Genomic DNA, 277,858 nt, shown 5'->3' with positions numbered 1-277,858 from the left:
ATGGACAAATCATTACAGAGATTCGCTTAGTATTGAACTCGCGCTTAGCTTAATAACGTTTATGTGCATCGAAAATACAGCGAAGAAAATCAGATTCCGGGCGCTCACACTAATAATGGACTAAACGTTTCGTTCTTTAGCAATCATTATAGTTCCAGTTTTTCGTAGAAGTTCATAACGATATTGTCGTCTATTTTGCTGGAGAGATATATGGTGTAACTTGGAGTACTTTACAGTAACTTAGACTAATTTAGACCAAAGTCTAATAACACATGCAACGGAAACGAACAAGCGTTCTGCATTTTTCCGCGTCCTTCATCACTTTGGCTTGCTGAACTTGAGCAGTGAAGGAATACGAAGTCGTCAAGTTTTCAGTTCTTTTGCAATTTTGTTAGTTCTTAATACAACTTTGCGCAGTATTTGTAAACATGAGCCCTTTCTTCAAATAGGCTTTTAGATGTTTTTCTTCATCCAAAGAAATTACATAACGTTTCATCTGCTGGGCATATAAGCTAACACAGATTTGAATTATTTAGGCGTTGCAGTCAGATGTTTGAGCTGATCTAAAACGCATGGCTTTTCAGCTCTGCAAATTATTAAATATGTTCCACTATAGGGCAGGGTAATAGGCATTACTAAAAAACGCCGGCGTAGGTTGTTCTAATGAGTGAATGTGGCTTGACCTTTGCCACCATGATTTCCACTAGAGAAGTATACAGAAGTAAATAGATCTCTCATTCCCTACTTTCATTTGTCTACCTTTAATGACACAATATCCATTTCGTTTCTGTGAGTATCGGGCATACCACTGTGTCCATGGCGCCAGTTCTTCATTTAGGCGATCTTGGTGAAATCTTACCCTAAAGAACATGAAGGGTTTCTCGCTGATCACACATACTGAATCCAGAACTTCGCCACCAATTCTCGCCATGTTCTCTTCATATTAGCAAGGAACCTATTCGATTACGTATGTAACATATCTGTAAAATATATGATAGTTGATGTTCTTACTCGTAAAAGAAAAGGTTTCTCTCTTGGAACATAGTTTTCGGTGATAACGACCGTGTTAGCTTTGCGTTGAATAACTTAAAAAAGTAATACAGTAAATCTTTCGGCCTTTACCGGTCACGGTTACCAACAAATTGCGTACGTAGTTGAGTTTTTCCGTTCTTATCCCGGTCCCCTTCAAAGCGTGCTTCATGATTGCGTTCTAGAAATGTCGTAGGTAAGCAGCTGGTTATTTTTTCGGGCCGCTTCTAATTGATATAATACAACCTACAGATACATGCAGGGCACGGTTTTTCACGTACGGGCTTGAAATCGTTAAGTGCTTTATGATTTCTTTTGTTGTTTATCGGCAAATTCTCGTTCTTATTCTAAAAGCTTGACTACTTCTTCCAGTTTTTTTCTCCAACAACCACAGCACACTTTCTTTTGCAAATTGACTGCTTCTAAGCAGTTCTTCCAAGAAACCAGATTTATTTTTTAAGGCTTTCTGTGCCCGTGGACTGAGACCAACAAAGCGCCTTCAATATTCGGATATACATGTTGATTATTCTACACGCAGACGCCGCGGGACTGCCCGTTTAAAATACAGAATCGCGTCTCCAAAGTTCGGGCTGGCATTCGCCACTGAACATCAGCACAAACACTATATTGACCTCTATAGTAGTCTTTGCTGTGTCAAGGTTGACGTCTCTTACCAAAGGTCTGTTAGCGAAAATGTCTCCACCAGGACGGCCTCACCTGGAGTTAGGTTAAACCGCTCGATCTTATAAACAAATCTGTAGTTCATTACTAGCGCTATGTTTGTGGCGACTTCAAAAGATTTTCAATGCGCTTTACTGAAGCAGATGGCTTACGCAGAACTGCTGCGTTGTCTTTGGTATTTACGAGAGCGTGCACACATAGACATGAAAAAAGTAGCAATACAGAACAAAGCAGAATGATGTTCTAGCTGTCATTGCGCATGCTTAACATTTTACTAATTTGCTGTCCCAAGAAAAACGCACTAATGAAAGAGTTGGTCATTGCAATATCAAACTAGCTGCTCTAACGAAATGCACAGTGCACAAAGTACATACGATACGCGAAATCTGAAATCATAACGAAATTAATTACCTGATGACTCCAGGATAATGCCTCTCCTCTTTTGTCGCTTTGTATTTTGTCCGTTTCATTTTCCTGTGGCTTCCTCGTTGCTAAGCATTTCAGAATTTCAGTGACGAGATGCTTTCTAGAGAATAGGCTAACGGATTTTCCAGTCTCAGTGGACGACACTTCCCACTGCATCTTAAGCGCCGTATGTGTTGATATGTGTCGTTGGAACACTATGCCTGATAAAAAAGTAAGCGTTGTTCATTGCAATCTCTAATACAGTATATTAATATTTCAAGTTCAGTGTATTCTGCTAATGCATGCTAAAGCACTTCGAACAGCTTCGAGGTGCAGTGGAAAATTAAGAGAAGGAGCGGAAGAGAGACAAATACAGGATGATTAGAATGTGTTTAGACCATTTGGCTGCCCATGGTGGGATATTGGTAACTCGGTTTGATGGAGGCAAGGAATGCATGTTTTGACAGCTTGAGAACAGTATGTCGACTGGCTTTATTCAAATGCAAAAGCAGGTTTGCCGAGTGGACGTGGTGGCGCCCCAGTCGGGCAGCCGCTTCAGTTCCAAGAAAGGGCAGTGGGCAGTGACCCCCATGATGAGGCAAAGCAGATTTCCCAAGCAAGCGGCAAAGGCGGAAGGAATGAAGAGTTAATGTTCGCACGTGGTCGCACGACATTGCCTCCTCTTTGCCACGAACGGCAATCTTGAAGGTTTACTCTGAAGTCAATGATCGCTTGATAGATGTGTGTGGTTGTGTCCAATGTCGTCAATCTAAACACAGGCAGCCCGAGGGCGATACATGGCGGAGCGGGACGAAGGTGCTCGAGCCAGGAATGTGGCCTCTCTAACCATTGCGTGGCCGCTCGCGGAGTGCTTTTCTGGGTGCCGAAGAAATGGCCTAAAACGCGGATGGCTGACCCATAGAGCACGTCGGCTGCGCTGGCTCCGAGGCCATCCTTCATTGTTGTTCGCAGCCCAAATACCACCAAGGGCGGCCTTTCGACCCAGAGGTGTTTGTCGAGCGTGGTCATCAATGCCGCCTTCAGTTGTCCGAGGAGAAGCTCGACCATGCCATTGCTGTGTGGGCGGTAAGCCTACCGACCCTGTGAGTGTCTGCTAAGCAGGGCAGCCTGCTGGCTGCCCTGGCGCCTGCTGGCCTGACGCCTGCTGTTGTGCCAGGGCATAAAAATGCGAGCTATGGAATTGTCCACCTCGGTTAGTAGTTATGTTGAAAGGGCAACAGTACCGCAATGCCCACGTAGCAACATATGCTTCCGCCACTGTTTCGGCCTGGATGTCTAGTAGGGGCGTCGCCGCAGGCCAGATTTAGTTTCGGTCGACATGCGTGAGCTGATGCCTCAAACATTGGCGCGGCAGAACAGGCCCCGCCAAATCTAAATACAGGTGGTCGAAATGGGTGCACCTCTGAGTGACGGTTCCGGGTCATTTAAATGGCCCTTGCAGTGAAGCGAATATTGGCTACCGAAACTCATGGCGCATGAATGGGCTAGAAGTTAAGTGCGAGCTGCCTGACTAATGCTATTGTGTAAGGAAGCGGCGCCTCTGCAAGATGGAGGTACGAGAATTTTCCCCGCAATTGACCAGCTCGGGGTCATTTTGCTGGACAGAGGCTAGAGCTAGGAAATCCAAAGGGCCAGCAGGCACAGCACCTATGTGCGACCGTGAGCCAGCTGCCTCATTTTCATTCTGAGAGATATGGCGGATGTCCGTAGTAAACGTTCTGATTACGAGAAACTGTTCTTGAAAACTAAGGCAAACAGCTTGTCATCTGTCAGAATGCAAAGGCTACAGTGTTCAAGCAAAAATACGTAAATGCTTGACAGCGTAATTGATGGCCAAAATTTCCCTCCCGAAGGTGCTGTGGCGAGATTCTATGGGTTTGAGGCGTTCTGAAAAGAAACCCAGTGGTTTACAGTCTGTGCCATAGTGCTGCACTACTGTATCCACTGCCAAGCTCGAGGCATCTGCGGTATGGTGAGTCGCGGCTTCGGGCCACGGAAGAGTCACCAACACTGCAGTCGCCACCAGCGTTTTGGCTTCCGGCGTTCGTGTTGTCCACTCTCTACTCTTGTGTCCTGTCTGCACGCCTCACTTCTTTTTTGCATAATGAATTCTTATCAACTATCTCAGCTCTCTGTCGTTGTTGGCTTCCTGGAAACGGTGTTCGTTCTCACAGGACGAATGGAAGGCAGGCGGTATTTTGGAGTCCCGACGCAGGAAGTCTGTAAGCGGCTGAAGAACTTGCGCACATGATGGTATTACCACATGTTGGTAGTGGGTCGAGGGCAACAGTGTCGAGCCCAAAAGGACAAGAAAGACAACGCACCATCCCTGTTCGCGAGCCAATCCCGACGGACGCGTTTTCCAAGAGCCCGCTGCTCTCCGGTTTATTAAAACCCCAATAATATCCTGAAGGCTCGTGACAAACTGGTGGAAGTGCTGGGTAGCCCTCACGGATGTTGGAAACCTCTTTAAGGATCCGCATGACGAATCGTGTGCCAGTCAACACTCCCGTGCATTAGGCCAGCCGCAGGATCAGAAGACTAGCCCTCGAAGTCCTCGACGCTACGCCCACCACTTCAACCGGTATGACCAGCGCTTCCACTCAACCCGCCCCAACAGGTACGGAGAGCACGATGTTGAACCGGTATACACTTTAGAGCCTACGGGTTCCAGCGACGTTTCATGGCGCAGACTGGATGGCCGACTGCGAGCGCGTGGCCGCCTTGAACCACTGGAAGGATGCGGCAACACTGAGATACTTCTACTTTACCTGGAGGACGGCGAGCGTACATGGTTTTGGAACCGTGAGGAGCAACTGACGCCGTGGCATGAATTTTGTCGTCGGCTACTTGAGACCTACACCAGTGCTGATTGCCACGAACGAGCGGAACAAGCGATTCAGGCCCGTGTCTAATTGCGAAACAAAACTGCAACCACATACATCGAAGACATGACGCGCCTCTTCAGGCGAGATGATATCCAGGAATGACAGAGGAGAAGTTACGCCATCTGATGCGCGAGGACAAGGAGCAGCTCTTTGCTGGTCTCGTACCGGACCCCTCCCAAGACGGTCACAGAGTTCTTGTACGAGGCCGTGACTATGGAAAAGATGCTCCTGCATCGGTCCAACCTGTAAGAGCGGCAAGTGAACCCGCCTTGATCAGCATGTCCACTGCTGGCATTTTGACGACCATCGGAAGTAACAGTGACTGTCTGAGAAAGCTCATCCGCTCTGTAGTGCGTGAAGAGTTACAAAAGCCCGGCGTCACACCAACACCGCACCCTACGGTAAGCTCCCTTACAAGGGTCATCAAGAACGAGCTGCACCAGGCCCCCCTTGATAACTTGCCACCTGATCATGCTAGAGCGCAACCTACTGAATGCCGCTGTGCGACCTACGTGGAAACCTTAAGGCACCCTGCTTCCTCTCCACCGCTGTTCGTCCGTAATCCTCCTACAGTGTCCCTGCAGTCGGCGTAGCCGATATCGTAATGCGAAGCTGGGTACACACCGCCTCCCTTTCCTCATGCCACTCCAGTTGCCAATCGTCCGGAGCAACCGGTCCACTTCATCGACGATAGTCACACGTCCCCTCGGAAGTCGGATGTTTGACGCACACCTGATCGCCGGCCTCTGTGTTTTGACTGCGGTGAAGCTGACCATCTGTACGGCAGTGCCCGTATCGCCGCCGGGGACTTGGCAGCATTTCCGCATACTTGCCGCTGCCCCGATACGGCCAGCAGCCCCGGGACATTGAGGACTACCTCTCTCAGCAGCGCTTGCCACTGTCTGCCGGGCGGCACTCGTGGTCACCGTCACCGAGACGATTTTCATCTCCGCCCCAGCGGTATTCCACCGCGCGGTCACCCAGTCCCCGCGGGGAAAATTAACTAAAGCGATCTTTGGGGGCGAGGTCGCTGGCGATCGAAGTACTGAAGACCCCCGATCGACGCAGACACGGACAGATCCCGATCCGACACCACCTACAGCTGAACAGTATGACCGGCCTTCTCTCGATATAGCAGTGACTATTGACGGTTATGCCGTTAGCGCTTCAGTGGACACCGGCACAGACTGCTCGATACTAAGTGGGAAAAATGGCGACGCAGCTGAAGAAAGTAATAACGCCCTGTGATACCCGCATATTCTGACAGCTGGCGGCCACATCATTACCCCATTGGGCGCCAGCACGGCTAGAGTTGAAATTCAAGGATCTACATTCGTACCTTGTTGCCTTCTTTTACGCCAATGCTCCCGGGACGTTATTCTCGGCGTCGATTTCCTGCAGGAGTATTACGCTATTATTAATCCTCAAGAGCGTCGTATCACATTCGCAGCTGACCGAGCAATCGACATGCAGGACGATCAACGGCGTACCGACGTACTTCTTGTCTCTGGAGAGAGTGTAACGTTTCCTGCACTAGCCAGTGTCCTCATCGACGTCACATGCGGCGGCTTACGCGATGGTGAAGCGGTGGCCGAAACCGATTTGGAATGCCTCCTGAAGCAAGGTGTTTGTGTGACTAGAAGCATTATACAGCTTCGCGATGGCGAGTCGCGATTGCTCTTTACCAACTTTAGTAACAAGCACCGACATCTTTTCCGCGGCACTTCGATAGCATTTGCAGACGAAGTAGCAAACGTCAACAACGATTTCACAACGGTAGTAGTGGACACAGTAGACACCCTTCTGAGCCCCATCGACGTCGATTCTGAACTGTCCACCGACAGGGACAGCACTGCGCAAGTTCTTGCGTGAATTCCGGACCTGCTTCGCAAGTTCTTCAAAGGATTCGCCAAACTCCCATCTCTCGACACAGGATCATCACGTTCGAGGACACACGCCCCATAAACCAACAGCCTTACCACGTGTCAGCAAAAGAGCGCAAAGTCATACGTTCGGAGGTGTGGGAGGTGCTTGACGATGGCGTCATCGAGCCTTCGAACAGCCCGTGGTCGTCTCCGATCGCTCTTGTCAAAAAGAAAGACGGAACGCTCCGCTTCTGTGTCGACTACCGGAAGCTTAAAAACGTGACTAAAGAGACGTGCACCCGGTGCCGCGTATCGACGACTCATTAGATAAGCTACGGCGTGCCCACTGTTTTTCTTCTTTCTATTTAAAAAGTGGCTACATTTAAATCGAAGTACACGAATGAGACCGTGATAAAACAACCTTTGTGACTCCAGATGGTCTCTACGAATTTCGATGATGGGCACTGTCCTCACTGAACTGAAGTATCAGACTTGTATTGTGCACCTTCATGATGTGGTCGTATTTTCCGAAACGTTCGAGCAGCATCCTCACCGTCTGTGGAGTGTGCTAGTAGCCATCCAATCTGCAGACCTCACACTTAAGCCGGCAAAGGGCCACTTCGGTAACGAAGAGCTCAAGTTCCTCATGAATGTAGTAAGCACCACAGGGGTCCGACGCGATCCAGACTAACTTGCCGTTGTCGCCGCATTTCCAGCTCCTGCCGATAAGGAGGCTGTCCGGCGCTTCCTGGGGTTGTGCGTCTACTATCGCCGGTTACTAAGGGGTTTTCGAAGATAGCGGATCCTCTGACTCGCCTTACGAGGGACAACAGGCCACTTGTCTGGAATAATGAGCAACAGGCAGCTTTTACTGAATTAGAACAGCGCATACAGTCAGCACCTATTGTCGCCCATTTTGACGATGATGCTGATACAGAGGTGCATACCGACGCAAGTAGCATTGGCCTTGGAGTAGTGGTCGTCAAGTATCAAGATGGAGTTCAAAGAGTTATCGCCTATACCAGCCGCTCACTGTCCCGCGCCGAAGTAAATTATTTGACTACGGAAAAAGAGTGCCTCGCAGTCGTGTGGGCGATTATCATGTTTCGCGCCTACCTCTATGGTCGTCCTTTCAAAGTAGTGACGGACCACCATGCCCTCTGTTGGTTGGCAAGTATGTGCGACCCTTCAGGACGACAGGCACGGTGGAGGTTGCGGCTACAGGAATTTGATGTCACTATCGTTTATAAGTCTGGCCGTAAGCACGAAGACGCCGATACACTGTCCCATCGATCCTGTCAGTCAGGAAACAGAGGACGATGACGGCTTCCTGGGCGCGATTACTTCGTCAGACTTGATCAGACGGCAGCATGACAACGCTGAGATTCCACCGATCATCGACCATTTAGAAGGCCGCAGCACAGCCATACCACGCCATATGTCCCACTCGTTGACGTCCTTCTGTCTACGAGACAATGTGCTGTATAAGAAGAATGCCCGTTCGAACAGCCATGCTTACGTCCTGGTTTTCCCAAGAGATATGCGAGATGACATCCTCTTCGCCTTCCATGACGAACCCACATTTGTACATTTAGACTTCGCACGAACACTCGCTAGAGTAAGCGAGATGTACTATTGGCTCGGGCTTTCGGCAAACGTCAAACCGTGCGTTAAAGGCTGTCGTGAATGCCAGCGCCGAAAGTCACCTTCCATTCGCCTGCTGGCTTTCTTCAGCCAATCGAAGCACCTCACATGCCTTTCGACCAAATCGGCGTGGACATTCTCGGAGCGTTCCCTCTTTCTGCCGACGGCAACAAATACGTGATCGCCACGAATGATTATTTAACACGTTATGCTAAGACGCAGGCAGTCCCACGAACCACGGCTTCAAAGGTAGTGCAGTTCTTCATGCGCCACATCGTACTGCGTCACGGTGCTCCCTCCCCTGTCATAACAGACAGAGAGACAGCATTCACTTCTCAGCTTATGGATGAAGTTTTTTAATTAGGCAACACCAGGCATCGAACAACGATCGCGTATAATACACAGACCAACGGACTTACCGGGCGACTGAATAAGACGATCACAAACAAGATTTCTATGTACATCGACGTCCAACAGAAAACATGGGAAGGAATCTTGCCTTACGTGACCTTCGCGTATATCACCGCCGTGCCAGAGACCACGCGATTCAGACCATTTCGCCTTCTCTATCGTCGCGAAGTCCATACGATGCTGGATGCAATGCTGCCCGTGTCAAGACGCAGGCCACTTGACAACTGACTCCAATGAATTTGCTGAGCGTGCCGAGAAAGCCCGGCAGATCGCGCGACTCTACATTGGCCAGCAGCAGCAGACCGACAAACGACGCTACAACGTCCCCCACAGGGACGTGTTCTGCAACCCAGGAGAGCAAGTTTGGGCGTGGACTTCTGTTCGCCGCCGTGGCCTCTGTGAAAAGTTACTGAGCTGGAATTTTGGTCTGTATATATAAGGTACTACGCCGCGTCAGTAACGTTAACTGCAAGGTGGTCCCGGACACAGCATCGCAGACACGGACCCGGACACAAAGACAACCGAGCTCGGACATAGTTCGTGTTGTACGCATGAAGCCGTACACTGTGTCGTTATAACTTTGCAGCATCGAGACGATGCTTTTGTCCGGAAGCGGGGATAAGGCAACATGTAGGTAGTGAGTCGAAGGGAAGAGTGGGTCGAGCCCAAAAGAACAAAGAAGACCGCGTGCCTTCCCTGCTCGCGAGCCAACCTCGAGGAACGCCCTTTCCAGGAGCCCGCTGCTCTCCGGTTTATTACAACCCCAAGAATATTCTGAAGGCTCATGACAGTATGAAGCTCTTGTGAAAATTGGTGAGCCCCAGAAACTCATGACACTTTCGGAGGGAGGTTGGAGAGCAGAAGCCATCTATTGCCTAAACCTGTGATTCCAGTGTCTTCACACCTTGGGGTGAAATGCGATAGCCGAGAAAATCCAGGGCTTCAACTCCGAAAATGCATTTCTTGAGCTTTAGGACCAGGCCGTGTTCCTCCAGTCGCTCAAATAGAAGGCGATAGTCCTCTTTATGCTCTTCGTTTATGCGACTTGTAACGAGAATGTCGTCAAGGCAGAGTAAAATGAACGGGAATCCTCGCGCAACATCGTCCATATACCCTTGAAAAAATTCCACCACATTCTTCAAACCAATTTCTGTCATCGGAATGTCACTATGTTTGACATAAATTTGGTGTTACGCGCTCATCAAATTGATCTTGCTGTATATTTTCATTCTTGTGAGCCGAGCACCGAAGTCATATATGTGGGGAAGGGGATATTGATCCGGAGCAGTAAGGGCATTGAAAGGTCAGTAATCACCACAAGGCTGCCACCGTGCTGCTTTGGAACCAGGTGGAGAACTGAAGACCGATTGCTGGAGGAGCGACGAAAAACGCCGAGTTCAAGCACGTGCTCAAACTCACGGCGAGTGACTTCCAAACTCTGTACAGCGAGCCTCCGTGGCCGGGCGGGGACAGATGAGCCGGTGGTGGTGATATAGCGCATCACCTTTGTTTCACGGGCAGCGCATACTTTTGGCTTCGTGAATTGCGGGTACTCATCAAGTATCTTGTCGTACGTTGAGACCACCCCAAACGTATGGATGGCAAATGATTTGAGGTTGGACTGCAGGCAATGTACATCGAGAGATGTGATAACCCGTAGGCACCGATTCCGGGAACTCATACCTAGGTTGACGTGGCTGAGGAAGGCCCTTCCCAGTTTTCGATAGCTGACTTCGGTGATCACAAACACCATCTATGCAAGCACCCGGGCAGGGCGTTTTGCGTTATTTAACGGAGCCCATACGAAACCATGGCACTATCCCTGTCTATAGTTACCCCCACGGGCCAATAGACAGCTCGACTCCAGTGTCAACGAAAAGGCGGGTGCCGATGATGCAGTCGACTACAAGGAAAAGGCGGCATGCGCGAGGGCCGGTGTCGCATGCCGTTGTCAGTTTCTGGCCGACGCGTTTCCCGTTCACAAACAGGGCTGTGTCCAGCGACTGGCTTGTTCGCAAATGCGACGGTGATACGAGCACAACTGGGGTGGCGAGTCTCGAGGCGCACTGCGAGACTATGAAGGCGATGATTGTGCCGAAGTTGTTCACTCGTCCACAGCTTCTGCAGTGTACTGGTAATGCAGACGGGTGTTTCCTCCAGGGGCGAAAATCCTGCTTCTGTCTTTGATACCCTTGCAGTGTCGACAGGTAACTGCACTGCAGACGAGCAGTGGCATATATAGTCAGGGAGAGCAATTAGCCGATCCATACTCGTCGTATCCCGCCACTACCATGCTCGCCGACTGTGGGACGCGTTCTAAGAACAGCTCGCACAAAATTGGAAGATGGTTCCCGTTTGCGTAGTGCACACCCAGTAATTGACGCAACTGTCGCAGGCGTTGTGACCATGATTGCTCGCCGAGTTCCTTGGAGAGGAGCTATTATAGCCTACACTGTTGCGATGGCTTGAGGTGCTGGAGAATCGTGCGTTTCAAGTCGTCGTATGCTGTGGCAGAAGGCGTACCCACTAAGAAGTCGTCTGTGTTTTCGGCAATGCAGGTGGACAGCACGGCGAGAACGTGAAGGTACTCTGCTGTCTGTGATGTAGTGCCTTGGTATTGAGAACATGTCTCGACTTGAATAAACCAAACTCGGGGATTCTTTGGCTAAAAGCTGGAAAGCTGAAGCTCTGCCGCTATGACAGGAGACGTAATAGTGGCGTCGTCTCTGTCAACAGGAGGCGGAGCAGCGTCGTGCATGCTTAATGTTCGAAAAAAAACGTAAATGTTCTAGGTCACCCCTTCTTCGGAGCTCGGTTTGGAGGAGGCAAGAAATACACATTTTGACAGCTTGACAACGGCAAGTGCACTGACTTTATTCAAAAGTAAAAGCAGGTTGGGCCGAGTGGCAGTTGTGGCGCCCCAGTTGGGCAGCCACTTCAGTTCCCAGAAAGAGCAAGGGGCAATAACCCCCATGGCGAAGCAAACTGTATTTCCGGAGCAAGGGGCGATGAACCTCACGGGGGGGGGGGGACAACGAAATGAAGGATCATCGCTACCAGATCCCGCAAAACAGGGAATTGAAGACCACACAATGTCACAAAATACAAAAATTAACGCAGAAACTCCTCTGGTAATAGTCTAAGTATGCGTAGCATTGTCACACTTTCTGATCTCGAAGCAGCCATTATTAATTTGTATTATCAAGGTTTTAAGACTTGATACGACTGGTTAAATGAAAGAGCTTCGGCAACACGAACTGTTGCGGAGGGCGGCACAAGGTGAATTCATGAGGCAAGCAAACTACTGCATGTCGCAGGGCCCGGTGCGCTGATCACGTTCCGTTTCTATACAAGTTTTGAGAGAGATTTACCTAGAAGAGACCGTTTGCGATGAACGAGAAGGGATGAGAAGCGAGGAGAGAGTTTATATCAACAAGGGAGTCAGCCTTTTCTTCCAACTGCTGTTTATGATGCATATGGTGAGGATGGGAACTGCGCTAGAGGAAAGTAATATCAGGTTTAATCTCTCATAGAAACAGGCGGGTACAGTAGTGGAGCAGTAGCTTCCAGGTTTGTTTTATGCGGGCGGCGTAGTGTTGCAAGCTCACCAGCAAAGTAACATGAACCATATGGCTAAAATCTGTGGACAGGAAAGCAAGAAATTAGATCTCCAATTGAGCATTAAATGATCCGGTGTTATGGTATTCAATAAAAACAGGCGACTATGTCATTTCAGGGCCAGGAAATGCCTCGGGTAAAATAATATTGTTACAGACTACGGAGAGGGTTAAGGGGTGGTTTTCATGATCACCAAGGCACAAGATCACCGTGTAAATCGTAGGAGAAACGTCGTGTTCCTCTTTCTGTCCTCTCGCTTCCCGCGTATTTTACCTGCAGTGACCCTTTGTAACATTCCTCCTCTCCCAGACAAAGCCCTTCGCACGAGTCACTCCTGTTTCCTGCGCGTGAACGGCTTCAGGCGGGCAACATGCGCCACCTCAGTCTTGCGTGAACAGCGGCCATTGGAAGTGTGACGTGCAATCATGTAGTTGACCTCGCTGGACGGTCGAGGATAATGAACGGACCCGCATAGTCTGCAACCAGCTTTTGGCGTAAGCCACGTCTGCGCATTGGAGTTTTCAGCCACACGAAGTCGCCAGAAATATAGGCAACCTGTTGGTTGTTACTCTCGTAGCATGTTTTAAAATGGCCTTGCGCGGCCAATGCACGTAAGCGAGCAAGTCGACGAGCCTTTTCTGCACAACACAATGTGTACGCCATTGAAAAATCGTCATGTATCACAAAAAAAAAGATAGCGTCCAACGTATGAAAAGCTTGGCGCGCGTAAATAAGGAAGAAAGGGCTGAAACCAGTCGTTTCGTGTTTCGCAGAGTTGAAAGCGTACATCACGAACGGTAATACTGTATTCCAGTTCTTGTGGTTCGAAGCTACGCACATTGACAGCATGTTTATCAATGTTCTGTTTGGGCGCTCGGTGAGTTAGCCCATTAGTTTGTAGACGATAAGCTGTTGAGTGTCGGAACGTGGAGGGACGCGAAAGCAGGAATTCTTCCACAATATCGGCAATAAATTGGCGACCACGGTCACTTGCTATCACGCGACGCGGCCTTTGTCGGAGGATCACTGAATGCAGCGAAAACTGGGAAGCCTGGGCTGTAGTGGTGGAGGATAGAGCTGCCTTCTGACAATACCGCATCAGGTAGTGAGCAAACACAATGATTCACTGGTTGCCTCTTCAAGAACGCGGAAACGGTCCAATCGGGTCTATACTGACTTTTTAAAAAGCGGAACGGAGGGGCTTTACAGGGTGCAGGTGACTGACTGGAGCTGAGGTAGGCCGCTTGTGGCTCTGGCACTATGTACAACTAGCCACATAGGTGTCAATCGGTTTGTGCATTTGAGACCAGTAGTATCTTTCTTTGGTACGACTTAGTGTTAACGCGGTCCCTAAGTGACCTGAGGTTGGGTCATCAAGCGTAACGTGCAGAACAGATGTGTAAAGAGACTCTGGAACCACCAACACAGAGCGGATGCCCGACGTTGAGAAGTTCCTCTTATAAAGAAGGCCATCTCGGAGGCAAAATCGACTTGCGCTTATAGGCCCTTGCGTGACGGAGAAAATAGCATTCGCACTTTGGTCTTCGCGCTGCTCTGCAGCGAATGTCAAGGCATCGGGAAAGTCAGGCGAATGGGAAGCGATATGGCGATCAAAGTTTTCGGCTCCACAATCCGTCGTGTGTAGTGCCATCCTAGAAAGGCAATCCGCGTGAGCGTGTCTAGGGACACTCTTGTACGAAATAGGGAACACAGATTCCTGTAGATAAAGGGCTCATCGCGCAAGGCGATCGGACGGGCCACGAAGATTGGCCAGCCAGCAGAGAACTATGATGTGTGACGATGATGAACGGGTTACCATAGACGTACGAGCGAAACCGCTGCACGGCACATGCTACTGCTAAGCATTCTTGTTCCGCCACAGTGTAGTTCCGTTCAGGCTTGCTTAAAGAACGGCTTTCGTTCGCGACGGCATGTTCATTGTTCCTAGAGCGCTGAACGAGGACGGTACCGTTGCCGGCGCCACTTGCATCTGTTTGAATCTCTGTTGTTGAAGAAGGATCGAAGTGCCTCAGTATTGGCTGTGAAGTTAGCAAAACCTTCAGCTGGTGAAAAGCGGCTTCTCACTCACGGGCTCATTGAAACGGAGTGTTCTAAAGCAGAAGATTCTTCAAAGGGTGAGTGACATTGCGCGAAACCCGGTATGAACAGCTGGAAATAAGACCAGAGCTCTACAAAGCTACGACACTGCTTGACAGGTTTAGGTTTCTCGAATGACTTAATGGCTGCCGTATTCTGTGTGTCGGGTCTTATGTCATCTTTATCCACGAAATTTCCTAACACCACAGCTTGGCGCTCGCCTTTTCGATACAGTCGAGTACAATAGCGGGACGAGCGTTGTGCTCCTGAAATGTGCGCCCAAAAATTACGATGTCTTCAAGGTAGCACATAAAATCCGACATTTCAAACCACGCAGAATACTTTGACTGTCGCCGGCACATTGAACAATCTGAACGGCATAACGTTGAATTCGTACAACCCATTAGGCGTACCGAATGCAGTCTTTTCCTTGTCAGGTTTGCCAACAACCTGCTCTCAAATCCACGGAAGAAAAGTTGGAAGAGGAATGCAGACAGTCGATGGCGTCGTCAATACGGGGCAGCGGATTGACGTCTTTCTTGGTAACGGAATTCAGTCGGCGGTAATGAACGCAGAATCTAAACGTACCATCTTACTTCTTCGCAAGAATGACGGGAGTGGCCCAGGGACTTTCCTATTCTTGAATTACTCCTTTCCTAGCATCTCTTGCACTTGCTTGCTGATGATGCTGCGCTCTAATGGTACCACTCTCTAAGGTTTCTACCGTATGGGATGAGCCGAAGCTGTGTTGATCCGATGACGTATTCGAGACGCTGAAATTAGAGGCATTTTGCTGCCTTTCCATAAGTCAAACACTTTTGAGCGCTTGGACAGAACGCCGAGGAGTGTATGACGTTCGCTTTGACTAACTGATTTGCTGATCATTTGTACAACTTGGGAATCTTCGAAAACCTTGAGAATGTAGATGTCCACACTCTCCTGTAGCAGCAACAAGCGTAACCAGTGCCGTGGATAATTTGGGTTTTAATACAACGAGTTTCATGCCACGTGGCAACACTACAGGCTCCATTGAACTGTTAATGGTCCACACAATTGCGCGTCCTTCGACTACAGACACCATGCAATAGGGAAATAAAATGTTTTTTTTTCTTCACACTACTCAATTGAATCGGTTTCAGCGTGGCATCGAACATGGCAAGGTCCTGGCAAGTCAAATCTAGCTTCACTTGTAGAAAGTCGGATGTGATTTATATGTCTGAGTGTTCCTTCTATAAGAAAGAATATCGGTGAAGTGGAACAATCAATGAACGTCGTGTTAAACGCAGATCGCGCGGACACATCCAAAAATCTTCTCAAAGCCGTCTCCAAGCACCTCAACCAACCAAGTCATAAATCTGTTGAACTTAAACTTTACATGTTACACACATATTTTCGTTCTGAACGAGAAAGAAAATACAGAGAATCATAACGTATCCGTAAGTTCAAGACATAGCAACCAATAGGCATAAATGTTTCGAAGAAAGCTTTAGAATGTGTTCGCTATGCCATACTTCAAGCTATACGCAACAACTGTTAGCTATTTTCATTTGGTTGCTTAGTGTACTTGTTTCCTCCTTTGTTCTTTTACATATACATATATATTTCCAACACAATGGAAAGTCGGGAAGGTGGTTCCATTATTCAAGTCAGGAAATAGAACATCCCTTATAAATTATCGCCCCATCTCGCTCTCTAGTACTTGTTGCAAACTATTAGAACATGTAATCTTCACTAACCTTGTGAACTTTCTCGAGTCTAATTCATTTTTTACACCCGCACAGCATGGTTTTCGTAGGTCATTTTCTTGCGAAACACAACTTGCCGGTTTTACTATCAAACTTCACCATATTTTAGATCGCGCATCAGAAGCTGACTGCATTTTCCTAGATTACTAGAAAGCATTCGACAAGGTATGTCACCGCTTATTATTTTTAAAGCTAACCCAACTGAATATCGACTACAATGTTCTGAAATGGATTGAATTCTTTCTTCTTAACCGATCGCAGTTCGTTTACGCTAATAATTTTACCTCACCTTTCAGCGAAGTTTACTCGGGCGTGCCACAAGGGTCAGTGCTTGGACCCCTTTTATTTCTTATTTACATCAATGATCTCCCTTCCATTGTATCATCTAACATTCTTTTGTTTGCTGATGACTGTGTTGTTTTCCGCGAAATAAAATCCCCCGACGATGCTAACAGTCTTCAGCGTGACCTCTCTAACATTTCTCTTTGGAGTAATGAATGGCTTATGGAACTTAATACTAATAAGTGCAAAATTATGCGAATATCAAGAAGTGTCAACTCACCGCCTGTATACAACCTAAATAACGTTGCGTTAGAAGCGGTTACTTCATATAAATACCTGGGTGTTCATATTCCTACTGACCTTAACTGGACGCGCCATATTGAATACATTACTAACAAAGCTAACCGCATGTTGGGCTACGTACGCCGTAACTTTTCCAAAACTCCATCTTCTTTGAAATTACTGCTTTATAAAACACTAATGCGTTCTAATTCGGAGTATGCCACCGCGATATGGAATCCGCATCATGAAAAACTGATAACTTTAGTTGAGCTGGTTCAAAATAACGCTGCTCGTTTTATCCTGTCCAACTTTAACCGTACCGCAAGTGTAACAAGCATGAAAGCTAAAATTTCTTCACCTCTTCTAGCATCCCGCCGGCAGACAATTCGTTTGAGCCTTTTTCATAAACTATACCATCACCCCATGCTACGCTATTCCCTCATTTCTTCCCCCAGATACGTGTCAAATCGCATTGACCATCGTCACAAAGTTGGCATTGAAACATGTAACACTACAACTGCATTTCAGTCTTTCTTGCCTCGCACATCACGCGAATGGAACCGCCTTCCCGCAGATGTAGTCGACATAATTGATAACCAGCATTTTCGTTCTGCACTAGCTAACATTGTATAACAGGCAGATGATAATACTTGTTCTGTAATATGCATTGTATTTATTTATGTATTTCTGTTTTGTAACCACTCCCCTCTTTAATGCCTTTGGCCCTGAGGGTTCAATAAATGAAATGAAATGAAATATTTCGTTCCAGTAATTTTTTTCTCGAGCACCAGTTTCTGCCTCTCCTTCTATTATCTCTTTCAGCGAGACGATAACCCACTGACCTCCAGCGAAGCAGATGATACAGTGGTGTTGTGCACATGGCCGTTGACATGCCGGCTGAAACTCGGCCGGGTTACCAGCCATTTACATAGCACCCCTTTATTCTCAATTCTACACCTTCCCCACTAACACATTCGGTCGTTGCCTCACCCACCCGCCTTACTCCCTCTCCCTTTTAGTAGAACCGTACCTATATATGCTGTGCCGAAGAAATCATATGTCGCCTTGAAAAAGACAAGTCCACTAATCTAAACGTTGGCTCCCGCTTTTACCTTGTTCTCGTTTTTCTCACCGCGTTCAATAATGAGGTCACACCTCTCAGAAAGAATCAAAACACTAGTGTAGCATGAGTGTGAAATAATCGAAAGCGCATGCTGTAAATATACGTCACGTGGTGTCATCCACACATAATAAAGGAACGCTTTGCGACATGGTCTACCTACTAACACTGGGAAAGTCTAAATCTCAGTCAGTAATCTCTAATGTTATAAGCCATTTTAGGACGTCTTTCCGAGCGATGTGAGGAAAGTTATTGTGGGATGTAATTTCATTGTTTATATACATATTTAATAATCAATACGTGTTTGACGGCCATGTATAGTACTTTCAAATGTAGTATATAGAGTATGGTAGATAGCAATGAGGATGGGGTGATTCATACCTACTCATAGAGGCTAACATAGATAATGAGTGGAAATGGCTATTTTGCTCTATTTTGTAGCATTTCAATATTCTGTAACTAGAAAACTTAAAAATATTTTCGATACCAATGTTATTGCTTAGGCCTCTACTTGCTCGTTTCTTCGGTATCCGAATGGCTTGCGTCTGGACAATTGATATTTTCTGTAAGTTACAATGTATCGTGGTACCCCGCACTAATTTAGAATAACGATAATGAGAACAAGGAGAGTGTGATATAAACTGAGATTTCCAGCCACACCAAAATGTACCAAATTTGTTTTTAAAGTCCATTAATTTACTTTGTTTAAAGGAACTTTCCTCCGAAATTGGACGTCAATGTGAGCATTTTTTCACGTGTTGTTGCTTATTTCGGTGTCGGCCATTTTGGTTTGCATCGCTCGGTCACGCCGCTAACGATGACGCCGAATGTTCGCGTAATGAGGCGTATAATGCATTGGCATTACTATTAATCCAGGCATTATCTATTTATATCAGTAAATAATGGTATTAATAAGATCAATCAACAAATCGTCACGCACTGCAGTGTCGTCATATTTATGTGAAGCGCTGCACAAGAAGTCGTGTTCCCTGAATGAGGGTGAGGCGTTGATTCTTAGCGTGGCACTGCATCTTCTTACTGCAACTGACAATATGGAAAATAGGGCTATTCCTAAGAAAACTAATGTTGTACTGCCTAATGATGTTGTTGCATCGCTCGTATTAACGCCACAGCGTTAAGGGCTCCTTGTCGCAGGAAAGCTGGTGTCGGCGTCCCGCGCCCAGCGTTTTGTACCACGCATACCCAACTACGCAGGCCCTCTGTGTCGCCCAAAGAAGTTACTGAACAAATTGAGTTTTTGGCAGTAAAATGTGTCAGGAAACTCGTAAACTGCGACTTACCAACAACCTACAGACCTGATAGCCTCGGATTGTAACTCGAATATAGGCGAAAACGTAATTCTTGTTCGCAGAAACTCAAACTTAAACCCATTTTCCAGCGTTTCTGCCATTCGTAGAGCGGCGTGCTGCTCTCAGTTTCTTGCAACAACACCATCCTGGTGGTGCTCGCCTCCGAGCTTCGCGACTCACTCAAGAGGCCGCGTTTCTACCAGAAAGCACGCCTTCGCGCATAGCGTTCGCTGCCAGCGTTTCACGGTAAATATTGCGGTTGCCTAAGCTAAAGTTGCTGGAATGCGTGAGAAGCAGTCAGCGATCTTTGAATGCTGTCGCCTTCCACTCGTAAAGGCGAAACTTAAGCGCCCTCCAAATTTTTCATACGGTACCTGCAGTCACAATTAATGTTCCAATGCTTTAAACATCACCTTTCAAATATGCTTTTCATTCCTTATATCGTTTGTGCTAAATAGCAGCTCATATATAGTTTACTTGTGTGAAATACTGAATATTTTTTTTTGCGGAGAACGAATTTAACAAAACGACGCAACCGAAGTATTTTGCTAGGTACATTATGAGAGCTACAGAAATGGTGTGAATTCCACTGAGATCGTTTGTTATTATTTCTTCAGAGTCAAGTTTAGCAGACTCCTGTATTGCGAAGCTTATATCTGCAGATATTTTGGTTTCTAAAGTCTTCAATACACAACGCCAAATGGGCTCTCCTATATATTTCAGCGTAATTCGACGGGTATTGTTGTGACATAAAAGGTGTGGCTAATCTAATCTTAGCTTCACAGTTAAATATTCCAAATAGTCAGTTCTCATTACACGATTTCTTGCAGCTGTATCCCATACTTAATGACACGATGTAGGAGACGGGCACAACCACAAAGAAGAGACACACAACACTTCGATATTGTCGCTACCTAAGACCGATCAATTCTAATGGCCGGGCACTGTATCTTTCTGGCTTCCAAGCTGACGCATTAATTTCTTATTGCGCCATAATTTAATATTCTATAAATATTGCGGCCATTTTGTTCACCAGAATAATGCTACTAGGTGTTCGACTGCTTGCAAACTAAAAGGTATCTGCAGTAGCAACTAAAGTTTCAATTCTTTAAAAAGAACCTTCCAAATATGCATTTCCTTGCTTAAATCGTTAAAGTTAAATAGCATGTGATGTTATTTACTTGTGTGAAATGCTGAGTTTTTTTATTTGTTTGCTTGGAATGAACCTAACAGAATGGCGGAATCTGTGCATTTTCTAGATGTGTTCTAAAAGCTACAGATTTTGGTGATAATTGCGCGTAGACCTGTCGTTATTGTTTCCTGAGAGGCAATTTCTGTGGACTCCTTTATCAGTGAGAGCATATTTACACAAAAACTGCGGTCGCACAAGTTTTCAGAAAACAATGCGAAATATACTGCCGAAAGAAGTTAGCCGTAATTCCATTGGTGTTGATGGGACACAAAAGCAGTGGCCAATCTAGTCTTCCTGAGCTTTACATTCAAACATTCAAATTCCTTTATTTCTTGATACGCTTTCCACAGGTGTAGCCCTTCCCTAATGGCATAATGTAGCGCAAGGGCACAGCCAAATGAAAATACTTGCAGTACACGTCAGAGGCCCAGCGTGTTCTTTGTGTCTGCTTTCTGTGGTTGTACCCATTCCCTACATAATGGAAATACGCAAGCACCAATTTCGGTACTAATTTCCTTCTGTAGCTCATAGATTTCTCTGGATAGGTGGCAGGATAAATTGTCTTGTGCAAAACCATAATTTTGTGTCATCTTCTTTAAACCTTGCCTGCACCGGATTACTTTGTGGACGCCTAACTACTCACCGCAGTTTTTGTACAAGCAGCCCGCCGGTTACGAAAACTCAACTTGCTAATATTTCGAGTGAAGATGCATTCGTGGTACTTCTAGCTACGCACACCTTACAGCAATTATTTATTAGTACAGAAAAGCCCACAACAGCATCACACCTGCAAAAAGAGTAGTCGATTGCTTCAATTCAAATGTCATCGAAGAGTACAACTTAGCGCACTGTTTGTTCAGATATGTTCCATAACCTTTCCCAACATGTGTAGTTTATGGTTCTCATTACGATTAACCTAACCTTAGTGAACATATTCACTTCAAAGTCCTCCCATACTAAATTCGCCAGGGTGGAATTGTTCTTAAAGTTCTCGAAATCGAATTTAGTGAACTCAGGAAACGTTGTTGTGTCCAGTAAAAAATTGGTTATCAGGCACTGTACTATAAGACCTGAAAAAAAAGAGAGAATATATTAAAATATTGCAGTAGTAGGAGATAGCGACATTCATTCATTTCATAAAAGTACACTAGAAAAATTGACACTCATATTTCAGCTTTTCATCCATTCCTGCTCGCAAGCTTTGTTTTTCATCCCTGGGTATAACGTGCAATAAAGCATCTGGCGCTTGCAATAAACGTGCTTGTGTTTGGAATAGATTTTGCTGGGGCTAAGCCGATTTGTGATGGTGCTAGGACTAAATTAAAATATGTTGGCTCGAGAAATAAATGTTTGGCACTTGGGTAAAACAATCAGCCAATAAATTTCTTTCCGTGGTGCTTGGATAAATCTTTCACGTGATGCTTGGAATAAAAGTCAGCCGGAAACCTTGTTCAGGAAAATAAAAATGGTACCATACACTACTGCCTCAACGGTCGACGTATAAAAACAATTACCCGCAAGAATGTGTATCGGTTGTCACGTATTCACGATACACCGGAATGCTTACAAGGTCGACAATTATTTTCCTCTTGGGGTCTGCCTGCGGACTACTGGCTATTCCATGTGGCTGACGCTGACCGCCTAAAAACAAAGTTTGTAAGGTCATGGCCTCCGAGATTTGCGCACTCCGGCTGGTTTTCCTCCGGCCGTCCAAATCGCACCAAGAAAGCGCAGTTTCCAAGGTGGGTGTGGCCGGTTCCTCCACGCCGCGACGCTCTCAACTGAGGCGTTGTAGGCATCGGAGAATTTTCGGGCGCTCTGGTGTGGAGGGTAAAAGTGGAATGCCGCAGCCTATTTTCCAAAGTGCTTAATTTTTTTCAGCACACATACACTCGCTACATTCAAGTGAGCACACAGAAGTGGAAGGTATTTGCAAAAGATAGTCACGTGCTGGAAAAGCATTATACTTCGACGTTTGCGGGTTATATAGACACGTTTATGGTTTTGTGAGCCAGTTTCAAAACTGGCTCACCGACACGGCCAGTTTCAAAGCAGCTTCGAAAGCTGGTATCGGCGCTTGCTTTCGTTTGTGCATTTCGTCGTGGGGACATGGCGTGAAAGAAGGCGTAGCACCACCCGCCCAAGGAAACATGTCGCAGTCGCCACTGTAATTAGATTGATCTGCACATAAGAGGGCTCCGCGGCACGGCGTGCCTCATGGTGATGCCAGTTTTCTTTTCGTTTATTTTTTTTCCCCGTGCACCCAACATATTGCATTGCGATAGGGATTATATAGGCACTCCAGACGGAGACGGACCTTTCTTCTCAGTTACGCTGAACGCATTAGAACAAGGCGACAGCGCAAACGCTGAGTTTAAGCCGCATGCGTGCGTTACAAAGAAAGTCCAGCGCAACTTGGCGCTAACTGAACCGACCAAACTCGGCACTCGACATCGAGCAAGCTCGCTTCCCGCGGCGTCGCCGGCGGCCCAGTTCTGGCGACGCCTGACCCTACTCTCAGGCATTGCCAGGCACTGTGTCACTGGCGGTGAAAGGCAAAGCTATTCTCACATTGCGCACAATGCTTGGCGCTCGTATGTGAGGCTTCCCACGTTTCCCTTCCACACTGTATACCTCCGTCGTGCTGCGTAGGCGCGAAATGTGGACACACTTTTAGGAGCAAGCCGAGAAGCACTGGGCCGTGAGGGCAGCGAAACTGGCCGTGGGCTGGGACTGGGCGTCGTCGCCGCTGCGACGGCTCCAGACTGGAACTACAGGCGCGTAAATAAAGCTCGTATGTGTGTGCGTGTGTGCGTGTGAGCGCGCGCGCGCGTTTGTGGAAGGAATGGAGAAGTTCAAGGTTGCATGCATGCGTTAATGTGCTGCCGCTAACGCGGCGGTCATGCAGTTTCCCTGATGCGTCCTTTTCTCTCGATGCAGTCGTTAGGAGTGTGGTACGCACTGCTTGAATAAAGCTTTCGCGTTGCCGCCGTCACAACTATTCTAGCGATGCCTTTTTGTCCAATTCACCGTATAGTCAGAAAATAATCAGAACATTAATTTTTTTGCTGAAAGCTCACTCGTATTGGGACTCTCCAATATTCTACTCAGTCAGCCTCACACTCGCGGGTAAGCGTAAGTTCAAGGCAGTGTGAATGAGTCGACTCATAAGCTAGTTTGCTGACCTATGTCATACACCCACTTTCGATTCCCCTTTGAGCTAAGCGCTTTCGTTCGCAAGGTCGCGGTGACAGTAACATTGAAGGAGGACAAGGTGCCCTGTCAACATTTCCTATCTCGAAATGGTATGGAACCAGCTGGCAGGTGTGACCAATTTCCCCATTAATTTTTTTCGTATGGCAATTTGATTCATAGCGAGGGGACTCGTTACTACAACTGACCTGACAGCACACACTGTTTAGTTTTTCCAACCTTTTGGAAACAAGTGCAGGATTAAAAGGACACAAATGACTTGCGTCGGCATGGATAATAATTCAAATATTAAATACAGTATCATAACTCACAAACGGGTGTCAGGAGCCAGAGTGCTTTAAAATCATCAGAGTGTCTTCATTGTACAGCGACCTACGGGGGCGACAGCTGCGACTCCAAAGGCTTTACCGTTCAAACGAGCTTCTTGTAACACAGAAAGTTGCCTTGCTGGGGTTTGCCCGTGGTCTCATCAATATCAGGGCACGATCAAACAACAACGCGATCTTTCACAGGAAGAGGACCACAGAATATATCAGCGATCATAATTAGCCCAATTTCCATTCATATATATCTGAAGCAAAGAAGGATGTCACAATACCACTATTACTTCTCACTTCAGGACATTTTATGCACTGGATTTTGTATTATCGTACGTATTTTCCCTTCTAATTTCTTTCTTCACATTCTTGTAAATCCATAGTCCTTTTTGTTTCCATCCGTTGCATTCAATTATGTGTCTATGTTTCTCTCACTTTCTTTCTGATGACTCATGGTCGTCTATTTGCAGTTTGGATTGCCCTGCACTTGGTAGACCACTTTCTTGATCTCTCCTCCACTCTGTGTCCGCAATTTTCAAGTACAGGTACTTCGGCACTTTAGTTGCCCATTTATCAGAGAGACTTTAATAATCTCATGGGTGGTGGCGATGGAAAAGAAACCTGCCATGAGTAACTACTTAAGAGGTAAAAACGAAATTAGGAAAAAAACAATTTATGATAACTCAAAGGGAAGCTCATTACTTTTCGAAGCGAGATCAGGATGCCTTAGAACACGCACCTATAAAGCGCGATATAAGAAGGAAGAAGATGCATGTGCTTGCTGCGGTCAAGCTAGGAAAACGATGGAGCATGTTTTATTGTAATGTGAAGATATCTGCCCAGCGGTCGATTTAGGCCCGAATGCACTTCTTGAAGCCCTTGGATTCAGCGAGAGCGTAGGGGGAAAGTAAACATGTCCGCAATAGAGATTAGTAAGGGGCGATTGGAAGATTGGTGGAAGAAAAGTAGGGAAACGACAAAAAACGTAGTCGTACAAGAACGAAGTTCACAATATGTGGTCAGAAAATTTGGTTATGTGAATTCATCGTGCGTTTCTCTTTTCTTTTCTTTCTTTTTTCTTTTTTTTCCTTTTTTTACCTAGTTAGCACATTGGGCAGTATAATAGCAAGAGCTTAGTGGCGCAACTCACCGCCCCGTCCCAAAGGGGCGCTCGTAGCCTCCAACCACCCATCCATCCTAAGCGCGCTCTTTCCTACTTTTCCCGGCGCGTGTTTCTCTTCACCTCCAGGCGCCTTTTTCGATCGCTTGCTTTGCGGCTTCAGAGAGACAGCGCCGATTTCACGAGTTGGCCAGTTTCACTTGCGCGGAAAATGCCCCACGTGTGTAGTGATTGAACTCTAGCTAGTTTCTATTCCTATAGAACACCTTAGCTAGCGAGAAATTGCATCCGGCAGACTGAGTCACACATGTAAGCTATGGCTGTGAACATTACACTTGCAGAAAAAAAACGAAAAAGGACATGCGCTTCTGACGCTTTGTGAAAATCGGTTTAACAGAAGCGTCGATTTAGCGAGCAGTCAGAATTAGCGCACCACGGTAAAAACGTCGCGGTAAACACGCATTTCGGCCACCAGCGCGTCTCATAAATTAACATGAGGCATGGTGGCGAACGTAGTAAAGGTATGTTTTGTCCAAAGGTGACGTTCTCGACTGATGCATTACGATGATACTGTCAGCTTCGCGGAATTCGCGTGGCTCCGCCTCGGACAAGTTGAAGTGCACGAAGGAAAGCGTTCCCGGCGAGCTTGGAGCATTGCCGCGAATGCCATCAGCCGTGGACGCCAACAGTTCGGTTGCCGCGTCGCGCGAAAGGTTGCGAAAGCAGTCGTGCCTCCGACAGAATGTATGGGCGCTGAAGTAGCGACAGTTCATACTCGGCGTGGCAGGTGACCACGACGCGGGCATACGAAATCGCACAAGCCTCGGTTATAAGACCTTTTGTTTAAAAAGTGGCAGTAGAAAAAAACTCGAGTCATCGGCGTACACTTTGTTTGGTACGCGCATCCGGGACGATTGTAGACGATCGCCGTCAACGATGCTGGGTTACGGTGGTTTCCGAACAAAAACTCCGTGACGCTTGCGTAGACAGTAAAGTTTTCCACAATCTTACTGCCGTAAGAAAGCATGCCGTCGTACGTTACCATCGTGTTTTTGATATTAAACTCGCATTTTGCGATTTCATCGACTCCGCCTTTTTTCACACGACAGGTCTGTAAAGAAAGGAAAACATTCATTGTGTATTCAACTTTGCACTCCCCGGCTTCAGAACATCAACGTGAAAACAAAATACACAACCTTACCAAGTTCGTCCGACGGGCGAAACATTATGCAGCTAATGCTTGATGCCAATACACCACTTTGCCGCTCAATAATGTAATTTCTGTTACGTTGGCGATGACAGGTGTCGCCATCGTAAAGACGTCATCTACGGTGATCCTCCTTATCCTCAACTGCAGCCACGCTACCAGGCGAAGAAGAATCTTCATTCACTACCGCTAGTTGCATTCCAAATTGTTCTTCTGCTGCAATATGTAGTAAGCAGCCAGATGCACAAATCGGAGTGGAATCGCGTAACTTTTCGTTACGTGATTTGCGCAAAACGTTGGACCTAGTACACATTCTGTGTGGTGCAATTTGTGCATGTACTTATGTAAGCATATTTCGGAAACTTCACTTAGTTTGCGGTCTTTTTCTCTTAAGTGAACCTCTTTTCTGCCAACTCGGTTTCTGTGCATATGCGACGAAGTCGACAACACTTTGCAGCGAACCATCTCGACGCCAAACAGGGTTATTTGGTATGTTCCACTGCCTATCTGAGGTTCTTGAATGGCAAAAAAAAAAGGATTTAAAGTTCCTCCGGTGCTGGGTGGAATACAAACCACATTAATTATATTCACGTAATTTCATCTTTAGAATATTCAGAAATTCAGAACAGAGCATGTTAAAGGACGGAAGGTACACATAGAAGTGGTTTTCATCACTGAGCACCTTAAAAATCTTGGCCTTTTGCCCTGCAATGCCAGTGTTAAGCGCGTTAATTGATTCTGCCTCTGGCGAAATATATTTGCAGCGACTGACAGAAGCATGGTCTGACAAAGCCACTCACTCTGAGTTCTAGAGTAATTACGCGTGCTACGTTTTTTAGCACAATATGCGACAGCAAACAGCCTACGCTCTCCATTGCGTCATGCACTGGTTCACAATAGCGCAATCAGGAAAACAATTTTCAACGAGCGCCAAGAATAGCACCGCACACAGTGAACGAATAAAAAAGCTATGTTCATAGAATTTTGCGTCTTCACTACCCTTAAAAGCAATACCTGACACGAAACAAAACAAAATAGGAGTACTTCGATGTCGCGGCTAGCCACAAAACTTAGTCAGAACATGTCAAATTATTTCCGAAGGCCTCGTCGCTGCAGCATAATGGCCAACTGTCATGGCGGAGAGTGCACCGAGATGTGGAAAAGGCAAAAAAAATAGAGAAAAGGGAGTGAGAAATACCACGTGACGGCGCTCAGCCAATTGGGAGACGCACACTTTCTCTCCTACATCCTCTCATGCTCCTCGGTGCAGCAGCGGCAGCAAGATAAATGTATGTCACTACCTTTAGTTTTATGCAAGGGACTTACTTGTAGTGGTATTTTGTGATCGTTTGCTCACGGTAGCACTAGGATATCATGATGCCTCCTCTATCTAAATAGAAAACGAGTACAGCTACCATGACAGTGCGCACTACATTGGTGCCATACAAGCAGCAAAGTGCGTAATAAAGCTTCTTGTGCGAAAGCAAATATAGGAACGCTCGGTGTCCATTGCAGTCGTCACCGTTGGCAACGGAGGCTTCGTGCTGTCAAGGTATAGATGCCCGTGCACCGCGTGCATCAAGGCAAGAAAGTCGTGGAAGGCAAGGTCTCCATAACCTGTTTCCAACATGCTTCTCCGGGTGGAGCGCAGTTAAGTGCCACTGCAACGTGGGACACACTTAGTCGAAGGCGCTTAGAGCGATCCTGATGGATGCACTGCAATGATGCGTTGCCTTCATCGGGGCGTCTGCCTCGTCGTTACACTGGACGCCGTCGCCTAGGGGACGAAACTTTTCTGATACTAGGGCTGCGCCTAGGCCGGCAGTCTCTGGAGCATGAGTCGCGAAGATAACTGCAACTCGGGAGGGCCTCCGCTTCTTAGCCTGCAGACAGTTGCAGGACAGCCACCCCAGCAGTGTTGGAGCTTACCTAGAAAAGCATCTGACACAATCTCGTGCACAGGAAGACCGCTATCATGCAAGAGGCTCCAGCCTTTATGTTCCCATCAATGAACACTGCAGCTTAGCCAAGCCAGCGTTCTATCCCGTCTAGTTGCTTCGTCGTGCAAGCGTCATGCACACGATGCATGCGACACTACACTATTGATATGACACTACACTTCCACGCGGCACTAATGTTCTTGCTGAGTGGCTGAGTACAGTGGTTCGAGCGGAATGAACAGTACATCTCAAGCTACGAACACGGAAAGTTCTTCTTGGGTATAATTTTATGGAGCTTTGATGTGTGATGTCTGCAATTCCACTGGCGCCGCTCTCAATCGAGAATTTTGACACGACTAATAGCTGCAAGGGTGCTGTTTCTGCGGTGCAGTAACACTGCCTTGAGTGAAAGCTTTGTCACACGAACATGTCACCCCATGTATTTTGCAACGCCATGTGAAGAGGTTCAGGCCATGCTAAACCTTCATATTGTTTTCCACTACGTTGCTCTTACTTCCCAACTGCGGAAATCTTTAATGTTACGGCATTACAGGCAAACCTCACAGACTGTAGCTACCCGCCTGACAAAAAAGTGCGCGTCCAACCCGAACACAGTGCAGTGTAATCATGTAAGCCGGTCTTAAGGCATCGAAGTAAAACACAATGTCTCAAATAGCTAGAAGTCAGGAGGGGTTAATGCGAAGAAACTGGCAGGAGACGAATGTGTTAGACGTTTCAAAGAGTTTCTTTAGCACGAGTTTAGTGTGCGCGCGATTCGGGTCTAATAGAACGATGGGCTGTGGTACTGTAAGACGGAGATTTAGTCACACCATCAATCACGCATGCAATTTTCGAAGCACCATAGGCAGACTTGAGCCCACATCTGAGGTATTTAAGAAGTATGCAGAAGACAATGGCGATGACTGTCGATCTACCCGAAAGAAGAAGCGGATGAACGAGTTAGCGAGTGACCGTTTCACCCTCTTTACCGCCCATTCCACCACTCAGTTGCCCCATCATCATCATCATCATCAGCCTGGTTACGCCCACTGCAGGGCAAAGGCCTCTCCCATACTTCTCCAACAACCCCGGTCATGTACTAATTGTGGCCATGCCGTCCCTGCAAACTTCTTAATCTCATCCGCCCACCTAACTTTCTGCCGCCCCCTGCTACGCTACCCTTCCCTTGGGATCCAGTCCGTAACCCTTAATGACCATCGGTTATCTTCCCTCCTCATTACATGTCCTGCCCATGCCCATTTCTTTTTCTTGATTTCAACTAAGATGTCTTTAACTCGCGTTTGTTCCCTCACCCAATCTGCTCTTTTCTTATCCCTTAACGTTACACCTATCATTCTTCTTTCCATAGCTCGTTGTGTCGTCCTCAATTTGAGTAGAACCCTTTTCGTAAGCCTCCAGGTTTCTGCCCCGTAGGTGAGTACTGGTAAGACACAGCTATTATATACTTTTCTCTTGAGGGATAACGGCAACCTGCTGTTCATGATTTGGGAATGCATGCCAAACGCACTCCAGCCCATTCTTATTCTTCTCATTATTTCCGTCTCATGATCCGGATCCGCCGTCATTACCTGCCCTAAGTAGATGTATTCCCTTACGACTTCCAGTGCCTCGCTGCCTATTGTAAATTGCTGTTCTCTCCCGAGACTGTTAAGCATTACTTTAGTTTTCTGCATATTAATTTTTAGACCCACTCTTCTGCTTTGCCTCTCCAGGTCAGTGAGCATGCATTGCAATTGGTCCCCTGAGTTACTAAGCAAGGTAATATCATCAGCGAATCGCAAGTTACTAAGGTATTCTCCTGTTCTTCTTCCCTTGTTGCCTTCCCTCGCCATCCTGAAGTTCCATCTTGGCAACCAGAGATAGCGGACGCATCTACTTCTAACCTTTCATGGTTGTTAGCACTTTTCGTGGGGGAGAATCCGTAAAGGCCAAGATACATGAATGCGCACCGTCGCACGACGGTGCGCATTCGACGCCTAGCATCGTGAAAAACGCCCACCATCGCTGATCACGACCCGCCAGATATGTGCCGCGCGTCGTCGGACGCTGTCGGAAGCGGCCAGCAAGGGCCGTCAATCATAGCTCCCTGGCCGACACCTCCGTCCCATCCGTCTTCCTCACCGGCAACCCGCCGTGGTTGCTCAGTGGCTATGGTGTTGGGCTGCTGAGCTCGAGGTCGCGGGATCGAATCCCGGCAACGGCGGCCGCATTTCGATGGGTGCGAAAACACCCGTGTACTTAGATTTAGGTACACGTTAAAGAACCCCAGGTGGCCGAAATTTCCGGAGTCCCCCACTACGACGTGCCTCATAATCAGAAAGTGGTTTTGGCACGTAAAACCCCATAATTTTCTTTTCCTCGCCGGCACATGCTAGTCGGCGCGCGCTTCTCTCTTCGCGGACTTGGCACTTTGTGTTAGCGACATGGTCATGAATTCAAAGGCAGCTCGCGTGGACTTTAACGATAAGCTTATCTATGCGGCGCAGAAGTGCCCCATATTGTGGGATAGTGGAAGGGTCGATTATAAAGATTCTAGAGACTGACACATATCTGAGCGTCAACCTTTTCCAATTAAGCACAACGTGGCCATACCGCTGATTTCCAAAGCAATCTCTCCACTAAACAGGCGCAAAATACACTGATATATTATTAAAAGCAACTGAAGGAGCTTTAGACAAAGTTTTAGAGTTTTTATTGAGTATTTGGTTTGTGAATGAAGAGCTAAGGTCTACAAACTTTATTTATGCATTTCATGTTGACTAAAGCAGTTTTGCATTGTCTGGCCACACTGAGGCGGTACCCGCCGCTTTTTCGCACCATGTATTACCAGCCAGCGGAAGTCGGGCTTCCCGCCGGCGCGACGCCTTCTGCTGTGCGAAATTCATCGAGAAAAACGCGCTCTGTGTCCCGGTCTTTAAGGAGTTTCGCCAACGAACGAGCAAGCGAAAGCCTCCGCTCCTTCTCTCTTTGGTTTCTCTCTGCCACTCGCTTGCCCGAGAACATGCGCACTTTTCCTCGAAGGAGTCAACGAGTGAACAGTGCCCGTTTCCTACCTCCTTTCCACCCCTCCTCTCCACATGCTTACTCGAGAGCTCACGCATGACGCCTTACACGTTTCCGCGTTTCCCCCCGCCCCTCTTTGAATCTAGCTCGACGGATAACACTCACGCTTTCCTTGGACGCATTTCCTAATTTTCACTCTTCCAACGACTATCCCTTTACAACTGACCTACCACGAAAGCAGCCGAAAGGGCTATAAAGAAATATTTTCGCTTGAAAACTGGGGGTGGTTTGAGTGCCCCGAAAGCTTGAGTGTCTCCACAAAATCCTATTAAAATGTTACCTATATTAACGTCCCAGTGACCAATTGGATAAGCTAGATAGGCCTAGTCGTACGCGCAAACAGCTGCCGAGGTGCTACAATCAAAACATACTGTCGCCTACTTTGAAAGGTAGCAGCGCTTATTTGGGGCCTGACTTTTGTCTGGTTCCGTAGGTGAACATAAAACACGTCACATTATTTCTTCGTACCTTCTAATAGCTCACATAGACTTCTTTCATTACATGAAAGTTGGAATAATTGTAAAATTTTACAACCTGTTCATTGTATTTTGGCATCAGCTGGTGGCCAATGTTCCACATCTTCCCGTTGGTCAGGTTGAAACGGTAGAGCGTGCTGGTGTTTGGTGCCCCTGCCTCGCGAATGGTGAAATACGTTTCCGCCAATGGGTACTTATTTTTCATCATATTGCCAAAAAGCTTATACAGCTGCTGTTGCTGTTCAACCTTGCTTGTCGCCCATGAGCTCACTGAAGAAGATGGAGGCCAAAAAAGAAAGAGGCGAATTATTTATAGTGTTGGTGCGTCAAACGTTGCACCATATTCCGCTCTCTAAGAGCTAGGAATGCCGCATTACATAAAACTACTCGTAGAATAAACAGAAAGCATTTGCTAGGGCTCTGCAGCAGCTGCCATGAGCTGCTATCTGATAGCTCCGCCTATCGCGAATATTATGGCACCTGCGTGATTAGCAACTTTTAAATGGTCACTTTTTTATTATTACTTTTTAAATATGAGGCATGTGTCACAATGGCCTCTTCTCTGGCGATTCCCTTAGTACACACTGTTTCATGGAGCGGGTCCTCCACGAAATCCGTGCGAAGAGCATCTGCTAATACAGGAATGAGATAAGGTTGTCTGAGTGTATATTACGCATGTTCGATATCGGCCATCACTGGAGGTATAATAAATAATTTTCTGTCATTGAAGAATAGTAAATACTGGGTCAAACATATTTGAACAACTCGGCATCAAAGAAGTAGTAATTGACAAGCAGCAGATGGCTAATACCCAGAGATCCAAGTTGGCATCAAAGAGAGCCACTAGAGAGCGGCACAGTAGAGAGTCGCATGTGCCCAGTGAGCCAATTTGGTGTCAAATATGTTAATTCAAGAGCGGCACACAAGCAATGTTGCATTAACAGAGGAACATGTCTATTGGCCCAAGGTAACGTCAAGCTGGTTTACTGAAGAGAGGGACATATCCAGAGGCTGATACCTAGAAACTCAAGTTAGCCTCAAAGAGGTTCATTGGAGAGCGGTACATTATTGGCACATAAGTACCGGCCCACATTGGCATCAGCTTCATTGTATAAGTGACACAATCCAAGTGGAACATACCTAATGCTCCAAGTTGTCTTCGATAAAGTTAATTGAATAACAGAAGATGCTCAGAGTCGTTTAGCCAGCTACCCAAGTTGGCATCAACGAGGGTGATTGAAGAGCGGCACACTACCAATGGTATATACCCAGCGACCCAGTTTGGTTCCAAAGAGGATCATCGAAGAGCAGCGCATACACAGTGGCGCATTCCTAGTGCCATATACCGGGTGACCCAAGTTGACGTCAAAGACGTTCATGGCAGGGCGGCACATAACCAGTGGTTTATACGTTGCGACCCAAGTTAGCCTCACTGGGATTCATTGGAATTCGGCACATACCTAGTATAACATATTTAGTGGCCCAATGTTGCGTCGGAGTCATTACATAGGAGGAATACTGACCAAGTGGCACATACATATTGCTGAAAGTTGGCATCAGAAAGTTCCACTGTAGAGGGGCACGTAGTCAGTGCGGTATACCCAGTAGACAACTTGAGGCTGTAGTGACGCCGAGGTTATTCGGTGATGCAAACGGGGCTGTCAGGCAAATGATGTTCAAAATTGTGGAAGTGTTCCCTGGCCCAAGACGTAGAGAGATGGCAAAGCGTAGGTGGAGAGTGTGTATCGTGGAAGCGAGCAGTGACGGTGGAATCTTGGTTAGAGGAGGAAGAAATTCCCACTCGAGGCCCCTTAAGCCATGCAGAGGACCAGCAACTGATATGCTTACGGAGTTTGACGAAACGTAGTTTCGTTCACGTGGGGGCGCAGTACGGTAGGACAGTCAAAGTATGTATGTGGTTTTGATGTGGTTGTTTGACGGAACTAGAACAGGCCTTTAAGTATGGACACTCGTGTTGCTACGGGGGAGGCGCCTGGGCACAGCCCGCGCGGACGCTTTGCTGCAAGAAAAAGAAAATTGAAAGACACCTAAGTGTTTTGCGTGATCTGAATGCGAAAGCATTAACATTTGCCGGCGCTTTCACCTTATAATAAAATTCTACCTTAAACCACTATAATCCGCGTTAATCTCCATTAAGATACCCTTCAATTTACCTTAATTCAATTGTGAGAGGGGGCCAGGCCATTTTTTTAGGAGGTGGGTGCAACGGCGTTCATCCAACACAGTGGCTGTTCACAGCGTGGAATTTTGCACTGCCAGCCGCAGCAGGTCCTGCACCGGGAACGTGACGTCCTCACTTGGCAACGCGAATTTTCTTGGCAGCCGATGTTAACGCCGGACGCGGGCACATTTTCCGCGTCATGGATCATATAAGGCTTTTGCCTCAATACGCTTCCGTCGTCCAGATGCCGGGTCTTCCTTCGCGTTGCCAGCGTGTACTCGAGCCATCAATGGGCGCCGACTCGTACCACCACAAAACACGAGCCTCTATCCCTAATTGGCGCAATCGAATACCGGATCGGCAAAGCCCACAGCGAAAGAGACACCGGAGCTTTGGCGGAGATGAGCTGTTACATTGTTGTCACGACCAGGCCTACTTTTAAGGTGTTGGTACTGCATTGCAAGAGAGGCGCGGAAGGAGCCGAGCTACGGAGACTCTTTGGAAGGTGACAGAACACTTTGAAGCAAGAAAATAGCCAGCAGTCTCAAGCAGCCCACGGCGACAGTTGCGGACATGCACCGGAATGAGAGCAGCTGAGAAAGGAGCGTCTGGAAGAGGCAAGTGTGTCTTCACGAGATCAGCGCTTCAGCGAGGATAGGTCTGTCAAGAGGACAGAGGCAGCAGATGAAAGGCTTGGTGCAGTGAACGAGCCAACCGCGATGGAGAACTGATCATAGGTGCAACGTCGCTGCGGTGCTACAACAATACTTTGTCATTGTTTGACAATTGTTTTGGCATTCCTCCATGTCATGGCAAAATTCTGATCCAGCGCAATTGTGAAACTGAATACTCGCGATACCGGGAGACTTCCAAGGATGACGAGTGGAGCAGTCAGAGGAGCAGACAGCGGAGAGCGCCGCTTCCTAGGGTGAGATCAATTTAGTTCTCTATTGTGATTGTCGCATGAATGTATTCGCGTTTCCGCACACCCTGGGGGCTTGGAAACATCAACGACACAGAGAAGAGCTAAGAGGCTAGTATAATCTTCAATAAATCGGGTTGCACCTACGAGTTTTAACTAGAAATTGAAGCTCTTAGGGTGCAGCTTGGGATTCAGAAGTTCAAGTACTCGCGCGTATTACAAAATGCAGTGCAACATGGAGTGCAACGAGTACGATAGGCAAGTACGCTAAAGTTAGGAGTCGTCCTCGCCCCGTAAGCGAACGACACCATGATTCTGGCAAGGTTTGAGGACACCAACTTCTTGATGCCGTCCATCGAAATTCCTCAGAAAATGCAGAACCTTCTAATTCTGCCTTCCGTCTGCGATGCCGTGAGGACGCCCGTGATTGAGTGGCACCTCTTCTTACATATAGCTCAAAGGGAATGTACTTAAGGAGGTCTAAAATGACTCCGACCGAGTACCGCAGGTGATTCCTGGACATAAAGAAAGGAAATAGGCGATTCATGAAACCGAATTGCGGTAAAGGTTAGAAGCGTTGTTTTGCTCTCAAGTGCCCTGCCTAGAAGTAGAGTCATTTGAGCAGTTGTAGGCCCCCATTTTCGCAGATAGACTGAAACGACTTATGCCGTCTCACATTAGGCCTTTGTTACTCGAGGCGAGATTAAAGGCTGTCTGCTGGCGAAAGATTTATCTGAGCTGACCGCAATGTTTCAGAAAAGCATGTAGCATAAAGTGAGAACATGCTACCGCAAGACTATGGCGAAAGAACTGCCGCGTAACCAACAGGGCAGACAACGTCATGCGAGCAGTTCGTGCTATGAACGCTTGGGGTGCTTCGCGTTCAGAGAGCCGGGACATTTTCAGAGGGATTGTAAGTCGGTGCGTGACATCGACTTTCAAAATTCGGCAGACACCAAAGACTGCTTGCGTGAAGAATGTAAAAGAATTATAGTCTCTTTGGTGAAAAACTTTGGTGAAAAACTCATGACGTGGCACTCATGACACGTCATGAGTGCACGTCATGAGTGCATGAGTGCATGAGTGGCACTCATGCACTCATGACGTGGTACCACATCCACCGCATTGGCTGCGCCGTCGTGTACACGCAAAAGGCCACGCCTTCAGTCAGCCAGATGGCTGCGATGTGACGTGTGCAGTGACGTGCGCGCTAAGCACACCTTTAGTCAGCCAGAATCATTGAGCCGCCGTGGCGTCGGTTGAAGCTTGCTTGTCTCGTACCCCAGAGACACGGGTTCAATCTCCACCCGACCGGCCGTGGTTGCTTAGTGGCTATGGTGTTGGGCTGCAAGCATGAAGTCGCGAAATCGAATCGTAGCCGCGGTGGCCGCATTTTGATGTGGGCTAAATCCGAAAGCACCCGTGTGATTAGATTTAGGTGCACATCAAAGTACCCCAGGTGGTCCAAATTTTCCGAATCCCCCCCCTGCAGCGTCCCGCATAGTGAGATTGTGGTTTTGGCACCTAGGGCCCCATAATTGAAAAAAAAATATTTCCCACCTAGACCGAAATACACTAATTTTCTTTTGTAATGGCATTTATTTACTTCGTTTGCCTATCAGAGAAATTTGATGCTAATCCGGACTTTTTTTTTTTTGTTGACGGGTTTTTACTCTTTGCGGCGCCGGTCATTTTTGGCGCCTTCGCTAGGTCACATCGCCGACAACGATGCCGGAGCTTCACGTAATGGGACATATTATGCTTTCGCATTAAAATACAAAGGTTTCCCGAATAGCCACGAAACATGAAAGCGCATAACAGAAAGCATCCCCTGTGAGGCGCTCGGATAGGCTGAGAAGCAATGGCACGGATCTGGGAAACACGCGAGTATGGATTTTCTTTCGGTGACATCTCTGAACAACTCGCACTGACTCTAGTCATCACCACCATAAGAACAAGCACGGTACGAACTGAGATATTAGAGCAGAGCAATGGTGACATGAAGCTTGCTGGCGATTTCGGCCAAGCTGTTACTGCAGAAGTTATGTACGTTTCTTCTGGTCTCCCATCTCTTTTAGGGAACGCTACTAAGCGCATACCGTTGCTCTTCGCAGTTACTTTGGGCTTATGACGATCATGAAAGTCTTTGTCTCGCCATAGATGAATCGGGGTGTGACATGAAAGGTGTTGAGTGGGCTTAGTGAATGAATCGCTGGAAGAATAGCTTACTTTTGGACGAGAAACAGTGAAGATTCCGCAACCAATACCAGCTATGATAACATTGCGCGGCATGCTGTCGGCGAGAAGCCGAACAACGGTGTTCAGGATTGTTGAACGATGAAATTGCACATTCAGGTTCATGTTACGTCATGTCATGTACGAGCATCAAAAGATCTGGGAATACTATGTTTCGTGTTTGCTATGGGCTTAGCATGAAATCAAATGCGATATCACAGGTGTTTCCCAGTTAGAACTCTTGCATGGGCAAGCACCTCAGCTCCCCCGTAGTATCTGGCACAAGTCGTTGACTGACTAGTGGAAAAATACTCGGGATTGAACAAACCGCCCACGCGTATATTAAGAAACTTTGATAAATGGTGAGCGCAGCCGCTAGAGTTGTCGACGAATGGTGTATTCAGGTGCAAGGGAGCTAAGCACAGAAATAAACTTGCGAGCTCGACTGAGAGTTTAGCACAGGGAAATAGGTACTTGTAATGCAGAATGCAGCAGCAGGCCAGATGCAACTAAAATGGCTTTATCTTCTCGTTGTGGCAAAAAGCACGCATTCTGACAGTGACTTGATAGTGCAGTCTGCCGGCACTGAGAAAATTCTGCGTGTGCATAAAATGACACTTCACTACGCGAACTAATAATGTGGGTGAGGTGCTTGGGACTGACTCAGAATTCCGCAGCCTAGATACAGCACCACATGTCACGCCGACTCGCGAAGAATGTCTGGTGGCAACAAAGGCCAGTTATCTCAGGAATTCCTTGAAGGAGTAGTTTAGAAGAGCACTGGCTGATTTTCAAGGTGATCTAGAACAGACCAAATCAATGCGAGCAGGGAGAACGCAAAATTACACTGGTCCTGGGGTGTAAGCCGTCGCGAGCACACGCACGAGGCATGCCGATGGCTCTCAGAGCGGAAGGGGAGATGCAAAAAATGAGCAAGCTGTAAGAATGAGATTTTATCTACCCAATGAAGAGCTCCTTAGCCCATCCGATCATCTATGCCATCAAAAAGATGGCTTTATAAGAGTTTGTGTGGACTACTGGAGTCTTAACGTCATAACGGATCCAGATAGCTTTCCAATGGGTAATGTCACTAAATTGTCGTGTACTATAGCAAATTCAAAATACATATATGTTTTGGATATGACGCGGGAGTACTGCAATATACGGCTTGTTAGAGTCGCAAGAAGTGACAGCCTTTGCAACAGCTAGCGGCTTAAATGCGTTGAAAGTCCGCCCTCATAGGCTAACTCTTGCGCGACATTTCAGAGGAGAGTCAATGAATTACATGCGAATCATCCTCAGTAAGATTGCCCATACACTGGTGAAGTAGTAGTGCTCTCATAGAGGTGGCGGCATAATATTCATCATTTGTGCAGAGTGCTTCAGGAAACACGGTGAGCTGGACTAACTGTAAACCCGGCAAAACGTGAGTTTGTGCAGCTGCAGGGGAAGTCTTTCGGGCATGAGGTAGTTCAGATAAAGTCCGCTCTATCCAGCGGCTCAGGCCACCAAAAAGTGAAGTGTTTTGGGATTTCGCAATTATCATCGAGCCTATGCCCCAGATTACTCAAGGCTAGTGCTGCCATTGTCAGGGCTAACGAACAAGATAGTTCCAAATATGTTGCCGTGGACTGCATAGCCATGGCATGCATTCAATCTAATAACGGAGGCCGTAGCATAAGACCTTAGCTTAACTTCCCCATTTCTGGGTAAAGAATTCTGCTTGGCAACGGACGGCCGACGGCCAGATGAAAACGGCCAGCCGAGACCAACCGGTGCATGGACTTACGACTGTTTGTAACCCACGTGCTGCTTGCTTCTTGGATTGTTTGGACAGCAGCCTTCGTCGAGGGAGTCATCCTAGATGTCACATCCGCGTGCCACCTGCGGTGCTCTGCAGGCGACGGCGACGGACTTTACATAGCACGGCAAGATTTACCGCTCAGCTTAGACCAGACTGCTCAATCCATCTGGCAACCTGGTACTTCCTCAACGAGCATATTTAACGGCCCACTGCCAGTATTTGCATTTGGGGCGATACCTAGAGGAGCATTGGCTGACGACTGTTTGTAACCCAGGTTAGTTACTTGGACAATTCCTGGGGCTATAGGTGTCCTGATCATTTATTGTTTATGGTGTTGTGTCTCATTGACATTGAAATTCGTGAATTTTCGCGAAACATGCCTACTGGGTGTTTATGCTTGATCTGTCATATTCTTTATTTGCGTGCGCCGCTATTATTATCAGGTGATGTTGAAGTCGATAGTGGCCCTAGGATACCACTCTAGCTTTCAGACAGACACGTGAGAAATTTCAGCCGTACTCGCGCTGGTCCAGCAAACCGAGCAAGGACCGTCAGAGTTACTGTCAGAAAATAATACATTGCAACAAACGCACACCAGTATTGATGCAAAACTAGAAATAGTTTACGAGGGAATAAGAAACCGCGAGTAGGCCTTGCGAATTGCTGATAATGCTGGTCTTTCTGCAGATCAATGTCATGGTGATGCCATATCGCAGATGTCGCAGGCTATCGCAACTTTGAAGGCGGCGCAGACGATGCTGACAATCGGTCACGACGTATTAATAGTCTTTCTTTGTTTGCCTGACAGGAAGACCGAAGCCTCGGCTGAATCTGAGAACCTCGTCATTTTTGTGTGCTCAAAGCATTTCTACCTAATTCTGGAGAAATCTCCGAGTGAAAGAGCGCTTAGAAGGGTGATGGTAGGGGCTAGTTAGTTTTCCAGTTTACATCAGATTATCACGAAGGAAGTTAGCATTCTTAGACAAGGGGCAGCGTGAACAGTGAACAGTGATGGCATCTTCAAAATGTTTTCGTGTTTCTCTCTCATCTTTATTGTTTGTATTTTTACATATATACTTTTTATGTCGTTTTCCCTCTGTTTCTTTTTATATATATAACACCTTGCACCAGGCAATGAAATTTCAGTTAGGAGTAAGCGCTTGTCCTCGTTATTTTAGTGGGTGCCTTGTCCTTGAATCGCGCTGTACCACACCATCTACAATGAAAGATCGCACAGGACTGGTCGTTTTAAGGCCAGAAAGAACCGTCCAGTGGTTAGGTTCTGCAACTTCAAAGAAAAATAATGTATTTTTGCTTTGGGAATTAAACTCAAATAACGGTTATATTTCACGAGAGGACTACCCGCAACCCATTCCTCTTCTTCAGTTTGTCTACGTTCGCATACGCCCACGTGTATGACCAGGGTCGCGCGAGAAGAGGAAGCGCCCCACGTTCATTGAAAAGCTGCAAATACCCAGTCAATTTGTGGCGCAGCCTGCTATAGGTTAGGGCTGATCTCCTTGAGGAACCCTTGTGACTTGGGCTCAATGGCGGTCAGCATGCGATAAATTTAAGGGATGTTTTTCTTCATAGTACAGCGGCACAATCATAGTGACACATACCTTATTAACCAAGTTGGTTGCATCAGAAGGAAAGTCAGATGAGATAGCTGAAAGGCTACTCGAATGATTCTAAGTGAAGTTTCCTGCTTCAGAACCGGATGGCATTGCTTTGATGCGGAGATTGAGAACCTTATTTCTAATGTCACGTTGCTGAAATCTGCGATCAGAACAGTGAAAGCAGAAAGATCTGACCTTGTTATTGCCATCAGGGATCTGCAACTGAAGCATTAAAACCTGCGAAAGAAGTTTGCGGAAATGGAATAATATTCCAGGGCAAACACTGCGAAATTTAAGGACATTGCATCCCTTCAAGGCGAGGATTGCACCGCCATTATTAAAACTATTGCCATCAACTTTGACTGCGCGATCTCAGATGTCGACATCGACATTGTTCATCGAGTGCCTACAAGAGCGGGATCAAACAAAATGTCGCCAGATTTTGTTCTCGTCTTAAAGAACGAGCGTTTGTAAGCAAAGCGCGGAAGGCTCTGCTTAGTTCTCATGATTCTGTCGCTCATCGTTACGCTGTTTTTGTCAATACTCATCTTACTCCCAAGAACAAACGGTTCTTTGCAAGGCTCTGTAGCTCAACAAAGAAAAGCAGTCGTAGTATCTCTGGAGTTACAGTTGTAAAATCAAGCCAGGAAGCCTAGCTAGAGCTGATTTGTTCGCATTTCTTCAAATGAAGACGTGTTTGTTTTCCAGCAGAATTGTTGAACCTTTCTTGTAAAGTACTTGCCTAGTGCATTTTTTTTACCGTCACAATGTACTTTACGACAGATCAACCTCAACAATTTTGCTGTGATCCTTATTTGCCTTTCGTACAGTTCAACACAGGTAGCCTTAGAAAAAATTACAACGTACACTCTTTTCTGACATCATATGACTTCAAAATTTTTTTTTTCATTTGCCTCACTGAAACGCGGTTATCGCCTGACAATGAGATGTTCTGTTTCTCATCATACGGTTCCTTGCATTGTCACGTTCATCTGGCAGTTATGGTGGTGAAGCGATATTCATATCTTCGACGATTCCACATCAACAATATGACCTTACCCTTTGTGTTGAAAATATCGAGTCTGTATCGATTAATGTTCCTAACCCATGCCTGCTTGCTAGTGTTAATAAGAGAATCGTGGGTAACATATATCTCTTATCGTCGTCCTCAGTAGCCGAATTCTGTTCTTCGCTGAATTCAATTTTTTAATATTGTCATTTCAACATAGCAATGTCATCATCCTTAGTGATCTGAATATTAATTTTGTCGATGCCATAGCTCAGCTTACTTCGATTACACCGAGTGCTTTCTAGGATTTGGCTATGAATTGTTCATCTCCGTTGCTATTTCTTAAGTAGCAACGGAGATTAGGAATTCGTAGCCAAATCCTACAGAGCACTCAGTGTAATCGGAGTAAGCTGAGCTATTGATGTGTGCCTGGTGCCTCACATTCTTAGTCGATCACATTTTATCCAACGTTATTTCAACTAGCGACTGTGGCATCCTCCAAATTAACTGTCGATAATTTAGAGGACGAAGATAAGCGCTTGTCTTCGTCGTTCTTTTTGTCCCCTTGCCTATGTAAGCGCTGTAAGTCACGTTTGCAATGGAATACCAACTAGCCCATAGCCAAACGCTGCCATAGACTGGTGTTTTCTAAAATTTCTCAGTGACCCAGAAGCAGCGTTTAATAGTTTTTTATTCATCGTGAAAATGTGCTTAGATGGTTCTACTACCATTGTTGAACATCAGAAAAACTTCTCAGCTTTGCATAAGCCGTGAATTACAACTATCCTAATGAAGAGATATCCTAATGAAACGGTCAAAAAGCGTTCTTTCAATACTGGTCTTCAACCTTGATATAAGAAATGTTGCAATATACCTCATTAACTCCTAATTTGAGCAAAAAGTTATTATACCAATGGGATACCTACAAGGACCAGTGGAAAATATTAGATTCATTTCTAAACAGATCAATGGTTGGGCCGCTATCGCTGAATTACAGTCACCTGACAACATGCACAAGAACCGAGATCATATTTCAAATGCCTTAAATGAATTTTTCTGTGCTAAACCGCTTTCGTCTCTCACAAGCAGGAGCTAACATCTAGAAAAAGCCTTCACTGTTTCATCGTTTTAATTCTTTCCAACAGGCCCAGATGAAGTAGTAATTATTAATCACTTAAAAATAACGAATGCATCTCCCACCTAATCTCGATTCCACTACCTCAACTTCATTTCAACCTTATGATTAGAAGTGACATTTTTGCATCGTAGAATAAAAGAGCCAAAATTGTGCCAGCGTTTAAAAAGGGGGATATAGCTTACATAACCAACGACCTATTTCCATACTGTCTTCGTTGAAAAAATCATAGATAAATGTATCGAGAAGCGACTAACTAAATACTTAACTAAGTTTTATATCTTATCAACTCAACAATACAGTTTTCGGGCAGGTTTTTATTGAATACAGTATGCCTGCCGTAGGCTCAACACGTTTTGCCGGTGACCTGTTCATTGACTTCCCCAAGGCCTTTGATTCTGTAGTCCATTTTATACACTTTGCTGATTTTAACTCAATTCGCGTGGTAATTAGCGGGCATGAACTAATTAGAAGCTTTTATCTAATGGACAGCAATCTGTTTGTGTTTGTAACATTCTTTCCTCATTTAAGTGCGCTGACAATGGAGGTTTGATACTCTGCCCCTTTATATACCTAATTTATATTTTTGACCAAACTCCAAACTTAAAATTCATACCACATTACTAATACAGTCAACGTTCTTTTTTTTATGCAGATGATACAACGGCAGTTGCAAGTGACCGGTCCATCGATACGCTAACTAGCCAAGTTGCTCCCTCACCTCAGAAATATTCACGACTGGTGCAAAGCTAATGGCTAAATATTTAACGCGTATAAAAATCAGTTAGTTCTCTTCTTCTCGAGACAGAACCATCTTTCATATACTACTGCCATTAGTTTAAACCACCACCACCTCGTTAGCAACCCTCCGTGCATCTTTGTGGGAGTTCTTCTGACGCCCATCTCAAGTATTCCCATCACATTTCACATATGAAACAGGGTACAGTTCACCGTATATGAATATTCATTAAAGCAAGACCATTCTTCAGCTTGCCTACTTTATTTAAGGTGTACTAAGTACACCTTAAGGTGCTCAGTGGTCATGGTTGCTCAGTGGTCATGGTGTTAGACTGCTGAGCACGAGGTCGCGGGATCGGACCCCGGCCACGGCGGCCGCATTTCGATGGGGGCGAAATGCGAAAACACCCGTGTACTTAGAATTTGGTGCACGTTAAAGAACCCCAGGTGGTCGAACTTTTCGGAGTCCTCCACTAAGGCGTGCATAATCAGAAAGTGGTTTTGTCACGCAAAACCCCATTCTCCAATTTTTAATTTAACTCCAGCGGGGACGGTAGAGTATCCGTCTCCAGTGCAAAAGGACCGTGATTCAAATCCCGGTGCAGCGCAATTCTCCACCGGAAAATACAAAAAAACGTGTGTTGAGAAAATTGCACAAACAGGCCTGGAGTGCGGCCTGATCCCGGTGACCAGAACCGGTAACGCACTCTCTCACCAGAGCAGGATTGGCCACCCTGGTGCAGTACTGGGCCACAACCTCCTATATGAATACAACAATCAAACCCCGGCCCTCAGTCCCCAGCAGCCGCGAAGCAACTGACCACGGCGGCGGTCAGATCTGTGACGCTGCAGAGGGTGCTAAGAATACCTGGCTCCGGACAGGCCGCCATTGGAATCTGAACCTGGCAACGTTTAACGTTAGAACGCTATCTAGCGAGGCGAGTCTAGCAGTGTTATTGGAGGAATTAGAGGGTAGTAAATGGGATATAATAGGGCTCAGTGAGGTTAGGAGGACAAAAGAAGCATATACAGTGCTAAAAAGCGGGCATGTACTGTGTTACCGGGGCTTAGCAGAGAGACGAGAACTAGGAGTCGGATTCCTGATTAATAAGGAAATAGCTGGTAACATACAGGAATTCTATAGCATTAACAAGAGGGTGGCAGGTCTTGTTGTGAAGCTTAATAAGAGGTACAAATTGAAGGTGGTACAAGTCTATGCCCCTACATGCAGTCATGATGACCAGGAAGTCGAAAGCTTTTATGAAGACGTGGAATCGGCGATGGGTAAAGTCAAAACAAAATACACTATACTGATGGGCGACTTCAATGCCAGGGTAGGCAAGAAGCAGGCTGGAGACAAGTCAGTGGGGGAATATGGCATAGGCTCTAGGAATAGCAGAGGAGAATTATTAGTAGAGTTTGCAGAACAGAATAATATGCGGATAATGAACACCTTTTTCCGCAAGCGGGTTAGTCGAAAGTGGACGTGGAGGAGCCCGAATGGTGAGACTAGAAATGAAATCGACTTCATACTCTGCGCGAACCCTGGCATCATACAAGATGTAGACGTGCTCGGCAAGGTACGCTGCAGTGACCATAGAATGGTAAGAACTCGCATTAGCCTAGACTTGAGGAGGGAACGGAAGAAATTGGTACACAAGAAGCCAATCAATGAGTTAGCGGTAAGAGGGAAACTAGAGGAATTCCAGATCAAGCTACAGAACAGGTATTCGGCTTTAAATCAGGAAGAGGACCTTAGTTTTGAAGCAATGAACGACAATCTTGTGGGCATCATTAAGGAGTGTGCAATGGAAGTCGGTGGTATCTCCGTTAGGCAGGATACCAGTAAACTATCGCAGGAGACGAAAGATCTGATCAAGAAACGCCAATGTATGAACGCCTCTAACCCTACAGCTAGAATAGAACTGGCAGAACTTTCTAAGTTAATCAACAAGCGTAAGACAGCTGACATAAGGAAGTATAATATGGATAGAATTGAACAGGCTCTCAGGAACGGAGGAAGCCTAAAAACAGTGAAGAAGAAACTAGGAATAGGCAAGAATCAGACGTGTGCGTTAAGAGACCAAGCCGGAAATATCGTTACTAATATGGATGAGATAGTTCAAGTGGCTGAGGAGTTCTATAGAGATTTATACAGTACCAGTGGTACCCACGACGATAGCGGAAGAGAGAATAGCCTAGAGGAATTCGAAATCCCACAGGTAACGCCAGAAGAAGTAAAGAAAGCCTTAGGAGCTATGCAAAGGGGGAAGGCAGCTGGGGAGGATCAGGTAACAGCAGATTTGTTGAAGGATGGTGGTCAGATTGTTCTAGAGAAACTGGCCACCCTGTATACGCAATGCCTCATAACCTCGAGCGTACCGGAATCTTGGAAGAACGCTAACATAATCCTAATCCATAAGAAAGGGGACGCCAATGACTTGAAAAATTATAGACCGATCAGCTTACTGTCCGTTGCCTACAAAGTATTTACTAAGGTAATCGCAAATAGAATCAGGAACACCTTAGACTTCTGTCAACCAAAGGACCAGGCAGGATTCCGTAAAGGCTACTCAACAATAGACCATATTCACACTGTCAATCAAGTGATAGAGAAATGTGCAGAATATAACCAACCCTTATATATAGCTTTCATTGATTACGAAAAAGCGTTTGATTCAGTCGAAACCTCAGCAGTCATGGAGGCATTACGGAATCAGGGTGTAGATGAGCCATATGTAAAAATACTGGAACATATCTATCGCGGCTCCACAGCCACCGTAGTCCTCCACAAAGAAAGTAACAAAATCCCTATAAAGAAAGGCGTCAGACAGGGAGATACGATATCTCCAATGCTATTCACAGCATGTTTACAGGAGGTATTCAGAGGCCTGGAGTGGGAAGAATTGGGGATAAAAGTTGATGGAGAATACCTTAGCAACTTGCGATTCGCTGATGATATTGCCTTGCTTAGTAACTCACGAGACCAATTGCAATGCATGCTCACTGACCTGGAGAGGCAAAGCAGAAGGGTGGGTCTGAAAATTAATTTGCAGAAAACTAAAGTATTGTTTAACAGTCTCGGAAGAGAACAGCAATTTACGATAGGTAGCGAAGCACTGGAAGTGGTAAGGGAATACATCTACTTAGGGCAGGTAGTGACCACGGATCCGGATCATGAGACTGAAATAACCAGAAGAAGAAGAATGGGCTGGAGTGCGTTTGGCAGGCATTCTCCAATCATGAACAGCAGGTTACCACTATCCCTCAAAAGGAAAGTGTATAACAGCTGTGTGTTACCAGTAGTCACATATGGGGCAGAAACCTGGAGGCTTACGAAAAGGGTTCTGCTGAAATTGAGGACGACGCAACGAGCTATGGAAAGAAGAATGATGGGTGTAACGTTAAGGGATAAGAAAAGATCAGATTGGGTGAGGCAACAAACGCGGGTAAACGACATCTTAGTTGAAATCAAGAAAAAGAAATGGGCATGGGCAGGACATGTAATGAGGAGGGAAGATAACCGATGGTCATTAAGGGTTACGGACTGGATTCCAAGGGAAGGGAAGCGTAGCAGGGGGCGGCAGAAAGTTAGGTGGGCGGATGAAATTAAGACGTTTGCAGGGACAACATGGCCACAATTAGTACATGACCGGGGTAGTTGGAGAAGTATGGGAGAGGCCTTTGCCCTGCAGTGGGCGTAACTAGGCTGATGATGATGATGATCATGATGACACATTCATCCAAAGACATATTACGTACTCTGTCACGTCATAGGAAAATACCCATCCGTCTCGCATACTTCCACTCCAACGCCTTCAGAGCCGTACAGCAGCGCATATTTGTTACTTCAACAACATGGTGTATTATTAGTGTGCGATTTGTTCAAACATCAATTGGGAATTATTGTTTTCAAGTCTATAAACGGTACCATAGCAGCTCACGCGTTGCAAGAATCCTATTGTTCCAATCAACCCGACTAGGTTTCCCCAAACAACAATTTTTCTACCACATCCGCAATATGTCGAATGTACAGCTACTTTTGCGGCTGTTCTGCTTCGGAATACCACAGAATTAAGTACGCACAAATTTTTCGTTTTAAGAGCGTTTAAGAAAGCGCTTGTTTATTTTATTCTTCACTTTAAAACATTGTGTAAGCAATCTGCATTGCTGTATTGCTGCCGTTTCAATAAATTGTTTAATGCTTTGTATTACTCACTGCATTTATCTTCTTCTGGTGTATATTATGGATGTATATTTGCTGTGTTTCGATTGTTACAACTAATTACGTAGTGCTATATTATGGCCATACTTTTTATACTCACTTAATTTCTAACCGGAGGTCCCCTTTCAGCCATCTGCTGTGGGACCTCCTCCTGGATATTTACCCTAAGGCGTGCATTTGATTTCAAAAAAACATCTCTATCTCTCTCTCTATAAAAATTCGTTCGTTGCAGAGCGGCACACAGCTGCTGCCGCACACCCAGTAACCAAAATTTACATCAGAGCTTTTTATTGAAGACCAGCACAGACCTAGTGGCATATGCCCAGCGGTGCAGCTCGGCGTCAAATGTATATTTTTTTTTAACAGTGGTACGTACGTAGTCCCACATCCACTGTCACCCATATCGGTATGAAAGCGATCCCATTAAAGAGCGACACATATATATACATTGCTACATATTCAGTTACCTAACTTGTTCCAACGGTTGGTTTCAAACTCTGTTCGCCAAGCAGAGCGTACCCTTCATTTTTCGAAAGCCTTAACTTTGTGGCACAATTAAATCTGAAAAGATCGCGAGCAAATGCTCGAGCTACATCGCATAACGTGTGTAAATAGGCACTAAGAAATACGTAGTTACTGCCTGAAAAGTTCTAAAATGAACCAAACTGTTGCACATTTATGAAGATCATTCCTCGCCTGACGTATGTCAACTTCAACTTTGATTTCAGTGCAACCAGGGATTTTATACGACGTCGGAAACAAATAAATTCCACTTTTATTCTTGCTAAAACAGACAACGTTTAAATACAAAGTGATGCTCACCTGTAAGCGATGCCAAGATTATACAGGACAATTTCATAATTCCATGGAAGAAACCTTGACGCATTAATAAAGGGGGCGTTTGAGAAGGCATGTAAATTGCTGAAAACAAGGGAATGAAGAGAAGCCACAAGTTCAAGCCCGTTTGTCACTATATATCTCAGTTTCATTCTGCACTTACATTATGATAGGCCTTAGTGCGGTGAGTTCAGTAAAAATTGTATAGAATGCCCATTGGAATAAATATTTTTAATCAGAGTGATTGACTCGATTTTATTTACTTAATATGTCATATTATGTATTCAGATACTTATTTATTATGGTAGGTGGGCGTGCCTCAAGCAACATTTGTGACCATTGAAGTTTGTCCATATTGTCACGTTGTACTGACTCAAGAACACAGCACCAAAAAGTGCGTATTGCACAACTAATTCTTTAGTGGGCGAACCTGTGTCCAGAAAAGCAAGATACACGCAGCTGCAACCCGACTGTCCCGAATGCTGACTGTCTTAAGCGAAGCCAGCAAAAGCACTTGAAGTGGCGGGTGAATGTCCACAGGGCCCTCTTTTGCTTGTTTCGCGTTCTTTCTTTGATGCTTAGAAAAACGTCTTATGTAGCCCACATTTCGCAATGTAAAGATGGAAGGGTTATTTTTCATGAGGTCCTACAATTTTCCGACAGACCATTTGACTCATTCTTATATTTGAGAAGTAGGTAATAGTACTAAATATATGTATGTACCCGAAATACAAAAATACAGGCTGTCGTGCTACAAGTGGTGGCACACAACATTGCCTTGGCTCAGTCCAGCTAGCCGGTCATCACACTTGGTTAAATTTTGGCGCGAGCTATGTTGAACATCTTGCACATGCACTCATCGTGGCATGTACAGGACGTTAAAGAAACCTTGCAAGTGTGACCATTTTTATACAGAGGGTCCTTTGTGTAGTTTGTGGGTCTTTACCGAAACCAATATTTTTTTAGGAATCCTTATCGACTTTAGCTCATAGTATTTGTTTCAGTAAAGTGCGAAAGCGTAGGCCAGTTGATGCAGTACAAGAAATATTATTGGGCAGTACCCATCACAGATATAACCAGCGTTCCTTTTATCGTCCTGTCTCTCCTGTGGATTGAGGAGTTTTATCGTTAATAGTGTCGGGAGCTCGGTTTAGCGGAGAAAAATAATACACAACTTGCGGTAAAGCGCCAAAAACACGCGGACAACCAAAGGGAACGAAGACACAGGGCTGTGTCTTCGTTAAGCGTGTGCTCGTGTCTATGTGTTGTCAAGAAGGAAGCATGCGCACCACGTCTCGAACAAGTACAACCCTTTATTGCCTCTACTTGGCCTCCTCACCACTCCGTATTGGTGATGATGATGATGTCGCTCTGTCCGGTGGCGCCATCTCTCGGCTTTGCAGTGGTTGTCTTCACAACACAGTCCTTACACGTCTCTCCCCGTAGAACGTGAACCCGTCGCGGGCATGTCCAGTCGGGGTTCATAATAGGCTGTGAGCTGGTCAGCATGAGCTATCCCGCGACGGCACCCTGCCGTTGGGTCTGTCAGGATGAAGGCATTAGCACCGACATTGTTCGTGATCCTATAAGGACCTCAACGTTTTGCTGCGAGCTTCGACGAGACACCTGTTGCTGCATTACTTAAGGTATGGCTGGCCAGGAGAACAAGGTCGCCTGGTTTCAGGGTAACTGGCTGCCTGTGATGGTTGTAATATGCCTTTTGTTTCACCTGAGAGGCAGTTTGATGCCTGTGAATAAATTCAAAGGCCTGGGCAAGGCACCCGCGAACTTTTTCGGAAAAGGTATGGTAAGCCGCTGCAGGCGGTTCAACGTTGTCCTTGCTGCCAGGCGGTTCCCATGGGGTGCGCAGCTCTCGACCGTAACACAGGAAGACAGGCTTGTAGCCTGTCAGAACACTATCCGGTGCGGAGACCAAAGGCGATTTCGGGGATGTGAGTCCCACTCCCTGTGGTTTGTTCAGTAGGTCCGGAGGCATTCCTTAACTGTAACGTTATGGCGTTATACCATTTGTCCAGCGTGGCGGTGAGGTACGGTATGAGGCTCTTTTATGCTCCATTGCTTCAAGAGGCCCTCCCAAAGCGTACTGACAAATGGGCGCCGGTTGTCGCTGGAAATCGCTACTGGTACTCCCTCTAGACAGATGACTTGCCGCATACAGTCAATAATGTTTTGGCTGGTAGCGGTACTTAGAGGCAACAATTCAATGAACTTTGTGAACTTGTCAACCACCACCAGCATGTACTGGTTTCGCCGTGGTGTGAGTGGTAATGGTCCAATGACATCTACACTAAGTTCCTCCATCGGTGCAGTGGCCCACTGGCTGCTCACAAGGCCCGTTGGCTTTTCGCGATTTGCCTTGGAGCGCTGGCAGACTTTGCAGAATTTGACATATTTAGATACATCTGCTCGCATACCCAGCCATAGGAAACGAGAAGAACCACGCTGCAATGTCTTGAAAAACCCACATGTGCACTGATTGGGTGGTCATGCGCGATTTTGAGCACCGGAGTCCGCAAGCGCTCTGGTAGCGAAGGCACCTTTTGATTCCCTCCGTGCTGAGCGAGCAACCCAGTAGACTCCAGTTCTGTCGAAGCAGCCAGGTCCTTATTTAGGCTTGATTGTGGGTCGTTCTCTGGGAGCGTTGTACCTTGCATGACACTTTTCAGCTTGGCGAACAGTGGATCACGACTTTGCTCCTCAATCAGGCACTCTATATTGTTGAGAACAGTCACTTCGTCTGTCGTAGACAAGGGACAACCGTGTCGAGCGCAATGTGTTGCTCAGACTCTTGAACGGTAATCGGGAACAGGGTTTCGGGTAGAGTCTGGCTTGGGTTGTCTGGACAGTTCAAGGGGGCTCTGCTAAGGGCATCTGCTGGAATGTTGGCAAGTCCCCTTCTGTGTTCAATCGTGCAGTTATAACCTTGCAGCCTAAGGACCCAGCGCTTTACTCTTGGTGAGGCTTGATTTGTCTGCAACATAAATGAGAGAGAAGAATGGTCACAAACGATTTCGATTTCCGTGAATACGAGGTAAGGCCTGAATTTATCGTATGCCCAGACCATTATCTGGCACTTCCTTTCCTGAACAGTGTACTGTTTTTCTGCCTCGGTGAGGACCCTGCTTATAAACGACACGGGTCTGAGTTCCTGAGGGCTTGCCTGGAGTAGCACAGCAGCTATTCCGATACCACTGGCATTTGTTTCCACCACAAAGGGCTGGTTGAGGTCAAGGACGTTCACCATGACATCATTGACCAGGCGCTGCTTCAGACTCCGGAATGCGCACTCTTATTGGTTGGTCCACTTCCAGGGTGCATCTTTCTTGAAAAAACTGGTGAGGTGGTGGGCTGTGAGAGAAAATCGAGGTTTAAAGCTTCGATGATACCCCGCCAGGCCAAGGAAAGCTTGCAGTTGTTTGACTGTTGGTGGTCTAGGTAGTGCACCACAGCAAGCACTTTGCCTTCGTCAGGTCGACACTGCCCAGGTGAAATTATGTCCAAGGAACCTGAGCGAATGGGGGCATACTTGGATCTTGTCTGGGTTAATGGTGAGGCCTGCGGCTCTGATGCGCTCGAGTACACATCGGGTGTGTTCCACGGGGTTGTCCAGAGTGCATGAATACACCAGGACATCGCTGAGGAGGAATGGCATTGCAAATGTATGACTTATACCATCCAAAACTCTGTCCATCAATCTTTGGAAGGTTGCTGGCCCACTTGCCGCTCCGAAGGGCATCCTAGTGAATTCGAAGGTGCCCTGGTGGCAGATAAATGGGGTTTTGGGAATATCCTGTTCACACATTCGCATTTGTAAAAAGCCTTGTGAAAGATCAAACTTCAGAACCATTGTGCCTGACCCAGCTGTGCTAAGAGCCAGTCAGTCCTGCCCATAGGGTGAACAGGCACCCTTGTTCGGCTATTCAGTGGCCGATAATAAACGCTGAGGTGGAAGCCACCAGACTTTTTGCGACCAAAACAGGAGCACTCGTTTATTGACTGGTAATCAGGCGCATAAACTCTGGCTCTAGGAGGTCACGGATACAGTTATACATAATGGCCTGTGTTCAGCATTGTCAGGGCGAAGCTTGCAACGTACAGGTAGGCTCTCCCCCAGTATCAATTCTCCCCACTATCAAGTGCGTTGTTCAGCAAATGTGCGCCCTAGGGTAGTTGTAACAATGGGGCTCAAAGTTTCAAGCACCTGCGCGAGACGTGGATCTACATTCAGCTGAGCCGCAAAGCTAGCAGAGTCATTGGACGTTGGGACGTCAGAGCTGACCATAGGCTCAGGTTGCTCGGCGAAGATTGCTTGCTGGTCATATGATTCTTCGCTGTCTAGCTCCCCCTTAATCTGCTACTCTCCTTTGACGAACGGTTCCATGCACTGCGGTTCAGTCCCAATTGTCCAACCTCCCAGTGCAATATGGAGTGATATTCCAGTCACCGTCAGGAAATCCCTCCCGACTACAATGTCTTTACCGAGGTCAGGAACACACAGGAACCACTGGAGGCGGGAGCCTGCCGCGCATTGGATCTTGCATCGGAGCAAGGGAGTAGATTGAGACAAGCCTGTGGCTAGGTGGAGCGCGCGTACCTCTCTTTTGTGAGTGGCTCCTGTGGCTTCAGCGGCCGCCGTCGCTTGTTGTCCCAGGAGGCTGACTCTGGACCCCGTGTCCACGAGCACCTGGAATATCGTCGCTTCAATGCGGATGTCGAGAAGTGGTTCCTTTCTGGCAGCAATGGCCGCAAACTGGAGCGCGCTGTCGTAGATGCCCGCCTGCGTCGCATCTACCAATACATGTTTCCCTAGTACTGATTCTCTGGGCATTCGGGCGGCATGTGCCCCAATTGATGGCACGGAAAACACCTGGGCGGCGCATTTTGCTTACCCATGGCGCATTGGCGGGCAACATGGCCGATCCCTCTACAGCACTGGCAGCGGATTTGTCGCGTGTTGGGCCGCTGCCAACGAGCGGCTGGTTGCGAGGTGTGAGCGATCGGCTGCGTCAGCGTAGGGACGGTGAGGGCCGCATGACTTTGATCACGAAGATAGGACGGTTGGACCACTGCTGGGTGTAGTGGCCAGTGGTATGCCCGGAGACATTGTGACTGACGTAGTGGTGCCCACGATGGCAGCCGCCGAGATGGGCCGCCGTCCGAGAGCGTTAGCGACTGCCCTCTGGGGTTGGAAGGCCAAATCCCTTGCGACCTGATATGTTGGTGGTGGCGGTGGTTTGTACTGCCGTCGCTGCCACGCTCTTTCTGTCAAAACATCCGCCTCCGTCGCGAGCTCCCTCAATGTGCAAGTGTACTGCGAACACCACTTGTAACTGCCTAACCACCCTACTACTGTCACACAGCCTGGTCCTATTTTTGAGCCTGATTTACCTACACGTGGATTCCACGTTACGTCGAATTGTAAAGAAGTAGAGAACGAGCCTTCTCTTACCTCGGCTAAGGCACAAACTAATTGCGAAAGATATTTCTTCCTCTTTTCAATGACCGAAGCTTGTCATCCATCCTCTATAATAGAGACAAACTAGTACTTGTATGTAAGCAAACCAACAATATTGCTACGGGGTAGTATTCCCAATGACGAAGAGCCGAGTAGGAAGAAGACGAAGACGACGATTGGAAGCTAGCGCGGGCTGTTGCCTCTTGGTCAACTGCGGCGTATTGCCTTGTAAATATACTTGTAAATAGCTTGTCGTCGGCGTCTTCCTACGTAACAATATATAGCCGCTTCCTTTCTCGAATAACTTGCCGATGTCCGGTTCCGCGACCTTTACCTATTAATTCACCGCTAAATGTCAACAATTGGCCTTCTACGAGCGTTCCCGGTAGTGCTTTTTTGAACTGAGCTGCCCTTACTGACTAGCATTTCAAGTACCGGGATCTAAATGATTCGTTCAGCGCATCAGATGGGCTGTTAGGGAATGTTTCAGGCCTCTCCATAGTTTCACTAACAGAGCACTTGTTGTAACGTATGTTGTAGGCGACACATGGCTCATGCATCCTCACTTCTTCGTGTTAAGCTATTCTGTAAGCGGCCCATGTTTTTATTGCAATAGCAGTTATATGGACACTGCAGGCTCATGTCTGCTGTTGACATCACCACCGGCACGGCGGTGATGTCAACGTATAGGCCAATGTCATCATATAAAGCCAAGGGTGGTATCGCAGCGTGACCTATGCTGCATGTACGAGGGAAAGCGTCTTCGTTCAGTCACGCTTGCGCATTTTGTCATTATTATTATACTTAGTAAGCGAATTGCATTAAGTTTTGTATGGGCGATAAAACTACTATCCTCACTTCGTGCAGCTGTCTACTAATTTTCTATCTCAATGGTGCTTTGCTTTTGGGCGTAATTGCGCACTTTTTCCATAAATCTGTATTTGTTCACGCCCATTTCTTCTTTCCAATATTAGTACAACTCTTCGAGCGCTTTTCCACGGGATCCAACCTACATTTAAGCTTCTTTGTTGCCCCCCAAATAGAGCAGTTTTCATCTCTGAGAATTCGCACAAGCACAAAATGAGACCAATTGGTTTTATACTACCACTGTGAAAAGGTACGCAACACGACAATGAAAAAAGACGGAACGCATACGCATAAGTCAGCACATTTGAGCTAGCTGTCTGTCTCTTTATACCTCTCGTATTCGCTGTTCATCATACTTCACCCAGAACACATGGAACTTGTATTGTTTTCTATTGATACGACAAATGTCCGTTGGTGGCACGCAGAGGTTGCGCAATGAGCTCAATGAGCTCAAAAGAAGGAATGCACACTAATAGTCTGCATTCCTTCTCATTATCCTTGGCACCTATGACCTCATGGCCAAGGTAAACGTATCATTTCGTTGCCACAGAAGCTTAACGATAAATCACAAGTTTCTTTCCTTGAAAGCGTGGCAAGGATGATTTTACTTTTCTGTGCTTTATTCTCTGAACTTATCTCTTCAATTATCCACACATGTCCTCAGCAATTTCTTGTTCGCAAAGTCCCATGACGCTCAAAAGAACGTTGTCATCCAATACTAGTGCGCTGCTGAATTATTCCGTCCTGTATTGCTTATACGTCACCTGAATTTGTGATGCTGGACATTTCTTGGGGGCATTAAGTAAAAAAATTCCAGCAATGCCCATCTTACCAAGAATGTGCACTGTAATGCGATTTGAAGTGATGCATTGGCACATCGTATTGCCACCACCGAGACGCGTTATGTGCAACGCCTGCATGCAGGCGAGTTGCTTTCACGCCCTTCTGAGTAAACGCACTGCACCATCTAGCGACACCGCTGTGAAGTCCTCACACGGTCTGTTTACGAATATAGGTTGAGAAAAAAATTTCTGAGCATAAATGACGCGGGTTTAATTCGGTGATGCAGCCAATAAATTTTTAATGATTGTTTTTTTTACGTTGAAGAGACACATATAGCAAGGGGCACATACGAAGAGGCTCAATTAGCTGACGTCAGAAGGATTCGTTGAGCAGTGGTACATAACCAGTGACTCAAGCTGGTCAAACGGTTGGTTCGAAATCTGCTCCCTCAGCCCAACAGAACTATGCGTTACCCATTCGACCATAGACTACCAGCAAAACAATTAGAAAGTTAGTCCTCTGAAAATGCGTGAAGTTCCCGAAGAATTGGAATCACATCATGAAGGAAATAGTTTTGCGTCTGAAATTGAATATTTTGCCTTTCACTATCAACAAAAAAAGGAGCCTGTGCATTCGGCCAGTAGCTGTCCTTTGTCATGAAATAAAGGTGAGAAGAAAAGTGATAGGCACACATATGGGGCTAAGTCGATATAACGTTATCTTGCCGAGAGAGGCGACACCGATTCGATTCCTAGCAGCGGGAATGATTATTTTGACTGTTTGCCTTTACCCATTTTGGTATTTCGTTAGGTGTACCTTTCAATCACTCCAGTATGGCCAATACCCCTCGTACCTACGCGCCACGTTTTGTGGTAACTGCAACAACAACGACTGTGCAGCGGGCATCCTGGAAACGCACTCATGCTTTGTTCTTTGGCGACGTATAAAGAAATTTCGAGTCACCATTAGTGGCTCAGCGACCTGTGCCGGCAATGCGACGTTACTCCTAGCGCAATGAGGCACAATGAGGTATCGAGCTCGTATATTTAAATTACTTTCCCATGGAATGTTCGATGGCGCATTAAGAAAATCAAGCAGATGCTCTTTATATTTGCTTAAAGGGTCGTGAGCCTTTATTTTGCTTTCTTCGGCATCATTCCTTTTGGTTAAATTTTGTAGCGATATTGAATAATAGTGTTAGCAGTAGACACACTCAATAAATTTTCTATGATGGTATGGTATTTGTCCACCACGCACCTTTAACGCAAATTGTCCATTATTTCTGGTGTGACCCGAAAACAAAAAATAAATTTGTTAATATAGAAGGGGCAGCTACAAATGGCTGTTCGCACGGATAGGTCCTTTCGATCATCTCAGTTATTAGCTGGATGTGACCGATGCATCACTAAATTTAGGAACCTTCATCAAAAAGTATAAATAGGGTAAACGCAATCCAGATGTGTAGTTCCACGAACGGCTTGATCCTTCCAATTATTCCCCCCAAACACCTCCTCACGGCACTCCTCCACAAAACAAAGTGTAACTGCAACATAAGCCATTATAAGTAATATTTGGCCGGAGGAGTGTGAAGGAGATATTGCGTTATTTCATCTACGTGGTATTCGTAGTCGGCTCCGAAATTGCAAATCGTGTTCTATTATAAAGAGAATCTCTTAGATAATTATTTTTAATTTTATAACGCAAGTAACCTGAATTGAAAATAGTCGTCCACATCTTGTTTTTCGTATATGTTGCTCAGTAGTACTTATTTACCGCGTCTGGTGGCAAGACTGTGGCTAGAACTGGAAGTAAAGATAAGAAAGGGTGTGTGCGATAGCGAAAGTAGACAGCAGGACGAAATGGCGAAGTATGTAGGAATAAACAGGCTGAGTGGTGGTTCTAAGATATCGCGGTTGAGAGGAATAACGTCCTAAAATGACACATTCGGTTACTAGAGACGCAGTAGGATATTCCTGAATAAGCTTAACCTCAGGCCCTATAGCATAGAACCATTCCAATATGTTTTTATTCCAATCTCCTGACGTAAAATTTGTAGCAAGCATCGCAAGCAACGCAAGCATCGGGCGGTGACCCACAGGGTGGCCTGAACAGACCAATGAAACGCTCTCCTCATTTATAAGCGGTCACTTTTGTTTGTTTTAAAAACGAATAATGTTGCCTACAGTTAGCGGCTTGTGTTATATAATTGGCTTACAAGAGGCGAGGAGCAGGCTCAAGTGGAGAGCGATTCGATGATGCCAAGCCAGTGCACTGAAAATCGATAACCGGATGAACAGGGTGGTGCCGGCGTCTGTGATTGGTCTGCTTTTCCTTTCATAGCTGGCGGTGGCTGGTCGAAAATGGCGGCGGCATGCAACTGAAAGTTAACGATGCCGCTAAAAGGGATCATCAGCAAAGAAGAGTTGGCAGAGCGAGGTCTTAAGCGTGTCCAAAGTGCTCAGAAACAGTACAGGGCCACTGAAAAAGATTTATTGTAGGCAAATAAACCCATGCTCTCTGACAGGTGAGAGTAGCCAGTGCCTGAGCGATCGGCGGCTGCCATCTTTCATTCCTTTCGGAACGGCGCTGCCTGCGGCTATTCAGAAAAAATTTGGTTTTGTTCGGCATGTTAATGCATCTTGAACGTGTACACGTTACTTTAACGCACTGAGTTTTCGCGGTTTTGTGACGTCGCGTTACAGGCAGGAGAAGTGGGTGCAGCCCGAAAACGTTTGACCAGAAGCGAGGGCAAATGGCGAAAAGGCTTCGAATAAAAAATGGGGCCCTATAACGTAAAACTATTCGAATATGTTTCTATTCCAATTTCCTGACGTCAAATTTCCGTAACCACCGACGCAAGCACCGGGCGGTCACCCGCAGGGTTGTCTGAACAGACCAATCAAACGCTTTCCTCGTTCATAGGAGGTCACTTTTGTTTCCTCAAAAAACGAATAACATTGCCTACACTGAACGGCTTGTCATATCTAATTGGTTGACAAGAGGTGAGGAGAACGCTCAAGTGGAGAGGGGTCCACTGGGGCAGAGCCAGTGCACTGAAAATCGATAACCGGATGAAGAGGGTGGTGCCAGCGTCTGCGATTGGTCGGCTTTCCCTTACATAGCTTGTGGTGGCTGGTCGAAAATCGCGGCGGCATGCAACGGAAGCTTAAGAATGACGCCAAAACTGAACCTCGGCAAAGAAGAGTTGGCAGAATGAGGTGGTAAACGTGCCGAAAGCGCTTCAAAACGTTACACGGGCACGCAAGAAGCTTTATTAAACGCAAATACACCCATGCCCTCCGGCAGGTGCGAGTAGCCAGCGTCTCAGCGATCGGCGGCAGCCATCTTTTATTCCTTTCGGAACGGGGCAGCCTGCCGCTATTCCGAAAGAAATTCAGTTTTGTTCTGCATATTAACGCATCTTTATCGCGTACACTTCACTTTGACGCGGTGAGTTTGTGCGGTTTTGTGACGTCACGTGACAGGCAGGTGAAGTGGGTGCAGCCCGAAAACTTTTTACCAATAGCCGAGCGCTAATGGCGAAAAGGGATCGAATCAAATAACTGTTTTTCTTTTTTCTGTCAAATCATGCATAATCAGTGTGTACACATCATATCAGATGGGGAGGTATTGCGGTTTTCGTGACGTCGCGTGACAGACAGGTGAAGTGGGGAGTGGTCGAAAAAAGTTTTTGACCAATCGCGGAGGGCTGATAGCAGAATTGGAATAGAAAAGTTTGGAATAGTTTTACGTTATAGCGCCCATGATTGCTTTTCGTTTGTTCCGTCGAATGATACATAACCAGTGTGTACGCTTCATAGCAGATGGGGAGCTATCGCGGTTTTCATGACGTCGCGTGACAGACAAGCGAAGTGGGGGTGGTCCAAAAAAGTATTCGAACAATCGCGGAGGGCAGGTTGCAGAATCGGAATAGAATTGAATATTTTGTGCGTAAAGGTCCTTTCTTTTGGGGAAAGGGGGGAGTTTTTGCGATTCTTTTCATCTTGGTGCAAGTGTATTTACTGACCCAGGTCCTTTCTTTTGGGGGAAGGGGGCAGTTTTTGCGATTCTTTTCATCTTGGTGCAAGTGTATTTACTGGCCCATTGGGGTTTATAATGTCCAACTCCGGCCCTTTTCATTTCAATAGCCCATTTCATTCCTTTCTTTAATTCTGTTTATATTGTATGCGTACTAGGTGGTGGTACAATTTATACCAGTACAGCGGCTACTTCGCTGTACCTGCTTTCACAAATGGTTATGAATGATGCCTTCGACGTTTCAAAAGCTAGGTATATGTGTTACGTTTTCTTGGAGATTCCGGCAGAACAAGGCTATCATATAAAAAAGTTAGAGTATTTCTGTGTCTCCTTTCCTCCCATGTGACAGCGTATGATATCGGCAAACTTTATCTACTGCCAGCCCTTTTGCACCGAAACAGAGCTACATATTAAGACTCTGCTGGTGTAATTTTGTGTTGAGCCAATGCAGCGCTTTTGCACAAACTATAACGGCGTTGCCGTTGGTGTTCAACCATATGAACGTTTGTTCGCCTATCTGTGCTTGACCTTTGCCAACAAGAAGGTTGCAAATGCACTGTTACCTTCTGTCAATGAGAGTCTACCATAAAGTGTATAACTCTCCTACCTAAATTTCTAAACGTTAGCACGAAAAACATGAAATACTTTGAGCTCGCATTGCTGGGGTTCTTCAAGAGGCCTTGCGCCAAATTCCAGAGCCGTTATACAGGCACTCAAGACGAGAAGGGAGCCAGAATTAAACGATAACATCTGGCTATCGTTGCGAGAACAAAACGAGATTATCCGGGCAACGAGTCAAAACTTAGGAAAATCCTCTCTGGCTCCCAACCCTTTAAACAGGACCGCATTACATACTCTAGTCACTGTCCAAAGAAGTTCCAAAAATATTGCTTCCGATTTCTTCCTAATGTGTGTTCACAATATCTCTATAGCTGTAACATCTAGTATGCTGAAGTTTAATTTGTCATTTGCCATAGCGACGTTCAAAACCTAGATACACGGTGCCACACAGTTAATTGTCATCTTTTGGCGCTGAGACAAAGTTGCGCGTGCTCTATTCTACGACAGCGGTCCGTGAGTTCCGCAGCGTGGATTTTGTGCCGCCTCGAGAGATGGCGCCACGCTACGTGACCAAGGCGACAGCGTACGGCTCTCCATGGAGGGTTCTTTGACCGAGGCGATATTTGCAACGAGGTTCAGTCTAAACAGGTTCATTTCAGCTCAGTAAGCTTTCAGGCCTATATCGCGTTGTGGCCGCCTACGCTTCTGCATCGTTCTTCATTTCAATGAGGTCGCCCTCACAAATACTCAAACTGAGCAAAGCAGCACAATGAAAAGACAGGTAGGAAGCGTTTTGCGGAAACGGATCGCTTAGCGAGTTATATGCAAGAGCAGAGGACTGCTCAATTGTGCCTGCAACGCCAAGGCTCTGCGGCCGTTCACGAGCCTGACAACACTGCCACAGACCGCAGCAATATACCTAAGGCCGCACATTTGCAGCCGACCACGGTGATGCGATAAGAAGGAAAAGCAGTGGCAGGCGCTGAGCGCGCTGCACGATTGGAAGACGAAAAGTGGTTGAAGGCGGCAACACCACAGGCAGCAAAAGAAGCCACATGTATGTAATTGTTTCCTGACCCTGTATGTGACAGGAAACAATCACGTCCATATGGACCAGTGCACAGTACGTTCTGGTGCGGTGTGGCGTGGCGAGGTGGGGTGTGCCGTTCCGAACATGTACTATACCCATTTTAAGATTGTCGCTAGTATGATCTCCAAACAATCTGCTTTGCCGGTAGCCATGTTATGCTTATCTCTGCTGCGGATTAAGGGAAAGCCAGCATTTTTTGTCATTTATGGCAGGCCAAGGTGGTGAGGAAGTGCAGCACTAACGTCGTGACGTTGGCGCTGCTTCCTTAGAATGCGGGGGCCGTTAGCAAAAGCATTAAAAATAGGAAAACTTTTAATCTAGATCACGCAGCTTTTGGGATTAGAGAATAGATAGTGTTTGCCGCCAAAGCTGCGCCTGCCGCAGACCCGCGCTTTGCCTGGGCAATTGTTGGAGATACAGCGGATGCGCATCGTGCGAGCTCACGGTGCTTTCGCTTACATACACGTATTCGGCGATAGAGCTTCTCTCTTTCTCTCTCTCTCTCTCTGTAACACTTTTAAAACATCCCTCCCTTTTCTCTCTTTACACAGTGCGTATGCGCATGGCTTTATAGGAAAATCGATTGCGTTTTCTCTCAGTGCAGTCGCTGTACCGCAGTGTTGAAGCAGAAAATGCTTGCACACAACAACCGCAAAACTGGTCCTTTATGTGGCGCCGGATTAAACATAAATTTCTGTTTTCTCCCTTTCTAGCATTGTCTTCGCAGGGTGTAGTGCTAAAAAATAGCCGCTGTATGAAAGTAAGTTATGACATGTGCGGTGCTTGGAAGCAAATACATATTGAATGAGTTTGCACATTGGAAGAATGTAAATAAATCTGATCCGAACAATTCAACAAAAGTAATGCTCTTGGTAAAAAAGAATACGCGCCCCCAATGGTAACCAACTAACAACAGCGGAACAAAAGCTGGGGAATTGGCAGCAAAAAGTCGCAGTTTCTCCCGAAAGACGAAACTATAAGCTGTACGAAATCATATAAGCTATACGAAATCATGATTGCAGTCTGATCGACCGTGCTTTTTTGTTGTAAACGTTCGTTTCCTAGGTAAATTGATAAGCATGGTGTAGCGCGCATATGGAAACATGAACACATCTCGCTGAATGACCGCGCAGACTCATTGTCAAAGCAATGGAGTCGGCAAGCGCGGCTACAGCAGCGTGCGAATTGACCTTCGTGCTGCCTCTCACATCAGCGCGAACTAAGCGGCGAGAGCTCAGCGCCCCCGAAGCTACCAGCAGTCGGCACACTCTGTCCCCACCGCTGATCGGTTTCAAGATAGCGCGCGCCCTACGGTGCCGTACGCAGCCGCCGCTGATGCAATACGCTCCCCACCCTCCCTCCCCTCCCCCGATGCGATGTGCGCGACGGAAGACGGCGCGTTTCCTCCTCTCTTACCTCTCTTGCGCGTGAAAGATTGAGCCATCACGGTTGGTTCATCCTCGCACGCTCTCTGTCGACATGGAGCATACGGCAATGTTATTTTATTATATTTCACGCGGAGCATCACGGCGACACAGCCGACAACCGCAGAAAGGCACATCGACTGTCCATATATTGTTATAGCAATAAAAAGACTTATATTTAAATATGTGCGTCTAAATTTGGCCTTGCTTGTATATACGCGTTGAGCAGCTCAGTGCTCGACTAGTGAAAATGAGGAGATCCGAATACGGCGCGCCAAATAGAGTTAAGACATCAGGGAGTTATACATTAATAAACGCAGTTTAAATGAACGATAATAACCAATAGCCTGAACCCTGAGGAGAACATTTCTTTATCGGAACTAAAGCAAGGGCAGAAATATGGGGTCTGCCGGTTATCTAGAAAGACATCATTTATAATCTGAGCAGCCACTGGAGATGCGGGCTGCAGTTTGGTATCTCAGCCTGAAGGCCGTACGGGAGTGTCCGTTCTCTACCTATAGTCTTTTTTTTTTTACGCTCAGACATCATTCAGCTAACCACGTAGACGCGTCTCTGTTTAAATGTATGGGGCTTAAATATCCTTCGTAATAAATGTGCCGCCCTCACCTTGTGAGTTTTAAATAGTGTTCATTGGCACCACAGTAAGTAGCAAGCGTGGCAGCAGCTGCAACAGCGCAAAGGGTATATATAGGAATCATGCGCGCAAATTGTCATTGCAGTTTAAATGCTACCGCTCATTGCTATACTTTTAAAACATTATTACAATCAACTCTGCGATACGCTTTCGTATAATAGTAAACACAAGACCTTGATGTCGTCAAAAACATGCGAAATTCGTGTAGAGGCAGATGATCAGGCCATGCTTTGCCACTAGTAACCGGCGGCTTTGGAAAATATTCCAAAGAAAATTCGACATGATGTTCTCGTTACTTTATCTTCTGTAGTGCGCCCCAGTGAGCACGGTGTAAAGGCGCTCACAAAGTTTCACAATGTAGAAAATAAGCAGGCTGCCGCTTTAGAGCATCAACACTTTCACATCAAACGAGGTGTAATGTCCGTCTGAATAGCAATGTTTCTTGTTCCTTCGACTGTGTTCGGCCGTTTCGTGCTAAAATTTGACTGATTATATCAAACACCTACCTTAGTATTCATCGCTTCAGCTTAAAACGGCCCCATGATGCGTTGAACTTTAACAGGAATCTTTCCCGCTAGGAATCAGAGACGATGTTCAACAATGTTTCAAAACTATATGCTATTAATTTTCATATCGGTCGGACAGGGTCTCCGATGTTGCCCTACGTGATGTTCAGGGCGCTTCCACTTCTTTTTCCTGTTATTACTGTGACGATCCGCTGCTTTTAAGCTGTGTAATGAGCAACCTAAGTGACGCGCAAATTTCGAAGATTGGCCGAGTTGTTAAGCATTCATTGTGACGGTGCCCACAATAATGAATTTTATGTACACACTTTCTGAAAACACTAGTGTGTGCTTGTGAACTCAGTCAATATTTGGTGTGGTAGTGACATGTAAATCACGTAGCAGGACAGTAACTTGATCACACTTGTATGTGCCTCGAGGCATGGGTCACTGAGAGTTCGACTTGGCCACCACTGTCGTAATTGTTGCCGTCACAGGTATATTTACCGAACTTTGAAAGAAAATAGGTGACGTTGAAGCTTCACGGAATGTTCCCCGGGCTAACTGGCTATACCTTTTAGATGAAATGATGGAATATAGTGTAACATGATAATTATTGATGTTTAAACTCTCTTACAATGTGTTATCGGTTGAGTAGCCGCGGACTTTACAACTCACCTGCCCTCCCTGTGAACTCTGTGAAGAAAGGTCACATGAGGAAATCACTGATAAAGTTAGGCTTAGTATTTAACTCGCGTTTAGCTGGATAATATTGATGTACATGTAAAATACAGTGAAGAAAACTAGTGTCCGAGCGCTCGCACTAATAATCGACTAAATGTCTCGTTCTTTCGCAATCGTCATAGTTCCGGTTTTTCCTAGGAGTTGATAGCGACATTGCCATCTATTTTTTCCTGGATAGAAGTACTGTAACTTGAAGCACTTGACAGTAATTTATTCAACAGCAGCGCGTAGCAAACACGAATGACGCAAGCAACGGAAACAAACAAGCCTTCAGCCTTTTTCTGCGTCCTTCATCACTCTGGCTCGCTCAAGTTGAGGAGCACTGAATGAATACGAACTGGTCATAGTTTCAGTTTTATTGCAATTTTATTAGTGCGTAATGCATCTCGACGCAGGATTTCTAAACATGCACCCGTTTTTCAAATCCATTTTTATGTTTTTCTTTGTCCAAAAAAATTAAACAATGTTTCATGTGCTGCACATATAAATTCACACATTTTTAACATTATTTAGATATTGCAGTGATATATTTGAATCTATCCAAAACGCGTGCCTTCTTAGGTATGAAAATCACGAAAATATGTGCAATCATAGGGCAGAATGAAGGCATTGGTACAAAACGCCGGCGTAGGCTGCTCGAATGAGTGCATATGGTTTGCCCTTTATCACCCTGATTTTTAATAGCGATATATACAGAAGTAAATAGTTCCCTCTTTCCCTTCTTACATTTGTCCACCTTTAGTGACACAATGCCCATTTCGTATCTGTGTGTATCGGGAATGCCCCTGCATTTAAGGTGCCGGTTTATGATCCCAGCTATTCTGGTGAAAGCTCACTCTACAAGAATAAGGCAGGTTACTCGCTGATCTCAAATACCGAATTCAGAATTCTGCCACCAATTCTCGACATGTTCCTTTCATTTCAGTAAGGAACCAATTAGATTACCCATGTAAGATACGCGAGAGATGCATGATAGGGTATTCTCTTATTCGAAAAATAAAATATTTCTCTGTAGAAAAATACTATTCGGTGATGGCGACTGTGTTATCTTTGTATTGAATAACGTCCCTTTCAGGTCTCGGGTACCTCCAGGTTGCGTACGTGGTTCAGTTTTTACGTTCTCATCGCAATCTTCTGGAACGCTTGTTTCATGACTGCGGTATAGTAATATCGTAGGTAAGCATGATCTTTATTATTTAAGGCCACTTCTAATCGATATGATACAATATATAGATACAGCGAAGGTAAGGTGTTTCACGTACGGGCTTGAAATAATTAAATGTCTACTGATTCCTTTTTTTTTTGTTTACACGCAAATTTTCCATCGTATTCTGAAAGCTTAAGTACTACTTGCAGTAATTTCCCCAACAACCCAGCAAACATTCCTTTGTAGATAAGACTATTTTTAAACAGATTTTCCAAGAAATCAATTTTGTTTTAGAAAGCTCTTTTTGCTCATAGACTGAGACCAACGAAGCGGCTTGAATATTCAGATATTCATGCAGAATATTCTGAACCCAGACGCCTCGAGACTGCCCGTTCGAAATAGAGAATCGTGTCTCCAAAGTGCGGGCTGGCATTTACCACTGAACGTTTGCATAAACAGGATATTTACCTCTATAATAGCATTTGCTGCGTCAAGCTTGATGTCCCAGAGCAAAGACCTGTTAGTCAAACCGCTTCGACAAGCACAGCCTGACCTGGAGTCAAGCTACACCGATTGGTCTTACAAACATATCTGTAGTGCGGTACTAGCGGTCGCTTGAAGTGTTTTTCAATACGGTTTCCTGAGACAGATGGCCTACGCACAGCTGCTGCCTTGACTTTGGCATTTTCGAGAGTCTACACACATAGTCATGAAAAAAAGTACCACACGACCACCTATCGAATAAAGCAGAATATTATACTAACTGTCAGTACGCATGCCTAACACTTCACTAATTTTTGTCCCGAGAAATACGCATTAATGCAATCTCCTTTAACGAAATACACAGAGCACAAAAGCCATTCCATGCCACAAACAAAATCTGAAACCACAACGAAAATAAGTATCGCATGACTCCAGGCTGATGCCTCTTTTGGTTTGTCGCTTTGTCTCTTGTCCGCATCCTTTACGTGTTTCTTCCTTGTTGCTTAACATTGCAGAATTTCAGTGATGAGATGCTGTCTACAGAAGACGCTCACAGATTTCCCAATCTCAGTGCACGTCCCAGTGCACCTTAAGCGCCGTGTGTGTTAGCATGCCCCGTCATAACACTACACCTGATAAAAGAAGAAAAAATTGTCCATTACAATACTTAATCTAGTATTACTAGATGATCATAGTATTCCACTAATGGATACTAAAGCCTTTCGTACAGCTATCGCAACACGATATATGAAATTCGCCCAGAAGCTTTTCTGGAAGTTTGCTAAGTATGCGTAAGCACTGTACCACTTGCTCATCTCTGCGTGCCCATTATCAATTGTCATTCTCATAGCTTTGAAACTTGATACGACCGGTACAAATGATAGCGCTGCGGCAACGCTAACTGCTGTGGACGGGCGTCGCAAGATGAACTGATGAGGCAAGCAAACTGCAGCAGTGGGCGGTGCCAGGTGCGCTGATGACTTTCCAATCATTATAAGTTGGTATCGCTTTTTAGCGCTTTATCGATCTGTGTCAAACGATTATGCGCCCCACGGTCCACCTCTTGAACTTGATCTGCCATGGTGACAGAGCGTGCCGACTGCTGATAGCTTCGCGCGCTGTGTTTTCACCACTTCGCGTTGAAGGGACACATGCGGCCGCATATCTTGAAAGAAATCAGCGAGAGGGGCAGCCTGCGGCGTGTGAGCTCTATGTTCTCGCCGTTTTATTCGCGTGGAAGCAACAGGCTGCACGAAAGTGCAGCCGCTCACTGCTGAGGGCTACAAGTAAATTGTATGCATGATTCCAAAGAATTTGTGCACTTTTCGCTTTACTTTGGCGATTGCTTAAAGCCTGCTTCACCTCCGCCGTGGGTGGCCCCAATATTTCACTATCCTCGGGATCGGCCAATATTTGGTCTGATGTGATTGACCGTTTTCTCGTTAGGCAAGCATAGAAATGCTTATGCATTTAGAAAAAACAGCACTGAGGCGCGCAGAAGCGCACAAATTTTGAATTATTTCCTTCAGCCCGCATGAAGCGGTACTTTTCAGTATAGGAAGATTATCTCTTCCCAACAACTGCGATTGTGCGTTCTATCTAATCCGGCTAAAAGATTTTATCTAAGCGCGCTGTAACCAGTAAATTAATAAAGGAGATGCGTAATCATATTCTGATGCTCATAAATATCGTGTGTAGGTCTATGGGCCTTAAAGATGCAACATGGATAGCCAATTGGGAAGGCTAAGGCAATCGACAGGGGGCAGATAAGCGTTTTTTAGCTCGTGATATCCGACGAGAAAGACAAAGCTACAGATCTAAGCTGCGCAGAAGTGGGCTTGTAAATTCCGTCGAGTGCGTGGGTAAGTTCGCATGTCAGCGAGCAAAGCTTTGTGGATGCATCTTTTCTTGAAAGTTACAGTGCTATAAAAAATAATACCATCATAGGCAGATTGGGCAGTCTAATCTGCAGGATTGTTACCCTAGATGTCATAAAGACCCAATATCATCACATACTATATTGTACTCTTTGTTGATGGTGTGGTGATGGAGAGGTTAACGAGTGACCGCAGAATAAGTGCTCATTGAAACGGCCTTAGGAGTGATTAGAGAGCAAATTGGAGCCAAAGAATAACCATGCCACAAATAATAGAGGAACGCTTGGAGACTTGGTCTAGTTACTAACACCGACAAAGGCAAAGTCTCAGTCAATAATCACCAATGTTAGAAGGCATTTTCAATGATCTGACAGAGTAATATGAGGAAAGTTATTGTCGGAAATCGCTTATACAGATTGTTAATGACAACTAACGGGTTGACGGCCATATTCAGTTCTTAAAAGAGGGAATATGCAGTGTAGTTTATAGCGATGAGGATAGACTGATTCATGCAGACTCATAGAGGCTAATGTGGATAATGAGCGCAATGAGTGTAAATGTCTATTTCGCTCTATAACCAAGAAGAAAGGTGGTCAACCGAGGGGCCCGATTTTTATTAGTCGTCTGATAAGAAGCCAACAAACACTGACACCAAGGACAACATAGGGGAAATTATTTGTGCTTAATAAATGAAACAAAGAAACCATAAATTAATGAAAATGAAAGTGGAGGAAAAAAATAACTTGCCGTAGGTGGGGAACGATCCCACAACCTTCTCATTATGCGTGCGATAATTAGCACACTGCATCCTTCGCAGAAAATTCGCCTTTAGGCATTTTTCTGACCTGACAATGTGACTTTTATGAAGTTAATAGGCAAGGTAAATTGAGTGGCTATCTCACTTATTCATAGGTCGGAATTCAATGGTCTTACACTTGGATACGGTAACTGACAACAAATATTCGTCTGCTGAAATTTCGAATTTCCTAATACGTTGTTGGCAATAAGTAATCAACTCATATGTTTCTCCTGAAAGAATTGCAGTGATATCGTAAGCTTCGAATATTAACCATGATTTATGATCTATGTTTGTAAAATTATTAAAATGTTTCAAAAGGAAGAGGCCCGAGTATGCTTCCTTGAGATACCTTAAGGTTTGAGGGGAGTAGCGTAGACTTAACTGTAACAAGTTTAACGTAGTAATTTAAGTCGACAACTATTGTTGATTTAAGCTTAGGATGTGTCCTCTAATATCGTGCAAGTAAAGTTTATCAGATTGGATGTCATGTTATATTCTTTAGAATGTGTTCTGGAGGTCCACAAAATGCTTATTACTATTTTTCTCAATGCTTTCTAATGTACATTCATTTTATGTAATAAAGCAAACTCGGTTTAGCTATTTTTGCTGAAGCCGTATTGGGTGTGCGTGAACGTGTAATGGAAGCGTAAACACCATTCTGTTTGTTTAGGTATATTTATCTAGCTCATCTGAAAAAATGGAAACAGTACTGATAGGCTATATATACTGAACCGATTTTTTTTTCTTTTTGAAAAGAACTGTACCTTTATGTATTTGAATCTCTGAATGAAGATCTGAATGAAGCACTGAACGACAAGTATGAAACGATGAATCAGAATCGAAAACGAAGGAACGTGGCGATTCGGGGGCCTATATAACTCAGAAAGTACAGTGTTATGGCCTAAACGGATGCAACGTCGATGTCAGCTGACTTTGAGAAAGTAGTCATAAACGTTCTGATTAAAATTTCGAGTTAGCGAGAATGCACACTCTCTCACCGAAGCAGATGTCACAGTGAAGAGCAGATGCTGAAATTGGTGGCCAATGTATATTGCTGTTAAGCCATGATTCTGGTGGCTTTTGTAATTGAGGAAAACCCCTAAATTATTTGACATAAAAAATGTTACAGCGCAAACACATGCAACCACAAGGTATGAAGGACGGGACACAAGCGCTGTGTCCCGTCCTTCGTACTTTGTGGTTGCATGTGTTTGCGCGGTAACAATTTTTATGTCAAATATGCACCAACTCGCCCAGAAAGAAGTTTTAATGAAGCCCCTAAATTATGAAGGCCAGTAATAAATTCGTTGATCCTAATGTTTACCAATTGTGCATTTCCATGAATGCATTTGTGGAAAGATCAGCCAAGCCGTACTCAAGACACTGCGCTGGATATCTTGCAGGGACATTGATATTGGCTGTTAGCCATTATGAGCACAACATTTCACGTATTTAAGCCGGAAAACCGACGGAACCAACTGTGAATATTGTGAGATCATGCCTATCACGCCTTTTATGCGCGCGGTTGCCATTTTTATTGCGGATGAGAACTTTTCCGCTTGCATGCTATGCATAGCGAAGCCGTTGCTTCGAGCCCTGTCCTTAGCAGCAAGTAAAATAGATTTTGCCCTGTGTGTTCAATTCTCATAATTTTACGTGCCACTTCTTTCGTTGCCGCAGGCAGCTTTTTTTCTTCAGGCCTACATCTCTTAGCGATTGCCTTTCAGAAGGCGCTGTAAGGGGGGAGGGCGAGTGTGAAGAGTGTTGCGTTTCGCCTGCGACACGTGGTTTTGCCGGCGCGACTGCGGCGGGGCGGCAGACATTTTGGCCCGATCGTCGTCGCCGCAACACTCATCGGCAGGTGTTTCCAGGCGCGACTGCGGCGATGCGACCGCAAAGGATCACCCTCTCATTCCAGTCATTGTGCCCGAAACAGGCGATGCCAAAGCAGGGATCATCCTCTCATTCCAGTCATTGTGCCCGAAACAGGCGATGCCAAAGCAGGGATCATCCTCTCATTCCAGTCATTGTGCCCGAAACAGGCGATGCCAAAGCAGGGATCATCCTCTCATTACAGTCATTGTGCCCGACCGGCAGCGCTACAATAGGGTGCTACGAGATCGTGCTCGACATGGTGCTACGGCAGCGCTACAACAGGGTGCTACGAGATCGTGCTCGACATGGTGCTACGGCATCGCTACGACAGTGTGCGTCACCATTAGCCCATTGTACATTCACGTGCTCGTCTTTTGAGGGGTTCCTTCTTGCCCTCAACTGCGAGAGTATAAAAACAGCTGCCCCCGGACGCCAAAAGGAGGGCTCCGATTTCTTCTGTTGAGTGAAGTGCTCTCCCGTCTCTCTACTTCGGTCAAACCTGACCGCCAACTCTTTGCGATGTTAAAATAAACAAGTTGTTTCGTTGTTACCAGTCGACTCTTGATTTGCCGGGACCTTCGGATGCTTCCAGTTGTACCCCAGGCCGCCAGGCCAACGCTACCCTTGGGGCTTGCGACCCAGGTACAACCACGGGCGTCAGCGCCGAGTTCCCAACAGATCGTACCAGCGGTGCGATCCAAACAAGAGGTATCTTGTCTGATATTGCTAAGCACTTGTGATAAGCTTCAACGTCACAACCATTGACTTCAGAAAGCTGTATTAACTTAGCCATTTAACTTGTTTGTTGGTTTTCCTGTTCAGAGAATGCGACGCCATGAATTTCAATGTGATTGTTTCTGCTTCGTATATTAAGGCAATTCAAGTGGACATTTAGTTTGCGCTATCCCACCTCATAGCTCATGTTTTCCCTGTGGCCTGCTCTCTTCCGAAACATTTGCTTTTTCGGACAATTAAGCCATGTTAACATAGTGCCAAAGGGAAGACAAGTTGTCCATTAACTTTTTAATGTTGTCGACATATGTCAACATCCTGAAATGTATATCATAACGATCTAGACACCACTCTAGTTGAGTGAGCATCATCATCTCTTTCAGAACTGGCTGGTACGTGAGGGCAATAAGGCACCACTCATAGGGATGGTTCACTTGACTTAAGCAGAGGTGGCTGGGAGTTCCGCGAAAGACGAACCAAATCATGGCACCATCAGTCACGCTATATACTGAGATGAGTAGGTCAAACCATCTGCCCAAGAGTGCGAAGAGTCATGTACGCTAAACCCCAAGGTCCAGTAGATGAAGAACGCTTGCATGGTACCAATTCCACTTGGCCCCGTGCATTCGAGGGCGAACAGATTTCCAAGGCGGTCACCTGTATAGGCTGGCGGGTTATAAGGATTAGTTGTGATGAACAAACAAATCGTTGACTGCCTACGCTTACACCACCCCTCTACTTCAACTTCTCGAAATATTGGTAATGAGCAAAAGATTTTATCCTTTGCCGCCCAAAAGAAAGATATTCTTCGTTCTCCTCACACCTCGCTTCCGTGCTCTTCGGATATTTCATGCGTTGAGAAACGGTAATAGTATGTAACCTGTTTAGTGCTTTGATTTTATTATGCGTGCAAATGTGTTTACTACTACGGGTTTTATTGTGAGTAACCCCTGCACTTTGTCGTGGAGACAGCGTGCCAAAGTTTCATTGAGACAAATACTATAGGTTAAATTACGCAGCAACTTAAGGCTGTCGTCGTTCAGGCAGCAGGGCTCATTATCTGACGCAAAGGGTAGTACTCCTGTTACCTGATAATCCATCCTTAAGCTTCCGTTTAGTACCAATATAGCTCTGAAATTCCATCAGTAATTGAAAGCCCAGCTGCAGTCACTAAATGTGCACTTATAGTAGCGGTACCAAACTGGCTTGAAGACAAATTATGGCACCAACATGTGTGAATGCGAAGTTCTTGCGTTTAAGAGCCAAGCAAACGTGATGGTTACATCAAGTGGCGGTGGTTGCAGGTCAAAGCTGGGCTTACACCTGTTGTAAAACATGATTTTACTGCAATCTTTGCAGCTAGCAGATGTCATCCTGATAGTCGTATTAGAATGTGAAGGATTAGTCTGCGAAGGACGGTAATGCGGAATTCCTTTGGAAATACAAATAGTCAAACATCTCCGAAATTTTGGACTTGAGGAGTCAAACATTTATTGGATGATGAAAGCTGCTTTGGATTATTTTTAGGCGCTGCGAAGGAGCAGCCAAGATGCTTGTACAGACTTAGCACAGCATTGAGGAAATAATTTTGAAGCACACAACGAGCAATCGGAGCGTATGATACCGCTATTGCGTTAAAATAAAGGCGTATTTACTGCAATAATACAAAAACTACCATACGAGCCAGCTCCCTAACAAACCTCACTCAACTTCAGGCCACAGCAACGAGGGAGAAATAAACAAGACATTGAAAACGTAGCAGAGGTTTCTTTCAAGGAACAGTTACAGCGTAAACCATTCTCGCATATGCACCTTTACGTAATAAATTATATAGGTGATTCTTTACCTAGTTTATTGCAGGTAGCCGTGCCGTGTATATTTTGCAAATTACAGGCGCAGATTCATAGTATCGTTCGCTAATAAAGCAGCAAGAATGCAGAGCATTTATTATCTTTAGTTGCGTGCCAAAGGTGCATAGATGTTGAATAAAGCCAGCAGTAGCAATTATTCAAGATGTGCATTTCAGTTATCACGTCAATATGCTATTTTAACGAAAAAAACGAACCTCATCCAATAACTTGTACCAGCGCGATAACAACAAAATATGCAACCTCCCAAGGAATAATAAAATGCTTCTTACATACTGTAGGGTATCAATAGTTGCTCAACCCTCGTTCCTAATAAAGTTTCGTTGGTGCACTCACTAGAATAAAAGCTATATCTCCTCTACATATGTGCACTACTAGAAGCTCTACAAACCCTTTCCGCAGAGTGTTTTCTCTAGAACAACGAGATGGCGCTATCGGCAGCACCCCGCAGGTTGCCTCATGCGCAAGCGCACAAATGCGAAAATATTACTCCTTCTGCATTGCTACTGTACGATCGGCTGTTGCAAATCCAGCTGCGTTGGGCACTGTGGAGTGTGCTTGATTCATGATGCAACAACTGGAACGGTAGAAGGTAGACTTATAGTAAATGGCTACAAAAGTAGTGCACCGAGTATTACGAATGGAATCAATCTCTATGGCCAAGTTCACCGACTATTTCGCCAAACATGGCTTTCATAGAAAAAACATCACTCATCCGTGCGCTCTATAGTACTAACCTTCAGAAAATGAACTTCAACCCCAAGAATGAGTACCGCTCGTTACTCGACGAGCATTACGTTATTCGCTTCCTGCCATAGTAAGTTTGTCAGATGGTATTCACAGATATCCACCTCATCGTGCACTCCAACTTACACCCACTATATTGCCCACATGTGAAGAAGACAATAGGCGCACTCTTGAATCCATGCGCCAAAGCATGGGCGACCTACTACACCAACAGCTAACAAACGCTCGAAGCTCAACGTTTCGTGATGGCCCACTAAGTAAGCGAGGGACTAGAACTAATACCCCTGTCAATCGGGAACATATAATGTCATTCGAATCGAATGACCTTCAATGCATCGAATGCCATTCGGTCTCTTGCGGTGTTACACAGTAAAATATAATGGCATTCGAAAATTATAGCAATGACGATCTGGAACAAAATTTGTGAAATTCAAAGAAATTTTGTGCCTATTAAACGTGCTTAAGAACTTTTGCGAATACTTTTAAAACGAACGAAAACGTTTTGACGCCAATTATTAACAACTAAAAGCACTTCGATCAACACATCCAATATGGCCGACCGCACCAACAGACTCCTGATTCAGAGAGTAATAGCGCTTGAGCACAGCCCGTGGTGCTAATATCATCGCGGCAAAAATAATTATTCATTTGTATAAGTCTCAAAAAATATCTTCTGACTTTGTTGATGCAGGCATTATTTTTTCGCGTTGCCTGCCGCTGTTGTCTATCTGCGTTCAAGGGTATGCATTCAGTTCAAAATCGAATGCGAATGAGTTCCCCTAACTCATTCGATGGCACATGTCATTCCATTCGAATGACATTAACCTTTTCCCGTGCAAATCTTGATTAGTGGGATTATATGCGAATGCCATTCGATTCAAATGACATCAAATCTTCCCGCGTGACAGGGCTATAACACTACTTTGCTGCAAGGTCTGACATAGTGTCACATAGTAGTGACGCGGAAGAACACAGCAGCAAAACTGTCAACATTACTTTTTATTGGGCGAACCTGTGCCCTCAAAATCAGGTTGCACTCATAGCAGAAAGATAGCAGCGGACGCAGTCGGCAATCGTCGGAATCTTATCTGCGAGGTAAAACGCGTCGACATTTATAAACCAGTCGAAGTTCCGTCGTAATCGCTGGCCCCCGCGTGCCTTTCAGAAACTACCACACACATCGTGTCGCGCATGCGGTCACATTAGACAAGGTTCCGCGGGAGCACGCCCAACAGATGGAATCAACGACAACATTTCAGTAAATTTGAAATCGTGCAGGCGCGTCTTGTGCAGAGCGATAAAATTTCACGCTCGCTATCCGCTGAAAAGCGCTCACCGGCTGACGTAAACGAGTACACGTGTCAATAGTACACGACATCAACGTTTTAAGCCCAGCGCACGACAAGAGCAAATCTATCGCAAATCAGCACACCCACGAGTGATTAGGAAGGAAATAAAATCAGTTCCCGCACCAGGAATCCTTACTGAGTAATAAACATTACGATCCGCTGCTTCAGTGTGCTTGACAAATAAGAAACGAAGAGCAAAAGACACCGATACTGATTTATTACGGAAGCAGAAATTCTGGAGAGCCTGGAGAGCCTGGAAAAGGAATTGGAGCATCTCTCCTTTACAAACATCCTACACGCTGCTGGCACTGTTTCCGAAAGGCATAATGACCTCTAAATGCGCCTACATATCCTCTGAAGATATAGTCGAATCTTTGTATCGTCCACCCAGTCACCGTCTACAATAACCGCCAAACCAGAGCTTTACTGAGGCGCGAAGGTGTCACGCCCATCTATTGTAATCACGGCCGCAATACGGGCAGCTGAGGCAAGCAATGGACGCGTCACAAGGTGATCACGCATGGCGGCGCCTCCGTGATTGTCATGCGAACGGCCATGTAACATTAAGGCGAACATGAAAGGGGCTCGATAATTACGGCATTAGTAGTCAATTACCTATTCAAGCTTGCCGCAGCATTGTCAGTGGGTTTCACGAACGACGCAGAAAAAAGCCCGATGTACTGGAAGAACTGTGTAAGCCATGGAGTTTAATGAAAAGGGAGTACATAATGGTCAGGACGCGTATGCCGATATGAGTGTTTGTGGATGAACGAAGTTTCTTACGGGAAATTGTAGAATAAATTGTTCAAAAACGTCATATGTATCCAGGATTTCAATCGCGGAAGCCTACGCGGAGAACGTTTTAAACCACGTGGTTTAATTTCAAGCACATGGGCATCTTGTTGAATTTGGTCAAAAGCAACAGCTCCGCTTTGAAGTTGAGCTGCGATACTACAAGCTGTTTTCTCTTCATGCAAGCATTTACAAGGTCACGGCGGGATTATGTTGTGGTCGGTACGCTTATACGCATTTTAAGGTTATAGCAAATGCTGTCTGCTGTTTCCGTCGTAGCTTGCAACCATAGGTCTTGACGTGAGTTTTCTGTCGCCCTTGAAAATGCTAGCATCGTAGCTTTTTGACTTCTTGTTCTCTGTACCTAGAGTGCATTGTTCACGCACGCCTTAATAAAGTAAATAAATAACAAGTACCGTTTCATTCTAATGACAGCATGGTATTTTGCAGTGCCCTGTTGAGTTTTGTGGACTCTACCCATACGCTAAATATTTTGACATCGTACACATGGCCGTGCCCTATCTTCTGAATCATATTTACTTGCGTGCTCGTTCTACACAACAGCAGCAGTTTGGTCGCCTTTGCATCGACGAAATATTACTCCCGACTCGAAATTAACTGAACAATAAAAAATACCAGCAGGCTTCCATTTTACGTCTCACAGCCAAAGATATACGGCGTTGCCTTCATGTACTGTATTGCAGCCATACTTTAAAAGTATTTGTCATTGAAGGCCTGTTTAAAGCTTATCCCATCGTCTCTACTAAATAAAATAACTAAATTGCGTTGGCTGGTCACACAGTATGAAGAGGCAGTAGAGTCGGTGATGCTGTTACTCAGCAGGTGCCATGATCTTCCCTTTTGCTTAATTTTGATCGGGAACAGTTGGGTTTTTTACTGTCGTATAATATGTGTACGAATCTAAGTGGGTAAAAATGACTGAACAAAATTAGCTTAGGTAATGTAAAATGTTATTTGAAATACTCCCTGAAAATTCGAGCGAAGTTGAAGACGAAAATTTAGTAAAACTACTTTAAGGAAGGCCAAACATCTGCGAAGAGCAAGGTATAGGTTATGGAAGCCCTTGAACAAGCCCTAGTGATGGAATCGTTCAATAAATACCGAACGATTTATCAAGTGGCAACTCTGAATGAAATTTCTCCTCCAGCCGATAACAACTAGTGGATAGTCTATACAATGTTAAGCAATATTTAGGTACGTGCTCGGCTATGTGCTCCTGTACTTTTCGGACACGTCTTGTGCCATCATAAACGCAATAGTAGCACAAAAACGGTGCTTGCAGAAGAAAGACTTCACTGAAAACTTCAGGAATGGTGGCATATTTCCTAGAATTCTAAGCCAGTGACCTTAAGTTGCGCGAAGGTATCTTGAATCAACCACTGCTCTATTATTCTGCTAAAAGTTCGGTATAGACTTTGCAAAATGCTTTTAACAAAGTGCCGCGCGTTTCTCTCCCGCAAAAGCTCTCGCACCTTCACCACCACCCAGCCATGGTTAAGGGGGTATTAATGGAGTTTTAAACCGATTCGATTGTCCACGATTGAGCTTCAGTAGCTTAATGTCTTCAAGTCTATCTATCGTTCTAGGCAGTGTACCTGAATGATTTGTACTGAAGCCTCCAGTTTCTTTTTCGTGTGTATTATGGCCTTCCAGCTAATTTCTAATGCAATATATTCGTAGAAACTTTTGCTGAAAATTGTGTTATGACGTGAATAATGAGAAAAACATTAGACTGCTATGGAAAGGCGACAGGTCCTGTCATCTTTCTTGTGTCTGTTGTTTTGCGCTAAACAAAGTATTCATGGATTCGCACCAACTAGCCCGCCAACGCATTGTGCTGAACTAGCTTTTGTCTCCTAACGTCAGTAAGTATTCACTAATGATCAGCCTCTCACTGACGAATGGACATTGTCTTCTACTTTAAGCAATCACGTGATACATTTCTAGAAAGCTCAATTAGAGATACCCTACGTTGCACCTCACTGCCTCATGCCGAAATGTTGGCACAACATAGCGCGTCGTGTGACCAGATGCCGCAAAGGAATACAGGAGTTATATTATGGCAAAGTATTCAATCGGTTGCTATTTAGCATAAAATTATTCACAACTAAACATAGGCTTATATGATCTTTCAGAAACTCAAGTTTGAGTTCCTTCTGTACACAGGCGATGTGTGGTGCCGGTTGCTGTCTTTCTTCATTCTATTCTTGTTAAAACATATTGCGTTGTGAAGGCACCTATTCTCACGTTTCTGTGCAACTGTTTATTTTAGTGAATTCCATGAATGCTTGGGATACATTGTTATTACCGATTATTTCCTAACAGTAACCCGTCAACTTTAACGGCTGAGTATCTTTCAGGTTTTTTTTTATATTATCATGGAAAGAATCACGTATTTTCTTTGCTTCTTTTTAGCCCTTGGCGGTTTAGTTTATTAGTATGCTTCCGTTTTCTTTCAATTTTAAACATGCATGTTTATTTATTTATTTATTTATTTATTTATTTATTTATTTATTTATTTATTTATTTATCACACATTGCGGGCACGAGCTTTATCTAGGGAGAGCTATATACACAAATGAAGACAACGAAAGAACTACCCAAGTGGGAATACAATTGTCACGAAGCCAAGCATTTCCATTCATCAATAATGCACGGAAATGAGCATTTCAATGTAGGAGTTAAATTATTTTGATGATTGCGCTGAGTTGATCTCATCATTATTGGACTTACATACATTGAGGTCTGAGTGCTAGATTGTCATTGAGTAGTCGGTGAAGAAATCCTAGCCGTAATTTTTTCCTGTGATATATAAGCCACTGAATTTTATTCTATCGCATTGTTTCAGTGTGAAAGTCGAAGGGTGAATGTTTCTTGTACACAAACCGGACAGCCTTGCTTTGGATTAGTTCCAGGAAATTTATGTATACTATACGTATACATGCCAGGCAACACAGGCGCACAGGAGCTTCGGTTGAATTCAGTAATACCAAGGGAATGAGCTAGTAGTACCAACAACCAAAGGAATGAGCTAGTCGCTGTCACCATACCGGCCAGAAATCCAGAAACGGCGGAGGAAGTGGCCATCGTCCTCCACATGGCCACATGCAAAGACACAGCATTCATCTTGAGCGACTCGCAAATGGCATGTAGAAACCTACAAAAAGGACGAATTTGTGCCACAGCAGTGAAGATGGCAAAAAAGATAACAAGACGCCAAGAACTACCAGAAACTTACGTCGCATGGACTACAAGCCACGCACACCTGGCAGGAAACGAAGCAGCACATGCTGTCGCCCGAGAGCATACCAGCCGGGACCTCCTGCCGCGCGCTCTCCGGACGACGAAGGTGGAGGACATTCCCATCAACTACGCCTTAATATTGCAACACCACCGACTGGAAAGAAGACAGTATGCTCTACCATACCAAAATTAAGCAAGGAAGAAGCCACCATCCTCCGCAGACTACAGACGAATGCGTATGCCAATGGACTTGTCATGCAACGGATGCACCCGACCATATTCTCATACCTATGCCGATATTGTGATGTACGAGACATCTTCCGACACATGGTGTTTGTGAGTCCAGACCGCGAGAAAACAGTCAAGATGATGCCTCAGAAGCGCTACGCGCCATCGACGAAACGTGGGAGGCAATGTTAAGGGCACGGAGCCTGGAAAATCAGCGAAGTCTGGTGGACCAGGCCCGGGCTGCGGCATTAGTCAACGTCTTTCTGGACATAAAGCCGCCCACCTAAGGCGAAAAAAGAACACTTTCACGCTGTTTCTCACAATAAACGTTCATTCCTCCCCATCTTCCTCCTCCACGAGCTTAACAGTAGGTCTAGCTTGCTTCAAGTTTGTACTGTACGACGTATACTTTGGAAAATACAGGAACACATGCATTTTAAGGAAGATTGTCCAGGATAAAAAAGACATGGCAACAGCTAAATATTTGTAGTTATTAGTTCTTTCAGTTATCGCCTGGTACCCCTGGTGTCCTGGCGCGCTGACGGGCAATCGCGCGGCTATTTTCATATATCGCTAGCTTGCCTTTTATTGATCGCGCGGAAACAAGCGAGACAAAGCACGCTGAAAGAATTGAATCGGGCGCTGTAAAACACAATTATTACATCTCTATGAAAATTTGCGTTCTCAATTCAGTAATTAGAAAGTCCGCTAATCAATCTTATCTAATTATCGATGGTTCAATTACGAAAAAAATCTTCCTGGTGGCTTCGGTTACTGCTGATAGAATACCATTGATTGCGTCCTCGTATATTCCACATTTGATTTTTAAATCACAGTATAGCGTTACCTCGAACTCCCTGTTTGAGTGATTTCCTTGCGCAAGGCCAAGCTACTAACCAATATTACCCAATGAATCGTATATTTCAGAAAATAAATCCCTACATTTCGCTACACCTAAGCAGAAACGGTAACGTATGATATCATTGTTTCTGTGAGAAAGAAAATTAAATGTCTTCGAAGGCTTATCTCTCTTTGTTCATACGTGTCTGTTACATTTTTCCACGTACGTATTCGCCAATAAAATTTTAGTATAATGATGTGAAACTTGGTAGAGATTTGTGTGTTGGCTTAGTACAACTCAACAGTGCTAAGCTCTCTGTATATGCTGAGGAGAGTCACAGCTGACTTCTAAAGAAATGTGTCAGCAAACACAACGCACGTAAAGAGCTCGGCATATGTGAGGCAGAGCTTGGCCGCGTAGAGTGGTCTCCATCTCACGATACAATCGGCTTCACTTGGTATTACCACCATTATTATCTTCGCCGCTTTTTTAATGAGGAGATATGATCGCTCCAGCAAAGTGCGAACAAGCGATCACAAGTAGAAGGGCGATAGGGAACAAACACTTTAATTCGACGAATTTCTCAAGGGCTCGCTTTCGGATTGCAAAAATAGAGATAAGAGTAAAACAAAAAAAAAACGCTGAATTTTGATGAACACATGGTAAGTGGGCATCAGAGGTATCAGAGTGCCTTGTTTTAAGAATCCCATCTTTTTATTAATAGAGTGTCGTCTCGCGCTCCTCAAACCATCATACCTTCAACATGTGCTAGCTCGCACTTCCTGAGGAAGGCTAGCTGAATTTTGCAAATGGCTCAATATAACGAAAGACTAAGCTGATAGAAACACGGGGCCTAGAGTGGCACGTCTTCTAGCAAGAATGAATGTGAGGACCTTTAGCAATGCTTCTGCAAGGACCTTTACATATATTTTTCATAATATCGCCTAATAAATTAGTAGCAGTCAGGGTACACGAAAGGACGCTTGCGGTATTGAACGCTCACCACGGAAGTGCGCCCACTCAGCGAAGTGGCTTCAGCGCAGATTACTTCACGATGCGACATAACGCGAAGAATTACTCTTTTCCGAAATTTCATCACAACTCCGTAAATGCGGTTTCTCGCATTTCCATACATCTGGGACATACATTTTTATCTTCTTAGTTTTACTTCTCTAACAATTACGAAGTATCGCTTCCTGTGTACTGCACGCTCTTTAAGAATTATGGGGCTTTACGGGCCAAAACCACTTTCTGATTATGAGGCACGCCGTACTCGAGGACTCCGGAAATTTCGACCACCTGGGGTTCTTTAACGTGCACTTAAATCTAAGTACACGGGTGTTTTCGCATTTCGGCTCCATGGAAATGCGGCCGCCGTGGCCACTGCACGCTATTTAAAGAGTACCGCTTAATCGCACATGCTGCATAAGCTAATATTACCAGAGTGTGACTGTGAAGACGAGCGTAGCCAACAGCCCACGCCATCGTGACAAACCAAGTGCAGATGCTCATCCAGAACTGAAGGCACAGCATCCAAACAAATATGCAGATCCCACGCATTGTGGGAATCAATGTAAGTGAAGCTTTGTCTGCTTTTTCAATTCATTGAACTTATTTGGCGGTGATATATTGACGGCATACGACGGTCGGGACCGGGTGTGAAATGTTACCTTGCCTGCTCTGCTTGCGTTTATTGTTCTTGCTCGGCTCGACGCTTTATTTGAGCCTTCGTCTCGCTGGCACTAAGTGCACTCTTCGGCGCCATTCTGTGTTGTAGCCTTGTAGCTCACAAAACTACCTCCTCTCTCTCTCTCTCTCTCTATTCCCTCCCTAACATTCTCCCCAGCTCTTCCCTCTACTGTCGTTGCTTTTGTAGTGAGCACGGAGACAAACACGGTGCTCCTGCACATCATTTGTGAAGGCCTACGCCTAGTTAGGCTCCCAGAGGGCATTGTGCACTTGCGACGCGGTGTATATCTTGACACGAGCTCCTCTGGTGGTCCTTATTTTCATGTACGAACACGATATCGTTAAGCGCCCCGTGTTGCTGAAAATCGGGCGTCGACGCCGCGGGCGTCGCTTGGGGCATAATCATTCTGGACCACAACCACGCAGGCCCTCCACTTGGCGCACACCTTGCTTTACATTCTTAACAAAGTTATTCCTCGGAATTTTGAGAATGACAGCTCATTATGAAGCAAAGCACCGACAGCACATGGTTTTTATTCTTTTGTGACATGGCCGCGTCTCAACCACGTCCCAACGCGGTCGGCGTTAGTGGCGTGCATCTCATCTGCGTCCTGGCATGGCCGGCATTAGCGGCGTGGCGGACAGCACCAGCCGCAGCAGCCCACAGCAGCATCAGCAGCAATGGGCAAATCGAAGGAAGAGACAAAGAATGCTTCGCTTGAAAACTATGATGCCTGCAGTCATCGAGGCCGTCGCATGAGCTCTTCCAACCAGCTGACCGCTTCTTGTGTCGAAGGTTAGCTTTGTGTTCGTGGGTGAATGAGGATGAATGTGTGTTTGCTTGTGTCAGTGTATCGTTTCACCGATTCATCAAGTTTTCGGACCCTAGGCCACATGTGGTAATCAGAGGTAACGTAGTGAATGACCATAGATTAATACTAACCAATTCGGTTCATATAACGTGCAACAAGGACGTCATTTTTTTCCTAGTTTCCACCATTGCAGTGCGGCTGCCGCATGAGGCATTTCAACTCGCGAAGTCGTGATCAGCAGCAGAACGCTAGCCACAGTGCGACCACTGCGGAAAACGTGTCCTCTGGGAGTTTTGGTACAGGGGCGAAATATTGCTGAATTCACTAACAGCGCTAGCTAGAGGTTGTCTGCAACCAAACATATCAATTCTTTCCTGGAACTTATAAATTGCAGGTTTAATCATTTTTTTATAATTTAGAACGTTATTTTGCGTAGGAAGCAAATATGGTTTGTGTAATAAATTGTGGATGAGTACAAACGTTCTGCGAGTACTTCTTGCTAGATGCTTGTCTCGTTCTGACCATTCATCGAGAAATTTTTCGTTCGAAGCATCATACATTTCACTGCTGCAGTTATCAGCTAAAAGGTTAAATGCCTAATGTCAGCCGTCCATCTTGTATCACAATAGGTTGCGCCTCATTACAGAGAGTCGGTATTGCTGGGACAATTTGTATTGGAATGTGTTTTATGTACGATTAAATTGCATCCTGAATATCCTTTGTATTTTTCACCTTTTTTGCATTGTTTGTATTATTTATTGGTCGCCAAGGTGACTATCACTTTATAATCGCTATGATATACAACCCGTGGCACTGTGGCGACACTGGAAAGGGTTCTGGTCAATTTGAGGTCTATACACAACCGAAGACGCGTGATGGGCACACTGATGTTTTTGTAACATTGAATGAAGAACTCTTCCAAGAGCAACACCACGAACCACTTTCCCAGTGGCCGAGACACGTCTATGTTGAAATCACCCACAATTAGAATATCAGTGGAGTCGGTAGGGCACGATCCTCTTTCGTATTAGGTGCTACCCACTGCCGCCACGTACATTCCCACTTCTGTTCACTATGGTGTTGTTCAAAGGCATGCTCTTCTTTCACAGACCTCACCGCACGCAGCCGGCCATTGTACGGGTTGAAGGTAACTGAGATAAGGTTACGTGGTTTAGCTTTAAAGCCCGTGACGTCAAAGCGCAATCCATAGTAAACAGTGTCTATTTCGGTTTAACATTTTTACATTTTTGATCACAATACATTTTGACATTTCTGGCAACTAAAAGCAGCTAGGGCATACCCAGCAACACGTTCTTGCTTTATGCATTAGTTCTTCTTGCTCTAGAATGGCCGCCATCTTCTTTCCCTACGCACACAAACCGCCAGCACCTAGCGTTTAACAGCTCCGCCGTAATAAACGCCATTCAGGCCATATCTGCAGCGAAATGCGCCATGAATTTATTGGGTATGTGCACCTCTAGTCAACTTGGATCCCCAACGTTAAGTCACTGAGTGTACGGAAGCGAGGAAACAATCCTCAGCGTTCGCCGGCACCGGAGCACCACGCTTCTCGTCTCTGAGGCCACGCACGGACTTCACGGCAGTGCCACTAGATGGCGCAGCACATTGAGAAAGACGCGCTAGAGAGGATCGTTTTTTTTTTGTCGCAAGACCCGTTTCTCAGCGTTCACACGCACCGGAGCGCCATGCATATCGGAGGCCATGCGCAGACGTCATGGCGGTGGCGGTGGCATTTGATGACCCAGAGTATTTCCTAGGGAAGCGAGGAAGAGGGGTCCCACTGTACTTCCAAGTCTCACTCATAACTTATTTTTACGGTGGCAATACGTAGTGTGGCATTCATTCAACGTTAACGCTTTACAGTCGATAGTCATCGTAAGGTTGGTTATGCCGCGACTTTTTTCTCAGGAGGGTTTGAACCAGCATTTTGAAAGATCTCTAAACGAGGTGCCAGCCTGCAGTTTCAAAATAACGATTAAAATATTAGACATTTAGACTGCTTGTCCCTGATCTTGCTGGTTCTTACAGTCCTTACAGTATAAAGGGGAGCAAAACCATGTGAAAAAGACGACACGATAGGAAAGGACCTCACGTTAGGTACTTTCTGTCCGCTCGTTTGTTTGCATTATTTCGTGGGGTTCACACCGTAAGAAAGTGCAACAGATCAATGCATCATTCTGATAAGGTGAAACTAATGCTTGAAAAAGTCTACAACACTATTTAGGTCCCATGAAAGGGATAGAGGGCTTCGAAGTGACCACTCACTTGAGTCGTATCTCGCAGACAACTACTGACGTGTCGGATCATGACGTCTCCTTTTTTCATTATGGTACAAGACGCCTGCTTAGAACTCAGCCGTGAACCATTTCTGTGAATGAGCCAAACCTCAAAAATGATTAAACTACGCAAATTAGGAAAATTAGCCATGTGATATCGCAAACAATACCAACTTCTGCCTGCATTACTTTTTCTGTTGCTGTCCCGCATCAACAGTTTAGTAAAGACGCATGCGAAGTATCGCAGTTGTGTGTTTTTGCGTTCCACCAACTCTCTGTATCCTTGTCAGCTCGACCGTCTTCCCGGTTTGCATATTCTAGCTAAGTCACTTAGATTTCGCGCCTGGTACGCGAAAATGGCATCGCTAAAATAAACTGGCATCGCTGAAGCCTATGATAAACAAATTCTGCTGTATGTGCCCTGTCTTGTAGTTTACATCACGGTAGCACACTATGGAGTTTCCGGTTCCTGAGGATGCAATCGGGCTCTCCGTGTCGCCACGCACCGTGCACGTAAGAGGCGCAAATGTTTTGGAAGGGTCGTCATTCGAAAGACATAGAACTTTACGCTGGATCGGACTTTTCGTTGTTCTGTTTGGGCTTAGCAAGTCGTCAAGTCTGTGCCGGTTTCCTATAGAACTGTGGGATCTTCAGCAGCAAGCAAAAATAACCATTCCTGCCTACCAAAACCATTTTTCATTTTTTAAAATACAACCCATCCATATGTGCTTGTCGCCTCTGGGAGGTGTTAAACAAAATTGACCGCCCTTCTGCAACTGCGAAAAGGGGCGCATGCGAAGCTCGGGATCGACGGCTCTTCGTTGTTGTAACGCCTCGCCTTCGCACTCCCTCACGGCGAGGTCGGCACGTCGACGACGAGCCCTTTCGCGAGCAAATTCCCAGCGGCGTTCATCAAACGCCACGTGTTCTTCAGCCGAACGCACGATGCCGTTTGTGCTCCCGGTGCCGTTCGTTCAACGCAGCCTGCTCTTCGGCAGACCGAACCAAACGCGGCCTCCGTGTCTGTCTGCCGGGGGGCCTGAACAGGCGGGAAACGGTGGGCACGAGCTGAGCGAACACGCGATAGCACCCTCTCCTTCCTCCGGAGGGAGGGAACGCCTGTGATTGGCTCGCGCCTTGATCTGCGTCTGCTTCTTCATGTAATAAAACCCCGCTTTAAAGGGCGCGCATGATGAACCAAACAATAAAGAAAAAACCGACAGTGGCTGAATTGGTTATCGTGGTGGTCTCGCAACCCGGAGGTCTGTGGGTCGAATCTGTAACCCTACAAGCAATTTTTATTTCGTTCGGCTAGAGCTTTTTTGTACGGCAACACCGACGCTGACATGAGTGATACAATACAAGCTTCGCTTGAAAAAGGCATTGCTCATTATCTACAGTGGGCCATAGTTGTCGTTTACTCTCTTAAGAGCGGCCAAACTTGAATGCAGGGTATTCGAGGGATGTTTTTGTAGTTAGTTCTCTTCGCAATATTAGCTTATTGACCTCTTTAGGGATATCAAAGAAAAGAGCAGTTGGGATGAGCATAGGTGAGTGCAGGTGGTTATGGTGAAATGGTTTTTGTTTTTGTAGGCAAGGTGGTACTCCATGCGCAATTACACTTCTTTCAAAGAACGAGATACTATTTGTGGGCGTAGTACAGCCGTCCATTCATTGCTTCAGTCGTTTTGAGATGTTCCCCTAAGTACAAATTTTTCACCATATAAGTTTTCATGGCTTCATAATTCACAGAAATAGGTCATGGATAGAGGCGACAACAACTTTGCCTCCAATAGAAGGTCGGGGGCCGCCATTAGTGCGCGACACTTTATTAAAAATATTTGTTATCTTTTTGTTTAGTCTCTGTAGCTTGATCCACGTGAGAGTGTATCATCGCCCTATGACGTCACTCTCGTGCTTCCAATCTCCGGAATGTCGTTCTTGCTGTTATGCATGAAGGCCTGCAGTGCAAACACGAAAAAAAGTCAACCTAGGTTATCGTGCTAATTCACACACTACACCTTCTACGCAGGTAGTTTGCTACACATTTTTTGCGCAATATTACGAGATTCATCAACAAAGAAACAGCCATGATACCATCTTTCGTAGTAAATACGTGAAGTTCATATTCAACCACTAGAACATATTTTACAGAGATGGCAACCAAAGCAATAAATCGTTTTAATCCTTCAGAAAATAAATCAGCATTAGTATCAAACATCAAAGCGTAGGCTGAATAGATGAATTCAGGTTAAACATTCGAAGTAACTAGTCTCTTAAATGGGCGAAAATTGGTTCGCTCTGCACGATGTAGAAGGACAGCGCTAAATTCTCAGCATAGAGAACACAATGTACCAAAACGTGGGTAGACGCAGTGTATTGGTTGCTTTAGAAGCCTAATTATCGCATCGCTGGTTTGATGCCGATTGATTGGATTACTTTAGCAACATAATCCATAAAATTTTCGCACTTAGGGAGCATACAGAATGCGAATCACCTTAATTATACCCGATGCATCCAGCGACCTCCTAACATACGGCATTTTCCAAACTGAAGAGAATGGTAACCTGCAAAAGAACTCTTGCATCAATAATGCACATATTATTACCAAAATTGTTGTCAGTCGTCTTGTAAAACAGAAGCGAGGGTAACGCTCTCGGGTCCTTCCTATGTTGAGTGCCTCAGTTCCATCTAGGAAGGGGGTTAACTGAGGGGCCCGATTTTTATTAGCCATGTCATGAGAAGCCAACAAACACTGACACCAAGGACAACATAGGGGAAATTACCTGTGCTTAATAAATGAAATAAAGTAACTATAAATATTGCAAATTAAAGTGGATGAAAAAACAACTTGCCACAGGTGGGAACCGAACCCACAACCGTCAACCCACAACCTTCGCGAAATGCGAAGGTTGTGGGTTCGATTCCCAACTGTGGCAAATTGTTTTTTCATCCACTTTAATTTGCATTATTTAACGTTATTTCATTTACTAAGCACAGGTAATTTACCCTATGTTTTCCTTGGTGTCAGTGTTTGTTGGCTTCTCATGATATAGCTAATAAAAATCGGGCCCCTCAGTTAACCCCCTTCCTTCTTGTTTATTACATAACGAGGGTCTCAAATCCGGCAACATTGATGCCTTCAGGTAGCATATGTGGGTTTATTGACCAGTTGCCTTCACCCAAAAAGATCACGTTCTCGTGACGCTTGCGGCAAAAAGGACGTTCCACGTCCGCCGCCAAAGTCTGTGAGTGGTGACGCTGGCCAGATCTCCGAGGGTTCTACCCGTACACATATATACCCAAGAAAGTGGATGGGGAAACGCCGCCACGGTAGCTCAATTGGTAGAGCATCGCACGCGAAATGCGAAGGTTGTGGGTTCGGTTCCCACGTGTGGCAAGTTGTTTTTTCATCCACTTTAATTTGCATGATTTATCGTTACTTTATTTCATTTATTAAGCACAGGTAATTTCCCCTGTGTTGTCCTTGGCGTCGGTGTTTGTTGGCTTATCATGATATCAGTTCCATCTAGGATGTTTTCATCGTATTACTTGTGAATTCGGCTAACGTATTGTAAGTGTACAGCATGTACATTGACGAATAGTTTCTATGGCCTTACAACGTAGAACTATTCGAATCTGTTTTTATTCCACTCACCTGACGTCAACTTTTCGTAACATCTGACACTAGTATCGGATGGTGACTAGCCGCGTTGCTAGAAAACGCCATGAAACGCTCGGCTCGTTTACAGGAGGTCAGTTTTTTTTGTTTTTGTTTTAAAGCGAATAGCATTGCCTTAGGTGACAGGATTTTCTTACCAAATCGGCTGAAACGCCGCAAGGAGCATGCAAAACAGGCGAGGGATTTGGTGGGTCGGGATGTAGCGCAGTGAAACTACATGACCGCATCAAGAGAGTGGTGCCAGCCCATGTGATTGACCCGTTTCTTCTTGTTTAGCTTTCGATTTCTTAAAGAAAATCGCAGTGGCGTGCAAGGCGAGGAGGGGGGGGGGCGGTAAAAAGGCACCTAAAATGCATTCTCAGCGAGGAACATTTGGTACAGCGATGTCGTGTACGAGCTAAAAGGACTCTGCAGCGTTATGCTAGCTGCTAATGTATTTCTTTTGTTATACGTAACTAAATCCATTCTCCCTGGCAGCTTCGAGTAACCAGTGCCAGAGTGATCGGCAGGCAGCCATTATCTATACATTTCGAAACAGGGCTACCTCCTGCTATACCGAAAAAAAATCAGTTTTGTTCGGCATATGAAAGCACTTTATTCACATGTACATAATAGTGCACAAGTCACTTTGACGCGATGGGTTCTCGCAGTTTTGTGACGTCGCGTGTCGCGCGTAAGCGCAGCTAGAAAACTTGTGACCGTTTCCGGAGGGCTGATGGCGCAGAAGGTGTAGTAGAATCGGAAAGCCATATCTTTCTTTTGTTCGGTCTAATCATGCATAGTAAAAGTCTATGTGTCTTATCAAATGAGTAGCTTTGGCGGTTTTCGTGACGTCACTTCACAGACAAGTGTAAGAGGGAGTGGCCGGAGAGAAATTTCACCAATCCTGGAGCGCTGATTGGGGAAATGGAATAGAAACATTTGGAATAGCTTTACGTCATAGCGCCCTTACATAGCAGCTAACCAGTGGTGGGACAAGCAGCGCCCGTCCACCATGGGCTACCACCTTCAGGATTTAAAGCGAAGCATTCTTCCGCTTTTCCACGTTCGTTGTTGCGTCCTACCGAGGAAGTCACTATAGCCTGTCAGGTTTTTTCTATGACGAGTTCTGATCCGGTTGGACCAGACACCTCTACAGATTCCTGCTTGAGACATTACATTGGAAATCGAGCCAACGTATTCCCCATCGTGTAGAAGTACACAGCCTTGAACCAGTAGCGATGCAAAAATATCAAGCATGGTATTCAGAGTCATGGGCCCGGAAACCTGGCGCCAGAAAAGAAGGAGACGACGGGCTACAAAACGCATAAAAACAATCCCGCTCTCTTGAATGCAGTATACCTAGTTCTGGAGGGCAGCTTCGTTGGCCCTATTTCAACTTGCTCCGTCAAACTTTTCCTCCCCAGACCGCCTCTACCAATGGGGCTGGTGGTATGCGGTACTTGTAAACAAAATGTATGTAACAACTGCGTAGGTCACACAAAATCTTCACCGAGACGTAACGCTAGTGAGCACAACTGTCTACTGCCTAGCAAAACAATCAATCATGAGAAAGACCAGCGCACATATTGGCAGATCATAGAACTATCTCTAAAGCGCACATATCTACTTACAAAATAGAGCATAAGAGTGGATGGCCTGTTTCATTTTTTTTTAATTTCACATAATGGGCTGCCCATTTTCGGACCATTCTGCAAGTGCCAATGTATTGCATCTATTGTTGACAACTTTTCAAGAAAGGGCATGTGTCAGCGCAGTGCAAGCGGTATATAGAGGCCCTAAATATATTTATATTGGAGTGATACTTACCTCTGCATAAACTTTTTAATACGAGTGTTCCGTCGACAAGCGTCATGCGCTTCTTTCGTTCTCGTAGTCATGCTACGTCAACGTCTCATCAATTAGATATTCCTTGATTTTCATTTAGCCTAGCTTATGAATGGTGCAGTGCCTAATCAAAACATTGTGAAGTCGTAATGTTGAAGCGTGCATGATGGTCTCACTGTGGCTGGAGATTATCATGGAATAAAAATAGGGGCACTTGCATGCATTGCTCTTAGCTACAGTGAAGCTGAGCGGCACATAGTATCGAGGCATTGCCTTGGACCTGCATATATTCATTGTTCGTTAAAATCTAATTTCTTGCCTAGCTCTCTATAGAACTGAACAAATTTATTTGCTGTGCGATTCCGCTGCCAACACCTGGTTGCGTCAACAACCTTAATTAATTTTAAGCATGGTAAATAGTTTCACACTGTAAAAACAGTAGCTGACGCAATAATATCTACCTGTTCCAGATATGTTCCTTCTAGCGAGCTGTCGGAGGCAGAGACGCTAGCCACATGCGTCATCAAATTATAATTTAACTTTGTGTGACCCTTTTCGAGAGAGTGTGAGCAAATTTCCAGACACCTTTTTGCTGCTTACCCTCAAGGAATCTGTAACAAAATACGGTTTTGTCACTCCGTTGTTTTGCTCACAGTCCTCGCTGAAGCAGAGGAACAGCGTGTCCACGGCGACCTGCGAGTGATTGAAATGACCTCGTAGTTGATCTCGCTTATATATCACAGACTATACAGCGCTGGTAATGCAGGTGCCAATATAAAGCCGCCGTATGCAATGACCTCTTAAATTCCGACTGCAGGTGTCGGCGCATTTGCTTTGCGCTGGGCTACGAGCATGCTGTGGTTCGTTAGTAGTTACTTGTTTGAGCGAGTACCTTATGCTGTAGATTTTAGCCAAGACATTGCCAATTGACGGCCGGCCAACTGGCCGGAAATAGAGCCGGGCATCATTACTACAAACACGTGTACAACAAAATGGCATACATAACGAAACACTCTGCATTTTCTTCGGAGGAACGCGTAAATATTAAAGTCAGTCTAAACGCAGCCATCGCGAAGACCGCTACAATAAACCTTCCTGTACACTGAAACACTTGAGGCTTCCCCGTTTGCTCATCTGTTACTTTACAACGGAAATACTTATGGGCCCCGCCTTTAGCCTCCTAAGCCGCCGCTGAACTGCGCTGCGCACAGTGCAACCTGGCGAACAAAATCGCAAAGACCGAAGAGGAGCATCTGGTTCTCAGCAGCAGCTATGACGTTGGGTGGCCCCGTACCGGTGCCGTAGCAAATGCATTTTATCGGAAGATGATTTGCGAGGTGACGCGTAAAATATATAGTTCGTGCTAAAAACCGATTTCCACGTGAAGTTCTTGAAATTTCACAATATGTTATGACAAGGAGCCAGCTGTACGCACCGTCCTTCACATTCCTTCTGGACAAACGAAGGACTACCGACACCGGCCTTAGCACGGCTTTTACACATCGGTGAATGAAGAGTTGGTGGCTCGTCCTGGAAGATCCACAACCGCATTCTACATTGCGTGCCACTAATTAGAGACTCATAGTACACAACGAAAATCAAACAATCACGTATATATATATATATATATATATATATATATATATATATATATATATATATATATATATATATATATACAACGGCTTGTCGAGGAGGCCTTATTGGTTATCAACGTCCGAAAAGGGTTCGGGTTCCTAGGACGAAGAGATTTCCGTGCTCCTATTTATTTCTTTTAAAATTACTCCCTGAGAGAAAAGGAAAATTAAGTTCACTTAGGATGAGGCACAACAAAAATTGCAATTTGCGTTAGCGTCATGCTGAAACAGTTGTGCGTGAGTTTTCACTGTAGTTTTTTTTTATTTGTCGAGTGAGTATTGTCGGCAATAACTTTCACAAAATGTATTGCAGAAGCACCCACCTTTCGCATTTAATTTTCTTGGAAATTCATTGCATCGATTAAAAGGCACTTCAAGCTCTTCTCTGCAAACGACGCCTCACGCTCAGGCACTAAATAAGAACACTGCTCAGTTATGCCACTTCAGCAGTCATGCGTGCACAATACCGGTTAAAGTAAAGCTCGATTCAAACTACTTTCTCTTTCTCTACTTTAAAGGACATTATAGTAAAGCCTGCGAGCATTTTTTTTAAAATGTGCGAAATATCAAGCGAGCCTTTTCTTCAGGACCTGCCCGTTCGTAAATTATTGTTGACAAATTTGCGCTGTCATTTCTGCTGTGACGAAAGCGCCAATGCATATAAATTTGTGCTTCGGATTGTGTTCGGCAGCATGACGTACAGCTCTACAAATTTTGGCTGTTCTCTCTTATAGATTGCCGCATGTGTTCTTAGTCATTATCATCAGTATTTTATCCCGACGCCAAACTGCCTGTCGATTCTGTTCCCTGCGCAGTCACCCACTTTCTCCAGCTATAGTGAAGCGCATCGCGTGTTGTTACTTTACCAAAACTAAACGGTGGCAGGACGTGCTACATTTTCACCATGTCTGAGATGAGCACGGGCTGTGAACGAAGCTACTTCTGGAACATTCGTAAAGTGTTTAAAGCCAGCTGCAGACTGCCTGCTCTTCAATCAATCCGGCAGCGCATTGGGCGTAAGATGGCTAAATCATGCTGCTGCATGATACACGTTAGTTATAAGGTGAGTTCGTACAGCTATAGCAGAGACGATGGCTCTTTATTGTTACTGCCGGGCCATATGCCTGGATTGCCTGGTGTGATGCGCATGTTAAAGAAAATAAATTAATTGTGTCGAGATGTAGGGACTAATCCCGTATCCTGGAAGTGCAAAGTTATTATTAGAGCTAGTTGCTGAACAGACTCGAATCAGCCAAGAGACCTCCTATTTTTCATTCAAACTTGCTTCTTTAGAAGCAAAAGCCCTGTTAAGCTGGAAGAAACTGTCTTCTGTCATCAATGTGACGTCAAGCATCGAAACGCTTGAGAATACAGTTGCAGGTAATAATGACCATGTAACGAAATATGATATTGGAGTCGACAAATTTGAAACAGGCCATGTAGGTTGAATTTCATTATCTATAGCCTCCCAGAACAACCGTCAAAATTTGCTGAGCTACCACTTCGGTCAGTGTCAAGGATTACTATGTCTAAACTTGAAACCACGTGCAACAGTATAGATAGATGTCCCAGACTAGGCATGCATAATTAAGTTAAGGTATATCTCTTTTTACTTAAGCGTTTTCATCAGAGTTGCAATGTTGACATCTTGAGTAATGCACATAAGCTGAAAGATATTAATAATAATAATAATATTTGGGATTTTACGTGCCAAAACCACTTTCTGATTATGAGGCACGCCGTAGTGGAGGACTCCGGAAATTTTGACCACCTGGGGTTCTTTAACGTGCACCTAAATCTAAGCACACGGGTGTTTTCGGATTTCGCCCCCATCTAAATGCGGCCGCCGTGGCCGGGATTCGATCCCGCGACCTCGTGCTCAGCAGCCCAACACCATAGCCACTGAGCAACCACGGCGGGTGAAAGGTATTAGGATATGTGTCAATGAAGATATGAGTGCACACGTAATGCATATATGGAAGCGTACTGAAGAAACTCTCTACCGATATACTAAGAGGTTCCCGCAAAATAAATCTGCAGTTTCTTTGTCGGTTAACAATGTGAGCTGAACTTCGAACGAAGATCACATCGCCGTTATCGAATGTGAATACTGATCGATCAAACAAACGAAAGACGTGACTTTTCTTAGAATCATGTTTATCGCTATGAGATATCAGTAGGCGTTGGCTAATAAATTGTTCAGTCTTATACTCTTTCCCGAATTTCTTTAACGGAAACTTGGTTGAATGAATTGATTCTGGATGCTTACTTCCCACCACTTGGTTATACCCTTTTAGGAAAAGACAGAATGACCAGTCGAGGTGCCTGTGTAGCACTTTTAATAAAAAGTGGCATGGAATACAGTATGTCATGACAACTTGCGCATCTTGATTCCATCTGGTGCGAGGTGAGGTTACATGGGCTTGCATTACCGTCAGCGCTCTTTACCGAACCGTCAACACCAGTGGCAATTTGTTTGAAGTATAACGGATTACGTAGCAAGACACAAACTCAATTGTGAAATGATTATTTCTGGAAATATGGTTTTGTACAGGCTGGCTATCACTGTGCTCTATTGCTTAAGAAAAGCTATTTCGCCAATCGCTCGTAAATGTGGCTTTATCTTCGGACCTAACTCAAGTTGTAAGCACCGTTGCGTGTTAAGCTACCATTCTGGACTTCGTTTTCATAAACGCTCAACTATTGGGAAATGGCTATGGCCGTCAGGTTCTTGAGGGTATGTCTGACCATAAGGCAGTTATGTTCCTATTTAATGTGACTTCACCGTAGGCAACCTAACTACAAATCAAATTGGAACATTTCTCGATCTTATGCTGCCTCTATTGCAGAGATGCCTGAATTATGCTATGACGGCTTTTTAACTTGTAGCTATTTTTCAAGCATTGGTGTGTTGCTAATTAGAATTGTCCATTATTTGCAATTGCATCTCACAGTTTGTGGCCACCAAGTCCCTAAAGCGTTATTCTAAAACCCGTTAGTAGACACCTCTTACGCAGTATCAGAATGCGGAAGAGGCGATTTTCTGCAGCTGGTAATGTCACATCCTTGCTTAAGATCCTCGCAGCTACTCTAAAGACTAAAATGACCGACGCAAAGCATTTCTGTTTTAACAGCACTACAGTCAGATCGGAAGCATTTATTAGCCAGGTCGAGTCAGTTTTTCACTTCTCATGACGGCATTATCCAGGATTTTTTCGGCGAACGCAGCAGTGCCTAACTTTCCGCACAGAGAAATTTGTACTGCACCTGTACGCATTTTCTTTTAAAATAAGATACGATGAAAGCTAACCGATCAGACGAGATACTTAAGATATACCTAAAACGATATTTGCTAATAAAGCTCTTGCTACCTTACTGTGAATTTCAAGAAATCATTTGAACAAGACACCATTCTCCAACTATGGAAGAATGCTAAAGCGATTCTAGTTCACAAAACCTCGGTAAACATGCAGTATGTAGTTACAGGAAAATTTCCTTGTTGTCCACCTGGCCCAACTATTTAGAGCGCATAATTTTCAAATGTGTTTGCGAGTAGCTGGCCAAATATACTATGTCGTCTACTGCGCCACATGGTTTTCCCATTGCTTTTCCCCCACGCTACAACTAATCAAATTTGCCACGGCATTGCTTCGGTGCTACATATTCGAGAGCAACTGGGTGCCATCATTATGAATATTTCAAAGGTGTCCTACACAATCTGTCACATCAAGCTTTTTCTTAGGCATAGGTGACGTTAAGTTGCTGGATTGGCTGACTGATTATTTGCAGTGAAAGACTCACTTTGTAGTTTTTAATAACGCCCATTTATCTGAAGCGAATCTTAGCTGAGGGATCTGTCAAAGCTGAATATTAGCCCCACTCTTTTCTATTGTTTATATTAATGATGGCGTTAAAGCTATTGGAAACATTTTAGTTAGAATAAGGCTACACGCCGATGACTGCATGCGTTAGTGTAAGATCTCGAGCAGTAAAGATAAAAAAATTGAAATAAGGCGTTTGCCCTCTTTTGGCACTGGAGTGAAAAATTTTAGATAGGTATCAATTTGAAGAAGACTGCAGTAATAACTTTTGCTATTGTTAAGATACCCCTATAATATACCTAAACGATAATTTATTATATAACTCCCTAATGAGGTAAAAACCTAGGGTTACTATTCACACCAATTGTAAAGTGGCATAGACATGTATGAATATTCCCTGCAAATGCTCAACGAAAAACAAGGCTACTTAAAAATCCACCTCAAAAGCGCGCCAAAGGAATGCAAGTTAGATGCTTATGAAAACTTTCTAAAACTTTCCCCTGCTTGCATAAGCTTCGGTTTTGGAGTCGCCTCATCATGCTTACACTGTTCAGAAATTTCAGTGGCCCTGAAAATGCCGTCAGATTAATTCTTTTTTTTTTTTGCAGGCATGACCGCCATTTCTCACCTTCGTCACACGCAAGGGAACTGTCATTTCAGAGCCTAGCACACAGACACATTATTGACCTCATTATACTGATATATGAGACTTTTCATAGAATTTCATCCATAAAAGCTCCCGACCCGCCGTGGTTGCTCAGTTGCTATGGTGTTGGGCTGCTGAGCACGAGGTCGCGGGATCAAATCCCGGCCATGGCGGCCGCATTTCGATGGGCGCGAAATGCGAAAACACCCGTGTGCTTAGATTTAGGAGCACGTTAAAGAACCCCAGGTGGTCGAAATTTCCGGAGTCCTCCACTACGGCGTGCCTCATAATCAGAAAGTGCTTTTGGCACATAAAACCCCATAATTAAAAAAAATAAAAGCTCCCGTTTATGTTGTTATTAGGACTGCGCCACATACTCGACCCACCAACCCAAGAAATATTGCTGCTCCTAGTTTATAAATAGATTCTATTAAGTTCTCTTTTTTTCCAAATAGTATTAGGCAATAGAATAATCTGGAAGGTTCTGTGCGTGACGGCGCCTCCTGATGAGTTTGCAAAATATTTTAATATATGATTGTTTTGTGCTGTGTGTTCTTATTACGCAGGCCGTAGCGCAATCTGTAGTCTCTGTCCCGCATTAGCTTGTAACTCCGTACTCAACTGTGATGTGCCTTTCTAAGCAAGATAGCAGAATTTGTAAATAAATAAATAAAATAATTGCAATTAAGCACTATTGATGCACGAATTGTTTCTTCCCCTAGAACATCTAGAGAGTGTCCATGCAATAGCTTTAATCTTTATAAATGAAGAAGCAAAACGCGGTCGTCTAAAGAGGAAGTTTTCTAGACAATATCTCACAGACATAGCCCTACTATAGGGTAGTACGTATTTGCATAGCCAGCTGTGTGTGTTTCAAACACAGGCTACAGCTAAAGAAGTACAGGGCCACAAATCCAAGAGTGCCACATTGCCGCAGTGTTGTCACTGCAGTGGGCAGCCAATGACACATGCACCGACATTTTATCCACACTGCTCACCTCATAAAGCGATATACAGGAATCAGCTATATAGTATACAATGCAGCCAGCTGCAATCAAAGGAGCCCACACGTACACGGTCTTCTGGGTTTCCTGAGGACACCAAGAAAGAAAAAGTTGACAGTCACTTCAGCATGCGCAAAAAGAGGATGAAGGCAAAAGCCTGCGCTATCGTGAGACGTTCACTAAAATACTTGACATTCTCATTCGAATGGCTTTTTACTTCCTCTTACTTGTTTTCCCCCACTAAAGGTCGTGAGTTAGAGTGCCTTAATTAACTCTATCTTAATTGCATGAGTCTTATTTAACACAGCCTTATTACCACCAGAGGTCGTGGGTACAACTCCCACAGTTCGTCGTGGGTTCTACCATCAATGATGGTATCATACATTTTGGTGCCGCTAAATCTTGGTCCCGCCGAAGATCGAGTGTTTGGCTCCTACCAAAGGTCGTGGGTTCGACCATCAATGGTGGGACCATCACTTTTGCTTCCATTGAATTTTGGTCCCACCAAAGTTCGAGGGTTCGATTCCACCAAAGGTGGTGGGCTCGAACGCCTTAATTAACCTTGCCTGAATCAACAACAATGGTCGTGAGTTCGAGCGCCTTAATTAACTCTACATTAATTAACTGTGGCTTAACTTCGCCCTAATAAGCACCAAAGGCCGTGGATTCGACTCCCACCAGTGGTGGCATGATCATCATCAATTTTGGTGCCACTGAATTTTGGTCCCACCAATCCTGGTTAGTCTGAGTGCCTTAATTAATATTGCCTCAATGAATGCCAAATATTGTGGGCTCGACTCCCACCAATGGTCAAGGGTGGCACCATCAATTGATGGTGTCGTCAAATTTCGGTGCCATAACGCCGGACGATCAATTTTTCGATTTCGTCGAACAAGCGATTTTACGACCCTTGAGGCACTTAAGGCTTTCACCTAAAAAAACCTCAATCCTGACTGCTCCTCGTAAACGAAATAGCATTTTTACCACGTACACCTGAATCATCGGCGTATCAAAACGTCGTATCAGCTGCAGTTTTTATAGTCATCAAGCACACAGGAAATAGAACTTCGCAATACCCACTGTGTTTTGCTTTTCTTTTTTGTGACTGCGGCTGTACCCATGCCGGATGCTGTTCATACGACGGATGCAAATGGTGTAAGAAAAGTTAGGCAGGCGCACAGACCTTGGCGTGACCTGCTTATTCTGGCGTCGAGGGTTATTGCAGTTATAAAACGCTACCTTTGACAACGCTTCCTCTATTAAATAACAGAACAGAAGAAGTGGACTGTTCACAGGGCATGTTAAATGTTAATGTAACCCTGGCAGTGCGATAGCAACGCGCGTCATGTTCAGCTTGTGATTGGTGTATGTTGCATCACGTAAAGAGTGCCCGTGCGCAGAAAAGCAGAGATGAAGCACCAATCATTGCTTTTCACTGTGCGAAAAGGTACACCATACAGCAAAAACTCCTCTTAAATACGAACAAACTGCTGCTTATGTATTTCATTGCGAATGTCACGCATATACATACTGTCTGATTTGTCTCATTTGTGACATTACAAATTCAACATTTTGTAGAAGCAATTAAGCGGTCAGGGAGTTTCATCCGGTTCATGCTACTAGGAAAGTTGTAGCAAGTAAAAAAATTGAAAGGCATCGCATAACTTTGGTGCCTTGCTGCCGGAAGGTTCCCTCAGACGCAAGTCACAATCAACAATATTTGCGAAAGTGTGTTTGTTATAAGAGCTTTTAGTGTCGAGGTCGATGCAGTCGCTTTCTTTTTACAGAAGCAGCAGCCATTCCTGTGTGTCAGGTGCATAAAACTGCGGCAGCGATAAACACCGAGAGACCTCACGAAGGCTTTCGGAAATCAATTTTTGCCATCTAGTTCGCTGATAAGAGACGATGAGCGCGCAGAAGTGAAGAAAGCTTCGGCGGGGCCGCATTAGCACACTGGAAGTAGATAACCGAGTGAGGAGAGTGATTCTCAAGTGCACGATAGGTCCACTCTCCCTTTTAGATTGCGGTGGCTGGTCGAAAATCTCGGTGGCATGCAACGGAAGGATGAAAATGCAACTTAGAAGCTACTCTGGGACGAAGAGTCGGCCGAGCAATTTCGCGTACGCACCGAAAGGGCTCGAACACGTCACGCTGCCACAAGAAATATTTTATGCTTCGCGGAGAAATCCATTCTTCCCCGGATCTCCGAGTAGCCTTTGCCGAATCCATGAGCATTTGGGGCACGTTAAGCACGTTTGGTGGCGAAAAGTAATCCGCAGTGCCCCACTACGGTGTGCCTCATAATGAAATCGTGGGTTTGGCACGTAAAACCACATAATTCATTCAGAGCCATGTCCAGGCAACCATCTTTTATGCATTTTGGAACGGGGCAGTTTCCGACTATTAAGTGAAAAGTTCAGTTCTGCAAATAAGCCAACTTTAGTGCGTAGAGGTCCATTTGACGCGGTGTTTTTGCAGTTTTCCGATTTCACGTGGCACAGATCAAGTGGGTGCAGTGCTGAAAAATTTCCCCAATAACCGAACGCTAATGGCACGAAAAGACGTTGAACCGGAAATAATCTGTTTCCTTCAGCCTAATCACGCCGAGTCAGTGTATAGGCGTTATATGAGGGTGGAGACATTTCGCGGTTTCCATGGCGACGCGAAGTGGGAGTGGCTCGATCAAATTCCGGCCGATTGCGGACGCCTAATAGCAGATAGGGGACAGAAGCAAACTGGAATAAGTTTAGAATAAAGCTTCCTTACTTTGTGGTCGAAAGAGAAACTGCTGGCATCATGACTTACATGCTTTTTTTTTCGTCAATCCCTCTGTTCTCCTGGAAATAGCTACCTATAATACATTACCTATAGAAAATAGTAGAATCAGCTTAAATTATGGGCTATTCAACTCTGGTTCTATTCGAACCGTCGAGTGCATGTAGCGCCTGCAATATCCGCGGGCCCCTATAAAGCCCATTTCGCCATTCGGTAATAATGAAGACAGTCTAAGTCTGCCGCTGCAATGTAAGCAATGGTTCTTTCACAAAAAATATATCAGTGAAAAGATGGCTGGAAAAGAAATCCTCGGGTGCGTTCGTACATCAGTCCTCGCCTCACAAAATGTGTTTTATAAAAGGATTCCTCATCGTAGCCCTTATTGTATAGCGGTCCACCTGACTAAAATTGTCAGTGACGCCACACGTTACAAATTGATGACACGCGCAATGGCTTCCGGTAAAGAATGCAAAGCTGTACTAGAACATAGATAAATGCATTACTTGTCACTCTCACTTTATTACAGGTCACTGATAAGACACCAATCACTGAAATTTATTGCCAACCGTCTGCTCTTTGAAACCATCATCATTTCTTTCTTTCTTTCTTGATTTTTTCGTCTGCTGAGCCACTCGTAATCAGAACGAAATGAAGTTTATAACGGTGACGAGGTCAAGGTGATTTACATTCACTGGAGGCGTCCTGCACATAACTTCTAATTCAGTAACAATTGACTAAGTGTAAATGAAGCGTTTTGCCATATTTACTTATTCAGAGGTTGTCAGGTCAGAGGCTTTCCGAACAATTTCTTTAACTCCAACTGATTTAAACTCCATCGGGCAGAACAGGTGTTTTTTTGCATATTGGCTTCAACAAGGCACCCCTCTGTGATGAAGCCGATTGACGTGGAAGCACCAAGGGTTATAGTTAGTCGGAAATACTTAATGTGAAGTGACGATTGCACTCTCTATCGCTCGGGTCGCTCCGAAGACGAACATAACCAGGCTTTTGTGCTTATGCCTATGTGTGCGTTCACGGTTGCGCCTTCAGGGAAATCATGTGCCAAAACTATGCCCCCATTATGAGGCACCTCGTAGTGAGGTCTTCGGGATAATTTTGGCTGCATTACTGTCTTCAACGCGCTTTCATAATTATGAACAGAAGGTGATTTTTTTTTCGTGTAACCCCACAGAAGCGCAGCCAATGGGGCCGAGAGTGAACGCAGTACCTATATCTCAGCGGCGCGACTACGTAGCCGCTGAGTTAACGTCGAGGTGTAGATTTCAGAGAAATAAAGTTAAAGAAATAGATGAAAGGTTAGCGCACTGACTAACAGAAGTTTCTGACGCGTAAATTCGCCTTCTTCGCCGCTCTGCCGCAGCAAAAACTCAAAAAACTACGCAGGGGAACGCAAAGATGAATTCCTAATACTAAAATTTCTCTTCTTTTTTTTTAGAATCACAAGACACTCGAAGTGCAGAATGAGCGTGGTTAAGTTTAGTTTCAAGCTCACTGAAAACTTTCTTACCTTGATGATCCAGAGTCCGCTAAACACTGCCAGCAGCGCAACGTTGAATTTGGCTAGGAAAAGCACGAACCCAGAGATGGTGTCGAGTCCCGCCACCTGTTGGCAATGGCGGTCTAATAGCCGCATCGCCCTCCGACCGCTGGTACGGAAGCTCAGCCCATGCATCGCTGGAACGAGACACGCAAAGGCGTGCAAAGTGCAACCCGTCACCTTTGAAAATGCCATTTTCACATTGCTCTTACCAGTTAATCTACGTTTGCATTAAAAAAAAAGAATGAGTTCTTACGCCAGAATTTCTGGTAGCAAAAAAAAAAAAGATCCTAACGTTACAGCGCAAACACCTAAGACGATCCACAAAAAGAAAGACACGACACACACTGGGGCTGACTAACAAATGCCAGTGTGTGTCGTGTCTTTCTTCTTGTCGATCGTCCGAAGTGTTCGGTCGGGCTGTAACGTGAAGTTCAGAATTATGTACCAACTAGGCCCAAATGAAGTGTTACTGAAAAAAAAGAACCCCAGGTAAACCTGATGGTGGACAAATTATTAGCGGTGATGGATGGCCAGCGGCAAAAAAGGCAATTAGGATTGGAAAGTTTCGCGAATTGGGCCCCTTTAGGCAGGTTTGCCGCTTTGAATGTTTACCAAAGAATAAGCGTTTTCTATTCGAATGACGTAAAAGCGGGTTTCCCCTTTGTAGCGGCTTTCCTAACAAGCGACAGTGATACATAAACAACGCTGGATGAGGCATTGTGCTTGCAATCTCCGCTGACGAGAATTAGAGTATGGGAGTGCGCAGACTTTTTAAATACTCTGGCAAAGCACACGAAGCGTATATACAAACATCTAAGAGTAAGAGTTTCTTTGCGAGGAGAGCCAGGCTGGTATCAATCCCTAGAATCTATTAACGACCCACACTGTTACACGTCTACGGAATTTAACGGCCAATAAGCTCTTTGAAGTACACTGTGGAAAGTTACAGTTGAGTATCATAGAAAGAGGCATCAATCACAGCAAATGGACGTTTTAGGAACGATCCCACAACCTTCGAAGGTTGGGGGATCATACCCCGCCTGCGGGAAGCTGTTTTTTCTTATCCAGTTTCATTTCTAATAAAGAATCGTTTCATTATTTCATTTATTAAGCACAAGTAATTTCCCCTATGTTGTCCTTGGTGTCAGTGTGTGTTGGCTTCTTATGCTTAGACTTATAAAATCGGGCCCCTCAGTTAACCCCCTTTTTTTTACCTTAGCAAACTGTCACTGACAGACTTTGGGCTTAGGTGACTTGGACGTCGATGAGTATTACCAACTACAGCGCACACGAGCAATTTAATCGCCGTATTTCTTAATCGCAGGTTATAGAAGCTACCAATTTCCAGTTGCATAACGTCGTAAGCAGTTGGCGTTTCGGGAAAATGACTGTTGAGGAAAGTCTGCGTCACAGTGGAGCTTCAAAGCGAACAAATTTAGTACGTGCTTGAAAGCTCAAAGCCACACCTTGTTCACCAAATTCATGCAACACCCACCATACCAAACCATGCGACTGCGAGTTAAACGGACTTTATTGCAGTTAGAATTGCGAGGACACCGTACACCCATTGCAATGTCTGCCTACCTATGTATTTGCGTGCCTTGCATATCTTCCCACCAACTCGGGTCACTGGGTAAGTTCATGGTGCATGCGATAGGGCATCGGGCTGCGGTGCTGAGGGAACCGGATCTTGAAACCAACAGTACAACCAACTTGGGTCAGTGGGTATGCGACTCTGGGTACGGGGCGCTTTTGGGGGAACCTCATTGATGCCGACTTGGGGCGCTACGTGCACCTGTTCTACAAAGCAGCTCGCAGTACGTCCCATGGCTGCAGCTCTCAGCCGTGGGACGGGATTCAGTATAAGTAGCTGCGAGTCACGCCTGTAAAGACAGTCTTTGTGAGTCCGTTGCTGAGGACGACATGCTCACCCATGATAATGTAGGCCTTGCGGTTAAGGTGCATCAAGAATCGGTCGAGGCAGCTACAACACGGCCTCAGAATCCTGGTGGCTGACACCCCCGCCTGAGTCTTTTCGTTCAAGCTAGAAAAGAAAGCATTTGGAACATAGCTTTATATAAACATAGCTTAAATATAGCGTCATATGTATGTTTTTTTTTAATTCTGAACTATATGTGGCTGGTTGAAGCGGTGTCTCTATAGCTATTGCAGACTTGTACGCGCATGCATACACAATGAGTTATAAAGCCTAACCCCGTGCGAAACTGTCGCACTAAGTGCGTATCGCGTTGTCTTGTTCTTTGTCATGTTGGCTGCATTTAGGGCAGTGATAAAAATGCTCTTCATACTAATGAGTCGTCAAAGGCACTCCTAAACAAATGTTTTCGACTACCTACGTAACAACCTCTTGAAATCTGTCACTAACTTTCGGTAGGTTCAAAAAGCCATGTAGCAACTTTTGTGCCACTAATAAACTCGTTTAGTTACCCAGCCTCATTAATTGCGATGAAAGCCGAATTGGCATTTCTTGAAACTAACTCAACAGAGATAGAGGTAAAACAATGTTAACTTTGTTCGCTAAACTAAGCATATGAGCATGCACAACTGCGTACACGGTGGACTACAACCTTGCAAAGCAGAAAACAATTAAAAAGATTCAAGCAGCAAACCCAAAAGAGCGAGAGAGAGAGAGAGGGAGAGTTTGCACTCTCGTTAATGATAGCCTCTCAGGAGGCGAAAACTGACTTGACGCGCACCATGCTTATATGGTATTCCACAAACATCATAACAAATTGCCTAATGTCTGATTTTCCCTTTATTCATTACTTCTCTCCACCTTGCGGGTTTCCGCAGAACTACTAGGCCAAATAAAAGAGCGTTTTCTTGATTTGACACCGTTATTGTGTGTTCAAACTAGCACCAACACCAGCAGCAGGGAACACCCATGGGGGCTGTTACTCATCTGTTCTTTCGAGTACATTTTGATGAGCGTTTGCCTGCGACTCCGTGCCCCTGCTCACTCACACGAGACGTGAGCCAGAGATGATCGCCCTCAGGGGATCCGCGACGACGAGTACCAGCGAGCCATAGATGACCGAACCCAGGTGGTAGCCAACCAGAAGCTGCATGCTGCGCATCACCGGCGCGCTCATGTGCGTCTTGTGCCTGCGCTGGCATAGAAGTACAGGGCGACAGCATGCCCAGATGATTTGCATCGGAATCAAGAAAGAGAACAACGGAAACCCAAGTCTAATTGAACAAGTTTGGCTTTTGTTACATCCTTCTTACTCACTTGTTCCTTTACGGAGTGCAACATTACGACGCCAAAAAGAGAGAGAACTTGTGATTTTGTTTTGTAAATGCAACTGAGACAGTCACTAATTTGCGTAAAGACTTCCTCAGACATATTTTATAGTCCTATTATTCTCATTTCTTTTCACTCGCGATGCTTTTTGTGAGAAGTCCATACAGTGGATATACAGACATCTCTCACGAATATCTTTATTGAATTCGGCCAGCACCCAGACGTGTACAGTTAACGTGTATACATCAAAAGAGAACATTTACTTCGGCTTATATTTATATGTTTGATCAAGCAACGTGTGGTACTCGTTGTGGTGTTTCGAGTGCTCGCAGTAACTGGGCGACGCCGTTCCTTTGCTATACGTTCGCAAGAGCTCCTTGTGCCTCGCCTCCCTACCTGGACGGGATGGCCCGCGGGTCATAAAACACTGTCACTCGGCGGGCATCCCGCGCCCGAGAAGGTCAACGGGCTTCCCCCATTGACAGAATTTCTGGCAGGATTGGGCTTTGCTTGCGCGCGCTGTGGGTACGCACGCTAGACGACTGCCGCATCCAGGCTTCGGAACGTGCGTAAGTGTTCACCGCGGCCGGTGGCCGTCCCTTTGTCTGCCACCGGTCGATGGCAACATCGGCTCCTCGTGGTCCCGACCTCGACATACGCGCGCATCCTTTTGTCGCCTGGACCAGTTGGACAATCGTCCACTTTCAGAACTTAAAGCTTTAGGCCAATGCTCCGAAAGAACATCCGCGTTGAAGGCTTTACTCGCGCTATTAAGGTTCTTGCGGTCCACGGGGCTTCACGACAGACTCTAAGAATGCCGCCCCCTACCGCTCTGTAGTGTACGCGCTTTGTTCGTGCTTGTCTCCCTTTCTTTCTATCTCCCCCTTCTACTCTGTTTCTCTTTTTATCCCTCTTAACCCTTCCCCCTGCGCAGGGTAGCCAACCGGAACTACCTCTGGTTAACCTCCCTGCCTTTCTCTGCATTATTTTCTCTCTTGCCACCGCGCCCCCTCCTCCCTCCGGCCTTTCACCCGCCTGTTATTATGTTGTTTTTGTATTTTTTTTTCACATTTCTCTGCTCTGGCTTGTACGTTGGCAGGCGCTGGCCGAAGCATAGGCTGCCATTTTTGGACTGGCTTCTATGTTCTAGGTTTCCTCTGTCGCGACGTACCGTTAGCGGCCACCGGCGATCACTTGTCCTTGTTGTATAGAAATTGGATTCCAATTCGGTGGCGTTGTTAAACCTGTGTTGTATCGAAGCTCAGAATAGTAATGAATGTCGCATTGTGATTACCGGAGAGCTTCACCTAGGGACTCCCTTGCTCCGTGCGCTGTCTCGCCTTCCTCTAGCTAGGACTTCCTGGTCTCGCGTGGTGGTCGCGCGGCGCTCGCGATCCAAGCGTCTGCGCCGTGAGTGTGGTATGACACCACATCGTTAACGGACGACTTCTATAAGACTCACCAAACTAGTGCGTCTCGCGTGCTCTGGTCACAACGAGATTTCGCTGCGCACAGCGCCTGTTTGTTACTACAAGAAGTGCACAGGCTGCGTCAGTTATGGAGGACAATGCAGCATTCATGAAATTTTGTTACTCGTGGCACTTTAGTTTTCTTAAGTTTTCGAGGAACGCAATTTGTTTAGCTGTTCTATGTGGTAATTAAAATAAAGGAATCAGTAGTTAACAAAATATGGCGACTTTCTTGCCACAAAGCTCAGCTCCAGAAATTGAATTGTCCTGTTGGCTCTGTAAACAGTGCCACCCAATCGAGCAACCTGGCCTGGCGTGCTATACAAAAACTGATGTCGATGAGTTCCTATATCAAAACTTATTTCGATGAATAACTCACCTTGTAAAATACCAGGCGGCTACTGTGCTGGCTACAACGAAGTGCTGGCAGCTGAGGACGATGTTCGCCAGCCAAAGGAATAATAATACGTATGGCGGGCACATGGCCTGTCATCGGAAACAAATAGAAACAGCTCGTCAGGTAAAGGTGCAAACAGAGTAAGGTGCTATCACAAAATCAAACGTTATAGTGTTACTGAAGAGCTCTTTTATGGCGTGATGATTTCGTTATTAAATTTTATTTAGACTTGCACTCTCGTGTGCTTGTGGCAGCCATGAATTGAGCTACGCTGATAGCGGTGCTGGGATGTTCGCTGTTTCCCCATCCACTTTCTTGGGTATTTATGTTTCCTATACAACCGTGGGACACCAAGGACAATATGGGGAAAATACTTGTGCTTAATAAATGAACTAAGGAAACGATTTTTTAATGGAAATTAAAGTGGATGAAAAAAACGACTTGCCACAGGTGTGGAACGATCCCACAACCTTCGCATTTCACGTGCGATGCTTTACCAATTTAGCTACCGTGGCGCCATTTCCCCATTCACTTTCTCGTGTAGTTATGTTTCCTATAGAACCCTGGGAGTGTTAGCCAGCGCCCGAACTCGCAGACCTTGGTGGCGGATGTGGCACATCCTCTGTGCCGCAGGCGTCACGAGAATGTGATTTTTTTTTTTAGTGAAAGCAACCGGTCAATATACCCACAAATGTTACCTGAAGGCATCAATGTTGCCGGATTCGAGACCTTCTTTATGTAAGGAACGAGAATAAATGGGGTTAACCGAGGGCCCGATTTTTTATCAGTCATATCATAAGTCAACAAACACTGACACCAAGGACAACATAGGGGAAATTACTTGTGCTTAATAAATGAAATAAAGAAACACTACGCACTTACACTACGCCTACATGCTTCTCACGTTAAGACGAAGCGCATTCATCAGCGCAATGATCGTTGTGGCGCAGGAGCAATATTTGTAGCCCGCATTGGCAACTCGCAATGTAGAATCGAAATTTACCCGCGGTTTGCAAGGTCGCTGCTTTTAAGTCCTTGGAATTCTGGGCACATGTGCGAAACCTTGTTTAAAGTTGTGCCACGCGTGTATATACGAGGCATCACGGCTGCCCGCAGCGCAAGAACAGCTACCATGTCGCAGTAAAGACGTGGGGCTTTCACGGCACCGTCCAATACCAGTGTAGCCGAGCGTGCGCCAGAGAAATAATCCGCTCGAGTAGCGGTGAATGAATTTGACGTCAAGGTCTGGATGCGACAAAGGGCGTACACAAAGACGAAAACTGGAAGAATGCGTAGGGAATCTTGTTAGGTTTGTAGGATTGACTTCTATATATGCAGTCTACTAAAGTCCCGACAGTTTTACTGTTTCACAACGCATTTTTTTTTCCTTTTCTAGTGCATACTGATTCGTCCCTGCGGGCTGTACAGTGGATTTGGACTACATAAAGAAACCTAATTTTTAGAGCCATATTTACGCTTTCGGGTCATACACAGGGTGCGCCTATAGTCCAAAAAATACAGTACTCATATGTATCGTACTTAAGAGCTGAAGACCTTAGTTAATATAGGAACCTTGACAATGCTTATACATTCAATTACTTACAATAATAGCCCCAAAATTGTAAGCAACACAATGACGTATAAAGTTTACAACAGCATAGCTCTGAGCAAAAAAAAAAACTGATATGGCAGTTATGTTAAGAGCAACTGTTACGTCAGGAGCAACTGCTAGTGCATGTGAAGCGGATGAATACGTCAGTCATTTTATAGCTTCCATAAAATGTCACAGCGCTCTTAATAGTTCGACAAAAAACCCTGTTCACGATATACTATAGTATTTCAGAGCGTTGTACACTGAATACTAAATTTTGTGCGCATTAGATATCACTATATAGCTAAACACTGCCGAACTTTCAAGTCATTATAGTTATTGCGGAGTTTCAGAGTTGTAACCTGGAGTCATGCGTTTCCTTTTTTGCAAAATTTTCAAATTTCAATAATTACTTAAAACATCGAAGGACGGCAATACAAAGATTATCTTGCTGCAGTTCCATGTTCAACCTTGTTCTTCAATACGTAATCACAAAATATTTAAATATGTGTACAGCAAATGACGAACAACACGATTCTCCCGTTCCATGTATTCAGATAGACGCTCCTACGTTGAGATCACCCTCTCCAAACATCTCATCACGAAAATAGTTGCAGAAAGGTTAGAGAGTACGTTACCAGAAAAAAGCCGTCTGTATCAAATCTTACGGTCCGTTGTGCTGCGTCGTCGATAAATGGATGCACAACCGACAGCATGGCGATGAGACCGAGAAGCCAGAATCCGGCAATCACAACGATGCCCATGGCTGCCTGCAACATAGCCAAGTGTATGGAAAGAATTGAATTCTACGAGAACGTTAGTTTCACGGAAGGCTAGGGATGGCTGGGAGTGGCTTTTACAATGAATTTGGCGTTTCACATCGAGGGAGCCAACAACGTCTCGAGTAATGACTGCGGTGCCGAGGAGACTCTTCAAAGCCGTCTGTCATTTCCCTCTACAATGTAAAGAGACGATTGCTCCCTATCACGCTTTTGTGATTTCTTCGAAGGCCATTATCAAAACATATCTATTTGAGAATTCGGGCATTTTGCGCCGTCGCAGAGAAGTGTACCAAAGGGGCTGTTACATCTTTGGCTACTTCACGGCCTCTCCTCTGTCCTTTTCTCATGTTCTAAACCAAACGCCAAAGAAAGAATGTACAACAAGCCTCAGCAAGAACTTGGGCCAGAAGTTCTTTGGGCACTAGTACAGTCTTAAGAACTATAGACCTGCGCAATCGACGGTTACCCGAAGTGCTGTTCATGCGCTATACGCTGACACTGCGCCGTGATAGTCTGCGGTTATAGTTACCGGCCGTGATCGCGTGTCTGCCCTCCACCTCTCTCTGTTTCTCTCTCTCTTTCTCTCTTTAGATTTTCAGTAGTCATCAGTATACGGTAGAGAAAGCTGATTTTACCTTTCGGTGAACCTCCTTGTGTTTCCTCTTACTTCTTTCTTCTTTATCGCGCCCTTTTCCTACATAGCTTATATGTTAGTTACCTTTACATGTTTAGATTTAAAATAAGCGCGTTCAATACGTGTATTCATGACGGATAATTAAGGATTAGTGTTCGAATTCTGCGTATCTTTACCACACAGCCATATTCAACTATGTTCGTCTTGCCATACAATCATCACATGTTTATAGTTCCTAATTTGTCTACAGTTCTGCTAGCCCACATCAGCACAAATGCTTATTTTCTGTATAGAACTCGGCATCCATTACATTGTTGTGGATCGTACGTGATATTGATCGGATAACCGCATCTTTATACCCAGGGTGTCTCAACTAACAAGCAGAATTTTTTTTAATAGTGAGGCATGCTATGGGGGTGGGGGAGGGGTACGAATCGACTGGTGTGTTACTAGGAACAATCTGAAGAAGCACCTCGTATAATTTGTGGCCTTCAGGATTGAATAATTTGTGGGTAATATAAAACTAGGAACCATTGTATTTACGGCAGAGGTGTGCACACTAGGTGTTGGAGATCAGTCAACAACGTCACTTTCAATTTTGCATGGCGCGTGATCTCTTGCGTAACCTTTAGTTCTGCGTGAAAAAAGAGCCCGGGCAATATTACATAAGTATTGCATTATTACGTAAATCATTACACGCGCTATTACATAAATTGCTCGTGACGAAGTGCGAGCACGCATCGATGACGCAGCTCTCAGGCACCCTGAATGTGAAGCAAATCGCGTTCGCTCTTGAACACCGCCTTGCACAGCGCGTCGCGTTTCGTCAGGACCGGAAGCTGGCGGTGCATGTCAATGACGTATGATGAAAAAATCACGCGAGCGCTTCATTGTGTTTGGAAACCATGCATGCGCTAGGTGCTATGCAAGGCGGTGCGCTAAATTTAACACGATTGCCTTGAAAAAAAAAACGGTGGATACCACACAGTATTGGTGCCGATGTAAGCAAACCTTCGTATGCTGTTTGCTTTGGTTGACGATAATCGGTGTTGATCTCGGCGGCTAATGTGCAATTTCTTCAGCGTTGAGTGCATCCCTGCTGTTTGACTGCTGTTTGACTGCTGTTTGTCTGCGTAGTCCACCAAACGCAAAAGGAGACGTGTTTGCTTAAGGCATTATTGTACGTCATTATTGAAAGTCTCTGGGTAGGTTGAACATTATCGCTGTCTTTAATTGCCACAGTACGATAGCGCATGAGCACAGTCACGCGGTATTATTTCATATTTCGCGGGCTTTCAATAAACGCTGGAAAAAAATCCCCACGCAGCATGAGCCTGGCGACAAAAAATTGCGTTGGTCGTTTCTGAACCACCTCTACAACACAACGAAACGCACTTAGCCATATATTCAACATGAAATATTTTGCATAATTCATCGATAAATAATTAAGCGGAAAGTAAAAAATTTAACATGCTCTCAGGAACGGAGGAAGCCTAAAAACAGTGAAGAAGAAACTAGGAATAGGCAAATATCCGATGTATGCATTAAGAGACAAAGCCGGCAATATAATTACTAATTTGGATGAGATAGTTCAAGTGGCTGAGGAGTTCGATAGAGATTTATACAGTACCAGTGGCACACACGGCAATAATGGAAGAGAGAATAGCCTAGAGGAATTTGAAATCCCACATGTAACGCCAGCAGAAGTAAAGAAAGCCTTCTATGCAAAGGGGGAAGGAAGCTGGGGAGGTTCAGGTAACAGCAGATTTCTTGAAGGATGGTAGGTAGATTGTACTAGAAAAACTGGCCACCCTGTATACGCAATGCCTCATGACTTCGAGCGTACCGGAATCTTGGAAGAACACTAACATAATCCTAATCCATAAGAAACGGGACGCTAAAGACTTGAAAAATTATAGACGAATCAGCTTACTGTCCGTTGCCTACAAAGTATTTAATAAGGTAACGGCAAATAGAATCAGGAACACCTTAGACTTCCGTCAACCAAAGGACCAGGCAGGATTCTGCAAAGGCTACTTAACAATAGACCATAATCACACTATCAATTAGGAGATAGAGAAATGTGCGGAATATAACCAACCCTTATATATAGCCTTCAATGATTACGAGAAAGCATTTGATTCAGTCGAAACCTCAGCAGTCATGGAGACATTACGGAATCAGGGTGTAGACGAGCCGTATGTAAGAATACTGAAAGATATCTATAGTGGCTACACAGCCACGTAATCCTCCATAAAGAAAGCAACAAAATCCCAATAAAGAAAGGCGTCAGGGAGGGAGATACGATCGCTCCAACGCTATTCACAGCGTGTTTACAGGAAGAATTCAGAGCCCTGGATTGGGAAGAATTGGGGATAAGAGTTAATGGTGAATACCTTGGTAGCTTGCGATTCGCTGATGATATTGCCTTGCTTAGTAACTCGGGGGGCCAACTGCAATGCGTGCTCACTGACCTGGAGAGGCAAAGCAGAAGGGTGGGTCTAAAAATTAATCTGTAGAAAACTAAAGTAATGTTTAAGTCTCGGAAGAGAACAGCAGTTTGCGATATGTAGCGAGGCACTGGATGTGGTAAGGGAATAGATCTACTTAGGACAGGTAGTGACCGCGGATCCGGATCATGAGACCAAAATAATCAGAAGAATAAGAATGGGCTGGGGTGCGTTTGGCAGGCATTCTGAGATCATGAACACAAGGTTGCCATTATCCCTCAAGAGAAAAGTGTTTAACAGCTGTGTCTTACCAGTACTCACGCACGGGGCAGTAATCTGGAGGCTTACGAAAAGGGTTCTACTCAAATTGAGGGCGACGCAACGAACTATGGATAGAAGAGTGATAGGTGTAACGTTAATGGATAAGAAAAGAGCAGATTGGGTGAGGGAGCAAACACGAGGTAATGACATCTTAGTTGAAATCAAGAAAAAGAAATGGAGCATGGGCAGGAAATGTAATGAGGAGGGAAGATAAACGATGGTAATTAAGGGTTACGGACTGAATTCCAAGGGAAGGGAAGCGTAGCAGGAGGCGGCAGAAAGTTAGGTGGGCGGATAAGATTAAGAAGTTTGCAGCGACAACATGGCCACAATTAGTACATGACCGGGGTAGTTGGAGAAGTATGGGAGAGGCCTTCGCCCTGCAGTGGGCGTAACCAGGGTGATGATGATGATGATGATGATGATGATGATGATGATGATGACGACGACGACGACGACGACGACGACGATGACGACGACGACGACGAAAGAAATCCTCAAAGGAGCGCCGCATGACGGCAAACCATGTCATCAGTTTCATTCAGTTGAGTTTAACCCCTTTTTTTTAATATCCTTTGTTCATGTTGCGGGAAACACCATGCATATCATACATGCATTGGCCTATACATTGCTACATTTAGGCAAATGCAATTAGTTTGAAACAAAAAGCGAATTCATACACCACTGTAGAAAACAGAATATTATAATAAAATGTAAACATTCTACGTGAGCGCGAACCACAATACCAATCCAAAACATAGCACTGCTAGAACTGTGTATACAATTCAACATGATCACGCGATTACGAACATTTCGAAATGCATATAGAGTACTTTCCTTATTAATATAAGGACACATTGCAAGTAATAAAAAATCCTATTTCATCCTGATAGTTGTCTGGGCATTGTGTACTCCATTGAATACTTCAACAGATGCGATAATTTGGCGAGTGGGTGTAGCCTAATTTTTAGTAAGCTTTCGCAAACGTAGAATGGAGAAGACATGTTTTCTAGTGTATTGAACAGAAATTTTAAAAAAAGACGATGCGGGAATTCAATAATGCAGAAGTTCTGTCCCTCTTATTATATCATTCTTCGTTTTTCTGTTTGCGCGGTGTTATCCTGTACGTTCTGCGCCTGAAAGGAGCGTAAATTAATTGTGAGACAACTTCCGTAGCTTTGAATGGAACGTGAACAAAAGGCTCTGAGAAGGAAGGTAATCACTTTAGTTGCAGATATCTACCAAGAGATGCGTTTCCCTGTTGAGATATTTCATTGCGTTCTTGTCGTTTCACGTTTGTGTGCTTCCGAGCACGTGCTAATAGCTAGAGGGATTCATGACCCATATCGAATACGTTCGTTTTCAGCTCCAGAATTTTTCTGCGTGTGCTTGCTGTAAAACTTTAATTTGCTTAAGCGCTTTCTTATTTCCGCTATTACACTCACGTCTATACACCAAAGGCCCAATTTTCGCCAATAATGCACAAATACACTGTGTTTTCCGGTGTACAAGTCGCTATTTTATTCCGGCATTCTACCATGGTGCTACCCGATAAATTGTTAATACATATAAATCTGAAGGCTCTGTTTTCAGAGATAAGGTTGTCTTGAATTTCCAATTTATTGTCACACACCTAAACATGGCAGGCGTAGCCCCTGCTCCTCCATCCCTCCAAATAACCACACTTTTTATTGCGTGCATACATGATAATTGATACAGCGAAAAAATATGGCGTCACATCACCTCATCATATAACTGTGCTACCTAAGAAATGCTCACAAGATGTCTGAATAAACATACCGAAAAAGACGAAAACAGTACAAGTGCATTGCTTGCCTTTCACGGATAGTTCGCTTGAACTTCAAGCACGGTTTTAAAACCAAGAAGTGCAGCCCTGTGCCTAACAGGATTACCAATATTACACGAATAAGCAAATAAGTTTCCTCCAGCACATTATGTGAGTTGCGTGTTAGCAGCATATGTTGCCTTTGTTGCATTACGCTTCTTCATGTTGTATTTCTCTCACATTTGCTTTTTGACTGAACAAATGTTTGTTATTTATTTATTGTTGTTATCATTGCTGTTTTGGTTGCTGTTAAATTTATTTTTTTCAGCAATACTAAGTGAGCTTCGGGTCATGACTTCAGAGGACAATTCTGACACTCCTTTCTGCGATCAGAAACCGCCAGCGTCACTCCGTGGCCCTGTCGCTTTACTCCAGGGCTGTCCACAGTAGTAACAGCAGCACATATCTTGCTCTTCGATAAAGTGCAGCACCATATTGACATCGAAAACTAAAGAAAAGTTTCAAGAACAGCGTCAATTTCTCACCGTGATCGCTTGACCGAAAAGAGAAGGCACGTCACCAAGCGCTCTTGCGGCTTCTTCTAGCACACGCACAATCTGCAAAGTGCGGGAAGAATCAGTGTTTGGCTTCGGTTGTAGATTACCTATAGGAGACAAATTGAACACTTGCGAGAAGGTTGTTTTTCTGCTGGGCTACGTTACCGAGTTACATTTTAGGTTTAAAAGGTTCAAAAACCAGGCGAGGAAGGGAGGTTTTCTCTGGTGAACGTTTCCGCTGGTACATGGAACATTCGCCTTCAAATCGTTATATACGAAATACCATACAAACGTCTTTTCGCGTAAGGCGTAGTGACCACCACTGACGTGTAACTTCACACAGCGAGCATAAGCCGTACCAACGCACCGCTAACAGCGGTTGTAATTTCGCAATGTTTGCTCATATGTAGGCTTAGCACATTTAAGGAGTTCAATACACCGTGGGCTTTAGTTTTACATAGACAGCTGGCCCACGCTATTCTGCAAGTGATATTGTACGGGCTGTAATCCCTATATCAGGCTGAAGTCGATGACACGACAGCCTGACAGGTCATGCCTTCTGATCTTATGCCAAATGTTCATTTCGCCTTTTTTTTGGTTACTCTTGCGGAGCCAATTTCTGGAACAAACATGAACGAAGATGTTGCACATTTCACGTTACGCCATACCTAGAATTTCGTTCGCAATTAGCCAACACCAATACCTATATATATATATATATATATGTGTGTGTGTGTGTGTGTGTGTGTGTGTGTGTGTGTGTGTGTGTGTGTGTGTGTGTGTGTGTGTGTGTGTGTGTGTGTGTGTGTGTGTGTGTGTGTGTGTGTGTGTGTGTGTGTGTGTGTGTGTGTGTGTGTGTGTGTGTGTGTGTGTGTGTGTGTGTGTGTGTGTGTGTGTGTGTGTGTGTGTGTGTGTGTGTGTGTGTGTGTGTGTGTGTGTGTGTGTGTGTGTGTGTGTGTGTGTGTGTGTGTGTGTGTGTGTGTGTGTGTGTGTGTGTGTGTGTGTGTGTGTGTGTGTGTGTGTGTGTGTGTGTGTGTGTGTGTGTGTGTGTGTGTGTGTGTGTGTGTGTGTGTGTGTGTGTGTGTGTGTGTGTGTGTGTGTGTGTGTGTGTGTGTGTGTGTGTGTGTGTGTGTGTGTGTGTGTGTGTGTGTGTGTGTGTGTGTGTGTGTGTGTGTGTGTGTGTGTGTGTGTGTGTGTGTGTGTGTGTGTGTGTGTGTGTGTGTGTGTGTGTGTGTGTGTGTGTGTGTTGGCTAGACGGCACCGTGATAATTTCATCAGTACACAATGTAACGGTCATATCACCGTAAGCGATGTAGTGCATTCAACCCCGTGGAGAAAAATGGCCCTCTGGCATTCTAGTATTGCCGTTCAGTCCTGATATTCAGGGAAAATGCAATCCACTGCCATGACTGCTACTCTAGCTGCTGTGCTGAGTGGTCACTCAGAAAAAAAATTTTTGTGCATTTATAGTTGGAGTGAACCCCACTGTAAATCGCGTGGTTTGAAATGCCTTGGCCTCTGCTTTACTTCTATCTCAGCAGTCCCAATTAAAATCCTCGTTGCACATTTACATAATGGCTCTTTCATTGGCTTGAAAGCGAGCACGTTCGTATCGCACTAAGAATTTTGCGTGGTACTCTGTTGCATAAGAAAAATGAACCCTGTTTCAACGTCGAATAAGAACACTCCTTCATTGATGAACTTTAATTTCGTTAGACAACATCGTCCTACCTATAATTTTGTTCAATTGTCATTGCTTTCAGCAAACGTTCACTAGTTGCTCAGTTTCTTCTTCGAACTGGACCTTGCGGAGCGAGTTTTTTCTATATTTTTTTTATATACTCGAGACAATTTCAAGGGGTAAAGCTGTGAATATAGCAGTGTTCTCTCTAAGAAACATCAGCATAACTTTAGCCGAGTGACCAGGAAGGGACACTTTTTTATTGAATATGGTGCCTAAAATCATCGACATGTTCAACACCTTCAATGTTAGCAAATTGTTGGTTTCTAATATCCATAACGCATAGTGCAAGAGCGTCGCCATCGATATTTGCTGCAAGTGGCTAATTCTGCGTAGCTCGAAAGCGCAATATTATTAAGTGGGTCAGTGCTAGCAGTCGAATGCTCCAACATCCGTAAACACTTAACCTTCCTAGAAACGCTCCCCGTAATTCACGTTGACAGCATTATAAAGTGACGATGTAACTACACGCCTTACCATCGTGACTTTCTTGAGAACGACAGCAATCATGATGAGTGTTACCACCTGTAACAAGAAATTCGCTCTTTAGACCACCGACTCGTCAACGCAGTGTTGGTGCCAGAAAACGGAGAAATGGGAAGTGTGCACGCATTTGCATGCGCAAAATTTGAAACCTGCTGAAAACGTATCGCCGGAGCAAGTGTACCGGCATAGTGTTCACCTATATATCGCAAATGAAAGCTGTTTCTTCTTGAATATAGGTGTGCACTCCCCCAGTTAGAGAGGATGATATGTCTGGAAATTGAATGTATTTTTTTCATCAATTTAACTTATGTGCCCTCGTGGGCGTGCTCACTGAAGTTACATTGCTAGACCGGGACTATAGCTTTCTACTAATATGAATGGAAATTAACACTAAAAATAAGGTAACCTCAGCCAAACTAAATAATTTCCATTTTACTTACTGGAAACCTATAAGCTTGAGCTGCATATTTCACTTTAGGTTATATTCTTCGACTTCGCTTTCTCTATCTATCCGGCGTTTTCCAAATACGTAATGAACAGAAAACTAAGACATAAAAAGTCGATCTCCGTTGCTACTCGGGATTCGGAAAGTTCACGCTTTCATAGTCAGTGCTTGTTTCCTGATGCAACAATCCACCTTTAATACTTAGATGTTGTAATAGCACTTTACAATGATTCCTAACAGATCAAAATCAGCGACGTTACCAGATGCATGTACACATAAATGGTGTTTGTTTAAAACTTCGACGACGGCTACGAATGAAAGTCTTGGAAGTGTACCAAGTAAGCAATGGTGGCAATAAATGGAGGCAAATTATTCCCATACGTGCATTCTCGCATTTAAAAAAAACCTGTAACGAGTGCTGTTGACCCGTGTTCTCGAAACTACACTGCGTTACCTGATGCCATTTGCACGTTTGTTCTAAATACTAAACGACTTGTTGATTACAGCGCTAATGGCTTGGATCACTTGCGCTGCATCAAGTGTTTGGCTCAGCATCGTCATCGTCAACATTGGTTGCTTCAGCAAAAGCTGACAGCAAGGAAGGTGGGGATACAGTGGACTTATTAGCAGCTAACAAAGTATAAACAGTTGAAAACAGCCCACGTTGCACTTACCGTTAGTATCGTAAGTAGCACCAGTACGACGACCCACAAATTACTGCGTTCATTGTGCTTGGACAGCTCCATCACATCGCCAGGTGGGCGCTCGTATAGAGTGATATCTTTACCCCAGGACAACCTGCAAATTATTGTACTCAACAAAATAAATCACTCCGTTAGAGTGCAACTAAGCAGAAAATTTAACTTAGTGATAAACACGTCACACCAAGGAGTTGCCCGTCTCTCTTGATGTCTGCCTGTTGCATTTTTATGGACGCATTCTGCACAAATTCTCAGCACATGTACGTGGAAATTGTTAATCCTTTCTGTATTCGCTGAGGGTAACTTAATGGCACGAGCTGAGCTCTGAATATGCTGAGTAGAAGCGTAGATAGCATCTGAAGAAATCTGTATGCAATGCCAAGGCCTATACAGAGGTCGAGATGTGTCAGGCAGGGCCTGGTCGCATATGTCTGGTCGCCTACTTACGATAAAATTTTAGTATCTTACAATTAGCGCCATTATTATTTTCAGTTTTTTTTGTTATTAATGAGGAGACATGATAGTTCTGCAAAGCTGAATGACGTACACAAGTAAAGGAAGGACGGAGAACGAATACTCGGCTTGTAACTAAGATTTCATTTGCTGAACGCCCCACTGGTGGGCGTTCGGTTTATAAAAGCGGACAAAAAAGAAGAAAAAGACATAAAGGCTTACCACCAATCAACACATGCTCAGTGGTTATTGGAACACTTATTTTTAGAATCCCATCAATTTATTAATAAACTGTCACGTCACCTTGTTGGGACCATCATAACTTCCCTACCCGCGAACTTGCCCAGGAAATCAGACATCCTCAGGTGGGTGAGAGCAATTTCAGGAGTGGCTCAACATGACACATGACTACGTTGATTGAAACAGCGGGCCGCGAGCGGCACTTCTTCTTGTGAGAGCGAATGTGAAGACATTTAACAATACTTTTGCGAAGACCTTTATATATATATATATATATATATATATATATATATATATATATATATATATATATATATATATATATATATATATATATATATATTGTTATTTTTTGTTTTTTTAGTCATATCAGGAGAAGCCAAAAACACTGACACCAAGGACAACATAGGGGGAAATACTTGTGCTGAATAAATGAAATATTGAAATGATAACTTACTGGAAATTCAAGTAGATGAAAAAACAACTTGCCGCAGGTGAGTAACGATCCCACAACCTTCACATTATGCGTGCAATGTTCTACCAATGAAGCTACCACGGCGCCGTTTCCCCATCCACGTGGTTGGGTATTTGTTTTCTAGTAGAACCCTGGGAGTGTTAGCCAGCGCCACCACTCACAAACCTTGGCGGCGGATGTGGAACATCCTTTCGCCGAACATCTTTTTCGTAGAAGGCAACCGGTCAATAAGCATAGCTTCAGGCCGGGCTTACTTCCCGACGCGACAAAAGGATAAAAGTTACTTTGCTCCGAAATTGCATCATGATACTGTAAACATTGCCTTACGCACGCGGGAGCTCAAGTGCGGAAGCACTCGTAAATACTGGAGAATGGTGCCGCATAGAACAGTTGTTACGCTTTCATAGCGGTTTCCTTTTTTCCATTAATTTTTCATTTTATCCTTGTTTCTATGAAACCTTGATTGTTCCTTGGATGTGCTGCGCAGTTCCTCCACATATTCATTGCCTTTATGGGTACCATTAATAGAATAATAAATAAACAAATAAATAAATAATATAAAATTCAACTTCTACATGTGGGACTGTAATCTTTATCTTCGTTTTACTCTAAAGCAATTACGGAGTGTCAATTCCTGTGTATTGCTCGCTCTCGAAGAGCACTGCCAAATCGTGCATGCTATAAGAGATGATCTTACCAGAGTGTGATTGTGAAGGCGAGCGTGCTGACAGCCGACGCCATCATGATGAGCCAAGAGTAGATGCTAATCCAGAACCGAAGGCACAGCATCCAAATAATCGTGATGCCTGCAGTGACCGAGGCCGACGTAAGAGCGCTTCCAGCGAGCAGAACGTTTGTTATCCCGAAGAACAGCTTTGCGTTTCTGAGCGAATGAGCACTGATGTTTGTTTGCTGGTATTTCTGTGAGTGTATACTTTGATGGATTCATGAAGTGCAACGTCACGAGCCCACATGCGCTAATGAGAGGTGCCGTAGTAGACGGCCAGATATTATTACTGACTATCTAAACTTCTTTAGCGCGCTGCGAGAGCGTTTCTTTTTCTTATTTTCCGTTGCCTAAATGGGGCTGCCACAACCGGCACTCGCGCTTGCGACTTGTGATCACCAGCAGAACGCTAACTACAGTGCAACCGCCGCGGAAAGTGTGTCGTTCTGGCTAGTTTTGTGCCGCGGTGAAATACTGCTAAAATAACTGAAAGTGCTATCTAGTGTTTGTCTTCCCGCAAATCATATCAATTCATCGTTTTAACTTATAAATTCTAAGCATGTTGATCTTTGGAAATTATAGCGATCTTTTTTTTTTGTAGGACGCAAGAAAAGCTTCTCGTAATAAATTGTGCACAAGTGCAAATGCTCGGCAAGTATATCTTGCTTGAAACTTGTCTCGTTCTGACCACTGGTTGCTCGGTCGAAGCATCTTATGTTTCCCCGGCACAGTTATCATCTAAAAGACTAAATGCCTAACTGGCAGGCCTGCATCGTGTTTCCCAATAAGGTGCGGCTAATCATATACAATCGGTCTTGCTGCAGCTATTTGCATTATAATTTGTTTCTCGCAATCCCTAACAGTGGGCATGAAGCCGAGAGCAGGCAAAGCACACCATTGTAAGAGACCCTCAAAATGATCGGCCTTCTATGCAAAAACATTATAAATGAAATCTTCGCACTTTTCTTCTCTCTATTTTATTGTAAAGTGCTCCATGGAAATTCTTTCTGTAAAGATTTGAAATACGTAATAATTTATTGCAAAACACAAATCTAATAAAATACAAGCAACCTTTATCTTAATTGCCCATCACCAAGCTGCGAAAATCATTGGAAGCCTGCTTTTCTGCAAGGATTTGCTAACACTTTCACCGCTTTCTTTTAACGCTACAAATTTCCTGGATACTGATGGTTCTATCTTCCGCATCTCACAGCTTACCATATTACCACATTCCGTCTTGTTTGCTCATGAAGCTAATCATAAAGGGCGTATGTGTATCCATGCTTCGAGGTATTAGGAATAGGGAAAAAAATTTAGTACATTATAGTTTGCATAAGTTTGAAAATCAACATAAAACTGCTGATCCTGGACAACGTCACCGTCAGACGCTCAATGGTGATACAGAGTTCGAACCCAAACACACACGATTAATGTTCTGTTTCTTGTTTACGTGAGCTATAAACATTCACACGCCTTTGTTGAGTTCTTATGAATGTTTTTGCACCACAGCGTTCCTGTCAGGCGTTATGGACAAGCCCTTACCTATTCCAATAAGCACCACAAAACAAATTTCATCCATTTGCCACAGCAGGTCCCCAGCGAGAATCTGAAAATATTGGGAATAATAGTTTTGCAGATTCAGTCATTATTTATGCGACAAAATTGGCAAGATGATGCTTGGAACTCTTGAGCACAATTGTCGCTTACCTTCGAGTCGGAATCCCTAAGTATTAACTCACGCACTTCGGGTGCTTGCACCGAGCAAACGTAAGGCAGCAGGTTAGCACTGCGTAGAGAAAACGAGTTTTTGACCATTTATATGTACCGCATGAAGCACGATTGAAACATCAACAGTTGTGAAACGAAGAATTTCGCTTGACGAAAAGTTTCGGCAACAGGCCCTGTCCTTGCGACGTCCTCAGGCTGGTATGAAGATAATTGACCTTGTCAAAATGTTGTCAGCAATGAATCCGTGTTCCAGGCCTTCAATGTACGTTAAAGAAGCCATGGTCGTACGAATTTTTCTGAGAGCCCTATACCACGAAGTCCATCGTAACCTCAGCTTACAGATTTGGGAGGTTCGGGATGGCAAACCCAAAACCCATAGAGTTGTTCTGATTTGGAACATACAACCCTCGTGCGAGTGTATCTACTTTAAGCTTTTGGCGAACTCATTTACAAAATTGCACGCACAAGCATCGACGTACAATGGCCATTAATTTCTAATCACTTCACCTAACGTATGTAGGAAGAAGCAGAGAATATTGTGGCGCTATTTGGGTTAGTAACAATCATATGACGTTTCTTGGTGAATGGTAGGAACAGCAAGGATACCCTCGAAAATTTGGTTGCGGATGGCTTGCTGTAAGGCCGAACATAATGTTACGCAGGCTTCTGGTTATGAGGCAGCAACGAGAACTGGCGGGCCACCTCCTTTCAAATGAAACCTTTGATGGAATGAATGAGAGAGGAGGGATCGGGGTGGCCGGTGGCAACAGTAATGTCCCAGAAGGAATCAGCCTGCGACGTTGGCAGCACAGTTCACCAAAGCTCTCAGAAAGGCTACACTTACACACGGTTACACTGGCTGGGCTTCTGGCCCAGCAACATCTGGAATGCGCCGTCCTCGATTCCTTTCATAATGTGCTTTATCTTCAGGTTTCTGTCATCGTGGGGTTAAGCAGTTTGCAGCGGTCGAGCTCATCCTCAATGTAGTTGGGAAAGCTCTCCCGGTTTCTGTGCTTGTGGGCGTCCACAATGTTCCACACGGAGCTTGCACCAGGCTGTCCAAAGATTTCAGTAAGAAGAGTCTTGCACGCGAATCAGCTCGTAATATCAGTTTCGTGATTTTTAAGTCAAAGGTTGCCGACGTCAGTGAGATAAAATGCCCCGTTGTCTAGCTTCGCGTGGTCGTCCCATTTGTTATGTGTGTTTACGGGTTGATGCATTGAGAGCCAGTCCTCCGCGTGGTGTTCCCTGGTACAGAAGGGATGTTCGAGTCTCGCTTGCTAGGTACATCTGCGCAAATGGCAGGGGTTGCCGCCCTGGACGGCTTGCAAGACAAACCGAACCACAGTGTGGCCCTTTCGGTCGCCCTCCTCGACGATAGTTGTGGGTACTTAATGCACTATGTTATAGCTGGAGCTTGCTTGTCGCCAGTAAGTGTTACGATTGTGTAACACAGCCCGAACACAATTAAAGACATATGATTGTTGTACCTCACGACTTTTTATTCGTCGAAGCTCATTTATTGTTATCCGGTGGTAAGAGATCCTCAACCACACACCGTCACTGGGGCACTGCGGTGGCTAAATCATGGCATTGTGGTGTATAAAAAAGCAGATGTACTGCAACTCTTTACCGACATCGTGGTTGTGGACCACCATGTCTGCGCGCATTCCCCTTTTTGCAGTGACACTCTTCTTCGGATTGACCAAGTCCAATCCTAGCTCTTGCTCCACTTCGGCTAGAAACGCCACGTTGGTGTGTGCGTTCTGGTTATCACCAACTAGGAGCATGGGTCGCAGTGTAAGAGTAAGTGGAAGGTTGCATGTCAGGAAGCGACTTGCTTTTGCTCCTGAGACGCCAGGAAGAGCGATGCAACGCAATTGCGTGAGCGGGGCTTCTTTTTATTTCCCGACTAGATGCCGCGTTTGTGCGCGTTGTATGCATGATTTTAATGAATGTATGCAATGTACGATTCACTTGGGTGAGGGCTTGTAGCCTCTGCATTACAAGAGGGACGATCCTTGCATTTTTTGGCCTCCTTAAAGAAGTAAAAACCATTGCTGATGACCACAATTCTCCTACTATTGGAGGGGACGCCTTTTCTCGGTAGGAGCCATAGTTTTGGTACCACTGGACCGGACAACGCGTTTTTTGGGTATTAGTCATTGCAATAAGCCCCATAAGGCTTTTTTTTCTGAAATTCTATTTGACACCGACTTGGAACACTACGTATGGGTCACTCAGTCCTTGCAGGTCTCGAATGAAGCTCTTTCAAGTCAACTTAGCTCACTGAGTATGCGCCAGAAGGTGTGTGTCGCTCTGCAATGAACCTCTTTGTCGCTAACCTGGGTGGCTAGCCACTCGAAACGTGAAGCTCTGCAATGCCGAAAAAGGTTCCTTAAATTTCTCCGATGCTGAGCGGAATCGAAACCGCGTCACAAGGGTTACTCAAGGACAGCGCGATAACTTTTTTCTTGCTCGAGTTGGTGCGTGCTCAACGACATAATTTTGCAGCGTAAAAATACCGGAAACGAAAGATGAGCGCCGGCAGACATAGGGGAGATACAAAATTTGTCCTTTACTCAATGTAAAGTTTGTGGGCAATAAATATGTGGCAAGCTTTTTGCTTAATACAACAGCCGTGAATGTAGCACCATCTTTGTTTTTGCTCTCTTTGTCGTGGTTAAGCCTTTCTTTTGGTTTTTTTTTTTTGCGCTACGAAATCATGTCCCTCATGAAGCACAGCAACCGATGCGTTTACGCTTAAAAATGAATCGAAAGAAGCACAACATATCCAGATATATCAATACGTACACCCGAGGCGTTTAGACAAACAGTGGTACTTATTGATTGGAGTGAGGTAACGGCTCTTACAGATGTTAACAGTGCTTACGATAAGTTCTTACAAATGGTTAAACGATGTTATTACATGTCCTTTCCACAGAGATCCTACCATGCTTGAAAAAAAAACTGTCGGTCACTCGAGAATTAGTAAAACTTATCAACGTGAAAAACAGGTTGTTTTATGCATTCCTTACTTAGCTTTCCCACTGGGTGGGCGTAGAAGGCGTGGCGCCGGCGGCATGACGAGAGTCAGAAATCTGTATTCCGTTTTATACATCAGGTGCAACGCTCTGGAGGCTAGACATATTTTTGCAGCGGCTGTGCTCGCACTTAGAAATAGTTCGGAGTTTCTTGACCTCACTTTTATGAAATATTTCTTTATGTAAGCTCAGTTCTGAATGGAAAAGAAAAAGAATTTACCCTTAGAAACAATCCATGTACATATACGGCTGCAAATACTTTGTTTTAAATCAATTCACTTTCCGTTATTTTTTAATTGATGCCTGTCGCGGCAGCCTCACGTGCCTGCCCGCGCGAGCGAACGCCACTGGCGCGCAGCGAAGCTTGGACGGAAAGGCGCGGAGTGATACATTTTGACGACCGGACTTCTAGCGTAGCTTCCACAGCGTTACACCTTATGTGTGAACCGGAGTATAGAATAATGGTAACAGAATAGAATAATAATAACAGACAGACAGACAGACAGACACAGACACAGACACACACACACAGACAGACAGACAGACAGACAGACAGACAGACAGACAGACAGACAGACAGACAGACAGACAGACAGACAGACAGACAGACAGACAGATAGATAGATAGATAGATAGATAGATAGATAGATAGATAGATAGATAGATAGATAGATAGATAGATAGATAGATAGATAGATAGATAGATAGATAGATAGATAGATAGATAGATAGATAGATAGATAGATAGATAGATAGATAGATAGATAGATAGATAGATAGATAGGCAGGCAGGCTCAAAACAGCTGAAACATACAAAGAAGGAAAATAGTAATTAAAACTTAGTGTTTCGTGTTCTAAAATCATCCATCTAAATCTTCGAAACTATTACTTGACAGCACATCGGAATATATAGCCTTACGATATGAGCATTCGACAAGGTAGACTATTTTAAAGCCGCATACAGGATGATTTTATTATAATTTGAATTGCCGCATATTTTGAAGCGTACCATTAAGAAAGCTACCACACTCCTGTAAATAGATATGTAATATTGTGGAGAAGTTAACGTCAGGGCTTTACAGTCTATTCTTCTTGTAGAGCCCGTTGGGTTAGAGGTTAGTCTATGAATTATATTTGTACCTATATTTACTTGCCCTTATTCATTTCTTGTAGAGAATGGGCTGAACCCACTATGGTGAATAGGCAAGAAAAAGATGGTTTTATAAAACATGTTATTATACGTACTTATTCGATTACAAAACAAGACACGGTCATAAGGTATATAAAAGTAAGAGTAAGAAAAAAATTTGGCCGAAAACTGATAGCTAGTCTCCCATGCTGGTGCAAGTTTCATTGCAGTTGTTTTACGCGCTCTCCGCGCATCCCTGAATCATACAGCGCGGCTTAGCATCTTGAAAAGCAGGTAACCATTTGTTTCAGCTTCTTGGTATTTTTTATCCCTCTTTTTTATACCTCGTCATTGCCCCTTCTTCACTCTAATCAATGGCACCGGTAAAAATTAATAGGTTGTGTCTTCAATGTAGCCCACGCGATCTATAAATAAAGAAAAAAGTTCGGCTTTCATGAGTATAATCAACTAAATTAAGTTTGCAGACCTACGCTTCGTAAAGGGACAAAAGGCTTATCAGCAATTCTAAAGAAGATTAACCGTGCGGAGAAGGCGACACAGAAGAAGATTCATATATGCAGCGAAGGTCCACAATGATCCCTGGAGCCGGAAACGACCTAAGAACCGACTTAGAAGCGCGCCAAGTGGAATCGACGAGCACCATGACAGACCTGCGCTCAAGCCACCGCATGCTGAAGACGGGTTGCATCATTTTTTTGCCGCTGGGGCTCACCTGCCTCATAGCAACCCTCTCGCTCGCCTACATTGCCGCTGTCCACGATCGACACGCTGAACGCCCTCCTGCGACATCCGGCGCCGGACGCTATGAAGCCGAAGTCCACTACACGGCGACAATCCCGAGGTGGGTTTCGGAAATCAGGCTGGTTCGGACAGCGCCGAGAACAGTGATCGCAGCAGGGGGCACAGCGGCGACGTCCCTTTCCCCATTCTACGACAGAGAGGAAGACGTCATCTCCTACTTCAGGAACCTGACGCGCGACATCGCTACTGTCCCAACCATCGGGCCTTCCAATAGGAGCGCTAAGGGCGGTTGGCTTGTCGTCGCTGCTACCAGCGAGACCTCGATGGCGACGGCCAACCAGAGTTGGTTCGCGATGTCTACTATTGGCGATTCGGCGCACTCTCCTGAAGCCGTCTTCACAACCCCTACGACGCGTTCCTTCGAGCCGGCCGGACGACGACTCGACGTCGACTCGCTGGACAACGAGGACATCAACGACATTGGTGACCGGGCAGACCGCGGCGAGCTCGTCCTTACGTCAAAGAACTCAGCTACAGGTAATCAGGGGACGACAAAAACGACCGACCTACTCGATCTTCTGGGTCTGCTAGACACTTTGTCCCCAAACATGAGCTTGTCTGGAAGCGCCAAGCGAGCGCAGTCAAGCAAGAGAAGGGTGGCTGGCCGTGACGCAGCGCGACGTCGTTACCCAGTCGGAAGCACGGCGTCGCGTATAGCGACATGGGTCTATCGCAATACAAGAAAGATGACCTCTAAACTTCCCGGAGCGAAGTTTACATCTGAACAGTCTTCTGGGCAACTACATCTGAACCAACACAATAGGAGCTTGACGCGACGCGGTGAAATGGGGAACGACAAGAATGTCCGTAAACTACTTGCCTCAACTTTTGTTACCATGACTCAGCGGAAACCTCGTAATGCTGTCGTTACGCAACCACGGAAGTCACCGAAGCGACCGAGTTCTAGGGAGAACTTCCTAGGCGCAAGAAGTGTTACTCGAATCGTCATCAGTCACCACACACCACGTCGAAGGAAAGGTGAGCGTCAAAAGTAACTCACGTAACTCGATCGAGTCAGCACTTGCGATGGTAGTTACGACATCATCTATTGGTTGTTTAGATGCACGGGCAGCGTTGTGAAGTTTATAAAGGGAAATTCAAGCTGCATTTACTGGTTCAATGTGACGCTGAGTTAGTAATCCGTGTGTTGTACACAGCGCGTATATAGTAGACGCAGGGAATAATAGAAACACTTGCAGCAGTGCCTATGGTGCACTATATGATACTGTACCTCACAAGTAGGTTGCACCGCTGCCGAGGGTACGAGGTGCACCCAGCAAATATCCTCGCGCGGTGGAAAACAGTTTCGGGTGCAACTGTGAAAATTCGCGGAATTATAGAGATCTAATTTTGCCTGGTACGTCATAGGCTAAAGCAATACATGATATGTTATAGGCCCTCTGCGAATGCGCATCGTAGACCGCAGACTTCTGTGTCCGTTACCCCCCATGACCGTAATAGTCACCGTAACCATGTTTACGTAGCAACATGGCAGCGCCCATTGAGATCAGACCACCCGGTACGGAGGCGGCGCTGATCAGTAAAAAGGGTTTTGATTTCCAATTAGCAGGTGACGCTACAGCATTTGCACGCTATGCGTTGACGCTGTGGAACGCTAGAAACGCCTGGTTGTTCACTGAATCACCATTTTCCACTCCGCAGTAGTATGGCACATAATGTCGAGGGCGGCAAGCAAACGCCAAATGGACGCCAAGCAACGCTGCGGCGTCGATGAACATTATAAGATCCAATGACTCATTTACTAGATGGCTGCCGCGTTGCTGATTTTGCCATTGGATCGGAGGTTCCCGTGGTTCGGCTAGTCTCGGAGAGACGGCGCTCGCTGCCCACCCTACTTCCTGTTGCGGAGGAACTGCGCTCGACCACTGGCTCGAGGAAAGACCGCGGTTCCTGCCTCCGGGCCGCCATATGCTCGGAGCCAGGGGAACGTGATTCAAGTTGGGAGCTGCTGCTGCAGCTAGTGCTCGCACCGACCGCGGTTAAAGCATTAACCGTGGTGGAGAAGGGGAAAGAGAATGGGGGCCGGAACCAGCTTTTCGGCTCATGCGGCAGGCATCTCCTAAATGAGGCATTAAGAGGGCGCTCGCCTTACTATTGGTAAAGTGTACTCTACTACTGGCGAACGAGGCTGCAAGGAACTGCTGAGAAAAGCGAAGCCCCGCTGTCGCATTCATGTAAACGCAACTTATCGATGCAATGTCAAAACACTTGTTCTGTCGATCCACGAACCATGATGCATGTATCGGCAGCATGGCAAGACGACGCTGAGCAGACGAAGCGGTACTGATGAACACACATCTCGAGGTGCATTCGGCTTTCCTATAGGTGGTGGCCAAATCCATGCCGCGTATCATTGCGCCCTCTGGATTGAGAATGCGAATCTTAAAGGCTGCGTTCTGCCTCGGCCCAATGTATCGCGCCCAAGCATAGTGTTAATGCCGCCTAGAGCAACGATTTAAGGGCCACTCCGGAGATTTTTCGACCATGTCAAGGTAATGCCATCTTTAGGTTCCCGAAGCTCCCCTGTCACGCGTATGATAACGGATTTTATTCCGCAAATTCGAACGTCATTTCAAATCAGGAAAAAATCGCGAATATAAAGCCGACAGCTGACTGAGTAGCCAAGCGAATATCTTCGTGTGGCATCACGAACGCGACGTCTGCAGGGAAGACGCGAAAGGCATGCCGGTATCGCCAATGAGGTGAAATAAAACGGCGAAAAGCAGACACTCAGCTGATTCAGGACCGTACCAGACATTCCGTGGGAGAATGTCAGCCGCAGCAGCTCATCGGACCTATCATATAGTGACAGCTACGATTCAGGCGAATCCAATAGCCGCAAATCGCCGTTCGCTTTTGATCCGCCCCCACGAGAACCAGCGCTCATGCGCAACATTTCGCGCTGCAGCATGAGGACCAAGGGTAGACCTAGCAACTGATATTATAGTGCTGTTTGCTGTTTTAAGTGTTTTACTTCTAGTGGACGCGTTGCTCAAACTCACTATAATAGCTTTTGAAGCCGTGCTTTTCCCATATGTCTACCGGAGGAACGTTGCTGACACTCCAAGGCACTGACCGGTGCATTTGTTTATATCGGCAGGTACAGTGACAGCTCGTCGTTCGCGTGAAATATTATGCTAGCCACGCGTCAGTGACATCAAGTTGTCAGAACATAGTGAAACTCTCACATTTTGTGGATGTGAGCACCGTTGCATCACTTTGGTCGACAGTGAAATGAGCGACCACCTTTTTCGAAAATGGAGTGGGAGACCGTAGTACGGGATCATTGTTACCTATCATTCTTCGTATTCTCTTCGTGCACGCAAATAATGTGCTCCGTAATGTTGACGTAAATTAGGACTTTGCACGTATGATCAGTGAATTAGAGGATGCGTAGTTTTCTCGCGGGAACGCTGATGCTGGTATTGCCACCGCTAGCAGCCGAACGAAGCGGTTGTTTAAACTGAAATCACCTTCATACAAGTTTCCGCCGAGCAGGTTAAGTACCACAAACCTACCCGCCTCCTCCGTACTATTCCGGCGCTCTCCCCCCCTCCTCAGCTTCTGGCGTCGTCGTCATCATCATCATCAGCCCGGCTACGCCCACTGCAGGGCAAAGGCCTCTCCCATACATATTCTGGCGTCAAGTGGAGCTTGACTGCTACACAAAGGTGCGAGCTTGCGATCAGCGAAAATTCAGGAATCCTGCAAGCGGAAATTGCAGAAGCCGCATGGAGCGGTAAATTACGTAACAACGGCGCACATCAAAGGTTGGCGCTACTCAGCAAAGGTACTTTAGTTTAGATGCGCCTGTATCGGAGGGGTCTCCGCTTGCTGCCCATTTGGGATACGAGGCAAACAGCGCATTTCTGAAGCTGAATAACGAGTCAGCATAGCAATAGATAAAAACACGCCCTTGTGTGTAAAGCGAGAAGAAGATTCTCCTGCTTTTACCTTGTCTTCTTTTCCCTTATCGTGTTGGATTTCAGTCTGCTGCCTTCCCCGTGTTTACCCATGTCCGTAGTAACAATTAACTTAAAGAAATCACGGTGAGTGCGACTGGCAGCTTTCAAGAGCGGCAACGTATTGACGTTGATAGGGCATCGTGAAATTGCTTCTTGTTTTCTGTATGTTCACTTTACGAAATGAATAATGGTTTACTTCAATCCGTATGGACAAAACTGAAGTGCAAAAGCTGTTTCCTTCGTCCTACAGCCTTTATTAGCTTAAGGTTAGTCGCTCATATAAGCCGGCACTAGACGCACTAACTCTGTAACACCTGCAGACCCAGCGTCAGCAGAACGCGACCGACATCGGCTCAAACTGTGTATGCGGCTGGCGAGGCCGTGAGTTTGTGCAGCAGACAACGCAACGCCACTTGCCACCCATCTCTTGCCCGTCCACACAGAACGTAACTTTTCGCGACAGCAACTCTTCAAGCCAAACAGTACACTTACTATAACTAGCTCATTCCTCGGCCTTGTCATCTGCCATTCGTTCCCAGCATTCTCCGAGTGGGCTGCCTTTTGCGTCATGACGCAATGTGGCCAGTAGTTGAGGAGTAGGGAAGGTAGGTGGTTCAAAGGAAACGACGAAACTGATTTGTAAGAAATAGCTGCTGAACTCTAATGCCTTATCTGTCAAAAAAAAAAAACGATGCAAGTGTGCAGAAGAACGCACTCTGAATTTTGTTGTGATCGGTTGACCTTGAAAAATCGCCGGACTTGTATTTACCCTTGCTCTCACTGTGATTCCTTCAGGCTTTGGGTCGAACCTGCGAAATATTTTCATCTTGTGTCCTACTGTTCTTATATGAAGCCTCCAACGTGACTGCACATTAAGTTCGTATCGCGTGTATTTGTTTCAGATGGACGAAGCAACGGGAATATCGACGCGAGCTTCACACGCGCAACTCGTTTTCGGGCGCGTCGTCTGCCCCTTTTTAAACGCTCCACAACGACAACGGAGGAAAATGATTTTGTCCCTACCGAAGAAGACAACAGCGCTTCATTTGTGGATTTTTATGAGTAAAGGAAACAATGGAATTCCTTAATTACTTGGCAACATCGTACGTCTGCGTTTTTGAGGTGTGGTCTCGCTAAGGACAAAACGCGCCTGCTATAACACATGCGTCCAGTTCTCGGGTCACCGCGACTCCACCGGAAGTCACGTGAAGCGTGACAGCGTGGAGGTTTGGTGTTCTTCCCACTCGAGCAACGCGCACACGGGTGTTTTGCCTGCAGTTCTCTAGAGTTCTAGTATAGTGGGGAATGCTAGTTTACTAAATGTACAAGCGTACATTCTATTTCCTACTCCTTATGGATGGGGTGCGAGCGTAAGGTGCGATTAGCACCTTAAGCCTGCCCTCCCCTGCAGTTCCTGTTTTAAATAAACTAGAACAATTTACAATAACTATTCTAAAATTCTAGCACGCTTCAGTCTTGGCAGAGTGAATTGCCGAGTAAACACTGTTTGCATGGTGGCATCAAGCTTCTCGCTTCTTATACACCGTTCCTCTCGCGGCTTTTTGCTCATAAAATGACTTCTGGACGCTTTCACGTGCCATGGCTGAAGCAAACAGAGAACTATGTGTGCGAATAGCATAACAAAAATTTTGAAGCCAAGAAAAAGGTAATAAATCTTGTTAGTCTATGTACGAAAACCAAAAGACGTGGCAGACAATTAAATGGTGGGCAGCTTTACAAGTGGTTTATTAGTTCCAGGTGATCTTTACATAAGCGGTAACAGTAAGCTTCAAATACACGGGTGATAAAAAAACACATAATAGCAAAACAAAAATGCAGCAAGTCGAACGAGTTGGAGTGTATATACAGCGAGGATTTGTGCGTGTGTGCATAAAGAGTGGAAACACGAGTCTGTGTTCATTCGATATCCGCACAAAGTGACACAGAAGGTTTTATTGAGGCATTGTAGAGAGGCTAATGCAATGCCACTACCGCTGCCACGGATACGCGAAGGCAGGCGCCATCTTTTGGGGGTGAAAGACAGCAAGACAACAAGAACAAGCAAGAGAACAGCCAGGCAGCACCCACAGTCACGAACCCGGCGAGGTCCGCAAAAAAGAAAGGTTCCCTTAACAAGAATAACGAAAACGCAACACGCGAAGAACACTGATGCTCACAGAATCCAGTCCGACAGGGTACAGGTTTCATGGCGCATTCTGCGCGTAAATATTAACAGCCACCAACAAGCGCTTTTTATCGCTCTTCTAAAGAAAAAAGAAAGGCCCGATACGTGTTGATACTGCATTGAGCTTTACTAAGCTCAATAGCCGCGCTAACCGCGCTCATCTAAAGGTCGGCCGCACGAAGCAACGGGTGCGACCGCAATGCACTGCTGGCAGGCTCGCACGTTACAAGGAATGCAGCCGAACGCCTTTATAACGAACGCCTCTGCAGAGAAATGGCCTGTGTAACAAACAATTTATTATGTGCCGGCTGGATTCCTGTGTAGTAGTACAGTAAACTGTCAGCTGTACGAACGCCGGTTTATCGACTATTTCAGAATAACGAACTTTTTTACAAAATCCCCGGTAGTTTTCTTATAGATTCTATGCAAAAGTGTTTCACTTGAACGAATTTCGGAACAGTCAATATTTCAGTTCAATGAAGTTTTGCGCCCCGCACTGCAGGCACAACCGATGCCCGCTCTCATCAAACTGCCGCTCTAGCGGCAATGTAACGTCGCTGGCGCTACAGCGCCCCTGGGGCAAAGGCGCGGGGTGGAAAACGAACGGCAACGAGGCATGGCCTCCGAGATTACCCACACAAGATGAGCAAGCATATAATCTCGGAGGCCATGAACAAAGTAACATCGCTGGCGCTGACGACGCCGCCAGAGCAAACTGGCGATCGTTAACACCACAAACCACGTGGTGTGTGATTTTCTGGAGAATCTGGAGATTGTTTTCAGTGTTCGTCCTGAAGAAGAGTGCGACGAAGAAGAGGTAACTGCCGAGCCAATTTCAAGCCCTATAACTCTAGCTGAGGTCATAGGGTACATTGGAAAGTTGAGAGACTTTGTGTCTTAACAGCAAGCTGTGCCAGACGAAGGTTACAAAAACATTGACTCTTTGGACAGTTTTGTTACTTCTTGTGCTTTAAAAGTACAAGTGCAGAAGAAGATGACAGATTCTTTTTTCTAAGGGAGAAAGGCAGCATTATAACTGCTATGAACCTTGTACTTGTTGATATGTACAAATTCCATTTCACACATTTTTAACACTATGGATGCCATGTATTTTGCTCCATGAATTGCTCTTCAAACTTTTGACACTCTATGCCATGTCTGAGGTTGGTCTAGTGAATATTCAGTTTAGTGAACTTTCAGTTCAGTGAACTATTCCCTTTGGTCCCTTGAAGTTGCTCTAGTGAGAGTTCACTACAGCAGGAGCTAGGCCGGGGGCCTACCAGCTAGGTACCTACCCAGCCGTTGGCTAGTCCCCTGTCGGAACAGAGGTCACGCCTCTCCGCTCGAATTCCTGTGTTGTATATGTATTGCGGACGCCTCAACAACAAAGATCACTACAACGAGTTTGTCTGTATACAACACAGAAAAGTCTGTTTCGCCCGAAAGGTGAAGCATTGATTGTGATAGCAAATTCGTGGAAAGCTATACGAAGTAAGGATAGTATAGTCTCATCGGCCGTACAAACATGTAAACCTAGGCATACTAACTAAATTAGCAAGCATGTTCTTACGCTCGAACAAGCAAACAGGAACATATCTCACTCGTTGACCGCGGAAACTCGCTGTCAAAACACTGGAGTGAGGAAACGTAGCCGCAGCAGCGAGCGAATTCACTTTCATGCTGCGTCTCCCATCAGCGCGAACTAAGCCGTGATAACACACCGAACGGGTGGGCTCTGTCGCCGTCGCAGATGGCTTTCGAGATCCGCGGCTCCGGCGGGCCCGCGCGGCCACCCGGGCCGCCCGCAGTACAACGCACTCCCCACCCCCCTTCCCTAACCTCCCCCGGATCCTTTAGTGCAACGGAAGATGGCGCTCCCCCCCCCCCCCCGCTTTCCTCGCTTCAGTGCGCGAGTACCCGCGCACGCTTTCACCCCCAGACACAGCACATGGTGCGCGGCAACGATTTTATCGCCCTTGGACTTTATGTGGAACCTGACGGCAACGCCGACGGCGACGTGCGCCTGAAGCGTCCATATAATAATGGTTTGGAGTATCCGGCACCTGATGCTTTACAACGAACGCCACGTAGCGGGGCCGCCACTGCTCTCTCCAGACCACACTGAGGTACGCTCATTACTAGCACTAACGTCAGCACTCGCTATGCACGTGACGAGGGCCAGAAGTAGTACTGCTGTATGCTTTTGGCGTACAGGCGACAGACGGACGGACGAATGGGCTGGCCATATACAGCTTTGCTGTAAAAACTCGTGCAGCGCGCATCAGTGCTGAATGTGTGCATCAGTGTCGTACTCACTTTTCCTTTTCACATTTTTCCACGCATATCCAAGCAGACTCAGATTTCTGGAGCAGCCTGTCCAAGAAAGGAATAAAGAATAAACAGTTATATATATCGGCATCAGCTCAAGCAACACACTGTACTCAGCTGTAAAGCAACTCTATTAGCACGGGAAGAAGAGGCGAATGTTCGCAACTTAATTATGGAGTTTTCTTTCACTTTCTTTTACAGGCTGTCTTGGTATTATTGGTGCGCTTTATTGCCTATCCAAATAATGTAAGATGCTTGCTTCCTTATAGCATTGCTCACTCATCTCTCCAGTTAATCTGCTAATTATGCAGTAAATCCGCTTTCCAAAGCTTACTGCTTAAACCATTCGTAGTTTAACAGCAGTTTTGTTTGATTTCAGTGCGTGAGTGCCTGCCTCCTGTGTGGCCACTTTTTCAGGTGGCGACGTATAGCCCCCCTTGATTAAGCCCCTTTGCACCAAGCGCACCTCCGCTTCCCTTGACTTGGAGCGGCTGCTCTCCCTGGATTGTGAACGATGCCTGAATCTGGTGCGACTCCTGGAGCGTGAGTGATCCCTGTCCTCGGGGCGATGGCTGGGCGCCAGCTGCAGCGCCTCCGACTGCGCTCTTTTGGAGGAGCGAGTCCTGTTGCGCTCTTTTCGACGGAGTCGTACGACGTAAGGAATTTGAAATCTTTGCTCGCAAAACTTGTCTCAGGTAGGGTGATCGCCTTCACAAAATTTACACTTAGCTACACTCATGTTCATCTCCTGGGTGGCGAGTTTAACATGACCTGCACTGAACAAAGTCAGGTGTTGGGCACACATCGTAGCGGTGCCCGACCCTTCCGCAGGTGAAGCAGACATGGGATTGCTTCCTGTAAAGGTAGCATCTCATTAGTAGGGATCTATATCTGACGAAATTGGGCACTTTGAGTCCATCTAAATGTACAATGGCCGATCCCGGCGTATTGATGCACTTGGCAGCCAGCGCAAGCGGGTTCAAGTCATGCACGACATTTCTTGTTATCAGAGCTTGCGCGTCTCTAATATCCCCTCTTTGGATGACACCTTTGCACGTGGCATGTGGTGCCGCTTCGTATGCATTTACATCGAATTCCGCTTCCATAATGTTGAAGGTTTTGATTCTAACGTACTTCGCCGGATGTTCTTGCTTAGGTGTGCTGACTACGATGATATTTTGAGTGAAGTTCGGGCAAACATCTTCACGAGCCTCCTCTTCAGTTAGGCCGGATGCCTCGATGACTGCGGAACCAATCGCGGTGGTGCTCACTTTGTTCAAATTGAGTCCTCCTCGAGGTCGTATATTGATATTTATGTGCTCCTCAGGCAGTTCAGGCGTCCTCGAAGCTTTGATAACCCGATTCTTAACCGTTCTACCGACGGTGGTTCCCTTGACGCCATGCTCTCGCTGATTACGTGGCAATGTAGTCTCCTCATCCACAGCTTTGCGGTAGCTCGTGATCTTCGGCCAGCCACTACTTGCCAACCGAAGTCGTCCTCTGCATTGTTTTCTTAATTACCAGCAAAATCTTCATCTTCCATGTTTGTGCCCGCCATATCTGTGGGTAGGTGGACTTACCACGCCCAACAAAGACCCTATTCCTCTCTAAGCTTAGCTCTACTAAGCTTAACTGGGCACGAATTAGCAAAAAAGTCCCGTAAAATTGTGAAAATACATGCCCCACCTCGAATCTTGGTGTCAGTCGATTCGCCGTCGCTTCACGGATCCAGTGCTATGCTTCTTTTTGTTGTGCTCTCAAAATACGTAGTGGCTCACTTCTTGGACAACTTCGGCCACTGGGTCGGCGTAGAAGGCGTGATGACGACGGCATGACGAGAGTAAGATGACGTACCTCAATTGACGAAAATGGATCTACCACGAAAGCATCACGACCAGGTGCGCAGAGCCTGTGGCCCATGCTAATAGGCAACTTGGGCCACTGGGTCTCCTTAAGAGAATGGATGGATGGATGGATGGATGGATGGATGGATGGATGGATGGATGGATGGATGGATGGATGGATGGATGGATGGATGGATGGATGGATGGATGGATGGATGGATGGATGAATGAATGAATGAATGAATGAATGGATGGATGGATGGATGGATGGATGGATGGATGGATGGATGGATGGATGGATGGACGGACGGACGGACGGACGGGCGGATGGACGGACGGGCGGATGGACGGATGGACGGATGGACGGATGGACGGATGGATGGATGGATGGATGGATGGATGGAGGGATGAATGGATGGACGGATGAATGGAGGGATGAATGGATGAATGGAGGGATGAATGGATGAATGGAGGGATGAATGGATGGATGGATGGATATGATAAAGATGGCTGAAGTAGGCAAAGAATGCTACCGCACTAAAAAGGTACTTCCCTTCTGTGGTGCCATGCCTTTCTAGTCCCATCTATTTCTCATGTCAGCCCCATCCCCTGCCGCATGCTACGCTTTACTTATTTCGCTACGGTAGCTTCTGTCCACTCGTACAGACTTTATTGGGTGATGTATGTGTGCTAAACGCAGCCTTGATCCTGACAGGGCTAGACAGCACCACCCACGGAATTTGCAGTGCATGTAGGCGGGTTGTTCAACCACAAATATATAGCAAGTGAACTTACATATTACATATTTCGACGTGTTTGTGAACCACCAAAATAAGTGGCCTAATTTCTTTTACCATGTGATATTCCTGCGGGTAAGGAAGCCGTCTGCAAAGCCGATGCCGCTACTATGAATTCACCGTCAGATATTCACTATATGAAACCCCGATGCCTCACAACGATCTCAGGTGAGAGCAAACAGTTGTACAGCGGAAACTACAACAAAACAACTGTCCACATTTAAGTCTACGCCACACTATACACACCGCGGTGTGTCCTTATGAAGGGCCGCATTGTATAGAATGCGCAACGCTGTAGTCTATGGTATGGACATGGCGCAAGCACACCAGAGCTCACACCCACAACACATGCCAACACATGGCGCTGTCTTGCACATGGCACGCTGTCTTGCATAAAGCTTACTCTACCTCTGTATATGAACCCCTCCTGAACCTATTTTGTCAGTCATTTATCAAGTAGTTCCCCTCGTTCTTGCAACTTGTTAAGCAGTATTACTGATTTATTGCAGTCGAAATAAGCTGGAACTGTATCACTGCCCCTTGCGCCTGAAATCCAGTTTGCCTCGCCTTGAGCTTCATTACCCCCTGATCGCACCGAAGCGACTTCCCGACTGGGGCGCCACCACTGGCCTCGGAAAACCTGCTTTTACTTTTGAATAAAGCCAGTCGACTCTCCGTTCTCAAGCTGTCAAAACGTGTATTCCCTGCCTCCTCTAAACCGAGTTCCAGCGCAGTAGTGACTCAGGACATTAACGCTTTTCCTTTCGAATATTAGCCGTGGATGACGCTACTCCTCTTGCTGACAGAGACCACGCCACAATTATATTTCCTGTCACCACAGCAGAGCTTCAGCTTCACAGCTTTTGGCCCAAAAATCCCGGATTTCAGTTTATGCAAGTACAGGCCCGGTTTGAAATCCGGCGCATCCCCTCACAGACAGCAAGGTACCCACGCGTCCGCGCCACGCTACCCTCCGTCATCGCCGATTCCATAGACAACTTGCTAGCGAGTGCGACTTCGGCCACTGCATACGACGACCTGAAACGTACGGTCCTGCAGCGCCTCGAGCCATCGCAATAGAGTTGGCTCCAACAGCTCTTCTCCGAGCAACTCGGTGACCAATGATTGACACAACTGCTGCACCGGTTGCCTCAGTTACCGAGTGGGCACGCTGCAAACGAGAGCCAGCTTCCAGTTTGTGCGAGCTGTTCTGGCAGCGCCTCCCACCGTCCGTACGCATGGTACTGGTGGGTTTAGACGAGATGAGTTTCCACCGGCTAGTTAGTTGCACTTGCTGACCGCAAATGCGACTTCTTGTCTTCGGCACAGCTAACTATCGTCGCTGTGACAGTCTCAGAGCCAGAAAATCGACTCTCGCGCCGGAAGGAAGCAGTGGAACACCTTCCCAGTGCACTGAAGCTGCACTGATCATGATCATGGTAAGGTGAATGGCAACATTACGACGAACTGCGACGCTACCATTCGGCTGCACAGTCTCGCAGTGCACCTTGAGACGCGACAGTCGGCACCGTCGCTTCCGCGAACAAGCAAGTTACTGCACTCAGCCCAGTGCGTGGACGAGAAATGCACCGGCCTGTCACTAACGGTGGCATGTGATATCGGCCCCCGAACGAGCCGCCTACTTGTAGTCGACCGCATCACCGGCATCCGCCTCCACATCGGCGCCGGAGCCGAGCTCTCTATCGTTCCCTCCATGGCTGCAGATTGCCAATGCGGACAGTCCACACCCACACTCCACCCAGTGAACAACACTGCCATCGCCTCATATGGTCTCCGGTCAATAACGCTAGAAGACGTCGGACTCCGGCGCTTGTACAGAGGGGTGTTTCTGATCGCCAGCGTCAGCTTTGCCATAATGGGAGCGGACTTCCTCAGCCATTTCAACCTAGATTTGAGTGTTCGCGATCAGCGCCAAAAGGGTAACGTCACATCCCTCGACATACTCGGGCTGCCGTCCATCCTCACCTCACCGGGCATCCCTACGTTTGAGTTTGAGTTTATCGAATGTTACTTGGGGGGAGGGGGGGTTACGTATGGAGAAAGGTATACAGAAAGAGGTCCCATGGTGTGTACACTGCGATAGGACCTCTTGTTAAAATATGCATAAATATAAATTAACAGAAGCAATTATGAAATGCAGGCATACAATACAACAAACAGAATCAATGGCGAAATTCAAGTAAAGAATGCATGCAAATAGAGGGAGTTTGCAAGAATAGGAAGTAACGAACAGAAGAACTAATCAAAACTGAATAACATATGAAAATAAGTGAGTAAATAAGCGCAGGCATAATGAAGTGTCTCATGTGCCGATCTCAACGTACGACAAGATGCTTGCTCAGCACCCGCAACTCACTAGCCCCGAAACAATGCGCAGCCCTTGAAACACAAAGTGACGCACAGTATCACCACGACCCTTCCACCTGTCGCCGCCTGGCCACGGAGGGTCGCTGGACGAAGGTTGGAAGTTGCCCGCCATGAGTTCGAACACGTGACTAAGCTCGGCGTTATTCACCCTTCCTCCAGCAATGGGTATTCACCTCTCCATCTTGTTCCAAAGCAGGACAGTAGTGACTGACGGCCTTGTGGTGATTACCGAGCTTTGAATACCGCCACTACTCCTGATCAATATCCCCTTCCCCACATACATGACTTCGGCGCTCGCCTCACAGCAACGAAAATATACGGAAAGATCGATTTGATGAGCGCGTACTACGAAATTTCTGTCGAACCCAGCAATATCCCGATTACAGCAATCACTATTGGGCCTATTTGAGTTTGTCCGTATGACTTATGGTTTAAAAAATGCGGCGTAATCTTTTCGAAGGTTCAGGGAGGAAGTTATGCGTGGACTCCCGTTAAATTATGGCCACCTCGATGACATTCTTGCCGCAAGTCACACAAACAAAGAGCACAAAGAACGCCTTCGCCTTCTAATTGAGTGACGGGATAAACACCACCTGGTCCTAAAGGCCCAAAAATGCCTTTTGGAAGTTGAAGCCCTCGATTTTTTCGGTCATTTCATTTGACCCAAAGGCATCAAGCCGCTGGAATCACGGGTGCGGCAATCTAGGACTTACCCTCTTCATCCTCCTTCCAAAAGTTTCACAGGCGCCTATACCATCCTGTGCGCAAGTTCTTCAGCCACATACCGATCTGCTGCATCGCGACTCGAAAAAAAGGCCTACCTAGCTCTTGTCCTCGGAGCACCAACACTCCTTCCGGGAAGCCAAACGCGGTTGGCGACCACAGTGTTGCTGATTCATACGTTGGCCGACACGCCAACATGCGTTATGGTAGACGCGTCGACCACGGCAGTGGGTGCAATACTGTAGCAACACGATGGCACAGACTGCAGGCCACCGGGCTTCTTCTCACAGCGCCTCAGACCTACAGCAACTCGATACGGCACCTTCAGGAGGGAAATGTTGGCCATCTGTTGCGCTGTCAAGAATTTCCGTCTTTTTTTTTGTTGAAGGCTGTAGCTTTACACTGACCGACCACAAGCCGTTCACCTTCGTTTTCAAGAACAGTTCCTCGTACTCATAACTTGAGCTTCGGCAGCTTTCCTTTATCTCTGAATTTTCTCCGGACATCGGCCATGTCTTTGGGACCAAAATTCAGGCAGCTGACGCATTGTCATACATCGACGCTGTGCCTGGACCTGGACCCGCTAAACGTCGTCGAGCGGCGCCAATTGCGGGAAAAAGGCTTGTTGCTCCAGCTTTCCGAAGTGCCGCTTCGTTACACAACAACATTGGTCACGTGCGACACATCGCAGGCAGGTTTTCGTCTGTTCGTCGCCCATCAGTTTCGGCGGCCAATATTCGGTTCACTACGTGGGCTAAGCCATCCCGGCGTCAGAGCGACGCAGGGGCTTATCACAAACCCTTTCGTCTGGCCAGGGAACAACAAAGATGTTCGAAGCTCGGCAAGAAGCTGCCAAGCCTCTCAAGCTGTGAAAGTTACCCGGCACACGCGTTCAACAGTGCAGCCGTTTGGACCACCGCAGGGCCGTTTCGATCAGGTGCATTTAGACATGGTGGTACCTCTTCCTCCCCGCCAAGGCTTCAGGTACCTCGTCAGGTGTAATAATAATAATATAATATTTGGGGTTTTACGTGCCAAAACCACTTTCTGATTATGAGGCACGCCGTAGTGGAGGACTTCGGAAATTTTGACCACCTGGGGTTCTTTAACGTGCACCTAAATCTAAGCACACGGGTGTTTTCGCATTTCGCCCCCATCGAAATGCGGCCGCCGTGGCCGGGATTCGATCCCGCGACCTCGTGCTCAGCAGCCCAACACCATAGCCACTGAGCAACCACGGCGGGTCCTCGTCAGGTGTGTCCGCCAGTACTCAAATACTCATCTACAACACATCACTGCCCGAACAGTGGCGGAAGCATTTGTTGCTACGTGGGTGTCGCGGTACGGTTGCCCTTTACGCATAACTACTGATCGAGGCTGGCAATTAGCTCGCTTCTTTCTGCCCTGGCCAGAGTGCTCGGCACGCACCTGCACAACACCACGGCTTACCACCCGCAGAACAATGGCATGGTCGAGCGTCTCCAGCGAGAACTGGAGGTGTCATAGACCGCCATGCTCGACAGATAGCACTGGGTGGAAAGGCTACCCCTAGTACTACTGGGGCTGCGAAGAACAATCAACGATTACCTCGGAGTCAGCGCAGCCAAGAAGCTCTATGGCTCATCAATCCGCATTCCAGGCCAGTTTTTCGAAACCCAACAAGGCACTCCGCCATCTACCGCGCCACACTCAGGCAACATTCCTGGCTGGGCCAGTTTGGACTAAAAACCCGCGCGTCTAGCCTGCGGGCATCCTGTGTTTACTTTCGCGACAATGGACACAACCACGCACTTCTTCCTGCGACGCGACTCTATCAAGCCACCATTGACTCCTTCTTATGAAGGGCCCTTTCCTGTGGTTTCGCGTTCGGAGAAAACCTAGAAGATTGACATTCGCAGCAAAGAACAGACAGTGTCGTGCGATCACGTGAAGCCAGCCTATCTTAAACATTAACTCTTCGTTCCTTCAGCACTTCAGACCTAAGCCTCCTGCATTTTAGGGGAGGGGGGGCAGGAAGGGGGAGCCCTTATAGCAATCGTCCGTCACTTCATTTTCCCCAGAGTGGGTGTCAGCTTATTGCTTCGGAAATCCCGTTTGATTCGCCATGGGGGTCATTTCCCCTTGGTCGAACTGAAGCGGCTGCCCGACTGGTGCGCCATCACTGTCAGGCGGAAAAGTTGCTTTAACTTTTGAATAAAGCCAGTCGACTCTCCGTTCTCAAGCTGCCAAATTGTGCGTTCCTTGCCTCCACTAAACCGAGCTCCCTACATATCTTTAAATGTTGACAAGCATACGCACACACTCTTGCATTTTTACATCTCACTGAAGGAAACGCTGAAACGACAATAACAGGAGCTTGCGGTTGCATACACGCTTCATCAGGCAATACAATAAAAAGTAAAAAGAAAGTTAACGAACACAACCTGGTAGCAAATTTAGTGGTAGGGCCCCAGCTCGGGTTCGTTTAGCAGGGGTTCACTTACGTCTTTCCACGCATGTCCTGGCCAGATAGCGGCACGCCGATAAGCTTTCGGTTCCAGTTGTCTAGGCCGCACAGGTTGCCGTAGCTGTCCGCATGATACAGCAGACCCACGTAGTCCCGGCGAGAAGCAGCAGCTATCGCGACGCACACCTGCGTTGCGACGCAGACCTGTCACCATCATCGGCGGTCACGCATTGTACATTTAAGTCCTCATTTCTCCTAAATGTCGACTTGCCCTCGCGAGTTCGACGTCTAAAGGCGTGCGTATTAGCTCTTGATGAGCATGCCACATTGTTTCAGTCAGCAAGAATCACTGCTGCGTGCCGTAAACGCAGACGTCTAGTTGTGATAAACTGGCCTTCACTGCATGATTATGTTTATTTTTTGGTGTGACGGAGAGGGTACCTAGGGCGGCTTCCCTGCGGTTTGCTTCTTAGTCTCCATCTGTGGCCAGGTTTGGTTGCATGGCTTCTTCGCTTTTGCCATTACCCCTGCTTCCTCTGGCAAGTAAGAAAATCACATTTAGCCTGGATAGCAAGGGGCACTTACTTTGTGCAACATGTGCCTTCACGTACTAGACCAACCATACCTTCCATTTTCGTACTTGAACAATATTGTCAAAAGCAACATGAAAGGTTTTTATTGCACTATGAGTGAGTCGTGTATACACACAATTCCATTATGTAAGGGAGTATCGGAATAGTGCGATTTCTAAATCAATCTAATAATTATGTTTAAAAAATCAAGTGCCGAATGTCTTATCAAATATTGGATATTTTCTCATTTATAGAGCAACATGAATCGTCAAGTTTGCGCGAAGTATGTGATGTAAAAAAGCAGCGCCAAATGTAGTTTACGTCTGCCTAATGCGAAGCATTTATGAGTTGAGAACGCTTATATGAATAGTGTTTTAATGTGTAGCTGCCCTTTATGAGGACCTAGTAGGTTGTCGCTTTTATATTTTAATAAGTGGGACATGTGGCTTCTAATGGCAAAAATTGAAAGTTAAGCTGCGGCCCATATCCACTGGCGCTAGGAGCACATACCCAGTAGCCCCACTGCACACATCCATTGCACATACTCAGTCCTCCAATTGGCACATAATTTTAGACTGCACTATCGCCGGTATCACCAAATGAAAACGTCGAGATCACCGTCCAGTGTTTGGATCGGACTGCTGGTACGATCTGTTGGGAACTCGGCGCTGACGCCCGTGGTTGTACCTGGGTCGCAAGCCCCAAGGGTAGCGTTGGCCTGGCGGCCTGGGGTACAACTGGAAGCATCCGAAGGTCCCGGCAAAGCAAGAGTCGACTGGTAACAACGAAACAACTTGTTTATTTTAACATCGCAAAGAGTTGGCGGTCAGGTTTGACCGAAGTAGAGAGACGGGAGAGCACTTCACTCAACAGAAGAAATCGGAGCCCTCCTTTTTGCGTCCGGGGGCAGCTGTTTTTATACTCTCGCAGTTGAGGGCAAGAAGGAACCCCTCAAAAGACGAGCACGTGAATGTACAATGGGCTAATGGTGACGCACACTGTCGTAGCGATGCCGTAGCACCATGACGAGCACGATCTCGTAGCACCCTGTCGAGCACGATCTCGTAGCACCCTGTTGTAGCGCTGCCGGTCGGGCACAATGACTGTAATGAGAGGATGGTCCCTGCTTTGGCATCGCCTGTTTCGGGCACAATGACTGGAATGAGAGGATGGTCCCTGCTTTGGCATCGCCTGTTTCGGGCACAATGACTGGAATGAGAGGGTGATCTTTTGCGGTCGCATCGCCGCAGTCGCGCCTGGAAACACCTGCCGATGAGTGTTGCGGCGACGACGATCGGGCCAAAATGTCTGCCGCCCCGCCGCAGTCGCGCCGGCAAAACCACGTGTCGCAGGCGAAACGCAACAGACCGCCCCGCCGGGGGAAGGAGATCCCGATGGACAGGGGACTGCATCCGCTGTCCGGAGGGATGTCGCTCGATGATGCTCATAACCGAAGTCGGGCGTCCCTCGACGTTTCTTGAGCGCAGCGCACAGAGAAGGCCTCGTTCTCTTGTTCAGGTTCGCACGGGACACTGCAAAGTGACTTCGGGAGAGTTCACATTTTTGTTCTCGTTCCCGGTAAGCGTTAGAACTACGCTGAAACTCAACCGCTCAGTCAGCAAGCACGGCACAACCCTCACTAAGCCCTGCCAGGCTCTTTCCCCTTTTTATACCACTGCCTAGTTCCTTACAGTAGTCTAGCATCACTCAGAACGCGTCCACAAATTGAAAACTTGCACTAGAAAGCATATCATCACTTTGAAACACTAAACAAAAGCAATATGTTAAAAAAATCCTGCCTCAGGAAAAAAAACATCAGTAACAAACAATTTTGAGGCTGATTCCTACGTTAGGGGCTTCGACTTAAGCCATCGGCGTTACCGTTGAGACTCCCCTTTTTGTAACGCACCTCAAAGGAATATTGTTGTAAAGCGAGGCTCCAGCGCAGGAGGCGGCCATTCTTGGGAGAGATGGTCTGCAGCCATTGGAGAGGGCAGTGATCCGTCTCAATGATAAACCTCGAGCCGGCTAGATAGCATGACAATTTCTGAACGGCCCACACGAGACACGCACACTCTTTCTCGGTGGCGCTATACGCCTGCTCACGACTGGTCAGCTTACGACTAGCATACAGGACGGGGTGTTCTACTTCTCCATTTTCCCGTTGGCACAGTACAACGCCCATGCCTCGCTCACTAGCATCGCACTGAACAATGAACCCTTTTGTATAGTCTGGCGATCGTAGCACAGGCTGGCTTGTTAGGGCACTCTTTAGGGCGCTAAAAGCTCTTTCCTTTGTCTCGTCCCAGACGACTGTTTGAGGCTCTGTCTTTCTTAGAGCATCCGTCAGGGGAGCCGCGATATCAGAGTACCTAGGGATGTACCTCTGATAGTAGCCGGCGACACCTAAGAACGACCGAATATCGGTCTTTGTGCGCGGTTGCGGAAAGTCTCGCACAGCGGCTACTTTTATTTCAGAGGGGCGGCGACGACCCTGACCAATCACGTGACCGAGGTAGACAACCTCGGCCTGTGCTAGCTGGCACTTAGGAGCCTTTACTGTCAAGCCTGCTTCGCGCAGGCGGGTTAGCACTGCCCGCAAGTGTGTCATATGCTCAGACCAGGATGCGGAGAATATCGCTACGTCGTCTAGATACGGTAAAGCGAATTCTTGCTGTCCCCGCAACACTTTATCCATGAGACTTGAAAAACAGTATGGCGCGTTCTTCAAACCAAAACTCAACACTTTAGGACGGAATGTTCCCATTGGTGAAATGAACGCCGCATACCTACTAGCCTCTTCTGTAAGTGGAACCTGCCAATAACCCCTGACAAGATCTAGGGTGGAAATAAACTGAGCGCTACTAACTTTCTCAAGGCGCTCCTCGATGTTAGGGATCGGATAAATTTGATCCTTAGTGATGGAATTAAGCCTGCGGTAGTCGACGCAAGGACGAGGTTCCTTGCCCGGTACCTCAACTAAAATCAAAGGGGAGTATAATCACTTTCACCTGCCTCAATAACACCGAGCTGTAGCATTTTCTTTACCTCAGCCTCCATAATATCGCTCTGGCGGGGTGACACCCGATACGCCTTGGATCGTACTGGCTCTGGGGAGGTAAGTTCTATATCATGAGTAAGTACCGAAGTCCTACCAGGCCTCTCAGAGAACAGACCTTGAAACTCTTGTAATAGCTGGTGTAGTTCGGTTTTCTGCTCAGGCGACAGCGGTGCTTTACTGATAAGGTCACTAATGACTTGACCGGTGTCTTCCCTGTTCGTCACTGAGCCTAGTCCCGGAAGCTCGACCGGAAGCTCTTCAGGAACGTTTACCATCATGCACACCACTGCTTCCCTTTGTCTATAAGGTTTGAGCAGATTACAGTGGTAAACTTGCTGTGCTTTCCGCTTTCCTGGCAGACTTACCACGTAGTTAACGTCCGACAGTTTCTGAACAATTCGCGCTGGGCCCACCCACTGCACGTCTAGTTTGTTGTTTAGCGATGTGCGCAATATCATGACCTCATCGCCAACCTCAAAACGACGGGCCCTGGCTGTCCGATCATAATAAACCTTGGCCCTCTGCTGGGCCTTTGTCATTGCTTCACCTGACAACTCCTGTGCCCTTCTTAAGCGTTCGAGGAGCTTAAGCACGTACTCCACCACGACTGGGTCGTCGCCCCTACCTTCCCACGATTCTCGAAGCATGCGAAGCGGAGATCGAAGCGAGCGACCGTACACCAGTTCAGCTGGCGAAAACCCCGTAGCCGCATGCGGCGCGGTCCTTAAAGCAAACATCACCCCAGGCAGACACAGCTCCCAGTCAGTTCGATGTTCAAAACACAACGCTCTCAACACGCGCTTCATGACGGAGTGGAGCTTCTCAACGGAATTCGACTGTGGGTGGTACACTGAGCTGTGTAACAGCTTTACCCCACACCTTTCGAGAAAAGTTGTCGTCAAAGCGCTAGTAAACACTGTGCCCTGATCTGATTGGATTTCCGCAGGAAAACCAACTCGCGCAAATATGGACAGTAGTGCATTAACTATCTCAACTGAGCTGAGTTCTTTAAGCGGCACTGCTTCAGGGAACTTTGTCGCTGGGCAGATCACAGTCAAAATGTGTCTGTACCCCGTGGCTGTTACCGGCAGAGGTCCCACAGTATCAATAATGAGCCGTCTAAAAGGCTCCGTAATGATAGGTACCAATTTCAACGGCGCCCTCGATTTGTCCCCTGGTTTGCCCACCCGCTGACAAGTGTCACATGTCCTCACGAAATGGTCTGCGTCCCGAAAACACCCTGGCCAATAGTACTCTTGCAAGAGACGGTCCTTAGTTTTCTTAACTCCTAGGTGTCCGGACCACGAACCCCCATGCGACAAGCGCAACAGATCCTGACGATAGCATTGAGGCACGATCAGCTGATCGAACTCCACTCCTCTTCGGTCTAGATACTTCCGGTACAGGACTCCACCTCTTTCCACAAAACGCGCAGTTTTCCTGGCGATACCTTCTTTGACATTGCAGCGCACGTTTTCCAGGCTGCCATCCTTTTTTTGCTCGGCTATCAAAGCCGACCGGCTGACTTTTAGCAACCTATCAAGTCCGTCTGACGTAGGCGCGATGAGCAAATCAGTAGATAGCTCTTCTAACTTTCCCGAATCGGGATTTTCCTCTCCAGTATCTGGCGCCTTCAACGCTACAGACTCAATTTTATTCAGTTCGGGCGTGCTCTGAATATCAGCTTGCTGCGCCTCTGACCCTTTTTCGTTGTTTGATAACGTCGGCCCCGCAACTACCGCCTTTGCAGCGAGCTCCCGAACCTTCGATCTGGTTAAGGCCTGAACACTAGCTTCACCAAACAAAAGCCCCTTCTCGCGCAGGAGGTGATCGGACCTGTTTGAAAATAGGTACGGGTACTGGGGGGGCAGCATAGATGACACTGCCGCCTCCGTCTCAAGCGCTCCGAAAGGTCCTTCAATAAGCACTTTTGCTACCGGCAGACACACGCTATGAGCTTCCACGGCTTGCTTGATCCATGCGCACTCGCCCGTGAACATATGGGGTTCTACGTAAGACGGGTGAACTACATCCATCGTTGCTGCGGAATCGCGAAGCACTCGGCACTCTTTCCCGTTCACGAGGAGGTCTCGCATGTAAGGCTCGAGAAGCTTCATGTTCTCGTCAGTGCTGCCTATTGAAAAAAAAACAACTTTTGGTGTTGTTTCCGGACACTGCGCCGAAAAGTGACCCGGCTTCTGGCACGTATAACAAACGCGCGCTTGCCTCATCTCGAACCGCTTTCTGCGTTCGGCTTCGGCTGCCGCCGTCTCCTTAGGTTCGGTCGCACTGCTTCCACTCGCATCCGCACTACGCGTGTTCCCCTTTGCTCTCATGGGTGTGAACTTCGGCCTCTCAAACTTCGAGCCAAATTCACCCTTTTGACCGTCCTTAGCTCCGCGAGCCCGACGCGTCACAAACTCCTCGGCTAGCTCAGCGGCTTTAGCCACCGTACAAACGTCTGGCCTATCCAAGACCCAGTATCGCACGTTCTCCGGTAACCGACTATAAAACTGTTCTAGCCCGAAACACTGCAGAACTTTATCGTGGTCACCAAACGCTTTCTCTTCTTTGAGCCACTCCTGCATGTTCGACATAAGCCTATACGCAAACTCTGTATATGACTCACTTTTGCCTTTCTCATTTTCCCGAAACTTCCGACGGAACGCCTCCGCAGACAGCCGGTACTTTTTTAGCAGACTCGATTTTACTTTGTCGAAATCCTCTGCTTCCTCTCTATCCAAGCGAGCGACTACGTCGGCCGCCTCGCCGGGTAACAAAGTGAGCAAGCGCTGTGGCCACGTTTCTCGAGAGAACCCCTGCTTCTCGCACGTTCGCTCAAAGTTAACCAGGAACAAACCAATGTCCTCTCCAAGCTTAAACGGCCGCATCAGGTCAGTCATTTTGAACAATACTCGTTCTCCTGCACCGTGTGCCTGACTTCCATTACGAGCGCGTTCCATCTCTATCTCGAGACGCTTCATTTCCAAAGCGTGTTGACGGTCACGCTCTTCTTTTTTCTCTTGTTGCTCTCGCTCTTTCTGTTCTTTACGTTCGCGCTCTTCTTTTTCTTTTTGCTCTTTAAGTTCGCGCTCCTGTCTTTTTGCAGTCTCTCTCTCTTCAATGGTCTCAAGGCATTCCGACAGCTCGTCATCCTCAGCCTCTAACTCAAGAATAGCCTTTATCAGTTCTGGTTTTCTTAGTTTGTCTGAGACATCCAGACCCAACTCTCTTGCAAGCTCCAACAATTTCGGTTTGCGCAACGACTTCAAATCCATGGCTGCTCTGAATGCTGCTTTCTCTACTGCTTACTATTGTCTTGCCGCAAACTAACCCGGCAGCAACGACAACCACAATTACCAGCTCTGTTTCTGACACTAACAAAAGCCTGGCAAAGCTCAGAAGAAGAAAGTCCCGCACTCACCAAACCTCGCAGCCAAGAGTCCAGCGCAGTCGTTCCGCTGCAGGCAACCAGTCATCACACAGGGCTCGTTGCACTGCTCCCGGATCGTCGTTGAGCTGCTCAGCATACAGTCAACTGCATCTCTTCGCTGCTGGCCTCCGTTGTCGCGATCTCACCGCTGGCAGACAGTTGTTTGAAGTCGGAGGCGATCTCACCGCTGCCAACCAGATGTTTGGGATCGGACTGCTGGTACGATCTGTTGGGAACTCGGCGCTGACGCCCGTGGTTGTACCTGGGTCGCAAGCCCCAAGGGTAGCGTTGGCCTGGCGGCCTGGGGTACAACTGGAAGCATCCGAAGGTCCCGGCAAAGCAAGAGTTGACTGGTAACAACGAAACAACTTGTTTATTTTAACATCGCAAAGAGTTGGCGGTCAGGTTTGACCGAAGTAGAGAGACGGGAGAGCACTTCACTCAACAGAAGAAATCGGAGCCCTCCTTTTTGCGTCCGGGGGCAGCTGTTTTTATACTCTCGCAGTTGAGGGCAAGAAGGAACCCCTCAAAAGACGAGCACGTGAATGTACAATGGGCTAATGGTGACGCACACTGTCGTAGCGATGCCGTAGCACCATGACGAGCACGATCTCGTAGCACCCTGTCGAGCACGATCTCGTAGCACCCTGTTGTAGCGCTGCCGGTCGGGCACAATGACTGTAATGAGAGGATGGTCCCTGCTTTGGCATCGCCTGTTTCGGGCACAATGACTGGAATGAGAGGATGGTCCCTGCTTTGGCATCGCCTGTTTCGGGCACAATGACTGGAATGAGAGGGTGATCTTTTGCGGTCGCATCGCCGCAGTCGCGCCTGGAAACACCTGCCGATGAGTGTTGCGGCGACGACGATCGGGCCAAAATGTCTGCCGCCCCGCCGCAGTCGCGCCGGCAAAACCACGTGTCGCAGGCGAAACGCAACACCAGGCACTCCGTACAGATGGTTAACCAGCAAAGCAGAAACGAGCAGCACCGGTGTTCAACGACGGCTTGGTAGGCTGCTGGATTTTCGGCACGCAGTTGCGGCTTGTGCTCGGCTGCACGAGCCTCTTCTCGTGCCTGGGCCGCTGCATCGGCACGGTGTAGACGAGCTCGTTCCCGGTTTCGCACGCGGCGCTACTGATCGAAAGCTGCCTGCTCCTAAGGAGTACGCATAACGCGCGGCCTACCCATTTCGGAGCAGGAGAGAAGTTCCTGCGCGCGCGCTCGGCTGCGACGGAGTACAATGACGTCAATACTGGCGCAGCCAATCGCGCGCCTCTCTCTTTTTTCGTGCATCCGCATGGGCTTCCGCCGGAGGGGTATCCGGCGTACAGGCGACAGACGGACGGACGAATCGGCTCGTCATTCACAGCTTCGCTGTAAAAAAAGAGATATACCGCCCACCCGGCTGCTTGCTTGTCCGCAGGAAAGTGTCTAGACTCGTAGAGCAATGATTAAAAAGAAGTCACGCTTATATGCATTCTCACATGCAAGTCTTATCGTTCAGATTTAGACGCCCGGGCAACCGAGGAATTTTGTGCGATAAACAACTGTTTTATATTATCGAGGCCACCATGGCAACAAGAGAATGGACCGTCCCCTTTCTTAATAGCAATGTTTGCTGAAGGAGAGGTCTGATATTACAGAAGAGCAGATTGCTGTAAAGGCATGCAAACATGGTGAGGCTGGTCAAAAGCTAGAATTCCTTATAGCATGACTGAAAATTGTGGATAATGGCATGGTTTCACAACGGCTGTATGACGACGACTGAGCAACGAGCTAGCGGCCAACGCTTTTAAAGGAAACGCAAGTGCACGGGCCGACGAACATCTACACTTAGTGTAAGCGACTGCAATGGCTGCGTACGTTCATGAAACTGAGCCTCAGTTAAATGAAGATTTCAAATGCCAAGCTATGAAAGTAGTTTGCGCTGCCCCCTGAAGGCATATTCGATGTGCCAGCGAGCGAAGAACAAACCTGGAGTGTAGAGTAATATATTGGACAAAAAACATTGAATGTGATCATGATGTGGCCTAAAGCTTGTGCCTACCGTTTGGTGCGGTCAAATAACAAACTGGCCAGTGTATTAATGAACATGCAAAGGAACATATCAAAGAGCCAGTAAATGAGGAGAGGTTACATCGGGGTTGTGTAGTTACGCGTTTTTCTGTTTTCTGTCGCCTTTCATTGTTCAAAGGTAATTCTCCATGAGAGTCCGAGCAGACAAAGAAAAAGTAAAAAAAGGCGTTTCCAGATGATCGGACGAAGCTTTGGCTGTGGTTACTAACCAGCAAGTGTAGCGGGTTGCAGAGCACACCAATAAAGGCGTTGCGTCGACGACAGAGGCGGGTAGAGACAGGAACGACAGAGACAAGATGCCTCTGATCATCATCGGCAACTTTTATGCGGCCCTTGGCAATCCCCAAAACACGTGAATCCGGAATTTCATGAATTACAACGTATACAGAATCGAGTTGGTGCCTCCTCTCGAGATGATCCCAAACCAGATCGCTGCCGCGCGTGGCAGTCGAGGTGCATGCAGTTAAGAGTCTTTGTCCGCCGGCTTGGCGCCTGAAGCATACAAAACTAAATCCAGCCTACTGCTCCGTGCAACGGTCCATGTTTAGCATCCTTCCACATCCTCGCACTTTGCTTCTTTGCTGGAAGAAGAGGAGGGTATACGCGAAATCGCATGCAGTGGTTGTACGCCCTTGTATGGTCTACGTCCCGGCCCCCGCGTCTTCGAACGTGCGCCATAGAGTCAGTGGAGTAAGCATAAATTTCAATAAACAATGGGCTTGTACAAGGTGTTTCACGTAACTTGAACCAAGAATTTTTAAGCAGTGGTTAGCCACAGCTGAGTAACACCAATGGCATATTTTTTGCTGTCATGTGGCGTTCTTTAGAGAATTCCTTTTATATATTCCGTTTCATTGGGGAATTAACTAAGATGAATCATGCAATTTTTTTCATATTCACTTTTGGGTGGAATGAATTTCACTGCATAGTGAGGGCATTCAGAAACTACCAATCTAACTTTTTGTGGCAACGTACGCCCGCGAGCAAAAGTATACGGACCAGTGATCGCGGGATAAAACTCATTTCTTCCTCTGTCTTCGAATGTAACCTGAAATTAAAGAGTGCAGTCCAAACTTGGCATTACGAATTTTCTAGTACTCTCGTCAGTTTCCGTTTATGCATGTTCATAAGAAAAAAAAAACTTCTGTGTTTTTGGTGCCGCTGTGGTACGGTGTGCTTTTGCTCACGGGTGTACTGTACATGCTGCGTGGTGATTTCTTTCAGCTCGTGCAATATCGTGTTGGAGAGCTCTCAACCTCACTTCGAGCGAAAGAACAGGGCGGCTGTGAGCGGCTGCGGATCTAGGTGTCGGCTTCACAGTGCATCAGCCTCCTTGGCGGTGGCACATGGAAAGGAAGCGCCGTCGTCTCTTATAAGCGACAGGCTCGACGCACGGTTGAGAGCGGTGCGACAAGATAGCGCACGAGCGCAGTCACGTGGTTTATATTCATATTTCGCACGCTTTCTTTAAACGCCAAAGAAATCGCCACACAGCATGTACGTTGCCGCAAAAAAATTAGATCGGTCGTTTCTGAGGCCCCTCTACGACGCAACGATACGCGCTTCGCCCTAAAGTGAATATCAAATATTTTGCATAATTCATCCAAGTAAATTACACATGTAATCGGAATACAAGAAGTACACTAAGGAGCACTACATGATGGAAAACCATATGCCGTTGGTTCCATTCAGCTGCGGCTAACCACTTTCTTAATATTCTTGCTTGAAGTTACGTGAAACATGCTGTATATGTTGTCCAACAAGCATGTCATCCATAGGCTTATACTGCGATTAAGAAAAAGATATCAAATGGCGAGTCATCTTCATTTGATGTAATAAAGCATCAAGTGGCATGCTGATTGAAGTCTTGTATTTTGTAGTGCGTTTCAATGAAATATTATGGATTTTGCTTTGAACAAATATTGCGTCTGGCTTACTCTCTCATTTCAGGAACTCTTTATATAGGTCACATAAAAACAGCACCTCAAAGGGCAAAATTTCTCCTTTCGTGCTGTATATTAGGTCTTACAAGTAACCAAGCGTCAGCCGGTCAAGAGACACTCCTTGCTTTTTTCTAATCTCGCAAGAAACAAAGAAATGCTTCAAAATATTTTACTTCACTCTAGAATATTTGGTGTATAAGAGTAAAGGTGCCATAAGGGCATGAAATTATTTTTATTACGCGAAGCTGCCTATGGATAGCATCTGGCGGATCGTATGCGCCCGTAGACGAACAATTTTTCATACGTGGTCCGATCCCTAAGATAGTGCAAATATCGCGCCGACACACGGTGGAGATGAAGACGGCGTTAAGCACTCCCAATGCGAGGGCCGGTCCCGAAGATAGTGCAATACCAGGCCGACCGGAGGCGGAGATGAAGTTTGCCATTGAGGGGCCATATACACAGCTTCGCTGCTTATCCTTTTTCACAGAGTGGAAGGGCACTGAGTTTTTTTTTTTTTATTATTGAAGATTCCATGTCCCCCATGATCTTGAGTGTAAATGATTAATAACTATGCGTCCCACAACAAACTGGCAAATTGTGAATGTGTTCTGCTGCTGCCGATGTTTGCATTTTACGTTTTTCATATGGCAGTCAGATGAGCTGCACCGAAACGTGGAAAAATTAACAGACCTCTGCGTGACCAATAGGCGGCTCCAGGATCGCGCCCCCAGTAACAGCCCCTATCGAGTTACGGCAGCCAAACTGAAAGACTATGCTGTTTGTTTACTGCAAGCCTCCTGAAACGAATGCACAGGCCGGAAGCACTTCATGGTCACCATAATTTCGGCTTCACCTACGTCATACTGGATGGAAATAAATTAGGAGAGCGTATTACGTAACGCAGAGGCTCTTGGCAAGCGCACGCTCCGTGTACACATTCTCTTCGCTTTTTACATCGCTTTATCTGCCCATCACGTGACCGCTGAGACTCAGATTATTCTTAAGAATGCTGGGTTCTCTGTAGTTCTTGATTCATGCACACTAGTAGCTCCCATAGCTCTGCCAAGTTCTGCCTGCAAACGGATGCACTAATACCTACCTTGCTCTGATGAGACGATCGCGTGTTGGGATGATTCGTTGGGCTTCCATTGTTTTGCGCTTTGCGCTCTCTAAATTTTATGGCGATAGTAATAAACCTTCGCCTTTCGTAAATGGCATGACGTCACGAACCATGGGGAAGGCGATGTCGCAGAAGTATCCGAAGAGCTGATGTACGAAACATTTTCTTGAGCCATGACATCTGCTGCGATGGATTGTCGGCGTACGTGACTTCGCTGCCAGAAGATACGCGTCAGCGGTATATCGAGAAACTCTTCGCCTGCGGTGAGCCGCACCCTGATCTTTTCTTCATAGATGGCTGGAGAAACGATCAGAAGTGCTCGCCGAACGTGCGATTCTGTGACATATATGTTTATCTCGTGATCACGCCTTGGGCCATGCACAATACTGGAGGAATGAATTCGCACCGCTCTTTTAAGACGCATGGACGGCCTTGCCTTGGTGGGACATGTGCGGACATTCGGTTTAGCTGACTGAGCGTTGAAGGTGCAAACGATTAGAATCTACGATTGCGGCTGAGAAGCTCGTTCACCATTGACTGAGCACGGGTCGAGAAAAAATTGCGACCGGAAATGCCCCTGCAGCAGCACTCTATACCGATCTGGTTCGGCCGCGATCGAAATTTCGCGTGTGACAGGAACAGATGTGGCAGGAGGTTTAAATGTTTGTTCACAGCAGTAACAAACAGCTCTTCGTGTAGTTCACGCTAATATACTACAATATGTCAAGTAGAGAGCTGCCTGCGCGTCGTGTGGCATTTTTCAACACGCAAACGCGAATGTCACTGTGTTCAAGCTGTAAACTAACGTGATCCAGCATGAAAGCAGCAGGATACCGCTAAGGCAGCGGTCGCTTATTTCGAGTTTTCGACAGCCCCGCAAGTGACCTCCACGTATTCTATCAACGTCTGACAGTTGCCGTTTGTCACTGCACATTGCCAGCACCCACGTTTGTCGCCGCCTCTCGTCTTGGAAACGAAAGAAATGGCAATACCACTGCTCTTTTTTTTTGCGCGATTTACGGACCGAACGACGCAGCGACTCACCAGCATCACGAACCGGGTTGTGGCTTATGCACTAGCGAAGGTACCGGTGTGCGGCTGGGATACGACCTTCCCTCAAAACTGATTAAGCAAGTGCTCAAAAACCTAATGTGTGTGCAACGTTTTAAATTGCACAGTTTTATTATAGGTAACGGGTATTATTTATGCAACTGCTCGAAATAAACAGCTTCACTCGAAACTATGCTGTGCTTTTGCAAAGTCACGCAAGTCTGTTGCATTTCTTACCCTGTTTAACCATGTTGGGCACTTTGGTCACAATTACTCTCACAAACTGTCAATATTAATTACATATCGGACGGATTACATATGCGAGTAAACAACGACAGGTTAAAAATGGCGCGCATCGTCCTCTTCTTTCAGGCAGTCATCCCCGCTTCAACACCACGTGACGGCTGTTTCCTCAAGCATACGCGCGCTAGAGCTGCGCAACTAATTCGCGTGGAAAATGGTGAAGTGATCCTCATCGTTCGCACGCACCGACGCGCCACGTGTCTCGGAGGACACACGCGTGCTCTGTGGCTGTGCCCGTGGATGTCGCTGCGTGTCCAGGGGCATGGGTTGCCTCGGTGCCGCGGGGATAGGCGGCGCAACTAATGCGGCGCCCTAAGAGGGAAGCATGAGAGAGGAGCAAGCAAGAATACAGTACAACCATCAAGCATGACGCATTTCGGTGGTCGCAGTGCGATGTGTCACTACGTTGCTTGATTCTTCATCAACAGATCAGTTTGGGCAAAATTCTTAAACGCCCGATTTTACCTAATTGACAGTCATGCCTGCTATTCAAATCTCATTTGACTATGGGTTGCAGCGAAGAAATGCACGCCTGCAACAATCCAATACCGCACTGCAGAACTGACAAGAAAAAAAAATGTTGAACAACTTTTTAATGAAAACCTTGGCGGCACGGCAAATCTGGCGCCAGTCACATTCGAATGCACCCAGATTTCTAAAACTGGCAAGTGAAATCAAATTTGAGACATTCGTCATTGAATGTCAAACGGTCTGCTCAGGCAACATCGAAACCGAGTGCTGGCAACTCAGGAAACGCAGCCCTGCTACCACAACAGACGCTAATGCACACGTGACGACGTGCCTTGCGAAGTTTGAATTATCACACATCGCGGCAGGAGCTGGCAAGCTGGCAGGAGCAGGCAAGAGCAGGCAAGAAAAAAAAACAGAAAGGGCGTGACGAAGTACGAAAATAAACGGCGTAGCACACACTGATACGTGACGTATCGGTGTTTGCTACGCCGTTTATTTTCGTACTTCATCACGCCCTTTCTTATTTTTTTTTACTTCTTTTGCGGGGGGGTTGGGGGGGGGGGGGGGCTTTACGTCTGACGTGATAGAGGAGCTGCCTTTGCTGGGCTCCTAGCGCACCTGGTTTCCAAATTTTCTGGACAGAGCTTTAAAATTTGGTGGTCAATATGTTGATTGCGTGCTACTGCAAGATTTTGTTTTTGGTAATGGGCAGGCTCAGAATATGACTGTCTCTAAATTCGCCTTATGTGCAGCTGCCCCGAAATGTTCTAATAAAAAGTTATATAACTTTCTTTACATTTTCGCCTTAAACAATTTATTGGCGGCAAAGCACATTCGCCTGGACTTGCTGCTCCTCTACAGTGCCACTTCGTCTAATTTAGGAGCGCTGTTTTTTTTTCTTTTAAATAATCTGTATAGTCGAAAAAGACGTATAAAATATCAGTGTTGTGTGATCAGAATGGTCACTTGTCGTGTGGATGGTGACATTGCAGGGGAGCGGCTTAGCGCACTAATTGAATCGAATAGTTATATGTCTGTGCCTTTGTTTTTTTTTTTTTGTCACGTGCGTTGCGATTTCGCATGCACGGAAACATAGGGGTAAGCGCGAAGTAGGACGTCTAATAAACTATTGTAACGATTTCCGCAGCCATGAAAGCCCTCACGCCTACGCTTCTTACACCATTTCAATGACTGATTTCCAGGCGCTTTGCTGCGTGCACAGACAGTGTTCCCTCTATCCCGCTTTCCTGTTTCTGTTCCCCCTTTCCCTTCCCCCAGTGTAGGGTAGCAAACCGGACGCTCGTCTGGTTGACCTCCCTGCCTTTCCTCTCTTTGCTATCTCTCTCTTTCTCTCTCTCTCTCTCTGAAGGCCATGAGCTCTAATTTAGTTGGGAGCCCTAATTTCATGCGCCGTAATTTCGTTGTGAGCCCAGCGTCAACCAACAGCGCCCAAGGAAATCCTCTTCTCAGTCGATAGTTCGTTAGTGAACGTTTAATTTTTTTTTGTACGTGCGTCTGTGTTTAGTGGGATTCGCTAAGCATAAATCCTTGAAAAAGAAACTGCAACACATAGAACATCCTCAACAGCGTACTACAACAGCTTTTCTACGAACAAGTTTCTGCTTCGTTTCCTTCAACTCGTATGTGAAATTATGTAATGACGCAGAAGGTGGTCCGGCGAGAACACAAAATGTCAATGTTCAGGCTCTCACTCCGGCTCGCTGGGTCCACTATACTACTACATCGCGCCGCGGAACGATTAGCACTTGCCTACTGTAGTGAATCGTCAACGTGCTATACTGTAAGAGCATATCTCCATAGTGAGCTGTACAAATAGTACAACCAATGTGTACAGTTTGTCAGAAGCTCAAAAGACACTGTGCAAGATGAAATATTTACCCTCTAGATTTATTCGAGGTCTCCTCTAGCAAGCTGGTTGCTCTGAAAAACAGGGAGAGAAGCAGTGTACTTCTTTATAAAAGGAGTTGTGAAGCTACGGTGGTTGAGCACAGCCAGCGGTTAAATAAACAAATTTCGCGATTTTCAGGCAAAATAATTTCTTTTAATCTGGAATTATTGTTGCGGTGCGGGGTATGTGGAAGAGCTTCTTTTTTTCGAACACTACAAGAAGTTATTCTTTTATTCAGATGTATTTCGTGGTAAATATTCAAAGAAATAACTCGGCTCAAGATTGCCATTCCCGTAACACCATAAAACAAAAAAAACATTTTACTCCGGCAAAATTGAACGTTATATTTCATCTTCTTAAGTATTCGCGATTGTGTCAACAATTTCAGTCATTGGGAATACACAATACAGAAAGAGGAAATACGTGAATTTCGCTCGATGTTAAAGCAGCGTGCGTTGTCCGCACATTTTCGTTTAATTTTAATAGAGTTCTCTTCTCAAATAAACTAAAGAGAAACGAGGTCGTTTTTCATTCGCCGTGAAGTTCGTCCATCCTCATAACAGCTATGGACTCCGTAGGCGTCGCAACGCGCCTGTGTTCACTCGAACTAGGACTATCGGAGATCGATGCGCCTTGTCCGCTGTCTCGGCCAGGCACAACAACGATCGAAGATCGCACGTGGAGCGTCGCCGAGGCCGAATGAAGTTGCGAGCCGCTATCTTCCACTGCCATCTTGGCCTTTCCGCGCTCTATTATCTTTATCCGCTAATGGTGTTTTGACACGGCCGTCGTTGCAATGCAAGCGAAGCGTTCCACTGGGAATAGAACAGCTGACCGTATTCGGCGTCGTGCTTCCGGCAAAAATAAAAAAAAACACGCTTTGTTCTTGTCATCTCGGCGTAAATACAGCCGGAAATGCACTCCAGAACGTAACATCTAAGGCCTGTCCGAATTGCTAGTTTTCGGCAAGATTCTTTCTTTTTGTTCCTTACGCTTCTTAAGTTAGAAATATTCGCACCACTATATCTCGACGGGGTGGTGGTGTGGAGCAGACGTAGAATATCGGGCGTCTAACCTGAAGGTCCTAAGTTAGAGTCCTCATTCAGTCCAGTACACTTTTCAGGATTAAAATGGCCCATCGCACCGGTAAAAACAAAATGCCGCGACCCAGTGGGGTTAGACTAGTCCAAGCAGAACCAAATTAGGAAGCCCCACTTAGCTAGAAGAAGCCACTTCCTCGCCAGACAAAGCATTGGCGTCCCTGCACTCTTAGGCAAAGTTACACCCTTTGGCGTGCCCCTTATGCCACACAACAATAATCGTTATCTGCCTTGATGCGTTTCCTTTCCTTAAAGCTGCGAGCCCGGAACTTTCCAATAACGAACGGCACGCGCGTTATCAGAAGGGGCACTCCAAAGGCTGTAAACTGTTCTATGCTGATAACGCGCGTGCCGTTCGTTACTGGAAAGTACCGGGCTCGCAGCGTTAAAGAAAGGAAGCGCATCAAGGCAGATAACGATTATTGTTGTGTGGCAGAAGGGGAAAGCCAAAGGGTGTAACTTTGCCTAAGAGTGTGGGCCACTATTCGGCTACACCTCCCCTCATGACTCTTGCAATTGACCCGTGGCCACCCTGCAGCCCCAGCGGTTCTCTCGCGGTGGCATTCAAAGAGCCCTGAGTGATTCACACGCTTCCCGGCAACTGCAGCTTATGTAACCGTAATGTTTAGCGGCAAAGCTGGCGGCGAACGCTATGCAACCTCAGGAAGGCCAGTGCTAGTTTCGGTTTCAAGGAACATGCGCGCTCCGTGAAGTTGCCGGACATCCTAACTTATTTTTTTTTATTTCTCTTTTTGTGAATTTTAAATCGGGCGCAGCGCGAGAATTGGTCGTCTTCGTGCGTCCGTCGAGCTTACCTCCGCTCCACCCTTGTCACTCGCTCAGCGATATCACAAGCAGTATCGCGCTTGGTCTTCTACTTCGGTCGTCGTCCCAAGTATAAAGATGGGAAAGATAAGACAGAGAAACTTGATCAGGCGCGCAACAAACGGAAGCTGCAGGAAACTAGGTCGACCCAGCATTAGATGAAGGTGGCTAAATCGGGGCATCCCATGCGTTGCGTGGCTCTGTGGTGTTGCAACACCGGGAATTCCACTTCTACGAAGTTTTTCGGGTTTCCTAATGAGAGCAGGTAAGCACAAGTATTTCACTTCATTTTCTGAGCAAGTATTTAAGTTGCATAAGTGAACCAGTTCTCTGCAAGCCTGAGTGGACTGGCATAGGAGCAGTGTCGCTCGACCAATTCGTCATGATGGCAGCCCATCTGCTGTCAGTGAAATACTTGTACTGAAGGACTTGAGCGCGTATTTGTTGGGATATACATTTTGTGCACTCTTAACTTTTTTCACGCATACAGCCAAGGCTAAAGTAAACAAAAAAAACTCACAGCCATGGTAAATTATCAACTTTCAAGAGCACTGACGGCAAAAGTGTGCACCCACGTAATTTCTTGTGGCGTTTTGACGCACCGTTGCTGACATAGCGTACAGAAGGTTGAAGCTCTCTATTTTGTCAGAATTTGGGAGCGTAGACGGTACCATACGCTCAGTTACCTTGCTTTAGGCTCAGCTTCGGTGTGTACAAGCTTTTGAGCAACTGTGTTGTAGACGAGGAGCAATGTTATTTGTTTTGCCGGCAAATGCGTTTAATAATAGCAGTAATAAAAGTATGAAGTATTTAACGCTAATTGGGTACAAACTGGTAATCTCCCGTGGGACGAAGAGTGTTATTAAATTTCATTTTTATGAATGGTTGGTTCCTTGCGTTGCTATTGTGACAAAACAGTGTCCAAATACTCGCCGTGCTTTTGCGTATATATGAATATGACGCAATGTATGACGATGGGCAGATCATATGCTCTTTTAAGCGCTATAGAAATATGCTCCATCATTCGGCATGCAGTTCAAATAATGAGAGCAAATATAGGCTACTTGCGGTTCGTGCAGATGCACGTAGCCAATTTAAAATTCCGTGAGTCCTTACTTCTCATGCTCATACTTCTCATACATGTATTGCTCCCTACCTTATTTCTGTAAGCCAGACACTGTGTCGCCATCATAACCTACGTGATGGTTAAGTTCCGTGTGACCAGGCCGTGATGGTTAATTTTCGCATTAGTTTGGCTCTTCTGGAATCTATGTTCGCTCATTATGTACAAATTTCAGTTGTGAATTAATATTGCTTCTGCAGATTCACACTTTCGCACTGCGTGGAGATCAGTCTTTTTTCAATATGAAATGTGCGAATAAAAACAAAAGCGTTACAACTTTTACTTGTGTTGAGTTTTGGCTGGCTGAGAAATCGACCAGCTTTATTTAGTTGATCCACTTGACAACACACGACCAAAATAAACGATTGGTGCTGCCATGAAGTTACTTTCCTTGTACTAACCCCCCCCCCCCCCACTATATCTGTGGACTAGTTGAACTGCAGCCCTAAACTTAGCCGCGAGTTAGAAATTTCAAAGCGAGTACTTTCATGAAATGATGAGATGTAATATATTACCTGCGAATATTGGTAGTTAACGATGGTTTGCCATATAAATATATTTCATTATAATTGCTTGGCACTGATGTCTAAATGCGAGTCTAAGCGCTTTAAAAATGAATGAAAGCTTCCAAGGTAAACGTGGCAGAAAAAAAAGCGTTTCGCGAACACGGCACACTTCGGCAGGTTAGGCTCCGCGATTTGGCCAATGTCGCCGAGTGGCCAGCCCCTGCAAGGGAGCAAGAACATAGCCCGCCTGCATGCGAAGTGGGAAAGCACAAAGCAATCTATTCAGCAGTCAACATTTCGATGCCTTTTAAAGCGAGATCTGTGTATGACTAACCTTCGATAGTTTTTCCGTAATACATCCACAGAACAAAATCGTCATGTGGGCCGATCCTGGTGATAGTGCAAAAAGGGTCCAAGCTCAATGGCACATACCCCTGTGGGCTCGGGAACCTGTAGCGTGTCCTTCGAAATCTTCCAAATGTGCCCACGTATGGGGAGTGCTTAACGCCTGCTTCACCTCCACCGCGGGTGGGCCCAGAATTGCACTATCTTCGGTATCGACCCGAAGATAGTGCAATACTGGGCCCCCTCGCGGCGGAAGTGAAACAGGCGTTGAGCGCTCCGCATACGTGGGTCCATCCGAAGGTAGTGCAATGCCGGGCCGACCCACGGCGGAGGTTAACCAGGCGGTAAGCACTCCCCAAACCTAGGCGAAGCACTTTGCTTTTCGTTTGAGAGCTTTGACTCTCGTCAACTCTCGCTGCCGTTCCATCTTCACAGAGTGGAATGGTCGACAATTTTTTCACTCCTTTTAGATGGCGGTAGTTATCGGCATCTCCGGCGGCGTGAAGGCCAGTATACTCATCGATTCGGTACCCGCGCGATTAACTCGATATGAGTTCAATTTTTATTGCCCAACACAACCCTTATGTCCCCATCTATTCAACGATCACGCGCGTCGCTGTTGTTTTGTTAGTTCAACCTTTCTTGTTTAGACTGCTCCACGCACCTGGAAAGTGATTCGGTTCGTAGCCAGCTGATCTGTATGCTCGAGGGGTGAGTTGCCGCCGGAGAAAACGCCAATTGCGTCTAACTTTTCCTTTTGCTTCATTATTTCCTGGAGTGACGGCTCGCCGCGACGCTGGCAGATCCTCGGAAGCATATACGCGCGATATGGTTTAGATAATGTAGAGTGAGTGAAAACTTTATTGCAAATGTGCGGCGGTTTGGGCGATGTGGGGCCATAAGCACCCCAGCCTAGGTTACGGCCTCGAGTCCTTGGACTCGGGCGGCTTCCTCGGTGTGCCGGACGACCCGCCAGTTAGGTAGAAAATAAAATAATTCCAAAAAGCGTCCATCATCAGACCCTGCAATAACCGGTAAAACCTTAAAAATATGATTCTCACCCGTTACCTCGTCTGGCTTTCCCTAATTGTACAGACCTTTTTCTGAAAAATTGACAACTGGGAAGAAGTGTCACAAACAGTAGAGGAATTAAGCTCTCTACTAAGGGAGAGAGCCCAAACAACAGCCAAACAGGAAGGAAAAGCGAAAATTAACAAATGTGACTGTTGTTTGTGACAATATTTATGGATCAACATCTCTTCATATAAAAAGGAAGTACGGGAAGGCTGCCGGAAGTAGAGAATAAATCTGTGTGTTTTGAATCACCCTTCTACAGTTATTAGTGGAGCCACCTGACGCAGCCACTTCGCCGCTGTGCGAATGTGAGTGTTTTCATAACCTTCCGCGGTGGGCGCAGTAAGTCTGGAACCGCAGTATCCAGCGCTCTACGCAGTTGTACGGGACTGGTGACCACGCACCCTTACGCAACCTCCCAAATAGCAGTACAGGTCCGTTTTGGCATCTAATTTGGTAGAGTAGTAAACGAGGTATCCAAAAGAACTGTGATTGTTCCTCAAACATACATATTTGTCTATAATTCTACCAGGGCTAATTTAAGGAACACTCCTAAAACTCCTTATTTTTTATGTCGCTTGTTTACTTCTTGGCAGCGTTCTTCCTGCGCTGCTGTCATCCGCGAGTCCATTTGATGTGTTTCGTTGTTTGGCAAGTAAAGCAGTGGTGTATCTCACAGGCGTACCTGTGAGGTACACCTTATTTCAATTCTCTTTTGCGGGTTTACGCATCTTTATGGTGAATCGTGGTCATTATTCACATTTCTACTAGTAAAGCTACCTCCCACCCCTCATTTGCATAGGAAAAGTTACGTTAGGCTGGGCTTCCCTCCCCGAAAAAAAAATTCTGCGTACGCACCTGTCATGGAGGCATCGTTTTGTTTCGTAAATTACTCCATTTGGATATCTGGCAACCGCGAGTGGTGGAAGTGGCACTGCAGCTGCGTATTGGCGTGGGACCGAGTGTCCCAAGGGAGGCATAGGGAGTTTGCGCACCCAACGCTATGCACGAAGGCGAGCTTTCTGGTAGAATCTCGGCCTCTTGCATGGGCTTCGATGGATGGATGGATGGACGGATGGATGGACGGATGGATGGATGGACGGATGGATGGATGGATGGATGGATGGATGGATGGATGGATGGATGGATGGATGGATGGATGGATGGATGGATGGATGGATGGATGGATGGATGGGTGGGTGAGTGGGTGAGTGGGTGAGTGGATGGATGGATGGATGGATGAATAGATGGATGGATGGATGGATGGATGGATGAGTGGGTGGGTGGGTGGGTGGGTGGGTAGGTGGGTGGGTGTTATGAGCGTCCCCTTTGGAACGGGGCGGCGGGTTGCGCCACGAAGCTCTTGCTATTCTACTGCCTAATGTACTACCTAGGTTAAAAACGAAAAAAAAGAAAAAAAAATCTTTGAATTCCCACAACCAAATTTTCTGATCCCCTATTGCGAACTTTGCTCTTGTACGTCTCCGTTTTTTGTTGTTTCCCTAATTTCTCCCACCAATATTCCAATCGCCTCTTACTAATCTCTATTGCGGACATGTTTACTTTTCCACTGCCCTCGCTGAACCCACTGGCTTCAAGGAGGCCAGTGGTGCCTAATGGACCACTGGGCAGATGTCTTCACATTCTAGCAAAATGTGCTCCATCGTTACCCCACCTTAACCGCAGCAAGGGCATGCTTCTTCCGTCTTATACCTGGCTATAGAGGTGGATGATCCAAGGCATCCCGATCTGGGTTCGAAAAGTAATGAGCTTCCATTTCAGTTATCAGAAATTGCTTCTTTCCTGATGTCCTTTTTCCTCTTAAGTAGTTACTTATGGCAGGCTTCTTTTCCAGTGCCGCCATCCATGACATTATTTCACCCTCTCTGACTTTCCGCTTGACGTTCTTTGTTGCTGTGTTACCCACCCTACATGCCGCATACTTGCTGGTAAGCTTCCTAGTTCTTTTCCTCCACTGTGAATGAATGTTTTTCTTGTACAGATACCTCAACACTCTCCCAGTTCATTTACCTTCTTCCATATTCCTCAGTCGTTCGTCATAATCAATTTTACTGCCAGCTCCCCTCACTTCAAATCAGTGTCCAGCCCATATCACCCTGCACAGCTTCATTTGTAGTCTCCCCGTGAGCGCCCAATGCGAGGCGTCCCACTGAATTTTGGTTCCCATCGAGTCCTGATTGTACCCCTGATTTAAAGCATACAACCGCATTTGCAAAAGTAAGTCCTGAAGCCATTACACGTTTCCACATACCCCGGAGCACCTCGTACCTATTGTATCCCCATAGCGCTCTGTGCTTCATTATGGCTGCATTTCTCTTCCCCTTCACTGTTATTGTTTTTTCCTGTGTTTCCATATATCTGTTGCCTTCGTTTATTCATATACCAAGGTATTTATATTATCTGAACCCGAGGTATTTCCTCGCCCTATATTGCCACTGTCTCTTCACTATCTTCATTGAATATCATAACACCTGATTTTCTAACACTAAATTTTAAACCTAAATTGTTGCCTTCCTGTCCACAGATATTAGCCAGATGTTGCAAATCACTGTGCTTGTTAGCTAGCAGCACAATTCCGTCCGCATAAAACTAACCTGGAAGCTCCTTCTCTACTCCTGTACCCGCCTGTTTGTATGAGAGATTAAATCCAATATTGCTTCCTTCTAGCGCCCTCTCCATCTTCCCCATGTACACTATAAACAGCAGTGAGCATAAAGGGCACCCCTGCCTCAGTGACTTGTTGATATCTACTTTCTCCTGGCTCCTCATCCCTTCCCACTCAACGAAAACGGTATTTTCTAGGTAAACCTCTCTCAAGAGCTGTAAAGAAACGTCACCTAAGCCTTCCCCTTCCAGAATATCCAACAAAATGTTGCGGTCTACGTTGTTATAGCCTCATGTAATGTCTAAAAAGGCCCCATATAATGGTGTTCTTTCTACTTTCGATATTTCAATACACTGAGAAAGAACAAATAAGTTATCATCCGAACGTCTACCAATTCTGAATCCACTCTGAAGTTCTCCCAAAATGCCATTATTCTCTGCCCATGCTTGAAGCTTTAATTTGATTGCCTGCATTGCTAGCCTGTCTATTACAGACGTAATGGCCAACGTTCTATAGCAGTGAATCCTATCTTTCTCCCCCTTACCTTTATAAATGAAATTCATTTTACTTTGTCGCCAACTGCCTGGTATTCGTCTACATTTAAAATTTTTTTCCACTGCTTACACCAGAGCTTCCTTACTTTTTGGCCCAATTCATTAATCAGCCTAACGGGAACCTCGTCTAGCCCTGTGGCTGTGCGCTTAGGTATTTTTTCTTCAGCTTTCTTCCGGTTGAAATTTGTCAGCACCAGCTCCTTTTCCATCTGGGTCTCTTTCATGCTCTTTTTTTCTTCAAATCAACCTCCTCATTGCCTTGTAAAGATTCGGCTGTTATTTTTCGCATGTAATTTATTGTCGCTTCTCCTTCTAGTTTTTTTGCATCTTCGTCCAGGATATGTTGTTGTATTCTTGTTGACTTCCTGCCTAATAATTTTATGTGGTTCCAAAATATTCTAGGTGCGGCCTTCTTTTTCTCACTTATTTCTGACAACCAACGTTAACTTTCACCTTTTCTCTTTGCTTCCACCAGTATTTGAACCATAGACTTTTTTTCTCGTGGTATATTTCCCATTTACTGGCTACTTGATCCCGCGGCAACCGCGCCTTCTTTGCCTCCCTGTGCTCTCGGGATGTTTTTTTGTCGTTCGGCTATCGCTTCTTGTATCTCCCTGTTCCACCAGTTCTTCGGTTTCTTTTTTCCTTTCCAAGGAACACGTTGTTTTTCTTTCCATATTTCTATCGTTATTACATTAAGAAGATCGCCTTATTCCCTCTTTTGGCCATTTGCCACGTTCTTCCTCGACTCTATTGACTTCATTTGTTATTTGTCCTGCGTTCAAACTTGGACAGGCCATTTTGCACTCCTCGCTCTCTTTCCCAACTACATATCCCATCTTTAAAACGATGCGTTTATGGTCACTCCCTCTGCTGCTATACCCTTCCTCATCAATGATCATTTCTCTCAACTTATCATGAATTCCGTCTGTCATCACAGAGTAATCAATGGTTGATTGCCGGTTACCCACTTCCCACGTGATCTGCCCTTCACACTTAGGCCTTTTATTCACGATAACGAGGTTATGTTGCTCACAAAGGTCTTGCATTCACCTCCCGTTGGGAATGGGTGGAGGCGAGCGCCATCTGGAGATGTTGCAAGGAATCGGACGCGCCGCGTTATGCCCTTTGAGATTTGCGCGCAGAAATCTGGGAGGCCATGGCCGCTCTACAAATGGAAAAGGTGTTTGTGTTTTTTTCTAGTTTTCGCATAACGGAATTATGTTTTCTCGTATATTCATATTACAGTCTGACGCTGTCATGTCTGCAGGTTGCAAGTCAGGCTTTACGATTATTCTACCCATTTTACCTTGCGATATTCAATTAGTTCAGTAATTTTCTTGAGCCACATGGAAGACCTGCGTGGTTCGGTATGCCTTGTCGGAAATCCTTTTTCCCGAAATGACGCCCAACGCTGGGGATGAGACGGGGACTTTGATTCTATCAGGTTAATATAGATTGAAGGTAATGCAAGCCCACGCTCCAATGTCCGGTCATGATAATAAAGTAGTAGGAGAGCTTTGTAGAGATGGGGAATTAGAAATCAGCAAGGTTAAAACTCGGTATGTTGTAGTCATGGGCGATTTCAACACATAATTGGGGGAAATGCAGGCTGGAAAACAAGCAGTTGCCTACTACGGCGAAGTAGACGAGTCATCTCTTCCGTGAAACTTGCCAGGCTTTCGTTCGGTAGCTGTACACGGGCTTCTAGCAGAATTTCAGCCTTTCCCTAGCGAACGTGATTTGTGAAGGTCCTCGGAAAACTGTTTCGAAACACGTCGCTAAGGTAGGCCCCCAATTCTTGAACCAGTTCCTCTTGTCGTCTTTCAAGCGGAATGCACATCGTGTAACTTGACCTCAGCGTTCCAGATGTTAAAGGTTGAGAGCCATTCGAAAGTCTCAAGCGAAATCACTCTATCACTGGACGAAGGTCCGCGGAAGAAAATTGTTTCGCTGGGTTGTTCAGTGCGATGGCTGTAGGTAATGCTTCGCCCATCATTTTGATAGCTTACTTGACCAGGATCATACTGGTTCTCTAAAGTAGAAGTCCATGCTCTGGGGTAGGTCTTGTAGCCTGCGGCTTGCATGATGGCCCATGGCGAAGTTGGCGGTGCCGTTTGGCGTTTGTGCTTGAGGGAGTCGTCCGCCAACTAACGCAAGAACATCTTGACAAGATGTCATGTGGTGGTGACGTTCTAGAATAAGACGGTGACACTAACGCAAAAACACCTTGACAAGCTGTTACGCTGTGGTGACCTTGAAGAATACGAGGGTGGCGCAACTAGGCCCTGGACACTGGGGCCAGTTTCGTGTCCTCGCCAGTGGTGGCGCTGCAGTCATAAATTGTGTTTCACGCAGACCACCAAGAGCGCTGGCTTGAGCTAAAGATGTGTGTTGCTGCCATGTCAAGGCCCACAAGCTTTTCTTGCAAAAACTTTAATCTAATATGGGACAAAACAAAAGCAAGCATTAGTGCTTTATCCAAACCTGTATGTCCTGTGTGTTTCCTGTTTCATCACTTGTCGTTTTCGCGGGGACATAATGCATTCCGATAGTCCTTTATAACTTTACGTATATGAACTACACAGTACCTTGCCGGATTACGAGGTGTGAACCATTAAGAGCGATAAAAAATTTTTTCTGTGTTGTCTACCGCCCTCTAGATGGACATATACACAACTTCGTTTCATTGTTAGACGTCCTTTTCGATTGTGTATCTTTAAATGGCCAAGGTGCTATACTTTTCTGGTGATATTAATATTGACGTGTGAAGCCTCTCACCACAACAAACCGAATTTGCTTTTTTTTACTTGATTCTTACACTCTTCTGAATGTTATCACTGTACTTAATTATTAATTTGCTCCGCTTCATCTACTTTAGATCTAATTGTCACTAACGCCGATGAACATACTGTAGTTGTCAGAACTTTGAAAACTGACATCAGTGACCATTTCCCGGTATTCGCCTTTATTTCTAATACCAGCCCTCCTGATGCGTCTGAATCCTCGGCGACTTCTTGTCGCTGCAGTGATTAAAAAGCCCTCGGAAACATTCGTAATGAAATATGCACAGCCGACTTAATTCTCCCATATATTATCATTATGTCATGCAGATGACGCTTACAATGTGCTAATGATTGAGTTAAACGCATGCATCCAAGCTCGTTTTCTTTAAAACTGTCGAAAACGAAATTCGAGGAAACCGTGGATCACTAGTGCCTTATTGAAAAAAATAGAAGCAAGAACGAATCTTTATGCTGAATCGATTCAATCTAAAGACTCCACAGAATTGTCTACGTATGAAGAACATCACAACCACTTCAACATAGAATTACGTCAAGCCAAATACGAATGCTTCAGCTACGTATTTCTTCGTTTGTTCTAGCGTTAACGCTCATGATTGGGGGCCTCAACTAAGTAAGGTCCATGGTCGTCACTGGCTTTACATATAAAAGACTTTCAAGAAAAAGCGCCTTTAAAATATGTAGTTGACCTGTTAGCTCCATTCTTACCACATATATTTAACCTTTCTCTCAGTAGTGGCGTCTTCACTGAGCAGAGGCAAAAAGTTGTCGTACATAAAGGGGAGGCCACCTCTGGATTGTCCAATTACTGACCAATCTTTACAGCACCAGTAATTTCTAAATGTTTAGAAAAAATTCCTCATGCGAGTGACTAATGTCTCAAACAAGCATTGAGTTTGAAGGGATCATCAGTTCGGTTTCAGACCGAAACAATCCACTGAGTTGGCACTGCTCAAACAAAAGGAACTGACCACAAATTGACTTGAAGACAAGCTTCTCGTTCTCTGAATTTAAATTGATTTCTCTAAACCCTTTTACTAGATAAAAAAAATCCCTGCGGTATAGGGAGGATTTGTATAGCTTTATTACGACCATATCTTAAACATCGTAAAGAAATTGTCCACAATAATATTCTGTCTGATGCCCAATGCCTAAAGTCAGGTATGCCGCAAGATAGTTTCTCAGGCCCTCTGTCACTTTTAGTTTACGTATATATATTTACACTAATTTATGCCTTATTCCCTATGCCGATGACATTGCTGTACTCATTATTGCTAGTTTTCGCAATAGATGTGACAATGGTCGCAGAATAATTGCCTAAAGCTTAGCACAAACAAAACAAGAACAGTCATATTTCGAGCGCCGGCTTGTTGTTCCTGGTTACACGTCGTATGTTGCCTTGTGCTACGTGAGGTGTGGAAACCGATTCAGGGCGCACTTTGTAGGCGTAGAAAGCACGGCCAGTGCGGTCTGATACGGCGGCTGACGCAATGTGACGTTACGAAGCGCAAATTTATTTCGGCGTGCGAAAAAGCAGCCTGCCCGTCTGTTCCGCTTTATCGGACACCTGCGATGTCCGTTGTTGGCACTTGTTGACTAAGAACTAAGCATCCGAGCAGCTTTTGCTGAGGCCGTGCAAAGATGGAAGAACAAAAAATTTGTTCTTGTCATTTGTACTGCTCGTAAACGTATAACGGTTTCCGGCAAGTACGGACGCGAGCACAAGTAAGTAGAAACGGACAGGACAACGCTGGACTTACAACTGAAGTTTATTGTGAAAACATTCCACAAATCTCCGCCACACATGAGTATACACCCAAGAACAATAACAAGGTTTGTGGTCAATTATCAACAAAAGTTATACACGTGCACAAAAGCGAAGTCACACCCCTTCCCAACAAAGGCAACAACAGGTGGATTAACATGATAAATACAGAAATTGAAGTTCTTTACCATTCATATGAACCGAAGGTTCACTCACACATGTATGCGCGCCCAACTTTTTCATGTTGAACGCTTCGCTAATTTCTCTTTCCAGTTTACTGCGCTCTCTCCCCACTATCGATACACTGTCAAAAACTGGTCGGCATTCGTGCTTTTTGCAATGCAATGGCAAGTTCTCTCCAGTACTGCTCGTACCCGTGAACGAATTTACCTTTGCAGCAAGTCGTTGCGATAGAGCATTACAAAAGGAAATGGGTTCTGAATGATGAGAACGCTTTTTCGTGGTTTTACGCGCCAAAACCATTTGATTATGGGGCGCACCGTAGAGAGGGACTCCAGATGGATTCTGACCACCAAGAGATCCTTAACGTGCCCCCACTGCAGGGACATGGGCGTTGTTGCACTTCGCCACCATGAAAATGCAGCCGCCGCGGCCCGTATTTGATCCCCCGACCTCGTGCTTAGAAGCGCAACACCACGAATGCTAAACCACCGCGGCTGGTAACAATGAGAGCGTAATGCATAGAGCAGTAGACACTTCTGTAGCGTTCGAATATTTGACATCGCCAACCATCATATTATCAGCCTAAGTGAGGCTGCCATCAATGTGTGTGTTTGACTGTGTATGTGCGTGTGTGCGTGCCTGTGTGCGAGGGCGTGTGTGTGTGTTTGTGTGTTTTACTACTTCACTACATTAATACTCTAATATGCAGCTCTTGCTTCTTAAAAATGGTGGCTGCTTGGGCTGGCTGGTGACACATCACGTTAGACAAAATATCATTCTTTGTGGGCAAAACGTGGAAGGAAGGAAGAAGGCTGCAGAGCAGAGTACACGCTAACGACCAGGTTTTTTGCTCAGATGGCGAGATTATAAGTACAATAAAATATGGCAGGAGGATGTGGAAAGAAGGGGGGGAAAAGCTCAGGTTCCCGCGAATGACAAGCTGAGGTTTTAGTCTTGGTTAGATAAATTGTGACCAACTAACCCAACAAGACGTTCTTTTGAGGTTTTAGATTTAAAACTTTTGTTCATGCCGAAATATGTTTGTTAGCCCCCAATATGGCCCTCGCTCTCGAAAAAGCTGTCTCTGTTTTAATCCCTCACATTCAAAGGTTGTTAATCGGAGTATAGCAAAAGTACGCATAAGGGCATCGCTGTCAAGTTCTTGCTTTCACCAGCGTCAAACCAGCTTTCAAAACCAAGTTGAAAGACTAAAAGCTGCAGGCTTCCCTAACAACCTGATCTGAGGCATAGCGCAATCGTTTCTTGCTGATTTAAAGAAGGAAGAAGAAAGTAGAAGACAAACCACGTTTGAGGATGAACCCACGGCAAAGGTTTCTGCTATACCTTGCTCTCGCAACGTGTCGCATCACACAAACATGTTTGTTGAAAAAGGGGCCGTCAAGCTCTTATTTCCTACACGATATACGCTAGCGTCCCGTTTCAAGGGCGTTAACTCTGATTGCACTTCCAGGCCTGGCTGTAATATTAAATATTAAAAAATGTATCTAGAATTCCCCAAGGGAGTGGCGTACCGCACTTCCTTATCGTGTGGTCACTGCCACATCGGCCTGACCAGGAGCTCTATTAACGACCGCAAAAGACATCACGCCAGTCGGATGCGCGGATCAGTAGGCAGCCACCTGGCAAGTAAGTCACTGCTCATAAGGGTAAGTCACTAAGGGTGCAAGTGCACCCTTAGTTTTGACGATTTCCAAGTTGTTGCCAAATACGATGAAAAAAATGGCACGCGTAATTCATGAAGCCTTCCCTTTTCGTGGTGCAGGCGCAAAGTAATGTATTAGCGCGCCATCTATTAACTTACTAGCTAATGAATCTCAAAATCTACTCAGATGATGGGTCATCATCATCATCAGCCTAGTTACGCCCACTGCAGGGCAAAGGCCTCTCCCATACTTCTCCAACTACCCCGGTCATGTACTAATTGTGGCCATGTTATCCCTGCAAACATCTTAATTTCATCCGCCCACCTAACTTTCTGCCGCCCCCTGCTACGCTTCCCTTCCCTTGGAATCCAGTCCGTAACCCTTAATGACCGTCGGTTATCTTCCCTCCTCATTACATGTCCTGCCCATGCCCATTTCTTTTTCTTGATTTCAACTAAGATGTCGTTTACCCGCGTTTGTTGCCTCACCCAATCTGCTCTTTTCTTATCCCTTAACGTTACACCCATCATTCTTCTTTCCATAGCTCGTTGCGTCGTCCTCAATTTCAGCAGAACCCTTTTCGTAAGCCTCCAGGTTTCTGCCCCATATGTGAGTACTGGTAACACACAGCTGTTATACACTTTCCTTTTGAGGGATAGTGGCAACCTGCTGTTCATGATTTGAGAATGCCTGCCAAACGCACCCCAGCCCATTCTTATTCTTCTGGTTATTTCAGTCTCATGATCGGGATCCGTGGTCACTACCTGCCCTAAGTAGATGTATTCCCTTACCACTTCCAGTGCTTCGCTACCTATCGTAAACTGCTGTTCTCTTCCGAGACTGTTAAACAATACTTTAGTTTTCTGCAAATTAATTTTCAGACCCACCCTTCTGCTTTGCCTCTCCAGGTCAGTGAGCATGCATTGCAATTGGTCTCCTGAGTTACTAAGCAAGGCAATATGATCAGCGAATCGCAAGTTGCTAAGGTATTCTCCATCAACTTTTATCCCCAATTCTTCCCACTCCAGGCCTCTGAATACCTCCTGTAAACATGCTGTGAATAGCATTGGAGATATCGTATCTCCCTGTCTGACACCATTCTTTATAGGGATTTTGTTACTTTCTTTGTGGAGGACTACGGTGGCTGTGGAGCCGCTATAGATATCTTCCAGTATTTTTACATATGGCTCATCTACACCGATTCCGTAATGCCTCCATGACTGCTGAGGTTTCGACTGAATCAAACGCTTTCTCGTAATCAATGAAAGCTATATATAAGGGTTGGTTATATTCTGCACATTTCTCTATCACTTGATTGACAGTGTGAATATGGTCTCTTGTTGAGTAGCCTTTACGGAATCCTGCCTGGTCCTTTGGTTGACAGAAGTCTAAGGTGTTCCTGATTCTATTTGCGATTACCATAGTAAATACTTTGTAGGCAACGGACAGTAAGCTGATCGGTCTATAATTTTTCAAGTCTTTGGCGTCCCCTTTCTTATGGATTAGGATTATGTTAACGTTCTTCCAAGATTCCGGTACGCTCGAGGTTATGAGGCATTGCGTATACAGGGTGGCCAGTTTCTCTAGAACAATCTGACCACCATCCTTCAACAAATCTGCTGTTACCTGATCCTCCCCAGCTGCCTTCCCCCTTTGCATAGCTCCTAAGGCTTTCTTTACTTCTTCTGGCGTTACCTCTGGGATTTCGAATTCATCTAGGCTATTCTCTCTTCCACTATCGTCGTGGGTACCACTGGTACTGTATAAATCTCTATAGAACTCCTCAGCCACTTGAACTATCTCATCCATATTGGTAACGATATTGCCGGCTTTGTCTCTTAACGCACACGTCTGATTCTTGCCTATTCCTAGTTTCTTCTTCACTGTTTTTAGGCTTCCTCCGTTCCTTAGAGCCTGTTCAATTCTATCCATATTATAGTTTCTGATGTCCGCTGTCTTACGCTTGTTGATTAACTTAGAAAGTTCTGCCAGTTCTATTCTAGCTGTAGGGTTAGAGGCTTTCATACAATGGCGTTTCTTGATCAGATCTTTCGTCTCCTGCGATAGCTTACTGGTTTCCTGTATAACGGCGTTACCACCGACTTCTATTGCGCACTCCTTAATGATGCCCATGAGATTGTCGTGCATTGCTGCAACACTAAGGTCCTCTTCCTGAGTTAAAGCCGAGTACCTGTTCTGTAGCTTGATCCGGAATTCCTCTAGTTTCCCTCTTACCGCTAACTCATTGATTGGCTTCTTGTGTACCAGTTTCTTCCGTTCCCTCCTCAAGTCTAGGCTAATTCGAGTTCTTACCATTCTATGGTCACTGCAGCGTACCTTGCCGAGCACGTCTATATCTTGTATGATGCCAGGGTTCGCGCAGAGTATGAAGTCGATTTCATTTCTAGTCTCACCATTCGGGCTCCTCCACGTCCACTTTCGACTAACCCGCTTGCGGAAAAAGGTGTTCATTATCCGCATATTATTCTGTTCTGCAAACTCTACTAATAATTCTCCTCTGCTATTCCTAGAGCCTATGCCATATTCCCCCACTGTCTTGTCTCCAGCCTGCTTCTTGCCTACCCTGGCATTGAAGTCGCCCATCAGTATAGTGTATTTTGTTTTGACTTTACCCATCGCCGATTCCACGTCTTCATAAAAGCTTTCGACTTCCTGGTCATCATGACTGCATGTAGGGGCATAGACTTGTACCACCTTCAATTTGTACCTCTTATTAAGCTTCACAACAAGACCTGCCACCCTCTCGTTAATGCTATAGAATTCCTGTATGTTACCAGCTATTTCCTTATTAATCAGGAATCCGACTCCTAGTTCTCGTCTCTCTGCTAAGCCCCGGTAACACAGTACATGCCCGCTTTTTAGCACTGTATATGCTTCTTTTGTCCTCCTAACCTCACTGAGCCCTATTATATCCCATTTACTACCCTCTAATTCCTCCAATAACACTGCTAGACTCGCCTCGCTAGATAGCGTTCTAACGTTAAACGTTGCCAGGTTCAGATTCCAATGGCGGCCTGTCCGGAGATGATGGGTGTTCTCGTACAAATGCCTACGTAGTTATTTCTCCCCCAGCTTTCCCTATTCTACCACCCCCTATGATTGTTCTCCCGCCTTGTGAGCAATAAACTTGTTTGGTAGCGTGTGCGCTGTCCTGTAGCCTTCATCCTCCTTTTCGTGTATTGTACGCGCAGAATGATTTTTTCATTGTCTAAAGAAATCATTATTTTTATAATTCTGGCATCCATGATGATTGAAATTTTCATTTTCTACTCGTGGTCTATTCTTGTCCACAACTAGATTATACTATACTCTTCGGGACAAGTCATACTGCTCAACATCCAGCAAAAGAACTGTCTCTCTAACAGCTATCGCTGTATAGACTGGGACAGGTGGTAGGTCCTATGAAATGGGACACTGTGGGATTCAGAATGGGAAGGCTCACCATGTACACGGCGAATACGGAGAACACCATGAGCGAGAAGACGTCCTTGCATTCCCGGACATGGTCAGGCTTCCGGAAGTCCGTCACGTCTTCTCCCCCCGTCTCCGGGATTGACTGAACAAAGGAACAAGCCAAGGGCAAATAAAAATATCATTAACTTTAATAATAATAATAATAATAATAATAATAATAATAATAATAATAATAATAACAATTCGAAAGCAATTGTTTATTAACTGATAAAATACTTGATTTACTGCAGCAACTTTTTGTAACACGAGTGTAAGCCTCTAAGTCAACCATTTATTTGCATTTTAGCCTGTGTGATTCAACACGAGAGAGAGAGAGAGAGAAAAGGAGGCATAGAAAGGCGGAGAGGTTAACCAGAGCAAGTCCCGGTCGGCTATCCTGCATGGGAGGAAGGGTGAAGGGGGATAAAAAGAGAAAGCGGAAGGGGGAGATAGAAAGAGATACAGACGAGCATCACCAAACCGCGTACACTACAGAGCGGTAGGGGGTGGCGTTCTTACAGCCCATCGCGAAGACCCGCAGAACGCAGGTACCTTAATAACGGGAAAGCTATATATAATATTATGTCACCTTCAAGACAGCTTAGAGCTGCAATTGCGAACATTACAATCTGCTAACCTCAATGAATTGAGCAACATGACTTTGTTGTTGCCCCTAGCCTCGACCGAGAGGGTGTACACTTTCGCTTGTAATGAAACATGAGATGTAACCTGCTGATATGTTGCTTTCAGACAACTATACATGTCGTAATCTAGCCATCTAGCAGCAAAGCTTCGCGTCCTCTATTTTAAGATTGTGACTGCTACTTTATGAAATGGTGACAACACGAGGCGACAGATATACAGGGTGTTTCAGCCAGCACATTCAAATATTCTTTTAAAGGTTGCCTTGGGCAGGTAGCACTATTCTAGTTCCTGAGCTGGTCTACTCGAAGACGTGGCCACTACTTGCACGAAAAAGTTGAAATGCGCAATAGATGAATCAACGAAAAATACTATCTAATTTTCTCACTAATTACCCTATGACCCATATATCGATTTACAACTTCTAGCCGCGATTTCGAAAGCCGGATCCACGTGGAACAAATTCTGAGGATAACACATCTTTAGAGATAATGATTCCTAAACTTCGCGGAGAAATGCATTCGCGTTCCACTAACTTTTTCAACAAAACGTCGTTTTATGCATTCAATCACAAAAGTAAATAGAACGCCATTGCATTTGCCCGCGAAGTTCATCACGTGAAGTATTCATCACGAGAAAGCAGTAGAAAAAGACTCCGGCTACCGCTACCGCACGCAGTTGTAATGAAAGGATGATCCTCTTATGATCTTTCCTTCCTCTTATGACAGAATCTGATCTTTTCAGTATTTTGTCTAGTCTGAAACATAATAAATCCGCCGGACTTGACAACATTTTCATAGCTGATCTGATAAGAAACATTACAGCTCTGAAACATGTTCTGCTATTTATTTTAAACGGCATAATTGCAACTGGTACATGGCCAGATTCACTGAAGAGTGCTCGCGTTGTTCCTCTGTACAAAAGTGGGAAAAAGAATGATATTGTCAACTACCGCCCTATTTCTGTTCTTTCCTGCATATCCCAGATTTTAGAAAAACACGTACTTTCTGTGATGAATGCATTTGTTGCTAAACATGACCTAATGAGTGTGAATCAGTACGGATTTGTTAGTGGGTCTGGAACACAGGTGCTATTAGAAAATCTCTCTGATTTACTGCACCAAAGCCTGGAAAACAATGAGGTGGCATTTGGGCTTTTTTTGGACGTTAAAAAAGCTTTCAACACAGTAAATCAACAAATTTTAATGTCTAAACTGTATTCATATGGATTTAGGGGTCCTTTTTTGTCACTAATTAAAAACTACCTTCACAATCGCTCACAAGTAGTCATGTTTGGGCCTATCTGCAGTGACGCGGTAAGTCTGGTGTGCGGTGTCCCGCAAGGGTCTATCTTATCTCCTTTGTTGTTCAACTTATATGTGAATGATATATGTGACCACGTGAAAGCATCCACCGTATTCCTTTATGCCGATGACACTTTACTAGTGTCAAGCAACCCTGAGTTTTCATGTGCCCTGGCTAACCTTCAAGAGGACGCTATTAAAGTTAGTGATTGGTTTGCCTCAAACTTAATACAAATAAATAGCACCAAATCCCGACTTGTCTGTTTTCGTAACCCGCACAAAGATGTACCAAGCGTCGCTTCCATATATTTACACCCTTCATATTGCTCTTTCTGCTCTTGTCAACCTATAGCTAGCGTCCAGTCGGTTAAGTATCTTGGTATGCACATAGACAGTGATCTGACGTGGAATACTCATTTGACCCACATTTGTAAGAAACTTAGAAGTGTTGCATGTTTGTTATTTAATTTAAAAACCATGATGCCTTTTTCTATCAGAAAACTAATCGCCCAGGCTCTGGGGTATAGTGTTTTAAGATACGGTATGTGTTGTTTTTTTAACTGCTCTTTCACATGGAAATGTCGAGTTAATAGGATTTTGAAAAACATCGCTACAAGTGTCCTCTACATGCCACAGGAGAATTTACCCAGCAGTGTCTTTAGAACAGCCGGTTTGCCGTCTTTTGAGAATCTTTTTAAACAAATCGTAGTACTTAAATATTTTTGGAGCAGTGCGTACAGGCACATAAATAGGAAACCGGTACCGTTGAGACATGTTCCTCGTTATCTTAAACCGAGAGTGCGCACTCACTACGGTAAAGCAACAAGACGCTATTATGTTCCTGCTATATTCAATGAACTACCGGACGATGTATTTTCTTTGTCCACCCGCAAAACACTGAGAGTTGCTGTTCAAGCGTTAGAGTACCTTTAATATGTACTGATGTTATCAGTGCATCTTTGATAATGTGTAATGGTTGTGCCAAATGCACAACCAGCTTCTGATGGAGTTCTGGTGTGGCGCGTAGATTGCCGCGGCTGCCGGTTGTCGCCGCACAAGCCCTCTTGTGGCTTCGGCGCTTCCGTTTTGTATACTGTTCTAACTCTACTGAATAAAGATTATTATTATTATTATTATTATCAGCGGGCGTGCTAATGAGAAGGCGAGTACCTCTATTTTTGTATGAGGCAGCATCTATATGTTCATAAAGAGGAATGAAACTACGCAGTGTCACCTACGATTGGCCTTCCTTTCTTGCTAGAATGGAACGATGCCTGAGACAGGCTGCTGATACATGCCAATTTCGGCACAATATTGTGATGGCAGCTATGTCAGACGCTGTAACTGATGAAACTTGAGTATCACGCATATTTACGGCCAGTGGGAAGAATCGAGTACGAATCGGCTCTACGGCGCAAACTATCGGCGGCAGTCACAGGCGTGGGTTTCGAGCTCAGGTGTTGTGACTAGCATATCGTACTCGGCAGCATTTAATGTGTCCTAGTAAAAATGTCACTTTCGGAAAGCTTGCTTCAAAAGCAAGGGTTTAGTAGCAAATGAAATAAGAATTTTCAGCTTTATAGAAAAGTCGGTGTTGCAGCTGGTTAAATAAATTCGAAATATGTTTTACCCTGTACTATTTTGTACATTCGACACAGTACACGGTTCCTTAGAACACCCAACGCAGTCATACACACAACACTGCCGCCCGACTGGCCACTCGAGGCACTTTGCGTGTATTCGCGGGCTTCCTTCAAGCCCCGAAAAACACTCTTATGCCTCATGTATTGAGCAACCGAAAGCTGTATCGGGAGCTTTTCATGTTCCTCTAAAATGTTATCATTGACACTTTTCATATAATTCTAGTCCTTCAGAAGTTGAGTAAATAATTAAGACTCATCATGTAATTGAATGGAAGGCCACAAATAATCTGAGTATCTGCAAGCGATGGCAAACAACATTATCCTGGTTCTGTAGTTACGGGGCATTTGAGTATTTTTAAATCTTGGTGCATGATAGTTGGGACGCCCTGCATAAATAGTAAGGACGATCGGCATGCAAGGAAGCCCCGTCGCCACTGCTTGGCTCGGAGCTACCTCTTCATCTTGTTGAGCTTCTTAGAGGCGCTACTTGTTTACAGCCGACTAACTGATTATATATATATATATATATATATATATATATATATATATATATATATATATATATATATATATAGGTGTCAGAGTGTAAAAATGGTGTATTCCACTGTGACGCGCCTACAGCTAAACCATTGAACGCAGGCACACAAAGATACCGATTATGACGAAGATTACGATTAAAATGCTGAAGCTGCCTTGAATATGACATTGCAGTCAGTTTAACTAAGCAACATGCGTTCGCCCAACTGCCAATGCACACCATATTATCACGTTTTTGTCGCAGCCGCACGCTGAAAACTACCGCCGCTGCTTCGCCGCTTTCTACTAATTTATCCAGGATGAACGCTCACCATGTGCAACAGGTTTTCGATTATGCATCCTTAGATGTTTTAAAACTTCTTAAGTAGGACTGTCAAACGCAATGTGGCATAAAAAGCGGGACGCGATAATAGAAGGCAACACGGAGAGCTCCCGCCTGACCTCTTGCGTACTTTGTAAACAACAGCGCCAAGACAACACAAAGGTAACTTTTATAATAGTTAAGGAGACGGGGCAATACAGCCGAGCCCTAACCTGCTGAGGGTGATCGCGTTATTCTGCCAAACGTTACTCTGCGTTACTCGGTCGAGCACCGACTGTCTAAAGTAGGAGAGGCAGCGCGCTTTGCGGTGAAGTGGTAGCACCGAATTAGGCTTAGCGTGTCGCAGATGCCATTATGAAAATTTAAGGGCATTCCAGGAATTCCTATACCCCTTAAAACACACATCTAAAATATTATAAACGCGGTTCTCGAACATAAATACGCATACGTATTTAATGCAGTTTGCCCTATATTACCTCATGGTACCTCATGGCTAAGATCGTGGACAAAAAATCTTGTGGGTTGTTTTGCTTGGCGCATCGGAGAATTCCTGCTTGCATTGACGCATACATAGTTTTCCTGTTATTTACAGCTTTCGACTACAACGCGAAAATGTTTATACTAAACAAATTAACAATGAATTTGCAATGAAGAACTACTCAATTCGGTAGATTTTTGTCCGGAAATGGAACTCGCAAGGAACTTTTGCTGAACAAAGTTGCTAATAATCACCTTTGTATATTGCAGACGAATTTTAGCAAGCTTAGTATACGAGGTTGTGGCGAGTCAGGCATTGATATATCGTTCATATTGCTTTTTTTGTTTTTGCCGAACCACGTTTCGCTACTTGAACAAGATTTGAATCGCACGAAACTTTACAAGGAACATTTGAGCAGCAAGACATTGCAACTGTAACGAAGGACGCCGCAAGTGCAAGAACAGGAAGAAATGGGCAACCAGAAGGATAGAGTAGCCATGGATCAGGGTAATAGATAGTTTTTGGAACGGCTGAGATTTGTGTGTCTTCTATACCACTCGGAGACCGTTCAAAGCGCCGTACTCCCGTTACATTGGAAAAGCACAATGAGCAAGCTAGTTAACAGCAATGATATTTTGAAGCAATAACATGAGATGGTCTAGCGACACATCTGCCACACTTGGCCTGGAATGACCCTGCCGTCAGGTGCATCAGAAACAGCGCGACAACATTTACGTGAAAATGTGGCGCTTTGCCAGGCTTCAATCGCATACTTCTCGTGGCCTCGTGCAGATCTAAGCCACTTACATGTAGCGTTCGCAGGTATTTTCACTGCACAATGTGAAACAACAAGCTTGGATTTTTATTGCTGTGATACGTGCATCTACTCTGCTCCTGTCCTTGTTTTCCCTCCATTGTTTCCGTTCATGCTTACACGAGTGGTTCGCCTCCATCTGGAACCTCAGCACATGTAGAGGTCATTCTCGGCGGCCTTTCGTGAAACTGAAGACACGTATTTGACGTAATCAACGTCTACAAAACTTTGAACCCTCTATGTTGATCTTGAGTATATATATATATATATATATATATATATATATATATATATATATATATATATATATATATATATATATATATAAGACAGCAATCAACGTTGTGATACACCATATACTATCAAAATAATACAATAATCATCGCGTCCGCGTGCGACACTCTCCCTATCTTACAAAATACCGTTTCTCATCTCTTCTAGCACTGCGTTGGACCCTCACACTGCAATGTCGAATATTACAAATGCTCGCCGATATAACAAAAAGCTCATTGCCAAATGAGCCTAATGCATCGCCGAGTAATGTATTATTAGCTAATGGAAGATTGGCGTTTCATTGACAACGACCACCGCAGATTAGGCTGCCCCATATCCTCTCAAAGGTGGCTACTGAGCACCAGTACCGTCGTTCTGAACCAACGCTGGTGCCAGGCTCTTTTGCGTAAATTCTCGCGAAATTGTGCTGCATGTGATATTACGCTGTAAAAGTAGCCTAACCTACAAAAAAAACTATGATCCGTTTTTTGTTTCGTATTCCACGAGCTGGAGCAGTGATTTTGTGCCACCTGTGAGTCAGTACACTTGTTGCCGGCTCGTTTAGCATCTTGACCCGGACAGAGCCATTCGGCGCATTGGCACTGATGCGATTTGCATTTAAGGTATTCTGAAGTCTATTATTAGCTTCACAAAGCGTTTCACTGAGAACAATTTACGCTGCCGTACTTTATCCGCTCAAGGCCTCTTTCTGTTCAGCAAATTTCATGGTGGTTTCACGCACTATAGTGCTTCGCGTTGCAGAGCTGCCACACCAACTGCTATATAATGATGCGTTGAGAAGTCGCGCGTTCGATGTCCAGCAGTGGTGGCCGAATTATGCGATGGCGACGGGAAAGAAACAACCACAGCTGGTCAAACCGATGCGTCAATTTGAAAACCGATATTTCTCATATCCCAGAAAAAGGTTTGCCATTTAAACTCATCCACTCGCATTAATTAACAGGTCGCCTCGATCAAATCTCTTTTCGCTCACCTTCTGCGGAACCGGACTGCGCAAGGGAATCGTGGCAGGCTTCTTCTCGCCCCTCTCGACCCGATCCGGATAACCCGGAGCCAAAAAGTTGGAATTCCGGCCCTCCATGAACTCCGGTTCTCGCTTCTCTCAGCACATCTAGTTCGGCTGGTGCGGCCTCACACGCGACACCGGCCCACAACAAAAGGGCGAGCTGGACCAAAACCCGGCGAGTCAATCGCGGGCCGCTGCAGGGTTTGGCGCCAACAGACACGAGCGACCTACTCTGACTCCCCCACCACTCTCTCTTGCTGTTAGCTCAAAAGAATATCGACGCGATGGCGACCTCGTGGCGATCGATTCTAGGTGGCGTATGAAAGGCCCATGACGAACAAAAACTGGACGTTGTCGTCAATTTGGCAGAGACAACGGAACTTGGACAGTTTTTCTTTTTTTTTTCTTCTACCTGCCAGAAAATCCATAATAAGTCAAATGCTGCGTTACGAAAAAGCAGGATCCGAGCACGCGCAGTTGAATATTTCAAGGGGGACTATTTCGAGAACGTTGCTTCTCTTGGCGAAACTCTAAAACCAAGTGGAGCTCGCGGTAGCGTGACACTCCAGTTCGGCCGCTGATATCTCGTGACATGCACCCAAGATGGGTTGTGCACGCACGAAAACATGCGAAGGCGAGATCGTTTGAAGATTGGTGAGACGTCTTGTTCCTATAGCGCAGTGGCAATATCAACCGCAGTGGTTGCACGGTACGCTTACGCGGGTCGTTAGCCCGCACGCAGACAGCTAAACTTCGTAACTTAAACCTGCTGAGTCCCACATTACACTATGTTCCAAGTTGCCTTCAAACTTTTCGCTAATGTAACTGGTAAGCACTTGCGTGAAATATTCATGCTCTGTATGGGTTTCCATGTATGTGAAACTGTATGAATGTGCTCTAATTTACGCTCGTCGTCCTCTGAGAAGAAAACTCGCGCTAATTATGTCTTTGGCATTCTGGCTCTCTGACGACGAAAGGCAACACAGCCACGTGCTTCTGTGAAAATCTGAGATTCAGCCTCCGGAGATAAGGCAACCCGCCAGACCAACATGCACATTTATGTATTTGTTAGGCGAGAAAAGCAGTTTCTGCCATAGCAAATGCAATTTGTCTAAGTACGTGTATATACTGACAAAAATGTTTGCGTGTGCGTGTCTACGCGCCTGCGATTGTGTGTGTGTGTGTGTGTGTGTGTGTGTGTGTGTGTGTGTGTGTGTGTGTGTGTGTGTGTGTGTGTGTGTGTGTGTGTGTGTGTGTGTGTGTGTGTGTGTGTGTGTGTGTGTGTGTGTGTGTGTGTGTGTGTGTGTGTGTGTGTGTGTGTGTGTGTGTGTGTGTGTGTGTGTGTGTGTGTGTGTGTGTGTGTGTGTGTGTGTGTGTGTGTGTGTGTGTGTGTGTGTGTGTGTGTGTGTGTGTGTGTGTGTGTGTGTGTGTGTGTGCGTGCGTGTGTGTGTGTGTGCGTGCGTGTGTGTGTGTGTGTGTGTGTGTGTGTGTGTGTGTGTGTGTGTGTGTGTGTGTGTGTGTGTGTGTGTGTGTGTGTGTGTGTGCGTGCGTGCGTGCGTGCGTGCGTGCGTGCGTGCGTGTTCCATCAGTCTACAGAGGTTAATAACACTTCTGGAAGAAGCCAAGTAGCTAATTTAGGTAATGAGCAGAGCAAAAATGAGCGTTCCTTTATTTCTTATTTTTTTGTACTCACAGAAAGGCAGCAACAGTGATTCGGTATAGTATATTGGGAGAAATATAACGTTTTTTTTTTTTATTGACGCAGGACTTTTCGAAATCGTCTGTGGCTGATAGCGCGATCGACAACTGTGGTTGTGATAGCTGTTATACCTCTGGCTGACAGCTGGCTGATGCTAATTAATCGGAGTGCCCTTTGAAACGGGGCAGTAACAAATAGCCCCCACTTAGGCTGCTTGAATTATTCAAGTATCCTATATATGGGGAGGGGGGGGGGGGGGCTTTTCATTTTAGCAATTTTGTGTATATCTCCATAATATCATTTCTCTTCCTCAAAACTCCTCTATCTATCTCGTACCCCTACTTATCACCGGAGGAACTCGACGGTGCGCTGTTTATTTGTGTTTGTCGCAGTGCATCTGGAAAATACTTCTTAGCTCGTTTATCTGTTTTTTTCCCGCAGGAGTCACGATCGAGTGCCTGAAATAAAAATCATGAAAAAAAAAATCAGGGGATACATCAGGAGGTAGAGCGCTCGCATAGCATGCGAGAGGTACAGGGATTCCTACCAAGTACCTCCGCTGGAGCACTTTTATCTTTATTTTTATTTTTTGCAGCATGGGAAAAGGGATAAATGTGGAGTTTAATGCCCCCAAACTCGATAGTGGGTTCCGAGGGACACTGGACACTTCCCGAGTAATTTTTACCTGCTGGGGCTCTTGCACTCGACTTCGACTCCCAGCAAGTGGCGCTGGTTCTATTCCCTTAATTAACTGTGCCTTAATTAAATTCGCCTCATTAAACACCGAAAGTCGTGGGTTCCACTCCCACTAAAGATCGTGGGTGCGCGTGCGTTAATCACCTCGACTTTAAAGAACTGTGCTTTAATTTAAACGAAACGTCAAGGGTTCGAGTTCTACCAAAAGGTCAAAGGTTCGTAGCCTTTTTGGAGCATGGCGTAGTCACTCGAACGCCGGATTACCACATGAACCATGTAATGACCTCGCCTTAAAAATTGCGGTACAACCAATCCTGCGATGACGGTCGATGGTAATAACGGTCGATGGTTTATATCGAATTACTTTAGCGAAAAACGCATTGCCATCGTCGGAACGAGTTATGAATGAGGTGCGTACTGCAGTACGACTATTCTATCGCGTTTCTCAATGACAGTTGTTGGTATCTAGCACAAAGGCTGCCGCCACCAAACCGACGCGTGGTCTCCGAAGTGCACAAAACAAATAAACTATCAAACGTGCACACATGCACACATACCAACTAAAGTACATGAAGCACCCTAAGAATGCTACGGCCTTAAAACGAAAGGAGGAAGTTCTTCATTTGCTGAACCACACAACAGGCAGCGTGTGAAACGTTAGCGTACAAACTTGGCCTGTGTGTTGCTGGCGGGGCTTGGGAGAACCAGCGAACCAAATTATTTTGTTGTTGCGTGTTTCCTTTTTTTCTCAACAGAGACGTTTGTCGTTTGCGCGGCACCAAACCCTTAACACCTTTTCCCACCCCAAGTCTCTCCTGCCCATATTAATGCCACGCACGTTGTTCTGCCGAGATTCGACTCCGCAGCATGAATCAAAGTGACGCCGTGTGCAACTGCCTCGACTATGATAAACTACCTCTAGGGCTAGTTCACCGTCAAGTACAGCTGCTCGCAGTTACGGTTTCACCGGTAGTGGGTTCACAATATACACCGCAAGCTGTTTGAACCCGCCACCTCCCATATTCGAAGGAAGAAGCGTTCATCGCATCTTGTCACGAAGCTGGTTATCACGTCAGAGTCCGTGTTGGTATATGTACCTGCCGATAGCGTCATTGCATCGCAGAATATGACAACGCGAATGCAGTAGTAGAAATGATGTGTGAGCTTTACAAGACAACCTGTGCTGGAAGCTTGCGAAAGTCATTCCTATATTGAAACCAGCGAAGCAGCCAACAAATTACGCCTCCTTCAGACCCATATCTCTGCTTAGCTGCGTAGGGAAGCTATTCGAAAAAATGATCTACAAACGACTAAATTGGTTCTTGGAAACTGCAAAAGTTTACCCGGAGGAAATGAATGGCTTCCGGCAAAATAGATCCGCAATTGATAATGTCATTGCCTTGGTCTCATCAATTGAAGAGGAATTGGTCTCTGGAAACATACCTACTGCATTATTTTTAGACATTAAGGCAGCATATGATTCGGTCTATCATAAAGCAATACTTGACGCTTTGGCAACCCTTGGTCTTGGAGGACGGCTCTACGCATGGATTGAAGACTATCTTCAAGGACGCCAACTTTTCATGTGTACCCCGGATGGCCCCACGGCGCTTTATGCCGTCGAGAAGGGAGTGCCACAAGGAGCTGTGTTAAGCCCGGTATTATTTAATTTAGTCCTCATCCATCTGAAAAGAAACCTGCCCCCTGGCGTCAAAATCACACTGTATGCGGACGACATCTGCATTTGGAGTGCGGCGCGTTCCCGCAGTACCACCCAACAACGCCTCCAGAGAGCGCTAGCAAATATATCGGCCTACCTAAATCCAAGGGGTCTGAAATTGTCCCCCGACAAAAGCGTTGCCATGGCTTTCACGCGGAGGTGTATGGACAAATACCCACTAGTGTTGGGTGGTCGTGCCCTTCCATACGTCAAGACGCAAAGGTTTCTTGGAGTGACGATCGATAGGAACCTCACATGGTCGCCCCAAGTGAAAAAACTGAGTGAGAAGATTTCCTCGGCGTCGCACGTATTCCGATTTTTAGCCGGAACACAGTGGGGCAGCAACTGTAGATCAATGGTGCTCCTCCATAAGGCCTACGTCGACGGAACACTACGATATTACCTCCCGATCCTGCACAAAATATCTCCCACAAGCAAGAGAAAACTCGAGGCAGCACGAAACAACTGCCTTCGCGTATGTCTTGGCCTTCCGAAGGGGTCGTCCCGGTCAGGGACTGTAGCAGAAGCTGGATGCCTGCCTCTGGAAGTGCTATGTTCGCAGGAGACACTTCGGATACACCTCCGCCACGTCATTCATACGAAGACTCACTTTATAAAGGATATTTCCAGAACCCGTGCTACATCTAGCTTTGGGCAGGCCGTCGGAAGCATATCTATTTCGATTCCTGCTCAGGCGTCACAAATTATGCCGCGCAACATTTCACCATGGACACTGTCCCCACTGGAAATCGTGCCATATATACCTGGAATCAGTGCGAAAAAGAAAATGCCTCAGGCAGCGACTTATCAGATAGCTTTAGAATATATGCACAAAGAATACGCAGCCGCAACGCACATTTTCACAGATGGCTCTACAACTCCACATCGTTCATCATGCGGACTTTTTGTACCCTCTACAGGGCAACGATTCTCGTTTCGTCTTGAGCGAGCGACATCATCTACTTCAGCGGAGCTATATGGCATTAAGGAGGCCCTTGTGTATGTACTTCGCCAGCAGCCGCCAAGGACATGGGTGATTTTCACAGACTCAAAAGGAGCCCTACAATGTATCTGGAACAAGCACAAGCGTTGCAATAATCAACCAGCAGCATTTGACATTGCTTATCTTCACCACAAGGCTAAGATTGCTGGGCATTGCATAAAGTTCCAGTGGATACCTGGCCATGCCGGCATTTCGGGAAATGAAAGAGCGGACGAAGCCGCCAGAAATGGACTCCATTACCGCAAGTTCAAAAGAACATATTTTACAAAAGCCGATGCTTCAAACATGGCAAAAAAATATGCCTATCAAGAAAAAGACCGCATCTTGAATCTGCCGCTTCACCAAGATAACTTCCTACGTTACATTGACCCAGAAATGAGACCGAAAATTCCACGACCACTTCCTCGACACTTAGAGACATTGTACCATCGTCTTCGACTGAATGTGGCATACACGAACAATTATCTGTACAGCATAGGACTTACCACTAACCCATACTGTGATAACTGTCGCAACTTAGAGACAATTGAGCACATATTACTAGAATGCCCCGCGTACCGCGACGAGAGACAATTTTTTAAGCACCAAATGGACATGATTTGCCACGAACCGTTAACGTTACCGAGCATCTTAGGTCCAATGCCCGGCCCTTCAAACCAGCGACGGGTTTTGGATTTATTGTTCAATTACCTGACAGAAATTGGTCAAATAGGAAAGCTTTAAAAATTGCATCCTTCCTATACAAAAGCTTAAGTTTACCCGCCATGTCACCTGTAAATATTAGTATCAGGTCCACTCGGACATTTCATATTTACTTTTATCCTTTTTTTCTCGGACTCTTTTCTGGAATCTTTTAATCCCATTCCCCATCCCTATACAGAGTAGCATGCCAGCAGTTATATACGCGCCGGCAAAATTCTCTGTTTTTCCAATAAAGAGCCCTCTCTCTCTCTCTCTCTCCTGTGCAGTTGCCGCAGTACAGTGATTGGAGACATGGGAGAGCCGGACACAACGTGTTTTTGTTTCAATGCGGTTATAATTTTATTGCGATAGAATCATTAGGGCTATTCAAGAACTTTCCACGTGCAGTCTGTCTGTATGGCGCCCTGTTTCTCGGTATGTGTCTGTACCGTTTTGCCGCCTACTTGGATCACTAGGTATAGTTCATAGTCTAGTGGTTCACAGCATCCCTCAGCTGGGTGATATCCGGGAACCGGATTCGAAGGCGATCGTCGGGCCAACTTGGATCACGGGCATCTGACATTGCATATCTGTCGTATTTCCGCCGGCTTATGTTACTGAAGGTGTGCTACAACTTACGTGCCACCGTTCAATGAACCTCGTTCATACTAACTTGGATTATTGAGCAAGTGAAACTGGGCACCTGCCACACTTCCTTGCGTCTCTTCGATGTGACGTTGGGTCGAGGGGTATGTGCGACTGTGTGTGTGGCACGCATTTAGTTTGGGCATTAAATGCTAGCGCACATTCCCCATCCGCAGAGCATACGTTTATTTTATGTTTTATTCCCTTAGTTCTCAGCAGAAACTTTTGTGCTCCCCGGTGGCGTCACAAAGTCGAGGAGCTCAACGCACTTCGAATTTAGCGCTCGTGCTTGCTGCCAGGAATCCCCACCGAGCCGTCGTCCGTTTCATATAGATTCTAAAATCGGACAGCGAGAGTACGTGTGTCTGGGTGCAGCTTCTTGTTTATGCCATTTGAATTCATTTAAGCGTTGAACATTTGCACGCTTTTTGTGCCATACATTGTTAAGAAACCAAGAGGAAGAATCCGTGTATTTCCAGGGCGAAACTGAAATTAGGAAGGTGGCTAAAGCGACTTACGAAGAGGAAAATCTTGCTCCAAGGCTTCGTATTGTGAATATTTAATTTCAGGTTTGTCCTCTGAAGTTAAGAATCAAGTGGGCATAGACAAAACACATTGCTACGAGGAATCATTACCTAGTTTCATTACAGCATCAACGGAAAATTTTGGAAAACTATTTCGCCTAAATCCTTGTACGGGGACCTTCGAAATTAACGCAGAACAGGTAACTGATTTTGAAATAATATTCAACTCATATAACGTCCACGTCAAATCTATTTTCATTAAAGATAATGGTGCCACCCTTTCCTTTTTTTTATGTCTCCTTGCCACGTAAGCCCGACCTCATAATCTCAGAACAAGACATCTTCAACATGCTGTTAAAACTGCATGTAAAGAAGTCACCGTGGCCACACAACAAACCAAATTCGTTTATTCAAGAATATGCCGGGTGGGTATCTATGTATATGCATGTTTTATGTAATAAATCATTACGCAACGGGGAACTACACAATGACTGGGCGACAGGCAGAATCAAACCGTTACATAAAAGGGGAAGAAGAAACAACATTAAAAGCTATCGCTCGATTTCATTAACATTCACATCTTGCAAATTACGCGAACACATTATACATATTCAAATGATAAATTTTGTTGATAACCATATTTTTTAACCATACATCAACACGGTAAGAGATAAGGATTCTCGACGTGTACTCAGCTGATATAAACAATCAACCATTTTGCAACATCAATTAACAATGCTACATAAATTGATGCTATGTTCATGGATTTTTCAATAGCACCTGGCAAAATTCCTCACAAAAAGACTACTCTCTAAACTGCATAATATTTTCAAGTATAATTAGCTAACTGAATGGACCACTGCATGCCTAACCCCCAGCAACAGTTTGTTTCTATTCGTAACAGCGTATCTGCATCAGTAACAGTTGACTCTGGAGTACCCCAGTGCTCTGTGATAGGGCGACTTTTCATCCTCCTATATATCAATGATATTCCAACGGTACAGCCGCCACAGTGTGGCTGCACTGGGGAGAAAGAAGACGACGTGGCCCCGCTTGAGATAGCGTCGCCATCTTTGCCACCGTTGGTCTACGTGTAAATATATTGTAAATAGACTTGTACATAAGCTACACGTAACAATATTGTACCAGATATTGCAGTTCATATTAAACTTTTTGCCAACGATTTCGTTTAGACCTCCGAAATTAATGCCCAATCGAATCAAGTATTTCTGAACAGTGCCCTTCAGAAAATTTCTTCTTGGTATCGAGAATTGAAGATGGTGATAAGCGTTGAAAGAACGGCTTCCAATTTCAATTTCAATTTTGTTTTCCCATCTTACAATACAGATGGAGGTGTTGCATAAAAAAGCTACACCAGGGCAGCTTCACAAGTCTGCAAACCTAATGTTCAGCAGGGAGGCAGTACTGCAGCTTGTACAATTAAAAAAAAACACGGGAACACAAGCACCCAAGGAATCACTGAAGTATACAGGAAGCAGCAATGTGTACACACAAGTAAACTGAAGTCACGTTGTTTAAATACATAGTATGAAGCTCTTCGCGTGAACACGAAAACAAATCGAAATTAATCAGACTATAACCACTAAGAAGAGATAGAAGAATATAGTGAAGGCGTTCTTGTCCATGTTTAAGTCGAGGTGTCGGTACTATCCATTCCTCGCCATGTTTTGTTGGATAGCTTAACATTTTTCTCTTTAGTTCTGCTAATTTTCTGAGATTGCTTATATTATTCCTAATTTTCGATGTAAGGATGACACTGAGGCGATATTTATAGAGGTCATGTACTTCAATCACTCTAGGATGGCTAAATAAAGCTGCACTTGGATGTTGGTATGGCGTATTATACACGTGTCAGAGATTCCTTTTTTGGATTAGGTGAATGCGTTCAAGGTTGGCGAAAGTTGTGGTACCCGAAACTAAGTGGCAATAATTCAAATTTCGAGTTGAAGATTGAGTTGTATATCAAAGTTTAGTTTGTGTAGGAATTATGTTTTTAAACGACCTATAGCACCAATGATTTGAGCTGTTTTGTTTGAGACGTAATTGACGTGATAATCAAAAGACATATTGGAGGAAAATATAACCCCAAGGTATTTGAACTGCCCTCTTATTGATATTGATAGGTTTGCGGTTATTGGAATGCATAGCCTGTGGAAAACAAACATGTTGGATCGAAATAACGAACCCATAATTTGATCAGCAACTCACTCTATTCAAACGATCGTCCAAATAAAACATACACACGAACAAATCGAATTTCTTCAATATGGGTATTCTGTATTAGTAAAGTGCTTATCCTTAGCCGCCTATTAGTGCTGCTTGTGAAGATTTACCGCAACCTGAGCAGCGCATTTCAAGAATGAAGCAGTGTAAGGGATCTTGTCGCATCAATCTATTCCCTGCTTATTTCCCAATATTCTGAACATCTACCCCTTATCTCGACCGCTCATCTGTTGATGCTTCTGTACACTTTAAATACAAGCGCTTCTGGTAGGCGTACGTTACCCACTGGTCTCACTGGTTGAATACATTCGCATTCTATCCGTATGTCCTCAGTGGTCTCAGGATTTTTGCTGCCGCAGACACATATGCGCCACCTTGTTGCGAATGTTTGCTCCAGTGTGTTCTTGCCCTCAGGCAAGAAGCTCGATCCTCAAATAGCAAGACACTACCCTTCGTCTTCCTCCAATGCCAATTCGTCAACGTACTGGTCTTTATGTTAAAGATGATTATTCTTCGAGAAGATAAAGCACTCAATATTTTGTCGTATTTAGGTCTTGTCTTGCTTCAGACTCCTGAGTGATCTGCACTCAGCGTTCAAGAAATGAAGCGCACACGAAATTTATTATACTTGTTATGCATATGGGACAAGATAAGCTCTGAAAAGGCACATGTTCTCGATTATACCAGTTTCGCTCGGAAGACATTTTTTCACCTTTTTTGATAAATATATGTGAAAGAAACTGAAAAGTTGTCATCATTAATGGTACTGGTACCCCTTTTTACCGGGCAAGCAAAATTAAAAAAAGATGTGATAAGCACTAATACGTTCTACCCACACAAAAAAGTAAAAGCAAAACGAGAGACAGAGACATGCACAGTTGTGTAAACAAGTGCAAGTGCACAAAAGAGCCTGAAAACAAACACATAAGTTCACTTTCGCAGGCGAGACGGCTTACATATCTGCACAAATCGTCAAAACAAGACACATAACAACATATACCAACGCCAGGGGTAAGCTACACACATACGACATACACAGCCGGTGGTATTTAAAGGAAATGTAATAATAATAATATTTGGGGTTTTACTTGCCAAAACCACTTTCTGATTATGAGGCACGCCGTAGTGGAGGACTCCGGAAATTTTGACCACCTGGAGTTCTTTAACGTGCACCTAAATCTAAGCACATGGGTGTTTTCGCATTTCGCCCCCATCGAAATGCGGCCGCCGTGGCCGCGATTCGATCCCGCGACCTCGTGCTCAGCAGCCCAACACCATAGCCACTGAGCAACCACGGCGGGTGGAAATGTAATAGGGGGGTCAACCACGAAAGCCTAGTAAGAGCTTGATATTTTTTTTAAATTTTTATTGCCAGGGAATTTTCAGGCACAACTCCAACTTTCTGTAGCTGTATCATTGGTCACGAAAAAATTACTTTTTTTTTTGCAATGTGAAATCTCTGCGATCTAACATTATATAAATCAATATTTACTCTTATCCTCTCGGTATCGTGTCATGGACATTCGAGAAGGAGGTGTTGTAGGCATTCGTAAACTCTGCCACAATGACACGTCGGACTGGGAACGCGTTGAATGGTGCGTAACACGTTACACATGAATGTTGTAGCAAGCTGCAGACGGTGTAATGAAGTTACAAAATTTCCATTTTCGCTCAACTTTGGGGGAATGAAAGATTTATTATTGGGATCTCTGGAAAATAACTCTAAGCCCTTTGATTACTGTGTGAACATGTGCTAACTCGACAGGATATGGATTAGCAACCGGGGTATTTCACATAGGCAAGAGGGAGATTTTTGTGTTTTCATTTTCATGAGCACCTGTCCTGCAGCAGCGTGAACAACAGGGTTTTCAGGATTTTGTGTGTCCTGGTACACATTTATAAACTGTGATGTTATTTCTTCCACTAGCTTTTCTTTGTTCCTTGAGAGAGAGAGATGAATATAGGAAGGCAGGGATGTTAACTAGTGAAGAGTCTGCTTGGCACAGCTACGCTGGGGGAAGGGAGAAGGGGAAGAGAGAGGAGGGAAAGAGAATGCGTAGAAACGTGTACGGACTGTACTTAAGTTAAAGCCGCTCGCGCATACCAGACGTCCTGAGAAATCACAAAAGTGCAATCACTGCGTTCTGAGCCACATCCAGGACTATCAGCAATTCCAATTAGTGCTGAGTAGGCATTCGTGAAGGCACCTACAAGCGACAACCGACGCCCGGAGGTCTCAGTTGCAGTGACGGATTTAGTCTGTGCAGTCTTGTGCGCCGTGTATGTGCGGTAATGCGCTCTGCTTAGGAGATCATGCGTGCTAGAATGCGAAGTTGCCTCGCGGCGTCTGTCTTTGAGAGAGGAATAGGGACGCAGCGGTCTTCTTGGTTTGACGTCCGAGCTTCCTTATCGCGGTCATCATTTCCTATTATACCGCAATGACCTGGTATTCATAGAAAAGAGATATCATGGCCTTTTTTCTTTTAAGTGATGGACAAGTTCCACTATTTCGCGCGTAAGCTGATCGTGAGCTCCATCTCGGAGAAACGATTGCACACATTGCACACAAGGCAGGCCTTGAATCGCAGAAGACTGCACATCTTCTAGGACTTTCATCATTTATCACATTAAGCGCGTCGCGGAGAGCCGCGAGCTCTGCAGCTGTAGACGTAGTGACATGGTAAGTCTTGAACCGCTGGGTTATTCTCATTGTTAGTATAATTACAGCGCCACCAGAACTGGTTGGTATAGTTGATCCACCAGTCTAGGTATGTGTGCAATGCGCTATTCCTCGTACAAGAGAAGCAAAGTTAGTTGCTTGAGTGCTGATGAGGGCACATCCGACTTTTTCTGAAGTCGTGGGATTGCAAGATTTACTTGAGCATGGCGCCCACACCATGGAGGAATGGAAGGTCTTGCCGCAGGTGTGTAACCTGACCTGAGACAGGCACGGTGCGCGAAGACAGTCGCACTGAATGTCGTGTGGGGCCTATGTACTGTTAGATTTGCGAGGTGGTGGGTAGGGGTCCGGGCGAAGTGTCATATGTGCACACGCATTGTTTTAATGGTAATATAAACAATGGAATCTAAGAGTGGAAACTTGAGCGACTGCAATAACTTCAGTCGTTGATGCACTACGTGGTAGACCAAGGCATATATTGAGGGCATGGGCGTGGATGCTTTGGAGTATATTAAGGTTAGTTCTGCAGATGTTGGACATGACCGGTAGGCTGTACCGCAGGAATCCAATAAAGAGGACCCTGTACAGTTGCAGCATATATTATATTGGCATTCCCCAGGCCTTTCCTGCAGGAAATTAAACATACGTCAAATTCCTGTCAGGCTTTTTTCATATAATTCACGTGAGAGGTCCAGGAGAGATTTCTGCCAACGACCACCCCGACAAATCTTACTCGTGCTGTACAAGATCAGCTGTCCGTCGGCGTATGTCACGTATGGAGACATTGATTTTCTGGTAAACGCCGCCACTGCACACTTTTCACATGATATAAGTCCTTGTTCTCGAAAGTAGCATGATGTTTCTTAAGAGTTGCATACACCAAATATGTGTTCAACGCATTTCGTTCTGTCCTTTTTAATGAGGTGAGAGCGGCTTGGGGACCCCTAAAAATAACCCACTTCTATGTGATCTCCACTGACGCTATGAAACGCAAGGCAGAGAGGGTAGCAAATAGTTCGGAGACTGTAGAAGATGTCACTCGGGGTAATCTAAACTTCTGTTGTAGCTTCAGGCCCGGTGTGACGAATGCCAATGCCGACGAATTATTTTCCTACAGTCCGGTACGTATACATATTGATGTACTGTCAATATAAGGAGCAAATTTGGCATAGGGCCAGTTACCGCAGAGCCTTCCTGAACACATCCCTCTTGCGTATGATTTCCTCTAGTGACAATACTGTTTTGGGCGTTTTTCACATCCAAGAAGGGAAGCTGAAATTCAATCTGCATAACGTAACATTTCACGATCCAGAATAATTTTACGTATTCCACTTTTCCTTATAGAGTGGTTCGATGGGTACTTTCCATGTTGCCATAAAATGCGGTACGCCTGCATACAAGTTTCAACTGTTCGCATAACTGGAAAAGACGGATGACGAGCCCCGGCGATTAACAAGACTCGAGGCGTCTTGGGTGATGGCAATGCACACTCTAAGCTTTCTTGCCAATAAAGTCTCAAGTCTCTGCTCCGAAATTCACAACGAGCCATCGAGGACGCGAGTCTAATGAGCTATTTCTTGCTTTATCAGTACATTGTGTATCTACAGTTGCGATGAGACTAATCGTCCCGGGTCGTGTAACGTAAAACTATTCCATTTTGATTTTATTCCACTCTCCTGACACTGCTTCGTTTTATCCCCGACTCTAGCATTGAGTGGTGGCGGTAACACTATTTCAAGAGCCAGATAAAATGCATTCCTCGTTTTTAGGAGGTCACTTTTGTTAGCTTTCTAAAAGAATAGCATAGTCTACCTGGACAGACTTTATCTCTTTGGCTGACAAGAGGTGAGGAATGCGTACAAATGAAGACAGTCTTAGAGGGCTGGACCTAGCATAGTGGAAGTGGATAACCGTATCAGCGGATCAGGAGGGCGATGCTGGCGTCTTCGATTGGTGCGCTTCCCCTTGCTTAGCGCGCAGTGGCTGGTCGAAAATTGCGAAGGTGTACAACGGAAGGGTAAAAATGCTGCCAAAGTGCATCCTCCGTGAAGAACAGTTAGGAGAGCAATGTCGTGTACGTGCAGAGAAGGCTCTACAAAGTATAGTGCCACGCAAAAATTTTACTACACGGAGAGGAATCCATTCTCTCTGGCAGCTCCGAATAGCCACTTCTAGAACGATCGCTGGGCAGCCATCTCTTATTCCTTTCGGAACGGGGCCGTCTGCGGCTATTCCAAAAATTATCAGTTTTGTTTGTCATACTATTCCACCTCCAGAGTGTACACGCCACTTTGACGAGGTGAGTTTGGGTAGTTTCGTGACGTCATACGAAGGACGGCCGAAGTGTCTGCAGACTGAAAAATTTTAGGCCATTAGTGGAGGGCTAATAACAAAAAAAGCGTTGTACCAGAAATATTCATTTTGCTTCTTGGGGCTGATCACGCGTATTCAGTGCATACACGTCGTATCAGATGAGCAGTTTTGCGGTTTTTTGACGTCACGTGACAGGCAGGTGAAATAGGGGTGGCCCAAAAAAATGTGACCAATCGTCGAGGGTTACTGGCAGAACTGAAATCGGAGTGAATTGGGACTGCTTTACTTTATAGCACCCACCATGCTGTTCAGGCTAGTCGGCGAAGTAATTTTTAATAGAATTTACTTCCTCTTTAAGTGTACCGATGTGTGAAGCCCATTACTGCCGATCGAGAATAATGCCAAGAAATTTGTGCTGCGTCACAGTCACCAAATATTTTTCTTCCAGTCTATGCTAAAAATTCTTCAGTTGCCATCTAGTAAAACGGCAGAGCGGCTGTCTTATCGTGAAAAAGTCCCACTCCCTCTTATTTTTGTGAAGTTTAGAATTACATCGAGGCCTTCCTGGGACATTGATTGTAGCTGACCTACACAAGAACCAGAAGCCTATTTGTGGGCGTCATCTGCGCACAATGAATACTGCAGCCCAGTCGGAAGCTATTGTGGTAGAGCTACTATTGCACAGTATTGCACAAGAGAAATCAGATAAGTGCACAGCCCTGCAGCACGCCTTGCGTCTCGCTTTGATATTCGCTATGCTCTTCATTGGTTCACACAAACATTTTCTAATACGTTTTATCTGTGACATCCAACGCAATCATCCACAGTGACCAAGCTCTAACATGCTAACAAGCACATATAACGTGTTTTATTTTGACGTTAAGAGAATATTTTTGCATCGCCTGTAGCATATAGCCGAAATCTACTTATCTAGCTGGAATCCACTAAAAGTTGTCATTACTTACACAGAAAATCACTAGGCGTAATTGACCAATTATAAAAATTTCACTAATGAACGTTGGAAGTGAACCTTTAGCGCACATATTGCAATACACGAATTGAAGCCAGTGACTTACAATGAATATTGAAACTAGCACCAGTTTTAAGATAAGCGAACTCAAATTTGCCGTAAAAATGCATTGTTGATCCGCTTTCCTCTTTTAACAAAATGCCATTACATGCACAGAAACTGATAAGTTACTGGAACACCCATACATTTCGTGACAAACTGCGAACGCATATCTCGAAGCAGGCGTCAACTTTGTAATTCCTATAAAGCGTATATGGCTTGAAATATCACAAGTTACAATTCGGTAATTGCGATATGTGGCATAAATTGTCTACTTTAATAGTTAATTAACGAGAACTCCCTAATTATTCAAATATTCACTTTCATTTGTTGTGCAAATAATGTCTGCCTGCGAGAATAATCTATCGCTCAAGAACTAGAATTAAGCTACATTTCATGGGTGATTCTTGAATGCTATGTTGCCGATAAGATAACACAGCCCCTGTATTCATCACTTAGTGGCCAGAGCTCTCGTAATGTATACAGAGACCGTGTTTGTCATATGTACACAGCTACGTTCACGTTCGGCGCTTTTGGCAAGATCCAGCCCTGCATCCAAAGCACAACGCCACTTTCTAAACCCTGCGATGTAATCGGATAGCTTTCCTGTATTCAAATCAGCACAGAAGACGACAGCAGTCATGAGGTGCACGTGCTGTACGTTACATAAGAAAGACGAAGACGACAACGGCGACGGTGAAGGCGCGAGCATGATCGTGCAATGGCAACCTAAAAAGGAAAAAAATCAGAATTTCCGGAGAGCTTCGTGGCGCGAGTGTGAAACGCGGGAGCGGCACCACTGTGAGGGAGGACGCGGAAAGAAGGGAGCAGCAGCGTTGAAAGAAGCAGCCTGTAGGACGACGGGTCCGGGTTCCTGCCCGTGCTTCTTGCTCCTGAGCTTACGGCTCAAAAATTGTAGCTGGTGTACCTCTGCGCGACGTCCAACGGAGCACAGACCACAGCCTCTATGATCTTGTACTTCCCTCCTTGCATATGTTTCTGCCTCGTCATGACACGTCGTCTCGGCACCCGGCTACAGCTGGGTACCTCAGCAGCAGCCCTCTCCACGGCTGCACCATTCCGGCCGCGAGCTCCTCCGACGCCACACACCGAAACACATGGTTCCGTGCGAACTTCAATGACCTAGTTCTGTACTTTGCAGACTAGTTAGAAACTCCCACACTTAGAAGTGCTCCATAGTAATGTTTTTGCTGTTTGTTTGTCTCCATCGTAATATGTCGTTGACTTGATGTACACAAGCTTGTGTGTGCGCGATGGAGAGTGCATGCTTCGTATTTTCTTCCCTAAGTCGGTCTGTATTGACCATCTTCAAGAACCTACAACGGTAAAAAGGTCTACACTGTGACAACAGTCTACTTCATCTTTTTTATTACCTTACTGAAGCAGGAACAGCTTGCCAGGCTTACAGGCCAGAAGGAGTCGAGAGAAAGTGGGGTCTTGCCAGGTTTAAGGATTCAGATTTCCCGTGCAATTTCTCATGAATCCAGTAGAATTTTCTTTATCTAATATTCGTTAAATAACGTAAACCATACCGTTCTACCTGCGGGGACGAGGTCATTTACCACCACGAGAAAATTGTTATTGAATTGTGTTTTCTGTGACTTGTTTCCGCGGGCTCAATTATCGCTTACACATATGGGCATTTTATGTTATGTGCCTACTTCTACATTTATACACTCTAAGAACAGTTTACGCCCTTTGGCGTGCCCCTTCTGCCACACAACAATAATCGTCATGTGCCTTGATGCGTTTCCATTCATTATCACTGCGAGCCCGGAACTTTCCAGTAACGAACGGCACGCGCGTTATCAGAAGGGGCCCTCCAAAGGGTGTAAACTGTTCTATGCTGATTCTAACCTGGTTACGCCCACTGCAGGACAAAGGCCACTCCCATAGTTCTCCAGCTACCCCGGTCATGTACTAATTGTGACCATGTTGTCACTGCAACCTTCTTAATCTCATCCGCCCACCTAACTTTCTGTCGCCCGCTGCTCCGCTTCCCTTCCCTTGGAATCCAGTCCGTAACCCTTAATGACCATCGCTTATCTTCCCTCCTCCTTACATGTCCTGCCCATGCTTATTTCTTTTTCTTTATTTCAATTAAGACGTCATTAACTCGTGTTTGTTCCCTCACCCAGTCCGCTCTTTTCTTATCCCTTAACGTTACACCAATCATTCTTCTTTCCATAGCTCGTTGGGTCGTCCTCAATTTAAGTAGAACCCTTTTCGTAAGCCTCCAGGTTTCTGCGCCGTACGTGAATACTGGTCAGACACAGCTGTTATACACTTTTCTCTTGAGGGATAATGGCAACCTGCTGTTCATGATCTGAGAATGGCTGCCAAACGCGCCACAGCCCATTCATATTCTTCTGAATAATTCAGGCTCACGATCTAGATCCGCGATCACTACCTGTCCTAAGTAGATTTATTCCCTTACTACATCCACTGCCTCGCTACCTATCGTTAACTGCTGTTCTCTTCCGAGACTGTTAAACATTACTTTAGTTTTCAGCAGATAATTTTTAGACCCATCCTTCTGCTTTGCCTCTCCAGGTCAGTGAGCATGCATATCAATTGGTCTCCTTGGTTACTAAGCAAGGTAATATCATCAGGGAACCGCAAGTTACTAAGGTACTCTCCATTAACTCTTATCCCCAATTCTTCCCAATCCAGGTCTCTGAATTCTTCTTGTAAGCACACTGTGAATAGCATTGGAGAGATTGTATCTCCCTGCCTGACACCTTTCTTTATTGGGATTTTGTTGCTTTCTTTATGGAGGACTACAGTGGCTGTAGTGCCGCTATAGATATCTTTCAGTATTTTTACATCCGGCTCGTCTACACCCTGATTCCGCAATGCCTCCATGACTGCTGAGGTTTCGACTGAATCAAACTGAGCGGGTTATAATATGGCTTAATTTGGCAGACATGGACCGTGTCGCGACCTCGATGCCTCTGGTCGTATGACGGTGTCATATAGGTTCAACAACTTAGAGAGAGAGAGAGAAGGGAAGACGGAAAGGCAGGGAGGTTAACCAGACTGAGTCCAGTTTGCTACCCTACTCGTGGGGAGGGGAATGGGGAGTGAAAGAGAGAAAGAGAACTTAGGTGTAGGATGTCTATAGTCGGGCACTCAAGTCTGTTGCCCTCAGGTAGCGAAAAGGCGCTCGAACTGCTTTCTGGGCTAATGAACTCTGAGGCGAGGCTCCCAAGATCTTCGCTTCCGTAAATGGCCTGTCATCCAGTCTATTTAAGGCACACTGGAGAGTCTCACGTTGATTATCGAAGCGAGAACAGTGGCACAGAAGGTGACTGATGGTCTCTTCACACTTGCACTTAGCGCACATCGGTGAATCCGCCACTCCAATACGATAGCTGTAGGAGTTGGTGAATTCTACTCCTACCCACAGCCGACAGAGCAGTGTTGCGTCACGTCGTGGACGGTTCGCTGGTAGTTTAAGTTTTAGTGATGGGTCGAGGCTGTATAAACGACACTTAGAGTTCTGTGGTGTATGCCAGCAACCTAACGTGATGGTACGAGCGAGGCTGCGAAGCTCTCTAGCATCGTCGACTTTGGATAAAGGTAAGGAGTGTCGGTGAGCCAGCCTGGGCACGTCGGGCAGCGTCATCGGCGAGGTGATTACCAACGATGCCACAATGTCCCGGCAGCCACTGAAATATGATATCATGTCCTCGTTCAGAAGCGCAATGTAGGTTTCGTTGATTTGTGACACCAGCTGTTCATAATTGCCACGTCGTAAACTTCGCAAGCTCTGGAGGGCTGCTTTCGAGTCACAAAATATTGCCCATTTGTTGAGCGGTTCTTTTTCAATGTATTCGACAGCAGTGCGAAGAGCGGCCAGTTCGGAACCTGCAGATGTCGTTACGTGTGAAGTCTTAAACTTGATGACGACCGATTGAGATGGTAGAACAACGGCGCCCGTAGAATTTTCCGAGACGGAACCATCCGTGTAAACATGAATTCGGTTAGCGTATGAACAATGCAGAAGTTCCAATATGATCTGCTTGAGAGCCGCGGTGGTCAGGCTAGCTTTCTTCACTATTCTTGGAACAGCAAGGTACACAGGAGGCTTCTTCAAGCACCACATAGGGTATGGCGTTCTTGTTGCGGGTGAGTGCCTCAAAACAGAGTGCCGGTTAGCCGCAATTGATCTGGAGAACGCTGCCTTGGGTCTTTTCTCAGGCAAGCGAGCGAGATGGTGGTCAGGGACTCTGGATATATGGCGAACATGCGCCCGGAGTGCGTCGATATCTATATAGGTCCTTATTGGGTGTTCTCTCGCGGTGGCAATTGTTACCACGGTTGAAGCATTTCGAGGTAGCCCCAGACATGTTCGAAGGGCTTGGCCTTGAATGCTCTCTAGGACATGGATGTTAGTTTTGTTAGCATTGGACAGCACTGGTGTGCTGTATCGCAAGTATCCTAGGAAGAGTGTCCTGTATAGTTGAAGCATAGATGCCACGGATGTGCCAAACGTTTTACCGCCAAGAAACCTTAGTATATGGGAGATAGAAGTAAGCCTCTTCTTCAAGTATGAGATGTGGGGGCTCCATGAAAGGTCTCTGTCTATAATAACGCCTAGGGATCGGCGAGTTTTTCCGTAGGAAATTGGTTGGTGGTCAATAGAAATGGGGTACCAGGTCATGGGCTTGTGGGTAAAAGCGACTAAGGCGCACTTCTCGGTGGAAATGCTGAGGCTTTGCGCATGCAGGTACGAGGATGTTAGGGTCACTGCTTTTTGGATCCGTGCACGCACCTGGAGACCTGTAACTGCCGAGGCCCATATGCATATGTCGTCAGCATATATGGAAAGGTTTACTGTATGTGGTAGAACGTCGGCGAGGCCAAGGATTGCGAGGTTGAACAAAGTGGGGCTAAGAACCCCACCCTGAGGGACGCCACGGCAAGTGTAATAGTCAGCAGTTCAGCCATCTGCACTGTGCACAAAGAAGGATCTTTTGAATAGATAGCTCCGAATCCACCGAGACATGCGTCCACCAATTCCATTATTTTCCAGGGCATCAAGGATGGCTTCATGCGTTACATTATCATAGGCGCTTTTCACGTCGAGGAATAGTGCAACCGATATACGCTTGTGGTGTTTTTCTTGCTGTACAGACGTGACTAGGTCGATGACGTTGTCAATAGAGGAACGGCCTCTTCTAAAACCAGCCATGGCCTCAGGGTATACGTTGTGGTGCTCAAGATACCATTCTAGGCGGGTGAGAATCATGACCATGACCTTCCCAACACAGCTGGACAGCGCAATGGGTCGGTAGGACGCTAGGTCAAGTGGCGACTTTCCAGGGTTCAGGAGTGGTATCAAGCGGCTGGACTTCCACCGCTCAGGAACGACGCCATCATTCCATGACTGGTTATAACATTCCAGAAGTCTGCTTCGGCCATCTTCACCTAGGTGGCATAAAGCAGCGTAGGTGATGCCGTCTGGTCCTGGCGACGATGAGCGCCTGCATGTTGCCAGAGCAGCGTCCAATTCCTCAAGTGAGAAGGACACATTCATTTCAGGGAAGCGTGTCGCAGGAACCTCACCCAAAATTTCGCTATTGATGGTGACCACACTGCCCGCAATCTTCACACAGAAGTCTTCGGCTATATCGACCTGTGAGCGGCCTTGATGGAGGGCTAGGGCTGAGAATGGGTGTCGTTGCTGTGGAGACGAGCCAACGCCGCGCACCGTCCTCCATATGAAAGACAGTGGCTTGCGGGGGTCAAGTGATTCGCAGAACGTCTTCCACCGTTGTTCCTCCAGCCTATCCATACGACGTTGGATTTTCTTCTGTATACGTCGAGCGACTCTAAGGTCATGAATTGACTTCGTGCGCCTGTATCCCCTCTCGGCTCTTCTGCGAATCGTTCGAAGTCCCTCAAGTTCCATATCAAAATCCGTACTTTTTTTAGCGGATGTAAATGTGTGCTTAGACGATTCCAGTACACTTGTAATAAGGTTCTCAATGGTGCCGGTAAATCCTTCTTTGCATGCCTCTTCCACCTTTGTCTTATACGTTGACCACCTTATATATACTTGTCGGGAAGTACAAAAGGAGAAGCTTGCAAATCCAGGGATACTTAAGTAGATGGGAATATGGTCACTGCCATGAGTCTCGATGTCAGAGAACCATCGAACATTTTGACCAAGTTGCCTTGACGCCAAGGTCAAGTCTAAGCAACTGCTATAGTTAGAACCACGCAAGTACGTCGGACTGCCATCGTTCATAATGCTAAGTTCATGGTCGGAAGTAAATTCCACAAGTTTCCGGCCCCTTGAATCTATTCTGGAGCTTCCCCAAGCCAAGTGATGAGCATTAATGTCTCCCGTGATAATCCAGGGTCCAGTAGTTGCCGTCAGGATGTCTCGCAATCGGTCGCCGTCGAATCGACTATATGGGAATATGTAGGCGCCGATAAGGGTGAACGCCACTTTATTCCTTGTAATGCGGAGACACACGTATTGGTTTCCATCATGAGGCTGCACCGAGTGGGGAATGTAAGTCAGTTCTGTACGGATGTAAATAATTACTTTACTGGATTGCCCGCACGTCGGCGCCATAAAGGCTTCGTACCCAGAGAGTCTTAGCGCTTTTGACACGTTCGGTTCACATATTACCACTATAGGAAATCGGTTCGTGAAAACGTATGGGCGGAAACATGAAATCCGTGATTTAAGTCCTCTGGCATTCCACTGGAAAATTGTCGCGCTACGCACTTCATCACGGAGTGAAGGCAGTGGAAGAGCCATTGTGCTTATGCAAGATTTGCAAGCACTGGGCTCAGGGCATCCAACACTTGCACTGCGCTTCGAGCTGTTGGCGTATTCGAGTTGCCCACAAGCGTGTGAATCGCATTTATCAAGGACTTGAGCATTGTTACAATTCGGCGGTCATGCTCTGTCAGCTCATCTGGGTGAGGGGTGGAGCATTGTGGTGCCTCTCCTTGTTGGGGTTTTTCCACAGGGCTTATCCTTGGCAGTGGTGGCCATTCCTCATCCACGGCATTCTTTTCAGATGCTCCGTTATCTATACGCGGTTTGGACACATTCTGCACTGGTGTTGGAGCATATTCAACAGCAAGAGGCTGTGTGGTACGCGTATTCTTTGTACGGAGAGCAGAATTCCTTGATGAGCGTCTGCGACGAGAACGGCGTCGCCTGACGTCAACAGCTGCTTCACGATGAGTCGACCGGTCTCTCACCATTTTCTTCAAGATGGAGAGTTCCCGCTTAACTCTAGGACATTCCTTTGATGAGGCATTGTGGGGCCCTTGACAGTTCGGACACTTATAAGTTTTTGCCTGGCAGCTGCCGGCAGTGTGCTGTGCTGCACAGCAGGAACATACAGCAGACTTTTCACAGACGGCGCTCACGGGGCCGAATTTCTGGCAGTTTCTGCACTGCAGCGGCTTGGGAACAAAGGGTCGGACAGCATGTCGGAAATGACCTACGTTCACATGCGATGGAAGGCAGTCACCTTTAAAGACAATTTTCACGCATCTGGAAGTTCCGAGACGGGCCACCTGTAGTATGTGGGTCCCATGATTGGCAGGCTTTATCAAAAGTGGTAAATCCTCGCCTGAAATGGCCGAATGAATGTCATATACGACGCCTGTAACAGCCTCTTTTCCCATTGGGATGATGGTACGGACGTTCATGCCACCGAGAAGAGTGACAGCTCGCAGAGAATCTAACGCCGACGCTTGGGCGACGTCTACCGCGACAACATTCTTCCGAGGGTTGATTCGTACGTCCTCAATGCCATTTGGCAACAGTCTCTCGAGTTCAACCGATGCAACTTGCCTGTTGAGGAACCTCATGTTGTCGGAGAGTAGCACAGGTATGGAAAGGATGGTGTACTTCGGCGAACTCTGCGGAGTCCTCATAGTAGATGTGTCCACAGAGGCCCTAAGCATCCACCGCTTTGCTTTCTGGCTCAGGACAGTCACGTAGTCGTCGTCGGAGCTGCCGTCGCTCTCGGTCAAGTCTATCAGGGTAGCCTCGCTGTCGCTCGAGAGGCTGTTCTGCTTCCTTGAGGCTGCCGACGTGGGCGCCGCTGCATTAGGTGGCAGTGCAGGTGGCTCCACTTCCATTCCCGTCGGGCAGGGAAGACTGTTCCCCGGAAGAAAGCGAGAATTACCACAAAATACTGGTCACGGAGAACAAGCACTCAGCAATCTCAACAACGTAGTTGACCGGAGAAGTGCGGTATGTGATGCCGCAGGGATCATCATCGCTCGGAATAAGTTTACTTGAACGGCCAAGGCTCTGGGGTGCGACCCACAACCACACTAGTGTGCCAATTCAAGAACGTCGCGTGGGCAGGCCACTGTCATTTTGTAGGTTTTGGGTACCCTAGGTGGTGGTTGTAACGGAATGCTCCAACGGCTGACATACTTCCGCACATTTGGCCGCTTCAGACACTGGTGTGCATACAGAAGCGTTGGGTTGGTACGGGAGCCAAGTGTCCCTCGTACAAGATGGCTCTCATCCGTAAAAAAAGAAAGGGTAAAAGCCAATTGAATCTTGCGTAGCGGTATTATAGGCGTGCGTGGTGAATGGCGGAACGCTGTCCTGGTCACTGTGATCCAACGTGACGGACGTATTACATAGTAAACATGTCGCCGAGTCTGCAGTTGAATCTCTCTGTCGAACCATTCGTTTGCGGATGGTGTAAGTGGTCGATGCGTGGTGAACGATGTTGCCTGCTGCCAATGGGGCTTGAGTCACCTCGGACAGTAACACACGATGTTTGTCGCTGCGCGGTTCGCGTTGTGCACCATGTGGTACAATAAAAGTCCGCAAAATGGAAAATGCGACTTCGCGTCTGATCGCGGCTGGAAGTGCTGCAGTCTCGGCGTAGCGCGTGAAGCGATCGGTGCGTACAATTATCCACCAGTTACCTGAGTAGCAGCAGGGACGTGCTCGGTAGAAGTCAATACCGAGGCAGTCAAAGGGACGAGCTGGGCAGGGCTGCGGCTCTAATTCACTGGCAGGGCGGTGTTGTACTTTGCGTCGTTGGCGCGACGTGCATGCACGGACGTACCGGAGGACCAAGTGATACGTTCCGTGCTAGGAGAAACGCTGCCGTAGGCGGGTATACGTTTTCAGCACGTCAGCATTACAACTCTTTACAGCAGAGTGAAAATATTCGCAGACGTCAGAGCGCACGTGACGTGGTATCACGAGTAGCCACTTGCGACCCTTTGGCAAATAATTGCGGCAGTAAAGGACGCTGTCGCGCACAGCAATTTTCTCTGCTTGACGGCGAAGTGTTTGAGACGAGGGAGTGATGGATGGATCGTCGAGGAAATTGGACGTGGTTGAAAGAGCAGGATGGCTGCTTGACTGGCGTATCCACGACGTTAATGTGTGACATGGACGTGAAGGGCATTAACATGTAAACCACGTCAGGGGCATCGGCGATTGGAAAAGCGAATCGGCGTCATGGTGCTTCAGCGCGATCGGTATAGATAAAGCGGGTGTCGTATTCTCGCAAGCGAAACGCCCAAAGGCAAAGGCAGCCTGGCGGGTCTTTCAACGAGGACAACCAGCAAAGGGCCTGGCCGTGAGAGCCTAACATTGTGAGCACCTAAAGGATGGCCGGACACTCCTTCTCTATGACGGAATAGTTTGCATCTGCCTTCTTCGGGGTACGATTCGCATGCACGAACACTTATTCGCCACAGCCGGCTTTCCGTTCTGCCAGAACTGCATTATATCCAATGCGAATGGCGCCCATGTGCACCTGTGCAGGCACAACGGGCTCGTAGTATCGATGGGTCGGTGGGGAGGACAGGAGGCGGCGTAGATGCGAGAAGGCTTCGTCACACACGGATGACCGTGTGGAGATCTGATTTTTACGGTAAGCAAGTTGGTCAGTGGTGCGATAATGGTTGAAAATTTGAGCACAAAACGGTGGATATAGCAGCACAGCACGATGAATCTAAAAAGAGATTTATGAGAGTAGGCCTGTCGAAACTCTGCTCCAGCGCGATGCTTAGCGAGGTCAGGACGCACACTCGATACTCGATACAGCGTTTCCCAATATTGTTAACTTGCGGGAAGCAAAAATGGCGCTTTTAACGGGATAGCTTTCAGGGCGCCTTCTTGCCACAAATCCGGTGTCCGTGTTCTCCATGAGTGAAAATTTGCTGATATGTTTGGGTCCATGCATATGGCACGCCTTGCTCTATGATATGAGGTATATGCGCATTATATTGAATAATCATTCTATATCACTAAATTTGCTCATACCTTGTATTGCATTCTTGCCAAAGTTATTCTTCGGAATTTTCAGAATGAACGGTCACAAACAAATCTCATGAAATGAAACACCAACAACGCATGTCTTTTATGTATATTCTTTTCACACTGAAATGTTCAAAGAGCAAAACAGTGACATAAACCTGAAATTGATGCAAGTTTTATGGCTCGGCAGTGCACAACCTCCGGGATCGGTCCATGCGAGAGGCCGCGTTTCTACACGAAAGCTCGCTTTCGTGCATAGTGTTCACCGCCAGCGTTTTCCGGTAAACATTACGGGTAGATAAGCTCTAGTTTCCGGGAAGCGTAAGTAGCAGCCAAGGATTTTGAATGCTATCACGTTCTACTTTTAAAGGCGAAACTTTAGCGTCCTCCAATGCTTGATTGTTTAGCTGGAGGCCGGCAGAATGAAGGCAGTTCCTTATCTCACCCATTCAAATGAGTGTGTAGAACACTCTGAATAAAACACAATGTTTCAAGATAGCACAGACAGATCATCCATCTGTAGGTACGAAGGATGGTGTCCATCATGCGCTCGAAAGTGCAGGGCGCAGAGTTGCTGTAAATACGTACAAGCCATTGGACGTAGCGAAAGCTGTCTTCTCGCAGTGATCTTCCCCCATCAGTATTCGTCAATAGCCGGAGCGAAGATCCAAGGAAGAGAAGTACTCCGCGCCTTGAAAGCAGTCGAGGACGTCATCGATCCGAGGCAGTATGCACATCTTTCCGTGTGATCTTGTTAAGCCAGCAATCACTCAACAAAATCCAACAGTAACCACACAGAATCTAACCTGCCTTTACTCTTTGCGTGCAAGCACTACAGGAGACTCCCAACGACTGTGGGAAGGCCTAATAACATCAATCTGCAGTTTATCATCCGCTTGCTAATTAGTTACCTGTCGCTAGGCTGCTAACACGCGTCGTTGGCGCAGGGGCTGTCGATGCTGTGAGTGACATTTGTCATGCGTCGCACGGATGATGGTCTCAACAAACAGCCAGAGAAAATTCTGAAGGCCGAGGAGCTGCTGATGATGGGGCGTAGAAAAGTCGGCGCACAGGAACGAATAAAAAAGTTCCCAGGTGCCCTTAGCTATCGCCTAAATAACCCTAAGGTGAAAGCCTTGTAAAGCATTCTGTAATTCACCTTAATTCACCTCAATCCACCCTAATCTACCTTCATGCACCTTAATCCAACTTAATCTACCTTAATCCACCTTAGTCCTCCTACCTCAACCTTAATCCACCGCAAACTACCTTAATCGACCTCAATGAACCTTATTGAGCCCTAATTCACCTCAATCAACCTTAATCCGCCCTAATCCACCTTATTACACTTTATTCACTAATCAATCACAAATTCACTTTGCTAATCATTATTCATCTTTAATACACTGCTGGACATGCTGTGGGTCGCTTCTGGCCTTTCTCGGGCCATGCGGTATTTTCTGTACCTCGCAACGCGACCTTGAAACATAGAAATCTCAGGCGTTCGTCTTAAAAACACATGTATCCAAAGTGTGCTACACTGTAGTGAGAGCGTTGAGTTGCTTATAGAACGTGTTGTCAGATCTCTCGAAAACGCGAAGCTGGTTGACGGCTTGAACACCACCGCGTGTTTCTCCGCGCAGTAAGGTCACAAGGTAGTTTAGTAAATTATAGACAAGCATTTTCTATGAACCAGACGAAGCGGTAAGGATGGCAAACGGGAAAGGTAGGCCTTTGCGACAAAGAGAAATAGGCGACGGCGTTTTAAAAAGCACAGCGTCATCTGGTGCGGCGGAGAAAGACACCCGAACAGGCACAGACTTTTCGTGTGGTATATCCGTATCGGATACAAGAGTGAGCTTGGCGACGTGTCTTGCAGAAGGGTCAGGAAACGCTGAATTCCAGAGCGCTAAAAGTGCAACTTCAGCCCGGGTACAATCAATAATGGCACGATGAAAAGACAATAAGTCCCAGCAGAGAATGGTGTCATATGAGCATCAAAAAAGCACGAAAAATTCAATGGCACAGACGACAGCATGAATGACAACCCTGGCAGTGCACGCAGCCAGCGGTGTTATGACTTGGGTGCTTGCGCTGAGCAATAGCATACCAGACTGCGGCGTCGTGACCCTATGAAGATTACGAAAAACCTTCTCGTGTATCGCAGAAACAGCGGCCCCGGTATCAATGAACACGAATGCCGCGGATCCTTCGACGATAACATCCAGCAAACTGCCTAGCGACTCTGCAGTACATGTAGAGATCGCGAAGCTTGCAGTTCGTGCCCACGGAACTCCTGCAACTACTTTCCCTCACAAGGGGAGGTATTCTGTGAGATTCCAGCTCGTGAACATGTCTATTTCGTCTGATGTTGAAGTTCTGATTGGTTGTACTGAGCTGCGCGTCCATACAAGGGAGACGCCACAACCAATCAGCATTTCAGGAGCAGACGAATTGGACATGTCCGCTAGGTGGACTCTTACAGACTATATCCCCAGTTGTCTACTGACGACTAAAGGAGGAAAGCGAGCGATGGCGTTGTGAGTGGGAATGACGGTTGCCGCGATGACGTCAAGGAGTCAGCGTGGGGGTGCATGGCGACATCATCAGGCGTTGCGGCAACCGGATCAGCAGGTGGCATGTAACGAGGACAGACGCGTGTGACAGGCCCGCGAAACCTCAGGCAGGGAAAATGGGTTGGATGTCGCGCGAATGCCAGCGGTTTTGAGTGACCTAGTTTTGAGATGGAATCGGAGGCAACGCCCGAGGGGAGGGTGGTGCGGCGTTTGAGGGCGCCTAGCCGCAGGAAAAGTAAACACCGCTGGAGAGGGTCATGCCGTGCCTGTGGCGTAGGCCAGAGGTGCAGCTACGGCAGGGCAGTGGTGACCGAAAGGGCGGCACTATTCAAGTTCCTCGCGGATGGCCCTCCTTATAGGAGCAGAAAGAGATGCATCAGGCTGCGGAGGTCTATCGCTGAGAGCCAGCATAGAAAGTCTACGCGCCACCCCTTCACGAATAAAGTCCTTGATCAGAACGAATAATGATGAATCGGATGAGGCAGGCACCAGGCCCGGGAGGGAGTTAAAAAGGGGGACAGTTGTATGAGCAAGAAACCTTTGTTGGCCCATCTCATGGAGGCGCTGGCAGAGGGGGACTACAACCGCGACAGAGGTTGGATACCGCGTAAGAAGCAATTGAAATGCGTCGTTCTCGGTGCCTCTGACAATATGCTTGATCTTCTCTTCGCTCACGGAGGAATCGACTCAGCCGTAAATGTCCATGACATCATCTGTCTAGCTTGTGTAGGTCTCGCTGGGTTCTTGAGCGCTTTGGCATAAGTGCTGTTCGGAACGGAGATTCCGCACAGCCAGGTGGCCGAAGACATATGCGAATCCTGTCTTTAAAGCAGACCAAGTGTGAATGTCGTGTTCATGATTGCGGAACCAAGGGCGCTATAACGTAAGACTATTCCAATTCTGCTATCAGCCCTCCACGATTGGTCAAAAACTTTTTTCGACCACCCCCACTTCACCTGTCTGTCATGCGACGTCACGAAAACCGCGATACCTCCCCATCTGATATGATGTGTACACACTGATTATGCATGATTTGACAGAAAAAAGAAAACAAACAGTTATTTCTGATTGGCCACTTTGCGTCATTAGCCCTCGGCTATTGGTAAAAATTTTCGGGCTGCACCCGCTTCACCTGCCTGTCGCGCGACGTCACAAAACCGCACAAACTCACGGCGTCAAAGTGACGTGTACGCGATAAATATGCATTAATATGCCGAACAAAACAGAATTTTCTTCGGAATAGCCGCAGGCTGCCCCGTTCCGAAAGGAATAAAAGATGGCTGTCGCCGATCGCTGAGACGCTGGCTACTCGCACCTGCCGGAGAGCATGGGTGTATTTGCGTATAATAAACCTTTTTGTGTGGCCGTGTAACGTTTTCGAGTCCTTTCGGCATCTCATTTTGCCAACTCTTCTTTGCTGACGGTCAGTTTTAGCGTCATTCTTGAGCTTCCGTTGCATGCCGGCGTGATTTTCGACCAGCCACCACAAGCTAAGTAAGGGAAAGCCGACCAATCGCAGACGTCGGCACCACCCTCTTCATCCGGTTATTGATTATCAGTGCACTGGCTCTGCCCCAGTGAATCCCTCTCCACTTGAGCGTTCTCCTCGCCTCTTGTCAGCCAATTAGATACGACAAGCCGCTCAGTGAAGGCAATGTTATTCGTTTTTCAAGCAAGCAAAAGTGACCTCCTATGAATGAGGAGAGCGTTTGATTGGTCTGTTCAGACAACCCTGTGGGTGACCGCCCGGTGCTTGCGTTGGTGGTTACGCAAATTTGACGTCAGGAGATTGGAATAGAAACATATTGGAATAGTTTTACGTTATAGGGCCCCAAGTGTTTGCAACATCAGCAAGGCAAAAATGGTGTTGTTTCACTTCGTCTGGTCATCACACTTGTGGGCACTGACCCACTCGGGATGAGCGGAGAGCGTCGCTGCCGGTGCACGGCGCCGCGTAGGACGGATTGTTTTGCCTGGTTGTTGGTAGAGTCAGTCATGGTAGCGGCACACGCAAGCAACACTCGGCTGCGAAGTTCCAGAATGAGAGTGGCCATCGCAGCAAACTGCACCAATTGTCGCGGGGCCATTTGATCAAGGGGGCGCTAACTCAGGTGGCACCGATCAAGCACGAGAACTTATCTCGCCGACAGTAACAGACTCAAAGCACTTCATCCACTGCTTCACTGGAAAATAAGTATACGTAAAGTCATCTTTGTAGGCAGTTGTCTTTGCATGGTATGATTCAATCGCATATTTCAAATCATCTAAGGCAAACTGAATCAAGTTGCGGATCTCCTGGCAAAATGAAGGCGTGCGTGAATTCTCTGGCCCGCGTATCCAAGTGTCAAAAGCACATGTGTACGCATACCATACGTCGGCCAAATGTTAATACTGTAATCACCTGGGTATTGTATTACATGCTGTATTTTCCATGATATTACTATCAGCGCCTTCCCCAAAATGTAGTTTTATTTTCTTTATCCTGTAGATATATTGTTGCGTGTACTGTCCCCTACCACTCCTGTAATAGCCCAGTGTTGGGCTGACAGTATCAATAAATGAAAAAATGAAAATAATCAATTTAAATAATGCAACCAATTTGTTACTTCGGGGACTATCGAGGCCTTAACTTCAAGCACGGCTAATGACTTACTCCTTTGCGTTTTTGACATTTTCGTTTCCCAAGTCTCAGAAACGTCGCTCATTGAATTCTTGGGGGTAAATGCTAAGCAACAATAAAATATGTTCACTCACCGCGGTCGAAGGCGCCCTGGTCGGTGGCCCGCAGCAATCCATCTTTGGCGCGTCCCTGTCACCGCACCTGTAAGCGACGAATTACACTAAAGCGTTCATTTCTCACTTGCTGATTGCCTCTCTGCGTGCAATCTGCTTTGCACATATCGGACGCTAACGCCTCAGTAATGGAAAAAATAGCCATTTCGATGAGAGGATGCCCGAGGGCACGTCGCACGCGGTGACTTCTCTCGGCAGAAAGTCTCCGAAAACTATCTTTTTTTCTGCACGCTGTGCGCGCATAGGTTTGATATCGCGGAACATTCGGTGAAGAACAGGCGATCGTTTCAACGAGCGCCTGCCTATACGTTACGCACCCTTGGGTGTCCACCTGGGGGAACGCTCCGCTCTCCCGGACCCCACGGCCGCCCTGCCACCGAATCACCACGCGTCCGTCCCAGCTCCCAAGCCGGCGTCACTTGCCGCCAGATATGCCACAGCTCCAGATCAGTACTATCCCTCTCATAGCCCAAGAGAGATCGTACGCTCGTATTCCCTTTCTTGGTAAATGAAACTTCCCGTGCTGTCTATCACATAACGCTGGTGTTCGCCTAGCCAGTAGCCCTGCAGACTCGGCGGTATTCTCTTTATATACGCACGCCAGCGACTCATAACACTTTCATTGTGGTTCACGTATAAAGGTCCGTGCGTGCCCGCAACGACTACGCAACCAGGTCTCGGACGAACGTCCGCGCTCGACTACGAAAACACGGCACCCAGACCGCGGCTTCGTCGCTAATCGTTCTCGGCACGAGCGGATCTGCCTCTGGAACCGGAGGGGAGCTGTGCTTATAGCGAATGGCAAGAAAACAGTGTAGACATAAGCCGGAGAGAAGCCGTGGTACAATGACATCTTTATCACGATAGCATGTGTCCAGGCAACACATCAGACAGAACAGGTGTGCTTTGCCGAAATACATGACAAGTTTGGGAGATTGAAAAAGAAAAGATAGCAACAGTACAGCTCTGCGCACGTCAAAATGAGACAAAAGAGAGGGAGAGAGGTGCAAACGTGGAATAATATCCAATTAGCTCTGACAAGTTCTAGTCACTTCTTACCTATTTATTTATTTATTTATTTATTTATTTATTTATTTATTTATTTATTTATACATACTGCAACCTCGGTGAGGCTATTGTAGGAGTGGGTAGTGAAAAAAAAGGAAAGCAAGAAAACGAGATACAGGCACACAAGAAAATATAAATATCAAGTATATGTAATTGCTTTCAAAAATTCTTGCATAGGTAAAGAGCGGATGCTTCCAGGCAGTGAATTCCAGAGTTCAATGGCCAGTGGAAAGAAACTGTGCTTGAACATCTCCGTTCGGCAAAAGAAAGGGATAAGGACCTATCAACCTATTAACCATTAACCTATTACCTATTCACCTATTATGGTGAAGAGGCTTCTCAATTAACTCACTAACTGCGTTGCAAGCTCCGCTTTGCCGTATTTTTTTAACTATAGAACACGCAGAAAATCTCGCAAGAGCCATTTCACGATGGATATTGATGTTATTCAAACTGAAGGTATGTACCGGCACACCGCATTGCCAAATTCTTCACACTTTGGTGTAGCTCACTTCTTCAATCTTCTGTTGCCGCCCATCTTCACTTCTTTGTAGCTCAACGCTACTCGCGCAATGAACGCCCTGGTTCCAATCTGTTCGCTTTTCTTCTTTCTCCACATTAGGCTACTCGTAATACCTACTTTCTCACTTATTGCCTCTCTATTTGCTTGTCTCTCAGGGCTCTTATACTGAGCCTGGTGCCCAGTCTGGAGGATTGACTGAGAATGTTCACATACGTGCTTATCTTTCACTCGTCCAGGTGCACATACCCAATAATCCAGGTTGCTTCTTGGGGCACATCTCCAGGGACACATGTCCATTTGCACATACCCAGTGACCCAAAATGGCGTGAAAGTGGTTGCAAAAGTACAAATATTCTGTATCGCGTGGCTGGAGTTCACGAAGAATGCTAATCGCATTAATATTGCGTCCAAGCAGACGAGAGTGTCTGCTTCGGCGAGTAACTGTAAAGGCCAAACTACAAGTACGTTTCACGGCGGGCGAAAGCTCGCGTCGGCGTTCCTGCGCATGCGCAGATGGGGGAGGACAGATCGTACGCGTTACCGCACGGTACGAGCACGGATACCTGTTCCACAGAGATGCCGGGCGTTGGCTGCCTCGTGTTTCCAGGCGCCTGGCTATACGCAGCTAAGGCGTGGTACAATCAACACTCAGTGAGGCAGATTTATGTCACGCGAGAATGCTATATTAGCGCGAAGGCCTTAAGGGCCCCGTGCCGCAGAAAATCTGGCACTGGGCCCTTGGGCAAAGAATTCCGAACCACATATGCCAGTTCACGCAGGCCCTCCATGTGGCGCAAGAAAATTACTGAACTAAATGAATTTCTCAAGGTAAAATACATAGAAATGTCGTGACGTACGACTTACACACAACCTACAGATATGATACCATCAGATTGTGATTTGAATATAGGAGAAAACATAATTCTGTTACGCGGAAAGCAAAACACAAATCCAGCTGCCGTTTCCATCTGCCGTTTGAAGACTGTCTTAGGAGGAGCGGCGCGGCCCCCTCGTTTTCTTGCACACCATCAAAAAAGGAACCACGAATCTCGCCTTTGTGCATAGCGTTCGCTGCCAGCATTTCCCGGTGAACATTACGTTTACATACGCTGCAGTTGCCGGAAAACGTGAGAAGCACTGAGCGATCTTTGAATGCTATCGTGTTCCACTCCTGAAGGCGAACATTAAGCGTCCTCCAAATTTTTCTTTACTGTTTCAGCACATAACGGCTCTAAAAATGAAGTAATTGCGTTTATCAATAATTGAGCGTTTTGAAGCACTGTCAATAGAAAGTACGAGACGATGTCTGTCAAACGCATATGAGTGAGCTATGTCGCCGCTCACTGGCGTACGCCCTTCTAGATGCATTCCTGGCGAGTAGCGGCAAACACAAAGCACGGCATCGCGAGCAATTGCGCGACGACAGGCGTAGCTTTAGTTTGTCCTTAAAGGCCGGCTAGTTTCTTCATTAACAGCCAACTGCCTTCTTCCAGAACAGCCACAGTATTCACGGCTTAGCAATAAGGCCTCTAAATTAAGCGAGCTTTAGTAACATTAACGACAACTCTGCTTTTTTCAGTAGTAGTGCGTAATGGTACGGAAATAGCCAGCAAATCGGTCTCGTGAAATTTATCAAATGAGTGCAGCTAAGTTCGGTGCTCCGGCTCTATTTTGTCGCAAGAGGGGTATAGGCGCTTCAATTTGCGGTACTTCTGATGACATGGCGAAGAGAGTACTAGCGTGAGCCCTCTCTATGCGCTGAAGCGGCTCTTCTAGGCGATTCATATGCTTGAAATGTGACGCCGGTACTTATATGCTGGAGCTGCTTTTATTTCCATATTACAACTGTTGACTCACCAACGTGCGCGTTCATTCGAAATTTTGTAGTTTAAGAAATAACAGTGACGTGGTCTCGGAACAATCAGATTAAACAGATATAAATTCTTAGTGATTTCTTATTATCAGCATTGTCACTTAATGGCCTTTCGCAAAAAAAGATGGAGTGTATTAGATGCTGACCTGCACACTTTCATCAAAAAAAAAAGTTGCTAACACTGAAGCCAAGTAATAGGACTTTATGAAAGGAAAGCAATGCAAAAATTGCGCTATAAAGGAACGTAGACGCAGCGATAGTGGGATACATTTATGTCTGATTGCTTGATTTGTTTGTTGATAGAAATGATGACAAACTTTATCTCCAGATTCATTTTCTTTCCAAATGAACAATCAAGCATGACAATGTGAAAAGTAAAAAAGAAACAAATAAAAGCACAAATTCAATGACAAGCAAACAACGTAGACACATTTAAATTCATGGACATGAATAAGGTTCAAATATCAAGTCAAACAGAAAAAATATTCGTGCCAACGTCCTAGTTAAATGATGGCTTCGATGTTCCGTGTTGTCAGTTGTCGTTGTGACGCTATAACTTTCCTGTTGTCGTGGCGAATGGCGTTGGCAACCTGGAAAACAATAAATGAACTCGCTTCGCAGACAAACGCATGGTAGTCGAATGCGTCCGTGAACTCATCCCAGAGTCTAATCTAAGGCCCACTCAAAGACAGATTCAACTGTGAGACTTGAATCCCAGTGAGCCCGAATGGTTGGAAATCTCATCGAGCTCCAGTAAGTCCCGAGGGGCACTAGCCTGAGTCTCGCACAAGATCAGAGCTTCTGCGAATCACAAAACTTTGAACCTCGTGTGAATACAAGACTTTAGAATTCGACACATTACGCGCAAAGATGCACATGATTCCTAATGATCGAATGCTACGCATATCCACAAATGAAACCGCATAAAGGGGCTTTCAGTAACTAAGGTCGAAGGAGGCCTCGTGAGTAGCCTATACACCTTCTCTCCACAGTATAACAAATAACAGATGGCTGCTTACAAGACATGCGTATGCGATATTTCATTGCGTGAAGACCGCTTTCCGTTCAGAAACAATTTTAGGGTGCTCAGCAGTGTTCGTCGTCAATCTCAATCCACCCGCCAACAGAAGCTCAAAATACACACGCAAATGTGCCTGCGGGCAACACACTATAGAAAACCGCCGACCACGATTCTAATATTCGTACATCTTACTACTAATACTCTCTGCACGTAGGAATACGATTGCCTAAACGATGCTGGATATGCTGTGCTAAGCAGCAATGTTGGTAGCACCGGGTATTGTTGCCGAAGGCGATCACAGCGCCGAGTTATTGTTCTAGTTACATAATATGGTGCCATGAATTCGAAAAGGTGAACAAGTTCGTAAAGGTTCACTTCATTTGTAATTGCGGGACAGATATAACAGAAAATGGAAAGTACGATACATGGCAGTTGACTTTTTTTTTCCATATCGTGTCTTCTATTTTTTTTTTGGGGGGGGGGGGGGCGTCATTACTGAAGAAGCATTACCATTTATGAATAATGACTTCCTTTCGGTTGCCTTGGCGAGAACTCACGTGCATGACACAAAGCAGGGACGTTCAGAACGCGTTGCGGTTAAAGAAAGCGTAACGAGATGGGGCTAGCATCACTGCTGCTGCTGCTGCTGCTGCTGCTGCTGCTGCTGCTGCTGCTGCTGCTGCTGCTGCTGCTGCTGCTGCTGCTGCTGCTGCTGCTGCTGCTGCTGCTGGTATACACGTTTCCAGTAATCCGTTCTTTCGCAAGCAGCACGGACCGGCTGAAAATCTCTAATTAGGCATATACCTTTTCCGTGACGTGGTGACAGCATCTTTGTAAAGGCGGCCCATTTGGTGCTTTCTGAGACTTGCCTTATTCAGCGCGGAAACGACGAAACATGGAGACACACATCGTCCTGTGTTTCGTGTTGTTTTTTTTCTTGTCCGTGTTTTGACGTGTTTGCGCTAAGTGACAGGCGTCTCGAAGTGAACTACTGATTACGAATCGGTGTGAGCTTTGACCCTGGAAGTATTATTTGAGTGAGTGCGAGCCTGCGAGTTTCGATAATTGAGTCTGTCTGAGGCCGAAGTGGTATGACTATTACATTGTGAATATGAGTGAAGCGTTGTGAAGACCTTCTCTATGTCTGAGTCATAATACATCGACCCGGTCCCGTAGCTGGTGAGCCTACGTCCAAATGATCCAGGTTTGTTCCTATTTGCAACGAGTGAGATCGGGCAAGGCCTGCTGAACCTGAGTTCGCAGAGTCAATGTACGGGTAAGTCCTAAAAAATTAAGTACGCGAACGAGCCTGATTGAGTATTATTTAGCTTTGCTGACCTGTGGGCAATGGTGGAACCTTTGTGCATCAGAAATTCTTCATTCTTTACTGAGTGCAATGAAATCGGGGAGACGCAACAATTATTCTGGTCCTGAAACTGATAATGTCCTTAAAGGAGAAGGCTTCCGGACACAATCGGAAGGAGAGGCTTTCCTCGCGAAGGCGTATAACGGTATAGTCTCCCCGCAGCGACCACGAGTAGTGTGTAAAAGTGCCGCACATGCTTCTGAGATATCTGCGTGAGAAAAGATTGATCGGCACATGGTGACATATATGGCCCGGAAAAAGCCCCTCAGGCGGGTCAATTGTCGGTCAGCTCTGTCAGGCCTGGCCGCAACCCCGCCTACAGTGACATCATCATCACCACCACCACCATCTTCTTTGACACTATTTGCGCGAAGTTGTCGTAGGGATACCACATAAACGCTTAGGCCGCACAATAAGCTGCCCACGTCAGCTCCGTTGGCATGGCGGCACAGAGCTCGCCCGGGTTGCATAGTTCTGCGCGCACGCACACGCCATGCCCCATCCATCTGCAGCAGCACCATTACGCCATGTCGTCGAGGTATACGGGACAATCGATCGGCGTCCGCCCGGCAAGCACGCTGCAACGCGAGACAGGCCACGTGAGTTGTTGCGCTACAGAAGTGACCTGCGGTCGTCGTGCCATACGGTTCAGTTGTCCTAAGAAGTAAAATTAGAATAGGCTACAGCTGCGGAAGCGTGGAACAGAAGCATAGTCAATGTCACGGCAGTGCCTAAAGGGTAAACGCCACTGCAATATAGATCCAAGCGAATCAATTGGAACAGCTTGCCGGCAATCAAATTTTAGAGCGCGGTGAGATCCCGCAGGCTCGCGAATTGGCTTGTAAAGGAGGTACGAATGAAAAGGACAAGAAAGAACAAGGCTATTCGACTTTTCAGCCAATGCGCACTGGGGTGAATGAAATAGAAGTCCAAAGAATGCCTTCAATTTTGTGGTGAAACGTTGTAAATTAAATAGCTTTCTCGAAGTCGTTCTTGTGAAGCGAGGGAGCAACATCATTACACCAGGAGTTTCAGCGAAGATGTTAACTTAGAAGTAGCTGTTTTGAAATGAAAGGGTGGTTCCTTCGGAGACACGCCATTAGCTGTGCTGACCACGGGGCGATGGGTGATGCGAACATCGGTGGTTAGAATGGATACAAAATGTGGTAATAAAATACACTTTCGGCACTGCTTGATACGGCCAGTTTGATTATATTCCTCTCTTTTTAGACCTATCCGTGTTAAATTAGGCGTAGCTGTTATGCACTCATAAAAATAAAGTTAATAAACAGCTACTAAATGCATGATTTTGATTTATCACTATCTATTTTGCTACCTTCTTACCAGTTCTGTACCAGCCGGAGGCTAGCAAAGCTAGTAATTGCTGCTGTTACTAGCCACTAAATTCTTCTTAGTGGTTTTCACTAAATAGCTGCTAAGTAACTAATACTTCATCCGGCCGTGGTCTGTTGTGCCGATTGTGACAATATTATGCAGAATTTAAACTATAGTATCGTTCGTTACATTAGATAAAATTTTATCTGTGAAGTCATGGCATACATATATGCAGGCTGTAGGCTATCAAAATACGGGTAAAAATTTTTGATTATTTACGGGTGCTCACCGGGGCAAATTAGTGGCCCTCCAAATTAGGGCTATAGATACTGTTTAAATTATTCTTACAATACGTGTTCTGGGGTCTTAAAACGTAAAACTATTCCAATGTGTTTTTCCAATCTCCTGACGTCGATTTTGCGTAACCGCCGATGCAAGCATCAGGCGGTGACCCGCAGCGTTGCCTCAACAGCCATATGACAACACGCGTCAGCGAACTCACCGCTAATTTCCTTCTTTCCTTCCCTCCTCTCTCTTTTTATCATCTTTGTTTTCCCCTTTCCCATTCCCCCGGTTTCAGATAGCCAACCGGACGTTATTCTGGTTCACCTCCCCGCCTTCTGCTTTTCTCTTTTGTTCAACAGCAAAATCAAACGCCCTCTTAGTTTATAGGAGGTCATTTTTCTTTGCTTTAAAAACGAATAAAATTGTCTAGATTGAGCGGTTTTTCGTTTGCAATTGGTTGCCAGGAGGCGAGAAGCATGCTCAAGTGGCGAGATTCGATGGGGCCAAGCTAGTGCACTGAAAATAGATAACCGCATGAAGAGGGAGGTGCCCCCGTCTGCCATTGGACCGCTTTCTCTTACTTAGCGTACGGTCGCTTGTCGAAAATCACGGCAGCCTGCAACGGAAGGTTAAGAAAATCACTAGAATGGATCCTCAGCAAGGAAGAGTTGGCAGATCGAGGTGGTAAACGTGCCGAAAGTGCTCGAAAAGGCTATACGGCCACGCAGAAAGATTTATTATTATACGCAAATAAGCCCATGCTTTCCGGCAGGTGCGAGTAGTCAGTGCCTGATCGATTGGGTGGAGACACCTTTTGTTCCTTTCGGAACGGGGTAACGGAAAAAAATTCAGTTTTGTTCTGCATATTAATGCATCTTTAACGCTTACACTTCACTTTGACGCAACCAGTTTTCGCGGTTTTTTGACGTCGCGTGACAGGCAGGTGAAGTGGGTGCAGCACCAAGTTTTTGACCTATACTCGTGGGCTAATGGCGAAAAGGCATCGAGTGAGAAATAAGTATTTTTCTTTTGTTCGGTCCAATCATGCATAATCAGTGGGTTCACGTCATATCAGATTCGTAGCTATTGCGGTTTTCATGACGTCGCGTGACTGACAGGCGAAGTGGGGGTGGTCCAAAAAAGTTTTTGACGAAACGCGGAGGGTTGATTACATTGGGTTGATTGAGTAAGTGTACAATTCTATATCCTTCCTTGATAGCATTGTTTAGCACATTGTTACCCGGAGTCATTGTGCCGTAATGTCCATGGCAAGCATCACGTGCACCAGTAATTAATGCTTCATATTTAGTGAAAATATTCGGTGGCCTCTTTCTTTTCATATGTATATTATCATTGTTACGCTTTTACAATATCATTGGCCTAATATGACAATTGAAGCGGCACTTAATAATCGAATATATCCCACTGTATTGTTCGTAAGTATGCTTCAGTTTTGTCAGTAACTGCACTACCGAGGTACTGAACATCCCGACAAACTATTATTAACATAGCTAATACATAAAGCCATCCGAATTGTAGCTGGAAGCTACAAAGTAAACCAACATGGGTTTTTTTTTAAAAAGAAAGCCTCCCAGTTAAAGATAATTCTCCCTCACTTTGCGATCTGCTAGCTTCCTGGTTAGCTCAGATGTCGAGCAAGCACCCTGGTCTCTGCTCCGAACACCGGAGCAGGAATAATTTTTCTTCAACTGCGAGTCTTCCAAGAAACCCTTAAGAATTTCTGCTGTAGCTTCGTGGAAAGGGACTGCATTTCGGGCTGATGGCAATTTTACCCTTTGATGCATGTTCCTTCACATTGCGGGCTTCCGCAGAACCGATTAGCCACTTAGTATTAAGGTAGTACTAAATTACTACCTATATTTAGCGCTTAGTGCTACCTGCTAGTCTGAGCAGGTGAGAAACAGTACTGTGTATCAGTTTACTACCCTTAGAAGCTAAGAAGACAGGTTTTTTTGTGTGTGTGTGTGTGACTAGTAGCGTGCTAGCATTGAATCAGTGAATATGGCGAGTTTTTAAGTGTATGTTTTCCCTGGGTCATTCCATGCAAAATGTTCCAAAAGTGACCATCGCCGGTTCTATTGTGGAAAGTTGGGTTTGTTGGCGACTGTGTGGATGACCTTTACTTCTTTTGCTTCTACGTGGAAACTTCAAAGAGCACTTAGGTCACCAGAAAATTCTTGCAAACGAAATGCTTTTGTGTAACCTCATTTACGCACTCACCAATAAGCCCAATTTTTTCCACACGAATCGGTGACGGTAACTTTTGGTGTTATGGACGTTTCTCACGGAATGACCTCCTATATATGGAGAATTCTTATTTTTTAACTGGTTCATGCCGGTGCCATTTTATTTAGGTCGTTAAACAATAAGTCAATAACCTGCATGAACTAAATTTGCTCAATATGCCCAGCCTGCTCATCTTCTTCGCAGTACACAATGCATGCCTCCCTTAGTAAGTAAGATTCCTGGAAATTTCCATCTACATTATGGGTAAGTGTTTGAACCATCTAGCTATAACAGTTTCACTGCTTAAGGAAAACTGTTTCACTGTGGAGGAAATCGTGTTCCGCGGCTCTGTCCTAAGAAACCACAGGTGTCCACTAGCTGTACGTCTTGTGTTGGGACCCAGCCTTCACAAAGACAGACGTGCCATTGTAGCAGCTTTATACCACATAACTCAATCTCACTAAGTTGAAGTTTGCCTCAACGGGCAGTATACTTTTCAGTTGGCAGGACCATGTGCTTCAGGCTTCTAAAGTACGTTTCTAATATAAATGCCTGATGTCAATCTCAGTCTAATGTTCTGTAGCGCTCCGTGTGAGCCACAACACGCGACCGCTTTGCCATGTGATTTAACGTTGTAGCTCAAAATAAGCGCGATAGTACGCTTGGCCTTAGCGGCCTATCATTGCACATGTTGAACTCCTTTTTCTTTAGGTAGGTCATCAAGAAGGCCAACAGGGCCAACAAGATGGCTAACGAGAAGCCGGACGCCGAGCCTGCTTGTAAGTCGAAACCTCGGAAATCGGGGTGGTTGCTCTGTACTGGAAGCGGCAAACAGAGTCTATTGGGCCGGACCCTTTGCATATGGGGAAGATATGCACCTCCTCGAGATACTCACACACCTCGACAGCCGTTGTAATGTATGCACACTGTTTGCTTCCACTCCTTACAGACACAGGCCGCACCTGCTCATCGTCTAAGCTGGATGCTGTAGCGTCTGGGTTAAAAGAGTACAATTGGGCCTCCTCGTTTTATGCTGTCTATAAATCCGGCTAGGAACCCAACACCACCGAATACTTTTACTCCGCTCTTCTGAGTAGATCGACATGTTCATCATTTCGCCGATAATTGGTTAGCGCAGTGAAAGGCTCGTAGTGCACAGAAGTACACAAATTACTTTCGTGGGAACCTGTTAGGTGGAGACAGCTGCGCAGTGAGTGTGGGCGAGAGAACTGCTTGGTTGCATCAGGCATGAATACATTTTGCATCCTCTAACATGGTACTTCGTAAAGTAATATCATATATACACGAGAATGTCTGAGACCTTTTGCACGCACCATCTTGTATCCGGTGTATCGCTTCAGAAAAACATGGCCGACTCAGACGGTAACGGAGCTTAAGTTCATAAGGCATCATGGCTGTCGCCACGTGAATTCAATTTCGGGCGCATGCTGTTTTTGTGTATTGTGGTCCCCTGATTGATTCTTTCGGCGCGAAGTCCCCGTCCTTGAATAACAAGCCCCACATTCGCCAAATCATTTTCCCGGAACTCAGCTGGGTGGAGGCAAGTCTTTGTAAGGGTAACAATATACGTCAACATGGATATTGCACATCGATACTGGGTGGAGGCAAGTCTGTGTAGGGGTAACAATATACGTCTACATGAATATTGCACATCCATATTAGAATTTCATTTTTGCACTACGAAATTAACACCTCTTTAAGGAAAATAAGATTATCTTTACTCGTGCGCAAAGTGTATGACACAGCCGATAGCCATCGTAAAAACTCTCGGCGTCGTTTATTTTCCGCTCCCAGTAATGCTTCCGAGCCATGGCAACTTTGTTTATTCCGCTCCGGAAGCTCCCTCATTCAAGACGCTCGTGTTGATTTCTTTTGCAGCTTCGTACCAAACCAAAGGCTACGTTTGCCTTTGCGAGACCAAATTGTGCTCTTTGAACCCATAAGATTCATCCAACCTTGATAATCAGCAGGCGTAACCTAAAGAAAGGAGTGCGTGAATGCACGTACCGTATTTGTCACGGAACTTACGACTTCAATGAAACCTTAAAAGTTAGTGAGGACACACTGCAGGATACTCTACTAGGACAACAATGAGCGAACTAGACGAAAGAAAAATAACACGTACGAACTCTTAATCTTATTCGCCCGATAATAAATCGTTGCTTATTTCGTGATGCTATCTATACCACGTTCCATAAATAGCAGTCAACGCTGTGGTTGCTACGCAAGAAGTTCGGCCAAGAGAGGTGGTCACTCCGCTCATTCCGTCTGTGCTTCGCCGCGCACCAACAGCGTTCGCTCGCACGAGCATGCACCTGAGGTTCCTCGCAATGGGATGCAAATAAGAAATTCGAAAAGAACTGCAAAATTTTAAATAATCTAAAACAACACCTTTGCAGCCGTATACCACAGTGTCCTTGTTTCTAAGGCTGAAAACTTGTTTCATTGAATACTGAGCCTATATACAAAACAGTTGCGCACAACTACGGTCAAAAAACACCGAACTGTATCCAAGTGCGAACGAGGCCCACACTGCAAGAAGTTTCTCTGGTCTGCGATGGTATGGAACGGAGCAAAAGCAGTCGTACTTACTGGTTACGGGAACTTGAAAGAAAAATTAGAGAAGCTTTAAGCAGAGACCTAAGACAAAGCAGACGCTGGTGCCCTGACTACCGATCACACAACTGTACTCTTGCTGCATGTAGCTTACGAGAGTTGAACTATGCAGATGAGTGCTGTTTTTTTAAACTGCCTACTAAAAGCTTATTATGAGGTATACATGGCGTGAGTCATGTTTTGTGCTAGCAGTGATTATAAGCCGTGTAGAGGTCCGTAAACGAAAAATGGTTAGGAAGAACACCAATCAACGATGATGTTATTTAACTACTCTTCCGGCCTCTAGCGTATAATCGAACTTAAAAAGTAATAAATTATGCTTAACTAAATGTCTTGTACGTCTGAATAGAATTTCCTTGGATTGCAAGGAAATGAAGAAATTTTGAATTTTCATTACTTCGCAAAGTAAAGCAGAATATTCAGCATATTCCTTTGTTTTGTTTTTGTTTTTCATTAGGCCTGCAAACCTGCCAATTGGCATAATCTGGAACTGTCAATACCTTTTCCAGTATTTAAAAAAGCAATTGCAGCAGCCTAAATAACCATAATGTAGCGGCCGAGTCATGCACACGTCATTTCTGGGACATTACGGGTCCGACCGAAACACACTCAAAGGTCGCCTTCTTTTTTTTTTTTCGAGAACAGTATGCACTTTTCAGGTCAACAAATTTCTCGCGTTCGAAAGCAAGTTTTTCTTTATTACCAAAATGTGCTCCTTCATTTGCTACATGAAGCGAAAGAGAGGTCAACTGTCATTTCTCACGCTCAAGAAGAGGCCAGTATGAAGAGTACCAAGGACAAACTATGAAAGCAGCCCGAAGTAACTTAGAGACTACATGCTACAATAACTACTGGCGGCCTTAATAATCTCACTACGTACGCGTATGCCAGTAATAGCTCTAATTACTTTAGGCAGACGTCTAAAGTTGCTCCGTGTACGCCTCTGTAGTTACCTAGACGCGCTAAATTACCACCCTCCCCCAAATCCCTAACACCACAACCGCACCGCTCGCGCACATACACAAATAATCTCTCTCAAATATGTTTCTTTTCTTCAACGAAGAAGAAGTTTTCTCGTCTTTATGGATCTAACAACCGTTAAGCTTCACTGCTTACGCTTGTGTATTCTATGAAGACTACGTAGTGGTAGCTACATGATTACTGCACGCTCGAGTCTCGGAAGCTCCAGTGTGTACAGTTGTTTGAAAGCATTGTTATCGGACTCAAATTCGACGCATGACCGGCCCCAATAGAAGCGGGAAGCTCCAAGAGTTCTTGCAGAAGCAAAAAATGAAAGGCTATTTCCTTTGTGAAGTTTTCAATGGGCAGTATAATCACAGAGTAGATAACATGGCCTTTCCACGGTAAAAAAATATATTGTGGTTGGGAGCTTTCGTTGCGCTCCTAGCTTAAGTGAGCCATTAGGTTATCGCCAAACGGCTGTCAAGCGACCGTCCTGTCATGTTTATATAGCTGTCGTTGTATGTACAAAACAAACGACGCCGTTAAGCGGGGTAACGATCGCAGGAAGAAGTAATTGTAGTTCTCAGTCTGTGCACCCCTAACCGTCGTTTCGACTTCGATTTCTACTTCAGTTTTCGTGTGCGCGCGCGTTTTATTGCGCTGCTGAGAACATTAAAAACAACAGAATAGCACATAGAAACACAGCTATATGATAGCTTCTTTTCTTTTACAATCTTTATTGAAAGGACCAGCCCTTGTGCCCATTCTTCTGTTGCCTAAATGGTCAAGCACCTTGTTTCGCATTCTTCTTTATGTGTTCAGGGTGCACCGTTGTGTCTATCTACAGTGCACTGTCTTAATCTATTGGAGCAAGCGTTCAGGGAACCGGTCGTCGAAACCGGCAAGGTGGCGTTTCTTTGTGTATCGCGGAAAGTGCTTGCTCTAAACTAACTACCGGCTATGTTGTGGCTGCGTGATTCCGTACGGTCACTGCTCTCCAGTGGTCATTCCGTACCCACCTGCAGCTTAAGCGAACTTCGGAGAATGACGCGGGCCATGGCGAACTCTCACGACCGGGCGATTAGGACATCTAAGGCAGTTCAAAACGACGGGCAATCGGCTTTGCACGGCTCAATCAGCGGTAGCTTGGCGTGACTAGTATCTGCCGCACCTGGTCACGATCAGGGGCTGTTTGCTTTGCGTTCGGTCAAGTTTGCATTGGGTGATTCGTTTTTGCGAGCAGCCGCAGAGAACCTGCTCTTGCTTGTGGCGAAATGGGCCGCCTGACGACAGCGAACAACTAACTACTAGTAATAAAACTGCCGTTGTAGCTGCGACTTCGCGTTTACTCAGTTGACTATTTATCTTACTTCTAAAGTTTCTCATCGTACTTGTAGGAAGCAAGCCTCCCTGCTTGTTCACTTCGCAAAGGCGCAGCAGTACATTTATGAAGACGTAGCTAGAGCTCCACTGTTCCTTGCTTCTTTCTTTTCCTCTCCTTTTCGCACAATGCACTACCATGAAAGTGCACTTCCAGTCTGAATGATGCTAGTATACCTGCACATGCATGAAGCCAGTGCTAGCTCGTGTGCTGAAAATCCTAGAACGCTTCGTTATTCATTTACGTAAACGATAAAAACAATGTGGCGCTATCCCGGCCTCCCTTACGGTTTCACTGTGTGGGCTGTTTTTCCTTCATCAAAATTGCACCATCAACTTTACGGCACGTTGATGTCTGCAATGTAAGGGAAAAAGCGGGCGTACGACAAAAAAAGAAGGAAGAAAAGATTCACGGCCATTGCACTCCCGGGAGGTGGAAGACCAGCGCAGCTGTGTACATGGTGATAAATAATGTAGATGATAAATATGTTCATGGAAAACAAAAGACCCGCCGTGGTTGCTCAGTGGCTGTGGCGTTGGGCTACTGAGCACGAGGTCGCGGGATTGAATCCCGGCCACGGCTGCCGCATTTCGATGGGGCCGAAAACACTCGTGTACCTTAGATTTAGGTGCACGATAAAGAACCCCTGCTGGTCGAAATTTCCGGAGTCCTCCACTGCGGCGTGTCTCATAATCAGAGAGTGGTTTTGGCGCGTAAAACCTCAAAATTTTTTTTTCAATAACAGATGCATGCCACAATGAATTTTCATTTTCACGATTTTTTGTTGCTTTATTAAATCGCATACTCAATGTATCTTTTTGTTTTTAACCTTCTTTTGTTCGCTTATTTGGACTAACTATTTTGTCACTAAGGTGCCTATCGCTTCATGATCACTATGATATACGGCCAGTGGCTCTGTGGCGACACTGGAAATGTTCTCGGGCAATGTGAGGTCTATTCACGACCGAGGAGGCGTCGTGGGTACACTGATGTTTGTGCAATATTGGATGATGAACCTTTCCAAAAGCAACGCCACGAATGACTTTCCGTCTGGCCGAGACACGTCTGTATTGTAATCACCCACAATTACAATGGGAGAGGAGTCGGTAAGGGTGATCCAGCCAAAGGTGCATTGCATGGTGTTTGCTGCACCATCTTCGTCCGTATTACGTGCCGGCCGCCATCGCCGTGCACATTCCCGCTTCTGTTCATGTTGGTGTTCTTCGTAGGCACGCTGTTCTTCCGCAGTCCTCACCGCACGCGGCCTACCCATGGCACGGGTGGAAGAGACCTGAGATAAGGCTATGTGGTTTACCTATAAAGCCCGTGACATCAAACCGAAATCCGGTACTAAACCATGTCTATTCTGGTTTTATTTTTATTGCGATATGTTTTATCACAATGCATACGGCGATACGCTTTGTGTATGTACATGTATATAGAAGCTGCAGCAGTTTCTCTTTACGCGCTCGGTCTACGCGATCGTTCTACGCTCGCAACGAACCGACAGAACGTAGCGCATAACAGCTCCGATGTAAAACCACAGCACAAACGTCGACTGTCGACTGAAAAGTTACACGGCGGCGGAAATGAACGAGGACACAAAACCGTCTAACCTTAAGTTGCACTACCGAGATCGCAAGTGTACTCCGAATTTTGCAGGCAATATAATTTTCTTCGGACGCAAAAGCAAAGGAGTTCGCCTTACGGTCCTGGCTTTGCATATCGTTATTATCAGCAGCAAGTCCGTAAGTCATCCCATTGTTAGCTTTCAAAAAGGATTGTCAGCCCTTCAATAGCTAAATTTCGCAAGTGCCTCCACATGTCCTTCGTTGACGGTTAGGCGGTAACTTCCTTCGAGCGTGCGCAGATATGTTTCGTGTCTTTGTCATTTTTCGCAATATTGTGCGACCTTTCACTCGATAGTCGGCATTTCTTTTAATGGGCCAGCATTAGGAGGGTCAAAAGGATAAAATACTATGTGATTTAAATGTGAGAAGCCGGTCACGTGATAGCGGTGGCCATCGCATACATTACCACCGTATACATGATCGCGATGCTCTGGAAGTGTTATACGATGCGCCACTTGTTGGATTCATGTAAACGGGCTTCTGAATTGAATCACAACAAATTTGATTAAATTTTCGTGCTAATATCTGTTTTCGAGCTTTCTGCACTAATCCATGGGGGCGCAGAGACATCGTTCGCCACAAAATTTACACATTTTCCCTTACACCATCTTCCTGTACAACGTTTCTTCCTGCAGACTATACCTGAAGCCAGGTTATTCCTAATTTGTGACATATATATCAAAGCACAGAGCTATCTCTTCTAATACAAAACTAGCAAGGTCTGCAGTTTCATCATGGTTCAACATAAAAGCGCCGACAGCTTCTTCGATATCTCTTCCAGCGGGGAACTTATAATGCACGAAGTCTTGTGCAACTGGTGAGGCGTGTTGTAGGCGAAGTGATAAACACGGTACTGCAGAATGTGTGCATCAACTAAGCAGAACAGCTGCTTTTTCTTTGCCTTATATTGCGCAGCCCCACTAAGCTAGAAGGCGCAGGACCAAATACCAGCAGGGGCGGTGCCCCTTCCTATGAGGGCGAAATGCAACAACGCCCGTGTACTGTGCATTAGGAGCGCGCTGAAAAACCCAGATGGACAAAATATCGAGTCCCCCAATACCGCGTTCCTAATAATCATACAGTCGTTTTAGCATACAAAAAGCTCCAGAATTTAATGGTTATTTTCTTATCCTTATTTCTTCAGCATGTCCGAAACGAATCATCGCGTCTTCGTCTCTGCCACTTTTGGTTTATCATCAATGCACTCCACTGCTTCCCGTTTCTTCTTCACGCGCTCAAGAGAACACTTCTGCTTGAAGCCCCAGCAGAAATAATAGCTGACAGAGGAACTGCAACTGAACTATTGGGCTCCGTTTTAAGACTTAGTGGCACATCTCACCGGCAAGCAACGATGCACCATCCGCAAACGATTGGACTCACAGAGCGCCTCAATAGGACACTTGCGGATATGCTTTGCATATACATTGATGTGGAGCATAAAAACAAGGACGAGATATTACCGTATGTCACCAATTGCATACGATGCCGCTCAGCTAGAGACAACGCTTTCAAGTATGACGGAGCAGAGGCAGCGTCTTTGTCACATGAGTTATGACATTAGAACGCCACATAGTCAGTGAACGACCTTCTTTTAAGTGTGGTGTAGTAAGTGGCCATAAACATTACTGTCTGCAAGGCTGTCGTTCTGACCACGTGGGTAGCAGCATCTCTGTTTACTTTTTGCAGATTTTGAAGTAGGTGACGTGATCTTCCGAGTTACTGCAGCCGAAGTGATATTGCCACCATAAATCTAACAAATTTGCCTGATAAGCATGTAAGAGCCGTCAGCCAACTAAGGTGGTTCAAATGTTCAGTTCGACAGATGTGGTTCCCTGACACTTGAAACAAGCCCTCTTGCGATAAAAGCACAGTATAAACATGCAGCTTAGGTAGCAATGGAAGTCGGTAAAACATTTTCCCTTGATTAAGGCTGTCATCACGTCTGATGTTTACGTAATAGTCTGAGCAGTTTCTTGGAACATCTTCCATTTCGCGCCATATCCTGTCTACTGTACAATATAAGATACTACATGCCCTTATCAGTAAGGAAAACAATAACACATGCTTTAGGCTACAGTCTACTCCGGTATGGAATAACAATTTACGGGCACTGTGCTGTCCGCTGGCACAACAGAATAATTGCGATACCGCGCTCCCTCTTAAGAAACGTATGTTATGATCTGAGCCTTAATGCTGACACAGACCGTTTCAAAGTACTTTCGATGCCGAATTTCAACGATCTTTTAATGCAAACGATTGTTTTAAAACACTTCTGGTCCAGTCAATTTCTAGTTCCGTACACCGCTGCCCGATGCTAAAGCCCCAGGGACCCCTTTTGGAGGCCACATTGTTCCACAAGGTACGGCACTAGAGCTCGGGCCCATTATGTGCCCATCTACTTAAATAAATTACCGCACATCACCTTCTGTGCAAAAACGAAATATAAGTTAAAGAGGCTGCTAAGGCGTATCTGTTCGTAAAGGCGTACTTGCTCCGTTTATTTACCGTTATTGCTTGTTTTCGTGCATGTTATTGTGCAGTTCCTTTGCACCATGATGGTGAGTCTGGTATATGGTTATGCATTACCTCATGGTAATTTTTGTTCACACGCATTGCTGTACTTCTGTGTTTCATTATTCTCAATGAAAATTTTTTTAATAGACACTGTATAAATTCTGATAACCTTTTTTGTTGTTCTATACTTGAGTTCGCTGCTTATAACTGGTCTATTAATGTACCGTGTATGGTTTTGCTGCCTGCCAGGCGCTGCCGCTCAAGCCTTCGAAGGCTTTGGCAGGCCTGTAATGTACTGATTTGATTATTGGCAATAAAGGTATTATTATTATTATTATTATTATTATTATTATTATTATTATTATTATTATTATTATTATTATTATTATTATTATTATTATTATTATTATTATTATTATTATTATTATTATTATTATTATTAGTGCTGTAGCGTGCTTTCGGAGCACGACAACTTACTGAAGTAGCTTTCGATGCGAACGCGCCAACTGGCGCATGAACGAAAAAGCCAACCAGCGGTGTCTCTGGCAGCGGAACTTCCAGTTGGCTACGACGCCATGTCACGATCCTGCCTCGCGCGCTCGTTACTCTGGCTCGCGCTCGCTGGCTCGGGCCTCGACAGAGCGGAGTGGGAGATAGGAAGCACCTACTGCCGCAGTATTACGTGAGGGGAGAGGGCATCGCCGTGACACCACGTAATCCTCGCTCTCGCTGTCGGAAAATTGGGTTATCCGCATGTTCCTTGACCCCGCAAGCTCTCACCCACGTTCAAACTGCGCCTCGACAAGGCCTAATGAAAACGCGCCAAGCGTCTCAGTGCGCTGGCTTTCTCGCGAGGAGTTCATAACTCGAAGGACCGCCCGGCACCGTTCAATTGGGCATTAATGATTTCGCATTTACAACTCATAAAGAGCACCTGGCTCTCATCGGATATTTTTTTTTAACTCGAGAAACTGTTTTCTTTTCTACAGAAACTCCGGACAAGTTATGAGAGCGCGAATCATGTCTACCCTGTGTTTACGCTACAAGAAAATTCACTATTGATTTTTGTGGAGCACGTATTTGCGCGATCAATTTCAACACGACACAGCTACTCTTATAAAAGTACCTGGGGCCTGCTTGTTTTAGTTGCTGAGAAGTTCTTTTATTAAATAGACGTAGCTAATAATATTTCGTCCCATTTTATATCTGCTACTGTTTTTGTATTCCTTTGTTTCTGCATCTGTTATCTCTTTCTGCTGGTCTGCAGTAATTTACAGAGTTCGTTTTCGCTGCATTTTTTTTTCTGTTCGATAGACTTTTTAGGCAGCTACACGATATCCTATTATTTGCTGTCATCTATCAGGCAGAAAGTACTTCAGGAACGATATGCGTACTCCTATGGCATATATCGGGTGTTGGAAATTATCTCTGATATCTGCACGGTGCAACACAAATTAGCAGTGAGAAAGACAAAGTGTTGCTGGGCATTTTTCTCTTTCTGTATCTTCATTTTGTCGTGCGCTGCTAGCATGCATACATGCGCACTTGCATACAGTGATATCATGCGCTGATATCGGTAATACAAAACGTTCCAACATTCGGAGAAACATAAGTGCTCCCATAAATACGTAAATGTTGGTAGCTCGTCCAAAATGCGCGTCCTTCATATTCATTTCGGCTCTGAGCGTCACATTCACTCATTCAGCCCATTCAGACGCTTCATGACGGTCCGTAAGTGCTCGCTAGTGAGCTCATTTCTGTCAGCCCAAAAATTGCAGTAACCGACAAGTCTAGCAAGAAATGTGACTAATGTCAAGGGCACTACATCACCTCTTTATCTGTATCTATAAGTACCTTTTGACGACAAAATATGTTATTTCAGGGATACGTCGCATCAAAAAGTACCTAAATCCATTCAGCAGAAGTGGAGTTATTGGCATTCAAACACCGCATTTGATCCATTTCACAGGGCTCCCACTGCTCCTTCACCGCTTTGCTCTGCAAAGGCAACGACGAAACGGGGCGGCGCCCACAACGCTCCATCTACTGAACGTCATCATGGCGCCCAATTCAAATTTTATTTTGAAGGTTCATGTAGACGCCGCTACTTCTGACTTTAGCGCTGACGACGCGCCAAACTTGATGGCTATCTCTCAATTTAGGGTAGAGTCCATGGTGTCGCATCCCTTTCCTTGGTTACAGTGTGCTAGATAGCCACGCGCTGCTGTGTTTTCTTGCACAGAGGGGCAAGAATAGCCCATTTTCTTTGGGGCTTATCTCTATGGCAACCGCACAATTTCATCGGGTCGAACAAAACGTTGTCTTTATGTTCGCTCGTGCGAGTATGTCGGCAGGGCACGCATCGGCTAATACCAGTGACACAGGGGCGAGGTTATTGCCATTAAAAGTGTGGGGCGTTAAGTGTCTTATTGCCATTACGTTTCAGTCACTGCTTTAGGAGCGTATTTAATGGCATTAAACGTTGCGATGACGACAACTGCAGTGAAACGGTTAAGTTTGCTTTCCAGTCCTAATACAACAGAACGTTTAATAAATGGCGTGGAAAATATCAATAGGCATATTTTATGTAGTTTAATTCAGGAATGACTTTTTTCCACCCAGCTGTAAACTGTTCTAAGCCAAAGCTAGCAGAACGACCATTCCATAGCGTAGCCAAACCACTAAAATTGGAAAAATAACGCCCGCAGCGTCAAGGCTTTCAAGGAGATTCCGAAGACTTTGACCATGTGCACCAATTTGTTGTGACGTATGTGATTCTTCGAGCCGCGTCGTCAAGAAATTTGAAGGCTTCAGTATGAGGCCAACAAGGCAAGGAGTCACCGCCGAGCAATCGAATAGCTTCTCCTAGCTGACGCACTCGCGATTAGTGCTGGTGCCTCTTGCCCAAGGAGTGGAGGCGCTTTTCGAGGAAGTCGCATTAGTATGAGGCCACATTGCTTCGTTAAGTGAAACCAACTTCAAAATGTTTTTTTTCAGTGTGCCTAAGACCACGTGGATGCCTGTCGCGACGATTAACAGTGACAAGGCACCGTCATGACAGACGCAATTTCTGTCGAGAAAAGAGTCGGTATTGTGCTGTTCCAACTTTGCTCCACAGCGGAAGATAGAACAACCGATTAAGTCTGGTGTGGTACGCTCCGCAGTTAACATGATATATAAGGACTTTTGTGTTGCTGTCGTTGATAAACTCGCACAGGAGTAGCTGGCGATGGTGCCACCTGCCGAAATAGGCAAGCACACTCGGAAATTCTTCACAATGACCGGATTTCCGCAAGGAGCTGGTACTTTGGGTGGCTGCCAATTTCCAGTGTCCCCTCCATAGGAGCATACTAGAGATTATCGCAACTACTCGTGCAAATGCTGCTGGGTGAAAGTGCCGCACCCATGTTGCCGCTTTTGTAAATTGCGATCTCTAAAATTCAGCATGTCCACTGGTCTGTTTTCGTAACGTAATTATAATGGTTCGGTGGCGTTAATACCTGATTGCATATTTAAGCTCATGTATACCTTACATAATATTACAACAGCACGCATTATTACACGCATTGTAGCACGCACATTAAAATTATTGTACAAGATACACCAATAAATGCAAGCAGTTGCATGAGACATTGAAGACAAATTGGTGTGCTCTCAGTGTTCTTTCGTATTTGTGCGCAAGACAACCTGATTCCACGTCTTTTTTGACAGCGCTAACCTTTGCTTTGTTTCCCTCGCTGGTTACAGCATCATGTTACTGACACTGGTGGACTACTGCTGTCACATCCGCTACGTTAACATTGGGATTACCAGGATGTTGCCATGATTAGTACAACCGTTCCAATCTATGCACACTCGTCGAACGCAAGCTTTTCAGTGTGCCAACAACTCTTATTGAAGCAGTGCAAGTCCTTCTTCTCTAGCCAGGCTAGGATGAGTTCTTCTAAATGTGCTTCCTTGCCATCTTTTTTTTTTCTGCAATAACCAATGTTCTGTCTTTTCAGCGTCTTTTGTTGTGCACGTTTTAATTCGCAGGAAGTGGAGAAAATGATGTATTACTGTAACAAAAGCCGTAATGCTTGTGATTTGTCTGTGTAAAATAATTGTGACAAAAATATCACTGAGAAATATGGGATGCTTTATTTCAAATATCTCACCGATGCTTCACTAATGAATAATATTAGAGATCATTTTATTCGGGGGAACTGTGAGAGAGCGAGAGCCTAAAAAAATGTGGATTATTTTCGAAATTAAGAAAAGCTTCTCCGAACATCAATAAACTGCTCCTCCCCTTTTGGGCTTCCTGTATAAAAAACTCGTTCTCCTGTCGACCTTTATCTTCTTCTAGGAAGTGCTCGAATATTTTTACTCTTGGAGCCAGTTTTTCGGCGATGAGCTAGCTGATCTTACTCTTAAGTGGAACAGCGCTTTCGCTTTTGCCTGTATGCTGGTGGCTGCTGTCCAGGTACTCCCATATTGAGTCGCATGATCCACACTTACGTGTAAACAGAGAGCACAATATTTAAGCATCATTTTAGACACGAAGTTAAGCTTTATCCCACACCCTGAAGCACCATAAAACGATTGCCTGGAAACAGAGAACATTCTTAAAATCCTGTCACACAACATGGAATATGAGCAAAACGAGAACAAGGTAAAAGCCGGAGCCAACGTTTCGATAAGTGGCATTGTCTTTTCCAAAGTGACATATGCTTTCTTTGGCACAGTATATATAGGTAGGGATCCTATATTGGGAACAGGGCGAAAGGCGGGTGGGCGAGGCAACGACAGAGGGTGTGTTAGTGGCGAGAGAGTAGAATTGAAAAGAAAGGTGTGCTATTAAATGTTGGTGGAGGAATGTGTGCGACGGCAAATTAGCACATTCCTCCACCGATGCTGAATAGCACACCCAGACGCTTCCAAGTAACATACTCACGTGTCTTATGCAACAGTCAGTCCATCCTTCTCGAACACAGATTTCCTCTGCTCAGAAACAAGTATAACCAGAATGAGGCCTATGCGCTAATTTCGGCTGTGAAAAATATCAGAAAATTAAAGTAAGTAAATTGAGAGTAATGTGCTAGCAGAACAAACTGCCAATCGATTGCATCGCAAGCTGTCAATCCTGCTGCTTCTGTCCCTGCTACACACCTCAAGTCTGTCCTACAAAAGGAGCTGATAAGCCACTGGCAACACTTTTTAAACACTGTAACGAATGAAAAGGTTCACATAATTAAGCCATAGTTAGGTATCTGGCCCTCCAAAACGAGAATACGGCGAACTGATGCCCTATTCAGTCGGCTCAGAATAGGGCACAGGCATGGCACCCACCTAATGAACCTACAACTTGTGGTAGACGTGGTGAGGCTGAGCTATTCTCCAGGTCTTCCTGCAGCGCCCGAAAGCAGAGTCTGAGAGAATGAAACACATTACACTGGCACACCGGCAACATATATCTCTCTACCCGGTAACCTTTCGTGGTGCAGAACTGTTTTTTGACAGCAAAGCAGTTCTAGAATTCTTGAATGGTGTCGTGTTACGTGTTATTAGCCCAACAATTCATGGTGCGTCCTCTCACCAGATGATCCCGCTGCGATAGTGCTGTTTTGTATAGCACATGGCTTCACGTTATCGGGTTTCAAAGAGAGAGAGAGGAAAGGGGAAAGGCAAGGAGGTTAACGAGAGAAAAAGATCCGGTTGGCTACCCTACACTGGGGTGAGAGGGGAGGGGGAGGTAAAGTGGTAACAAAGTAGAGATAAAGAAAGGAAGGAGCGTAGACACACAATCACAATCGGTCACTGGCACCGAATACTGTCATCGCACAGCACAGTGACACTTGCCGCACTATCAACATCTGTTCAAGCTACAGCCGCCTGTCCAATTCTGTCGCCCTCAAAAACCGCAACAGTGCCCTCGTCGCCCTCTGCTGCGATGGCTTGTGATGGCGGTATTTTAAAATAAGTTCCTCTGTGAGAGGTCTTTGGTCAAAGCGCGCTATCGCGGTTGCGAGTGATTGTCTCTACAAATTATATCGAGGACAGTCACAAAGAAGGTGTTGAAAAGTCTCCTCGTTACCACAGTCCTCACACGTGGCGTCGTCGGCCCATCCAATTCGGTAAGCGAAGGACTTGGTGAAAGCCACCCCTAGCCATAGTCGACAAAGCAGGGCAGCTTCGCGACGGCAGAGTCCAGCTGGAATACAAAGGCGTAGAGGGTAGTCAAGATTCTGGAGTCGGTAGTCGTGAAAACTTCCAGCGTTCCACAAGGAGAACGTGATGTCACGGCTGATAATTCGAAGTTTTCGAGCGGCATCTGTCCTTGATAACGGTATCGGCTCCTCTTTGTCCCCTTGAAGAGCCGACCGAGCAGCGTTGTCAGCGTGTTCGTTCCCTATGACTCCGCAGTGACTTGGAAGCCACTGAAATGTCACGTGGTGTCCTTTCTCAGTTAAGGTATGAATGAGTTCTCTAATCTCAAATACCAGTTGTTCGTTTGGTCCGCGCCTCAGGGCCGATAGCAAAGATTGCAGTGCAGCCTTCGAATCACTGAATATTGACCATCTTCGAGGTTGCTCTTGGCTGACGAGACGAAGTGCAGCGCGAAGGGCTGCAAGTTCCGCGGCCATCGGTGTCGTTGGGTGACATGTCTTGAAACTGATGGTGGTGGCTTTCGCTGGGAAGACCACGGCTCCAGAGGAACACTGGAGAGTTGCCGATCCATCAGTATAAATATGTACGTGTTCGGCGTACCTCTCGTGTAAAAGGAGCAGAGTTAGTTGTTTAAGAGCAGGTGATGACAGCTCAGATTTTTTCCTGATTCCTGGTACGGTGAGGTGCACTGCGGGTCGAGCCAAACACCATGGAGGAATCGATGGCTTAGTTGCGGGGGTGAAGCCTGACGGGAGGCAGGTGTAATACTCCGAAAGCGTAGTACAAAATGCTGCCTGCGGCCTTTCTGACGGTAGTGTTGCCAGATGGTGGGAACAGGCACGGGCAACGTGCCTAATGTGCACTCTCAACACTTCTACCGCAATGTGTGTTTGTATAGGTTGGTCCCGAGCAAGCGCAATAGTCGCTGCTATCGATGTGCATTTTGGCAAACCAAGACAAACCCTGAGAGCCCGAGCTTGAATAGCCTGTAGAGCACGAAAATTTGTCTGGCAGGTGTTGGTCAGTACGGGCAAACTGTATCTCAAGAAGCCCAGAAAAAGAGCCCTGTACAATTCCAACATTGCATGCACTGACATTCCCCAAGTCTTTCCTCCCAGAAACTTGAAAAGTTGGGAGATTGCTGTCAGACGCTTTTTCAAGTAGGTCACGTGCGGGCTCCATGAGAGATCTCTATCAATGATTATGCCAAGAAATTTGTGAGTCTTCTCATAAGAAATTATCTGGCCATTTATTGATATGGCGTAGGGTGTCATTGGTTTGCGAGTGAACGCCATCAGTGCACATTTGTCTGACGAGATTTCAAGACCTCGGTTGCGGAGGTATATAGCTATTAGAGTAGCAGCTTTTTGAAATCTTGCACGTATCTGAGGACGTGTCACACCTGAGGTCCATATACATATGTCGTCGGCGTACATTGATCTTGATCGCTGCTGGCAGATGATCAACGAGACCAATGAGTGTGAGGTTGAATAGGGTAGGACTTAGTACACCGCCTTGAGGAACACCTCGGTACGTGTAGTGTAGTGCGGTTTTACCATCACCGGTACAGACAAAGAACGATCTCATAAAAAGGTAATGAGAGATCCATTGGAAAACTCGACCACCTAGACCAACCATCTCAAGAGCATCGAGGATAGCCTCGTGAGATACGTTATCGTATGCCCCCTTGACATCCAAGAACAAAGCTGCACATAATCTTTTGCGTGACTTTTGAAGCTGGACGTACGTAGCGAGATCAACAACACTGTCTACTGAAGAGCGATCTCGACGAAAACCAGCCATGCAATTCGGTAACATGTTGTAGTGTTCCAGGTACCACTCCAAGCGGGCAAGGATCATCTTTTCCATTATCTTTCCCACACAGCTGGCCAGCGCTATTGGGCGGTATGAGGTGGGTTCAAGTGGGGACTTGCCTTGCTTCAGGAGAGGGACCAAGCGGCTTATCTTCCATTCTTCGGGAACCATGCCATCCTGCCAAGATAAGTTGTAGAGATGTAACAGTTCTCTCCGTGCGCCATCACTCAGGTTGTTCAAGGCGCGGTAGGATATTCCATCTGGTCCCGCGGATGAAGAACGCCTGCATAGAGCAAGAGCCGCATCTAGTTCCTCCATTATGAAAGGAAGATCCATGCGGCCGTCACGTGAAACAGGGATGCGACTGGGGGCTCGAAAGCCTGGACCGGTTGCTTGGCCAGCGATCCTTGCACAAAAGTCTTCTGCGACATCAGCCTCTAGCCGCCCCTGGAAGAGCGCCAGCGCTTTGAATGGGAAGCGTTGTTCAGGGAAGGAACGTAGACCACGTATGGTTCTCCAGATGTGGGAAAGTGGTTTTCGGGGGTCTAGTGACTGGCAAAATCTTGCCCAATGTCGAGATGCCAATCTATCCATGTGACGTTGAAGTTTCTTTTGTAGTCGTCTGGCTGTCCTAAGGTCTTCGATGGATTTTGTACGGCGGTAACGCCGCTCCGCACGACGACGGAGTGCACGAAGTCGCTCCAACTCTATATCCAATTCCGTGTGCTTCGATGAAACCGTGACCGTGCGCGCAGCGTGTAGCATTGCAGACTTGATTGCTTCCTCTAATCCAGAGGACAAGCCCTCTCGACAAGCATCCTCCATGGTGGAAGTAAAAGTGGTCCAGTCAATTAATCGAATGGTGTTCCGTGGGGTGGGACTGGACATTCCTTTGATGACAAGGTATGTGGGAATATGATCACTCCCGGGTTCCATTAAGGCAGTAGCGCTTCATGCATATCTGTACAGTTGGCATATTTCAGCACATCATATCAATCCTTCGCTGTGTATCTTTTCTGCCCATAGTACACCTCATTAGCCATTGCCATATTTCTATTACATATAGACTTTACGGACACGACAGTGGATGTTTTACGCCCCTTTACAGCCACGTCACATCTACGTCTCCTAATTCAGCGCTACAGTGTAATCTCATAAACACTCGCCTGGCGCTCTTTGGCAGTGCTTGACCCTTGCGCCAAGAAACACCACATATCATCACCGTCTGCTTGACCATCTAGCCAGGAGAGACCAGTGATGAGTGCGCTGGGAAGCGTGCGTGTACTCCGACCTAAAGTTTCGCTTGGTTCGAGATTAGTGGATTGTTCAAATCTAATCAGAATTAGCGAGACCCGAGGGCTACGACACCAATAAACAGTATTGCCAAAGATTCAATCCCATCTTCAGGGGGTGTACGGTAGCGCGAATAAACGACGGGACAAAAGAAGCACGCATGGACACACACAGCGCTAACTTCCAACAGTGTTTATTATCAAAAACCTGGTCGTACTTATACACTCAACCAACGTGAGTCCCACCTACGTGACTGATGCTTTACCAGCAAGTCCACATTGCAGCCCTCGTGGTCGAGCGTGAGCAGATGATAGTCGGCTTCGTCCAGCAGTATGTAATTCTTGTCAAAGTTTGAAACTCCGATTTTTGCTTACTTCAGCCTGTTCAGTAAACTGCGTCAATAATATACACATCAACAATAGGAAGAAGCACACTGATCCAAATTGCCTTCTTGATTGGCATCTGCTATCGGCCAACAACTTGGCTCTAAGGGAATCTACTTGCTGACGTCAAGAGGCAGCCCCCGGCAGCCCCGAAACGGGGGAGGAGAAGGCTTTTGTCGAAAAGAGAGCGTTAGAAGAAAATGACTTCATGCTCTGCTTGTGGCCCTAAGCGCTACGCACGAGTGCAAAGTTTGACTGATATGTTAACAATAGTGTAAGCTGTCCGCAGAATGTGCTTTTTCACAAGGGCTAAGGGCTAGTTCAGGGCCCCTTTAAGTTGTGTTGCCTGTATATGAAAGCTCAGTGACAAATTTTGCTTTTTTGAACAAAGGCAGTCGAAAAGACTTCTTTTTGACATGGTCTTTTGCGTGCAGGTAATATGCTTTTTGTGGGCATCATAGGGCTCATATTCATTTTTTTTTACTTTTTTGTTGTAAAAACGTCAGTAAGGTTTCTAGAACAGAAAAATCCGTTTTTGCTTTTGTTTCGATTCTGTGCAATACAAAAGTCGGCATTGAAGTGTTACAAGTCGCACACGGAGACCTCGCATTTAAGGAGAGAGGCTGGCTAAATTATTGATACGCATCACGTATATTAGGTTCCTGTGCCACATGATTGCATGAGTGCCTGTTTGTTTACATAGTGATTCGCCCGAATGTGAAGCACAAGTGCTTGGCGTCTCCGTGTTGCTTTCCTGTGCTTTCATAAGTTCGTCTTACATGATCTTGTTGGTTTGCCCATGTCTAGCGCTAGCGCGTTTCTTTTTGGAATCAGCATTTAGTGGAAATAAGATAAAATGCAACATAGGCAGTGAACGAGGGATTGCGGTGCCTTGAGGTTGGTGCTTCCCATGCCCGGATGTTCCACAAAAAGAAAAACACAAAGTTACAGCTTTTTTCTTCTTGTCAACAATTCAAGCACTTTTCTTTCATTTTGTTTTGTTTATTCTTTCTTTTAACTGGCGTGACTAAATGCATAAGAAATCTTTATCACATTTACTTAAAACTGTGAAAGTGGAGACTGCAAATAAACGGGAAGACGTCATAGGGTTTCGGACGCACCAGGCCACCTGCTCTTTCCTCCATAGCACCGAGCAACTCGAGACCTTCAATTTTCTACTCGCTCCCGCATAGCGGTGCCGAAACCTAAGCTCACCCGTTGTTAAAAACGACCTCGCGCAAACACCGGTCGCAAACTAATGCGCCAGACAACCTTGTAACGCTTCCTAATCTAACGCTGCCAGCGCGGACAGGGTCTAGTGGCGGCAACGGCAGCAGGTGGTGTTCGCGCTCTTACTAGTCTCTGCACAGGCACGGAAATATGCGACGTTAGGTAAGGTCGCGTTTCGTCACCACCGATTCCACAGCGCGCGCGAAGTTGTACAAAAGGAGGGAAAAAACCTTGACGGCGACGACGATTTGGCTTCGCGATCGCTAACCACTTCCTTGGAAAAAAAAAAAAATGCGCGTCGCGTGAGGGAGGCCGTTTTCTTCGGCTATCGGGGACGACGGCGCAGCGCTTCGGGTCTTGTCATTTCGAGCTTGCCCGCCCCTCCTCCCCTCCCCATCCCCCTGCCCGAGGACAAACAGCAGGTGAGCTGGGCGAATGACGTGGTCAGCGGTTGTTTGGTGCCGTCGTTATTAGCGCGCCACGCTCCAGGCACTGCGCAGCAGCAATGCGTTGCCGCTGCGGCAACACAAAGCCACGCGCTAGCTCTATAACTATGCCCCGCGCGATTATAGTTACCTTGCGGAACCTTCTCTCTTTTTTTTTTTTTTAGTATCTGCCTCCTTAGAAGTAATCTCTCGGGGCGCTTTGAGTTGTTCACCGTTCCCTCTCCGCCCATTCGGACTTCCTTCCCGCCTCGTTCGTTCAAGAATAAATGATGTGGTTGTCGACACTCAGGTTTTCCAAAGGACTTCCGGTTTCACCCTCTGGAACTGGCCTAGTCGGGTAACGAAGACTGCAGGAGTTGTAATTACGTACGCAGATACAGGACCCGTATAGCTGGCTGAAGTTTAGCTATACAGCTAAGCTGCTGTTTATTTTAAAAAAAATGTTGCTTTAATGCACAGCGGAAGGCATGCGTACACTAGCGCTACAAAAAAAAAAAACGCGTTTCATATGTTTGAAAACATGGACGTCTATTAATTTAAGGTACAAGATGCTTATCTCTTCCTAGACAAATTTGGACGCCAGATACCGAACGACCAGAAGTTTTCTGGAGTCACAAACATGCTGCTGACAAAGCGCGCACAACAAGTAGTATATCGCCGCGGTTTTACGAAATTTGATTTACACAGCTTTAGCCTTAGGTATACACAAGTCAAGGGTGACTAGAATAAATTCCTAGAACCCTTCATAACGGCGTCTCATGCACCTGAAATGTAGCTTTCTGACGAAAAGCGCACTAAGTGACTGAAACATTGTTGCGGGAGCAGATACGCCACAGTTTCATCTTCGTTGAAATATTGCAGCGGTTCACGTAGATTGCGCAGCATTAAACCCTGCATATCCACGGTACGCGGCCGAATTCCGCACGCGTTCACGCCTGTTCCCAACAAGCTTTTAGAGACTTACGGCACGGTGCTCCATGTAGAGAGATAGTGATTTAATTATATTTGGTGCTTGTTTTCTTTTTTCGAAGCGGACGATACCTGAAGGTTAGCAGTAAAAGCGTCTGGCTTTGCGTGTGTGTGTGTCATCGGCCATTATGCCCTATTCCTTGAGGTATCCTGCATCTCTCCCGCCGGCAAACGTGAGGAAACAGCAAATTAAAGCAGTTCCGTTAGCATTATCTGCATTACAATTCCGTTGGCCAGAGTGTCGTTAGTTGTGCATACAGCATATCATATAAATGGTCGCAAATGTGCATACAGCATATGGTAAATGGTCGCTCACTCACCGTTGATCTCCGATGCATTTAACTTGGCCACGTTATGCAAAGAGCCCATCATCTGCTCTGTTGGAAGTCGAGTGACATGCAATACGGTGTTAAAAAGCACACGCGAGTAAACTTCCATGGTCGCAAACACAAAGCGGCCGCCATTGTAACGCGCTCGCGTTACCCAACTAAACGGAGCACTCAGAAATACTAAACAAACATGTCAAGCTGTGACCGTTTTATGTTTTGCGATGTAATTTGATTCGGCTGACCAATTTGTACATTTGTTGCGTGCGTTTCCCCACTTTCACATTTTTTGTATTATTATGAAACCAATTTGCAATGAAACAAAACTCTTCTGCAAAAAAAAAAAAAATACAGAATAGGCAATTCTAAATGCGACACTGACTCGTTGATATTCTCTACGCAAAATAACACATTACGCGTAAACAATAAAAATGTAATCACGAACAATTACATACACAATTCTCTCGCAAAGTGTCCTCACTGTAAATGTTGTAATATCTTAATGTACCGTGTCAGCTCTCGCTTCTCGAAGACCTGTTACCTTCCGAGAAAACATATTGGCGCTGCAGTATGACGCAACTCTTACCTTAGCAACTAACTAAAGATTGAAGCAGTTTGCCGAAGGCGAATTCAATCAACGCGAATCTGGCATGCAGAGCAATGATAGAAAATGGGAAAGATGCGAATATAACAAGGAAAAATAGATGGAAATCATTGCCGTCCCCATGCGCCATCTGCTCTTTCTGGCACCTGTGGTTCGTCTCGCAATTCTGCCTAGGCTTGGTTAACGTTAGAAAACGTGCCACGTTAGCAGCCAAGTTAGGTTGCGTTGTCTCTCATTCGCTTGCATTGGGAGAATTGCTGCGTGAACACCTGCTCTCAGATGGCACAGATTGAGCAACAGCCTATCCAACTTCCGTGTAGAGAAGAAATTTGGCGAAGTTGCTCTGAACGAAATCTCTGATATTTTCTGGCGTCATTCGCGACGCTCGACGAATAGTTTCAATGAAGTCGGTGTCGCGAACAATTTACAGCGAGCGCTTTCACCCCCTTTAAATTTTATACGCATGTTAATGCGACTCTGAACATGCACCGCATACTTTAGGGAACAGCCATAACATATAGACCTTCACTGCACTTCAATGCCATTCATTTATTTTTCTGCGTAGATGCAGTGTTCGAATGGGTCACCGTGTGACTCCTCTATATCTTTCCCATGTGTGTCCATACCTCCATCATCTCTTTTACGATAAATCAAACTTGCAGCAACCGTCTATAGTAGGCACATAACATCGCTTCTAAACAACCTCCTACTCATTTTCATTTCCTGTCTTTCTTTTTCGAACATCGTTTGTATTATGTCATTGCTGGGCTTCTGCACTGCGGTTCTAAAGCGAATTTGCACATCGTGCGACACACTAATTCAACATTCAGTTGTCATGTGTTCATAATAGTTCGCTGTCTGATTCATTGTACTTTACCTTACTGTAATCATAGGTCGACCACATTGTAGACGGAAGCTAACTGGAGGACGGCACTCACTCCTCCATTCAAGTGCTTGCGAAGCAGAAAATTTCTCCTTGGGGACAACCACTGAACCAATTTTAATGAAATTTGTTATATGAATAAAGCTCAGCCGTTGTCCTTAGGCAATGCATCATTATTTGTCACCTCCAAGCTTTTATAAATGTTGAAGCAAATTTGTCCTCTTTTAAACAATTACGTTTGAGGTTCAGGCATCGAATTCTTAAAATACACACTAACATCTTGCTTGGCAATTCCGTAAGCTCTATACGATAGAAAAGCCGAACCTATTATGTTTTTTGTGATAATTGCTATGCAAATAAATGAAATATTGGTGCCTTTATTGACGCTGGGTGCTCCTCTTCGCAGGGAGAGCAATGCTAAGACTGAAAAACCCCAAGTGCAGTGAAATATCACGAACACCTGTGAAAGCGTCGCCCACCTATAAAGAAAAGCATAGAAAAGAGTAAAATGACTGTAAGAGACATCACAGGTGTTGTAAACAAGTGAGAGTTCACAGCCGGCCCTGAATTCGCGGCATAAATTGTGAGTTTTCCAAGTTAGGCGCCTAATCTTTATACATGTCTGTATAACAAGATACATAACAATACTTGGTCAAATAAGACGTGAGCTACATATATATTTTCCATTCCATTACAAGAAGTGTTGGCCTCCACCCCGACCATCTAGTATGAGCTTCTTACTTTTACGTTTTTCTCCAAATTTTTTTCCTAGAGCCACAAGCGCTCTTTTCTACAACGTCATTATGGTCGTCGACCAAGTTTTTCGTTTTCAGAGTAAAGGGTCACGGACGGTCTCAGAACCTTAATTGAGCTTTTAGTCCTCGCTGCGCAGTAGAGTGTTGTGGGCACCCAAGATGAATGTGTTGTGAAATCGTTCATTTGCTTATGCGAGACTCGCAAGGGCATTGTTCGAAAGTCGATTATGTGCTTCGGAGCAATGTTGCACATATTAAGTTTGTGAAGCTAGGGCGTCGCAATGAATAAAAATTACGCAGTCGTCGTATGTACGCTTCCCACAGGGTCATAATGTTGGAAAGAACCCGATTTTGCCGTCCGAAAATTTTCGTAATTCGGGAACCTTCTTTATCAAAAGGAGCTCTCTAATCAAAGTTACGTTTTCGTCAGTCGCTTGTACCAAGCTTATCGTTAGAACGGCACAAATTCCGTTCAATTCGGCACTGAAGGTGGCCGCTCCTTAGTAAGAGCTATTGTGCGTTTCGCGATATCTTACGTACAGCGCGTACGCAACAATGAGACAAATAAAAAGGATATCACACCTGCACACAGCACTAGCAAATGAAACTAACGCAACGTGTAGGCGCGATAGCAAAGAGTAATTTACGGACACGTCGCATCGACTAACGTGTTAAACATGCTTGACAATGGAAGAAAGGTGCTTTGCAAGAGAAAAATGACGCTTAAACACTTGCTGCCAGTAAACTGCGACAATATTCTAACTAGCAGCGCAACAGGTGTAAAGACAGCATGACAGCACGATGCCATAAATGACACAGTGATGTTCATACGGAGAGAAAATCAGTAAATTTCTTGACGCGAGAGCAAAATAGAAGGTTTAATGAAGCATGTTTTCCACTTCACCGAGTTTTAGTATAGCTTCAACAACTGCTCTCGTCAACTGTAAACTTTTCCTGACATTGACAATAAATTTTGCAAACATCGCCACGTGCACAGTTTATGCTCCAATATTCATCGACAATGTCAGAAGCAATGTAATTGTCATGTCTTAACCTGTCATTCAAGTTGACAAGGGTAGAGGCTTGGGCGAGTTTGCAATTCATGGCAAATTGAGCACAGAGCGGAAGAGCAGAGCACTGTAAGAAAGAAAGGAAGAAAGAGCAAGAAAGAAAAAAGGAAAGAAGGAACCAAAGCGCCCTTTTTTTTCTATTGTTGCCGTACTCCGCGCTGCGCTCTTTGACATTCAAGCAGCGTTCCGTTTGTCCCACATAGTTTTTGCGCATGAAAGCGGCACACAGTACGGCGCTTCACGTATATTTCAATACATAATCGGACTGGAATCAAGCCACTGCTGCCTCTCACGACACGCTCACTCGAAAACAAGCTATAGCTCATTGAGGGAGATTTATGGCGAGGCCTATAATGTATACATAAGGCTTGACTAGGCCTCGCTATGATTGCCCATATACGATGCAGTGAGAAGTGGCTGTTTTTCCAGCAGCAATGCAGCAACTGGGGCCATTGTGGATTCTTGTTATCGCTGTGCGAACACCTGCTATTAATCATTGCTTGCAGGTCTATCTCAGCTCGTGCGTCACTGTCAGGATGTGTTCGAGTTTATTTTTATGACTTGGTGCACAGTTCTTCCTTGTTTCTCCTGTTCAATTTCGTTACGTATGTGCATTATGAAATACTCGTAACATGTTACCTGCCTTGATGACTTAGCACCTATGGCGGTGCGCTGCAACGCACAAGAGCAGGGGGTCAAATCTCGGCCATTGCGGCTGCATTCCGATAAGGGACATAGCGAAAAATACTTCCGGGCATTCGGTGCCCGTGAACAAAACCAGCCGGTCAAAATTAATCCCTGTCCGTCCCTACGTGATGCCTCATAATCAAACCATGGTTTTCGCACGTAAAGCCACATAATTAAGTTTTCTTAACCCGTTAACATTACAAAAACGCTTCCGCTCTCTCAACTACGAAATCTTAGTTCGATGTCAGCATTGCGGCTCCATTTCGAAGTTCAGGCGATCTAGCATTCGGTTTTGTGCATCGGATATATTAAAGATCTTGTTACTTTGAAGGAAAGATTGCAACACAGTTTAAACCGAGGCCCGATTTGGCATATGTCATCCGTCTTTGTGGGTGCTTTCTTGCCGAATAAAGTATACTTGGCCCAGCAAGTATGATCCACTGGGTTTTAAAGCCACTCACTACTTCACTGTTTGCCACATACAGACTAAGCATTCATTTTTTATGGTGAATGCTCAACAGTTTAGCAACATCAAATATGTCATCAGGGCGGGTTGCAGCAGGTTTGCGCGAGATTCCTGCGAGGCCATGGGAATGAGTGCCAGCCGCCTCGACACCATACCTCTACTACCACTGAAGGAAAATAAGCTGTGGCGTTCCGTTCACTCACGATAGGCCATTACATTACGACGAGCCTGTCTACGCGGGGACTGTTCGCAGGCTACCAGTGTTGCAGCACGAAGGACACGCTACGAGTTTTCACGAACTTTTCAACCAATCTCATTTTGCTGCAGCCGCCGCAGCGCCGGAGTATCGCGTGACGGATCGGACGATTTTGGTATTCGCGATGGGTACGCCACTGCAACTGCGAAGCGGACAGTTACTCCTTCCTTCATATCTAAGTCTCCGTCCCTCCTTCCCCAGTGTATACATACAGATAGAGTGAGAGTGATAGCAGAGAACAAGTGGCGCACTTTTCGGCAGCCTTTTAGGGAGCACGTCCCAGCGCTTTGGGGAATGGGAGCAGGTCACAAAGAGGAAAGAAGATAGAGAAGTACTATTGTCCTGGTTGCAGCATGCGCCGCTGACAGTGGCAAGCAGATGGTGCAGTTACAGCTGAGACCCCCGCCCCGTCTGATCCAGGAACCTAAGCAAGTGCCAGTGTATAGAGTAGTAAATCAGCTTTAGCCAGGTTAACCTCTTTGCTCTTCTCTTATAACTTCCCTCTCTTTGTCTTCCTACAATATACTGGGTGCTTTTTTTTTTCGAACATACAGGTTTTTGAAGTTGCCTGAGGCAGAAGGCACAGGTCCAATGTTTCAACAGGATTACTCGAACAGGACATTACTTGCCAGAAAAAATTCAAAATGAGTGATCGACTATCTGACGAAATTTATTAATTTCTGTAAAGTTTCAAAATTTATCTAAGCCCGTGAACTCGAAAGGCTGAAGCCAGTTTCGAGGTATTCATTCCGAAAGTGTGCGATGAAATTTTTTTTGCGATGCAGTTACAATTGCGCTTCGCTGCATAAAACAGTACATTGTGTAAAAAGGTAACTGGAACAAAAGCGCACTTTTTCTGGCAAGTTTTACGGCGCATACCTTGAAACTGACAACATGCTCAGAATTCGTTCCAAGTGCATATGTAAATCCATGTGAATTCACGAGCGATAATTTGTTAAACGCAATACGTGTCGTAAGGTGCTTAGTTCAGAATCTAACTATTGCAATTTTCAAATAGTCAATTCACCCTTTTAGTTTCACGTGGAGGGAATGTCCCCCTCGTCCACCCGTCGAATTCAAGAATTAGATATGCACCATCCGCCACAGGCGATGTTAAAAATCTTACGTATAGTAAAAAACAAAATACATCACACAAACTTCCCCGCAAACCTCTCGCCGACTTTTTGGAACCACCTCATCGCTAAGCAGGATACTTTGCAGCGCCGAAAATAATAGAGCTATCACGTCAAAACCAATGAAGTGCTTTCACCAAAGTTGCTAAGATAACTGATTGAGATATTGTTGTTAATAACGTCTGCAAAACGAATAGCGAAATATCCAATTCCGCAGGGGCTTGGACATCACCGTACATCACCGCGGACAATGTCTGGAGGTGGATGAATGTCATCGCAGAAGGAATAAAAGCTGCAGGCGCAATATTGAGAATTCAATCTACACAGTTTGCATGACGCACCTCTTCAGTGCTGAAAATATTTTGAAGTGCTTATCTGTTGCTTTTCGTTTTCTTTCCCTCGTTTTCTATTTGATCCCGATTTTTGCACACCACACCCTATTTTCAGCAACAACGCGCAACAAGATTTAAAGTGCCAGCGGCAACCCAATTTCACCCATTTTGCCCAGAGCGACCCGCTGGATGGTCCACTCATTTCACGCAGGCGCTCCTTTGCAGTGATGCCCCTGGCGTCCTCTATTGGCACTAAAGCTCACTGCGCTGATAGAAGCATGGCCTCCGAAATCTGAAGGGCACTTGCGCGCTGCCTGGTTTCGGCAGTCATAAATGTGGGCTCTTTCCCTCCCAGGGGACGAATGTCGACTCTGAGGCGAAGCGCTCGTAGGGGCAAATGCAGGGCGCTCTAATGACGGAGAAGCTATAAAGGACGCATGGAAGTTCGTGGTGATGGTCAAAGAAGTCTTAGGAATTATTTTTCTTTTCGTCGCCCTTGGCATAAAAAAGAGCATCGGAACATATCTAAAAGCATGATTTGACATCGTTAACACCTTTAAATTGTTAAGAACGCCGTAAATTGCCGCCAACAATATTACTCGACGTGTTATTGACCAGCTTGTTTCACTGTTATTCTTTTGTGAAACCCGTTCACTTATGCCCGTTTTTTTTTTTTTTTTTGACCTCCGCACTAGACCAAATGTAAATATGTATTTTCCTTGTAGAATAATATGTTGTCATTGCAGTCTCCTAGCAGTATTGTGCAAGGATTGGTCGCAAGAGATTGCTCCGCAGCAGACTTGGAAGCTGTCACCGCTTAAAAAACGGCGTCGGAATGCGCAAACTGAATGTAGACGTCGGGTGTCAGCAACCTTCGAATTAAAGGCGTCAGGCTGTTTAAAGAGGCGTGGCTTCAAAACACACAGCGGCGGCCACAATAAGATAACGGCGGAATGCAAACATACTCGTTTACTTAGATTTCGGTGCTGTATTAAAACTAACACGTGGTCAAAATTAATGTACAGTCATACAGTACAGTGTCCCTCATAACCTACAGCGTATTTTCTAGCTTTTAAACCTAATTATCTAATATGCTTAAAGAATGCAGCTGAAACTCAACGTTTGTCACGCAATGAAGATGTCCTATAGTGTGCTCCGTACAGTACACATTGTACATTAAAACTTAAACCGCACATCAGTCCCACTCGTTATCAAAGCGGGTTTTCCGTTATCGCTCTACAGTCAAATGTCTCATCACTCGCGAAATCCTTTTTGCGAAACATTTTTGCCCAACATGCTCATTATGCATGTGAACGCAGCACATGTCAATACACTGCGCAAGCACCAACCGAATCCACCTGTAGTGTATGTTGTCACCGTACTACCAGCATTGCGAGGACGAGGACGTTGGTGATTTTGAGGAAAATCACGACGGGTACGGTTGATGACAGACTATCCAATATTTTATTGAGCTCTGTAAATAGCTTGAAAATATAGTTTCATTTATATTTCTAACTTTAGCATCGTGTTCGTGCCTGAATGTGGTACGCGTCACGCTCCTTATTTCTACGTGAATTCTTTTTTTTTTTTCTTTGAGTCAGTTCCGTTACGCAAGCCGCCAGCAATCATCGCATATTCTTGTGGAACACAAAGAAAGCTATAGATATAGATATCTATATATATAGATATCTATATCTATAGATATAGATATCTTTCAGTATTTTTACATACGGCTCGTCTACACCCTGACTCCGCAATGCCTCCATGACTGCTGAGGTTTCGACTGAATCAAACGCTTTCTTGTAATCAATGAAAGCTGTATATAAAGGTTGGTTATATTCCGCACATTTTTCTATCACCTGATTGATAGTGTGAATATGGTCTATTGTTGAGTAGCCTTTACAGAATCTGGCCTGGTCCTTTGGTTGACGGAAGTCTAAGGTGTTCCTGATTCTATTTGCGATTACGTTAGTAAATGCTTTGTAGGCAAGTGATAATAAGCTGATCGGTCTATAATTTTTCAAGTCTTTGGCGTCCCCTTTCTTATGGATTAGGATTATGATAGCGTTCTTCCAAGATTCCGGTACGCTCGAGGTCATGAGGCATTTCGTATACAGGGTGGCCAGTTTTTCTAGAACAGTCTGTCCACCATCCTTCGACAAATCTGCTGTTACCTGATCCTCCCCAGCTGCCTCCCCCCTTTGCATAGCTCCCAAGGCTTTCTTTACTTCTTCCGGCGTTACCTTTGGGATGTAAAATTCCTCTAGACTATTCGCTCTTCCATTATCGTCGTGGGTGCCACTTAGCCATGTAGCCGACCCCAGCTTGATGTCTGCTATCGGCCATTAGCAGCCGTCTAAGGGAACGACGAAGTAATGCTTCCGATGACGAAATAGTGCTCCTACAAGAGAGTGAGGACAGCGCCTTCTGTTGAAAAGAGAGCTTTTGAAAGAAAGGCGACTTCGCGATCCGCTTGCGAGCTCTACGCACCACGGACGACAGCAAAACTTGGCTGAGATGTTCACAGCAGCGTATGCTACACACGGACTATGTTATTTCACCAAGGCCGAGGTGTGATTGAGGGCCCCTGTAAGCTACCATGTGTTTACTGCGTGTATCAAAGCACGGACCGCTGTGATTCGGTCACCGTGAGCAAGGCTTCTGGTTTCTACCTTTTGGCAACTTTTGTAGACTCACCTAGTAGATCATAATTAAATTTAGCCGGAAACACGCCTAACTTACTGCTATAGAGTTTTGCATTAGACAGTGTAGTTAAAGCTGCAGATCTATCGGTAAAATTTGATCATTTTCTGTCCCCGTTTGTTATTTAGTTTAAATTTGTTTTGTTACCCCAGTTTTTTCCTCATGGAGGCCTGGTTACAGTTGTCAGCAAGAGATTGCCTCGGCGCCTAAGCAGGCAGTTGAAAGGTTTCGTGATTTTCTCGCAGAATAGCCCGCACTTTGTTTGGGCATTGGTGAGATCCCTCTATTTATCTTTGAAGGATGTAGCTGCTTCTTTGCCCCAGCGTTAGCTTTCACTTTAAATCTCTCCTTAAGCACTGAAGTTTTTCCAGGGGTGTGCATGCAAGCTGTAATCCAAAACGTAGGGGATACCTGTCTTACATGAAATTATCGAGAAATTTTATTGTCGGGCAGTTTCGTAAAAATATTTGAAACAGTTGTCTACAAGTGTCTCTCTTCCCGCTTGTCTAAATATTTGTTGTCGCAGCAACATGGGTGCATATGAGGAATGTCTGTTGAGAGGGATCTGTGTTCTTCAACTACAGTGCACCTTTTATTCCGTCCCGCGGTCATATACACATACACTTCGACCCTTCGAAGGCCTTCAATAAAGTGGAACACTGTCTTTTGATCGCTAAAGATGGTAAGTTTTGGTGTCTGCGCGATCGTTCGTAATGAGTTTCGATTTTCTTGTCATCGAGGAATCAGTACTTGCCTATTGACACTGTTTTCCCCGAACCCTACATATAATTTTTAGTTGTGCCGTAGGGTTCAATCGTGGGCCCATTGCTGTTTTTTTTTTTTTATAGGGTGATATAGCTAGCGTTAAAGTTGGAAACATGTTATTCTTTGTTGGTAATATAAAGTTGCTTATGCATATTTTCGATTTTGGTAGACTGCGCAATACTTCAAAATCCCATTTCGAGCAGTCTCAATTGACGTTACAGAAAGCATTTGTCAATAAACCCACAAAATACAGAAGATAATTCTATATCGGCGTTTCAGTAAGAAACAGTACACGTTATTAACACATGGGAGAGTGCTGAAATTGGGAGAGTTAAAGAGATTCGGGATTTGAGCGCACTAGTTGACTGCCAGCTCTCCTTTAAAAATAATGTCGCTCCTATTGCTAACACAGCATATAAACTCCTTGGAATAATATCTCGTCTAACGCAGCGTTTTAGGACATCTGGTGCCTTATTCCAACTTTTTCGTTCGCTGATCAGACATGGCCTGGAATTCGCACCTGTTGTTCGTAACAACCTGGGAGAGGGAGCTAATGAGCAAATTGTAACAGTACGGAAATGAATTGTGCAAATTATCTACGATAGATACTTTCAGCCTAAATCGTAATTTGACTACCGCAGCTTCGTCAGGGATTGGAAACTTGGTACGCTGCGTTTCCGGAGACAGTGTCGAGATTTATTTTTCTCTGTAGCATTATTCATGGAAGTGTGACGTACTTGACGCATTATGTGGCGTTATCTTGCAAGTTGCAGCTATACTGACGAGACATTTTGAGCCCTTTGCTCACCACAATCAAATGTAAGGTTCGTCTTTGCAGAGAATAGAAAGTGTGAAGTACCTCGCGTTCCGCTTATATTTATGTCTTTCCGGGCTCTACAGAACTCGTAACGTGTCTCATAGATCGCGTAAATGTTTACCCCAGCACGGGCTATATATATAGGTGTAGCCACATTGGTCGGAATCGCATATCTCTCTATTTATGGACTTGCGATTGCACCATATTTACTGCGCACAATGTATGTAACAGTGTTTCTGAGCACATAATAAAGACATATATGTATATAAGTCATGTATAACAAACTAGCTCATCAAAATCTAACTTTGTGAATCAGTGATCAATAAGTTGACAGGTAATTATTATAAAGAAGGAGGTCCCATATTGAAAGACTGTATCGGGACCCCCTACAAATCAGTAGCACCTGTTAATCACAATGTTATCCCATTTTATCGCTTACATTTATTTTATCACTCCAACCTGACCTCTTGCTTCGCAGAGGCGGATGTGCTCAGATATGGAGGTGCTCAAATATTGGAGGTTCCCAAATACAAGACAGGGTGGTGACCGCCCCATGAGGCTAGTTCATGATAAGTATAGCCGCCGTAGCGTTTCCTTAGTGTAATCAGCCTCTCGTTTAACGAACGAAAATACGCGTCACACGCGCGCTGCCTCCGTTTGCAACGTGCCGCACGAGACACGATTGTCCGCTCCAGTCATTAGAGCGCGAAATAAAAACGAATATAGCGCTGCGTTCAAAGAGAGAGAGAAAGAGAGAGAGGGGAAAGGGGAAAGGCAGGGAGGTTAACCAGAGGGGTAGATCCGGTTTGCTACCCTACAATGGGGGAGACGGGATGGGGAGGTAAAGTCATTACAAAGTGGAGATAAAGAAAGAAAGGAGCACAGACACAATCACAGTTGGTCACTGTCGCCGCACACTGTCACCGCACGGCACAGTAGCACTCGCAGCACTATGAACATCTGTTCATGCTACAGCCGCTTGTCCAATTCTGTAGCCCTTAAAAACTGCAGCGGCAGCGTTCAAATTTCGCATTCGGGAGTATCGTAATTACCGGTGACTCTTTTTTCTGTCTCTTTTTTGAGATTGCTGGCATATTTTTCATTTATTCAACTCAAAATTAGCAATTATAGTATTCGTGAAACTGTTCGCGCGATCACGAAATCAGCCAACTGCGCGGATGGTGGGTCTAGCCGATTGCGATGACGCTGCATGACGACATTGCGAAAGCGAGAACAATCGATTTTGCGCCATTTCTGACACGCTATTATAACTTCATTGGTATGTCGAGTGCAAATAATATTTGACTCCCATGTTCAGCGGAACACTCTCTGTAGATCGGTGACGTTTTCTTCTACGTTCCAAAACTGTTTCGGAGCCCGTTTACAGAAACCCGGGTGCTCGTAATTAATCCTAATCACGTAATACCGCATCTCCCACAGTAAGCAACCCCCTTTTGGAAGTCAAAGACCGTAATTTTATCGCAACCCAGTCATTACAAGAGCTCAAGGAAATTTACCTCCTCTTAGTAGAAGTACCCCCAAAGGTCTCCCTACAAGCATTGCCGAGTGTCGCTGCGGTTGAAATGTTAGATTTGATTGAATTATGTTGTTACGACAATTTTGGCTGTTCCGCACTTATACCTAGCGATTTAGCGTAGCAGCGATGATGTACTATCTGGAGCAAATGTAGCTGATCTTTCGCGCATACCACAATTACCCCTCACCCTACACAGGCCACAGCCGCCCCTTGCTCGAAAGCCAATTTTTTCAACACTTAATTAACTCTGTTTTTCTAGATGGAGTGTGTTCTTTATGCGTGATTCTTTGTCTTAAGCAAAATTGAATCAGGATATTCCTTCAAGAAGTGCGCCCGATTAATTTATGGAAAAAGCATCTTGAAACTGTAGAAGCGCACAAAGACGAGAACGAAGGGCATAAAACAAAATAATCACCGCCCAAGCACTCCATACAGATGATTAACCAGCGAAGCTGAAACGTGTGGCAACGGTGTTTATCATCGGGTTAAGCCCGACGGTTCATTAAACGACAGCTTGGTAGGCTGCCGTATCCTCCGTACGTAATTGCTGCTTGCGCTCGGCCGCACGAGCTTGTTGTTTTGCCCGGGCCGCAGCATCAGCACGGCCTAGTCGAGTTCGTTCCCGGTTCTGTTCGCGGCGTTGCTGATCGAAAGCTGCCTGCTCCTCAGGAGTAGATATGACGCGGGGCCTGCCCATTCCGGTGCTGCAGAGAAGCTGCGGCACGTGCGCTCGACTGCGACCGACAGCAACGACGTGACTACTGCCGCAACTAATCCAACACCACCTAGAATGCACACGGCATTTCCCCCCGATCCATGACGTCATGGCACCTGGGCCGAGTGCCATTAAATCTAATGAGGATGCTCCCGAGTAGGCAACAGTGATTTTGACGTCACCGCTTTCATCCCACCAGTCTTGTCAATGAAAATTTCGGGTGAGGTAGCGTGACGTCATAAACAGGCCTTATGCTATCTAGGTGGTGTTGGTTGATCGCGCGCCCCTCTCTATCTCTCATTGTTTTCGCCCACGCTCATGGGATTGCGCCGGAGGACTTTTCGGCGTACAAGCGACCGACAGACTGACAGACGGATCGGCTAGCCATTGTTACGTTTCGCCTCCGACGTGCGGTATAGCCGGGCGCGGATGCAACGGACGCCGGGGCTTCGTTCACAGCGGCGGACATTTTGGCCAGTTCAGCGCTGTCCCAACGCCTCCTGCTATGCGCGTCCAGGCATGTTTCGATGCCACGTGTCTTCGTGTGTGTGTGTGTGTGTGTGTGAGTGTGTGTACATGTTGGTGCCCACGCTTGTCAAAGCGCGGCAGCTGGGGAGAGGAGCTCCCCAACTGTGGAGTGAGGAGGTCTGACCGGAGCCGGCCCGGCGGATACGTCACTTCTTGTCACAACGTGTACGCGCGCCGCCGTCACGTGCGCTTCTATCGAGGCGTTCCTCCTTGCCCTCGACTCCGAGAGTATAAAAGCAGCTGCCCCCGGACGCCAAGAAAGAAGCTTCGATTTACTCAGTCGAGTAACGTGGCCTCCCGTTTCTCCACTTCGGTCGACCTGACCGGCCGCTCTTTGGCGATGCTATAATAAACAAGTTGTGCTGTTAGCAGTCGACTCATCCTTTGCCAGGACCTTCGGAAGCTTCCAGCTGTGCCCCAGGCCGCCAGGCCAACGCTACCCTTGGGGCTTGCGACCCAGATGCAACACCACGTTCAGCTCCGCTGTAAAAGTGCTGCGAAACCGGGAGCTGCTGTTACTTTTGCAAGGGACCGTACATGTGTACCACATTACCTTTGGGAGGCTGCTGCAAAGAGCTCGCACACTCAAAAAATAGGCGATCAAATAAGCAAACGTGTATCTGCACGATGTTGTTCTCTTTGCAGCCTTTTTCAGGAAAGTGAACTTGCGCAGAACGTGTACAGCATCTGCCTTTAAAAACGCACGTTGCTACTCGTACTTGTATTTCCCTTTCTCTTTTTTTTTTTCTGGATAATGACTTCTGGCACCCGGAATGCGGCGCGGTTCGCGCATTTCGCGGAAGACGCGATGCGCTGGAGAGGAGGGAAGCGGAGCCGACGACTTCGCATCGTCGCCTGCTTCGCCCCTGCCACCGACCCACCGCGGCTTCAAAAACGGGCGCCCTGAGGACCCACTACGTACACGATTGCCTTTCACTCTTTCTGCCTTCTCTATATCTCTCTCTCCTCTTCCTCCCAGACGTCCGAGATGGGGGAAAACGAGCGCGCGAGAGGTACGTCACGGTCTCGCGGAAAGGAGCACTTCCAAGCATGCCTAGACGAGGCTGACAGAAAAGAGAGAGAGAGAGAGCAGTCGACGATGTCGCCAGTTTGTCTGGAGCGCACCTGGGGGCCTCGTCGGCGAAGCCATGGAGCGTTCTTCTGGTTGCGGAGGAACGCCCGGCGACCGACGTCAGCGCTCAGAAAGCACGCGCACGTTCTGTGTAGCGGGGCATCGGCTTCTTGCCCGCGGTAGGGAGGGGCGAGGGAAAGGCGATGATCCCGTCACGAGACGGGGGCAAAGTGTCTTCCACTCACTTGACGGGCTACAGGCGGAGTCCCTCGCTTCTATTTGTGCTGGCTGCCCGACACTCGGAGGGGGCTGCGGGCGGGCGTGTTTTTTTTTTTTGTAGAATCTGACATTTCGGTGCACGTGCAAGCCCGCGGCGACGTGATCACAGCTGCACGCGCGGTTGCAGGAGACGGCGGGTCCATAGATGAACTTGGGCTGCTGAGCACGAGGTCGCGGGATCGAATCCCGGCCACGGCGGCGACATTTCGATGCGGGCGAAATGCGAAAACACCCTTGTGCTTAGATTTAGGTGCACGTTAAAGAACCCCAGGTGGTCAAAATTTCCGGAGTCCTCCACTACGGCGTGCCTCATAATCAGAAAGTGGTTTTGGCACGTAAAACCCCAAATATTATTATTATTATAGATGAAGAACGTTCGATGTCATTTCAATGCACGCCGTGTCGCTGCGCTTCGGCTGTGCTCGATAGGCGATCGACTGCCCCGAGCCCACCCAGGCGTGAGCGAAGAGGTAATACGTCATTCATTCATTCATTCATTGGTTATGCGCTACTGCATGCAACTTGTTGGCCTCTGAAATTGGATCGTACTCGCTGTTTTGCTGAGTCACTTCCGAAATATTTGCAGCGTATTTTGGCCTCACTGTGACGTCTCTCTCGATCTCATTCTGTTTATTCCACCAACGTTCATAACCAGCACAATTCCCGGCCGCGTCTATTTTTGCTGCGGCGCCGTGTGCTGCAATGTAAAGATGAAAGCATAGTCAAATGCTTGCCTATCCTTGAATTCGAAAAAAAACTGCGTACGAAAAAGCTGCATACTAAAATGTCTTGCTGAAGTTGTGCAAGGACAATGTCATGTTTTTATCGCGTGATTCGGCGCAGTGTGCTGCAATATAAAGATTAAAGCATAGTCAAATTCTGTCTAGTTTTGAATGCAAAAGAACTGCATATGAAAACGTCTTGCTGACATAGTGAAAGGACAAGGTTTTTTTCACGTGGTTCGGTGCAGTGTGCTCCCATATAAAGACGAAAACATCGTCAAATTCTTGTTTATTTTTGAATTCGAAGAAACTGCATACGAAAGCGCCTTGCTGAAGTTGTGCAAGGACAATGTCATGTTTTTTTCACGTGATTCGGCGCACTGTGCTGCAATATTAAGATGAAAACATAGTCAAATTCTGTCTAGTTTTGATTTCGAAAGAACTGCGTACGAGAACGTCTTGCTGAAGTTGTGCAAGGACGATGTAATGTTTTTTTCACGTGATTCGGTGCAGCGTGCCGCAATAAAAAGATGAAAACATAGTCAAATTCTTGTCTATTTTGAATTCGATGAAACTTCATAAGAAAACGTCTTGCTGAATTGTGCAGCGATGATGTAATGTTTTTTTCACGTGATTCGGCGCACTGTGCTGCAATATGAGGATGAAAACATAGTCAAATTCTGTCTAGTTTTGAATTCGAAAAAACTGGGTGCGAAAACGTCTTGCTGAAGTTGTGCAAGGACGATGTAATGTTTCTTTCACGTGATTCGGTGCAGTGTGCTGAGATATAAAGGGGAAAACATAGTCAAATTCTTGACGTTCGTGTATGTGTACCTATTTTTGCTCATTTCCTTTAGCCATCTCTGCGTATTTGTCAGACAATGAAGTGTTGCGGAAATGCCTGAAAAGAATTGTGCTGGCTTTTGCAGTTTATTGGAAATATACAGGGTGATCATTTTTAAGTTTTCGGAAATTTTTAGAAATTCCAAGTTGCAGGTACGGTAACTATATTCCTCGAACTTGATTGCTCTGAGAGACAGACATTACTTGCGCGATAAATTGCAGCGAATTCAACTAAATAATAAAAAAATTCACTAGTTAACTTCCTAATTCAATACCTTGCGGCACACATATCAATTTACTAATTCTAGGCGGCGAGTCTGCAAGGAGTATCCACTTAATATGGATTTCCAGATTGACACCGATGACAGGCCCACGTAATTCGTCCCACGTTATCGGAAATATCTAGAAACTGATGGCATCCTGGAAGTTAATTTCGTACGGATTCATCTTACAATCTCTCCAGCCAGAATTACTAAAGTGCAATATGTGCCGTCAATTAATGAAGTTGATTATTGAATTGGTTAATTTGTTGCATATGTATCTTGCCTCATTTAATAATAAAGCTAAAGGACAAGAATTGTGCTATCTACGACAAGTGATTTTTAAAAGTTCTGTACAACGTGGAAATGCTCATCCCGTATAACCGCAGCTACTGAACACATTTCTATTGGATTAAAGTACACTAATTAGAGCGGTGCGCGCGTAATTTCTTCACGATAACTGCAGAGTTGATTTTGTTACTTCCTGCTGAAATAGTGCCACGTACTCACACAATTATTCAGTTGAGCTCTTTGTTTTTTCATGGTAGGATGCAAATGTGATCTAGCCTACAGCTCTCACTGTCACGAAAACAGTGCGAACACAGGATAGAAGACACCGACGGATGCAATACGCTTAAATATATCTCAGTCAGCAATCTCGCGAGATTATTGAGACCTTTGACACACACAAACAAAAATATAAGAAAGAGGTCGAGTGCGAATGAGTTCGAATTCACTTAATTATTCTCTGTGACACATAAACATATATTTGTAAATGACACGCAGATTTTTCTCGGACGATCGTTCTTCGTCATTTTTTTTTCAGTTTTATTTTTCTACTCGTTTCAGGACCATATTTCTACAAAATTTAGGGCTACGCCCACCGGCAGACTTACCACGCTTCGCAAGCAGACTCCGTTCATTCTGCGCATGAAAAATAGGTTCAACTCAGCCACTCGGAGTCCCGATTTTGGCAGCTCCTACGCCCCCATAGCGACATGTTCTTCCCAACTTGTAGATAGTTATGTGTGTTTCGCGATAGGTGGCGTTGATGTATATGTATATTTTGTAACATTCTCGCCGCCTCACTGTGTTTTCACCGATCTGCGATAAGGTTCTCAGAAGTGGAGGACACATGGAGGGAGCAAGTGCACTGGCACGGATGGCTTCGCGACTGCGACGCCTCCCTGCACGTGTTTCCACGGTTCGTTCATCACTCCAGGCGCCCAGCCAAACAGCGAGCCGCAGATGAAAGGCCGACACGAAGGGCACAAACCGGAAGATTGAGGAACCGGGGAGGTGACGCTAAATCACAACTGTTTTCGAGAAAAAAAAACGGCGCGAAATGGGATACCAGCTGCGAAGGGCGCCGCGGCGAGGCTGGTACGCGATTTTTTAACTGCGCTCGGGGCGATGATGCCTGCTCTCCTAGCTTTCGACGTGCTGGGAGTACTGGGAGCATATGCTCGAGGAGACGCAAGCCAGAGCCGCCGACGACGCCGTCTGCAACAACACAACGCCCTGTCGTCTGCTGCGGCTAGTTTTTCCAGTGTGCGGGCGCCAGGGTTCAGAGAAACGCGGCCGCGCATGAAATAACCGAAGCGTAGGATGCTGCGAAACTTCACTGCACAACATTCATCGGCTGCGGTTTTGGCCTTGCGATAAGTGGCCCGTTACCACACGCGTGAGGGTTGACGCCTCTTATGTTTTTTTTTTCTTCTTCTTTTCTTTTTCCTTGTAATCTTTTTCTACTTATTTTTTTCCCATAAACACGCTTCCCTGTCTGGCGACAACAAGTGCACGTCATAGAGTAATACATTAGTTGCCTTGTATACCTCCTTTCTTTTCTGCTTATATATAGCCAGTTGCCGCAATTACACGCATTGTCCCCTGCATTCATTCTTTGTTTCTTGTGGTTTTGGCCTATTGGACGTATGCATACTCGCTATAGCACCTTCTCAATCTGACGGCGTGCTTGAGGTTCGGGTGGTAAAGGTGGAAACAGAAAACCCAAGCAACACAACCAATGACAAAAAACAAATACATGCAAGCAATAGCGTTACAGAAATGAGCAGTAGGCTTTGTGAAGCCAAGCCTCCAATGTTGCTGCCTTCGTGCATTCTTCCTTCCAGAGCGTAACTCCACGATTATATCTACCGCTTGTTGTCCAAAAAGTTGGCGCTTTTTGTTGTTTACGGCGCGCTACGCAGAAAAGAGAAGTCAGCGCCGTACGAAACGTACTGTGTGTGCCTCCACTGCACAAAATAAAAAAAAAGAAGCGGACTGAAAAGATTTTCACCGTCCGCCGCATCTAAATGAAACCTCGTCCTATTACTTTTTTTCCATATTGTTTACTTTACGCTATCTCTTCTTGCGCTGCACACACTCTTCGGCCTAGAAGCAACTGTCGATCGTCGACGATCGCAGTGGCGATGATGTGTCGTTCACAACCTCCCGTCGTTTCCGGTCCCAGCTGTCGCTCGTCAAGTTGTTCGTGCTTTCACAGTGCAGTGCGGCCTGCTTGCTACCCGTTGTAAGAGGTCAACGACAGCGACTGATGCAATCGCCTCTGACCAGCATGTTCGCGCAAGCGACATGCGGCGGCAGCTCCCGTAGTAAACATGTCGTCTGTCGCGCGCGAGAGCAAAACCAGTAACTCTCACTGGGGCAGTAAAATAAAACGGAGAGTGAAGCGCGAGCACTAGAGCAACGCCATGACGCAACAAAAGAGAGAAAAAAAAAGAGAAGGAAAGAAGAGTGATGCTGCATGGCATAGCGCCACCGTTTCCTCGCTATTGAGCGAGAGTGGAGCTTTGTTTGTTGGTAATCTCGATTTAAAACATGCTCCTGTCAAGAACCGCTACAATCGCGGGTCTCCCCCGCCCCTGGGACAGAAAACGGCGAAGGTGATAAGACGAGAAGAATTCGGGTATCGTCTGGAATTATCGTTCTGCCCCTCGGAGCGGCGGCGACGACCTCTTGACAGCTGATGCCGGACTGAAACAGGACAGAACAGGGGCCATGCACATATATCTCCTCGTTGCAGATTCGAAATGCTGCAATGAAAGAAGACAAAAGGAAAATGAAAACAAGGGAAGGAAAAGTAACAGCTCCAACGGTATGGCGTGGTGTGGTGCTGTTGACTCAACAAAGTGGGCGTCTATTGCGTAATGTGATTTAAAGCTCGCTCTCGTCTGGAACAGTTACTGCGCAGCATGTCTTGGTGCTCGAAAAATAAAAAAGGAAGACCGCAGAAAGTTCAGGAGGTGTTGCGAAATGTGGCGTCGACCGGAATTAGTATTTTACCGCAGAGCAAAGTCCTTTCAGAATACCACTTTTTGGCCGGAACCGAGAAACTGCATCCGGGTTCCACAGGAATGGACGCCAGCCCCGCACAGACACAAGAGAACCCACCAAAACGGCAGACTGAAGCACTTGCTGATAGATATTACTAGGGCGCCTGCCAGTGTTTCACGACCTTCTTTCGTTCGATCCTTCTTTCATTTGGGGCAACCGAATTGAAGATAATCAGGCAGGCCTGTACTAGAAAGAGGTTTCATAAATTTAAATTTACTATTCGACAATTGAATTACTTAAACTATATTTTAGAGAACATTTATGCAGAATCCTTATTTGATCAACCATTCTACTGTTTGCAAATAATCTTCACGTAACCGAGGCTTACCATCTCACGAATATATCGCTCTCGAAAATTGATGACGCGCACTCGCAACTTGCTGTTGAAAACACATTTTCTCAGTTTGAACAATAATGAACTAATCATTGAGCACGAATTCACAAAATCTTGTTAAGCTAGAATTGTTGGTAAGAGAAATTTGCAGGCACTCCTAATTTTGGACATATTTTTAACCAATGTGGTCAAGCAATCTAACATAGCACTTACGAAAGAAAAGCTCTGTGAATTCGGCCTCAGGTTTTTGTCTAGCCGGCCAAACGCTTCAGGAAAGCGCAAGTGAGGAGCTGCGCGTCGCTGAAACTGTCTTGCACCTGCCCTTTCGCAGGAGACGCATGCAGATTGAGAAGAATACCATCAAATATTTCAGAGATGTAAGGAAACGGTCGCAATTATCTATCCGCCTGTCAGCAGCTTTGAAAAAGCTACCTGCGCCTTCTAGCTGATAAATGTGTAACGTCGTGGTGGAGGCACGTTGAACGAAAACGTACCCGCCAAATGCGAAACAACGGATAAACATTGTAGATGCACTGACGAAAACTACACAAGCACAAGTGCCAAAAAGCATTTATTAGACAAATACCAGGCTTCTTTGCGGCACCTTTATGTATCCCATCTGTCTAAATCGCAACGACTTGCAGTATATTTAGCATCCCATACGGCGTGCGCAGAAAAATAAGATTTTCTTTGCGCGCATACGTATAAACATCATTTATAGTTTCCGCACCTTGCTTCGTAGCCATGCATTGCCTCCGATTACTGAAAACCCGAATACCCACCTGAGGATTCAAAACAAAAAATATGATGGAAGTGACCTCTGTCTTGCCTCAAGACACCCCACCCCCTTTTTCTAAGTAGTAAGAGAAGTTCACCACTGTGACACGTTACGACGAAGTTTCCTGTGAATTTTACCTTCCTAAATCAGGCTATAAGATTCACACGCTCTCTTCAGGCATATACAGAACACGTATTGACTTGGCGCATACAAACGGTATTTAATCCTAATATCAGCCTTGTCGATGTCACACCAGTTTTCTTTCCTGCTATCTAGCTATCTAGTTAGCCCACCAAAAAAATGTGCGCCAATTGCGAAGATAATGCGCTCTAAAATGTGGATCAATCCCGAAGGTAGTGCACTCTAACACATGTCGGCTATTCACTTCGGTATGTGCAACTCTGTATGCGCCACTGCGTATGGGCCGTATGTGTCACTTTTCAATTAATCTCTTTGAAACAAACTTGGGTCAGTGTGCACGGGTCATTGTACCTGCGCGCACTTCGTGGTGGCGCCGCCAGATGGCACAGTGTGCCCACAGCGAGGCACGATAGGCGCCCAGTTGCAATGTACGTCTCGGCACACGACACGTTCCCGCTGTTTGCATACTTCGATAGTCCTCGTGGTTGTGCCCGAATTTTCTTTTTTCCCCCTGACTGATGTCACCAAGAAGCAAGTTTTCCCTTTGGATTATGTCGGCCTCAATTGTCCCAGATAACGTTTCTCTTTCTTTCGAGCAGTTCAAATTGTATCTCAAGGAAAGAACGAAAGAAACACGCAGATCCACAGGAGAATCAATGTAACCGAAGCTTTCTGTGCTGTTTGCGTTTACGACAGTGGTGATGCGTCGTTAAATCAGACATTGCCTGCACCGCTTGTGTTTCTCCACGTAGGGCACAGAACACGGAGAGACGTGTCCTTCATTCAATCATTCCTTTACTGAAGAAAGCCCAGATGCGCAATGCTTTCTGACGACGCATTGTCTTTCATCCGTGTCATGCTGGGTGAACAGCCATGAGCGCAGGTTGTAAACCTTAATCCCCCGTTTCCTGACTGCGTCGCTACGGGATAAGGTGGTATCAATTCCCTTCCTCCTCTCTCTCTACTCCCTCTCTAGCATTTTCTCTACCTCTTCCCTGGACCGTTGTTGTTGGTTCGCGTGAGCACGAAGGAAAGCGTGGCTGCTCCTGCAATGCTCATTGCGGCGTCCAGAGGTCACTGTTGCCCCGCACTACCAAAACACCATTGACGTCACCTATCTCGTCTCCCGCACTCCTAGAGTGAGCTCTCCACCACCCCCCGGCGCGGCGCGCAAGGCGGCAGCAGCAGCAGTAGAAAAGTCGAACGAAGAGGGAAAGAAAGTTTCGCTTTAGAAGCTTCGCTTTAAAAATGTGAGCCAGAGACAGGGAGGTTAGCCAATGTGAAGTCTGCATGGCTACCTTTAGCTGGATTGAGAGAGCAAAGGGAGTTATGGTTGACAGAGAGAGAGAGAGAGAGATGAAGGAATAGCAAATAAACAGCCTGGAAAATAAAAAGGGCCCACTGATAACCAATGCTCGCAAATGCAAGCGCCCAGCTATGCTCGGTTTGTAGTAGAGTTCAGCATGCACCACCCGCTTTTGAGGAGCAAGGGCGAATAAGTATTCCTAACTCTCTGTCACCGCGCATAAGTTTCGCACGGCTGCCTCAAGGAGGGGGGGGGGGACTAAAGAACACCCGGTTTCTGAAAGTGCGTTCAATCTTTCAGGCGTGCGTGTTTCCCTCTGTCGCTGCCAAATACAGGAGAACGGCATTCACAGGCGGACACCTCTCCGATCCACCTGGGAGCATCTGCCATTCAAGCCTCCTCAAACCCTGACCCGACGCAGCAGTCCGCGACCTCCGACCCCCAAAACTGGCTCCGTGGTCAAGAGTCGAGGCGTGCTACCGGCGTGTATTCACGAACCCGCGGTTCCACCCATGCATTTCGCTCGCGCCAAACAAGGAAACTGCAGAGAAAATGCCGGCGTGCGAACCCCGTCCCCTCGGCTGTACCGTATAATCGCGGCTGTTGCGGGCACGAAGGATATAACACAGCTTTAAGTAGAAGCCATGGTTGCTGGATTTCGCTGAGGAAGCGAGAGAGTGGTTCTTGTGGGGAAAGGAGGAAAGGCTGGCACTATTTTCTGCAACCCTGGCGAGGAACGTACAATACGTCCTTGCTTGTTCACTCTCTTTTCGGGGAGGGGGGGAGGGTCTTCGTACTCCTTGGAGAGCAAATGTCATCCTGCCTATTTCGTAACCGTTGCAGCAGGAGCATTTCGTCGCAGTGGCACTTCATTTCGGTAACCGTATTATAGTTTCCCTGCTGGAATTAGCAAGCGAAGCTCTTAAACAATTATCCTTGTTCCAAATTAGGTCCCCTATGTAGACCATTTCTTTTTCAAATACTTTCCAATAAGCGCAGAGGCTCTGTAGAAATAGATTATGAATGTACTGAAGGCGGTTTACTATGTGTCATTGGATGAGAACAAACAGTAAGAACTGCTCTGTTTCCCTGAAAGCACTCTTATTCTTTTTTTTTTGTAAGTGTACTTAATGAAAAAAGAGAGCGCTACGAAGACAAGGACAAAAGAACAACATGTACGACAGACAAGGCGCTACTTCCAACTAAATGTTTTTTGAAGAAACAGAACTTTAAATAGATGCAACCAAGGACGGCCCATCGTGACATCACGACCTCCCTATCTCTTCAGGAAAGCCATCTCCTTTTCGGTAAGCGTCACTGAAGGGCAACTAATGCACGTGCCCTCGGCCTTTGCAATGTAAAAAGCTCCCAATATCTCCCGTTCTAGTCTATCTCTAGACCATGCCAGAAACTTGGTGTCGCGAAGATACGGACGGCAATTGTGACGTTTACAGTGTTCTGCCAGATGGCCCCCCGCATTGTTATTTACGGCCCAATTGTGCTCACGCGCCCTTTCATTAAAACACCGTCCGGTTTGACCGATATAAACCTGTTGGAAACTTAGGGGTATCTCGTATACGACATTACTTTTGCAAGCAGTGTACTGCGCTGCATGTTTCTTAGAGCATGGTTCGCGTTTTGCTTTTGTCATCATAGGGCATATCTTGGCCAGCTTACATGGTGCACTGAACAGAAGATTGATACTGTGCCTTTGTGCCACCTTCTTGAGGTTGTGGGATACCCTGTGCCAATAAGGAATCACATGTCATATCTTCCTATCAAATGGCTTTTCTGTGTTAGTGCCCTCTCTTGCCTGTTTGATCTTTTGAAGAAGCTTGTCGCAAACGCTAGAAATCAATAGTGAAGGGAAACCGGCTAGACGTAGCCTTGAAACTTGGTTATTGAAACTGATTTCTATTTTCAATGTGTACGCGTTTTCACTGGACGTTGAAGACCTGTATTATGCGATTCCTCATGACGGAGTGCTCAGTGCCATTAGGAACAAAATCGAAGATTTTGGTGAAGTTAGGTTCAGTTGCGCAACCGGAGTGAATAGCGGCCAGTTTTTAGAACTGTTAAGCTTTTATCTTCATTCCACTGTCGTTAGTTTCAAAAACCAACACTATGTACAACGCAAGGGCATTTGCATTGGATCGTCGCTCGCTCCCATTCTTTCAGACATCTTTCTCAGCGCCTTTGACAAGTGTGTAAACATCATTCTGAATCAGTCATGTGCTCCTTCTATAATGAGGTATGTCCTCGTGGTTCTTAACGACGTTCCAAGGTCTAGGCTAGATGACACTGTAGAATCGATAATTAACACATTTAGAAATGCCTCGGAGGCTCTAAACTTCACGTGCGAAAGGCCTTGTAATAACAGCATTCGCTTTCTGGACCTCAATCTCACTCTGATGAACACGCATGTATGTTTCGAATACCAGCCGAGGTTGAACAAGCAGCTAATCTCATACGACACTGCGCACTCCAAGCTAGTAAAACGAGGAGTTGCAATGACTTGTCTAAAAGAAGCGCTAAACAAATCTTGCAGCCACAAAATAGAAATCAGTTTCAATAACCAAGTTTCAAGGCTACGTCTAGCCGGTTTCCCTTCACTATTGATTTCTAGCGTTTGCGACAAGCTTCTTCAAAAGATCAAACAGGCAAGAGAGGGCACTAACACAAAAAAGCCATTTGATAGGAAGATATTACATGTGATTCCTTATTGGCACAGGGTATCCCACAACCTCAAGAAGGTGGCACAAAGGCACAGTATCAATCTTCTGTTCAGTGCACCATGTAAGCTGGCCAAGATATGCCCTATGATGACAAAAGCAAAAACGCGAACCATGCTCAAAGAAACATGCAGCGCAGTACACTGCTTGCAAAAGTAATGGCGTATACGAGATACCCCTAAGTTGCCAACAGGTTTATATCGGTCAAACCGGACGGTGTTTTAATGAAAGGGCGCGTGAGCACAATTGGGCCGTAAATAACAATGCGGGGGGCCATCTGGCAGAACACTGTAAACGTCACAATTGCCGTCCGTATCTTCGCGACACCAAGTTTCTGGCATGGTCTAGAGATAGACTAGAACGGGAGATATTGGGAGCTTTTTACATTGCAAAGGCCGAGGGCACGTGCATTAGTTGCCCTTCAGTGACGCTTACCGAAAAGGAGATAGCTTTTCTGAAGAGATAGGGAGGTCGTGATGTCACGATGGGCCGTCCTTGGTTGCATCTATTTAAAGTTCTGTTTCTTCAAAAAACATTTAGTTGGAAGTAGCGCCTTGTCTGTCGTACATGTTGTTCTTTCGTCCTTGTCTTCGTAGCGCTCTCTTTTTTCATTAAGTATGCTCAACCAACTCGCCCACATCAAGCTTCTGTTGTAAGTGTAAGAAACGCTTTTCTATAGATTCCAGCCTGCGTTCATGCACATATTGCAAAATATTATTGCGCACTCTTTTGGAATTTAGAATATGTTGGCACCGGCCGTTCCTACTCGATCTATTACGCAAAAGAATCAAAATGGTAGCGGTCGACATCAACAAGCGAGGTAAAACGTCGAACTCCCGTGAACCCCCACAAGACAATTGCTACCAGGCTACCATGGTAAACATTTGACATTGAAAGCCTGGAAAAGCTGCCGGCGAATATTAACTAGTTACCATCACCACTATACATCGACGCAAGGACGCCATGGTATGGCGCTTACGTATAGCGTTGGAAGCCTGGTTGTAGGTACTGTGCGCTATAAGCAGACGTACACGCACATCGCGCATTATCGTAATGTCGAGTAGCTTTACGAAGCTACACCTTTTATGTCGCACGCCTGAGTGCAGACCGGAAGTTACCTACATGCTTTGAGCGAAGCTCGCTCCTTTTTTTCTTCTAATTTTTTTTATGTATAAGTGCAAACTTCAATGAACTGAGACTGAAACTAAAAAAGAAACTGAAAATGAACTCACTCGATTGTACTGTAACAGTGCTCAACTCAACTCGCGAACTTTTTACAATAATTTTAATTGACATGAAAGCGCGCAAAGAAAGAAAGAAAGAAAGAAAGAAAAAGAATGAGCGTAAACGCTCAGAAACTTGAATCAGCCTTCAATGTAGGAAAATTATTCTGACCGTAGCTGGTACAAAGCAGACGGAGTTGTGTAGCCATGTTCAGCGACAAAAATGAATGAACGAAAAAAATGAAACGAACACAGTTCATGTCGATAGTCAAGTGTGCCACTATCCGGGGCTCGTGTTTACGCTTGTGGGTTGTTAAACGATTAAAGCCTTTCTGGCACGGCGAGCGGGCCGTTGACCCTACTACTAGGTGTTGACTTCAACAGAGAGAGACAAAAGGGAAGGAAAGACAGGGAGGTTAGAGGTGTTGACTTCAAATTAGTGCGTTGTAGTTTAGACAAAATCTAGCTAAACGTACAAAAGAAAGCGCGTTTTGCATGGAATGTATACATATAGTAAACCGCCTTCTGTACATCCCTAATCTATTTCTACAGAGCCTCTGCGCCTATTGGAACGTATTTGAAAAAGACATGGCCTACTTAGTGGACCTAATTTGGAACAAGGAGAATTGTTTAAGAGCGTCGCTTCCTAATTAAAAAGTGCGGGCCGTTGACACTACTGCTAGGTGTTGACTTCAAGAGAGCGAAAGACAAAAGGGAAGGAAAGACAGGGAAGTTAGAGGTGTTGACTTCAAATTAGTGCGCTATAGTTTAGACAAAATCTAGCTAAACGTACAACAAAAAGTGCCTTTTGTTCTCGCGCAGGTGGTGGCAGTTATGCGCGAACGCATGACGCTACTTATTTGCACAATTTCTGAGGCTAGTGGACTCCACTCCTTAAAAGCTCCCTAAAGCGAAACGCTAAATAAGTTTGATCGGATGGAACATTCTTTTGAAACTCGTTAATTTGCAAACAATAGGTTGAATCCTAGAAGAGAAAACCAAGGTGAAAGTTAACTTTCTTTTCAATTTCGCACCGAGACCCCAACACCGGTGCGTCACGTCACCCATTTCCAAGTATCTTTCTTTTGTACGGGCCTCGTTGGCGCAGCAAAAGTGGCCGAAGTTCGCCGCGTTCATTCGCTCGCCCCTTTAGAACACAATGTAATGTATCTTTACTGCTAAAGAGTTAACTAGGCCCTGGAAGACGCTGTCAAAACCCACGCCGCCACGGCGAACTGGTGCGAGAACTTCAAGGAGGCGTCGCGACCCGTCTTTTGTGCTTGTGCTTTTTCTGGCTTAGCAGGCGTGTTATCGTGGCAAGAGAGGTGTTTTTGAAGGCTAATTTAACGATACAGACGAAATCAATAGTCCCTTTAGTGTCCATTCAACAACTTCAAAAAAAGCCTAGAAGACAACGTCACTGAAAAAAAGAAATGTTCTAACTACGGGTACAGTAAGTAAATACCGGCGCAGGAAGAAAAACGGGAAATTAAAAAAAAAAAAGCGTCGCAAAGGCTCAAATAATAGCCCTGCTAAGTCGAGGGCCCGTCACAGCTTGACGGCGATGGTGCCGCAGCATGGCAACCGCAAGAATGTTTCAATCGGCAGAAATACCAACAAACGACATGGTCCCGTGGTCCCGTTCTCGCATGCAGCTGATTGTTAAACGGCGTAAAGTGCGGTATTACGGTCTGTCCGAAACCGCGGTCTAGTTCACGGTGCGTCGAAGCCGACCGTCCCCGGCCAAGTTTATCCAAGCGAAAAGAGGGCTTTCGCGGAAGGCATTCGCCGGTAGCGCGGAAATTCTTAAGCGCCACCACGGGTTTCTTTTCTACGGCTCCGTTTTCATTGCATTGAGCCCTGTAGGCGACGTCGTTGCTGCCTGTGAACACGTAGCGCTTCTTTCACTTTAGAAGGAGGCGTGGGACGCTGTAGCCAGACCAGAGCGCGTAGCACGTCTGAAGGCGCCTTTCTTGCCTTCTCAGGCGGAACACAATTTGCTGAAACGTGCGACGCGGGCCGGAGGTGGTAGGCTGCGCAGGCGTAACTCATTTTGCGAAGACGTGGACGGGGAAAGCGTCGTGAAAACCCTGGCTAAATGCTTGCTTTTCGGCTGGACTCGGCATATCATTGTAGGCAGTGTTTACATGCCTCTACGTATAGGTTTTTCGCTTGGCCGATTCGGTAAACGTAAACGAGGCGTCTCAGTTATCGTTTTTTTTTCTTTGCGACTGGCGAGTAAGTTAACAAAGTACTTACCCTCCCATAAAGCTAGTAGACCAATCTTGTTATTGCATACCCAGTATACGAGCACGGCAAATGCGACATGCTTTTGGCGATCAGCCAAGCATGCATGTCAACAGACGCACCGGTGTGCAGACTATAAATTTCGCATTTCAATCCTCAAAATACGCCATTGATGCGCGATTGATGTTTAACCGACGAGCTAGTGCGATTTCGCGAAAAATCACACGCACAGACACATACTAACTCGCGATGCCAGACGTGTACTGCGTCTCGGAAATCGGTGCGCATATTTACTGCGTCGGACACATTTTAACAATTTAATGCGTAGATTAAATATTCATGGCGCAGAATGAAGCATGCACTACACTAAATTGTGGCTCCATGTTTTGACCAAAATAACAAAAGACGCCTGAGCAACTCAGCCACAGAATAAAGCTACGAAACGTCTTGCTAACGGAAAGAAAAGACGTAATGTAGCTTCGGGAAACTGCAATTTAGCCATAATTCATAACTAATGCTCGATACTTCATCGTGACGGCCGGGGGGCGAGATGACGGAGAAAGAAAGATCGGCGATGAAAAGAAAACCCCGCGCTGACAGAGTTGCGCGTTCTCCTCCGTGGATGCCACCGGCTGCACGCAACCGCGACTCCACCTTTCTCCTCCGACTGCATAATCTCTTCAGAGCGTGCTGCCACTGTGAGCACGCGGCGCGGCCGGCTGCCGGTCGGCGCGCCTGACTACCGAGTCACGACCGGCGCGGCGGGGGGGGGGGGGGGGGGGGGGCGCGATACAGCGTCAGGCGACGATCGTGCGCGACCCCGACCGCCCTTGGCCGCAGGTGAAGTCGTGCTTCTTCTTCTTCGCCGACCGCGAACAGCCGCGTCGGCAGAGAAACAGCTGCGGATGAGGGAGCCTATTGTGGGAGACGCCCGAAAGTGTATTGTATGTGCCCCAAGCAGCGTAACTCACCCCCCCCCCCCCGCCCCTCCCCAGTCCTCCCCTCAAGATCGAACACCTGTGGATCCGCACCAGTGACGATGATCGCTTTCGCGGGTTCGCGCACCTCGGGAGTTCGGCGCTTTCTCTTCCGGCTATTTATTGCTTGTTATCTTTGGAAGACTGCAAACGTAAGCAACTAACAAAAGCCTTGTTTTGTTAGAGAGAGAGAGAGAGAGGAAAGTAAGGGCATAGACGATAACCTGGGGTATTGTCACGGGGAGAATATGCTTCCAAAGGTGTACTTAAGAACGCTGGCCCAAGTCAGATAGAAGAAAACCCGATAAACTTGCACTTATTGCGAATAGGGCGGCGATTAAGGTCAGTTTACTTATGCACTGTTCTCGCTCTGTGTGTGTTCCGTCCCGTTTTAGAGTTGTTTAATGTGTTCATCCAAAATGGCC

At 45.9% G+C, this 277,858-nt stretch overlaps 2 protein-coding genes across 6 annotated transcripts; both read right to left on the bottom strand.

Moving 5' to 3' along the window:
• Window positions 1-15,735: 15,735 nt before the first annotated feature.
• On the bottom strand, window positions 15,736-54,381 carry LOC142592798 (uncharacterized). 3 transcript variants are annotated; one of them, XM_075704473.1, is made up of 6 exons: window positions 54,124-54,381; window positions 48,639-48,737; window positions 32,006-32,217; window positions 26,126-26,351; window positions 21,512-21,660; window positions 15,736-15,888 (listed from the first exon to the last, which is right to left on the bottom strand). In XM_075704473.1, exons 2-6 carry the CDS (start codon window positions 48,727-48,729, stop codon window positions 15,868-15,870), a joined length of 699 nt encoding a protein of 232 aa, XP_075560588.1. In that variant the 5' UTR covers window positions 48,730-48,737; window positions 54,124-54,381; the 3' UTR covers window positions 15,736-15,867. The 3 variants fall into 3 exon arrangements, 2 of the variants coding, with proteins under 2 accessions (XP_075560588.1, XP_075560586.1); XM_075704471.1 differs by lacking the exon at window positions 15,736-15,888 and having other exon boundaries at window positions 21,317-21,660; XR_012830813.1 differs by lacking the exons at window positions 15,736-15,888; window positions 32,006-32,217 and having other exon boundaries at window positions 21,317-21,660.
• Window positions 54,382-87,392: 33,011 nt separating this feature from the next.
• On the bottom strand, window positions 87,393-216,478 carry LOC142558054 (choline transporter-like protein 1). 3 transcript variants are annotated; one of them, XM_075670216.1, is made up of 18 exons: window positions 216,417-216,478; window positions 178,463-178,576; window positions 144,525-144,673; window positions 136,278-136,334; window positions 122,775-122,853; window positions 122,610-122,673; window positions 121,038-121,146; window positions 119,146-119,269; window positions 118,018-118,065; window positions 115,788-115,859; window positions 109,908-110,039; window positions 107,661-107,767; window positions 105,533-105,673; window positions 104,479-104,591; window positions 102,515-102,681; window positions 98,206-98,298; window positions 91,704-91,796; window positions 87,393-87,555 (listed from the first exon to the last, which is right to left on the bottom strand). In XM_075670216.1, exons 1-18 carry the CDS (start codon window positions 216,456-216,458, stop codon window positions 87,493-87,495), a joined length of 1,767 nt encoding a protein of 588 aa, XP_075526331.1. In that variant the 5' UTR covers window positions 216,459-216,478; the 3' UTR covers window positions 87,393-87,492. The 3 variants fall into 3 exon arrangements, with proteins under 3 accessions (XP_075526331.1, XP_075526328.1, XP_075526329.1); XM_075670213.1 differs by lacking the exon at window positions 216,417-216,478 and adding an exon at window positions 185,480-185,656; XM_075670214.1 differs by lacking the exons at window positions 136,278-136,334; window positions 216,417-216,478 and adding an exon at window positions 185,480-185,656.
• Between the last annotated feature and the right edge of the window lie 61,380 nt (window positions 216,479-277,858).

The sequence above is a fragment of the Dermacentor variabilis genome, chromosome 9, assembly GCF_050947875.1.
Source record: "Dermacentor variabilis isolate Ectoservices chromosome 9, ASM5094787v1, whole genome shotgun sequence".
Taxonomy (NCBI): Eukaryota; Metazoa; Arthropoda; class Arachnida; order Ixodida; family Ixodidae; genus Dermacentor; species Dermacentor variabilis.
This window is presented reverse-complemented; position numbering and strand designations above follow the sequence as displayed.

Bases quoted from the DNA above. Each gene is read 5' to 3' on its own strand.
- LOC142592798 (XM_075704471.1), bottom strand. From the start codon at position 48,729: ATGCCTTCTCAAACGCCCCCTTTATTAATGCGTCAAGGTTTCTTCCAT. The intron at 32,218-48,638 runs GTGAGCATCACT...CATCTTCTTCAG, and splicing joins AATCTTGGCATCGCTTACAG to TGAGCTCATGGGCGACAAGC. The intron at 26,352-32,005 runs GTTGTAAAATTT...CTTTCTTTACAG, and splicing joins TGCCAAAATACAATGAACAG to ACCTGTCGTGTGAAAAAAGG.
- LOC142558054 (XM_075670213.1), bottom strand. From the start codon at position 185,587: ATGGAGGGCCGGAATTCCAACTTTTTGGCTCCGGGTTATCCGGATCGG. The intron at 122,674-122,774 runs GTAAGCGACAAT...CAATATTTTCAG, and splicing joins TTAGGGATTCCGACTCGAAG to ATTCTCGCTGGGGACCTGCT. The intron at 105,674-107,660 runs GTGAGTTATTCA...ATGCCAGCGCAG, and splicing joins GCCGCCTGGTATTTTACAAG to GCACAAGACGCACATGAGCG.